We start from the raw sequence: 273243 nt of genomic DNA on the forward strand, positions 1-273243 counted from the left end.
GTGGAAAGTTGATTTTAATAATTGTTAATATAATTTCCCTCCTGCTCCCCCCAACTCTTGTGATTTTTGTCCTGAAATTTGTGATATTTGCTGTCTTTCTTAAAGCCCTAGCCCCTGGAGTTAGGTGATTTGTGAGACTTGGAAATACTGCTAATGGATCCCCAAAGGCAAAAGCAATATGATGTGACAGGGGAACCAGCAAGTGATACTGACTAGGGACTAAAGTCAGATCGGACACTTTAAAGTGTGAGATGAATTGAAATAAAATGACACAAAGAGCAGTGTGGGTGAGCAGCAGAGTTGGGCAAAACCCAGGGGTGCTTTTGATTTTGCAAAATCTTGTTAGCTGGGGGTTAGCGTTGCAAAACCAAAGAGGGAGTCGTGTTGGGTGGGAGAAGGGAAGATAGCAGCTTCTGTTGTGGGCTGCATTTTATCTGACACCACCCCCCCGCCTCCCAAAACATACATACATAAATTCAGGTGGTTCAGAGAAATGGTTCTGGTTTGAGTCAAATACATTAGGGACTAGATCAACATCTGGTGCAAAGCAGTGTAGCTCCAAGGAAGTCCGCTAGATCAATTTACACAGTTCAGGCCCTAAGTATTAAAACCCCTTTCCATTTTCCAATCCGAGGGGCATTACACCACAGGGAAAGACACTAATTCAGTGCAGGATTTGATCCACTCCTACGGAACCTTTTCCAGTGCTGTGGCTTGGATGTAAGGAAGGGGATGGTTAGATGTTTTTGTTAGTATTTCATCCCTCTGATAGCATGTCTAATAGCAGACCCAACCAGGAAGCATCCAGAACCCCTCAATAGCAGCCTTCCCTCCTCTCCTCCTGGTCTCTTGGTTCCTTTTAAATTCAGATTCTTGTTGCGCCGGTTCCCTACATTCCCCCTTGGAGTAAAGCACTGGCTAGGAGCAGCCCGCCTTGCACGGCTGTCTGGGAGCAGAGATATGTCTTGGCTGTCATCCCAAAGAGCAGCAGAGAAATCTCTGGGGCATTACAGCAGAAAACTGCTAAATGCATAATCCTGGTGCAGAGAAAATTGTTTTCTTAAACAGGTTTATTCCTTGAAGGGCGGTATTTGCTTAAGAGATTTTTCCACTATAAATTAAATCTGTCGTGGGATCCAGATAAACTGCCTTTGTGAAACAGAGCTGGTCCCTGAAGAGACTGCCTGCTGTTATCTCCCCGCTACTTGAAGGGAGCTGGCATTCAAACCGAACACCCCCTGTCCCTGGGTATTCTTCCCCCTCCCTCGAGAGGCTGCGCACCCCCCCTGCCACGGCTGTGTCTGATGCATGCCCTCCATGTGGACAGTGATCCTGCCTGAAGGGGAGCTGGCTTCTGCAGCTCTCTTGGCCTCCCCAGCTGTCCTGCTTCTCAAGGGGTGGGTGGTATAAACAGTTCACCCCGTGGGGCAGTGACTGAAACGTGCCTGTTTGGTTTCATTGCCGTCACCCGGCAGGTCCTATTGCTCCCAAGGGAATTGCTGCAGGTTGCTCACTGCTCCCACTGCAGTCATGCGCAGTGCGCTCTGGAGTCACTCTGCGTTGCCTCTTGCAGTTCCCATGCACTGTCCTTTCTTCCCATTGGAACTGCTGGGCCGTGTCCGTTGTTCTCACGGGAGTCACTGGACCCTGCCCATTGGAGCCACAGTCCATTGCTCCCAGCTCAGCCTTCAGAGCCACGTGCATCACCCTGGCTGCCACCCCCTGCCTCTGAGACAGGGAAGGAGGGAGCAGACAGGACCTTGATCTGCTGCTTCTGGTTAAAGGGAAAGTGCATGTCTTTGCGAGACAAAAGCCTATATTGGGGCTGGGCAACCTGGGTTTGGAACAAACCAACCAGTGCCCGTTTAGACAGCTGGGACGTTCCCATCTGCAGGGCCAGGAGCCTTTTGTGTCATTGGAACATAAGAACTGCTAGACCAGATCAGACATGGTCCACCTAGCTCAGAATCCTCTCCATTAGTGTGAGTGGCTGCAAGAGAAGGTGCAGGAACCTCCCCGGTGGACAGCTGTGGAATGCTGGCGATCCCGCGAGTCGAGGATGAGCTTTCACAGGTTTTATTTGATATAGGTCCGCTGGTGACTGAGGAGGCCGATCCTTGAGCCGCAGACTGGTTGGCAAATGTCGCAGGTGGTGTTGGAAGGCAGGGCTGGGCCATGGTTGCTGCATGGCAGTTGTCTGGCCTTTCTTTTCCGGTGCTTTTCTGCTGCCAGGGCAAGGCGATCTTCCTCAAAAGTGGTCGTTCCTTCTCGGACAGGGATAACTGGCGAAGACGTGCCTTGGGCGACTGTCTCCCAGCTTGTGATGTCAATGCCACATCTCTTGATGTTTGTCTTGAGGGTGTCTTTGAAGCGTTTCTTTTGGCCTCCCCGTTTCCTTTCTCCTTTGGTGAACTGGACGTGCGGCAATTGTTTTGGTAAGCGTGCATCAGACGTGTGCGCGCAGTGCCTGCTCCACCCCAGCTGGTGCTGGATAATCAGGGCCTCAGCACTGAAGATGTTGCCCTGTATGAGGACACGGATGTTAGTGCGGTGATCCTCTCACTTTATATTGAGGATCTTCCGGAAAAAGCGCTGGTGCTGGTGTTCCAGTTTTTTCAGCTGTTTTTTGTAGGTCACCCAAGTTTTGCAGAGGAGAGATGGGATTACCACTGCTTTGTGAACGAGAAGTCTAGCGTGTGTTCTGATGTCAAGGTTGTTGAACAGCCGGCGAGACAGTCTGCCAAAGGCAGGGCTGGCACAACGGATTCTCTGCTGAATCTCCGTGTCTGTGTTTGCCCTCTGTGAGAGATGGCTGCCAGAGTAGGCAAAGTGTTCTCCATTTCCCAGTTCCGCTCTGTCAGCGTAGATCTTCCTTGCTGGGTCTGATGATTGACCAGGAGCAGGCTGGTGGAGAACTTTCGTTTTGCTGGTGGTCGGGGTTAGCTCTAAGCTTTTGTAAGCTCCAGAGAAGCAGCTGAGGGCCGTTTGTAGATCCTCCTTTTAATGTGTAACTACAGCACAATCATCTGCGTACTGGAGTTCGGTTATTGCTGCTGGTGTTTCTTTAGTTCTGGCACGGAGGCGAGAGAGGTTGAAGAGGTTGCCGTTGGTCCGCTATTGAATACCAATGCCTTGTGGCAGACGGTCTTGGATTAGCATTGTCATAGCTGCTAGGAAAATGGAGATGAGAGTGGGTGCTAGTACACAACCTCGCTTTACGCCAGTTTGGATGGCAAAGGGCTCAGAGGAAGAGCCGCTGCACAGGATGGAGACAGTCATCTGGTCATGGAGGAGTCTTACAGTGGTGGTAAATTTGTTTGGACAGCCAAACTTTGACATAGAGCCTCACGGTTGACAGTCAAAGGCTTTGGTCAGATCGATAAAGACCATGTACAGCTCCTGGTGATGTTCTTGATGTCTTTCCTGGATCTGTCTAGCTGCAAAAATCATGTCAGTGGTGCCTCATGGTGGTCTAAAGCCACACTGGGACTCTGTGAGTGCTTCCTCTACAAGAGGGAGCAGACGATTCAGTAAGACTCTAGCAAGAATCTTCCCAGCGATGGAGAGGAAGGCAGTGCCTGGATAACTGCCACAGTCTGCCCCATTCCTCTCTTTGCAAAGGGTGACGATGTTAGCGCTGCGTAAGTCAGCGAGGATTGCTCCAGTGCGCCAGCTTTTGAGGAACGGCAGACGGAGCTTGTTTGTCAGTGTTTCTCCCCCCCATGTTCAGTACTTCAGCTGGTATGCCATCAGGGCCTGACGCTTTATTCTTCTTCATTTGCTCAGTTGCTCTGTGGACCTCCTCAGGTGTTGGTGGGGTGGCGACAGTTTTCCAGACTGGGTTCAGAGGGATGGAGTCGTCAGTCACAGTCATGTCTTGATTTCGAAGCTTTTGGTAGTGTTCCTTCCAGCGCTCTTTGCTGGATTCATTGCCTTTAAAAAGGGTACTACCCTCTTCAGATCTCAGCGGTCTGAGGCTACATGAGCTTGGTCCATACAGGGTCTTTGTCTCTCGGAAAAAGCTCTGCATGTCACGTCTGTCAGCGACTGCTCGGATTTCTTTTGCTTTTCCTCCCACCATTTATTTTTGATTTCTCAGAGCCTCCTTTGAACCTCAGCTCTGAGCTGATGGAAAGAGCTTTGCTTCTGACAGGGTGATGGATGGTTTCGTCAATCGCAGAAAGCTTTTCTCTTCTGATCAAAGAAGATCTGGTCAATCTGTGATCTCAATGTTGTTGTCGTCAAACCAGTCCTGATGGTGGCGGGTAGTAAGGCCAATGGAGTCCTCACAAGGTCCATGGACGGTCTGTTTTAGGGCTTGTGTTGTTGTTTTCAGGTGTTCAGATACCTCAGCAGAAAACTGACTATGCTTGGAAGTTCTCTTGGTGCCCTGAGATTGAAGTCTTTGGATGTTGTCTTGCTGTCTGGGTGATCTGGATTACTTTCTATGTTTTGGTGCCATCCTGATGGACGTGACTGACCTCACCAAGCAGTGGTCAGTCCAACAACCATCGGTTCCTCTCATGACATGGGTGATTTGGAAGTCTCTTAGACCCTGTGTTCTTACAATGACTTAGTATGGCTCCCTGCTGGAGGGGGCGAGTGTGGGTGTGTATGGGGGCCAGGCAGCTTGCCCTGCCTGCGGGGGGATGGCGTGGGGCAGAAGATGGTATGGGGCCTTGCCTGGACTGGAGGAGGGGGGAGTGTTTTTGCCCTGCACCGTCCCTGTTTGCGGGAAATGGGCGTGGGTAGGGGGATCTTGCCCGGCTGTGGCCCCTGCTGTCCCAGCCTTGTGCCCAGAGACCTGCAGTCCCCAGTCTCCTGTCAGTCCAGCACGATTCCCAGGCCCTGTGCTTGGAGCCGCACTCAGGGAGGTGCCCGTGAGTTACATGGTCTGCAGCAGGCAAGGTGGAGCCGAGGGCAGAGGCCCTGCATCTGGCTCCTCAGCGCGTGGGGAGCAGCCAGGAGCCTCGCTCCAGCGGCTTTATTCAGTGCAGAGCCATGGCCGAGCCCCGCGGCTCCTGGGCAGGCAGCTCCCTCCGGCTGTCGGGGAGACTCGGCCGGATCAGTAGCTCCGGCTTGTGTCTCACAAGAGCCCTAATCCCTGCCCAAAGCAGCAGCTCCTCTCTCCCGGCCACCCTTCCAGACAGCCTGGACCCCACGGCCCGGGCGCTGGACTCCAGCTGCGGGGAGCCACACAGAAAGGTTACCCCAAGTCTCCAGCGGCAGGAGGAGAACGGGGAAGGTGCCTGTACTGCAGCTTTCCAGCCTCCCTCTCCTCCCTTCCCATCTCCCCAGCAGCTGATATGGGATACGGATGAGCACCGGACAGGAGAGGCTCAGCCCTCCCCCGCACATCCTGCCCTTCCTGGGCCGATGGGCCCTGCAGCTGTGCCGGGAGGAGGTTTGCCACCTGTCGTCTGCAGTGGCAGCCTTTCCTGTACGGTCGCCACTCTGGGTGCGAGTGAAAGATCAAAGTACGTGGTAAAAAGGCACAGTGAAGGGAGGAAAGCTGGTCCAGTGTCAGGCCATCAGCCTAAGACTTGAGTTCATTGCATTGCTTTGACACAGCCTTCCTGTGTGACCTTGGGCAAGTCCCTGCATCTCAGCTCCTGCCTGGACAAATGGGGCGGCTTTGCCTGGAGCGTGTGAGGGGAAAGACGCTGAGCCATGCAGGTTCTGCGGTAATGGCGGCTGTGTAAGTACCAGAGATACCCAATGGGCCAGGCCTTGTGTTTCTTGATCACCCGAAACTGCCCCTGAGACTCTCAGAAGATTTGGACGTGCCCAAGGAATCCTAGCTTAGACCCGAACTAGCTTCACCTTTGCCTGTTCAGAGATACGTCCTGCCTCTTGTCCTCCAAAAACCTTTCTTCTCCTTCCAGCGTGTCAGCCGTGAATTCTTCCTACCCTGCTCTTTCCCCACCCTTCCCTGCCTGAGCTTTGGTCTCGTTTGTCCTATAGATCAGTGTTTCTCAACCTTTTAAGTAGCAAGTGCCCCCTAACTTCTGAACATTTTAATAAGTACCCGACACTCAACTTTCCACGGGATTTTATATTTACAGACTAATGTGACCCCTGTGTTGGAAGAAGGGCTGAGTAGATACGGCCGTGCTATGCCAGATGTCAGATCTAGCATAAGTCGGATTACCACCTTTACACCAGGGGTGCACAACTCAGGTGTGTACCTGGACTAGAGGTGATGCTGGCCAAAGCTAGGAGGCTTTGAGTGGCATGTCAATGCTGGGGAATATAAAGCGACGCACCAGATTTTTTTGCCATAGATTTGAGAGGAGGAAGGGGTGAGAGAGAGATAGGAAAAGAGGGTAACTGGTGAAATCTGGGGCTGTCATAGATGTCAATTTCACTGATCAGCTAGAGCAGGGAAATTGACACATTTTCTGGGCACTGGGCTTTGAGCCAGGGACGGGAGCTGCCAGCCTGGGAGGTGGGCAACTGCCACCAAATCGGAGCTGGGGCAGAGGAGGCTTCCGCGCTGGCTGGGTCCCAGGGACGTGGGCAGGCGGCTGCTGCCTGTCTTCAAGCTGGAGCACTGGAGACTATCCCTCAGCTCGGAGCTGGGGCGCGGGTGGCTGCCACCCAGCTGCAAGCCCAGCTCGCGAGACAGAGGAGGCTGCCACCGGGCTCCCACCTGGGAGCTGTGGCTGGCCAGGAAACGCCTGCTTTCCCCAGAAGCCGGGGGCTGCCACACGCCTCCCAGCTGGGAGCTGGGCCCAGGTGGGAAGCGGGCTGATGCCACCTGGCTTCCCCAGAGGACAGCAGCTGCCGCCCGCCTCCCCTTCACTCTATTTTCCCCACGTCCCCCTGCCTGTGTCTCACGTACCCTGTACCACAGGTTGAGAAACTATGCTATAGACCATAGGGATTGCACCTTCCCCTGCATTTGACAATGTGCTAGGAATGTTTTACTGCTCTCCATAAACAGCTGTTGTTATTGTTAAGTGATACCACACTTTCCATCTCCAAACGCCTTGGAAACCAGCCAGACACAGGGATCCCCGCTGTAGCCACCACCAAAACGCCTCTGGGGTGGAGCATGATAGTTTAACAGTGCACAGCAACACTGCACAAGGGCAAGAAGTTGGACTGAATACAGTCTTCGAATGCAGGGGGGGTTTAGAGAGAGACAGGATGTAATTATTCAAGCTGGAATTTAGCCAGGGCTAAATCCAGTCTATTGCCAATTTACCAAAGCATCATTAATGACTGCACATGGTCAGGCCATTGGTTTTAGATCCCATGCAAAGACAGCACCTGTAGTGGTGCAGAGTCCGGGCTGGTGGTGATCTGGTTTCAGCATTGTCACAGAGGCTGAACCATCTGCTGAGTCACTTCCTCCATCAATACCTAGGTGTTCCTTGCAGGTCTCCCACCCAAGCAATAACCCAAACTGGAGTTGCTGAAGTTAGGAGAATTGACAGGCTCCTAACAGCAAGGCAGAACAGCCTTCGTCAGCTTGGAGTCAGTGGATGGCAGGTGCTACCACAGCCTGCCCCGTGTTGGGAGAAGCGCAGTGTTTTATGATCTTTCTATTTTCTTTTGCCAAATGAAATGTGGCCATAAGGGGGTGCCCCAATACGTGATTTACTGGGCGATAAGAGTGGGGCGATTGCATGTAAATCCCCCACATGGATGGGGACTGAGGGGATCCCCAAACCCTTTAAATGTTCATTTGGAGCAGCTAATTGTCCTGAATTGAAGGACTGGAGCAGCAGCTCTGGCTGTCAGGCATGCTCTGGGATTTCCCCCCTCTTTCTCCTGCGCAGTCTCACGATGCTCACCTGGTCCGAGGATGGAGTTTTTCCCAGTGATTGCTGCTGCTTCTCTCTCGGGAGCTCCTGGAACGAGTGCAGTTGAAGGGTTCTGGGGATCATTCTGTTCTCAGTTTTTCTAGGCGTTTTACCCAGCTGCTTCCGTGAACAGCTCTCAGAGAGGAGGCATCAGATGCGTCATTCACTGAATAATGCAGGCCCTTCCCGACCTGGGCAGCTGGAGCGTGATCCACGAGCAGCCTGTTGGCTCTCCCTCCAAACCCACCAGGCCAGAGAGGAGAAATGTGTGCTTGGCCGGCTGGGTTAGTAAATCCTCATGGCACGCCGGGTTCCCATCATCGTGACATGTCCCCGGGCCTCAAACAGGACAGTAGAAAGCTGAACAGAAAACAGGATGCTAGCGTTAAGGGCAGTAGATGAGATCAGGCCACCAGGGCACTGCCATTGACTAAGGGCTTGTCTTTGCTGCAGATTTTACTTGGGCGCGGCTGCAGGTTTTCCCCGCAATGCGCTCTGTGTTGAAACATCCACATGCCTGTGTCATGACCACATGGCAGGGAAGCCACCGCACCTGCAACTCTCGAGCAGACCCCAATGCATCTGTTAATGCATCTTGCTTTCCTAAAGTACCTGCAGTGACAAGATTCAGCCATGGGCAATCACATCAGTCAAGACGGGATGGTCCTCGGCTCCCTTCTCGTAAGCCCCCTGGAGACCCATTCCTGCGTGCTATCTGGCTGCGCTGTCACCCCTGACCAGAAGTGAACCATCAATCTACCTCCGCTCAGCGTCCTGCTTGCAGTCTCTCCAGCTTCACACACCTGCAGGGTTTGATGTAGCAGAACAATGCCAACTACTGAGCACTGAGCGACGCAGCACCTTGTGGCCCTATGAATCTTGGGATACGTGCCCGGAGAGCTTGCCACGGCCAGATACCGCACCAATGCAGATGCAGAGAGTGACAGTACAATGATACGGTCACGCTCTCATGGGTCAGGCTACCTCACGTTGCTAAGCCCACGATTGCTTGTCCTGTGCTCGGCATGCACTGAACACCTAGCATCAGTAAGTGACTTTGGTCACTGACTTTTCCTGGGCCACAGATTAATTATATACAAAGTAGGTATCAGAATAACTGCTTACCCCTCAGGATTAATCAGTGTTTGTACAAAGCTTTGAGATTAGTGGAGGAAAGATGCAAGAGAAGCACAAAATATTAGCCTTAAAGGCCCCAACAAAATGAAGCCATGTGGGATTTAAATGCTGGTTCTCCAGTGTGTCAGAGGAGACTCCCTGCTTTCCTAGGTTTGGCATGGGAAAATCCCTGGTGCCCTTCCCGGAATAATCCTCTTGTCTTGCAGTTCCTTCAATGAAGGCCAGGTCAGGCAGAAAAGATATTCCACCCTTGGGAGGGAGGGAGGGAAGGGAGGGAAGTGAAGCGGAGCAGCCACCTTAGATATGGCAGATGTGGAGATGTTTGGCAGGGGGGTGGATATGTGAGTGTTCCTTGTGACCCGTCCGTGCCCAGGGTAGCCACCTGAAAATGCCAAGGTCAGGGCAGGCTGCAAAAAGAGAGCAGATTCTCCCAGCACTGGTGGCTGACACTGAAGTCAAACTTCCCAACCAGCCACAAACAGCGCTTCTGATTCCCCACACCGGTTATCAAGAAGCTAGAACAAAATATACGCAGCCCCCTTTACTGCATTTCAGTCTCTGGCTCCCAATCAGCCACTAAGTCCAGTAAAGAGATGTTATTTACAACTCTATGCTCTCTGCCAAAAAGGTTCTCCTGACCCCAAGGGGTCAGCCACAGTACCAGATCAATATACGTTTGGATCTCACCCAAAACACCACGCTGCCAGCCAATCCTTTAGTAACTAAAACTAAAGGTTTATTATAAAAGGAAAGAAACGAACTATAAGAGAAATGTTAAATGATTAAAGCAATCAGATACATACAAATGATTTGAAAGTCCATCTATATCAGGTTTTCATTAGAAGTGTGGAGTTTGCAGGCTTGTATAGTCCCTCTGGTGTACATCCAGTCCCTGGATGGGTTTCAGTCCTTTGTTTCACAGCTTCAGTTTCAGATGAGTTGATCCAGAGGTAGGTGAAGATTGAAGACTAAAGACTGAAGACAAAATGGATGTGGTGCAGCTGTCTTTTGTGTTCCTTGGCCTTTTCCATGCTGCTTGTGGAAATTTACAGGAGTAAGATGGAGTCCAGGGTCACATGAGTAAGTCCTGGTAACTCACCTGGCTTTTCCCCCTGGGTCCATTGTACCTGTGAGTTTCCTTAATGGGCCATTAAGCAGGCTAGTGCTGCAGCCATCCTGTCTGGGGTGTCGCCCAGAAACACAGCACAAGTTGAAATACAGGGACATCAAACATATCCATAACTTCCAATACAAATATGACACACGAACATAAACAATATCATCATATTTAGCAAATTATAACCTTTCTAATGGACCTGATATTGCATATAAATTATTGTGATTTTGAAATATGGATGTTAAATAATATCATAAATGGTCCCCCTAATCCAGCCAGCTTCACGTCCTTCCACAGAGATCTGCTAATGTAAAGGTTGCAGAAAAAAACATTCGCAAACCCCGACGTCCTGCTGCCTGCGGATGCTCCCAGAGAATGCGTTTCCAAGATCCCGTGAAATCGAGGTGGCAGCTAATGAAAGATGTAACGCTGCTCCCATGCGAACACCATAGAACGTTTCATCTCTGCTCTTTTCCGCCGTGTTTGAAAACTAACAGACTCCCCAGTCGGCCTGGGGACGCTGCACATCCAATGACTGGCCCTCATCCCTTACGAAGACCAGATGGGCACCGTGATCTTTTAACCAGTGAGGGACCCCATGCACTAAGGAAACCACTGAATTCCAAACTTCAACCAAAGCACTGCAGCTTCCTACAGTGTAACGTGCGTAATAAAGGCAGGCGACGTACCTCACCCGGCCCCGCTGTTACCTGCTCCTCGAGTCAGGAAGAAGCAGCTCTGCCCGCAATCATGGTCACCAGGAGCAGAATCCGGATCTTCTGACTTCCAGTCCCATGCTTTAATCACTAGACACTAGGGAGGTGGGGGCAGGAAATGATCTGGCTAAAGCAAAGGCCTAGGAGATCTGGGATGAATTTTCACTCCTCTCACTTGTTGTCTGAACTCATCTCTGTGCTGCAGCTGTGAGACCAGGGCAATTACACTTGCCTGGATCATGGAGAATGTTGGGAAGGCAGACAGGATTTACTTAATCCTGCCTCAGGGATGGAGGACGGACCAGATGACTTCTTTGGGTCCTATCCAGCCCTACATTTCTATGGGTGCATGATTTCCATTCCCATTTTACAGATGGAAAATCAAGGCCCAGATCCTCAAAGGTATTGAGACCCCTAACTTCCACTGATTTCAAATACCTTTGAGGATCTGGGCCAGAATGATTAACTGACCAGCCCAAGGTCACCTTCCTATAATAGAACCAGGCCTAGGACCCAAGTGTCCAAGTACCAGTCTAATCTCTTCTCCGCTGGGTCTGACTGTCCCATTTTTACCCTCCTCCCCCTGCCCTGTTCATCACTAATTACCACCAGCTCCCATTCTGTACTCTCCTTTTGAATATTGCTCAGAAGGTGCATAATGAATGTTGATAGCTACCATGAGCAACTGATAATTTCTAAAATAATGGAAAACAATTATTTGCTCTATTCCAGGCTTAGATTATGTTTAGGCGCTATTTAATTGAAAACTAATTAAATTACATGAGAAATTGAATAGATTTTTTTTTTTGTTAATTACGAAGTTTGCAAGCTACAAAGGCTAAATGATAGAGTTTATAATCTGCAGTGCTTTTAGCAATAGGCTGTGATAAGATGACAACTGAGAAAGAATGAAGGCGTGCATGCATTTTCATTTTTGTATTGATTCAATAACAGCATGTTGAATAATGGTCCATTCACGAGGCTCAGAAATCTACATTGATTAGGAGACGGGGAGCGAATTATATAAAACCAGTGAAATGTTAGTTTGAATACACCTGTGTTTATTCACTGATGGTGGAACGGTGCAGTTTGACGCAAATCTCCAGCCAGATTTTGAAACTTTAGCGATGGTGCCGGTAGGAATTGATACTTCCTGTTCCTCGTATCTTCCCTGTCCTGCTGGGCTGAGAACCAGTGCTACGCCTCCAGGAGTTGCAGAGCAGAAAATGCAGCCTGGGGCAAAGATGGCTTTAAGCTGCCTTTGCATCCTGAGCTGATCCAGGGGTCAAAGCAGCCTCGGGTGTAAATTAGAGTAGCCCCAGGGGTGCTCTAATTTGCAGAGGCCTCCAAAGAGCAACCCTGAATCTCCCTCGGTGTGCGCGATGGAGAGGCCACCTCCCCCACACCCAACATGCCTCTGTCCCTGCCCCCAGCATGCCCTGGGCTGAGGCTTGCACAGGGGTCACTTATGGAAGCCTTTCACTCCGCTGACACCAGGCGATTCTTCCTCAACTCCTTGCTGCTCAGTTCCTGCCCCTCTAAGGTTCTGGAGCGGTGAATTGGGGCCAGAACCCCTCCCTTGATGTTGGCTCCTTCGATAGCTTCTCTAATCCTAGCAGGAACCTCGCCTAAAAGCTGTGATTGGATTGGCCAGGTAAAGCATTAGCCCATTCTCTGCTGGGGCCCTGCTGCTGTATCACTCCATCATCACTACGACCAGAGGCCTGTTCGTGTGAACTGCCGGATTCAGCAACACAGCAGGCGAAGTCTACGACCTGCTCCATTCTGTAATAAAGCAGAGGCATGGGAAACAATGCCACTCTTGGCTTGGACCTGGGACTCTTAAGGCACCAGCCCAGGGTTGCCAACCTTGCATTTTAGTTTTCACTGACATGAAGACCTGAAGTTGATTTTTTTTTTTTTTTACCGACACGGTAAACTTGTTACTGACATCACTGAAAATAATGTCACACAAGTGTGGACTCACTCGCCATATTCTGTACACAGGAATTTGGAATTACGCAATTGTTTTAGCTGCAGTTAATTGATCAATCAGGGTCTTTAGGCTTGTGCAATAACAGAAAACAGGAAATTGATAATGTCCCGATCGGTGTAGTTTTGACAGAAGAAGTGATTCTGAACGACAATCAATGTCAAAATACAATGTTTTATTTCTACCCAATTTTACGGACATTTTCATTTATTTACAGGTTTACTGACAGTGTTAAAGTTGTACACTTTTTTACTGACAGTCCATGAATTTACGGATGGTTGGCAACCCTGCGTGCCCAGCCTCTCCTGCTTGTGCGAAGTACGAAATCATGGACAGGCTCAGAAACCTCTGCAGCAGCCTAGCCGCTAAAGGGGGACAGAGTCAGCCTGGCGCCATGTGGGTTCAACAATCTTCCTAGCTGTGGGCTTCAATCCAAGCCACACTGGGTGCTTTCTATCTGGAGCACCCAGAACATCCAGCACTCAAACTGCCAACAGCCAGTGCCGGAGCAGCGCTGTATTTATTTATCCCAACCTAAATGGCACCCATCACAACCAGACAGATAATGAATTACCAACAACAGGCAGCTGACCCTCTCCCCCTCCACCGAGGGCAGCAGCTGGCTGGACGACTGAGTCCACTGAACCAGTGAGATTGTTTGTGAAGCAAGAAACTACTCAGCACAAGGAAGGGCGGCGGAGACTGGCTGTAAATAAATGAGTCGCCCTTGTCTTACGAGGATAGCTCATGACGGGGCTGGAGTAGCAGGCGCAGCAGAGATGTTTCTTTCCCCAGTTCCCCGAAGAACTGCAGGCAGGGAAAGGGTTACAGAATTGCCCGACTGTTTTTAATTGCTTTTGTTTTCAGCTCACATTTAAGTGGGAGGATGATTTGCCTATGGTTGCGCCGGGCTGATTTGCATAAGGGATCGGAATAAATGTCTTTTTGCCGGCACCGTAACCTGAAGAGATGGTTTCCCATCGCAGATGGGTTTGCCAATACATCAGCCAAAATGATATCTTCATCTTGTTCTGAGAGGCCGTTTAATGCTGTAAATTACCGCCTGTGTTACTAAACGCCGGCTACTAAATGCCACTTGGCCATTGTCTTTCCAGTCAAGTTCCTCCATATGAGAACAGGCCCCGCCCTGCTGAGCACAGGATTTCCCCGTGCCTGGCTTCTAGCAGCATTATCGGCCACCCAGGGAAAAGGTAGCCACCAGTGACTCCAGGATGCTGGATTTGAAGGGCCAGGGGAGGATTTGAGGACATCTGTTGATGTTTCTAGCAGGGTCATGGGGAGATGGTCTATTAAGACCAGAGAACAGGAAGGTGACAGCTCTTGCCGCAGTGGGTTATAGATGTGGATTAGGTTTGTGTCCTTTTAAGGGCCTGGCCTCTATAAAGATGGAGGATTCTCAGGCAGGGAGACCCGTGCACCGGGGCCAGGATCTGGGGGTCCCTGCGGAGCAATCCGTGTGCTGTGCAGAGCTCAGCACGCAGGCAGCTGGCAGATGTGGGCAAGACTGGAAAAGCCACCGACCTGGAGCCAAGCAGATCCACAACCACTGAAAGGCCTGGGCGTGATGATCCTTCCCGCATGCCACCCTTGCGTCTGGCCAGCGCCCAGGCTGGGCACCGGGTGGAGAAGTGACTTCTCAAGGGCCAGTCCCGCCTCCCTTTAGTAGAGTGAGGAAGGTTTTACAGAGTTGGGCCTTTCTATCGTGACCCTCTGATCTCCCTCACTCTGCCCAGTTGTTGCTATATCTTGTCATCCCACAGTGAGGTCAGGGAAAGCCCGCGGAGGTGAGATCGTCTGCATCTCTCTGTGGGAGGACTCAATCCTCCATGATGAAGGGAAAAAACCCATCTCCTGTCACTAGCCAGTTACTGTCCTGACCCCAGTTGATTCTCCGTGGAGAACATTGAGGTGAAACAGCTCCGATGCTGTCCGGAGACCTTAATCTGCTGCTGGGCCTGGGTGTGACACAGAAACTGCACCAGCCTCTTTGGTCAACATCTCCCTCCATTAGCCACGGCCAAAGGTCAGGTGTCCAGGCTGCTCCTTTCAGTTCCGTCGGCAGTGATCAGTACGACTGAGCAGTGCTCAATGACGTGCCCAGGAGGTCTGGCGGGAGTGGCCCCGTTCTTTACTTGGTGCAGGCGCTCGTGGAGTAGTGGTGGGGAATTGCTCGGCCACGGGGACTCTCTCACTGGCTTCAGCAGGGATCTGTCTGCTCAGGGAGATTCAGGACTCTGGGACTGCAAGCGCAATCCTGTCTCTCTCACTCTTCTTCTCTGGGCTTTGCCTGTTCTGCTCTCCTGCGCCCGGTCCAAACTAGGGGCATGGATGAGAACGTGCTGGCTAGAGAGGGGGGTGACATTCGTGGGCAGAGCAGGTTGGGAAAGGATTTTTCCTGCAAAAAAATGCTCATAGAGATCAACTTTTGTTTGGTTTTGTTAATGTTTTTCTTGGATGTTTTTCAACCTTTCGTTTAATAAAACACCTGCAAAACGTTCCCCCCACCCTTGTTTTCTGCAACCCAAAATGGGACATTTTTACTGTCAATTTCTGTTTAGTCAAAAAAGCCTTTTTCTGTCAGAAAAAAATTTGTTTGGAAAAATTTTGATCAGAAAGGCACATCAGAGGTGGGGGAGCAGAGGTGGGATCTCCCCCCTCTATTGTTGGAGGCATACCAACCTATGGTGACTCAGCCAAAAAGTCTTGCTTCCCTATTGCAGGTCTTAGACTCTGGTCCTTTGCCACAACCAGACAGATTATTTCTTATTTGTTAACCCACCTCCCGATGTGCCTGGTGCTGCACAAAATACAAAATATGCAGAGACTGGGAGAAAGGGCACCTTATAACTGTGTGTAAAAGCCTCACCATCTCCTTGTAAGGGACAGCAGGGTAGTATCGTTATCCCCATTTTACAGAGGGCAACACTGAGGTGCAGAGCGGTTAAGGCCCATGTGGCATACTGAGAACTATTGGAAATGCAAGCTATCACTTTAAGGGGCTGGGGAGAGGGGTTCCTAGTCCTGCTTGCAGGCTAAGAGCTCTGTAGGGAAGCATGCAGTCTCAGCCTAGCAGCAGAAAGAACCAGGTTGTGCCTCTCTGCTCTAGGGAGCAGCCTGCTTTCTCTCTCTCTGTATTTGGGTTGTTGTGTGGTGTTGTTTGGAATGCTAAGAAATAGTCATGCTAGGTTGCAACATCCCAGCCAGAGCATTTGATGTTTTTATCTAACTTCTCTGTGTTAGGGTTGCCACCTGTCCAGGTTTCCCCAGGACCATCCTTCGTTGAGGTAGCTGTCCTGGGAAATCTGTCAGGGTGCTCAGGGCACACGGCCAGCTGGCCAGTTTTATGGGCTCAGGATCATCCCAGATACCTGGGTTTCTTGGACCTCAGAGGCGGCAACCTGAGTGTGTAGTGTGAACAGAACAGCCACCAATTCCACTGCTTTTGGGTGCCTCGACTCTGGTGCCCACCCTGAGACCCCTCGGCATGGTTTTCAGAGGGGCTGAGCATGCACAGCCCCCATGGATTTCAGCTGTAAGGGGGTGCTTGGCCTCTCTTAAAATGACCTCCTTTGAGGATCCCCATTAGGCCACCCAAAATCAGCTGCTGCTTTTGAAAACGTTGGCCTTGGTGTAGGACTGAGGTCATGCAGTGCGTCAGTGACGGCAAAAGAACCCCGGAGTCCTGACATCCAGTTTGCTGCTCTGAGCATTCAGCAGCAGTGCCTGAGTCCAAATGCAAGCCTAGGAAGGAGGAAACAGGGCAGGGTGGGTGCGGGTGTGTCTGTAGGGGGCAGCTGAGAACATGTGGTGTGGGAGGTGCATGTAAATCTCTCTCTGGGGCTCCGAGCTGGGTTCCCATGACCTGGCACTGGGTGTGTGGCAGAGGCCCTGCCCTAAGCACAAGCCATGCCAAAAGGAGGGTCCTTCCCAGCCAGACATTCCTTTATTCTATGTGGCCCAAAGGGTGAGCACCATCTGCTCTAAAGAGATCCACCCAGGCCTGGACAGAGCAAAAGAGCCCCAGATCCATGCTTCTGAAGCCACGGAGTCTGCAGAGCTGAGGACAGGGACCTTCCCGGGGCCTGCTTTACATATACAGCTGTGAGGGCCGCATCCTGAAATCAGTGGAGTGCTGGTGAGGGCACGGGCATGTGGAACTGGAGTCAGGGCTGTGTGTGCAGAGTTCTGGCAACGGTGCTGGACTCAGCTCCTTAAAGATTCCCTAATTGTTTTGTGCTGAGGCACAGAGGGTAGGAAAAGTAGTCTGGGGGAGGGGCTGGGGCAACAGGCAGGGCAGGGGGAGGGTAGATTGGGGAAGGGGCTTGGACGAAAGATCTGGGGGCATTTTGCTGTTGACTCCAATAGGAGCTGGGTGGAGCTTTAAATAGGCAAGTGTAAAGGCATCTGTAAACAGATTCGGAGCCTGATCTTGCCTCCTTGAAATCAGAGAGTTTGCTGTTGACTTGAACGCATCAGGCTTTAGACAAGCAAAAGATGGATGGTTTGGCAAAGAGGCGGCTAAGCAGTTTGCACAGATCTACAGGATCTGAGGCAGGAGAGAGATTGTGTGGGCCGTTGCCAGGGGCTGCCCTGCGGAGCAGTGGGATGATATTAAGAGACGGAAGATTTGTATTTAACGGTGCAGGGTGAGAGCCATGGGGCTGTGGGGGAAGAGGTGGGAATTGCATTGCTTGAGACCTTTAAAAGCAGGAGGGTTCAAGCTCTAGTTCAAGGCTGGGTAGCTGTGTCCAGGGAGTCCCTGTGGTCATTTGCAGAGAGCTGGCTGGTCACATGGCGCTGGCTCCTTCTCCTGGTTCCCAGCTGCTAAAAATACAATTCCATGCTTCCCCCTCCTTGCTCCTCCCTGTAGGCATCACTGCATCCTTGGCAAGGGACGTTGTGCATTTGGGAATGGGAAGGGAGGTGCTCACAGTCTTCTCACTACTCAGAAGTGATCTACACAGTGAAAACGTCGGCATCCCCCTCTGCAGGGGACGGGCCTGCCCCGGCAGGCGCTGAGCTGGATGTGACCAAAATAAGCCGCTACCATCTCCAGTTTCTAGGGTTCTTTAATTCTCTCCCTGTTGTGGGAGCTGAAAACATTTTTTTACAAATTAAAGCTTTGAAGTTCACCTTTAAAATCCACTCCCCACCCGAGGCCGCGCATTCATCACGCTCCTCCTCCCTGGGTGCTTTTGGACTGATCTCCAGGTCGGCGTAGAGATGCGGCCAGGTCCTGGGTGAGCATCAGCAAAATTGAGACTCACCCTGTGGGTAAACTTCTCCTTTTCAATCACCAGAGGTCACTAATGCTACTGTACAGCTCGGCTCCTAGCGCTCAGGATGCAAGCCAAACTGTACGCTGAGTGATGCCCTTCCTGAGAAATTGCACAAATGTGGAACATTTTCATCCATCCTGTCTCCCACGCCTTAGAAAGGAAAACAAACTAACAGACAGCCTCCCCTATTAAAGCAGCCAGTGCTTTACACTTCCTACACGTTGGCAGGGATCAGAACTAATGGGTCACCCAGCCGTGGGGCAGAAGTTACCGGAGAAAGACAGGAAAGCATCCTCCAAAGTAAAGGTGTGTGTATTGGGAGGATATCAGATTGGGATGATATTCTTGGGCTTCCCTGCATCACGTTCACCCGCAGGTTGGTCCAGGGAAGAATTCATCTCCGTTTCGTTCAGCTGTGAGACAGGCTCAGCTACACACGCTGTTTAACCAGCAAAAGAGATTGAATCCAGGGAATGTATTTTGCCTTTGAAATGGAAAGCAATGGAGCAAAGCGAGACGCATGGTTCATGAAGAAAGGGCTTTAAAATAAGGCCAAAGAGCCACTGCCTTTCTCTCCCATACACAGGCATAACTAGTTATCCTCTAAGCAGTTACGAGAAATAAACGAGGGGAATATAAATAGATGCCAGGAATAGTGGGTGGCAAGACAAACGTCCTGTGGACTGACAGGCAGTTCCTTCTCAGGCCTTCGCGCTGAGCTGGGGGTAGTTGGAAGCCAACATTCTTAGACTGCTGCCCTGTTCTTTTACTCTTTGTAATATCAACCCTTTGCCCTTCTACAGCACCCTTCATGCCTAGATTGTCGGCTCTCTGTGGAGGGACCATCTGTTTTTTGTTTGTACAGAGCCGAGCACAATGGGGTTCTGGTCTAATAGTGGGACTCCTAGGTGCTACAGTAATACACACAATAAATAACGATGTTATGACAAAGATGTAGCAACTTCACAGTCCTCCCTGTGAGACAGGTCACTAGCATTAGTATCCCCATTTTAGAGATGGGGAAACTGAGGCATGGAGTGGGGAACTCTGGGTTTGTTGTGCTCTCCAAGAAGTGCTGGGTTCTGACACTCTCTGAATAAAGCTCCCTTGCTTACCATTCCTGCAGTAGTACAATTTTTCCCACTGCTCGGGCAATGGGTTACTGTTATAGAGATATGAGATGTGACCAGGGCCTGATGGAACCGTCACCCTTTCCCCACACCTCCTTGGCCACTATTACTGGTGAACAATGGGCTGATTGTGCTACCCACAGGTTTTAGTTTTATTGAATTCCTTATGAATCAGACATTCTCAAGGCCTTCTGCCAACAAAGCATTCTTGTTTGCTATTGCCACCTGCTTTAAAACCTCTTCTCCTCCCCAGAAGGACAGGGTCTTGAACACCTCCCATTCCCATTAACTTCTATAGGAGCTGTGTGCGCTCAGCACCTGGCCAGTTCAGGCCCCCCTAAAGGCCCTCTCCTGCCCCTTACTCAGCTGGTTTGGCAGTGCGGTCACAATGGAGACAAAGAAGGAGAGAGGCAGTTAGTGGTGTTAGCCCACAGGTCTTGGCCAAAGTCTAATATGGATCATTACACTCAGCCAGCATAAAATTTTCTCCATAGTCCTGGATATGTGTATATGTCTAAACTCTGATGTAGCGTTGCTGTGAGCTGTTAAACAGCTTCTGTGCTTCACCCCAGAGCTGGCTGCCCTTCAGCTGTGGTTGAGGTGAAGCATCTCCTCATCTTCAGATTGAAATGCAAGATGATATTACCCATTATCTTAATCTTAAATGAACCAATGAAACCAGGCAAAGCATCCTGTTAGAAAGCAGAGCGAAAAAGTCAGTCCAAAAGGTTTTAGTTTTATTTAATTCCTTATGAATCAGACATCATCAAGCCCTTCTGCAGACAAAGCATTCTTGTTTGGTATTGTCACCTGCTTTAAAACCTCTTCTCCTCCTGAAAGGACAGGCCTTGAAATTCTAGGGTTCTTTTGGTGTCGGTGTGTGACTGTTCCCCTAATGAGTGGACAGCTGAAAGCAGCACTGTCATCTCCAATGCAATGCATTACCATTTGAAAAAGCCAGCAATATTAAAAAAGAATGGCTTTCCACAAACAATGTGTCTTGTGTACATCAAAGCACTTATCTTCACAGCTTCCGCCCATCTCCATGAATGAATAATGTGACCCTGATTTAATTTCCTCCTATTATTTCCCCCATAATTTGCATGTCATCCATTTTTTTCTTCTCAACATATATATCTGTATGTTCTGGAAGGAGGTTTGGGGTTGAAAACAAAACAAGCAACAAAACCTGGAGCCCTTCTCCCGCATTTACAAATAAAGTTATCTCCTCTCTTTCTAGTTAAGTGGCTTGACATGGTATATTGACCTTTTTAATCTAAAATTGATTCCTTACAACACTTCCCTCTCCTTCCACCTAGATGAGAGCCGGCCAGAGACCCCAGTGCCTTTGTGTTGGATTTATCGCTTTCATTATTTGATACCAGGCTGCCTTTTATATTATTATTTATTATTATTAGAACCGTTCATAACCTTGCAGTGCCGGAGAAGGGTTGAGTTGGGAAGGGCGTGCTGACAATCGCTGAAGAGGCAGCGGGGGATGGATTCTTCAGTCCTTCCCCTCCTCCCCCAAGCAGAGAACTAGTGCGAGGCCTATGTACCATTTACGTCTCATTTGAGTTCATGGTTCTCTGCATGGGGGTGAATTTCCCCTTATGAAATAGTACTTGCTCCCATCCCATTGAAATTCCTGGGCGTAATAACGACGATACCTAGGGCTTTTCATCAGTAGATCTCAAAGTGCTTTACAAAGGAGAGCAGTATCATTGGCCCCATTTTACAGAGTGGGAAACTGAGGCACAGAGGGGTGAAGTGACTTGCCCAAGGCCACCCAGCGGCTGTGCCAGGTTTCCTGCTTCCCAATCCAGTGTTCTATCCATTAGGCAACACTGGAAGTGAGTTCCAGCTATGCCCCTTGAGTAAGGGTTGCAGAAATAAACCTATAACATTTAGTATCTTTCAGGCATTTAAGGAGGAGGCAGGTTGATGGAATGCGGATAAAGTGGCTTTGTGCTAAGAAGGGGAATAGTCTTACTGTTACACGTAGCAGGGGTCCTTTAAGGGCCTGAATCCACAAGCACTTCATCATCTGAGTAGCGCTCGCTGAGGCGAACCATTTCACTGAGGTCATTGAGGTTGCTTACGTGAGTAAGGGTGGGCAGGGTTACCCCTCTGGAGGACCTTAGTGGAGCTACATGGATTGACACCAGGGGTTTGATTCAAAGCCATGGAAGTCAGTGGAAAGAACTTCACTGGCTCCAGCAGAGGATCTGGCCCATAGTTTGTCTGATTGATCTATCCTGGAAATAGGAGAGACATTTTGTTTAAAAATAAGCGTGAAATGGATGGACTCAATTTTAGTGAAAAGAGGCTGTAGGTATTTTTTTTTCAAGTGTATCCGTTCACAGCTAATTATTTCCTCTCTACTTCCCCTTCCAGCATTTTCAAAAGCGCCCACTAAATCCATCTCCCTCCCCCGCACCCCCCAGCTCACACACTCATGTGTCACCTGCAGTTTAGTGCACTCAGATTGATGCTCACATGCTATTTCTGTAGTCACGTTTTTTCACATGCAGAAGCTGAGCCTTTTACATGCCAACTGCATTTGGGCATGCAGCATGGGTTGCTACACCGCTCCCTGTACACAGGCAAAATGTGTGTGTGTGTGTGTGTGTGTGATGGCTCCCTGTATGGGTTGTCAGCAGGGAACTTCAGCCGTTCACCAAACACCTCTACTGCTTGACCTAACAGAGTAACTCCATTAGTAGCATTAGTAGGCTGTTATCCTCTACAAGACCAGCCACTAGCCTGTGACATGACACACACTCTGCCTTGTGTTACACCTACCAACCAGCCTGTGAAATGTTGGGCCGCCATCCTACAAACACTGAGACACATGAACAAGTTTATGTTTATTAGTCCCTTTGAACTCAGCTGTGTAAAGCTACTCAAAAGTACAAGTCTTGCAGCACTGGGGCCTTGGTCACAGCTCCTCTGAAAATCTGGAGTTAAAGGTTTGTGATGGGCAGAAAACAGAATTAAACCCAAACAAACTTTTCTGGCATCATTATCCCATATGAAGTCTAAGTGAGAATTTTCTAAAAGGATTTAAAAGCACCATCCCATGGACTCCCAGTGAGATTCCTAAATCCTTCAGGTGTCTTTGACAACCTCCCACTAAATCATTTCCTTTTAAACAGGACAAATGACAGCAGAATCAGGTGTCAGGCCAATCAGTGCCATGCTTTATTCATCCTGACTGAGTTACTCCCATCACCCAGATCCAGTGGGCTTGGGTTTTTTCCCAACCATGGTGCTGCAGTTTGTAGCGGGGGGAGGAGGGGATGACAGGGGGAGGAAGAAGAATAAATCAAGAGCATTTTTATTGCAAACGGTTGCTCAGTGACCTGTGTGAGCTGAGCTCTGTGTCTCCACCGCAGGAAATTTACAAATGCAGACCTGATGGCTGGGAATGGGAGTAAAGTTGACAAGATTTTTCAGGGGGATTTCCGGTAGATTTCTTTCTAAAGGACTAACCAGATTTCTCTTATCTACCAACACTGGCCGCTACAATGGTGATTATTTGCTCAAGGCACTAACAATCTATTTGGTCTGCACCTTCTTATCAAATTAATCGTGCTCCTGGAACTGACCAAATAGTCTTGCTTCCGGTCTCTCGTTATTCAGGGGCAGAATCCTTCATTTTGGACAACGTTTGAGGCAGTTTTAAAAGTCCCAGGGTCATCTTCTCCTCACGGTTACACCCATGTAAATCCATTGACCCCAGGGAAGTCGCTCCTGCTTTATGCCAGTGTGAGATCAGACTCAGGCCTTCTCTCAGCAATGAAGGAGATCTCACTGTGGGCGTTTCTCAAGTCACAGCTACATTTTCAAAAAGCGGTTGCTGATTTTTAAAGCCTCATTTGAGATGCCCAGAAAGCCTCTCATACACAACCAAGCAGCTGCTCTGGGAAATGTTTGGCCTTCAAATTTTTTTCTTTCTTTCCAATTGCCCCCGCTGGACCCAGGATTCACCCTATGAAGGAGGATCTGCGCTTAAAAATATAAAGTGAGATAAACAGACAAACAAACAAAACCTCATATCTGCCCCATCCATGCCTTTCTTTTAGGAGCCCAGCTCCCCAGATGCAAACAGTGCGGAAGTTCAAGGCAAGCAGAGCTGTTGTTACACAGAATGAAGAAGATGGGGGGGGGGGGGAAATCCATTCAGGTGCAGAGTGCAGAACTCTGGTCTGGTGGTCTCTCTCTCCACACCCTGAGAAAAGCCAGAGCCACGTGGTCCTAGAGGGAAAGCTGCCTGAATGTATTATTTCCCTAGCTTTGATTGTTAATACAGCTCTGAGCCTGGCTTCCTTTTCTCTCTCTCTTCGTTTCCAAGATCTCTTCATTTTTTGCCCTTCCCTTTCTTTCCCCCTCCCTAGGGGCACAAATCCTGGTTGTGTGTGTGTGTGTGTGAGGGGGAATAGAAGGGGCTTGAGAGCTCCAAGCCAATCTTCCATGCAAAATTGTGCAAAGCAAGGGGAGCTCCTTTTCCCGTCCCCCCTCCCCATCTCTCTCCTCTCTCTGTGTCTGTCTCAGCCATCGCAGAGCAAGCAGCTCCTGGGAGATGGATGGTAGCATCTGATCATCCGCTGTTGTCCTTACGCCTTGGAAATGTGGCAAGTCCAGACAGAGCCGTAGAAGGAGGGGTGAGGGGAACCAAAATGCCCCTTTCTGAACCGCTCCTGCTTCTATGCTCCCCTGGCAGCATGCAAAAGCCAGGAGGGCTGCTGTGAAGAAAGTACTAGGTCTGGCAGAGGACCGGAGACCAAGGCATGCTGCGGGTTTCCTCCTGATGCTCTCTGAGTGGTGTTTTTATTGGCAAAGGGAGGATTGCTGAAGCTGCAGGAAGACCGCGCTCATCCAGTGCTGGGGAAATAAAGGCTCCAGCTAGGAAACCATGGGGAAATGCAATGGGCGCTGTACGCTGGTCGGGTTCTGCTGCCTTCAGCTGGTAAGACAAGGGTCGGTGCATGCTCTATTGTGCTCTGTGGCTAACGGTTCCCTGTCGTTATTACCCACTCTGTCTTGGATGTGACCTTGCTGTGAAGCCAGGCTAGGGACGGTTAAATAGACCCAAAAATGTGACACCCTCCCCCCCAAATCAACCACGCTCTGGAGTTGCAGATGGAAACGTCTCTGAAACAGTTTTCTGTATTGTGTGCTTTGCCTTGGAGTCAGTTTGGAGCAGGTGGGATCTTTGTTTCAGACTGAAATCTGCCCCCTTAATTTACCTTCCATGGAGGCTTTGGGTCCTAGCCTTCCATGTTCAGAACCTCTTTTGTTAGGTACCAGGAAAATGACAGTAGCAAAACTTAAACTCTGCTTGTACTTGGTGAACTCTCTCGCCTTCTGAGGGGATCAATCTGACTGCAAATAGTGGCAGGTAGCTTGGAGAGGCACACATGTTCTGGAGGACACAGAGGGAAAATAAACCGATCTCATTTTAATAGGGTTGTTGATATTTGCAATAATTATGTGTCGTGCTTTTCACCGTGCGCAGATCAATCTTAACCTGGTGACAGTGGCACAGTGTCATGGGGCAGCTAATGCAAGCCTGTGGGATATTAGGAGGGTTTCTGATAAAAGGAGACTCAGGAAGGTAATGATTAATTATCAAGGCACTTTTGCTGGACAGATGGGGAACGCAAATGGAGAAAACACCTTAGAACTTGGATCACCTCTGTGGCAATCCTGGGATTAACAGAGACTTGCCCAAAACTAGGAAAATAGGGCAATTCCAGAGATTTTGGCCAATCTGCCTGCAACATTGTTGTTGATCACAATGAGAATTTTACAAGATACCTAATATTCTGCTTGCGGTAGGTATGACCAATAAAAGCATTGTTTATAAAGGCGATGTAGCAAATATAATGCGGTGAGGTTATGTTAGCATTCTTCCTGCATTATTAGTTTTTCATCTAAAGGAGTTGTGCAATTGACACTGAAGTAGTTAATGGACTTTAAACTATAAGGGGAAGCCAGTATCTTCACGGTGGGTTCTGGGAAACATGAAAGTGAATCATGTAACAATGAGGTGTAATAGCCGGTGACTGTCTGGGAGGCTTACCTGGGTATTGTGGGCAATGCTCTGTGACACAGTGTAAGCCAGAAAAGGATTTCTCATTAGAGTGGAACTTACCAGAGATGCTCCAACTTAAAGCTCTGTCATTTCCATTAGAAACCAGCTTTACTTTCCCATGCCATGAAACTTCCTCCCCGGCAGCGTTTTGTTCTGGAATGGCTTGATCTTTGATTTGCCTTTGCATTTGAGACTATTCATTATAAAAATTGTGTGTGGTTAATATGACAAGAATACAAAAAAACCCAAATCCTGGATATTTTCTCTTTGCCAGGGTCAGTCCCTTTTTCACCCATGCATAACTCCAAAACAGCATTGTTGGCATTTGTTTTAGTCAGTTTTTACAGGTCATTAAAGGGAGAAAAGGTTACAGTTATTCATTTTAGAAGGGGGAAATAAATCCATCCGAGCTTCTAGGGTTGGAAAAGATACTGCTATGTCTGCACAGTAAAACTTTATGCTGGCCACACTCGGGCCAAGATTTCCAGTAGATGTACTTAGAGTACTCTGCTGCAGTGAAACCAAATATCTCCCAATGGGTTTGAGGTGAAAATCCATCCATCCCTTAGAAGCAGCCCTTCAACGGAGATTTACCTCACTGACCAACCAGCCTCTGTAGTTTATTGGGTAATTTAAGAGACCCATAGCATGTATTTTAACAAGGACCAGTCTGGTTTGGAAAGGCATCGTCAGATACCTTGATGACACATGGAAGACCCAGAGCAGGGAGTGATTTTTCTGAGGTGCAACATTCAAGAACAGTGGGGTGAGTGAAGGGCAGCAGGTGACACTTACTGACTTGTGGTCTCTGTTGAGATCTTAGTGTGGTTGAGTCAAGATCTCGGAGAAGAAATTGGGAAGGGCTGAACTCTACCAATGGCCATCAGACCAAGATCTATTGCTGGCCTGCAGAAAGGTCCTCTGGCCCAGCTCCTGTTGTGAGCTCAGCCTCCACCTAAGACATCCTTGTGTGGATACACTCAGCTGGCGCTTACTCGGTGTTCTAGAGGAAGGTGAAATACCCTGATGCCCTGGGGCGGAATGCCTTCTCACCCCAGTGAGGGACTATTTTTTTGTGGGAAGGACCCCAGATCCTCAGCACACCGATCCGGAACGATGCCCTAAACAAGGTGCTCTTCAGTAGGCTCCGAGCCACGTGAATGCCAGCTGTAGTTTCCACAGGAAACATTGGCTGGGAGCCCATGTACCACCCATGGAGACTCATTAACGGCACCATGTTACCAGAAGGAAGAAGCATGCATGCTAATGAATGTCACGTGAGGCGCTGGGAGCTTTGCCAGCCGGTCGCCGGACTGGTGACGTGGCTTGTAAAACACAGGTGTTGCAAAAGGCGTTTTGGGTTCTGGCAGGTCAGACCTGGGGCCTTACTCGATCCTGACCCGGGAGTGCAGGGGGAGGGGCAGGTGCGTGCCTGGTGCTGGCGGCTGCCCGGCCCTGTTGCTAAATATTGGGCTGCATTTGTTCTTTGTCAGAAGGTCCCAGGAGAAGGCGGAATTGGAGATGAAAGCAAAAAGCGAGATTGCCCTCCTGTGGCTAAGGGTTATGGGCATGGGGAGGCGACGGAGAGCCTGAGCAAGAGGGGGTGATGGAGGAAACCAAGCAGGACTGTGGAGTTGGAGGGACGATAATGAGGTCCCTTCTCCTTGCTCCCATTGCAGAGACGCTCCTCACCATGCTGAGGTTTCCATTAGCCCAGTTTGCAGGGGGGGGAGGGGAAGTTTAACCACCTCATTGTATTAGGATCAAACTGCTGCTCTGATTGGCTCAGAGTAAAAGATGGAGTGTTTGTACAGCACCTAGCACCATGGGGTCCTAGTCCATAACTAGGGCGCCTAGGTGCTACCGTAATGTATCTAATAAATACTCGTGGATTGGGCATGCTATCCGCCTGACCGCCGAAAGGGATGGAGCAAGACCAATGGCAAGTATCAGATTGCAGGGGTGACAGAAATGTTCGATGTGCTGAGGATTCGGGTGCAAGCCCATCAGGAAGGGGCCGTCCATACACAGGCTGCCCCTCAGTGATCCGGCACCACATATGAGCTCACAAAGACAGAGCGAGCTGGCAAAGGGGGAGAGGCAGCAGCCGGCGAGGAGGGAAGAACATAAGAATGCCACACTGGGTCAGACCAGTGATCCATCTAGCCCAGAATCCTGTCTGTCGACAGTGACCAGTGCCAGGTGCTTCAGAGGGAATGAACAGAACAGATGATCAGGAGGGCTGGCCTGGGGGGAAAGGCTCTGAATGGAGAGCTGCATTCGATTTCTGCCTCTGCCACAGACTTCCTGCGTCAGCTAGGTCAAATCACGTCGCCACTCTGACCTTGTCCTGGCTAGGATTTAAAGATGTGGATGTCCCTGGCGCTTTGCCTGGGCCCATGTAGCTTGGGTTAAGAGCAGTGCGTCTGGGGTAGACTTTGAAAGCGTGTGTTAGCTAGCACATGCTCACATCAGACTGCAAATCCTACTCCACGGTGGGCCTCAATTCCCCGTGTATAAAGTGGGGCTAGCTACACTGCCTGACCTCTCAACCTGCCCAGTGCGGTGACAAAGGCAGGCAGCTCACAATGCTGCAGGACGCCTTCCTCTCCTGTAAATAGCTCTCTCTAGAACTCAGCTCCTGGAGTCTTTATTTTGGATGTCAATAATTTTCAGGGAGACGCTAGATTTGTGCGGAGCTGGGCAGGGAACGCGAGGCTTCCCGCGAAATGAGGGACATTTGAGAGGGCAGCTCCCAGGGGCTGTGGTGGGGGTCAGTTCGCTAATGTTGAGAAGTGCTTCGAGACGGTGGTTCTGTGAGTAACCGGATAGACACAAAGGCGATCGGTGCTTGCTGCAGACAGGCGAAGGGAGGGGAACTGTGGGACAAAATACACTCGAGTGACCAGAGGAGGGTGAGTAGCTTGTTCATTTCATTTTTTAAATAATGAAATATATGGCCCATTTGAATTCCCTCTTAGTTGCCTCAGCCTGAATTTTTACTGCGTGTGATATTAATCCTCCTCTGAGGTTCCTTCCCTGGTATTTTAACCCTCGCCTTGTTTCATTGGGTCGGGTTTGGTGCGGATGGCCTGTGTTACAGGAGGTCAGACAGGTGTCCCGGTGGTTCCTTCTGCCATTAAACTCTAGGACTCCTTGCTATTATTTAAATCTTACTCTGGAACTGATTTTGTTATTGCTATGGTAACAGAGGTGGTGGTGTTATTGTAACAAGATAGGAATTTTTACCTGACAGTGCTTTGCTTACTTTCCGCTTCCCCGATGACACGAGAGAATTGGACTTTCCATTTGATTAAACCATCCAGCTAATCACCAGAGGTCTAAAGCGCAGCGTTTTGCAGTGGAGGGATCGGGGGTGAGGCAGATGAGACCCAATGCATGCCTCTGTTTGCAGCGCGTTGTGCTGGTTGCAAGAGGGGATATTATGTGCTGGGGGAAAGGCCATGACTTTGAAGCATTCACCCAGGCTGTGAAAACGATCACCTGGCTTTGTCCCCGGGTGCCTGTGATGGCAGAAGTCACCAGGTGGCATTGTCACGCTTAGTTTTACAAGTTCTTTCCTGGTAGCGTGCGGGCAGGGTACAGTCTTGGAAGAAATGCTGTCTTGTTATTAGTTTTGTGACATGTAGGATTTTCATGGGGAGCTGTTGCAAACAGCAGGAGGGCTTGTTCTCTGCCTTCCTCCTTCGACCTGGAGTCAATTCTTGGCATACAGCTGCTCTTTGGGAATGAGGCATGAATGTTTGGGCTACGGGTTTCGACAGAAAACATTGCCTGCTCAAGCCAAGCCAGTCCATGTCCGTTGACCTGGGCTGGGAAACAGCCCCCAGCTGCAGTGTGGCCAGCTCTCCTCCAGTGGGACGTCCCGACATCTGCTTCATAGCACCTTCCATCCAGGCATCTCAAAGCACTTTACAAAGCGAGTAAATATCATTCGGCCTATTTTGCAGATGGGGAAACTGAGGCCCAGAGAGGTGAAGTGACTTGTACAGTTGACGTCACTGGGAGCTGTGGGTTCTTAGCACCTGGAAAAAGCAGGCGGAAAGGTTGGATGCAGAAAAAACAGAGGCACCCAAAATCAGAGGTCACTTTTGAAGCCTGTTACGAAGCTGTTTACTGAATACGAACAATTACAGGGCAGAGAAACACTGAGACACTCAGAGGAGACACAACTGTGGGAGTTAGGACGCGGGTCTGTGCCTAACTCTGCCGCTCACTTGCTGTGTAACCTTGGGTAAAGTTCCGTCCGCTCCCTTTCCCCCAGCATTGACATGTAATTAATGACACTTCCCCCCTTGTGTAAACCACCATGAGATCTAGAGGTGAAAAGTACGTGGCTTTATCTTGTAGGGGGACAGGCAGCACAAGGCAGAACCTGTCCCTCGATGTGTATTTAAATAAAAGGAAGAAGGGCAAGAAAGCAGACAGTTAATAGTAAAATACAGAGTAGTTATGTTTGGCCTGAAGAGGAGATGTGGGAGAGGGGACTGGCTCGAGATAGTTAAGTTTATGATGAATGTAATGAAATCAAAACGTGTTTTGATGCTGTTCCAAAATAATACAAGAACGGGGGGTCACTTAATGAAATCGGTTGTAGGTGGGAGTATTTCTTGATGCAGCTGCAGTGCTGAATTCACTCGGGGGGGCAGGTTTTGTTGGTTCTTTTGCTGCTCATCAGACGCGCACTTAGAATTTAAACTGTCTTTAAGAAAGGAAAAAGTTGCGAGCCCTTGTGGATGAAAAGAAAACCTTTCCCACCTGCCCTGATGCCGTGTGCTCTCAATGCATCTGCTCACAAAGAAAATGGCTCCCATGAAGATGTGGATTCCCCATAGCCATCGCAATGGGATACGTTGGCTAAAGCCAAGTGATGATGATTAAATGTCAACCGTGTTGATCAGCATCCAGACCTACTGGAATTGTGGGTGGAGTTTGGGCTTGTGGGCGGGAGTTTGGGCTTGTGGGCGGAGTTTAGGGAGAGTTCCATGGCTTTCCTTCTCATGTCTGAACTGAATGATGTTGGGTCCAATACTGTGGCTGGACGTTAGAAAGGGCTGGGAAATGTTACAGTCATGTTGAACTTTTACAGACGTGCAGGTCTGCCAGCTCAGGCAAAGGAATCAAATCTCATGCTTCCAGCTTTGTCCAGGCCGCTGTGGTCTCAAGTGCTTTCCCATTTGCCCATGTGCTGCATTTTGTGCTAGGCTGAGTATGTGAGATGGGGGTTTTCATCTTCCCCTGAAATATCACCATTGCTGGGGGCAGGATACAGTTCTTGTGCACCCCAAATGCCCACTGAAGTCAGTGAAGCTATGAGGACATCAGGAATAGGTCTCTTCTTTCTCTAACTTCTAGGATCAGGGCTCCTGCACAGATCAATGGTCTGGCCTGTCTGGCTTGTAGATCTAATAGTTCAGGGAAATTCCAGCTATTGTTCCTGGGAAAAGTCTAAATGGGACTGTATTTTGAAAGCTGTTGCCCCATTCTGGCTGGGTCACTCCGTCCAGTCCCCAGCCTCCGGTTTGTGGGGTACGCAGCTGGTTTGGGTTTTTTTTTTTTTTTTTGCTTTAGTAGGATCAGTTCCTTTGCCATGCGAGGAGCGTTCAAGGACCAGGTTGTGATCTGTAGTACCAGACAGAATGGCCAGGCCCCACAGTCCTATGCCCAGACACCACTGGGAGAGGTGCAATATAATCACCATGTCCGAAGCAGCGTTTCCATTTTCGGTAGGACATTCCCACAGCGTCCCCTGGAGGGTGCCTGGGTTCAGTTGTGAGGCCGACTCATATTGACATCGGCCAGGTCTGTAGACTATTGGCAGCGACAATCAGCTGGTACCTTTTTGAAGCCACACACAACCGAGAGCCACATTGTCATCTTGGCAGAACCCCAAGGGTTGGCCATAGGGCCAGATTCTGATCTCACGCATGCTAGTGCAAATCAGTACTAATTCCACCGAAGTCAACAGAGTTCCAGGGGTGTAAAACTGATGTGAGAGCAGAATCAAGCCCATGATTTACATCAGAGGGAACTCAGCTAATCACGGCTTCACTGCTAATGAGGAAGTGTGGCCAGGGGGATACGGGCAGCTCCCAGCCTGTATAGTCATTCATTGTCTTGATCCAAGGGACGACGCCTGAAAAAACTACAGGTTCCAGCAAGCCATTCTCCTCCTCATTCTGAGCAGCCCCCATGTGCCGGTTAGGTTCAGTGATATTCGCTACAGCCCCTGCTCCCATCCCTCCCCCTACCAGAGGAGAAAAAAACTACGCAAGCAGCCCTCTAATGACTTCCTGATGCCAGTCTATTAACCTAGCAGGTGCTCAGATACTACGGGCGTCAGTACAGTCTGCAAAATAAGCTCTTATTAATTGTATTACGGTAGCAACCAGTGGCTTCAACCACGGTCAGGTCCCATTGTGCAGGGTGCTGTATACATACAATGAGAGATAGTCCCTGCCCCAACGAGCATACACATTAAATAGGGAGGGAAGACAGAGGCGAGAAGTAACTTGCCTACGGTCAAACTGAAAATGCAACCTGTGTCCGTTGACTCCTTGGCCGGTGCCCAATGCACTAGGATCTGCTGCCTCTAGATAGAGAGATTCTGGCTGCAGTAAGATTTGCGATTCACGGTGCTACACAAAGCACAGGCCGGCTGCAGGGTGCGGGGATTGCAGGGGGCCACGAAGCACAGTGTTCTTCAAGGGTAGCTCGTGCACAGGTGTAAATGGCCCAGGAGATACAAGACTCTGCACATGCAGGGCCTGCAGGACAGCGGCTGCAAAGGCCGTGAGTGCAGCTGGCTGAGCGGAGGCAGGCGGGATGTGCTCTTGCCTTGCTAGTTTATGGCAGGCTCTCTGTGTCGTCTGGGTTCAGCGTTTCCTGTATCTTAGTTTCTTTTTTGACTGGACAGAAAGAAATCTCCCCAGCCAGGCCACGGCCGTCGCGTCTCTGGGGATGCCAGTGTCAATCACCGGCTGGGACTGGGGCTCCATGAGCTCTTGCGGTGCATGGACTAGCTCCGTTGGAAAGGCCTCTTTGGCCCCGTTCCAGCGTAAGATCTGCATGGTGTGCAGTGTCTGGGACCGGCCTTCCCTGCTTCTGAGGCCTTGATTGTGTCTGCCTCTGCCTTGAGTGGCGGGGGCAGGAGTGAGGATTAGATGGGATGCGCCTCCCGACTGCGAAGGCAGAGGCTGGCGTGGGAGGGCTGCTGCTTTTGTGTGCACAGCTCCCCAGACAGCAGGCCGGGGAGGCAGAGTGGCCAACTCACGATAAGCCATGACTGGGCCTTTAGAGCTGTCACTGGGGTTTAGGAGGATGACGCAGCCTACTGAGAGCAAGGACTCCGGAGGTGGATCATGGGCCGGCTTGCTGTCCATCACTGGGTGGGAGAAACCTCACCACTTCTCCCTCCCTACCCGCATATAATAACCCAACCATTCCCCTCTACCCTGACGACTGGACCAGGCCGGTCTGCAAACGCCTCCTGCTTCCACTGCTGGCACCTCCTCCGAAGGGCAAATGCGACCCTCGGGTGTATAAACGGGAGAATCTCGCGTAGGACTGGGGAGGTTTATTTCCCCACTGGTGTGAGCACGGCTGGAGTCCTGCGCCGGAAGGATGGTGATAAATGGGAGAGGGGTCAGAGAGGAACCACAGGAATCAGGAAAGGGTTAGAAATCCTGCCATGCAGTGATAGACTCCAGGGGCTCCAGCTATTTAGCTTAACAAGGAGAAGGTTAGGGGGTGACTGGATCACAGTCTGTAAGTACCGACACGGGGAACAAATGTTTAATAATGGGCTCTTCAGCCTGGCAGAGGAAGGTCTAACCTGACCCAATGGAAGCTGAAGCCAGACAAATTCAGACTGGAGCTGAGGTATGCGTTTTTCTAGTGAGGGTAATTAACCATTGGAACAACTTACCAAGGGTCGTGGCGGATTCTCCATCACTGGCAATTTGTAAATCACAACTGGGTGTGTTTCTAAAGCTCTGCTCTAGTCAAACAGCCGTGAATTAGAGGACAGACTGTGATCGCAGTGGTCCCTTCCGGCCTTACAATCTGTGAACCTTCTCTGCCCCCCTGATACCACATCTCTGCCCCCTGATACCACATCTCTGCCCCCCTGATACCCACATCTCTGCCCCCCTGATACCCACATCTCTGCCCCCCATGATACCCACATCTCTGCCCTCCCTGATACCCACATCTCTGCCCCCCATGATACCCACATCTCTGCCCTCCCTGATACCTCCATCTCTGCCCCCCTGATACCCACATCTCTGCCCCCCTGATACCCACATCTCTGCCCCCCATGATACCCACATCTCTGCCCCCCAGGATGATTTCCCTGGTGCAGCACTCCGACCCTGTCACTCCCCTCTGGGAATCCCCCTTTGTCCAGCTCTCATTCGAGGCCTTCTCTAGCTCTTCCCTGGCCTACGCCTCAGGCCTTGTCTCCTGTCGGGCTCCCCAGCCCTCGATGGCAGCCTTGGCCCCTGTGCATTTCCCTCCCCACTCCTGTGCCCTTTGCTGGGCTGCCCGTGGGCACCGTCCATCGTCACCACGTCCTCGTCTCGTTCAGACCCCTCGTGAACCGAGGCGGCTAACGGCACTGCGTCGCCCTGCCCTGGAGACACCCCGACCTGCATGGACCGATGCCACCTGGCCTGTCCCGGCCCCCCGGCACCCGCTGCATGCTCTTCGCACTCCCCGTGCGGGCTCTGGCTGCCTCTCTGACGGGGGCGTTGTAGCCTCACTTGCTGCCTGGGCAAGAGTCTGAGAAACCACCGCCGCAGCTGGCACCACTGGGGCGAGCAGGCCGCGCGCACTGAATCCTAGCTCCCCGTTCCCCTGGGGGGAGAGCTGTGAGCGGAGGCAGTACACAGAGACAGACCAGCAGGAAGCAGTTGTAGGAGCAGGGGATGGCAGAGACCCGCGGGGTCACACCGGGCCAGTCTGCCCTGGGGAGTATGATGAGCCTGTGCCCCAGACCTGCTCTCCGCTAGGCTGCTGGGATCTAAGGGGGCGGGGAAGGGCTCTTCCCTGGGGAAATGGGCTGCCTTGCTTTTCCATCCTGCCCCGCGGGTGGAGCACCACGGCAGAGTGTGTTCATGCTGCTGGGGGCACCTTCTGCCCTGGCGTGCTGCCCCCCCCTCTTCTCCCGCCCACTGGGGTGTTCCCCACAGCTCCTGTCTCGGCCGGGGTCTGCTCCTCTGCAGGGTCAGGGAAACACCCCTCCCCACAGCGAGGGGCCAGGTGGGGTGGCTGACTGCCATGGTAACCGATGCCTCGGTGCAGCACAGCGTGGAGGCAAGTGCTGCTGGCCCCGGGGCCCCCCCCCCGGCCTAGCACTGTTGGGGGCCGAGGAGGTCCCCGGCTCCAGTGAGCAGAGAAGCTGGAAAATCCCCTGCGCTCCGTGCCTAGACGGGGACCTTTCACAGCGGGGCAGCCGCTCTCACCACCAAAGTGTGGCCCAGCACCCCACCCCTTCCAGCACGCCTGGGCCCACTCCGGCCAGCCGCCCTCCGGAGAGCTGCCCTCTCCTGCTGCCCTGGCGCCCGCCGGCGCGGCTCAGAACTCGGCAGTCACAGCGGCCGCTCCGTACCCCTGCCCGTCTCGGTCTGTCTCCCCTCTCGGGCTCCCTCTCCCCCTTGCTCTGGGTTGCTGTCACACCCCATTGGCTTCGTTGGGCTCACTCCCGATTCAGGCTCCATCAGGCTGTGCCTCTCCCAGGCTGGGCCGAGCTCTTGCTTGGACAATGCTCCTCCGAGCCAGTCGGAGGAACGGCAGCCACGTCCCACCCTGGGCTGCGGAGCAAAAACGGCGGGCGCACGCCACGTCGTCACGGCTGACGCACCGGGAGGGAGGAGACCACCTGCTTCTAACGTCCCCAGGAAGCTTTTGTTCGTGCGCAGTTTCTGGGGCAGCCAGTGCATGGCTGCGGGGCGTGAATGGTTGCAGAGGCCAGGCGCAGCGGTGCTCCACGGCTTCGGGGTCTGCCCCAGTTGCCTTTCCCCGGGCATTGGTGGGGGGGGGGCGGGAATGAAACCCAGGCTGAACTCTGTATGTGGGTTTTCAATTACACAATTAAATGCACAATTAGGTATAATTACCAGTGCTCAGAAGCCGCGACTGTTCATAATAGGCATGTAATCTACTGCAGTCACTGTTTATACTGCTCAGCTCAGCTCCCTAATGATTATGGAATGCTCTCACATTTGCATTGTTGCCATGGAAATCGTGTTCGGAGCTGACAAATGGCATTATGGATGGATAGCGCCGAGATTTCTCCATGCCACGTCCTCAGCCGGGCTGAGGTGGTGAGGCAGCCGCCGCGGTGACGAGGCAGGTCGGGGGATATTTAGAGACCCGACGTCGCGAAGGGCCGTGTGCCGTGTTCGCTTGGGTGGCAGGAAGCAGAGCTCGCACACTCAGACTGCCGAGGTGGATGGTGCGGTCAGCTCGGATGGCCCTTCACTTCAGCAAGTGCTACCAGCATCGCTGAGATTAGCCATAGTTGGGCTGACGATGCCCAAGAAAATACGAGGTGCTCCAGAGAATGTACAGAAAGCACAGGCCCGGCCATATAGACAGGATTACAGTGTGTGTGTGTGTATATAGACAGACAGACAGACAGGGCTGTAGGGGGATAGCTAGATCACATTTATGTCTGCATTATTTATACACAGAGATAACTGGATGGTCGGCTGTAAAGGCTTCACTGGAATGTGTTTGGGAAAGGCTCATGGTTCTCAAATGGTGAAGGTATGAATGAATACATAGACACCGCCCCCTGCTGCCCCTCCCACCCTGCCTGTATGCTGCATGCTCCAGAAAAACTCTATTTTAGACAGCTTTATCGACACTGATTTGATCTCCTCCCCCCATGAAGCCAAGCAGCATTCGTAACATTATTAAGGAACCCTTCAAGATGACCGAAAAGAGCGTTTCGCTACCTAATTCTGCCGTGGCTTTAGGGTCTGCAAGCGCTGTATGCCAGTGGGAAGCCAGGAACGCCCCCTCTCCACTGCCACTGGTCGAAGCTCCTGTGGGGAGCTCTGCCGAGCTACGTCAGGGTTTCAATCTGCTGCCGGTGCAGGATGAAGTTGGTGCCGTGTGGGGGGAATTCCCCACTTTGAGGGAGTAAGAAAGCAGCTGTTATTATTTGTATTACAATCAGACCTAGAGGCTTTAGCCAAGATCAGCTCCCCACTGTGCTAATGCTGCGTGGACCTGTAGTGAGAGACAGGCCCTGACCAAAGACCTCACAGTCTAACGAGACAAACATTTCTCTCACCACGTCTAGATGACAGGGCTAAAATTTTAAGCAATTGACTTTGTAAGAAAAACTTGTTCACTTTGCCTTAGGGAGCCAGTGCTGTGTCCTGGTTAGACCAGGAGAGAGCATGTCATGACTCCTGGGTTCTGTTCCCACCACTGACTTGCTGCGTGAGGCAGGGGCAATGGGGCACTCACCCCATGCTAACCCTGGAGGGGTTAATATAGGCAAGAGATGCCAGTTTGCCATAGGCTGCACCTGGGGGAGAGCTAGGATGCAATGAGGCTTAATTGGGGAAGAAGCTCACCTGGGCAGAAACAGGTGGGGCAGCTATAAAGCAACAGGTGAGAAGGGGCGCCTGGGGCTAGAAAGCCAGCAGCCATGCTCCCTGATACAGGAGGGGGGAGAGCAGCGTGGGAAGCTGTCCAGGGAAGGAGCAGTGAGGGCTGGGAGAGTGAAGCCCTGGGAGAGTGAAGCCCTGAGCGGCTGGTTCGAGGGTCCCTGGATTGGAAGCTGGTGTAGAGGGCAGGCCTGGGTTCCCCTCCCAGCCACTGTGCGGGTGGTACCACTAGGGGAGCCTCTTTGGGGATTGCTGCAGACAGCTGGGGAGGAGACCTTGGTAATACCCCAGAAGGGGGGGAACGTCAGTGTGAGTTGGCCGGAGGGCTAAGTGGCGGAGAGGAAAGCGCTGCAGCTCCGGGAGCACGAGAGAGGCTGGGAAGCGAGTGAGTGGGACCATGGGCTGCGCAAACACAGGAAGGGGTGTCAGGCCGTGCGGCGAGCTAATCCCCCGGTGGGCCGCAAGGAGGCCCAGAGCGCTAAGAGAGCACGCCCCAGTACCGGTGACAGGGGAGAAGCACCAATGTGTTTGTTTGAAAACTGAAGTGGGTGCTGGAGGCAGGAGTTTGACAGCTCTGTAGTGGATGAGAGCAGATAGGCAGGGTAGCGATATGCCAGGAAGGGAAAACAAGCAGCTTATTTTTGATGTGAGAGCGAAGGGGGAGCCCGGAGAGGAATGCAAATGCAGGCGTGACATGGTCAAAGCGACGGGCTAGGACAATGGTCTGCAGCAGCTTTCTGAATGGATGTGAGGGGGGCAAGAAAGCCTTTGTCCCGGCCGGGGAGAGGATTGTTGCCATAATCGAGCTGTCAGGTGAGGAGAGCCTGGGTGAGAGCTGTAGCTGCATGGCTGGATAGACTAGGCCGTATCTTAGCGATGTTATGCCGAAGGAATCTGCAAGATTTAAACGCAGCCAGCCTGCGAGGAGCTAGAGAGAGGCGTGAGTCGAAGGTGATGCCCAGCTTACGGGCCTGAGCGCCAGGCAGGATGATGGTGTTGTCGGCAGTGACTGAGAAAGGAAGGGCTTGGGGCGGAGATTAGGAGCTCTGGTTTAGCCATGTTATCTTGAGCTGATGGCTAGACACCCACAAGGAGATCTCACAAAGACAGGCTGAGTTTAGTTTGGACAGCAGGAGCGGGTCTGCCGACAGGAATGCTGGGCCACAGGGCAGAACAGCCTTGCCCCGCCCCTTCTGGCCACGGCCCCGCCCCTTCTGGCCACGGCCCCGCCCTTTCTGGCCACGGCCCCGCCCCTGCTCTGCTCCAGGTTCCGCCCCCTTCCCCATTCAGCCCGCTTGCTGCCACGTCCTTCCTCCCCGCCATCACTCGGTCCCCATCTTCTCTTCCACACTCCCCCTTCCCCCAGCCAGCGAGAGACAGCTGGAGGGGCTGAGCGGGGAGGGGGGAGGAGAGAGGCATTGAGCAGCGGTGGGGGGGCAAGCGGGGGAGAGGAGGGGAGGAGGGATGCACGTGGCGAGTCCCGGTGCCGGGGGGAATGGGGGGGACTGAGCAGGGAGAGGGATGCGGCTGTGGGGGGGCCAAGCGGGGAAAGGGGAGTGTGGAAGCGAGGAGGGAGCCAACCTGTGAGGTGGGCTGGTGAGGAGGGACGTGAGCACAAGGGGGCCCGGCAGGGCGGGGGTCACGGGCGGAAGAGGAGGGATGGGAAGCTAACCTCCCAGAGGAGAAGCTTTCATCCCAAACGCCCATGGCCCGGCCCCTTTTAAAATCACTGAGGGCCCCTTAAAATTGCCTGGGAAATTGCCCCCCCCCCTCCACCGTGGGGGCGGGTCTGAGCAGGAGGCAGGTTTGGAGGTGAGAGGTAGAGCTGTCAGCACAGAGATGGGAGCTGAGATTGTTTGTGGATGAGATTGGGCAGAGATAAGGTGGAGAGAGAAGCCAAGGGGCCCAGGCCAGAGCCCTGTGAAACCCCACCCCAGAAAGCTGGCAGGGGGATGAGGCTTTTCCAAAGGAGAATGGAGGAGCAGTTGGAGAGGTAGGAGGAGAACCAGCAGAAGACAGAGTCACGAAAGCTAAGCAAGTGAGATTGAGAGCGCTGGTTCTGGGCTTTAGAGGTAATGAGCGAGTCGGGGGAGGGGTTTCAGTGCAGGGCAAGGGCTGAGAGCTGGCCTGGAGCGGGTCTAGGATGGAACTGGAGGGGAGCAGTTCCAGACAGCCATTGTAGACAGCACGTTCAATGAGTTTACACATGAGAGGAAAATGGAGTGGTAGTTGGAGTGCTCAACGGTGGGGGTATTTTTAAGATGCGAGAGATTAAAGCAGGTTTGTATTGTGAGGGCAGAGGGAGAGGTTAAGAAAAGAGTAAACGAGGGAGTTGGCATGGGATCGTTGGGGCACGCGGAGAGGTTAGCGGAGGAAAGCAGACAAACTTCTGCGTCTGTAAAAGGGGAGAAGGAAGCGAGAGTTGTAGGAGGGGAAGGGGGAAGGAAATGGGGAATCATCATCCAAACAGGCTGTTTCTAAAGGGGTTCTCAGGGATCTGTTCCTAGCCAAGTGCTGTTCTATGTCTTTATCAATGAGCTGGCAGAAATGATAAATCCTGTGCAGATGACACAAAAACTGGTGGAGTGGTAACTGATGGGGACAGGTCAGTTATACCAGCTGATCCGGATCACTTGGTAGGAGGGGCTGAGTTGAACAACTTGCATTTTAACACAGCTAAATGCAAGACCACGCATCTGGAACAAAGAATGTAGGTCACTCGGACAAGATGGGGGACTGTATGCTGGAAAATGGTGACTCTGAAAAGGGCCTAGGAGTCACAGTGGATGAGCTCCCAGTGTGATGCTGCAGCTAAGAGGGTGAATGTGGTCCTTGGATGTAAAAGCAGGGGAATATCACGGAGGCAGGAGGGTGATATGACCCCTGTGTATGGCATTGGGGAGACCATCACTGCATACTGTGAGTTCTGATGTCCCAAGTTCAAAAAGGATGATGATGGAATATTGGAGAGGGTCGAGAAAGAATGATTTGAGCCAAAAGAATGATTTCAGGTTTGAAATCTTGACTGATAGTGAGAGATCAGAGAAGATCAGTCTAATGAGTTTATTCAACAGAAGGTGAAAAGGTGACTTGATCACGGTCTACAAATTCCTACATGGGAAAAAGGTTTCTGAGAGTAAACAGCTCTTTAACCTGGCAGAAAAAGACAGAACAAAACCCAGTGGCTGGAAGCTGAAGTGAGACCAATTCAGATTAGAAATCAGGTGCGCGTTTGTAACAGCGAGGGTAATTAACCACTGGAGCAGTTTATCTAGGGATGTGATGGATTCTTTAAATCAAGACAGCATCTTTCTAACAGACATGCTGCAGCTCAAACAGAAGTTATGGGACTTGATGCAGAAATTATTGGGTGAAATTCTATGGCCTGGGCTGTGCAGGTGGTCAGACGAGATGATCAGAAATGCTCCCTTCTGACTTTAAAATCTACAAATCTGTATGCCCCTGGGTATTTTTTTCCAGCACTGATTTCTTGGTCCGTAAGTGGCAGGGCTGAGGGGCCTGGCTAGTTACCATGCCATGACACCGCTATGAAAGTAAAGTGTAAGGATTTTAGAAATTAAAAATGTATTTCATTATTTATTGGCATGGAATAACAGCAGTCGTGTTTGTTTGTTTTGCTGTGGAGTAAAAGCGGGAACTAAAAGGTTTGTGGATCAATAAACATCTTGGCCTGTATCCTCTGCATTTTATTTATTCACCAACTCTGAACTCTGCCTCCTGACAAATTCCCGGGAAGGAGATAATTGCTGCTTAATAAAACTAGATAAGAAGCAACCCCCAAGGTGAGGCCTGATTGGGGCAATTTGAGCAGAGGGAAAGCTCATTATCAATGATCAGCCTCGGAAATGCAAGAGGAGGAATTATTTCCCTGTGCACATCTAGTGTGTGCAGAACCTTGTTCAGTGGTTAGAACGGGGGGAGGGGAATCACAACTCCTGGGTTCTTGCCTGACTCTGGGTAGAAGTGAGGTCTAGTGGTTTGAATAAGGCACCAGGAATTGTGTGTCTGGGTATCTACGCCTAGCTCTCGGGTGCAGTGTGGTTTACAAGTTAGAGCAGGGGGGGAAGGAATCTGGGTACTTGGGCTCTATCCCTGATGCTGGGAGGGACCATGGGCTGGAGGTTAGAGCCGGGGACTGGGAATTGGATCCTCTGGAGTCTTACTCTCAGCTCTAGCATCGACTTGCTGCGTGAACCTGGGGCACGTTGGTGTCTCTGTGCCTCAGTTTCCCACCTATAAAATGGGGATAATAATACCAGCCCTTCTGTAGAGTGCTTTGAGATCCTCAGATGGCTCTCGTTCTGAGGGCTTGGTGGGAAATAAGGGCTCTTGCATATTCCTGTGGAGCTTTTTGTTTGAGCCTGCCTGCTTGTTTCGGGAGTGGTGCTGAGGGTGCTGGCAAATACCCGTTGCCTAGGGTGGGGGTTTCAATAGATTGGTGCTGTTCCTCCTGGCTCCGAACGGAACCCAGTGACCCATCACTTGCCGAAAGTGGCCCGGGCGAGTGGGCGCTCAGTGACGGGTGACGTTTAGAACTGGACCATCTCCCGTCTGAAGCAAGCTTTGCTTACTAGCATGTTCAAACAAGCCTGTCTCTCAGCGTGTCCCTGGCCATCTGACATCAGCGCCCCTCCTGCCCAATCCATTGCCACCTCTCTGCAGTGCGTGGACAGGGCAGTGGGAGCTGTTCCACTGAGCTGAGTGGGCTCTGGGGCAGGCCCACAATCTCCCCAGGCAGAGTTGCCATTGTATCCGCTAGCATCACTCCTACGGTGCTGCACGTGAACACAGAGAGCCGGAGATGCAATAAGGACAGGCCTGAGGAAGGACCAAAAACCGCTGCCAGTTACTATAAACAACATCCCTCCACGGGGACAGTCAAAGCTACAGGCTTTGGTGTGTTTCCAGCCATGCCTGAGACTGGCATTAAGAGCGCTGTGGTCTGCGCTACCCACCAGGTGACACTGAGTGGGGATCTTGGTGATAAATCCAGCCAGGTCGGAACGAACCATGAGTAGCTAGTCAAGAACATGCACTGTAAAAGTCAGGGAGCAGATAGGTTTGCGTGGCCCTGAGTCCCACCCTGACAATCCCTTTACGTGCACACAGCACACGTGTCCGTCCCAGAGCCCTTAATGTACGTGTGGCTCCACCAAAATGCAGCCACCTCTGGGGCAATGCAGAGCAAAGGGGGTGGGGAAGCACATCTTGGGGTTATCAGTGCAGTACACAGCAGACTGTCCCGCAGGTTTTAAAGGTGACTTGCAAAGGAGCAAAAGGAGCATTCCTTTCTCTTCTTTGTGACATTTATCAAAGACCTGGGAGCCTGGCTTTTCCCCTCCTACTTGTTTTTACATTTCAGTATCAGGTCCTCTCTTCCCTGTGCTTTCCTAGAAGTCTCTAGGGTGTGCTGGAGAACTGGGAAGGTTGTGACATCACATGTACCAAAGAAGTACCTCTGTCCTTGAGGGGGTGGGATTTGTGTTCAGCTGGTTCGTTAGAGCTCAGACACCTAATAAATGGGGGCGGGGGAGAAGACAGAACAAGTTGTCTCTGGTAAAGATTCAACACCTCTCCCTCTTCGGTGAAGAGCTGAGGAAACTTCCACTCCAGACCTCTGGGGTCTCCAAGGAGACCTCCAGTGAAATCAGGGATGAACAGACAAACCCACTTGTTTGATCCTTTGTCACATTTAAGGACCCCAATGGGCTGCATGGAATTCAGTTTAGGCATCTTGGCAGGCTGGAATCACGTTGCCAGGATTTGAACCTACGATGCTAATGGAAGGTGAGTTCTTGCAAACATTCTGCTGAGATCACGTAGGCCAATGAAGTAGGAAGTGTGGACGAGCAGGGTAAACGTAAGCCTGCAATCTCAGACGTTTGAATTCCAGCCCTTCAGGTCACTTAGAACTTGGGCCTGCCAGGGCTGAAAGTACTAGCAAAAGTCCTTTATTGGGGAAAGGACTGGATCTCCCTTTTCCCCCAGTTTGTGCCTCAGTTTCCCTGTCTGTAAGATAAGGAGAAGGATACCGCTTTACAGTACCTCCCAGCGCAGGAGTTGAAGGTCAATGTCTGTACAAAGTACTGTATTGTTATGTTCTCGGATTATTGAAGCCACCCATTTAGTCTGGTTTAGTTGGTCAATAATGCACATTTAGTTAAAATCACAGAGTGAATGAAGCGCCTCTTCCCTGGGCCGGGGGGGGGGGGGGATTCCAGCACCCTGCTGAGAAAATGTTCCCAGGCACAGTCACGTGAACCAGTCCCCCGCAGAGGGGTATCAATGAAGCAATGACATCTTTAATATAAGTGGGAGCAAACTCTCCACAAACGCACCGCAAAAGGAACGATCCCCCCGCAACCCCACGTTCCCTGTCAGCACTGGTTGCTCTTGGAAATGTGGCTCCAACACCATCGGCGCAGTGATGCTTATTATGTATTGATCGCTGCAGCGCCTTTCGCAAGCAGGCAAGTGATTTCCAGGAGTGCCGGCTTCACGAGTCGAATGATCGCTTTGCCCAGCAGGGAGGCACAGCCGCCTCTGGGGGCTGGGGAACAGGGCAGGCACCTGCCACAACCTCATCAGAGACTTGGCACGGCGAGTCTAGGACAGGAAGTGACAGCAAAATATTCTCTCCCATTTACCACAGGCCACTGGCTAAGTGCTGAGGACCTTGCTTTGATAAGTCCTCTGAAAGCACAGAGCATCCTACCCTGGCTCAAAATGGGCACAAGAGGACGAGCGCGTCCTTCTGCATCACCTGCATTCTGAGCCTCCCTTAGGATGTCTACATTGCACGCTAAGCCCAGGTTCTGACTCAGGTTTAAGCCCAAGCCCTCCTTCCATCCACACACAAATCAGCCTGACACGGAATGTTTTTATTTTTCTCGCCAAAAAGAAAAAACCTTCTTTTTGGGTTGAACAAAAGGTTTTGTTTGACCTGAAGCAATTTCTTGGAGGGGGAAAAGGGTTGTTAAGTTTCAGGTTATTTTCAGGGGTTTTTCACCCCCTTTTTTTTTTTAATTAGCTACATTTCACGATAAAACATCAACATGATTCATGGAGAAATGGCAGAAAGGAACCGCTTGGACCTTCTTCAAACATTTTTCCAGCCAAAACTATTCACCGATTTTGACCCGAATTCGCAAATTGTTTCAGTGCCCTGAAAAATGCTTTTTTTTTTTCCGGCAAAATTGCTGCTGGCTGAACCAATTTCACCCAGCTCTGCGTGGAACCAGCATCGGGGTGCTGCGCCAATTCTCTGTGTGACCCCACAACTGCCTTCGCTCCTCTTTGCATGTGCTTCCCTATCTATGCCATGGGAGAGCACTTGGAGACCTATATATGAAAAGTACCAAACTGCACTAGTATTTACGGGCTGGCCTTTCCTGCTAACGTTGTCATGCAAATGCTCTGACCCGATCCTGATGCAGGGATGTCAAGAAGGCCCTGGCTCTTGCTCAGGGATGCTTTGATGTTCCTGTGAGCCTGGTTTATTGGACACAGGGTCTCATTGCCCCATCGGCATTGGAAATGGGCAAGATGGAAGGATTAGAGGTGCCACTCATGGGGAAGGGGGGCTGAGTTCTGCTATTGTGAAATATAATAAAAATGCCCCATGAAAATGAAATAATAATAATTTTATTTTATTTATAACCTCCCCCCTCCCCCGACACACAGGCGCACCTAGGGATTCTGAACAACAGTAAAAAAGACAAGCTGTCACTCCTCAAGAAAAGAACTGTCTGCCCTCAGCAGTGTTACAGACAAGGTGGTTAAAGCAGAGCAGACCCATCAAGCAATAATGGCAATAATTTAAAAACAGCTCTGGAAAAAAAGAAGAAGATTCTAGGCATTTTTTAAAAGGCAGGAGAAATGCAGTGAGATTGATGTCAGGAGAGAGCAGGTCCCACCACAGCAAAAGCTCCCCCTCCGCCCAAGTTCAGGCACAATACTGGACGGTGAGCTTAGAAATCCATTCTCCGACGCTCCACGCCTGCCAAGCTCATCATTCTCTGCTGGCTGCCGCTGTCCTCCTGTCCTCGGTTGGCAGATATCCCCTGAACCAGTGCGTCTGCCATTCTCACCTGCTGATGAGCCAGGTTCCAATTAAATTCTCAGCAGGGGATGGCACAGGGGATTTAGGAGACGTTGCAAGTTGGCGATAAATGCAGGGGCGCCGTTTCCGATTTGGGGCAGGAGGGGAACTTTAACCATGATTCCAGGGATTACTTAGACACCTGAAAATTCTAGTTTTTTGGCAGATAATTTAGAAATTAGCTGAGAGGAGCACTGTATCTAATTCCTCTATAAAGAAAGAAAAATAAATATTAGACCCACTCACCTCTAATACTAATGAGTTCTGACATTTTGTGTCAAGTCACTTAAGGGATGTTAATGTAAAATGTTAATGTATATTCTGATTTTATTATAAACCCTTGAATACAACAATTGAAACAATGGTAGAAAACTCTAGATTACTTTCTATCATTTAGGCTACTTTCTTTTTGCAGTTCACCAAGCTTGGAATCGATCGTTTAACTTTTGGAAGCTTCCTACTAGGGCAAGGCTCTGTGAGTTTATACTGCACCTGTCTAGGTTTATAGGGGGTGTTATCATACTACAAATACTAGACTAGAAACTGACTTTAAACAGGAATGAAACTGACACTTTCAAGTCACTTTCACAGTATTGCCAATCCCAAAGAATCAAAAATAACGAGTCAGGCTCACTAAAAATCATAAGATTAGCTTAAAAATCACAAGATTATGTAAAACTACTAGATTTGGGGTTCTTTTTATTTGCCTTCTGCTTTTTGAGCTTTTAGGGTGCCCTGGAGTTACATTTTGAAGCTTTTTCCACAGCCATGAGCGCTAGAAACCTATTTTTCCTTTAAGAATGAAGGCTGAAAATATCGCAGAGCCACCTGACTCCAGGAGCTGGGGCTTTAAGGAAAAGAATAATTATCATGAGAGTCATGACAAAATCATAAGAGTTGGCAGCACTGCTTTCACTTCCGTTTAAAGGCTACTTACTTTCCAGAAGGCTCTTACACACAGCACAACAGTGATTGAGTCAGTTGCAGCCCTCACAGGAAAATATTTAAAGCCAAACGCCAAGAAAATTCCACATTTTAAATTTGAGAAAAAAATTGAGTCTTCTGAAGTATATCAGGGCCGCTGCAGGCAGGAAAGGAAAATAAACAGACACAGGCACTCTGGGCAGCTCTTCCTCTTGGAAAAAAGTTGGAGGGTGAAATCTTCCAGTCCGTAATCAGGAAAAGGTAGATATCTCACATCTCCCTCTTTTCTGATTGTAACCTTGGCTCAGAGGGCTTGGTTGTATTTCTTCTGAGTCCCTGTCCCCCCTGCAGAGGGATTCCTTTCCACAGGTTCTTCTAATGACTTCCAGATCCTTAATCTAATCACCAGCCTTTTCTTATCTTAATCACACTGCCTCTGTTTGTAAACAAAACACTGACACCCTTCCCCAGGGGCACCAGCTGGGAGCAGCCCCCTCTCCTCTGTACAACTCACATTTCACACTGGGGCTAGGATATGTGCTGCGATCAGACCTGCTGTACAAAACTCAGGGGTGGGGATCCTTCCCTAAATGGCACCCCTGGATAAACGGGACTTGCAGATGCTACCATGAATGAGAGGAGCCAGGGTTGAAAGGGTCACAGGAGAAGGCCGCAGTAAACATTTCCAGTTGTCATAATTAAACTGCAGGGCTGAGAGGTGAGGGGTGGTGGAGACACTCCATTCATGCTAGCCTGGTTCTTCCCAGGGATGGATAATGGAACAACAGCCACAGGAGTCAGTGGGTGCAGGGTTGGGTGACAGGAGACGGTAGCTGCAAATTCTGGTGCAGAGTTAGAGGCATGAGGCTTTTTAGCATTATGAGCCTGGGCAACCCTTTCTGTTGCATGCAATAAATAGATCATTAGCTTGGTCTCCGATCCGGCAATCAGATCCACTTTCCCTTGATTGGGGACTGCAGGGAGGGAGCCCCAGTGAGATTATAGACGGAAAGAGACTCTGAGGAGGCTGGTCTCCGTGTCCCAGTTGAGTTAACCAAGCAGGTCTCATTGCAGGATCAGGGCCTTCGGTGAATGTGTTTCGAGAGATGCCAGGGCTACGTTCTGTTCTCTCCAGATTTCAAGAATCACATTGCGAGGCGAGGATGCTGTTGGGATAAAAAGCAGACATGCCGGAACATTTCCTCCTCTGTTTTCTTAACTGCCCTGGGCATCACCACAACTGGAAACCAATGGAAAGCTGAATGGGCTTTTTTGTCAGACAAGGTGAAATTCACCCCTGTGCAAGGCTGAGGAGCCACAAAAGGCCCATTTCACCAGGATTTCAGTGGTGCTTAGTCCTTGTGTTGAGCTGAATTTCATCCTTGATGTGGTCTGTTTCCTTTTCCCACTTCACCAGCTGAGACAGTGAAGCCATCTTGGTTAGTTTCCCCTTGTCTTTATGGTCAGTTTCCCTCCCTTGTTCTCCTGTCCAGGGTCAGTGTGGTGCTCATTGATCTTCTCATGCTGCAGGGTGTTGTCAGTTGTTGGCTGCGGGTGTGTACTTCCAGTGTGTATGCTGTTCCAGCTCTGCGCAGATCGCCGATACAGCAAACCATGATAGGATTATCCAGTAAGACCAGAGATCCGTTTCAGTAATAAAAGCACCAGGCCAAGTTTATTGCCGACAAAGCACTGTAAAAAGCACCCTGTATGTGCTACTAGTTATGGTAATCGGTGTGTTGGTCACCGGTGTTTATCAGTGTAGGCTGCGTGCGTGTGTCCCTGTGTAGATGCTGTCCCAGCTCTGCGCAGGTAACTGAGACGGCTCTCACGATCGAATGAATCGACACGACCACGGATTAGCTGAGCAACGAAGGCACCCAGGCCAAGTTTATTGCGTGTGGCACAATGAGAAGTGACCTACAGAGTATCTCTGGGTCAGTTTCACATTGGCGGCGTTACAATGGTCTCGGCCCAACGGCGGGACTTTCTGTTATCCCCTAGACTGGACGCCGGTATTCCCTCTGACACCCTCTTTTATACACTCTTACATACACTTTCGTTCTGCCCCCTTTGACGTAGGTAGTTGCCACCCTCTTGACGTAGTCTAATACCACCTTTTTCCGTTGATTGGCTGATTTGGGCACCACCACTCCATGTATCATTGCTATCCATAAAAGTGTCATTTCAGAGAATTAGTATCTTGGTACCTCTTATACTTACTACATATTTTAGTAATATTTTGGCAGTCTTACAACCTTGCAGTATCAGCACTTTCCTGTACCAGTTTCAGTTAACTTGAGTGACCCCTTATACTTCTGTTCACTCGGCTTTTTCCATTTAGGCCTTATCCTGTTTTACAGGCCTTAAGCTCACTTCTTACTACACCAGTACACTTCATACATGTATGCCCGTGACAATGGACCATCTCAGTAAACAGCAGGACTTTCCGTTACTCACTTGGCCAGAGAAAGACACCCTCTGAGACCTTCTTTTATACCCTGATACGAACAAGTTGTGTGTTGCCCCTCTGACGTGTGTAGTTGCCAACCTCTGCCGTGGTAAGACACCATCCTTTACCTTGTACCGGCTGGTTTAGTCAGAAGGTCTCTATCCATCCTACTGTCATCCTGAGGGGTCAGCAGGCCCTCGTTATCTTGGAGGAACGATCTTGTGCCATTCCTGATCTCAGGATGTTCTGGTGCCCTCTCTCTGGCATGTGCTTGCATGTTCAGTGTTGTACCTAGCGCCGCTTTAGGAATGTGTGTCTTTGCAATACCAGCTCTGTTCCTGCGAATCTGCACGCAGGGTCACAGCCTGACTTCTGCTAACTTTGCTTTAGAATAGCAGGGCTTGACTAGCACTTTAGCGCAGGCCTCATACCTGGCCTGTTATCCTAGGCCTCATGTCTCAGGCTCTCACTTTCTACTACTACTGCATTGGGTAACATATAAACCCCCTGAATCTTCTTTCATGGGTGTGGTTTTTAAACGTCATGAAACTGCTTGTATTCATAGAAAGTTGAAAACCCGTTTGTCCCAACCTCCCAGTTTGCACCTATCCGTACTGCCTGATGGTGCCCCTTTAAGGCAGATGTAGGGCAGTCTGGGTGGCGTGTGGAATGAGAGGCTCTCCCTGCTTGTAACCCAGGTCCTCTGGCTGACCCAGAAAGAACATTGAGGGAGCAGTGTCCTGCCCTCCCTCAGTGGAAACCGACAGATTGGCTTGGTGAGCGAGGGAGACAAAGAATTAAAGGGAGGGTCGCAAGAAAGACTGTGAGAGAAACGAGAGCTCAGAGCTCTTTGGAAAATGTGGCCCTGTCTGCGTTTAAAAAGCAGATTCCACCGTCCCGCCCACTGGCGGCACCCCATAGACTTTGCAGGGGTCGATGGGGGAGCAGAATCAGGCACCCAGCATTTACTGATCTCACCCGCTCCAGGATCTGATTCCCCGGAGTTCAACAGGAGCAGGATCGGGCCCCTGGCACCCATTGACCACTAATAAACTATTTATTGAAGCTCAGCAGATCTGACATATTTACTGTGCTCTAAAAAAGAACAACCACAGGCAGTAACTGCCTCCTTAAATAAATAATGGGCCTGTTATTATTATTGTTTAAACTGGCCGGGTGAGGCCCCATTTATTTCTTATGGGAAAGAGAAAGAGAGAGACGAATGGGAAGGAGGGGCTCAGGAACAATCACGGAGCCTATTTCTTGCATTACCAATAACACCTCAGATGGCTGCAAATGGAAGATTTTGCAGTGGAAGTGATTGTCCAACCCTCTGCATCCCCTTCCCCTTGGACCTGGGAAAAGATCCCAGTCAGTTTCGCTTTTGTTTCTAGTCAGTTTCACGCTGGGCTGGAATCACTGCAAAGGCAGGTCAGTCTCAGCCTTGTTGTCCTGGGAGTTTCTAACAGAATCCGGAGACGTTTATTTTAAGGGGCCGTGTTTATCTTGGTTTTACAGACCCTCAGGGGCCCACGTTCATCCCCGCACCGGCACAGGCATAGAGAGCAGGCACCTCCCCTCTTCAGAGGCTGCTATGGAGTGGGGTGAACCCCGCCTGCCCCAGAGACTCCTAGGGGGTGCAGGTTTGTCCCAACCCTGGCCGGGGCCCTGCCTTCTCTGGCCCACCAACACCTCACTTTTGTCACATGCTTGCCTGCCTTGGAGCAGCTCTGCACCCGGAGCTCCTGAGGAGGATCCTGTATGCAGGGGAATTCCCTGAGGGTGGGTGGTTTACACCTGGCCCCTGTGAGCCAGTTGAGTTGGTGTAAAGGGGCTGGAGGGCACCAGAGAAGCAGTCTCTAAGTTTTGGGGCTCCACAAAGGTTAGGTCTACATTTAAAACAGCAGCTCCAGTGTCACTGTAGTGCTTAAGTGAAGATGCTCCTATGCTGGTAGAAGAGCTTTTCCAGCCGGTGTAGCTAATCCACCTTTGTGAGAGGCAGTAGCTGTGTTGATGGGAGAAAATCCTCCCGCTGACAGCGCTGGCTTCAGCCGGTGTCACTCAGGGGGGTGGATTTATCACACCCCTGGGTGACACAGTGTCAGTTTGTAGTGTAGACCTGGCCTCTTCGATAGCAGAGGGGTTGGAGGTGCAGTTGTAATCGCTGCAGAAAGCCATCAGACCATCCGCGGCTGTTGTCATGGCTAAGATGGATTCCTAGGCAGAGGTCATGCACAGCTGTTTTGCTCTCCTAGGCATCCTGAGGTTCAATGCGCCCTTTAGGTGCGTGACACCAGAAGCTGTGCCTGTATGAGCATAACGATCTCTGACCTCACCTGGCATGAGGGGGACTGGTGCTTGTTTGAAGCCTGCTTCAGGGATGGTCCTTCTCTTGTACAGAGGAATCAGTGAACCGACCGTACACAAAGCACTGTCTGATGCACAAAGGATATAGCAGGGGGGAGAGACATTATTTTTTCCTCCGATCTCTTTCAGTTACAGGGATCTTAGGTGTGTGCCCTGCAGCCGCAGCAGGTATGATTATTAGCCAGGGTGTCAGTTTTAGGCTAATGATTCCCCTCTCACCTGCTATTATAAGAACGAGGACATGCAGAAGGGGCTTTCACAGAACCACAGGAGGGGCGGGGGATGGAAGGTCTAGTGGTTAGCGCACAGGTCTGGGCATCAATTGAGGGAGGAACCTGGGGACTACCTGCAAAGATTTAATATTGTCAAAGTGGGGGAGGATTGTGTGGAGTGGAACAAGGGATCAGTGGGATGGGGCTGAAGTCAATGGAGCTAGGCAGATTTTAAGCAGCTGAGGAGATGGCCTGGGAGCATCTCTGCTGTCAAGCTCTGTATAAGGGCGACATTTGGTCTAGGCCACCTCCCTGCCCCATGTAGGACTGCACCCTGCTCTGCAACCCCCAAGGGCTTCCACGCTGCCCTTTGCGGAGCCTAGTCCTCAGTGTAAGGCCCGTCTGCAGGTGGAGGCAGGGGTGCGAGTCCAGGCATCTCCGCATTAGCTCTGAGTGAACGGGTTGTGCTAAAAGCCGAGCAGAGCCGGAGAGGCGTGAGTGGCTAGCCGTCCCCAGCACACGCCTAATGTCTTGAATGGTACTGCCTGAGGCAGCTGGTCCACGCAGCCGTGGCTGTGCTCCTTTCAGTGATCAGAGCAAACCCAGGTTCACCTCGAGCGAGGAATCACCCCCACAGCTCCACTGTAGATATACCCCGAGAGGGCCAGCTCTGTCTTGCTCATTGTCCAGCTTATTTACTGAACCTACGATCCCGGTGTGAGATGGTGCAATGAACTAGGCGCAGAACCTCATGTCCACGGGGCCTTAGCACCCAAAATTCACCCCTGGTCCCTCCTTGGCTAGGGTATATTGGACAGGGAGGTGCAGGCTGGTGTTTTCATTGCCTGCCTGCAGTGACAAAGACCTGTTTGCTGTTACATGAACAAGGACAATCGTGCAGGCAGAGAAGTGGAGGGAAAAGCCTGCTGAGCTATTCAGCTCCTTTCCTGCCCTGCTTCCTTCCCTGCAATGTTCAGGGCTCGTGCTGGCCTGGCAGCTGCATTTGAGGGCCTGTGGATGTTTTGTCTTGCTAAAGCTCAGCTCTGAAGTTGGGCGCCTAAAGAAGGAAGCACCCTGGATCGGTGGCTGCTTTTGGAAACGTGCGTGTCAAAGGATCCAGAACACACAGGACTAAAATGACCACAATTTGTCGCTTGTTGTGAGAGCGGGTGTCCTGGCTCCCTCCACTGGCTGCTTTAGAAAGGGGCCAGCTCTGATGCCACGCCTCTGGCTCAAATAACCAGGGCCTAAGAGAAGGAGCTGAAGGTCTGGGAGCATCCCTCCTGCTACTGATCTGTCGGAGTGGGATGCCCTGGGTCACGGCGACAGGGGGGTTGTGCTCTGAAAATCTGTAAACTTCGGTGTGACTCCCCCAAACCAGCATGTTTCCCATTTCAGTCAGTTATCACGCACTCTGCTTGTGCGACTCACTGGCCAGCAATTGTGTGACTGAGAGATGGAGTGAGCCAGGTGTGTGGGCCCCTCAGGGTCTCCTCCAGGGGGAGTCTGCGACAATGCCCGGCTTGAGCGGCGAAATCAAGCTGTAACGACTCGTGCTTTTCGCTCTGGAGGCCATCGGTTCGGTTCCTGCTGTTGGCCAAGGTGGCCTAAAACTTTTGCACGAGGGTGCAAGTTTGCCGAAGCTGGGAGCCGGATTGCTTTGGGGCTGAACTTGGAAGTGAAACCCGCTGCAGTGTGTTATCAATAGTGTCATAGGCACCGGGAAGGTGCAAAGGGACATCTGAATCTACCCACGTGATTCATTCCCAGGCTGCTAGGGTTTTGGGGTATATCCTGTTGCAACCTGCACAGCTGTTAACCGTCTCTTTGGTTTGCTAATATCCCTCACATCTCCCCGGCAGGTGGGAAAGCACTGGAGCAGAGAGCAAAGCAGCCCAATCCTTGTTCGGCTGCTGCTGGGGAAGGCATTAGACCTCGAAGTTTTCTAAGGCGGCCTAGGCCCATGCAGTGCATCTCTTAGGGCAGTGCTTCGCAAGCTTTTAAGTAGCAAGTACCCCCTAACTTCTGAACATTGTAATAAGTACCCGACACTCAACTTTCCAGGGGATTTTATATTTACAGACTAATGTGAGCCCTATGTTGGAAGAAGGGCTGAGTAGACATGGCCGTGCTATGACAGATGTCAGCTCTAGTGTGGGTTGGGTTACCACCTTTACACCAGGGGTGCACAACTCAGGTATGTACCTGGGCTAGAGGTGATGTTGGCCAAAGCCAGGAGGCTTTGAGCGGCATGCCAGTGCTGGGGAATATAAAGCGACGCACCAGATTTTATGCCATAGATTTGAGAGGAGGAAGGGGTGAGAGAGAGACAGGAAAAGAGGGTAACTGGTGAAATCTGGGGCTGTCATAGAGCCGTGAAATTGACACGTTTTCTGGGCACTCGGCTTTGAGCCAGGGAGGGGGGCTGCCACTCAATCCAAGCTGGGGCAGAGGAGGCTTCCGCGCCAGCTGGGACCCAGGGATGTAGGCAGGCGGCTGCTGCCTGTCTTCAAGCCGGGGCGCTTGAGGCTGTCCCTCAGCTTGGAGCCGGGGCGCGGGTGGCTGCCACCCAGCTGCGAGACCAGCTCCCGAGACGAAGGAGGCTGCCACCAGGCTCCCACCTGGTAGCTGGGACACGGCGGGAAGCGGGAGGGCTGCCGCCTGCCTCCCCCAGAAGCCGGGGGCTGCCACGCACCTCCCATCTGGGAGCAGGGTGGGATGTGGGCTGCTGCCGCCCGGCTTCCCCAGAAGTCGGCAGCTGCCACCTGCCTCCTCTTCACTCTGTTTTTCCCTGGGTACCCCCTGCCTGTGTCTCGCGTACCCCAAGTTGAGAAATTGTGTCTTAGGGTCTGCCTGTCACTTCTGCCTGTCCCCTTGTCACAGGGCTAGTTTGGCCTGTCAGAGGCTGTTTGAACAATTGAATTCTGCTTCCCCTGCTCCTGCCAGATTTTTGTTCCCTGTGTTGTACAAGGGCTGGGAATTGGCGCGAGCTGTCATCTCCAAGATCTGCTGTGTTGACATGGGGATTCTCAAATGTAACGGAGAAATTGCTCTGTGGGCTAGACAAGGACGAGCGCAGGGAAAATCAGCATGTCTCTGTCGCAGCTCTGACAGGCTCAGTCATTCCTCTCCTGCAAAAGGGCTTCGGGTGCTACCTTGAGAAGGGGCAGGAAGGCTAACTTGGGGGGAGATTGTGTGTTTAAATTCTGACTGATCTGACTGGCCTTCATACCTGGGTGTCTTCGCAGTCACTCCTGTGGGTTGAGTGTTGTGCAGTTGTTAGACTCACAGAGCTCTTGGTCCTTCCAGGTCCTAGAAAAGGCCAAACCAGCACCACCCAGAGCAATCATTGTCTTTCCAGTCACATGCCCGGGACCTGTGGGAATCGCTCAGAATTCACCTGGGAAGCAGGAAAGTCGACTCTCTAGCAGCAAGACCCAGCTCTGCAGCTCGGGGCGGGCTGTTTACCCGTCCTGGCTGGGTTGTGAGCAGTGGTGTGTGTGTAGCTTAGAACCCCAGCAAAATGGGGTGGAAAAGCCCCATTAGCTCCCATTGTAGGATGGTTCCTGACCGTAACATGGGGCTACAAGAGACAAGGGGCTCTAGGGGGCTGGAAGGCAGGAAGGACATCTGGGTTCTCCTCCAGGTTCTGTCCAGGATTCATGTGACCTTGGGCTGGTCACTCAGACTCTTTGGATCTGTCCACACTGCAGCTAGACACTCGCAGCTGGCCCGGACCAGCTGACTCAGGCTGGCAGGGCTCGAGCTACGGGGTTGTTTGATTGCAGTGTAGACGTCTGGTTTCAGGCTGGAGCCCAGGCTCTAGGACCCTGTGAGGTGGGAGGGTCCCAGAACTTGGGCTACAGCCAGAGCCCAACCACCTACACCACAATTAAATAACCCTTTAGCCTGAGCCCCTGAGCCCGTGTCAGCTGGCCCAGGCCAGCCGCGGGTGTCTAGCTGCAGTGTGGACACACCCTCAGTCTCTCAGTTTCCCCATCTGCACAGTGGGGAGAATAGTTCCTGCCCATCTCAGATGGGGCGTGGGAGCCCTAGTTCATATCTAAAGGCATGTCTACACTGCAGTCAGAGTGTGTGATTGCAGCTCGTGTAGTCACACCCACGCTGGCTTTCCTCTCGCTAGCACAGATACCAGAGTGAAACTTCAGCAGCACGGACTTCAGCACAGACTGTCCAAGCCCCGCTGGAACCTTGGGCGGCTCCCGCGGCTTCACTGCTACGGGACCTGAGCAGGTTTCATCTAGTTAGCTCAGGTATGTCTGTGTGAACTCCATTTACAGCCCATGATTTCAGTGTAGACGTAAGGTGCTGTGATTCACTAGGATGCAATGCCCTGCCCCCGCTGCTCCCCCCAAAAGCTCCTTGGGTCATTTGATTATTTCCATGGCTGGGCCGGAGGCCATATCTGCTCCGTGGCAGGCAGACCCTTGTAGCCATTTCTGCAGCCTCTTTGCACTTTAAGTCCGGAGATTGCCTCTGCAGGGCCCCTGTCTGCGCTCGGCCGTGGGGGTAGGTGGGGCGCATGGATAATCCCTAGGCCGAATGCCCCGAAGTGAACTGGCGGTGGGGGAGAGCGAAGCACTGACTGGCTGCTTAATTGTCCTTAATTGACCAATTGAAACAATTGCAGTTTGACAATTTCAACTCCTCCCCCCTGCCCTCAATTTTCTGTGTCGGGAAATTCGGCCAAACCGACCCTGTTCCACCAAGTTTGGGTTCAGATGAGCCAGCATTTTCCAGTGAAAAAAATGGGTTTGTTGTATTCCTGCCCAGCTCTGTTGTGGGTGGCAAAACCTCAGAGCTGGAGCTGAATGCCATATGCCTGTTGGGTTGTCTGTGCCAAGCATTGCCGCAGCTCCTTTCATGCCCACCTCCCATGCAGAGCGAGTGCAGAGCTAACTGCTTTGGCCAGCCCGAGTCTCTAACACCAAGGAGCCGTTCACCTGTGAACATGGGATGGATGGTGCTTGTCTCCTGGAATCCAGGTCTTGGATTACCTGAGAGTAGTTGTTGCCCGTTCCTTCCCGGCTCCCAACAGAACAGGAGAGCAGAAAGACCAGGTGGAGGGTCTCTGAGGCAGGACTGGCCCTCTCCTGCTTTGTCTGCCCCCTTCTGTTGTGACTGGATGAAGCATCTTCTCCTTAAATCCTCGTGTCTTGCCAGAATATTATTGGAAATATTGCACCAGATCCGTGGCCTCCTTCGATTTCACAGCTGTCACCGGGCTGCACATCACAGTCACTCAGAACTCCATGGCAACAGGAGGAACAGAACTCAGGGCTTTTTGCCCAGAAAGCCCAGGCCCCTTCCAGCCGCAGTATAGGGGCTAGGACACGCAGTTGAGCAGTTCTGATTCCATCGAGCAGAAGGCAGCGGTCTCTCTCCTCACACTCGCACAGATCAGTTCATTACAACATTGCTCGCCTTTGGTTTTCTAACTTGCCCCCTGTGGAGACAAAAGCAGCCCCACTGCAGGGTTTTCTGCCCCCATGTCCTTTCCCAGTAGCTCGCCGGGCACTAGTGAGCACGTGCCGTGGCGTGTTAGTGAGGCAGGTTTGGGCCCCGTCTGCCTCGCATCAGGGCTGACTGCGCTGAGCTTTCCCTGGCAGCAGCCCGGGATTTAGTCTGGTGGAAATAATGAGGAAGTGAGTGACCTCCTGCCCGTCTTGTCAGGGCGGCTTCTGATTATCGAGCTGTCAGTGGCACTTGTCACCGCACGGCAACCGAGCCGCAGCTGCTGCAGGGCGCGCCAGGAAGAATGCACCTGGGATGCTGCATTCAGGCCAGGGCATCTCAGCCCCGGCATGGCATTGACAGATTGGAGGGGGCGGGGGCCGGAGGGGGAGGTTTGTGGGGCGGGATTAAAGGAGCTCGGCTAAGGGAGATGGAGCAGGTTGCAACGGTCCAAGGAGTGGGAGCTCCTGGCGCTGGAGTGCGTGATTAAAACACAGAAGTGGCACATCCAGGCCGTGGGGCTGGGCTGATTAAACCTGCCACCCAGAATCCAGGAGCTCTTGACTGGGCGTGATGCTGCGTCTCCAGGGGGCAGCTTTGCCTGCTCTTGGGGAGACTCAGAGGCATTTGCTGTTGGATTAAAATAAAATGAGGTGAACCTGGAGCTTGGCGTAAGATTTTCTTATGAAATGTTGATAAAAGTTCCTGCAGCTGCCGGGGGCTCAAGCGTCTGCTTGGCAACGCACCTCTCCCAGGGGAGCACAGCTCCAGCTCTCTCTGGGCTTGATCTGTCCGGATGGGCTTCCAATCCGAATCAACAAAGAATGACGCGGTTTGCTGTTAAATGAGACTAGACATGGAGAGATCCCGTCTCTTCCGGGGGGATCGGAGAGAGACTCAGTCTCCCCTGGCTAGTCGTGCACTCAGTGTTGGGGGTGGCTGGCTGGAGATAAAGGCTGGGTGTTACTGTACTGCCGCTAATGAGGGAAAACCCATTTGAACCCGGGAAGGAGCTTGCTCTGCTTGTATCTGTGTCGTCCTTAACGCAGAGGTCCCCAAACTGGGGGGAATGTTCGGGGGAGGGGACATCAGTGGCATTGTGCATAAAACGGGGGCGTGCACGGGAATACTAATTTGGCCGCTTTTGGAGGGGCGCTTTCTGCGCGCCCCGCAGCCGGAGGAGCTGGCTCCCAGAGTTCGCTCTCCCCCAGAGGGACCGGAGCAGTTCTGTGTCCCCACCTACTAGGGAGGCCTGTGCCCCTGCTTCTCCCCCCTCCCTGCACACACCCCTGTGCATATACATCCACTGCGACACCCACACACGCAGATCCCACCTGGCCAGTACTCTGACACACCCAGACTCAAAAGGACACTTTCCTAGACGCCCCCAGCCAGTCTCACACACAGCCCTGCACTCCAGGAGAGACTAGGCACAGCACATATACATCAGGCGCAGCGTGCACACGTATGTGCACACACACGCGTGTGCACACAGGCCTCTGGTTTTATTACCGGTGCAGGCTCAGCTTCCTGAGGTCACCAATAAGCGGGGGAAGGGAAGTGCTGGCCGTAAGCAGGCAGTCAGTGCCCGTGGCTAGGAGCGTGGCAGGGGGCACAGAGGGCACCTGGCCGGAGTGCAGCCTGCCCGAAGGATGCAAGAGAAGCTGAGGAGGGGCCCTAACTACATGGGTGGCTCGTAAACCGCCCGTTCGGGGAGGCTGGTCCCCCCGGCCCCACCCCTTCGCCCCCTCTCCCATCAGAGCCCCACCCCCGGCGGCCCGAACACCGGCTGGGTGGCCCCAGTGCCGGAGCATCCCAGCACCACTGCCGGGCGGCCCGAGCGCCACCAGAGCCTGTGCCCCAGCGCTGTCCCGCCCCAACCTGCCCTGGTCCCAGGCTGGCCGTCCCGCGCCCCAGCGCCCCCCCGCCAGAGTGCACCAGCGCCCAGGCTGGCCAGTCCGCCCCAGCCCTCGGAGTGCCGCCAGCCTGTGCCATGCCGCGCCCCGTCACCGGCCTTCTCCCGCTCCTGGAGTGTCGGCCCGGCCTGCCCCAGCAGTGTAGCGTCGACCCACCCCTGCCCAGGGCTGGCTGGTCCTCCCCAGCCCCCGGTGCACCGCCAGGTCCCTGCCACGGGTTCCTCCGATAAAACCCCAAACGGGTGCAGTGGCCTGGCCCGTGTCTGATAACCCTCCCGCCCACAAAGCCCAGAGGAGAGCTTGCTGAGCCATTGGAAATGTGGCCTGTGTCGGTGCCATGGCCATAGACAGGATCAGGATTAGGGCCAGAGGTGCTGATTCCCAGTCCTGCTGTCTGACCGCTGGTCTGCTCTCTGATGATAACTGTCTTTATTGTGGTGACTTTGCCATCCCTGCAATTCCCAGGCACCGAGGCCCGTTGCAGTAACAGGCTCCATAAAATGGCCACTTTAAAAATAAAGACAACGAAAGCAAACATGCTAAGAAATGGGCCTTCCTACTGGACTTACAGCGAGGAGCTGATTCCCAGTCCTGCTGTCTGACTGCTGGTCCCGGCCCCTCCAGCACTCGCGGTAACAGGCCCCATAAAATGGCCACTTTAAAAATAAAGCGCAAAAGCAGGGCCCACTGAAGAGTGGCCGACAGGCAAACAGGCGGGATCAGAGAGGCCAAAGCAAGGGGAGGGGAAACCGATCATCAGTCATGATTAGAGCACAGAGTGCGGAGCTGGGTTAATGAGGTTAAGCGCCGGGCCTTGGGGCTAATGCACTTGTCATCTGTGTGAGCCGGGGAGAGATTCCGGGCGGAGAAGCGTCTACAAGTGCAGGGGGAGGGGGGGGCAGCGGCACGTCAGCCTTGTTTCTGGACTGTATTGAAGTCCAGGGGAACAGGCAGTGTGGCCTAGAGGATAGAGCACTGGTCTCGGCCTTTGGAGGCCTGGCTTCGATTTCTGGCTCTGCTGCTGGACGACTGTGAGCAAGATAAATTCCTTTCTCTGTGCCTCAGTTTCCCCATCTGTAAGAAGCGGGTAATGATGATGAACTCCTTTGGAAAGCGCTCTGTAAGAGCTCGATATTATTATTACATTCCACCTCTCTAGATCCCGTCTGCAGTTTCAGGCAGATGCAGGCTATTTATTCACTTCCTGCCAAAAACGGTTGCGTAGGCTTGCTGCGCGTCGGTCAGAAGTCCCTCTACGTTCCAGCCCAGCAGTGGCTGCTTTTTAGAGAGCGGGTAAAGGAGGTGCGGTTCTTGAGCTGCCAGCGGATAAAACCCTCTTATTTCTGGAGCTTTCCTTGTCGTCTTGGTGGTGGAGCTTTCACAAGAGCCAAAGCAAAGAGCTTGGAATAGTGAAAGTTGGGGAAAAGGCATGAGACGGGAGAGGCTCCCGGACACCACATGTCACCTCTCTGCTCATGTGTAGCAATGGCCCAGATTAATTGTGCTCTTCAGATGTTCTCTGTAAATGTCAAATCGGGAGGCTTTATCCCCTGTCCTCATTAACCCCCAGCTCCTCTCTCGCTCTGACCCTAGTTCCTCCCTCTTCTCCGCTCCTTGTTTGCTCCAGATAAATGAACTTGGGCGTGGATGTGTGCGAAGAGCGACGGCTTGACTGAGCACCTGACCGCTCACCCCAAAATATTCATGGCGCACGGCTGGCACGTTCCTAAATCCAGGCCCAGGTGGCAGGTGGATTTGCCTCCTGGCCTGTGGGTAATGTTTGAATCGCGGGGAACGTGCAGGGAGCAAAGCGCTGTGGGCTGGTTGCACGGCCGGCCGGAGAGCCAGGGTGACGCGGAGCGGGCGGGCGAGTGAGTGGGGAGGGGGAAGCACGTGCCGTGTTCGATTTGTTTTCTGGTGAGCTTCCAGGGATTCGAGCTGGCACAGGTGACTAACAAGGGGGTCTTTAGAGTCCCAAAGCCATGCCGAAAAGCAGCGCCAGGGGGGCTTAGATGGCAGCCTCACAGTATCAGTAGTGGTGGCACCAGGTGAGATCTCAGCCTGGGGAATCCCACAGCTTCTGACCCAGGGAATCCTGTGGCCTCGCTCTGTGTGTCCTCCACAGGGGAACCCCACAGGACAGCCCTGCTCAGCGAGCTCTCAGCCTGGAGCAGCCAGGCCTGTGCGAGGGCAGGGCCATTCGGTACATGCTTTTCCACAGGTAGATTAAACCCTCTCCCGCTCCTGGTTCCTGCACCAGCCCCGAGTCCTGTCATCTTGGACCCTCCAGCCCAGCCCCTGCGAGCTCCTGGTGCCTGCTCCATCTGTCTGCGACAGCGCAGCTCCCTCCTGCGGAGGCGGATGTCCTTGGGAAGCTTATCCCCAGCGGGTGCCACTCGTGCGCCCTCTGATCGGGACCCGCGCTCTGAAATCCTGCCCCCAGGCTTCCTCCCCTGGCCTCTCCTGTTCTCTGCAGCCGGCTCTCAGCAGGGAATTGCTGCAGCATCCCGGCAGTCCGGGCGAGCCCTCTGTGCCCTACGCCGTCTCCATTGCCCTCGTCTCCTGGCATCTGGCGTGATTTTCCACCAACAGCACTTGCCACTTAGACAGGGCCAGGGGAAGGAGGCAGCTGCGGCTTATGGAAGGAACGCTAAAGAGAAGAGGCCGGGCGGCTCAGGCCAGGCCCCAGGCTAAGGGCTACCCAGCCTCTTGCTTCCACCCGAGCTCATTGCTGGGAATCGTGGCCAGGTCCGTGGTTGTTCCTGACCCCCTGCTGGCTGGCAGGTGACCTGGAGGGAATGCGTTTTGTAGGTCTCAGTGGCAGGCGTCTGTGACGAGGGCACGCCGTGTATCAATTGTGCGCGTGCTAGTGGCTCCTGAATGGATAAGGGGTGAGCAGATGGCGCCGGGGGACGGTTGTCGGGATCCTGGGTTTGTAGCTGGCTGTGGGCCGCCAGGGGCTTTCGCTGCAGCTCTTTCCGTCCGCGTGTGACCGCGTCTGCATCGCAGCTCCCAGCTGCGCCGCTCGGCGGCCCCTTCTTGTCAGCCTCAGCACCGAGGCCTGCGGGATATTGGGTGGCTTCCCCTCTCGCCCCTCCTGGACCGGGCGGCTGCAGCACGTGGGGAGAGCAGGATGGGGGCGGATTGCGGTGTTGCAGGGGAATGGGCTGGACTCGGGCATCCTCTGCCAGCCCTCTAGCGCAGTCTCTCCCCGGCTGGGTGCTGCCTAGCGTCACTGCCCAGGGTTCCCCTAAATCTGGGCTTGGACACAACAGTCGGGGGGGGAGTGCTAGCCGCACTCAGCCACTTCCCAGCCATGGCCCTTGGCAGAGCTACGGGGCGGGACTGGCTCGTGGTCTGTGGGCCCTTCTGGCATCTGACGGGGAAGGGCTGGGTGCCCGGGGCTGCATCCCTCCATCGGTGGAGGGACGAGGAGTCTGTCCTGCTAGGGACCCCTGACCTTGGGGTGAGGAGGGGGGTCGTGTGACACAGGCTGGGCTTTGCTCAGCGACCCAGAGGATGTTGCACCAGCCCCTTTTTCTGTCTGTCCCCTGCTCACAGCACGGTGGTGGGGGCGGCATCCCTGCCTGGGCAGAGTGCGGGGGCAGCCGCTCGGCAGCGCCGTGGTCATGATCCCCTGTCGCCAGGCAGCGTCTTCCCCCGCAGAGGCAGCTGCAGCCCGCTGGGCGAGCGAGCCGTCAGCCCCCCAGAGGGCAGGCTGTGAAGGATGTGGCCGAGCAGGGGGGAATGATCAGCCCCTGCCACCTGGCAGAGCTGGGCCAGAGCCTGCCCCTCAGGAGGCCCTGGAGCAGGCTGGCACCCCTGGGGCAGTGAAGGCAGCTGCAGCCATCTCCCCTCCTGCAATGTGCTGAGAAGCTGGTTGGAGGGTGAGGTGCTAAGAGAAAAGGCCTGGCCCAGGGGGTCACTGCGCCTCCGTCCAGCAGCAATAGCATGGTGCTGGGTGCTGGCCTCGCGTGCCGGGCATGGACAGGGACCGAGGAGGATTACACATCAGGCCTGTGCGTCGCAGTGCAGGCTCAGTGACTCCAAACACGGCTCGAATTTAGCGTCCGCAGGGTTGTTGTTATTACGGCCTGTTAAATAGACTCTGTTGATTACTGAAGGCCGTTTTCAGAGACGTACCGGGTGTGATGGGGACAGAAGGAGAACGGCCCAGGGCGAGGGCCTCACCGAGGGTCACGCAGCAATAGTTACAGCACTGGGGAGCCTTCCAGCCCAGAGAAGCCTCCTGCGCTTCACAGACACACCTGGCGACCCAGGCCTTCCCTGACGGCCACTGTCCCAGCCACTGAAATGCAGCCAGCTCTGGGGTGGAATCAGGCACCTCCTGGCACTGCGCAGCAACACTGCACGATGGCAGGATCTGTACTGTCCATCCCCCATACCCCCCCATGCCTCCTGCCCCGATTCCGCCTCCCCCCCATTCCATGGATCCCCCCGTGTTTGTCCCTTCTCTCCAGTCAGTGCTTTCCAACCCCTTCATTCTGCTTGTTCCTGGCGGCTGATGGGAGCACCCATTACCTTCCTTCTTCCACCACCTCTCTCCTTGACACAGACTTTTAAAGCCACTTTTATCCCCCCTTAACCCTTTCCTCCCCAGACTTTGGGCCAGATCGTCTCTGGCGTGAGCAGAGGCAGTTAGTTAGTGCAAGTCAGTGGAGCTGGCGCCTGGTCTCTGGCAGTAAGTGTGCAGCGCACTTTGCAGCGTCTTTCCCTGTCTCGCCTTCTCAGTTGCCCTGCTCTGGACTCTCCCGTTTGCCAGTCTTTCCTGGCGTATGGTTCCCAAACCAGAGCTCAGCCCAGAGCTGATTGCGTACCTGGGAAATGCTGGATCCCAGGAATTGTCAGATTGCGTCACATGGGTGGGCCAGCCAGCCCAGGTCCTGTCCCAGCTGGTTCAGAGGCAGGTGCTGAAATGCTGTGGAGGGTCATGCAATAACCTGCCCTTCTGGGAAGTCTCTCTTTGACCCGGGCACGACTGTTTGCACATGCCCTGCCGCAGGTGGGTGCACATCCTCGCCATCTTTTTTTCTCCTATCTAGTGTAGCTCTGGGTGTTGGGATCCTTTCTTTAATCCTGGTGGGCTATCGGTGTGAATGATCAGAGAATCATAGAAGATTAGGGTTGGAAGGGACCTCAGGAGGTATCTAGTTCAACCCCCTGCTCAAAGCAGGACCAACACCAACTAAACCATCCCAGCCAGAGCTTTGTCAAGCTGCACCTTAAAAACCTCTAAGGATGGAGATTCCACCACCTGCCTAAGTAACCCATTCCAGTGCCTCACCACCCTCCTCATGAAAAAATGTTTCCTAATATCCAACCTAGACCTCCCCACAGCAACTTGAGACCATTGCTCCTTGTTCTGTCACCTGCCACCACTGAGAACAGCCTAGCTCCATTCTCCTTGGAACCCCCCTTCAGATAGTTGAAGGCTGCTGTCAAATCCCCCCTCACTCTTCTCTTCTGGAGACTAAACAAACCTAGTTCCCTCAGCCTCTCTTCATGACTTGATATCTTGTGGCAATGAGTTCCACAAGTCAGTTCCAACCACCCAACACAATCTAGTTTCTATAATGATCCTTTATCAATATACAAAACTGAAGGTAACTCGAAGTATCTCTTTGGATTTAGTTGGGCAGCTGCTGTATGTACTAATTGATCAGTCTCCTAACCCATCGAGCTTCAAGTTTGTATCACGGCTCTGAGCCCAAGTTCCCACTCGGACCCCCTGTCTAAAATGCACGAAGGGTTAATAATGTTATGATTTTTACTTGCCTCATAGTGGTACCTAGTGGGTCCCACTGAGCTCAGGGCCCTGCCGTGCTGGGTGCTGCACATACACCCTGTGCAAGACTCTTCCTGACCCAAAGAACTTGCAAACGAAATAGACAAAGACATTTTGGAGCTGGGATGTTCGGGCCCAGTGGGGGTGAGGGCTGGGCTTCCTGAAGCATTTAGCACACGCAGTGAACAGTGGCAGACGCTTCCCTTCCCACAGCAAGCAATGGGAGCTGAGCACTTTTTAAAACCTGGCCCTTAATGCTTTTTGTAAGGTCCCCCGGGGCGTCAGTGCTATAGGCAGAAAGGAAGCCAGCTCGCTTGAGTAGAGCCGGGCAACATTTGTCAGACAAACTGTTTTTTCGGAGCAGAACCAGACAGCATGGCACGAATTGTGTCAGATTTGTCGAATGTTTCCGTCAGAAAAAAAATATCTGAAAAAATTAAAATGGTTCATTTACAAAATTTTTAAACAAAACACTTCGGTTTTTCGCTTCAACTTGACGTTTCGTTCCAGTATTTCCTTTCCTTTTATTTTATTTTTTTCTTTAAATAACATTTTTTAAATGCTCAAAATCGAGCCAAAACGTTTGGCGTGACCTGAAATGAAATTATTTTTGTAACTTTTTAATTCAACGAAATTTGTTTTGAAAATTTTTGGTTTGGTCCAAAATGATTAAAAAAAAAATATATATATATATATATATATATATATATATATATATATGGGCCTGCCAGAGACACAACAAATCCGTTATTCACAGCCTGATCTGTGCATCTCAGACAGGGGCCATGTCACAGACTGTCCTGCTGTTCCTTTGCCACCAATAATCTCACTGGAGTCCAGGGGGTTTTGAATGCACGTGAAGCACAGAAGCGTGTGCAGGGAATTGGTAGCTGACTGCAAATATGTTCTCAACAGACCCTCTCGCTGCCCTCTCTCCCCTACCCCCATGGCCCTTGCGGCTGTAGCCAGCAGTTATCCATGTGTAGTTTCACTGAAATCCCCACAAATCAGGGTGTGATTGTTGGCACGTGTTTATTTAAAGGGACGGTGTCATGGTGGGGGGCCCCCAGCATTGCCTCCCCTCTACCCACACTTTGGATCTGTGGTTGTCCCTGTCTGTGTTTTTAAAACAAATGCTCCCATGTATTTAAAAATGAATCTAGGGATGCAGCCTGCTCCCTTGTGAGCAACCCGATGAGAACAAACCAGTTTGCATTGCCAAGGGTTCTGCAGAGACCCTACAATAACAGACCAGAGTGGGTGCCCTGTGCTCCTGAGCAACCCTACAAAAACAGACTCCTGGACACAGCGCAGTGCGGTAGAGAAACTCCCCAGTCAGAGAGCAGTGTGTACCCTGCTTTCCTGAGCATCCTTACAAAAACACCCCAGGCTATGCACGCACAGTGTCCAAGGGGAGTCAATTTAAGGAAACGTCTCTCCGTTTCGGGTGTTAGAACTAGCAGGACATTCAGACAAACAAGCCCAGCCCAGCCCAGCCCACACCAGGCCGCGTGGTCGGCTGCTGCCGGGGCGCTAAGTGAAAGATTTCCCAAAACTCCTTCCTCTTCCTCTCCGGTCCCTGGGGGCTTTGTGATGCCTGATCAAAGGGGACAGATGTGGGGGAAAGTGCTTTAAGTCGGCTCTGTTTACTCAGAGCCCCAGCGCTTCGTTTTGCCGGTGCGGCTTGTTAAGCCGGTTGGATTTCGCTGTGTTTGAGGGGCAGCGGGATCAGTGGGAAATCTCTGCCGCGCCGACACTGCTGGAATGACCTCCACAGGCTCCAGGCAGCAATTATTTTTAATTCAACTACCTGCACAAAAAGCTGGTGCATGGGAGAGGTCGGGGTGCTGCCTCCTGGGGAGGGCGCACTTAACAGACAAAGCAAAATGAAAACTAGCAATAGGGGGAAAAAACAGACCCCGACGCCACGAATTACACCCGCAGCTCCTGGGCCCTGCTGTCTCTCTTCATTAGCGCTTTCGTGCTGATTTGACTCAAGGTCGGGGCTGACTTTACACTAGGAACACCCCTTCCTGGTCTCCCTGTGTGCGGCCCCCCACGCCGGGCTCAGAAACCCTGTCACTCCTTAAAACCACCCCGCTGAAAATGGGGAATGAGCCGGGTCCCTGTCAGGGCCGTGGATCAAGTCCTCAGGATGGTTCAGAAGAGAGCCCAGGAGTCCTAACACCCTGCCCACACACTGCTGGTAACGGGCCTACCCTGCCCTTGGTCTCCCTCTTGCTTCTAATGTATTTGTAGAATATTTTCTTGTTACCCTTTATGTCTCTAGCTAGTTCCATCTCGTTTTGTGCCTTGGCCTTTCTAATTTTGTCCCTAATACACTTGTGTTATTTGTTTATATTCATCCTTTGCTATTTGACCGTGTTTCCACTTTTTGTAGGACTCTTTTTTGACTTTTCGATCACTTCAGATCTCCCGGTTAAGCCAGGGTGGGCTCTTGCCATACTTCCTATCTTTCTTACGCAGTGAGATAGTTTATTCTTGTGCCCTGAATAATGTCTCTTTGAGAAACTGCCAACTGTCTTCAATTCTTTTTTCTCTTAGACTTGCTTCCCATGGGATCTTACCCACCAGCTCCCTGAGTTTGCTGAAGTCTGCCTTCTTGAAATCCATTGTCTTTATTGTGCTGATTCCTTAGAATCATGAACTCGATCATTTTGTGATCGCTTTCGCCCGAGCCGCCTTCCACTTTCAAATTCTCAACCAGTGCCTCCCTGTTTGTCAAAATCAAATCTAGAAGAGCCTCTCCCCTCGGAGCTTTCTCTACCTTCTGAAAGAAAAAATTGTCTCCAATGCATTCCATGAACTTGTTGGATAGTCTGTGCCCTGCTCTGTTATTTTCCCAACAGATGTCTGGGTAGTCGAAGTCCTCCATCACCACCAAGTCCTGTCCTTTGGATGAATTTGTTTGTTGTTTTAAGAAAAGCCTCCTCCACCTGTTCTTGCTGGTTAGGTGGTCTGTAGTAGACCCCTACCATGACATCACCCTCATTTTTTACCCCTTTTATCCTTACCCAGAGACTTTCAACAAGCCTGTCTCCTATTTCCATCTTACTCTCAGTCCAAGTGTATATGTTTTTAATATAGAAGGCAACACAGGTAATGGGGGTAATGGTACTGACCATTCTTTGTAAGATGCTTTGGGATCTGTAAATACATCCACTCAGGGCTATTTATTAGTAACAGCCACCATGAGGCTTTGCCTATTGGTCAGTAGAATAACTGATGCCTGTAATTCCCTGATTCCTGTGTGTTACAGACAGAGCTCTTCCCAGCAGCGTGTGATGTTCCCATAAAGACAAGCAAGCCTAATGATTGGCTGGGAAGCCTGGGCCCCCTAATCACTGGCATGTTCAGGTGCTGAATAGGAAGCATCTTATTCCCTTTATGAGACCAGATTTCTCAGAGATTCCCCTGGTGCCCAGCACTGAGTCATCAGCTTTTGGGGAAGGAGGAGCTGTGCTGAAATCACATCCTCGCAATCACAGCCTGCTCCGGAGAATTTAGGACACCAGTGGGTGTCGTTTGCATTTTAGCATCTGCAATAAAAGCTTTGACAAGGGAACATGCTGGAGGCTCTGTGTTTGACAGGACCACCCTGCCGGGCTAGTACCTCCTCACACCTGCTGATCCTGGGACTCTACATTTTATTATGCCCTCTAGCTGGTAGCTATAGAAAGCTCTTATCCTGTTACGTGGCTCAGCCTAGAGAGGGGCCATGTAATGCAGACTGGCCAGTGGCCAGCACAGCATGGTGTGCTTCTGCCACTAAAACACCATGCCGTTGTAGGTAGGTCCCGTCAGCTCTGTCTCATCTAGATCTGAGTGACATTTTTCATGCAAAACCTTTTTGCCAAAAAATTGAAGATTCAAGTCAACTGAAATGATCTGCGAATTCGGCTCGATTTCAGCAAATTGTGCTGGCTGGAACAAAAAAAAAAAAAAAATTCAGAAATGTCGAAATGGTTTATTTTAGCGTTTCCAAAACAAAACATTTCAGCTTTTCGTTTGGTGAAGACATTTCTTCTGGAATTTCCCTCCATTTTCTTTAAAGAAGTATTTCATGACATTTTTAACAGCCTCGGAATGGAAACGAATGTTTTGCTTTTGTGTTGACCAAAACCTCTCGGTTTGACATGAAATGAAATTGTTTTTGATGTTCAGTTTGCTGAAAATTTTAAAATGCTTTTCTTTTGAGCCAGCCTGAAACATTCCCCCCCCCCTCCCCCCAGTTTTCAGACCTGCACCTGAACCAAATATGCAGCTATTTGGAGACGCCTCGTTTTATCCCTTTATCTGTAGAAAGGGGAGAATAACCACTAGCATCTCATTCTTTCTTTGTGCTCCCCTGTCTGTATCCACCTCCTGTCTCTTGCCTTATCTTTAGATTGTGAGCTGTTAGGGGGAGGGACTGTATTTTTGTTCTGTATTTGTACAGCACCTAGCACAATGGGGTCCTGATCCATGGCTGGGGCTCCTCGGTGCTACTGCAATATAAATAATAAATAAGAATATGGATTCCCTACTTCACGAGGGTGGGAGGACTGTGGATAGAGCAGGCTGAGCTGAGCAGCAGAGAAACCGGCTACCCACTAGACTGCTGAATCAGAAACCAGGTCTCAGTTCTGGCCTGGTCACAGTCCACTTTGTCCATGTCTAACGAGGACTCGTGCGATCAGCGTTTTGCTTGCAGGAAGCCTCCTCTGAAGCAAATCTGGGGGCCTGCTGCTGAGATCCATGCAATCAAACAGCGGAAGAAATTTGTTTCAGGCACGTGCAATTTGGGAAGCTCCTTGCCTGCCAATCAGGAAACCGAGGCACAGTCATGTGACAGCAGTCAGCAGGTGAAATTCACCCCTGGCACAAGTTTTATGGGACCTTTCCTTGGCCGTGTGCTGGCTCTGCACTGCGGTGAATTTCACCCATTAGAGAATCACAACTGAACACTTTGCTCTGGCTCCTGGACTCCAGTAGATTTGTATCAACGATCTGTTCAATCCTGAACGTTATCATGAACATTACTGTTTATTTGTATTGCGGTAGCATCTGTGAGCCACAGTCACGGACCTGGACCCCAGGGTGCTAAGCTCTGTATGGAGAACAAAAAGGCGGGCGGCATTCTGAACGGACAGGAATAATGAAGAGATTCATAAACAAATCCTGATCCATTTCCTGACAATCAGCTTCCAGCCAAAGGGTCAAACAGGTTGTTGGTGAAGTGCAGGTTGTCAGGGTTATTGGAGCTTTGTAAAGCATTGATAGTGTTGCTGGGATTTTGTCAGCTTAACACGAGGTGTGGGGGGAAAAAGGAAACAATTGATTAATAAAACCAATTTTTATGGAGGTTGAAGAAGTCTTTAACGAGCTCCTATCCGCTGCAGCTGTTAATTGGTGTTTTTAATAACCTATCGGTGGGTACATGGCACTCGGCTTAACGCGCCTTATTAAATCCCCGCTCTTATTAATGGGGAAGGTGGCATCAAGTTTAATGGCCGATTGTTATTTTGCTAGCGTGCAGTAACTGTAAAAAAAATGGCCTCAAGTTTTATGAGAACAGTTTCCATGCATATCTGTATTTAATATGCCAATGCACACTGGCTTTTCTTTGCATGCAGACATCCCCTTCCAATGTCTGTCACCCCCACTGCAACCTTCTGCTAGGGCACAAGACCCAGGGAGTGAAGCAGACGTCTAGAAAGCAAATTAAAAGAGACCCAGTATCTTAGAAGTGACAGGCTTGATGCAGGAATCTCTGGGTGAAATATTATGGTCCGGATTAGGCCGGAGCCTGGCTGATGCTAAGGCTTCTGTCTAGCTTTAAATGGTTGGCCTAGTGGCTGGAGCAGTCGCTGAGGTGTCAGGCAGGAGATGTGGGTTCAAATCCCAGTGTGCTCGCAGACTGGGTGTGTACCCTTGGGCAAGTCACCCTTAGGCCCAGGTTTATAAAGGAACATTGCCCCACTCAGCACTTCAATACCTTTCAGGATCTGGAGTGAAGTGAATTAGGTTATGTCTACACTACAGAAGGAAAGCTCCGGTATTGTAGCATGGATGCGTCCCAGATTAACGGAAAGGATTTTTTCTGTTGCACTGTCGGCAATCCACCTCTCTGGGAGGCATAGGTAAGTCAGTGGAAGAGTTCTTCCCTCGACCTACCGGTGTCTACCCCAAGGGGTTGAGTCGACCTGTCTGCGTTGCACGGGGCGTGACATTTTCCAGGTGGCTGGACGAATTCTCCCATCAACCTAGTTATGGCCTCTTGAGGGAGTGGATTGACTACAGCAATGGACAAACCCCTCTTTGCCACCTAGCAAGTGCTACAGAGGCACAGGCACAGCTGTAGCTGTGCTGCTGTAGCTACTGTAGTGTGGACTTCCCCAGAGTCTCGGTGAAAGTGGCCCTTAGGCACCCAAGAGCCAGATTGTCAAAGGTATTTAGGGCGTGTCTATATGCTGGGGCAATGTGCACTGCAGGGCTGTGAGCGCTAAAGCACTCTGACGTGCTGCGCGTTCATCGTAGACCCTGCTGGTGTGTTTTAAAGCACACTAGAGATCCTTCAGCGCACACCAGCAGGGTCGACATGGGCCAATTAATGCACAACACGTTAGTGCACTTTAGAAATCATCCCCGTGGAGCGCATCACCCCATTGCGCAGACAAGGCCTGAGGCACCCAGGGAAGTTCCCAGGCTCCTAGTGGGATATAAAAAATCACCGAAGCAGGTTACGTGCCTAACTCCCATTGCAAGTCAATGGGCAATGCCTAAATACCTTTACAGATCAGGGCCTTAACCTCTTTGTGCCTCCGGTGCCTGTTTCTAAAATGGGAAGAAAACGTCCCAACCTGACGTCTTTAAACCATGATTTGAGGACTTCAGTAACTGCGGGGTCTATTCCAGGAGTGGGTAGGGGGGTGAGGACCTGTGACCGGCATTGTGCAGGAGATCAGACTGGATGATCACAATGGTCCCTTCTGGCCTTAAAGTCTATGAGTCCCACCCGTCCCTCTCCCGATGTGGCTTGGGCGATGCTGAGTCCCTGCTGGGGTGAGGTTACTGTCCCAGGCCACAACCAAAACTCCATGACTGGGGAAGAGTGAAGGAGACTGAAAACCCCCTTCCGAGGTCAATAACCCATTGTGTCATTGCTGGCGCAGGCCTGGGAATTCGTTTTTAAGACCATCCCTGTGGTTTGAGCCCTGCAGGTTCCCTTTAGTTAGAACGTGTGTCAGTGGGAGATGGGGATTTTACTGCCCAGGCTTTCAATAACTCTCTGACATGGATAGGGAAATAACCAGAGCAGAGTGAAATGGTCTCTTCTCTGCCTGCCTGTGGGAATGGCACCCTGCCTTTCACACCAGTACGTTTAAGGGCTCTAGAGAATGTGATTGTGTTGATCTCTGTGGAAGGTGGCCAAACCACACGTGCTCGAAGCAGCAAGGACTATATAATGCCTCTTATCCCAAAGAGCTTTATAGACCAACCACCACTTCTGCCAGTGAAATGCAGCCCTTTCTGGGGTGGAACGCAGCAGCTGGTTACCAGCCGCACAGCAGTGCTGGTCAGGGGTCATCTCCCCAGCACTGAAATGCAGTCCTCTCAGGAGTGGAACAGGGTAGCTGTTTTATAGTGTGCAGCAATGCTTCCCCGGGGTCACTCACCTAGCAGTGAAATACGGCCACCTCTGGAGTGGAACATGACAGCTGCAAGGCTCCACAAGAGTTCAGAACAGCTAGCGAAGAGCAGGACACCCAGGGGCTAGAAAGAGACAGACAGCAATTACCTGAGTTGGCGTTTGGCCAGAATCCTGGGAATGATTTAGGGGGAAATGCCAGATGGAATCTTTACTGATCTATTAAATAATAATCATTCATCTGAATGGTACCTTGGATAGAAGCTTTCATCTAGAAGGACCCCAACTCCTGCCTCCTCCACAGCAGCAGAGGGTCCACGCCCAGCAAACCTCTGTGGCACTAATGTGGACAAAGGGGGAGAAGGGAATTTGGGGTTTCCGGGAGATGCTGGTGTCCTGGAGATGCCCAGGTGTTAGGAAGAGGAGCGTGGTACTGAGCAAGGGCAGAGCTGTGACCTGGGGGGGAGGACTGTGTGCACCCCACTGTGCAGGGGTTTGGGGTGGGCAGGGACGAGTGGGCCGGGGTGCCATGACTGTGCATCTAGTAGCATCCTCTAGCCACTGGGGGCTCCCCAGTGCAAGGCCCCCCACATCCCAGCTGCAAGCAGAATTGGCAGGATTGGGCCCTAAGAGGGATCCCTCATCCTGTGTTTCATCCCGGTACACAGCTGTCCATTCGCCCCGATCTCCCCGTGCTTCACCGCCGTAACCCTCACAGCCGCCGGTGTGGCAGGGCAGGGTCACCCAGCTTGGGGGTGGAGTCCAGCACCCCTACAGCGTCTCCACCCGAAAGTGCATCTGTGCCTCCTCCGAGCGCCAGGCACCAGCCACCGCCCAGGACGGGAGCCGACTCCTCCAGAGCAGAGGAGACCTGCAAAGACGCAGCCAGGTGGGGCAGCCGACCTGGGGCAAAACCGAACTGGCCCCAAGAGAGCAAATGACCAGCCCGGACAGGACCTAACCGGATCCCTGCGGGGCGGGGTCGTTTCCCAAGTGCCAAGACCCACCATGGGGCCCGACTGTGAGCCAAGGGCATGGGGAGCCTTCGTCCCGCCTTGCACGCCCAGCGCAAGGGGCAGGGACAGGAGCAGTCCCTGTACCTGGGGAGTGCCGGGCTGCTCCCTCTGTGCGTCCCAGAGGGACAGGGGAATGGAGGGGGGAGCAGGCACCATCCCAGCACTGCCCCTATCCAGGGCTGTAGGCAAGTGCCACCATCTCGCCCCCATTCGTAAGCCCTCAGCATCTCCGGTGCAAGGACAAGCCTGGTGCTGCTATGCTCCCCACTTAACCACTTCCCACTGAATTCTCCTTTTGTATTCTGCCCATATCAAGATTTATTGACCGACCAGCTCAGCGTCTACCTACCGGGGCCATCCGTCTCCCCGGCTGACAGTAACTCACACTTAATACATGCAGATGAAACCCATAGTGACTGTCACTCCGTGTATTAAGTGGGTTGAATTAGAGATGTGAAAAATGAGCCAAAGCAGCTGAGCCCGCGCGGCGAGCGAGGCGATGCCAGTGGATTGTGGCTGACGGGGAGCAGATGGGGCGTGGGGGTTATTGATGGGGTCGTTAGGAGGAATCCATCAGCAGCCCCAGGCTCCTCAGTGTGGCCCATTTCTGGCATCCGGCTCGGATAAATTGGGTGACAGCCCGGGCTGGCTCGGGCAGGAAGGGAAATCGGCTCCTTCACTTCAGCCTCCATCCTGCTGCTTGCTCCAAGAGTTGCCTTTGAGCCCTGGGAACTCCAGGGGGCGCTCTGTCATTTGCACCCGAACCTCGGAAGACCTGAGTTCAGAGATTTTTGTTGCCTTGGCAATGCCTGATTGGCACCCCAAGCAACCAGAACAAGCCAATCCCCCGCAGTGCCCGTGACTGCTATGGCAGCATCAATTCTTGCAGGTGGGAACAAGTCAACCCCGAACTTAGATCCTGGCAGGTAAACACAGAGGTTTTGGCCTTTTAACTGTCTGCAGAGGGTGTTTTAAGTTGCAGCGTGCCCGTCGTTTCGGGTGCCCGGTCGGGATTGGAAGATGGCTTTTTATAACAATTTAAGCTGCTCGTGCATTTCTCAGGGTTTTAAATTCATGGTATCCTCTCAGGAAAGGGACCTGGCGTCAGTGTGGCTAGCTCAAAGGAGACCTCTGCTCAATGGGCAGCTGTAGTCCAAAAGGATAACAAGAATTTGGGATGCATAAGGGAGAATATTCTAATACCTTTATATAAATTGATGGTGCGACTTCGCTGGATGCTGTATGCAGGGCTCAGCACCCGATCACTCCAAGGATATTGCAGAATTGTGGGGGGGTCAGGGAGGAGTGATGAGAATAATCAAGCACCTGGAAAAACTCTCCTATGAAGCGAGATTGAAAAGAGTGGGATGGTTACTGGAACGAGGAGGCGAATGCCGGGGATAGGGTACAAGTCTGTAAAATACTAATTGGTCTAGAGAAGGAGATTGGGAGCATCTGTCCTCCCTGCCTCATAACACCACAACCAGGGGACATTCAGTGGTTGTGAAGTGCAGGAAATTCAAAACTGGTAAAAGGAAATATTTTCATACATAAACTGTGGTTAGGCTGTGGAACTCACTGCCACAGGAAATCCTTGAGGCCAAGATGATGACAAGATTCCAAAAGGGATTGGACATTTACATGGACATCAAGACTAGGCAGAGCATAATTAATCATAACATTCTGACAGGATATTAGTTAGACCTTGTGCTTTCAGGCTTATGCCAAGTTCTACCTATTAGAGAGCGGGATGGGACCTAATGTGAGGGCAGATTGTCCCAATCTGCTACTGTCGGGTTCTAACACCTGCTTCTGAAGCTCCTGGCGCTGGCCACTGCCGGAGACCGACCTCGGGTCTGATCCAGGCTGGCCAGCCCTATGTTCCCGTGAAGACTTGCTACAATACGTAGTTCACAAAGTAGCCAGAGCAGGGGCATCGTCACACTAACGGTGTGGCTCCCGGCCGATCTGGAGTGTGAATTCAGGCCCCGTGACTCACTCAGCCAAGGACCACCGCCCCCAGTGGTTGCTTTTAAACACAGGACACGTCTGCATTGCAATCTGCCGCGTGGGTAGACACAACCCTTCTGGCGTAGCTGTGGCGGCACGGGATTCAGGGACGCACACGGCCACATCTGCTCTGCTTGTCTGAACCACGCTAGCGCGGGTACTTCCACCCGAGCTGCAGTCACAGCGCAGCTTGCCATTTAGACATACCCACAGACGCCTGCTCACGAGCAAGAAGCCAGAGACCCACCAAACTTACCCCACATCCGCCTCCAAACAGCCACCAGCTGCTGAGAGCTTTCACTCTTACTGATCCGCATTGGAACCAGGAGTCTCCGTTTCACTAACATCTGCCCCTCCGCCTCCAGAATTCCGGCTTGAAGAGGGCACAGCGTTATGCAGCGGGCCCCTAGCGGTGCCTAGCAAAGAGAGAGAACGGATGTGAGCCTCTTATTGCTTCTTTACCACACATGTGGGCTGGAGAGGGAATTTGTTTCTGAAGGGTGGTTTGTGCAGGTATCGTGCAGGAAGGAGCATTGCCAGCAGATCGAGGGAAGTGATTATTCCTCTGTGTTTGGCACTGGTGAGGCCACATTTAGAGTATTGTGTCCAGTTTTGCCCCCTTCCCCACTACAGGAAGGATCTGGACAAATTGGAGAGAGTCCAGCGGAGGGCAACAAAAATGATTAGGGGGCTAGAGCACATGACTTATGAGGAGAGGCTGAGGGAACTGGGCTTATTTAGTCTGCAGACAAGAAGAATGAGGGGGGATTTGATAGCAGCCTTTAACTACCTGAAAGGGGGTTCCAGGGTGGATGGAGCTAGGCTGTTCTCGGTGGTAGCAGATGACAGAACTAGGAGCAATGGTCTCAAGTTGCAGTGCGGGAGGTCTAGATTGAATATTAGGAAAAGCTTTTTCCCTAGGAGGGTGGTGAGGCACTGGAATGGGTTACCTAGGGAGGTGGTGGAATCTCCATCTTTAGGGGTTTTTAAACTGCAGCTTGACAAAGCCCTGCCTGGGATGTTTTAGTTGGGGTTGGTCCTGCTTTGAGCAGGGGGTTGGACTAGATACCTCCTGAGGTCCTTTCCAACCTTCATCTTCTGTAAGTCTGTGTTATCCAGGACATCAAACTAGATGACCAGGGCAATCCCTTCTCTTCAGCTCTATTATTCCCAGGCTGGTGTTGCTGGAGGCTTCCCTGGAAGCTTTAGAGATGGGGACTGTGAGCAATCTCAGACCTTCGGTGCAGGGGTGGGAAGGATTCAATCTTTAACGGAAGAGATTTTCTCCCAGCTGGGTGTCAGATATTTGAGTTACCTGGGTGTCAACAAAACCAATTTTTGAATTGAATCAATCTGCAGCGTTGCCAACACTAGCGACTTTATCTGGATTCTCACGATCTTGTGGGGATGGGGAGATCTTGAAGCCCCAGCTGCTGGAATCAAGAGACCTGTACGAGAACCGTAGCTTTCATTGGGAAAAAAAAGAAGTGTCTAGCCCCCATGATTGCCCAGAAAAGCGGGAAGATGTGATGTGTGTGCGCTCTAAATGCTCAGAAGCTGATTGCAAAATTGATCATTGTTTGAAAAAAACTTATGATTTTAAAGCCAATCTCATGATTTGTGGGAGCCTGGCTTCTGTGATTTGATCTCTTGGGCTTAGAAATACAGCAGCTGATTAAAAGCCCCTCCCCTTCTTGATCAATCAGGTCTCACTTCCTTGGCCATCGTGATATTATAACCCTAGACCCATTTAGAATCTTCCAGGAAAAACAAGGCAGACAGGAGCTGAATTGCTAAGGGAGACGACAATCAGAAATCAGCCACCCCCACCATTTAAAACGCACAGCCCCCCACAACCCCTCCTTCTCCCTGCATCACAGAAAAGCAGGACACAAGCAACTGCCCCGTTGATTTCCCTCTGCGCGTCACCTTTCACGCCACCCCCCAGGCAGCAGTTCAACTGGTAGCATCCACTCCTGTGAGCGTGAATGTCCACATCAAACACGCCGAGTTAATATCCCCCGTGAGCTCTATCGTAAGCAGGTGTCCCACCCGGTTCTGTTTGTCTAATGACTGCTGGGGCCATCGCTCGGCTCCCTCCTGGGGGCAGCAGAAGGAAAAACAAACCCAAAGATCTTTAAGCGTCAGTGTTAATGAGGAGACGGTGTCGGAGGCGCCTAAATTGCCTGCGTCCTGCCCTCCGCAATCCTACTTCAGTGCTCGCCTCCTCGTGCACCAGATGGGTGCCCTTCAGAAGAGTGTGACGTTGACGAGGGGAGATAAATGCTAAGCACCAGCGCTGGCAATGCAGTTAAGCGAATGGAAAGAAAAAGAAGCCGTCATGTCATTGCTGTGACCATATGGGAGGCCGAGCTCATTAGCACACTGCAGCTCTCCCACTCTTTTATGGGGCCGATGTTAGATTGCGTTAAAGGGCAAGACACTCAGGCTGGGCTTTTTCAAAGCAAGCGAAGGGAGTTAGGGGCCCAGTGGCCATTGAAATCCACGGCAGTTCGGGGATCCAAACTCCCCTTATGTGCCCTTGAAAATCGCAGCCGTGAGCCTCAGATTCGATCTGCTCTAACAGGGAAAGGATAAGAGATCATTGCCCGGGCAAACCCCAGCCCAGGCTGCAGCTCACGGTGAGTTGTGCAGGAAATAGAGATGGGGAAGGAGCGAGGCAGTGGGGCTGGGGTGGAGACGCTTGCCTTGAGGAGGTAGGAAATTGTATCTGGGGGGCTAGCAGCTGTTTCTGGCAGCCCCACCACTTATGTCTGGCACCAGTTCCCCCTGAGCCCCCGGGCTCCAGCATGATGCTTCCGAGCAGAGGAGTTTGTGCAGGGCTGCGTGCGTTTCCCAAGCTTCGGCAAGCTCAGCCCCCACTTCAGGAGACGAATGCAACTGCAGCCCCCTGCAGCCCTGCCAGGTGTGGTTGAAGGCTTGGCCATTTGTATGCACCAACCACCCCCCCCGCAGAAGATGTATCCATCATTAGTAATGGTCATAAAGAGGACAAGCATTTCAGACCTTCCCTCCTGGTGCCTAACATCTTGGGAAAAGCTGATGTAGCTCTTCATATTCTGGTCCTCAACCTCTCTTCTTTGGGCAGCCAATTAGTTAACAATGCTGCAATCAGTGGGGCAGTTTACACCTCTCGGAGCTGTTGTTTCAGGCTCTCTGCAGACTCAGGCAGATGCTGTTGTGTTGTGTGCACTTGCTGTGTGTTTTCAAGGTTTTCTTCACAAGCATAACAGCTAGAGACTTAGTTTTTCCTTTAAATGAAAGCTGAGCCTATGAAGAACAATTGCCGGGTCAGTCTGTGTCCCCAAGTCCTTTTTGCTCCCTGAGAGAAGACCTGGAGAAAGGAAACACTGGTATAAAGAAATGCTGTTAATGCAGACTAACACCCTGGCTCAGGGCATGTGCCTGCACTGCTGCCCTCTACTGGATGGAAACAGACACTGGCTCAGCATGTGTGATCAGGTCTCTCTCTAGTGGTGGCACCCCAGTGCTATGTGCAGCTACGGAGTTTACCTCTGTAGTCCAGGTGGTAAGCTCTTGTGCGTTCAGTGCTGAAGGCCCTGGGTTTGGTCCCATGTGTGTCCGGCTGTAGGTATAGATGTGGTTAGCTGATGACGGTGGTGTCTGTACTGCATACCCGGAATGGGAGGGCGGGCGCTGAGTGCCATGCGGTGGTGGATGTCTCCTTTCATTTCTGGTCATGTTGCCAGGGAACTATGTAATGCAGTGACCAGCCAAAAGGAGGGGGAGAGGAATCCTGAGTTAAAAAGTGACCCTCTTCCAGTGTTCAACAAATGGTCACTCGCTGTCGGAAAGGGCAGAGCACTGCCGGCACTGGGCAATGTGACTGCCCCTGGCCTGCACCAGCAGGGATGTCACTGAGAGCTCCAGGGGCATGTGCATGGGTTCCCCGGGAAAAGGGTGCAGGGAAATAGGCTGCTGGCCTGCAAGGCCACAGTGGGAGCAAATCATCCTCTTGGTTGTGGCAGCAGTGGCCTAAGAGGGTGGACGAGAAAGCTGAGCTAGCAGATACAGTGGAATTACTACAGCATTGGACAGTCAGTTAGAGGAGGGGGGGTGTTTAGTGGTTGGAGTAAGGCGGGGCCTGGGAGTCAGCCTTTCCTTCAGGCTACATGCTACATGGAAGGAACAATTAAATGTCCCTTGGTGTAGTGATAGCTGATGCAATCGGAAGCCACTGCCCAAGGCAAGGGGCCACATGGCAAAGCTGGTCAGACGCGAAGCTCTGTGGGCGGAGGGGTTTCCCTGGAACTAATTGTGAAATGCAGGAGCTAGGGGGATTGATTGGTTGCAGCTATGTGTGTCTGAGAGACAGAAAGCCGGCAGACAGTGAGAAAGGCAACTGTTAACGTGGCTGTGAGAGGGAGCTGGGAGACAGATCCTTGGGGCACAGGACTGACCGGAAAGGCAGGCTTGGATATTGTGAGCAAGGAAAGTGTCACCTGTTGTTTGTTCCTTCTGTGTTCAGGAGAACAAGACTTTGAGCACATTATTTTTAAATAAACAGGGCTGCACCAAAGAAATACCTGACTCGTGTAATCAGTTTCTCCTCCCAACAGAAATAACCTGTCAAGTCCTGAAAACTGTCTTGCTTAGGCCAAAAGGGGAATTTAAGAACGGCCGTACTGGGTTAGACCAATGATCCATCTAGCCCAGTATCCTGTCTTCTGATAGCGCTTCAGAAGGAATGAACAGAATGGGACAATTATCGAGAGATCCATCCACTGTCATCCACTCTCAGCTTCTGGAATAGCAGGGATCACAGCAAAGGAGAGTTTTAAGGCAGTCCAATATGTCCCTTGCTGTAGGTCTCCTCTCCAGCAGTAACACACCTCACCTAGACTCAAGCCTAGTCTAAATCACCAGCTGGAGTCAGGCAGAAACACCACCTCCACACCGGGGCCGGAACAAGCCACCTGGCCTGACTCAGGACAACTGAAAGTACAGAGAGGAAGAGTTTTTTCCAAAGTTGTGAACTTTTCAAACAATCTGTCCAGATAGGTCCTGTGTGTGCATGTGACCATCACTGCCCTCTGCTGGATGGAATCACAAACATGCAAACTACTGGCAACAGTGCTACCCTTGGCGGTAACTGTCAGGGGCCTGCTACCTCAGAACCACCTCCATGAAGTCCTGACTGGCTGTTGATTTGTTACAACATAATATTTCCCGGTTAGGTGCGTTCGCAGGGGCAGTGCCTTCCTCTGAAGTTTCTGGCACTGGCCTCTCTCCAGCCACGGGATGCTGGACTAGATGGATCTTTTCTCGTGGCCCCCAAAGCCCCATGAATCTGAGAGAAGAGCCGTAAAATTCCAGCTGCAGGGAGACAGCTGGCTTTCAAAGGCAAGAGCTGACCAGAGTGTCTGTGCTCCCAGCTCTGGCTAAGTCTAAGTGAGAGGACTCAGTGGATTTCACAGACACCTTCCCGAGGTCAAGGTGCCTCTGCAGAACAATCAGTTAATAATTCTTCCGGCACCACAGCTCCAGTTTGCAGCTCTATTTACTAGCAGAGAGTGGACGAAAGGCTTGAGAAAGGAACTGGAAGGAGGCGGGGGGCTCTGCGGAGGTGACAGGTCAGCTGGCAGCCAAAGGTCATTATCACCAGGCTGCTCCAAAGATCCCACACCCTCCTGGAGTGGCATGTTGCTGATGGATGACGCTGATCTAAGCAGCAGCGCAGCGGCCGTATTGGAAATCTGTGTTGAGTTACACGTTCTGCCGTGCACAAGCCTGGCTAATCGAGGGGAAATCCCAGCAGACAGCTGCCCTCTGCGCCGCCAGCCCATGTGGAGCCTTCCGCAGCTGGGGGGCACCCTGCACAGCTGCCTGTCGCTGAGGCACAGCTCCGTCTGCCTTGCCACCCCGTCTGTTTCTGGTGATGGGAGACTGAGGCCTCTGATACGGGTCATCAGCAGAGGCACCCCTTCCCCCCCCGGTTGCATGCAGTCACTTGGTGACCGTGGTGGGGGGGATCCACTCCCTGCCGCTGGGGTCTTCGTCTTTGCCAGCCTCGGTGCACACAGAGCATCACTGGCACTAGGGCTTAAAAGGGGATTTTGTTGCTGAGCCCTAGGAAATGGTTACACTGGAAAGACCCAGCGTGGGAGTGAGAGAACCAGGAGAAGGTGTGTCCACACTGCAATTTGATCCCGCCTGCCTCGGCTCGCAGGGCTCAGGCTACAGGGCTGTTTACCTGCGATGGAGATGGAGATGGAGATGTTCAGGCCCAAGCTCTGGGCCTCTCTCGTTTCACAGGATGCTAGGGGTGTCAGTCAAGAAGGCGAGTGGCGCGTTCTCATTGTGTTAACATGCAGGGCTTGGTCTCCGCCCCCCGCAGGCTTTGGGGGCCCATTTAACTGGGTGCGAAATGCCCCTGCGGAGGCGAGTGCATGAGGAGCTGTGATATGGACGTGTTTTACCCCATGTCTCCCAGCAGCTGTGAACAATGACACACAATGGCCATATTGATGGCCTCTCTCTCTAGCTATTTGTTTGGCTTGTGTCAGAGGGTCTATGAAGTGTTTGCCCTTTTAAGGGGGGGTGTTATTCACATCCCCATTGTACAGATAGGGAAACTGAGGCACAGATCGGGGCAGTGATTGCCCAATGGCTAGCTACACCCAACCGCCTGTAATGATCCCACAGAGAGATGATGGCAGGGCTGGTGGTGGGTCTGAAAATAGGCTCCTTTGTCCCAATCTTGTGGCTGCAGAGTGCACTCAGCAGTGGGGACCTCCTAGTCCTCGCCCAGTACCAGGCCAGCCCGTATGACTTCGAGCATCTTTCAGGGAGCAGGTGAGGCAGCTGGGAAGCAGCAGAGCAAAGGGAAGACCAGGCCACGCCTTTTTACCCAGCCGCGCCCTCGGCCGGCACCAGAGCAGCTGCATTGCAGGAGACAATTTGGACCCAGGAGTCCCGCCTTCCAGCTCTAATCACCAGGCCGGACTGTCTGCAGCACCAGGCTCCACCAGGGCAGTGCCCTGAAGGACTGAGCAACACGGGGTGGTGCCTTTGGGAATATTTGCACCGTTCCGAGGCAGGTGTGGGGAGAGCCCCTGAAGACCTCCAGCTCTGTGATAGCTGAAATGCAAAGCTGGGGTTCCCGAGTTCTCCAGCCTGGGTACAAACACCCTCTGCTACCCATCTGCTGTTCTGTAAGAAGTCGCCATAATTAGAAAGAAACCTGCCAGGGTTTATTGTATAAACTCCTTTTGTACAGCCAGCTCCCTTCTTGCGGGCCGTAATAGACTAGACCTGTGCTGTTGTCGGTTACGTTAATCTCTTAAGCCTGTGTTGCAACAGAGTTTTACCCAGTATTTTAACGCTAAAAATTGAATAAATGCTGAAAGGAACATGAGCAGGCACTGGGGCGGGAAGCACGTTGCCATCCCAGCACAGCAGATGAGCGCCAATCACTCGGCGGTTCGCCTTCCACCATACACAGAGTCTGGGATGGGGGGGCACATTGGAGCAGCGGCTGGGCTCTGTATGTTTCCACATCTTCATTGCACATCCCATGCTGAGAACATCCCAGTCCAGCCACCGACTGACTGTGAACTTGGTGGCCTGGCCTACACGTCAAAAATGAGCTCAGCCTAGCTATGTCGCTCAGGGCTGTGAAACATTTTGCGCCCTGAAAACAGTAGTTAGGTCAGCCTAACTTCCACTGCAGACTTGGCTAGGTCAGTGGAAGAATTCTTCATCGACCTCGCTCTGGCCTTTCAGAGAGGTGGGTTACCTACAGTGATGGAAAACGCCCTTCTGTCGATACAGGGTGTGTCTACGCAACAGTGCTACCACCGCACAGCTGCACTGCCGTGGCTGTGGTGGGTGTGGTATAGACATGGCCTGAGAGCGGAGGAACAAAGGGATTTGGCTTTTGACATGGTTCCTTGTGAGCAACAGCGAGATACTGCGGGGAGATTTTCTGTTTTGTTTAGGTTTTTACCATGCCCATTCTGTGGTGTCTGAGGGCCTCACATCAGTTGCCCATCGCCATGGTACCCAGTGGCCTCACATCAGTTGCCCATCACCATGGTACCCAAGGGCCTCACCTCAGTTGCCCATTGCCATGGTACCCAATGGCCTCACATCAGTCGCCCATCGCCGTGGTACCCAATGGCCTCACATCAGTCACCCATCGCCATGGTACCCAATGGTCTCACATCAGTCGTCCATGGCTGCAGCTGCCATGAGTCTTGCATCAGTAGCCAAGGGCCTTGTGTCATCAAAGTGTCATTCTCCTAGGCCAGGGGTTCTCAGACTGAGAGTTGTGACCCCTCAGAGGGCCATGAGGTTATTATGGGGGGGGTCGCAAGCTGTCAGGCCTCATGCATGCCGGTAAGTGTGGCATGGCATGCGGGAGTCATCACTTTTGGGGGCAGGGGTCGTCACAGCCTGACATATTTGCAATGGGGCTCCCAGCAAAAAAAAAAAGTTTGAGAACCCCTGTCCTAGGCCATGCATGACAACGTGAACTGGCAGACCATGAGCGTCTCCACTAGGCAGGTCTATGGCGGTCTGGAGTGCCAATGTGTGCTCCTGGGACAGACCCGCTGACATAGCAATCTGTCCTCATCTCTCTGCTAGCTCAGCTGCTGATCTGCTCTGATCCCTTTTCCCTGCCCCATTAAGCCCTGCCTGGCTGGCACCACATCTTCCCCCTCGCTCTCCTGTCCCACGTTCACGCTCTGGCTCTCCCCGTGCCATTTCCTTCCTCTCCGACCAGTCGAGAGGGAGGGACTCAGACCGGGCATCTGTTCCCATGGTAATGTTTGAATTTGCTCCCAAATGCCCAACGTCCAGGCCATGGGGCTGCCACTTCACCGCTGATTCTTCCATTTAGACAGAGTTCATTCCTTGTCAGTAAAACAAATATTTTGACGAGCCCCCCAAGGCCGGGGCTGGGATTCTCATTCCCGCTGGCGGCCCAACAGCCCCTGGTTACAACTGTCATCGCAGCTCCGCTCGGAGGGATGGTTTCTTGCTCCGTTTCCCACTCTCATTAGCGTCCTTGTTACTAGGCAGATTCCTCGCCTGATTTTCTTTTCAGCCTTCAGGTCATGGGAGGAGGGACTGCCGGTTTCCATAGCGATAAGGTTGGCTTTAATCAGTATTTCTTTCCTGGGAGAATTGATTACGGAAGGTGTCACTAAATAGATCAGTAAATTGGATTCCTCCCTCCCCCCACTCCATCGGATGATATTAACGGCGTCTTTGGCTCTGAGTTGCTATTCAAGATCTGGGGGAAATTACCTCTCACTTCTTGCAGATGTCAGTCTAAAGAACTTAACCAGAAGAATTAGCATCGAAATTGCCTACAGCTTAATCCTTGTCCAAATGGCTCCTTTTATTCCCAGCCAGGAGGGAGCAGGAAATCTCCCCCTGGCTATTCAGTGCTGGGCTCTGCGGGGCAAAGAGCTCCAAAGGCTTTGAAATCAGCTCCCTTGTCAAAGGGGTGGGGGACAATCAGTGGGTTCAAAGCCAGCATTGTTTACCCCGCTAGCCCTGCGATCAAGAGATTGAATCTCCCCTGAGATATTCCAGTGCCTTGAAAGGGGAATGGCTAGTGGGTGGGCTGGAATGGGGGTCAACTGGCTCAATGCAGTTCCCGTGAGTCAAAGGTCATTCCTAGCCACTTGGGCTGCTCCAGGGAATAGGCAGGGATGGCCTGGCTGGCATGAACCATGGCCCTACCCCGCCCTCCCGGACCAGCCGGCTGTGGTGCATAGCGCACTGCTGTGGTGCAGTTCTTTGCACAGCCCTGGCCGGGAGCGTGGTATGCAGGGTCAGAGCGCAGCTGCTAGGGGCAGTAGCCTTGTCTTCGAAGGGAAGATGCCCTCGCGCTGCGCCGCAGAGCCAATCAGGGCTAGATCGCTGCGTGCAATCAACGGCCGGGGAAGCACGGTAGTGATATCGGGCTCCAAACAGAACCAGATTCCTCCACTCTTGGACCCGCTCTAGAAGGGAGCGACCTACAGCCCGGTGGGTCTCTCCTAGTTTGCTGTGCCCCCAGCAGGGGCCTGTTCACGGAGGCAGCTGCAAAATCGCACACAGGTCGCTGCGCTCCAGACCTCTCCTGAGCCCAGCTCCGCACTCAGGCACCCAGCTGAGCCGCTCTGCTCCCTGCGCGTTCTGTTCTCCCTTCCCTCCGTGCAACTCAGACATGCTGCAAAGCCCTTTTCTTCTTGGCCGGTTTGAGGGCGTGTGTCACTCACACCCACTGCCCCCCAGCCAGGAGACCAGTCGGAGCCAAAGTCCAGCTGGAACTGCCTTGTCTACAGCTCTCCATCCCTCCCCTAGGGGCAGGGCCTCTGCCTCCCAGACAGCACAGCAATGGAGACGTAAGAAAGTGCCCTAGCCAGGCATTGGGTAAGCCCCCATTTCACCCCGGCAGTGTTATTAGCCTCGGTCCCTTCCCACCTCTCCTGTAACAACATGGTCATTGTTGGGACGGCGCACTCAGCTCACTTGGGAAATGAAGCTGCCCCTCTCTGTTCCTGGCAGGGTAAATTCTCCATCATCCGCCACTCCCTCCTGGGTCTTTGCCACCAGCCTCACTCAGCGTCATCCTGCCAGGCCTTGTCCGCACTAGGGACAGCATGAGACGTGCCCTGGGCACTGATGGTGGGGGGAAGGGTGGAGCAGGGGGGCTGGGTCTGAAAGAACCAGTTAGGAATTTTCCAACAAAAGCTGCTGGCATAGGAAAATCTGGATTCCTCAAGCCAAATATTTACACTCACCGGCGTCCATTTGAATCCCCCCCTCCGCGCGCTCCCCCCTTCGCTCTCCCCCGCCGCCCTTCCCTGCAGCGATGCAGTGAAATGAGAACTCCAGATGGCCACTGATGGATTTCCTGGGCTGGGCCTGAACATTTCGGCTCGACATTTTTGACACCAAACGTTTCAAAGGCAGGGAAACATTCTGGTGCTGGCGGCGTTGGACTCCCCGAGATGCAACATTTTGACGTTTCTTGAAACGAAATCTTCCTGGCGCTTTGGTATTGCGAAAAATTTTCCAAAATTGTCTTTTTTGTCCTGATTTGGGATGAAACGAAATTCCAAAATCACTAAATATTTCACGAGCCGGAGATTCCGTTTTCCAGCCATGCCTGCCAGCAGCCAGAAGCCCCCATTAGGCCTTAGGGGTGTGTCCGTCTGTAATGACAGGGTGTGAGTGCAGCTCATGCGGACAGACCCTAGCTAGTACCGGAAGAGTGAAATTGCGGCGGTACGTGCTTTAGCATGGACTACACTGGATGCAGTTACCGAGGTTTCCAGCCAGGCCTGTACAGCTTCTTGCTGCCGTTCCACTGCCTAATTAAAGCTAACTCAGGCAGGTCTAGCCAAGTTGTAACCACTCCCTGTGCAAAGCTGGTGTTTCAGGCCTGCGTTAGTGACAGAGCCCACAAAGTGAGTGAGTATTAATGACTGATAGAGGGAAACCCAAAGGGAGTCCTTCAGACCGGGATGGAGGGGAGGATTCAGCCTTTGGAAATGAAAGCTGCCCCCTGGCCTTTACTGGGTTGAAATGAACAAAAGGAAGTATTTCTTCACAACATCGTGCAGTCAACCTGTGGAACTCCTTGCCGGAGGATGTTGTGAAGGCCAAGACTATAACAGGGTTCAAAAAAGAACTGGATAAGTTCATGGAGGATAGGTCTATCAATGGCCATTAGCCAGGATAGCCAGGGATTGCTGGGAATGGGCAATGGGATGGATCACTTGATGATGACCTGTTCTATTCATTCCCTCTGAAGCACCTGGCATTGGCCACTGTCGGAAGACAGGCTACTGGGCTAGATGGACCATGGTCTGACCCAGTATGGCCGTTCTTATGTTCTTATGTTATCTCAATGCAGGTCAGATTGGCAGAGACCCTGGGGGGTTTTCACCTTCCTCAGCAGCAAGGGGCACGGGTCCCTTGCAGGTTTAAACTAGTGTAAATGGTGGATTCTGTGTAACTTGAAATCTTTAAATCATGATTTGAGGACTTCAGTAACGCAACTCGGGGTTCAGTGCGTGGGTGAGGTTCTGCAGCCTGCGACGTGCAGGAGGTTCAGACTACATGATTGTGATGTTCCCTTCTGGCTTTCAAGTCTATGAGTCATTTCCCAGGTCCCGCAGCAGGCAGTGACTGAGGGGCAGGGCCCACACACAGAATCGATGGTGATTTTATCCTCTCTGTGAGTCAGTCTCGGTTTTGCCGGCTCCTGGATGTCACCGGCCTCTGCGAGTCCTGATAGCCCCATACCTGGTACAGCAGCAGTCGCTCATTATTATCTGGGAAATTAACAGCAGCTGGGAGTTATTTGTTTCCAAGCACTTCAGAGAGTTTCATGTTCATCTGGTGATGAATGAAGGACTTGCCTTCCCCAGACTATTGCACAGGATGCTCTGTCTGAGCTGCTGTTCTGGGTGGGTTGATGCCATGAACTCAGGGCTAATGACAGGGATCCCCCATCTCCTGGGCGGATGCCCCCCAGACACCTGCAGGGATTATTATTGTGTTGTTCCCGGTAAGCTGGCATGGAGGAAGCAGTGAAACCGAGCCCTCCTGGCTTGTGCATTGTGAGATCTGCACACCGGGGCCTGTGTGTGGGGACCGAATGCAGCACCAGCACGTGCTGAGATAGCCTTGCAGCCACTGCTCTCTGGGGCAATCCCCCATTGCTCTGTTCAGCTCTGGAGGGCAGGAAGAATCGTCATCAGCCAGCTATGAGAGTCACTAGTGGGGGGGAAGGGGGTTTACGTGTGTCTCTCCCCCGCACTGGATCCTGAGGGTCTGGGTCTGTTACAGGAGAGTGACGACACAAAGTCTGATGTCTGGTCAGGGGTGCAAGTGAGATGAGTTGATGGGTTCTCAGCAAAAGCCCCCACAATGAGCTTCTCTCCTGCAGGCTGGGCAGAGGCGTCAGATGCTATCTGAGCTACCCCACCAATCTCAGAGGTGATCCTGGCCAGACACAACAGCCAGAGACCAATGGGGTCAGCTTGTCCCGCTCCTGGCCTCATTGGTCTGGTTTCATAGAGTCCAAGGCCAGAAGGGACCATTGTGATCATCGAGTGTGAGCTCCTGCCTAGCACAGGCCAGTGAGCTGCCCCAAATAATTCCTAGCGCAGAGCTTTCAGAAAACCAGCCAGGCTTACTTTATAACTGGTCAGTGACAGAGAATCCCCCATGACCCTTGGTGAGCTGGTCCAACGGTTAATTACTCTCAGTGTTAAAAATGTACACGTTATTTTCAGTCTGAATTTGTCTAGCTCCAACTCCCGGCCACTGGATCATGTTAGATCTTTCTCAGCTAGACTGATTTGTTCCAAATATTTGTTCCACATGTAGGTACTTGCGGACTGTAATCAAGTCACCCCTTAATCGTCTCTTTGTTAAACGAAACATATTGTTCTCTGGTGTGAGCAAGGGCCTGTGGTCCCCACGACTATCTTTCCGGGACTTTTTCTGGAGAAGGAAGGGGCGAGCAGGAGACTCAGATCAAGACAGACGCTAGAGATGGCGGCCTTCCTGTGTCCTCGAAATGCACCTGCTGCTCAGGGGCACGCTGCATTCCCTGCTCCCCGCCGGGGTGACCCGCTCTCTGTGCTCATTCTCTTGGAGCTGGAACCGCCTCAGAGTGACATTAAACTGCCAAGACCAAGGCTATTGCTGGAGGCAGAGACCGTGGGGCTGTGGAGAGTGAGTGGGGGGCTCAGCCTGAAGGCAGACGTCAGTGAGAGATGGGGAGCTGCCATAGGAAATGTAAGCAAACAATCATCACATCTGAGGAGAAGGTGAAATGTGTTAATAGCAACAAAGGGGGGTTGTCGTGTGTCTGTGACTACAGGGTCTCTGGAGGTGGAGGAGGGTTTCCAGGATCTTGAGTCAAGTTGGTCAAAAAAACCTCATTGTTTTCATGGAAAATACTGAAAGGTTTTCATTTTTTTGAAATTCTCTGCAATTTTTTTGTTTTGTTTATAAAATGAAAAACCAGCCACCTGAAAATGATTGGTTCTCTCTCACCTTTTCTCCCTTTTCCCCCACCCGCCCCTTTTCTGGTAGCACCATGGAAAAATGGGGAGGGAAAAATCAAAACACCAAATGTTACGAATGAAGCAAACTTTTTCTTGTGAACACATTTGTTTAGGGAAAAAAGCCATTTGCAGAATGATTTGGAAGGGGAAATGTTGCTGCATTCTGCTGTTCGGGGGAAATTTCTAGAGTCTTGAAGGCGAGATGAGTAGCCAGGGTGTAGGCAGTAGCTAAGAATAATACCCAGCTCTCATAGCACTTCTCATCGGTAGATCTCAAAGCCCTTTACAAAGGACATCTGGATCATTAGCCCCATTTTACAGAGCAGGTGTCTGGAGTCAGCAAGGGGCCCTGGCACAGACTTCATGGGTCCGTCCTAGGGAAGCCAAACATTCCCCATCCTGGAAGCACTCACACTAAGGTGACCAGATGTCCTGATATTATAGGGACAGTACTGATATTTGGGGCTTTTTCTTATATAGGCGCCTATTACCTCCCACCCCGTCTTGATTTTTCACACTTGCTATCTGGTCACCCTAACCACACCCCTATCCTACCAGCGGGCAAGGTTGCACATGAAGGGCGGGGCGCAGTCAGCCATCCCTCCCATGACTGCCCAGTGCAGGCCAGGTATTAGGGACACCCTGTGCGGTGGCTAGAGCTGGGCAAAATTTTGTGACTGGACCTTTTATGGGGGAAAATATGTCGCTCGATCGATGGATCTATCTTATCTGGCCTCCATTCCCAGAGCATCTAAGTGCCTCACCACCTTTAATGTCGTACGCGGGCCTTGATCCACTTCAATGACTTGCTAACCCAGCACCATGCTACTCACAGTGCAATCGAGTGAAAAGGGTCCTGGTGTGGGAATTTGCATGGCCCATCGCTCTAATCAGCCTGATCTTGCTTCCACTGAGGCAGGAGACTCTCCCATTGACTTTAAATAGGATAGCATCTGACCCTGCCTATGTTTTATTGATAAGGCTCCTGTCATTTCAAATCCAGCTCCTATTAATAATTTGAAAGCGGCTTCTTCTCTTATGCGAATGCAGGAGAAACTACTGAGGCAACCTGGGGTAATGGTTGCATAGCGCCAGGAGAAGGGTTCATCTCTCCCAGGCTGAGATCTGAACATTTCCTGAATGATCACTTTGTGCAGGTGTTGCGGTGTGCTGTCATGTGAAATCACAGCTCTTTGAAAGCCCGTGGTACCCACAGGAGCCAGGGGCTAAACTCCCATTGCACAGGAACGTACCAGAACATTTCCTCTCAGCGAACTGTGCTGGATAATTTCTGTGATCAATAGAAATTCGGCATAGCCCCGATTCGACTCCCCTCCCCCACCCGCTCCCCAGATCTGAACAAGCCCAGCCATGGGGGGAATTCACATCTGGGACTTCGGGAGACACATCCCAATGTTTGTGGCCTTGGACAGACTTTGACAAGAAATCTGAAAGGCACCAAACAAAACTACTAAAAGATTCTGCAAAAACTATCTGATCAGCTGTAGCCAGGACACCGGGGCGGAGCTGGTTTGTCCTGCGGGACGTACTCATACAAAGCGGCAGCCCTACGATGCAGTACAGACAAGACGCTTGCTGAGTCATATTTACTCTGGCAAGTAAAGTAGTTTGCACTGAGCTGAAGTGACTGCTTCAGAGCCGGGGAGATCTCGGAGCTGTGGTGCTGGTAAGTGTTAGGGCGACAGACATAGACGACAGAGGAGCAGCGGCTAGATGAAAGCACAGACCTTTGCTTCATTGCTCTAGTGTCAGATGAGATCTTGGGAAAGCGAGCAGGCCCAGCAGTTTGGTCCAAGTAAGTAATTTCCCTGCTCACGAAGCAAACTCCTGCACTGGCATGCGCAGAGCCTGATTCTGAGCTCCCGTGCACTGGTTTGAATCCATTGCAAATGCCTTCTTGCTTCACATCTTGGGTCAGCATTTGCACCCGTGCAATGTAGGGGTGAAAGGCTGCCAGACGAGCTCTCACAATGGGGCTCGCATTTCCTGCCTGCTTTGCCTGGTGCAAATAACTTCACCAGAGGAACGGCAGTCAGAACCAGGCCCCCACGCCTCCCGCTGCTTCCTGGCAAAGGGAAGGAAGAGCAGGACCGCTAAACAATTCCCATTTGAGTGGCTTTTACGGTTTTTAGCTACTTCCTAATTAATTCTCAGCATCTAAGTGCTTGCACTGCTAATGTGCTTTCCGCTGCGAGTTTCTGCCTTCAGCACGTGCCGCGGCTCATCGTATTTAATTGATGCGCTTGATTAATCACAACTTTATTTATACGGAAGCTCATTTGTCTGGAGCCTGAGAGTGGAGTTTCTGCCCAAGTTTCTGTCCTGAGCTCTCCCGCCTTGGAGGCGGAGCTGGCAGTCTCCCCGGCTCACGCGTGTTTCATGTGGTTAATGTGCGTTCAGCTCCTCTCCCCCCTCAAACGCTTCTCTCCCCCCCCCCTTGCTCCCAACCACGGGAAGGGCAGGAGGGAAGGGCAGGTGTGTGGGGGAGGGCACATCTCACGGTCTTAGGCTGCTCCTGAGCGGAACCCAGCTAAGGCCGTGTGGGTCATTGTTCCCCCAGTGAGAAGTTCATGTTTAAGGGTGATGAGGCTGTTAGGGTCTCCCCTGCAACAGGGCTGGTCCTGTCGCTCGAGTGGGAAAAGCTCCTGTTTTCCTCTCTGTATGTTAGATAAGGCCTGGCTCCACCTCCCAGGTGGGATTAGCAAAGCCAGCACCAGTCCCTGCCCGCCTGAGAGCAGGTTCCGACCCTTTAATGATCTTCTCGAATGCGGTGTCTCTGCAGGCTGACACTTTCGAGAGTGACTCTGGGCGCCTCCGTTGCAAGGTGCCAGACTTGAGAGCCATTAGCAGGGCCTGGTTTTCCGGACGGTGCCGGGCGCCCGTCCTCTGGCTTCTTTCATGTGTCTCAAGCCGGACAGTGAGACAACCAATCAGCAGTCGACTTAGGCCAGCCGAAAAGGGCCACCGTGCAGTTCAAAGTTCACTGTGGTCTGGACACGATTATTTCACCCTCAGTTCGCTGGGGTGGTAAAGAGGCTTCCTGGCCAGCTGGCGGGAGTGTGAGCTGATGGTTAGAACAGGGGAGTGGCTTCCTCGGTTCTAGGCTTGGCACCGAGGGGGAGGGGTGGAACGGTACTGGGAAGGAGGACTTCTGGGTTCTGTTCTTAGCTCCGCCACTGACTTCTTGGTGAATGGCGTCACCTCCTTTTACCTCAGTTTCCCCAGCAGTAAAATGAGGATGATGATCGTAGCAACCTTCCTCTGTGGCGGCGGGGGAAGGAGTTTGGGACCTTGGTTAGAAGAGGGGAATGCTGCTATTTATTCCGGGGAGTCTGGCTGGCCAACCCCACCCATCTGGGTTGGTGCCGTCACTCACAGTGGGAAGCCGCCTGTCACATCACATCATTCAGCATTAAAATAAGCTGCTTCGCTGGACAGCGGGGGAATCATCTACTTACGTCTACGCTGCAGTCGGGGGGGTGATTGCCTCTCTCAGGTTTAGCGTTCATCTCGCATCCCACCTCCGATTGCAGCACAAACGTGCTCTCGGAGCTAAACATTGCTAGTCCTTCCTGGGGAGGCAGCATCCTCCTGCTTTGTGCCTCGCTTGAATGCAGACCCCATGCGCTGTTGCATTCTGGAGTGCTAATGGAGGGCGTCCCTTCCCCTGGGCCGTGTTCTGGCTGAGACTGGGCAAAGAGAGCCCTGGAAAAGTTTGGGGTCCGAGTTCTACAGCACGAGCAAACCTCAACACTTTCCACATCCTCTGTGTTGGCCCAATTCTTTAGCTCAGCCTGGGGCGTCTCAAGACAAGGGATACTCCCTACCAGCCCCGAGCAACTGGGAACAACTGGAGCAGAACATAAATTGTCATTTACTCCGAGACCAGAGGGTCAGCAGACTGGAAGCTTGCCAGTTAGAGACAGTCAGATGTTCTGCTCCTCTGTATTATGTGGGTAACGCCACTGAGGTCAAAGGAATTGCACAGCTCTCTCTCTCTAACTTCATACTCATCTATCTGTCCATCCTGTAGATCATCACTGAGGTATCCCAACCCCTGTCATTATAATCAGAATTAGCCAGAGAAATTGCAGCCTTCAGGATCTATGCAACAAGCTCTGTTTATAGTTGTTCCGTCCACCCAAGGATCTGACAGAACTTTACAGACATTAATGGATGGAGGCTTTTAACCCACCTGTGAGGCAGTTATTGTCCCTGTTTCAAAGTGGGTAAACTGAGGCACAGAGAGGCCACGTGAGTTGCCCAGGGTCCCGTGTGGGCAGTGGAGTTACACTAGATATGAATCAGTGGAGTCAAGAGTGGATTTAGTGCATCTCAGCCCCTACCCCATCCCTTCTCCTTTGGCCAGCGAAAACAGAGGAGCAATGGTAATACTCAACACTTGCCTCATGTTTTCCCATGGCCACATTTTATATTGAGTTACATTTGTAAATAATTTATGCAAGGTTAATAAACGCTCGTTAGGTATTTTAATAAATGGACAATCGTCCGGCAGCAGGTTGCTTATAACCACCTCTAGTACCTTCTGCAGACATGCCTGCAGTCAGCGAAGCACACCTCGCTCGTGGCTGTGTTGTGCCTGTCACAGCGATCTATTCTCTATCGATCCTTGATCAACACACCCGTGTGATGAGTTGGGCCCTTTTGCACCTCTGTACTCAGAGTGCTGCCCCACGGGTGGGCAGTGCCATTAGCCCCACTGTACAGAAAACAAGGGGAGCGACTTAGCCACGATCATGCATTGGGCTAGTGGCAAAGCTGCGACCAGGACCCAGCAGTCCTGCCGGGCCATGCCATGCCCCTGTCCACTAGCCCACGCTGCCTCCTACTGCGCTGGAATGACAGGAAAGGAAAGGGGCTGGCTCAGGAGTGAGTCTAACTCCACTCCCCTTTCATGGCTGCTCATGAACGAGTGCTGTTAGTTGCACCGCTCACCACCCGCACTGGCCCTGCCACAGATCTCAGCCAGCGCCGCGTGCTTTTCCTCTGAGCCACTCACAAATGTTCGCTGGCTCTTCCCACCCGCAGCCGACTCTCCTGTCATTCACCCGTGGCTCGTGTTCTGTGCGGCCGTAAAGGTCAGGCCAGTCCGGTGTAATTGTGTGTCAGGGGCGTGCACTCAACAGACATGCAGGCCTGCATTCATTTCCTAGGATGCCTGGGTAACGTTTTGGGGCTCACCCAGACTGATAAGGGGTTCTGTCACCAACTGCCTAGTAACTGTGAGTGCCTTAATGCTATGCTGCTGTGGTTCAGTGCTCTCACACCAGCAGCCAGCCTATAAGCTAAAGGTCCACCCTGGGCCCCACCAGCCTAGTTACTTCTCGCAGGAGATCTGAGCAATCCCTTCTGGTGCTGAGCCCCCCAGGTCGGTCTCCCCACGCTCTGAACTACCAGGCGCTCGGACTGTTCCTTTGTGATTCGCCACCCCCCAAGGGGTGAAGTCTGCCCCCTGCTACCAGTTCCCTTTGGCACACGCACGCCGCACAGTTTGCATAACAGAGACCGGCTTGAGGTAAAAATAAACGGTTTATTTACTGGAAAAGTCCTAAATTCCAAGATGAAATAGCGAGGAAAAGCAACACACGCACATTACACAGAAAATAAACCTAAAGAGGCAAACTCAGGCTTTACACGTCTGCAGTAGCTAAATTCCCTTTTCTAATACAAGTTACCTATTGCCTCTGAATAGTTTCCCAGCACGTCCTCTGGCCGGAGGGGATCCAGCACCCTGCTTCGATGCTGATCCTCAGCTTCTGGATAGCTTTCACCTCAAGCAAACCCCTTCCCCGTTTAACAGGGTTCGCAGTCTGTCCAACCCTTCCTTATGGGAGTTCATGGTTACACAGAGCAGGAAGGGTTTTCCAGATTAAGGTTTTCATTTCACTTTCCAGTTGTTTCAATGTTTTCCCATTAACTTTAATGGTCCACCATTGTCTCTTCCTGGCTGGACAATGCTAGGAGTTTGGAGCCTGTTTCCTGTGCACACCTGGCCTGGGAGGTGCCGTCTCTGCCTGACTGCCCGACCGCACTGCTGGGAGGTGATGTAGTTACAATTGCAATTTTCTATACATACACGCATGCATGCATTCATAACCATCACCTGGATACAGCTCTCCTAACGACCATCAAGTTCAGGACATTACAAGCTTTCACAAAGGACGATACGTGACGTATTTTGCATCCACAATAACATTGTCTACAACCAGTTGATTCATTTGGTTTTTTGCGGTGGTTCAGACTCCCTGTTCTGCCCTTGTCTGTACCCTGGTTGTCACAGCCTGGTACTATTCAGTCAACCCCCACTTTGCTTCCCCAGTGGTTTTTACAGACAGCCCAAACTGGCTGCTGTCCTTTGAGCATCTCTTCCAGCCTCTAGCCTGGAAGTTCATTGGCCTTCACTCCTGGGGCTGGATTCATTCCATTCCTTAGATCACCCTCATCATGACAATATCTGGGTGCACTGATAACAGAAATCAGTCAATCCCCGCTGCTGATCAGCCTACCAGGAATAAGCCCCAACGCAGTTGTAATGCCTTTCCTTTTAATACAAGGTTTTGCAAGTCGGGAATCATGGACTCATCAGAACCTCTTGCTGAAAGGCCAAGGGGTTGTGTTTTGTTGCACAGCGGGGTGCACCTGCTCACCACTAGGGGCTGCTCACCTGGGGCTGGAGGGCACGCAGGGAGGTTATAATTGGGGGTGGATTCTCAAGAAGACCCTGGATTATTTTCCAGGCCTCCCAACCACCTTGCTAGGTGACCTTGCCCCTCGTGAGATCCCCCCCAGCACCCGGCTCCGGTCTCGCTGCGCAGTCCCCCCACCAGAATGCTGAGAAGGAACTGCCATGGTTCGCGATGTGATCAGCTGTGCAGGACAGATGGCATGCTGGAATCAGGAATTTGTAATACAGCCCTCCCCCTTTCAGACTGACTGTAGCAACCTGGATGGGTTCTGCCCAGGTGTGTGCTGGGGGAGCGGGAAGGGTCAGTCCCCCATTCGGGCCCCTCCCACCCAGGTGTTTTTTATGGGGACTAAACGGCTTAGCCCAGTGACTTGTTTGGGTGTCTCATGTCCAGGCTGCCCTGGGCCTCTCCCCATCCCTCATGTTGGCTGGAGCTACAGATATTCCCAATGTGGGAAGAAAAACTCTCTGCTCAGAGCAGGGGGTGGGTGACGTGGGGCCCGGCGGAGCAAAGAGCGAAGCCGCTGTCCCAAGAGGGGACAGGGCTGATGTCGGCCGCCCCCCAAGAGATGGGGGTGTGGGGGGAGATAGAACATGTAGGGATTTCTCTGGGTTGCTAAGGCAACAGCTACGGCTGGCTCTGCATGGATGAGTGTTGGATACAGTGCTGCTGCTGCTGGGGGAAACCGAGGAGAAACACACGTCCTCAGGGGACTGATTCTTCTGTGTGGAGACAGGCGTACTCAGGTCTGTCCGACAGGGGGGTGTGCACACCAGGGGCTGGATTCTGCCTGGACACAACCTGGCACAGCTCCCAGGTCTATCTATCTATCTCAGTCTCAGCAGGAGTGTCCTGGAAGCTGTCAGAGGACAAGCCTGCTCTGTGTGTATCTGAGGCTCTGCTGAATCATCTGCCACTGTCTCATGCAGGGCCACTCTGCTGCCTCCCTGCATCCCCAGCAGGCTGCCGGGAGCAGAGCAGTACGAGCCGGATGAAATCACCTTCCAAGGCCTGATTTCTGCGGGCAAGACACTGCCGTAGTCTGGCACTAGGGATTGTTATAACAGGCAGCGCGTCGGGGGCTGCGCGGCTCTGGAGACTAGGCCCTGGGTACAGAGCTGTTCGTGAGCATCTTGCCAGTCCGGGGCCGGCAGTGGCTGGGGATCGCTGCCATCGGAGGGTGCAGAGATGCTCCCGGGCTGGGTGTCTCGGAAGCACCTGATGGCTGTCTGCTTGCCGGCTTTTGTGAAAGGCATTGGCCGGCGTCCAGGGCAGGTGGGAGTTCAGCTTGCAAAGCTGCCGTCCCAGCCGACACCAGGCAGCCTCGTCCTCCTTGGCGGTCTCGGCCCAGGAGCCGTGAACTCTGCAGGGCAGGGGTGAGTCACAGCGCCAGGGAAACTTGCCCTGTGCTGCTGCGGAAGCTGGGGGCTGCGGGTCAGGTGGGCACTTTTGCGAGCAGTGAACCAATTTCAGAAGAAACAAAAGGAGCAGAGCTGCCAGATTTGCCCCCCCCCCTTTTGACAGAGAGATAAAAGCACCAGCATGCTCAGGATTATCCTGCGATGTCTCAAACACCTCCACAGCTTCCCTTCATCCTCCAGCTGCTCCTATCAAATAAAACCCACTGCTGAGTCAGTCAAACCTCAGCCAGGTGGCAATGCCCCTGTGGGCAAGCACTGCACTGTCAGTGAGTGGGTCCCTGATGCCAGGGTTACTGACTGGCAGCTGCCCTCCATCCCAAATGCCCTCAGCCTGGTACTGCATCATCCCACCTGTCATGGGGTGCTTTTTAAGGGGGGAGATTGTTCTTCACCCATTTGCTGCTGGCGCCCGTCACATCCGCTGTGCTTCTGTCATCTCTTCGCATTCCACCACAGTCCGGGGGCTTAACCTGGCGCACTAAAAGATGGCAGGGGCCTGGGCTCATGGAGACGCTCAGCACCAGAACAGGTGCATGCCCCTGGAGTGGCCAGCAGCACGGCAGGCGGCCTTCAGATTGGGTGCATCTAAGACTTAGCTTCTCCGCCGAGTGAAAGGGCAGGGCAGCACCCCGGCTGATGGAAAACCCCCTGTCCTTCCAGACTGGGCAGAGACTTCTGACAGATTTGTCATGACACAGGCAGCACTGCCCGATTCACTGGGCAGCAGTGACCATCCGACCCCATTGCATCTTCTACTTAGCAACACCTCACCCAATGTTAGAGCTATTGTTATGCAGATTTCATGGTCATTACTGGGGAATAAGCTAGCTACTGGAGAAGACAGAGCTGTCTGGAGAGGCAGTATTGTTCTGGTTATCCGAATGGCCTGGGAGACATCCAAAACTTTCAGACTACTGGGCATTCGGATAAAGGGAAGTGAGTAACTAACATAGAGCTACATGGGTGCCACGCTGTCGATTCAGAAGACTAGGATTTTTGGATTAATGAAATTCAGCTAACTGGAATTATGTGGTTTGAAATATACTACATACATCAAATGCTGCAATATTAAAATGAACATTGTATCGTATAAAAGATTAAATGAAATGCTCAAGTCAGAACAAAACGTTTTTATCAAAACGAGCAAGTCGAAGTGATTTCAAAATGAATCACTTTGACTTTCTCGTTTCAATAAAAACATTTTGTTTTTACACTTTTCCACCCAAAATTTAGTTGAAATTTTGCAAAAACTTTAGTGCAACTTTTATGGATAGATCGTGCCAGAGAGACCTTATGGAGAAAGAATTAGCTGTCCTTCTTTGTAGTTAACATTAGATTGCAAAATTTCACTTTTCCACCTAAAATCCAGTGCCTCCAGGGGTCATTATATTGCAATAGTTCCTGCAGAGCTCAGCCAAATCTCTCCCTGGAGGCACTGGATTTTGGGCAGGATCAGGCCCTACAGTGGGTAGAGTGGGTGTCACTTCCGCTTGGGGTTTCCCTACAGGCCCGGTGGTTTGGAGCTTAAGGTGCCTGGCATGCAGACACCACCTCTGGCCACAGCTTTATCCCTGGCTGCACCAGGCTGTAGAGCAGGAACTGCTGAGGAATTGTGCTAGGTGCTGTACAAACAGAGTATGTCTACACAGTCAAAAATAACCCCACAGCAGCGAGTCTCAGAGCCTGGATCAACTGACTTGGGCTCATGGGGTTAAAGCTACAGAGCTAACAATAGCAGCATAGATTTTTGGGCTCAGGCTGGAGCCCAGACTCCGAGAACTCTCCTCCTGCTCTGGGTATTCCCAAGAGCCAGGACTGTTCCCCAGCACAGTTCTGCGGAGACGGTATGACAAGTGGTAAGTCCTACAGCAGGCTCTGAAAATGGCAGCTTGGGCTGTGGAGGGTTCTATAGACACAGCTTCTTTGTAGCAATGTCCCAAGTATTCAGGAACATGAGATTTGCAAGAGGCGGGAGCCCAGTGAAACATCAGGGCTTGGGTCTGTGACAGTGGAAACAGCTCTGTATGTGGAGTTGCTTGGAAAACTGAGATAATTTTCTGCAAAAAGGTTCCTTGATTCCCTAATCCAAATTTCCATCTCTTCTTGTTTTGTTTTTGTGTTTTTGGAAAATTATTTTTGATGCAAATTTTCTGTCCAGATAGCTGCTCTGGGCCTGATTCTGCCCTCTGGCACACCAGTGTAAATCAGGAGCAACCTCACTGCTATCAGTGCAGTTACCTTGGGGTAGAACTGGCATAAGTAAGAGGAGAAACAGGCAACTCCATCACACCTGTGTCTATTGTCTCTCGGCATCAGAGTCATCGGTTTAGTACACACTTCCCGGGAAATTCGGCAGCAGTCGACGGGAGTTATGCAAGCTACACAGAGTAGCTTGTGTAACTCCCATCGACTTCCTAACTTCCCTTTAGCACACTGTCTCCACTGTGCTGCGCCGATGGGAAATGTGTTTGAGGAGGTGCTTCGACTTCCGGATCGATTGAGTGGGTCTTCATTGCCGCTCAGTAGATCTGTATAGATACATACCCATACTGCGTACACACCCATAGCTGGATGCACATTGGCAATGGATGGCTATGAATTCCTCTTTTAAATTAAATTCTTCCTCCAAACACCAGTGTCTCTCAGTGACGGCCTGGTTTCTTGGGTGCTGAGCTGATTTGTACCTTTCTTTCTTGGCCGTGTTCTGCTAAGAGCTCTGTATGGAAACTGCAATATCTAGAAAGGCTGTGCTGGAGGAAGGCTGCTGATGGAAGGGTTTGTGTTGCAGTGTAGTTGCCACCTTGTCTTTCTAATGGAAGGGGTTGTCCTTTTGCTCAAGTATTTGTGAAGTGGTGTCCAGATTGCTCTTCCGAGAGATCCTTCAGATGAATCCTGTGAGGCCTGGACTCCGCAAAGACAGTGGACTCTGCAAAGACTGTGTGCACTTTGTGGGGCCGCCAGGCTGACTCCCAGGACTGAAATGGCCCAGAACAGCCAGAGGTCCCTGAGTTTCAGTAGTGGGTGAATCATCCCTTGCATAGAAAGTCCAAGGAATAGAAATGTCACTGGTCCAGGGTCTGTGACTTGCTGTACTTAGTCCTAGGGCAGCGTCAGGGAAGTAGCCCTAGCCTGAGACACCGCCGACAGTTTTACAGTCTGATATTTCATAAACTCTTAGGAAATTAAATGCATTTTAATGCCTCATTGCCACTGCAAAGCTGGCAATCTCAGCTTTCTGATGCCCTATGACATCTGTTTCTAGGCCGAGCACATCGTGAAACGCTGAACCCGAGAATCAATTTTAAAATCGTCTTCTTCCAATTACCCTCACACCCCGTTTTAACTCCATTTAATGTCAGTGAGCAGGGCCTTGAGACTGAGAGAGCTGGTGACCAGAGCTTCATACCGCCTGAGGGCGTGGAATACTGTGCGTGCCTAGCCCCGATGGCTGCTAACTTCGTGCTACAACTGATGGAAGGGAAACCGAGCCAGCCTGCACCTGGAACAACATGGCCAAGAGTTTCAAAAACCGTTAGTTAGTGATTTTGGGCACCCAGCCTGAGAGACCGTGGCAGGCCTTGGTTTTCAGACAGCGCTGAGCACTCACCTGTGGAAATACTCTCCACACACCTGACATACCGTGTGACCTCGGGCATATCACGTCACCTCCCCTGTGCTGCTAACATGGGGATAATGCCTTCCTACCTCAGAAGAGGGCCGTGAGCTTTAATTCATTGCTCGCCTAGCACGTTGAGCTCCTCCCTGGGCCGCTGCTGCAGGGGTCGAAGGTATTACATTGAGGTTATTCCTATGCTTGGTTTCTCAGAGCCCCCCTCAGTGCATAGCCTTTGGTATTGCTCTGTGAGAGAGGAACTGTGGAGGATGACATTGTGAGAAAGCAGGTGGAGCTATGGACAGTTTCCTTGTCAGGGGGGAAGAGAACCTAGCTCCTGGGAGATCAGAGATTCAGCTGGTGTTGGAAAAGGAGCAGGTTTGGGGTAAGATTTTCAAAACCACCTAAATCCTGATTTCAAAAGTGACTTACGCATGTAGGAGCCTAACTCTCATTGACAGCTATTGGGGTTTAGACTCATAAGTGCCTCAATTACTTTTGAAAATGAGATTTCGGCTCCTAAACCAGTTAGGTGCGGCAATGCTGAGCACAGCAAAGCCTGAATACCTTTACAAATCTGGATCCAGGTGCCTGTCTGCGTCTTCAGTTCCTTTGTAAATCTGGCCTAAGGGCCTATGATGTTTTTGGAAATCTTACCCCTGGGCTTCTTCTGTGTGTTCCTCTTGGCTAACAGTTTATTGCTAAAATAATCCCTTGAGACTGATCTGTGTGATTTGAGAGAGAATGGTTAGACTTACGGCATCCCTGTATTTCCACCTTCTATGGATTGGTTTGTAGCCCCCATGAAGAATTTTCTCTCCACATCCCCAGGTCAGGTGCTGAGATTCCCCCCACCCCATGGGAACATATTGAGAAGAGCAACCAAAGAGACAGACCCACTTTCCCCTTTTATATTTCACCCTTGTCCAGACATGCTAACTGTGTTAGGGCTGGATGACAGGACACACACAGGGACTGGCAGGTGGGGTGGGAAGGTGGGGGAGGAATTCGTCACATCCAGGTAATAGACAACTTTGTTTCAATGCCTGCAGAGCTGGTGGCAGATCCTGGGATTCTCTGCCGCGGCTGCCAGCCGTGGGGCTGAGTGCTGCGGGGGGCGGGAGGTTTCTGTGTCATAGGCACCCCCGGGCAGTTTGCACAGGCTGGGGGACAGCGGTCAGGCAGGAAGGGCTTTCATCCCTAATCACTCGGCCTGCATTTGACCCAGTGACTGAGAGAGGAAAGGGCCCACAGCCTGTTTACTATGCCCTGGAATGCAGCTTGCCTCTAGCCCCTGGTGGCTCTGCTCAGACGCTCTCTCCTGGGCCTGCAGCCTCTGAGCCCTGCTCCCCCGGAGGCAGGAGAGGCTGTTCGCAGGGGGCTGAAAAGTGCCTTGTGCCCCACGCTGAGCAGAGGGTCTTGACCTGTGAGCCAGGGCCAGTTGCGGGGAGATGCTGACTGAGCGCCTATAAAAGGGGCTGGGCCAGACGGGTGGCCACAGCCGGCAAGCCTGCTGTGTCTGGCAAGGGTGGCTGGGAGCTAGCTGTCTCTCAGCTGCCCCACTCAGGCTCTAGGCCTCCCCTGCCCCTGATCCCAGCACCCGTGGAGCTGCCGGCCCCAGGCTTTGCCCCTGCGTCATTATTTTGTGGAGTCAGCACCTGCTCTCATTAGCACTGGGGGGCTCGGGGAGCAGTGGGGGGCACTGGATCCTTTCCCCTTAGGAGGCTGGCTCTAGTCCTGCCCCGGCAGGTGGGGATTGGATGCTGTTGTGTAACCCGCTGGTGAGTGTGTGTGTTACAGCTGCAGAGGGTATGATCCGTTACAGCCCCCTGCTCTGTGCCATGGCTCTGCAGCTTGTGGTTTTGGCGGCGGGGGTGCCTGGTCCTTCCCCGGCGTGTTGGCCAAGACAGCAGCCTTCGGCCTTGCATCTGGCAGCCGTCGGGGAGGGGCTGGTGGGGTCTCAGTGCCAGCCGGCAAGTGGGTTCACTTTCCCGTGGGTCTCCCCGCTGGGTGGCCTCGCAGGCCTTGGGGGCTGAGCTCTGCTCTGAGCCCTAGGGCGGCTCCAGGCTGCACTGCCGCGCTCTGTGCTGGGGGTGGACGGCGGGTCGGTCTCTGGGGCTCTCCGTCTGGCACGGGGTTCAAACGCTGGAAACCAGAAACCACGGGCAGCCGGAACGGAAGCCGATTGGAACGGGTTGGTTTCCGTGCCGTTTGAAACATCCTGTGTCTTGGCGCCTGGGCTTGTGCCGGGGGCGAGTGCGAGGGGGAGAACTGAGAATGGGAGAGCTGAGTGCGTTCAGTGATTCGATAGTGGCAGTGGGAGTGGGGGTGGCAATGCGGGGTTACGCTGGGATATCTGTGGGCGCCTGGAGGCCGTCCTGATTGAAAGGAGTGGCTGGCACTAGGCCTGGGCATATGGGAGTGGCTGGCATAGGGGCTGAGTACACAGGGGCTGGCATAGGGCTGGCATTGTGTATGCAGGAGCTGCTCTCCCGGGGTGTGAACACTTGGGATCGGCTGCCGTGGGTCACGTGGGAGCTGCCGGCATGGGGCCCGGAGAGCAGCTGGCACAGATCACACAGGTACGGCTGGCACAAGGCGCTGGGCACCGGGGTGGCAGAGTGGCTGGTGTGAGGCACTGTGCATGCAGGAGTGGCTGGGGTGGGGTTGCCGGTGTCTCATGCCTTCCTTCTCTGGATGACCCAGGCCAGCTGCTCCCCCACCGGCTCCCCCAGGAGCTCCTGGCACTGTACAGGTGGGACTGGCTGAGATGGGGCCCAGAGGAGGAGTTGGCATTGGGGACGTGGCGTGGGGGGCAGCGGGCGCTGGGAGTGGCTCTGTGCCCGGGCGGAAAGGTGCCTGCTTCCCGAGGAGCTGTCAGTTCGCATTATTCACGTGAGCCCTGCCCTGGCTCCTGGGGCTCAGCTCCAGACAGACAGAGCATCCTACCGAGCGGGCCTGGCCGCGGCTCTGGGCTGCAGCCATCCCCATGGCAACGGCCGGCAGATCAAGCAGCCCCGATGAAAAAAATAAAATAATAAAGCGGGAGGGGAGGTCGGGGGACGAGGAGAGCCGGGGGCGGGGGCACATGAAGGGGGTTGCTGGCTAAGCGCAGTGTCTCCACGCAGGAGGGAATGGGGATTACCCAGCAGGACTCTGCGTAGCTAATCCCCCCAACCCTGGGAGCACCGGTGCAGGGTTCATACATCCCCCAGCTCAGCCACTTGTCGGGAAAGGAGTCGGCTTGTAAATAATGTGGTGGTGGAGTGGAGACCTTAGACATGCCAAAGATACGAGGGAGAGAAGGGGCTGTTCAGGGATAGATAGATAGATTAGATAGATAGACAGATAGGTAGATGATGGGGTGTATGGGGACAGACAGATAGATAGGTGTATGGCGATAGATAGACACACAGCTAGATCAAATGACGAAATGGAGAACACAAATGGAGAAATGACCCTTTTTCTGCGGCTGAAGGCTCTGTGCCTACAGGCTCTGGGGGTGAGGGGGCAGTGAGGAGTGGAACTAAGTGGTGGGGTCTCATTTGAGGCCTTTCTTGGGCGACAGGTCCAAATGGATGGATCTGATTTGTCCTGAGCTCCAGGGTGCAAGGAGAAGGAGGCCTGGCCCTGGCTGGCTGGGGTCTGCCCCTTTCTTTCTGCTGGGCAGAGGCTGACGGTGGGGATGCCCATAGGCTGGGCGTTCAGCCGGCCTGCCCTATGGTGAGAGGTGCGGTGAAGTGCTTTCCATGGCCCAGCTGCTCAGCCAGCCCTGGCAGTGGAGGAGACGGTCTCCAGACACAGCACGTGGATGCAGAATGACTTACCTAGGCCAGCGGGCCGGGCTGGCACCGTGCTGAGCCAGGACTCAGCTGCTGTAAGTCAGCCCAAATCCAAAGGAGAAGTGTCAGTTGACACCAACTGAGGATCTGCACCTTCTCTGTGTTTATATAGAGCCTTAATTCATGGGTCTCATAGACGTTTACAAACAGTAAACCCCACCATGAGCATGGCCGCCCCACGCAGGTGCACTCACATGCACGCGTATGCACACATAGAATCATGGAATATTAGAGTTGGAAGGGACCTCAGGAGGTCATCTAGTCCAACCCGCTGCTCAAAGCAGGACTAACCTCAGCTAAATCATCCCAGCCAGGGTTTTGTCAAGCCGCAGCTTAAAAACCTCTAAAGATGGAGACTCCACCACCTCCCTAGGTAACCCATTCCAGTGCTTCACCACCCTCCTAGTGAAAAACTTTTTCCTAATGTCCAACCTAGACCTCCCCCACTGCAACTTGAGACCATTGCTCCTTGTTCTGTCATCTGCCACCACTGAGAACAGCCTAGCTCCATCCTCCCTGGAACCGCCTTTCAGGTAGTTAAAGGCTGCTATCAAATCCCCCTCATTCTTCTCTTCTGCAGACTAAACAAGCCTAGTTCCCTCAGCCTCTCCTCATAAGTCTTGTGCTCCAGCCCCCTCATCATTTTTGTTGCCCTCCACTGGACTCTCTCCAACTTGTCCACATCCTTTTTGTAGTGGGGGGCCCAAAACTGGACACAATACTCCTCACCAATGCCAAATAGAGGGGAATAATCAATTCCCGCGATGTGCTGGCAATGCCCTTCCTAATGCAGCCCAATATGCTATTAGCCTTCTTGGCAACCAGGGCACACTGCTGACTCCTATCCAGCTTCTTATCCACTGTTACCCCCAGGTCCTTTTCTGCAGAACTGCTGCCTAGCCCGTCGGTCCCCAGTCTGTAGCTGTGCATGGGATTCTTCCGTCCGAAGTGGAGGACTCTGCACTTTTCTTTGTTGAACCTCATTAGGTTTCTTTTGGCCCAATCCTCCAGTTTGTTTAGGTCCTTCTGTATCCTATCCCTACCTTCCAGGGTATCTACCACTTCCCCCAGCTTAGTGTCATCTGCAGATTTGCTGAGGGTGCAATCCACCCCATCCTCCAGATCATTAATGAAGATGTTGAACAAAACCGGCCCCAGGACCGACCCCTGGGGCACTCCGCTTGTGACCGGCTGCCAGCTAGACATGGATCCATTGATCACTACTCGTTGAGCCCTATGCTCTAGCCAGTTCTCTATCCATTTTATAGTCCATTCATCCAACCCATACTTCTTTAACTTGCTGATAAGAATACTGTGTGAGACCCTATCAAAAGCTTTGCTAAAGTCAAGGTATATCACGTTCACCGCTTTCCCCACATCCACAGAGCCAGTCACCTCTTCATATGCATGCACACACATAGAATCGCAGGGTTAGAAGGGACCACAAGGATCATCTCATTCACCTACACACATGCACACATGTGCTTACACACACACACTCACGCACACACACAGACACACACACGCAAGGTAGGCAGGTCTCCATATTGAAGCCAGGAAAACTTGTCTCAAACACAAAGAGGAAAAAGGCCTTGCCTAGGAGCAAGATCCAGAACCCAGGAGTCCTGACTCTGAGACCGGCACTTTATTAAAACAAGGGGCAGTTGAGAGGTGCGACTGGTGCTGTGTCCTGAACTGAGAATGAGCCCTGAAGGAGACAGGAAGAGGCCCCTGTATGGAAATGCAGAGCTCTTTTGCTGACTCACCCTGATATCAGGTGCTAGGTCCTGGAATCGAAATGCAGATTTATTTTTGCTTGTTCACTCTGATGTCAGATGAAGTGGCGCCTATTAACGTCAACCCTGGTGCGTAAAACAGCTTGAGACTGCGTGCCCCTCTGAGACTGAGGGAGCACGGGCAGAGATGGGGACCTACAGGGGGAATCCCCAGGGAGTTCATGCTCGAGAGAAAGCTCAGGCTGAAGTTTTTGTTTAGTTGTTATTTAAGTTAACAATAAAGGCAAACACCAGGAAGGGAGGTAGGTTTGGATCGAACCCAGCATGTGTGTGCTCTGTGTGTGTGTACTCTGTGTGCATTTGTGGGTATGTAGTGCGTTGATGGAGTATGTAACTGCTCTTGGGCATGTGTGGGCAGGTGGGTCGGTGTGTGAATGGCTTTGGGGGAGGGTTGTGCTGTTTCAGGAACGGGATGGGGAATGCCACCTGCGTACATGGACCCTGCTCTCCTGACAGTCATTGCTAAGGGGACGGGACTCCATCCAGCAATGCCTGGGGGCGGGTGAGCGGGGAGATGTGCAAGAAGCCTGTGCTGGGGGCAGGGAGGGCTTGAGCTGCTGCCAGCTCCCATGAATAAACCATGAGGCCGGATGAAAGGCCACGCGGCCTCCTCCGCCCCAGTCCGTGGGGATGTCACGTTTTGACAGCTATGGCGCTGTGGGGGTCCCGCTCACCGGCTGCGGTGATCGCAGCAAACGATGAGACTGGCTATCCTGTGCGCCAACGCCACAGCACCGGGTCCCCCAGCTCAGGAAGAGATTGCCCCTCGCACGCCCCCTCCAGATGGAGCCGGGCCCTGGTCAGCTCTAGGATGTTGCGGTGCGGTGGTGGTGGTGGGGGGGGGGGGTGCTCTCCGTGCTGCCATCACAGGGCCCAATCCATCACCATGGCCTTCAGGCCCTCACATCCTTCCCTGCGCCCAGCCCCAGCGCTCCTCCACAACGCCCCCAGCCCCAGCACCCCCACCTCTCAGCCCCTCAGCATCTGTGGCTCAACCCCCCCCTCCAACCCGTGTTCCCCCCACCCCACAGCCCCAGCACCCCTGCCTCAACCCCACCCTCCAACCCCAGTGATCCCCCGCCTCAACCCCCTCGAGTCCCAGCACCCCCACCTCAGTCCCCCGCAGCGTCCCCACCTCAGCCCCTGCCCTCCACCCTTTATCTCCATCCTTGTGGTGCTCCTCGCTCCCCACCCCCCAGGCCCGGTTAATTATGGCTGGGCAGGGCCAGTGCAGTTCTCGGCCCGTCTGGGATGGCAGCTCCTGTGGATCAGCGTGGAGGGGCCGGGGCCGCCAGGCTGGCTGCAGCGCAGCTTTTTGTGACAAAGATGACCTTCCACAGGGGCAGAAAAAGGAAAACTAGTCCTGTCCGGCAGCGAGATGGCCTTGCCCCCACGCCTCAGAGCCCCGGCTCTTCCCACTGCACAGCGGGTGACACAGGGCTACGTAGCAATGGCACCGGCTGAACTTGGTGTTCGTCGGTTATACTGGGCTGGCGTCCTCCAGAACTGTCTACGTGGGCAGTCGCAGGGCAAGGCCTGCCCCGGAGGCACCTCATCGACGGGTCGTTCAGTCTCTAGGGGTCCTGAGTGCCAGTGGGAAGGGACCTTTTTGTAACAGCCTCTGGGAACCAGGCAGAAGGCAAACCGCGTTTCATACGGGCCACCCCCAGCGTTGTCAGCGCCTAACAACAATCCTTAGCCAGGGTTGAACCCGCCGCACAGAGATAAGCAGCGCTGGCTCCAGCTCCTAATTCCCTGAGCCTGGCAGGCTAAGCTCCGTGCAGGACGCTTTAATGCACACAGTTAAAATAATCAGCACGCCGCACTCTAAGCCAGATCAATTAGCCTGTGGAATTGTCTCCCCAGGGGTCAGGGCCCATCTCTAGGACGGTCTCACAGCAGACTGGAGAGAAGTCTAGAGAATACACTGCAGAGAACAAGCTGGCTCTGACCTCTGGCTGTGGTGAGAGAGGAGCCACACTAGATAACCTGGAACGGGTCCTGCCTCTGATTCAGACAGTCTCTTTGTTTCACTTCTGAGCCAGTCAGGGCCAGAAACACACCTTTCCGGGTGCAGTAGGAGCAGTAGTGTATTCCTTCAGTCACGCTAACTCCTGACCTGACTAACCGCCTTCCTGGTAAGTTCTCAGGAAACCTCACCTGTCCTGTGCTGGCAGGAAGTGCTGCTGAAGGTTTGGGGAGGGTACGCTGGATTCGTCACATGGGACAGAGGCTAAGTCCTGTTTAAAGTGCAAAACCCAGCTCAGCCTCAGTGATGGAGCCATGACTGGTGCTTTGCTATCAATGACTAGTGAGAAGTGCGAAGGTGCAGGTTTGGAGGGCTATGTGGTTACCTTGTGATCTATCCGTCCAGCCATCCAGCTTCACTGTAGTAGCTGGATGCCTGGATACATATGGCTCACTCCTATTTTCCCTTTGAGTCCCTGCTCCTCTTCGGTAGCCACTCCAGGGAACTTCAGCCCTGGAAAATCTGAGCTTGTCCATGAGGAAGGGGGTTGGGAGCGTTGGAAAGGGTTAAGGCCGCACATGACATCTGCAGCTCAATGTGAGAGGGCCAGTGGGGCTCTTGAATTCCCTCCCGTCTCAAGAGCTGCCAGGAAGAGTGATGCCAGGATCTTTGGGAGATGGCTTGATACCGGGCCACAGGGCAGATTGATTCGATCATCGGGCCACATGGCACAAAGGGAGACAGCAGGGGCGGGGCTGGCTCCAAAGCCAGAAGCCCAGTGTCATATAGCAGTGCGTACGGGAGCAGGCAGCCGGGGAGGGCACTGTCAGGACCCCATTTGTTCCCTCCATACATGATCTCGAGGAGCAATGCCACTGCCAAAGTGGCTGTGTTTGCTGATGCGTACACACAGCCCGTCAGAGGCTATAACTGCAGAGGGACCCAGCAAACACATGCAACATGCTTGGCGCTTGCGATCACAAACTAACAAACTCAGCTTTGTAACATCCCCGGGAGGTGGAGGCCAGCAGATTAACTCTGGTTTGCAGATGGGGAAACTGAGGCAGCGGACGATAAAGTGACTCCTCCAATGCCAGGCCCCTGCACGGATCCTTTGTGTCCCCTTGGTGGGGAGCAGCAGGCGGGAGGGGGTCAAAGTGCTCATTGGGGGAGAGGAAGGACGCTAGTAGAGCAGAGTGAGAACATTCAGGGGCATGCTCAGCCTCAGTACCCCAGCCGCGAAGGGCCTGATTCTGCCGCGCTCACCCCGCTGAGTAGAACCTTACTCTGCAAGTAGTTCCGTTCGCTGCAGCAGGACTAGTCCGTGGGATATGGGGCAGCCGGCTCGTCTGCAGTATGGGCCTGGTCGTTCGTAATAGACAAATTGCCAAGCATTCCTGCAAACGACACTTCCCGCCCGGCAACCCCCGAGTCCTTTGCAGAGGAGGGGGACACTGCAACTAACCCTTGGACACTGGTTTAGTGCCAGCGCCCCTCACCCCAGTAAGTAGCTGGCCTGACTCACAAACCTGCAAAGCTTTCACGTCCTGCTTCTCGGCGCCTTGCTGCACAGTAAACAAGGGTTTCCTTGGCTGGGGAAAGCAATCTGCCTGAAATCGTGTATGCGTGGCTGTTTATCGTGCCCTCCCCACCTCGCTTGTCCTGGGAAGCTGGATGGTGCGTTCCTTTAATTAGGTTGTGCAATTATGGGTGACAGTCTGCAAACGTTTTCGCAAATTGGAAGTGGGTCAAGAATTTGTTTCCAAGTCATTAAATGAAGCCCCTGAGATGGCAGGTCTGTTTTTACCTTGTTAATAGTCAGTTCACTCAGCCCCCATTCATTTAAATAGCAGTCAATTTCCCTAAGTGGGGATGTGCTGGGGGCCTGGTTAAAAGAGTCCTTGGGCAGTTGGGAAGAGAAACTCTTCCCCATCTTGCCCTAGCATCCCCCGACTCAAATCCGATTGCAGAGAAATCCTTTATGTTTCAGGAGTGAAGGAAATTGAATTCAGTGCAAACTCAGACCTTCTGCTGTGCAGGCTCTGAGCCCTCCCCCCACCCCCACACACCTCTCCTTTTACCCCTGGGATGAGGGTATTGATTCACATTGAACGGGGCACGCGTGCGCATGCACAGAGCAATGACAGTGCTATAGATTTCCCCATGGTCATTACAAACTCCCATTATATATCCCCAGTCCTAAACACTAACTACCAGACCAGAGGTTCTCAAACTGGGACGCGTGTCCCCTGGGCGTGTGTGGAATATATCTGGGGGGGTGTCAGAAGCCTTAGGGGAAAAAACCTTATTGCACACGTTCAGAGCTGGGGTCCGGAGGGCAGCAGCTGCTGGCCAGGCACCAGGCTCTGAAGGTAGGGCTGCCGCCAGCAGCAGCAGAGAATTAAGGGGGCCACACTTGCCACACTTACTTCTGCACTGCTGCTGGCAGAGGCGCTGCCTTCAGAGCTGGGTGCCCGGCCAGCAGCTGCCCCTCTCTGCTCTGCCTTCAGAGCTAGGCAGGTGCCTGGGATGGGAAGGGCATGAACTCTTACAGACACAAAGAAAGGTGGGGCACGATCAAATAAGTTTGAGGCCTCTGCATTGGACCGTGGTGCACGTATAGACGTACCGGGCTATAGAATAATAACGTGCACTCACATTGTATTTTCATCCTGGTTTTACAGAGGGGGAAATTGAGGCACTGAGTCACTAAGTGACTTGTCCATGGGCACACAGGAAGTCAAGGCAGAGTGGGGAATAGAGGCCAAGATTCCTGATTCCCAGCACGCTGCTCTTGCGTTAAACATGCTGTTCTCTGCTAACGGTTCTGTGTGCTGTGTGTCTGCAGCGCTGCCTTAGATCTCCTTGCGGATATTTTTGTTGGTGTTTTGTGGATGGTTTGGTTCTTTCTGGGTTATGTACAAAGCGCAGGGAGAGACGCGATGGCAACGTGGGAACCAGGGGGCGCTGGGGAATGTCATCAAAAGCGCTGCCGAGGTCGAGAAAACAATCTCCTCCACCAAAGAGGAAGCAAATAACATAGATTTCCCCTTCCCTCCCACTTTGATCGTCCACAATCCAATGAGGCTGTGTGAGCCAGAGGCTGACAGTGCCCATGGTATACAGTCTGCAGAACTGATCAGCAGGCAGGGATGAATGGCCGCCCAAGGGACCGGCCAGTCCCGTGTCCTGCCTGGCCCTGCAGGATGCTGCTTCGGTTCTTGTCTCCCATGGACTCTTCTCCCTCAAGGGTCTTTTACTGAGCCTGGCACTGCTTGTATAATGGGAGTGCCCAGCTGGACATGGCAAACTGTGAGAGAGAAAGTGACGTGCCCAAGGGCACCCAGCAGACCGGTGGCAGAGTCCAGCTCTCCCAAGTACCACGCCAGACCAGTGCCCAGCTCTGCGCCATGCTGTGGCTCCATATGGCAGCAGCATGCCTTTGCCTGTGGAATACGCACCCCATGCTGTAGCATTTGTTTCCCATGTCCCAGCCTCAGCACATCACATTGCTGCAGGGTTGAACTTCTCCCCTGCTCCCGTCAAAGGCCTTGATAACCCCCTGCTCCTTCTGTCCTCACCTTCCCCTCCTCCCTCTATCTCTGCCCCTCTCCTGGCAAGGTCAGGGCTGGAGCCCATCTGGGCCCAAGGGCAGGTGGGTCGAGATGAAGAGTTACTCAGGAGATCTGACATCCCACATTCCTGTCCACTCACCTCCTGGAGCTGGTGATCGGAGCTTTCCAGCTTGTTGAAGGGCTGTTGTTGTGCTGGAGACAGCAGCGGCAGCCTGCAGGGGGCTGGGGGCAGGATGTGGACACCAGAGCAGCAGGGGAATCGCCTAGGTGGGCTGCAGAGTCCATGGTGTGAGGTTGAAATGACAGGGTCCCTGGGCTCCACAGAGGATCTGTGCATCCCAACTTCCCGTTTCATGGGGCTTGGCGTCTGTGCCCACCAGCCTAGCCTTATGGCAGGGGGAAGGGTCTGCCAGCCCCCCTGGTGCTCATTAAAGCATGCCAGGGTCTCTGCCAGGGCTGCCATGGCAGGGGAGGGAGCTGCTACCAGCCCAGCAGCCTCGCCTTGTTGCTTCCCCCCCCACACCTCTGCGTGCAATGATCATTGGATTGAGGATGTTTCCCTTGAAAGTCCTTGCTGTGATCCCTGGCCACACCCTGTGGCCGGTGACTACGTTACCTCCACGCCAATAGATCAGCTCCCAGGGATTAGAGAAGAAAACAAATCCATGTTTTTACACAGGCGAATGACCTGCATGAGTGCCGTAGCCAGCCCTGTCGCTCAGCTCCCCCCACCCCCTCGCCTGACTTTGGTGGCCCCAGGGGGATGTGGGGACCGGCAAGGGGCCCAAGACTGCGTCCCGTGGGCCTGCCTCTTGCCCCCCTGGCTGCCGATACACAATCAGCCCTGGCGGTAAGATGCAATCAAGTCTGTCTGCAGACTCAGAGGGCTTGAAAGGCAGTGTTGTCCAATGGATGGTGCACCTGACTGGGCACTCAGGAGGCCTGGATTCTAGTCCCAGCTCTGCCACTGACAAGCTGGGCAACCTTGGTCAAGTCACATCCCCTGTCTGTTTCCCTTCCCGTTTCTTGTCTACTCAAGCTCTTTGGAGCAAGGACTGTATCTTACTATATGCACATACAGCACCTAGAAAATGGGCCCTGATGTCAGCTGGGACCTTTCGGTGCCACTGTAACAATCCTATGGCTCATGTGCCAGTACCAACAAGGAGCGTTGGTTCCGGCGGGTTACCCAGCTGTCTCCTGCCAACCTTGCTGGCACAGATCAAAGCCTGCTCCAAATCTCTCTACCTAACTCAGGAGGTTGGGGGGAAGGGAGGGAAGGGTTGCTTTTTACTTTGCTGACAGCAATTTTTCTATGTGCCCAATTGCCCTGTAAAAATTAGCCCTCCATCCCAGACTGATGCTCAGTCGTCATCGTAGTTTAAACGTGATCTCTGCCGTGCTTCGAAATGAGCAAGGCATAGTGTCAGTATTTGCTGTGGTGAGAAAAGATGCTGTGTGCCTCTGTAGCGCAAGGATCGTTGTATACCAGCCACCGTGTGTGTGTTTGTGAACACACCCCTCCGCTCACAAGCAGAACGGCTCACCTGTGCGTCATAGGCCCTATACTGCTAAGCAATCACGGCACTTCTACTTTAACTCCGGCCTGGGCTTTCAGCGCACAAAGACCGAGTTACATCCCTGCTGTTGCCATGGTGTTGTGAGGGGCGGGGGTGTGCAGCACAATGACAGCTGCAAAGTCCCCGGCACACACGGATTTTATTGGCCACGCCATGCGAGCTCTTACACTCAATGCAACGGCATTTCTCCCACTGTCTGGCTGGCGTCAAGGTACCAGATACAAGAGTCCAGGTCAGCACCGTCCCCCCCACCCATGGCCGACCTTGACTAGCTGCACGGCATATTTTAGAGCGAGCTAGTGATGAAAAGACCGGTCTTTGCTGTGAGGACCTAGCCTGAGGCTTGCCGTGCTGCGCCCGACACCTGGGGCTGGAGTCCAGCCAAGAAGAGGTTCCCTGTGTCGCTGAGCCAGAACTCCAGCCTCTGCCGCTTGCTCTCTCAAGCAGGGGGTCAGGCTCTGCTGAACAACTCATTGATTGGAGTCTGGGGAGAAGGTTCCTTCCTCCTGCTGCTAGCGCCAGGCTGCTGCCTCTCCCCCCAGCCACTTCCTGCTGCCCCGCCATCGCTCCTTCCCCCTCCCTGCCCTCCATGGCCAGCCACCAGTGGCTGAGAGCCAGGCGTGCTCAGAGCCCACAGGCTGCCAGTCTTTTCATCTTCGAGTTCAATGGAGCCCCCGATGAGTCCCTTGGTACTTCCTCCTTTGATCTCGGCAGCGCTCGCAACGGCCAGCAAATGGGACTTGGCTGGCACGGCTGAGCCGCCACAGAGCAAAGGGTGAATAACGGGCACAGGCGCGCCGGCTGCCATCCGGGCAGGGCAGGCTGGGCGTGGGGCCTGTCTGGGCTGGAGGGGTGACAGCGTCTTTTATGTCGCAATAAAACGCTCTTTCCACCGATGCCTCAAACTCAGTGCTCGCCCCCAGGCCTGCCGTGTGGTAAGGTCCGGGACTCCTGGGTTCTATTTCTGACTCTGCCATGGACTCTCTGAGTGGACTTCGGCAGGTCATGTCCCTGCTCCTCGCCTCAGTTTCCCACTCTGTAAAATGCGGCCGGTAAAGCTCTCCGACTTTCGGGAAGTGCAGTGGTCTGCTGCTGCAGGAGAAAGCCCTCACCCGGCAGCGTCAGTGAAGGGGAGGAGACGGCTGTACTGCCCGCCATGGATTGGTGGGTGTTTCCGACATCCCCAGACACCCAGTGACTCCTCACCTGACACAGGGTTACACCACCGGGGACAGCAAACCCGTGGACCGGCTCCTTGTGTCAGTGCAGAAGGGGAAGGCATTAGCACTAGAGACAGGGCCGAGCCCCCACATTTGGACCTGGAAGCCGACCTGAACATCACTACACTTCAGGGGTGTTTGGAGCCAAGGTTCTGTTGGTTCAGATGAACCCCGTGTGGACTGTGCGCTCTCCAGGGCTATGGGTTGTTCAAACCTGGGCCCATCTCTATCAGGGGAAGACAGCGTGATGAGAACACTGCGGGCCTGCTTCTCCTCTCGCTGACCCCCGGAGCAGCAGGGAGACGAATCCGCCCCAGAGATCCTGCCAGCGGTGAGGCTGGCCGCGTTCCTGGGGGCAGGAGGCTGGGCCCCAACTCAGCTTCTCAAGCCAATAGCCCATGCGTGGTACCATGCCAGAGCCATCTTCATTCCAGCAGCCAGGGGGGCCTTCGCCCCTCAGTGTCCCAGCCCGGGCTGCGGTGACGTGCCTCCTTCCAGTCACCTCTTGCGCGGCTGGTGAGGGCTCAGGCCCATGGGCGCAGCTGGTGGTAGGAAGCTGCCTCCGGTATGAGGCACAGACCCAGCTCCTCTCAGGATGGCCGTGGAGTGGATCTTGCTTCATTAGCTCCGAAGACACTCAGCCCCGGCCATCTGCTCTGTGTACACAAATCCCCCCGTCCTATCGCCTCCTCTCAGCAATGGAGGAGAGTCCTTGGCAGCTATCCGGCCCCCTCTCCTGGTGCACGGCACTGGGAACGGCTTGCCGGGCTGCCAGATTGCAGCCCGCTCTTTATGGGGGAGGCCAGGCAGGCCCCCAGACTTTCCTCCAAGCCCCTGGCAGTTTGGGGGTCAACCCAGTCCGGCATGGCAGTTTGGGGCCTGAGATAGCCGGGGTCGGAGCTCCACACGCAGCCTCTTCAGTGGCTCCAGACGGGGCTTCGCTGTGGACAAAACTCTATTCAAATGCAGCTAAATGAAAGAAAATCCCCGATGAGCCCAAGGCATATGGTGTTGGAAATGAAATAGCCCAGCTGAAGGATAATGGCCCATCAGGGTGCTATTAATCTGCGGGCTCTTCTTATGCCATACAGCAGCGACAGAGCGGAGGCAAACGGACTGCTTGGATACAGATGGGCTCCCGCAAGCCCCATGCATTGTTCCAAGGGGCTTAGGGAGAGATTTGTACAATTATCCTGCACATCCCTGACAAACACATGGTGCCGCCAAGATCAAGGGCAGCATCAGCGTAGTATGGGAGACATTCTGCCCATGGGGCGTCTCTTCTGCCCCGGATCTACCAGATCTTTCACCTCTGTGATCAGACAGAGTGAGTCCTGCACACGAGCCCCCTCTAGGGCGTCTTTATTAGATCATCCAACCCTGTGAAGCGAGTGATCTTTATGGGTCCCTTCAGTAGTCACTCCAGACAGCTTTCACTGCACGTATGTGCGTGTCTGTGCACCTGCCTGTGTGTGTGTGGGCGGACATGCGTGTGTGTCTGTAAATGGTCCTTAAAATAGACCAAACCGACCCCCTGGACGTGCGCGTCCCTGGGATTTTGGGGGTGTGCAAAATCTGGATCCAGACATAGATCTCACACGCATAGACAACTCCTACACAGGGACACACACACATGCACACAGCGTAGATCCAGATTTGGGTTCAGATTTCAAACACTCCAAAGCTCTTGGGTGATCAGGCTAGGATTTTGGTTCGGGCCATTATCGGGACGATCTGGATCCGGGTTCTGAGTGTTGGGATCCAGGGTTTTAGTTCAGTTTGAGGGGCTGGTTTGGTTCTGGCCATCTCTAATATCCTGCCCTTGGATAAATGCCCCTATTCCTGAAGGCACGGCAATGATCTGTGCTCACTGATCATCACGGAGTGACTGGTTCTCAGGCAGCTCTGCGGCCCAACTGTGCTCAGGATACTGCTCCCTGGTGATCTAGGAAACGGCTTCTGCCACAGTAGTGACAGTCAGCCTTCAAGCTTAGCCAAGTCCAGGGCTCTGCTAGGACTTCCAGAGGCTTGGAGACCAGCTAACCCCCTCCCCCCATCCAGCCCCTCTCTGCCCCATCTCGCTTTGCATTTTCTTTGTCATTGCCTCGGTGCCCTTTCCATGATCTCGGCAGCCTTGGGCAGGAGGATGGGGCTGGCTGGTTTAGGGTTGTGGGTAGTTTGGTTCTCTCCAGCTGAGAATCCCTGTCCCCACAGATTCCTTTGACATGAAGATCATGAGATGGAAGCTGGGCTGAGACTCCATCGCTCTCCGTCAGCCCACGAGATGTCCTAGGGTTGGGATGTGCTTCACCTTGGGTCTGGGTCAGGATGTCATCATGCGGCATTGCATTGGGCATGATTATGCTGGAATACGGGCAGGTCCAAGCCCGTCTGGGGCATTGGGTCCCTTGCTACTGACTTTGGGTCCCGGATCAGGCCTTCCTTATGGGGATTTCTCCCAGGGGCCAACAGCAGGAAGGTGGCTGTCCTCGCCTAGTGAGCGAAGAAACTGACGGCCTGTCTTTTGCTAGGAACAGGGCTGGACTGTGCTGCTAACCGCATCCAGAAAGACAATCCAGCCTGGCTGTGAAAAGCTGTCCCCCCGCCATCCTGGGACGACTGCAGGCCTCTGGGGAAGCGAATGGGTCTAGAGGGGCTGGCTCCCATCTAACCCAGCTCTAACTCAGACTGGAAATCGTTGCTGTCTGGCAGCTGTGCAGAGTTGCCCGTGAGATGCATTGGGTTGCCTGGAGCCCAAGGGTGAGTGCCCATGATGCACTGAAGTGGAGACTATTTGGCTGCCTTGTTGGCAGGCTCAGCAGAGGCCAGGGGTTGAATGGGCCTCCGAGACTGATCCCTCTTTCCCCATCCCTACAGGGGGTCCCTCAGCTCAGCTTGGAGAAGTATAGTGGGAGCTGCTTGCCCTGCGGCTTCTCACACTCTCCCTGTTCTGTGCATGGAGGAGTCCACCCCTTGGAGCCATCACACACATGCTTCTCAAAGCCCTCTCTTAAGAAAGGAACTTAGTGATTCCTGAGACAAGGGGGAGCATCCAGACTCTGTCTCCTGGCTCAGGGTTGGGGTTACGCTTGTGAGGAGTTCAGGGAATGTCCTGCCAGGCTCCTCCACGAAGCAGTTTGCTCCTGATTCAGGGTGGCTATTTATTCATTAGTGGCTCACGCTTTGAGTCTGCAGGCAGGATGCCTGTGTGTGTTGTGTCTTCCTGCCGATTGCTTTGTTGCCCTCTGCAGTTTAATGAGCCTCTCGGCTCGAAGCGGCTGCTGCGTCTCTTTTGTCAGCAGGTTTTTCTGATGTTTCTGGATCTTGCTCTACCAGCCTTTGATCCAAGAATTACAGCTCCAATTAATAAGGAAACAGGCTCCCCCCGGCCCTTGTCGTGGGATCTATCACCTGCCTCTCGCCCAGAACTGCTCAGTGGAAAGTGGGAGCGTTACACTTTTGGTGTGTGTGCGTGTGGGCAGGGCCCCCATGTGGGAGGGGAAAAGGGTACACTTTACTGGGGCCCGGACGCCCTGGGGGGCCCGGCCCAGGCTGCAACCCCCATGGGTATGTGTGTGGGAGGGTATGTTACAAGTTTGTACTGGGCCCAAAAAAATTATGCTTGGGCCCTGTGTGTGCGCAATGTGAGTAGCAGGCTTGTTCCACTGACTCCACACAGGAAGCAAAACAAGATTGGCCCAGGGGGTAGGGTGCTACTTGGGAGACCTGCATTCAGTGGGGATTACAGCGCTGCCCTGCCTCCCGTGGGGGTGTGAAGATAAATACATCAAAGCTGGTGAGATGCCCAGATGGGGACCAGATACGATCCTAAGATAGGAGGTGGGTGATGAAATACTGAAGGACAGCCCTATGGGACTGTCAAGTCACTTGGTGTGGGCATGCATGTGGAATTGGATCTACTGGTTTTGTAATTCTGTCCCCCTCTCTTGGCTGGAAGACAAAGAGCGCAGCCACCCCATCTCCACGCCCTGAAGGGCATTTGGATATCATAAGGTCAGTTCTTAATATTATTTTGATATGTATCACAGTAGGGCCCAGGAGTCCCTGGTGCTCGATGCTGGACGGACACGAGAAGCCGGTCAGCAAACCAAAATTCTTCCCGTGAGATGTTCCGAACGGCGATTGCCTGTGTCAGGTTTTCCCGGGGAACGTTTCACGTTTTCAGTTTGAACTGACATTTCCGAATGGAACGGAAATTTTCATTTCAACGGCACCCACCGTTTCGGCATAAAAAAAGCGACGCAGCGACGTTCGAAATCTCCAGGGGAATTCCCACTCAGACAGGAAAAATCATGAATGCCTTCCCGTGAAAAACGTCTGCTCTGCTGAACCGGTATTGTCCAAAGGAAAACGCCGCTCGTGACGGACATCGACGACCTGGGTTTCAAATGTGACGTGTCTGATCACGTGGCCACAGGTCTGTCCTGCCCTGTTAGCTCTGGTGCTCCCCTCCACCCCCCAAACACTGCAGAGATGTGGGGGCCCGTGCCTGCCCCACCCTTGAGAACGTACAATGGGGTGTTTAAAGTGATGCGCATCCCCTGCAGTCAATCAGCCACGGGGATACTTCCAGGTCCAGAGATGAGTGGCACATGCTGGTGGCTGCATTTCCTTTCCCTCCCTCCCTTCATTTCCTTTTCTCGTTATGGGAAGATGCTGCTGTGCGAACAAGCCAGCCGCCATCTGGGCACCTGTGGCAGGGACAGGTCCAGAGATGGGAGCTGCTCGCCGTGCTGGGCTGGACCAGCTCACGAGGAGGCCGTATATCCGGGCTGCGGAGCGGAGCACGGCGAGGGCTCTCCTGGCTGCGCTTGAACGCCAGCAGAGCCGACGTGCCACTCAAATGGTCTTTCGTAACCAGCCAATTAAGCAGAAGTGCATACGCTCCGGCGGACAGGTTAGCCTAGCATGAAGAACACTAATGAAGCAGGAAGGGGCTGGGCGGTGGGGGAGGGACCACGAGGGCTCCCCTCAGCAGGGACCCCTGAAAGATGGCTCCAGGGGGTCGCCCTCTCCCGTGCCGCAGCACAATCCACTCTTTTCATTGTCCCATCCCTGGGCAAAACTAGAACCCCTCAAGGTCCTTGCCTCTTCTCCCTGGCTTGTACGATCTAGTGTGTTAGAGCAGGGGGGCTACAGTCAGGACTCCTGGGTTCTCCCTTTGTCCCTGGGCGTGTGTGTCGTCTTATGGGTGGAGCAGAGCCTGGGCGGTCCAGTGCTGCAGCTGTACCTCTGTAGCACCATAGCGCTGATGCTTCTTGTATTGATGGAAGGTTTTTCCTTTGCCGTCATTAAACCACCTCTTGGAGGGGTAGCCGCATCTGCACCGGGGTTAGGTTGACCTAACTACCGTGCTCAGGGTGCGGCATTTTTCACAGCCCTGAGCGACATAACTAGGGTGATGTAATTTTTCAGTGTCGACCAGGCCAGGATGCTGTCCAGGGACTGGAGCGGGGAACTGGCAGCCAGGACACTTAAAGTCAGAGTTCTTGGTTTCTGTTCATTTCTAGCTGGTAAGGGAAGTGGATGCAGCGTTACCTAGTGGTTAAAGGCGTGGGAGCCGGGACTCCTGGGTTCCCTGCCTGTCTTGGGCAATGATTCAGCAAGGTGCTTAAGCACCTCAGTGGTCCGATTGACTTCTGTGGGACTGAAGCTAGGCACATGTTGAAGTGCTGGACTGGGGCCTTTGTCTCTGATCTGCTGGGTGACCTCGGGGAGGTCATGTCCCCTTTCTGTGCCTCAGTTTCCACACCTGTAAAATGGGGGTAACCAGAGCCTCATTTGTGAGCTGCTTTGAGCTGCTCAGAAGAAAGGAGCTAGTGCAGTGCAGCGCTGCGGTGGTTTGCGTCTTCCTCTCTGTGCTGGTTTCCAGCTCACTGTCCCATGACCCATCGCTAGCCCGGCCTCCAGCCCGTGTGGGGCTCTGCTGCGTGCTCTGGGGCGTTTCCTGTGTAAACTCAGGGCAGGGGGAACGCGGCTGGGCTGTGAAGCAGCTGTTGTAGAATTTACTCACTGAAGTGCCCCGGAGGGGCCTCGCTGGGGAAAGCCCTAAATTATTCACTGCCTTTAAATTCATTCGCGTTTCCCTGATATCAGCAAATGCTCAACCCTCTGAGTCTACCGGAGCCAGGGCAGCCAGATTGCAGGGAGATAGATCCCGAGAAGTAACAGGAGGATCAGAGAAAAGGAGAGGGAGGGGAGAGCAAGCGAGCTGGGTGGGGAGGGGAGGAGAGCAAGGATGAAAGAGAAGGTTGGAGAAAAGGGGAGGGTGGCTTCTGTTCCCGGCTCTGACACTGCCTCATTGCGTGGTTGGGGCCAGACTCTCCCCTTCTCTGTGCAGTAATAACGGTGCTTCACAACTACAGGGCCAGATCTGCACCAGAGCTGAGCACACCAGGGGCTGGGCGGGTTAGAAAATCTGCCCGTATTGTGCTTTCCATTGGTCGGTCTCGAACATTTGACAAATGCGGGTCACTGTCACTAGCCTGATTTTACAAGTGGAGAAACTGAGGCACATTAGTCAAGAAGTCAGGAGTCCGGATTGCCAGTGGGATCATGCAGTCCCCCACATGCAACAGCAGTGAGATTACCAGCGCGGATGTGAAGCACTAGACCCAACGTCCTGAACACATTCCACTGGGAGCAATTCCCTGTGTATTCTGCCTCCTTGCGGGAGGGGAAGAGCTGTGGGAGCCGGGAGCACATCAGCCTGCGGAGGGCAGGGCCGTGTCAGGCAGCTGAGCGCAGCTAGCTGGGTTTAACGGCCGTCACGCTGTGGCAGTTTGTTTGCTCTTTTATTTAAAAAGTACATAAATACATAATCATGTATCTTAAAAATTGCTGCTCTTTTCTCCGTTGCTGCCATCTCCCTTGGAATTAGAGTAAATACAGGCGGGCAGCTTTTAAACACGTGTAATTAGGAAGGGGGGGGGAGAAAGAACCAGCATATTATTTATCTGCTTATCCGTGGGAAATGTAGAGCCTGCCTTCCCGAGAACAGTGCGCTTTGTTAGGTGACGATGATGTGTGTTGCTCTCGGCCCAGAAGGTTCACACGCAGCGTTAGGAATGACATGGACTCACACACCCCAGGGGAATGCAGCAGCCCTCCAGCAGCATATAACAACGCCGCAGAGCGGTTTAGGGTGGGAGCTGCAGGAAAATCTGGGTGATCGTTGATTGGATTTAGAGCCAGGGGTTGTAATTGCTCAAAAGTGGCATTCGTGTATCAGGGAGAAATGTGGATCTTTTGGGCCCAGGGCTGAAGATACGTATCTCATCTGCAAGGCATCACTTCCAGGACATCCAGGCATCATACTGAGGCATTAGCCCCAGCACTGGCCCACAGCAGTATAAGCTCAGTAGCAGGGGGAGGTGACACACATTTGGGGCAGCTCTCGAGATAATAGAGCTAACCCCGCTTCCCTGGCTAGCCATATTCCTTGCACAAATAGCCGTGTAGATGTAGGGGGGCCTGGGCTCTGCTGTACCACCACACGTGGGGTGGGGGATAATCAAATACATTCCCCCTTGAAGTGACAACTCCCATTTCTCTGCAACTGGTTAATTATTGAGGCTCCCAGGCTGTGATAATATATTTATGCGTCTCCGTCGGTGCCCGTCATCCCGATCGCAGTTCAGGCGAGAGGATAGCTGACTTGGGGGTGGGGGGGTCTCGCCTCAGGTGGGCAAGGGGTGCTGCTGGCCAGCTCCCTTTTAAGAGCAGAGCCCCGTGGGGGGAGCAGAGCATTGTGTGTGCAGCTCGGCCAGAGGCAGGGGGTCTGTTGTGCTTCAAGCCCACTGCTAGAACAGAGACCTCTTCCCCCACGAGATCCAGCAGGATGGGAATGCTAATACATAATGGATAATAATGCTCTGATTTATTGCACCGGAGAGTTCAAAGCAGCTGGCGAACGTTAACCGTGTGAGCCTGTGAGGTAGGTAGGTCAGAGCGAGGCATCGCTTCACCTGGCGCAGAAATGCAGCCACCTCTGGGCTGGGACGCAGCAGCAGCAGCCTGCGAGCTGCAGAGCAGCACTGAAACTGCCGGGGAAAATGTAGGGAGGCAGAAAGTGTAGCCACTTGTGGAGGAAGGTGGCCAGGACAGCTGGGATAACATTCAATCGCCTGCAAAAAGCTCCATGAGCACAGCCAGGGTGGGGCCCTTCCTTGGATGCTAATTACGGTCGGGCTGTTCCATCCCCTTCCCTGCGGGGGTGATGCAAATGCTTTTCCTCTGGGGTCTTTAATGGCCAAAGCGGGTCAGGTGCTGGTTATTCGCAGCGCAGCAGCCCCTGGCATCATGCTGGGGCGTTGGTTCAGTGCTAGGAGGAGAATGCTGCCTCTCCGGCAGCCCCTGCAGTGCGGGACAGTAACTGAGAGAAGGAGGACTCCACCAAGTGGCCATCAGGTCTCTGCTGGGGCTGTCAGGCTGCTCACCAAAGAGCAGGGGCCCTTTCTTAACCCTGATGCCATATGGCGCCCTAGCGTGTGGCATCCTACAGCAGGACAGCTGCCCCTGCTGGGATCCTGCCTGTAGCCATGTTAATAATGTGGAGATTCGGCAGCTACGTCTCTCGTTGTTCCCCTGGCTGGGGCAGTGCATATTTGGAGAACAGCCCCACATCACCTGGCCATTCCCTGGAGCTTCCCAGCCACCGACCAGCCCAGCCCCGTGCCGCTCGGGTGCAGGAGTGGAGCGGGTCACAGTGCCGGAGCCGCAGAACACAGAGTCAGCCACAAGGGCAGGGGCGTAAGGGGGACCCGCTGGAGATGCCAAGGGGCACACCAGGGCAGGGGTCAGCTTGCAGAGCAGTGCCAACGATCCCACATGGATGCTATGGCATGTTACATGCCCTGCTGATGAGACAGTGGCTCTTTGCTGGACCACAGCCCCTGCTGGCAGGACCCCCCTCAAGGCAAATAATGCCCGGGGGTCTCTGGCCTCCAGCATTTGTGCCTCGGTCTGGCTGCGTCAGGCCAGGACGACTCTGTGTGCTGGAAAAACAGAGCTGGGTTTCCAGGACCCTGGGGGCAGTGTGATTGACAGGCCTGTCCTGCTGTTGGATGGCTCCGCCCATTGGCCTGGGGTGGGCCCCACATTTTCCCTGCAACACCAGCCCGGCTGCGCTCACCGTCCTTTCACTCTCGCTGTGTTATTGACATCAGCAACTGCTGCAAATGCAGCCCACCAGTGAGTGTGCGGGGCGGGCCTGTGCCTGAGCAGCAGGGGCTGGGCGCTGGTACCGGTACCGGTCCTCACCCAGCCAGCTCACACATGTAGCTCTAGGGTCCCCAGTTCAATCCCCGGTGCCTCGCCCAAGAACGCGGTGACCTAAGTGGTTGTAGCGCAGGTGCGGAGGGGGATCTGTACCACACACTTGCTAGTGGGTTATGCAAGCATTTGGTGGGGGGCGTAGGACTAGCCCCCGCCCCTTCATGGCTAGGTGAAAGAGGAATCTTGAAACTACTGGGGATCGGGGGACTCTTGAAACTTTTTCTGTTTCTGCTTTTATGGGTCTCCGATAGCACCTCGAGCCCCGTTGTGCTAGGGCCTGTACAAATGCCCCACAGAGCATGGAGCTGTGGCATGAAGAAGGTTACAAAGCTCCAGCCTTGAGAGTCATCCTGAGCCGATTCCACGTTGACAGTCGGAGGCTCAAAAGTCAAACAGCCGAGCCCGCCCGTCGTGCTTCGTGTGTTGTGTGTGTATGTGGCAGGCTGCCCTCGAGTGGGCAGGCTGCAGATAGGATCACTGAGTGATGGTGCCAGCCTGAGTGGTCCCTGCTAGCTCAAAGAAAGGACCTGTGAAGCCCAAGGTCCCGACTGCAAGGCAGCGCTTTGTGAATTTCTGTGGCCTCACTAGCAGGTGTGTCAGTTGCATGTCAACTCCTTCCACCCCTCCCAAATAAACCCTCTTGTGAAAAGGGACCTGGCAGGAGAATTGTCCAGCTTTGCCATTTTAAATTAATTTTCCTGGCAAGAACCACTGATGCAAATTGCAACTCGTCAGCGTTGCACCGCTTCACCTTCCAGATTCGCCTAATGAGCTTCCTCACAGTCCTGTAAAACACAGATCTCCGCAATGTACGCCCACAGAGAGTTCAAAGCCAGCTGGGTCACTTTGATGCCTTCATAGCAAGGCCCTTCTCTGGAGCAATTTAAAGGCACAGTGCAGGCAGGCCTGAACCCTGCTGGGAGTCTGTGACCACTTTGACTCTAACAGGCATCCGTTTTAAGGCCAGAAGGAGTTATCACAATCATCTAGTCTGCCCTCAGAAAGTCTCCTCCGCCCTAGATGGGACTGAAACCCACCCTACGGTGCTGGGGAAGTTATTGCCCTAACTCTGAGGCCGCAGGAGCTAAACAAAGGCCCTTGTCTATAGCACAGCTGATGAAGGACACAGAGTTGCTCTTGGCCTGGATGCACCATTGTGCTGTTATTTTCCGACCCCATCGAAATGATCTGGAGTCTGTGGTTCTATCTTTCCATCGCATTTTGGGCTGCAACACACCGCTGCGGTGCTGGGCAGCCGGGAAAGATTCAATCCTTCTATATTAGAAGCCGCAGTCCCTGGAGTGAGATGTCTGTCTAGTGTGTTATTACCTAGCAGGGTGGTATTTTCTTTTATCTCAAAAATACAGGGTCGAATTCAATAAAAGAGCAAAAATTGCAGCTGGTGGGCAAAAAGATTTGTTGGTTTTTTTTTAATAAAGTGGCTCTGTTGGGAGCGAGGGACGGGTGGTCCTGAGAATCTAGTCCCCTGCCATAATTAGATTTCAGCCCAGCTCTCCCAAACTCAACAGTGCTGGGAAAGCTCCAGGGAAAAGCCGGGTTGTTGGAGCATTCAATAGATGGCATTCTTCCCCTTCGGTCAGCACTGAGCAGATCTAAAGACTAAAGGGGCATGTGTTGGGGGAGGGGGATTTAATTTTTTTATTTGCGGGAATATTTCCAACCACATTCTTCAGGCAGTCTCCCAGCTGTAGGGTCACATATTCGAAAGGGACCTCCAAAGCCAATGAGACATAGAAGTCGGCTATACTCAGAGAGTTACACCAGTACAACTATGTCAATTAGGAGTGGGATTTGTTACCCGCATCGAATTTGCCTATGCTAGAAAATGTTGTCACTTTGACTATATTCATACCGTTAAAAAAGCAAAATCCCATCAGGTATACGTGGTTATACAACATAAAAGTCCTTATACTGGTATTGCTTATAGTTGTATTCCTGACTGAGAAGGGGAATAGCTACACTGGTTTAAGGAGGTACCCTTATACCGGCATAACTGGGTCCACATTAGAGATTGTCCAGCTGTATTGGTAAAAGCAAACCGCAGACTGAAATAACGATGCCTATATGACTAGTCTAGTGTGTACAGTACAACCCCTAGCGCAGGAGCCCCCGTCATGAACCAGCTGTGCTAGGCGTTGTACGGACACCGAACAAAAAGCTGGTCCCTGCCCCAACCAATTTACAATCTAAATATCAGACAAGAGACAATAGATGGAGACAGACAGACGGATGGGGAAGCACAAGGAAACAGTGAGGCTATGTTGGTTGGCATGATGGGCCGTGGACAATGTGGCCGCCCTGCAGCTGGTTTCAGGGAGCAACTCCCATGCGTGAACAGCAGCAGGGGAGAAAGCACGACGGTGCTTGTTTGAAAATTGAATACGTGGGCGATGGAGGCTGGCGTCATGGGCCGATGGGAGGCGGGAGTTGACATTTCAGTAGTGAAAGAGAGGTGATAGGTAGGCTGGGGATAGGCCTTGAAAGTGGAGACAAGCAGCTTATGTCTGATGTGATGGAGAAGGTGGAGTCAGTGAAGGGATGGAACGAGAGGTGTGACAAAGTCACATGGAAGGGCTAAGAAAATGATCTGTGCAGCAGCTTTCTGAATGGAGATGAGTAGGGGAAAATTGCTTTTCTCAAGGCCAGGGAGAATATTGCAGCAGCTGAGACTCAGGATGATGCGAGCCTCGATGAGAATTTATCTGTGTGATGGGTAGGAACGGCTGTATCCTGGAGATCTTCTGTAGAAAGAATCTGCAAGATTTAGGCATAGCCTGGCTGCGAGGGATCTAGAAACGAAGACGACACCCAGGATGGTGACGTTGTCACCGACAGAGGAAAGTTATTGAGCTGGAACGGCTTGAGGGGAAGATTAGGAGCTCTGTTTTAGCCAAGTTGTGCTTGAGCTGATGGCTAAACACCCACAAGGAGCTGTCAGAGAGACGGACTGAGATTTTAGTTTGGACAGAAGGAGACAGGTCTGGAGTAGAGAGGTAGATCTGTGAGTCTGCAGCGTAGAAATGGGAGTTGAATTTGTGTTTGCGGCTGGGGTTGTATCGATCCAGCTCTCTATACTGGTATAGTAAAAGCAGCAAAGCTGCATGTAGATAAGGCCTGGGGCTCCCAAATGCCTGTGTCACTTTTGAAAATAGGACTTAAGTGCTTTTAAAAATACTGCCTCTAGCCTTGACCCTGTGGCTTAGGAGGATGCTGTGTTCCCTCACACCAGCTTAAGGGCCTGGCCATCTGTGGTCTTTAAACATCCCGTGACACCGGCTGCAAGATATGGGAGCATTAACGGGACAGCGTCAGCTGCAGAATCACTTATGTCTGTAATTTTTGCACTACCATTATTGTAGGTAACACCGACCGTCACCTCAGCTGGAAGGGGCTAGAGAAGAAAAAATCTCTATTTTTTTTTACCTCCTGGTTTCCTTTGTGCAATTGACAAGTTTGTGTGGAGTCAGTTTCACTCTATTCCCCGTGTCATTAGTTAATTCGTGTTCCCTGTGCATCAGGGAAGAGAAATAATAATACTATAATAGGAGTATGTGAGGGTAAAAGCACAGCAGAGACTGGGGGGCAAGTGTCATAATTGAAATGGCTTTTGACTAGATTTCAGCTTGAGCATTTCTTTAAAACAGACATTCTGCTCAAACTTAGATTGGTTAATTACATTCCAGCTCTCTATCATTCCCTCTCCCGTCTGGACTGGATGAAGTGTTATTCATTTCCTGTCATTACCTAACTCTTCTGCAGAGCTGCTGCATACTCTGAACAAGCTGCCATGTTTTACCCCAAAGATCATCGCATTTCAGGGGTACAAGATGTGATCCTTATTTATTGGGCCTGTGAAGTGCTTTGGGCCCCTTTAACCTAGCAGTGCTGGTCAATATTAGAGCTGGGCCTGACACACAAAGCTTGGAGCAGGCGCCCAACTTCATCCGAGCTGGGGGTGGTCGTTGAGCCTCAGACGGTTTTGATTTGGCCACACTGTAGACACAAGAACTATGCACAAAAGTTTGTATCCAGGCCACACTTCCCGATAATTCCAGTATGGTTAGAGCCAATGGGCTTGGTTCAGGCCTGTCTCTGATATGAACTTGAGGATTTTATAATCTGCTTTGGCAGTTTCCGTCCCTCACAAGTGCTATGGACTCTGCCCCTGAAGAGGTTAATTTGTCAGGGAGAGAGAAAACAGGTGTTTATTTCCTTCCTGACCCTTCAGCCAGTCACATTTACACCCTGAAGTGTAAGTTTTGACTACGCTTGAATTCAGCTTGCGGACCTAAATGGGCCGGATCTGTGCTGACCTCCCACGGAAGCTAGTGGACATGGCAGGTTCTCAGGGTTTGACCCTGTGTCCTTAAAGATCATAACGTTCTCTAGTCCTTTTAAAAACCCAGCTATAGCACTTACCATCAATCTAGGCCAGTGACGGAATCTATGAACCCAGCTGCCCTACGTGCCTCTTGCAACTCCCTCGGCCCCTGTAATAGAGAGCAGAGACTCCTGGCACCTGGACCTTGTTCTTGTCTGATTCCGTTTTTTGATTAAAATAAAATCACTGCGGCAAATGCATTTCAATTAGCAGGAGTCCAATGCGCGTCTGGACGCGACTAATTGATATGATTTGCTGCCAGGAGAACTTTTGGGCCAATCAATACCCTATAGAGCATTTAATTAAGAGGGGGCCCTAAAACTTGCTGCATTGATCAACTGCAGGATTATCTTAATTAGCAACGGGCTGGCATTTGACTCCTCTGCTCTGGAGCCCTGCATGGACCCAGGAGATCACCTTCACTGTCAGAGCCCCAGCGAAAGATGGAGAGCGGGTCTGAAATGAGGGCTTGCATAAGGGAGGTGGGGCTGTCTGAGTAGACCATTAACAGCCTGTCAAGGGAAAATGGATTTGGTGGGAGATCCCCAGCTGCCTTTTCCAGACCCAAGAGGCTCCGCACATCCAGGTCACGTTCCACTCGCATCCAGAGTTCTGGGGCTCTGATCCACCACGTCCTGTAGAGGCTGCCATGACACAGCTACGTGGCTCATCAGCCCCAGGGATCCAATCCAGGATCTCGAGGCACAAGCCGCTATTGCCCAGCTCCACTAGCCAACGCAGCCCCGGGCCCATGAAGCTCTATCAGTGGCCCCGCCACCACTGGAGGGGGCAGAGCTCCACCTGGAGCTGGGGGGGATGGGTTACATGGGAGCATTACGATCCCCTTGGCTGCCCCCTGGCAGCGCACGGGCCAGCGAACGCCACCCAGTGAGTCCTGCAGCCAGCCAAGAACTGTACTTTAATTACTGACCATTGCCTAGCGTTTGATCCCGCCAGGGCTGCCATGTCCCAGGCTCCCACCCCTCCCTTTCCAAGGCTCTTACTGCATGGAAGGTTTTCCTGGTTTTCGGTCTGAACTTACCATTCCTTTATTCATCCCATTACCCAGCTTCCAGCCTCGCTCACCCTGAACAGACCAGTGAAGTTTAGCTGTGACTCCACCACCAGAGCCATGGTCCAGTGATATTATAGCCAGTTACCAAGTCCCCTCCCTTTAGCTGTTACATGGTCCAGCTGCAGCTGTGTGTTCTGTTCCCAGCTCGTCCACTGACTGTGGGTGAGTCACGCTGCTCACCCTTTGTTGGTATAAACTCTGCTGGGCAGGGACCGTCCCGCACCGTGTGTGTCTGTACAGCACCCAGCACGATGGGTCCTGATCTCGGGAGAGATCTTGGGGTGCTGCTACGATAACAATGTAATGCAGATCAAACCAAAGCAGCTTCTTTACTTCTGAGTTATATACACACTATGCAGCTCAGAGGGGCAATGCTTAATTTGCAGTATCAGACCAACCTCAGTTCATCTGCTGTTCACCATGACCACACTGCTACACCTCTGGTAGAGGTCCACCGGAACGACACCCCGAATACATCAGAGTGACCACAGAGTTGGAAAAGTAAGAACCTGTGTGCCTCTGTCACTGCTTTGCTGGGTGTCCTTAGGGCTGCCTCTTCTCTGCGCCTCAGTTTCCCCATTAGTTAAATGAGGATAATGATACTTTACCCACCTTTGTAGAGTACGTCGAGACTTACAGATGAAAAATATTCTGGCCCTGGTTCTCCATTGCCCCATGTCGTCATTTACTCCCGTGCAGCGAGCTGGTAATAATTGATATTCACTTTGCATGGATGCGAATGATGACAGAAGGTGAGGGGCAATGGGGAAGCAGGCCCTGTAGGCACGCAAAGAACAGTAATTCTATACTATGCAGTCAGTTATTAACCCATATCACTTATTATACAGAAGCTCACCTTTCCAGGAACAGCAAAGGGAGCACAGAAAACAACCCAAGTTTTACCAAATTATCTGCTGTGGGAGGTTTGCCCTTGAAGACGCCTGGATGAATTGCTCTTGACAGGCATTCAGGCAGGCACTCCCCATCCAGCCAGAGACGACACAGGGATGTGTTTTGCTCCCAGCCTATGTGCCTCTGGTTCCTGCTGCACGGAGGAATTATTAGCGCCTGTTCTGGAAATTACAGGACGCTGTCTGCAATTTACAGTGTCAACCCAGCATCTGCAACCTCCAAGACGTAAATGGGGAGATGAGTTTAAAACTGCCTGGGAACAACAGTGAGTTTAAACCCAGCGAATATATGCACTAGGACGCAGGCTGTCGCTAGGAAGAAAGAATTTCACGGAGAGTTAGATGGTAATTTACTAGCGGAAATTTCTGTCGAAGGAACGAGGATGTTCAAGATAAAAGAGATCAATTTTAGAAAAGAACGAGTTCTCCTGACTGAATGAAATTCAAGCCAGGACATAAGTGGGTGTGGAGAGATCTGAAATCAGTTGGAATTATACATCTGCTTGTGCTGGATTTGACCCACTGGGCCAGATTTTCAAAGACGCTCAGCATGGTGGGAACAGGTTGCTTGCTGAGCCCTTTAGAAAGTCTGGCCGTAATTGGCACAATTGGAAATGCTTAGAAATATGGCCCACTGCATTTATCCATCTAAAGAAGCAAATATACCAAGAGTTTAACCGTGTGCAGAGACGGTTAATATCATTTGACACTGAGATCTGTTTAACTGTGGGCGGAGAATGTTACAATAATGGGACACTGAAGTCATAGGTCAAATCAGAGATTTGATTTAAAATCTCGGGTTAATTACCTTCCCCATATGGCTGGAGTGTCTGGTCCCATCTGTCTGGCAGGAATTCTCCCCCCGCCCATCCCGCATTCAGAATGGCCAAACTATGGGCCCTAGGCCCAGACCTGCCCAGCGCAGCGTGGGATGTTGTGTATATAAAAACAGTCCATGGGCTTCAAAAGGGACCCCTAATTCCGGGGGCCTGGTTTAAAACAATCTAAGGGGACCTGATGATTTTCACAGGTCCCTTTAAGATGTCTTAGATTGGGCACCCCAAAATACAAGTCCGATACAGAGCGATAACAGGAGGGGCGGGGAGGGGAACCGGAGCTGTTGTTAATGCCTCAATTGCTAACAGCTTTGGGTGCTATAGGAAACCCTGCAGAGTACTACTGGCAGCCTGCTGAGGACTGCCTGTCAGCAGGCGTGAGGGCTAGGAGGGAAACCTGTAGCCTGGGGCTTGTCTACACAGAAAAATTGACCAGCGTAATTACAAGCAGAGTAATTATTCTGGAAGGAAGTCGCGTTTGTTATGAACTAGAGTGTGCACACAGGGAGTTATCCGGCACCGTTAGAGCAGAACTATTCCTCATGCCCAGAGGGTTGCCAACCCTGCAGGATTGTCCTGGAGTCTCCAGGAATTAAAGATTAATCTTTGATTAAAGATTGTCGTGTGATGAAACCTCTAGGAATACGTCCAACCAAAATGGGCAACCCTAATTGTCCATTGCACCCCCCTTTCCAGCACAAGGAGCCCCAGGGCAACGATGAAGCTTCTCCCTGAGGCTCTGGCCGGTCCCAGGCTGTGCCGACTGCACTTTGCTCCCTCAGGGCCGCAATGGGGGAGTGGCAGTGGCAGGAAGGGCCAACATTGCACCTCTCCCAGCTTGTGGCCTCGGGCAGGGGCAGCCGCACCCCAGGCCTGCAGAGCAGCACTCTGGAGCCTGGGTCTGGTTAGGCCGGCTCTGAGGTCTGTGATCGCATGGTGCCCCCCCCCGAGGCATGGCCTGTATGGCTGAAGGTTGCCAGTTCCACATGCTGCCGCAGCTGCTGTCCCCTCCCCCACTCCCAAATCTGGTTTTGTTCGGAGGCTGATTCCTCTGGCACCTCATTGCTTCGCTTGCCCTGCGGCGGGTTCAATTGCCATCTCTGAATGGGCAGGCAAGCGGCGATGTGGATCTACTCTCGCTGCCGGCTCAGGCAGGCGGGGGGCCCTGACTCTGAGCACGTGGCTTCCCGGGACCAAGGGAAGGAGGGCTCAGTGCTGCTGGGAACTGGGATCTGGGGAGTCCCAGCGAGTCCTACCAACTCCTGCTTGTGGGGAATGTGCTCGAGTCCCACTGCAGTGCCATGGCGGAGGCGCCGGCCAGGAGCAGGCTGCTGCTCATGGTCCCACCCCGAGCTGCAGTTATCCAGGGAGACAGAGCAATAACACAGGAGCCTACAGGTAGGCAGGGTTTGTCCCTGAGGGCGAAGCACCTGTCTCCCCTGCTCCCTCTGCTTTCATGGGACACCAGCCTCACATCCCCCAGTCTGCAAGCATCACGTGGCTGGGCAGCTCCCCTCTTCCCTGGAGGGAGACGTGGCAGGTTCTGCGGGGTCCGGGGTCCCTAGAACTAGCCTCAGAGCTGGCCTCCCTTTGGGTCCCGTGGGTCGCCCCTGTACATTACTGAGGACACGGCTTAGCTTCACCCTGTGCAGGATGCCGTGAGGGGTGATGGATGGGGACACGGCACTGGACTGCATGTCAGGAGGCCTCCCTCCCTTCTCTTCCCAGCCATGCTGCTGGCTTGTTGGGTGCCCTTGGGCAACTTGCTGTCTGGCTCCATGCCTCAGTTTCCCCAGCTGTAAAATGGGGGTAATACTGCGCACTCACCTTTGAAAAGTCCTTTGAGGTTTATGGCTGCAAAGTGCCATACAGGAGCTGGCTACTTCTTTTATTATGAAGGATATCACAGAGCAAGCCAGTCACACTCTCTAACGAAGACTTTAGATTTATTTTTTTTCTGTCTGTTTCCCTTAATCTTCAACAGAATTCAGCCAGGCTGAAAGACACATGATTTGCTCTTGGTGCGCAGCAAATAAACCCAGGTAACTGTGCACACCAATCAGCATTTACCTGCCAGGCAGATGCACTGGCAAAATTTGTAGATACAATTAACAGACTTCACCCATCCACCGGGAGACCTTCTCATTAGCTGCTAATTTTGCCTCTCCCTGTAATGAAGAAGGATTTTCGCTGCATATTTCAATTAGATTCTTCCAGTCTCCCTAGAAATCTCCTCCTGCCTCCTTCAAACTGTCCCAGCTTGACAGCCTCGATTGAGTCCTGCACTGGCCACATGTAAACACGTTCACCTAGTCTAGCTATTCCTAGCGAAATCACTCTCCTCTCTAGCTCCGTCCCCGGAGTCGGAGGCTTACTTGATAACCCAAAGTTAGCAGCCTTTTGGTCTGCTTCTTGTAAGCAGCTCTGTCAACAGCCTCCAGATCGATGGCTGGCTATAAACTGGCGAGCGCCACGCTCCTTGTATCATTTATTATTTACATTCCTCAATTTAAAAGATTTACAGCCCAGCTGTAAGTCTTTCCTCGGAGAGTTTAAACAGGGCAGAAGTGAATTAGGCTACGGCGCAAACAGCCCAGGCAGCCCCGGCTGCTTGTGGGCATTTCGAAGGAGAATGCTGCTGTCTGACACTGCCTGCAGGGTTGCTCGGCATCCATTTTAACTGAAATCTCAGTTGTGCCTGTGGGATAACACAGCTGTAACGCACAAGGCACACGCCACGCTGGGGAAGATAGCGCTGGCTAGCAGTTAGGGCAGCCAGGCCTCCTGGATTCTGTTCCCATTTCTGCTACTGGCTTACTCTGCGGCCTTGGGAAAGTCACTTCACTTCTCTGTTCCTCATTTTGGCCCATCTGTAAATGGGAATATTATGTGTGCGCCTCTGACAGCCAACACAGGACATTCCTGCCTCATGGATTGTCAGTCCTGGATACTAAGGAATTAAGGCACTGATTAAGCCTCCAATAACAATTAGTTCATCTATTTCACCCCTTGGGAGACAAGCGAGAGTTACTGTTTTATGGATGGGAAAATGAAGCGTGGAGAAGTGGAGTGACCTACCCAGAGTCACAAAGCAAATCAGCAGCAGGACTGGGAACAGAGCCCAGGAGCCCCAACTCCCAGCCGCCTCTTCTAGCCACTAGCAGCAGTCCCCTGTTTGTCATGATGGGTTATGGCAAGGTAGCAGTGTGTCTTGTGAAACCATCCTTCTCACTGCCCCCTGTCGCCAGACGAATCCGGCTCCGCCCCATTTGTGAATAATCCCAGGGAGCTCCGTGTCCCGAGTGCACAAGCAACGCTGGAGGCAGAGCAGAAGCAGCACTGAGCCGGGTGGAGCTGCGGCTGGAGCTGGAGGGGCTGGGGTTGGAGCTGGAGCAGTCCAGAGCCGAGTGTGGTGAACAGCTGGGGAGAGTGAGAGTGGCCTGAACAGAGGGCCCAGCACAGGGAGATGTCGCCAGACAAGAAGACTTGCAGGCTGGACCGGGACGGGGCTCATACCCTCGACGGGGGACCTGACACTGGGAAGAAGGGTCCTGCCACCTAGAGCCTGGGGCCACGTGGCCATCACCAGAGCAAGTGTCTGACCTGCAGCATCCCATCAGCACAGCCAGGGCCTGGGGAGGAGACCTGGACCATGTAAGGAGCAGGCTGTGAGCTTCCTTTACTTCCCAGAGCCGCTGTGTGGGGTGCCTGGGCCCACGGGGCAGCGTCTGGGGTTTTCCTTGAACCTTTCCCTTTTTTTCCTTTTTTTTTTTAATTGGTGGCTGTTTAACAAGTGGTATTTGCTTTGAACCATATGCGACGATCAGCGGGTCAGGGAAGCGCCCAGTGCAGAGTTAGTACCCCAGGTGGCGACACCCTAGCCCCTGCCCTCAGTGACCACCACAAGATTGGGGGTTGAGCCCCCCAGGAATCCTGGGCCCAGCCTTATCGGGGTTACTGGATACAGGAGAGGGAGGGGAGCCCTCGAGGTCAGGCAGGCCTCTGGGTAAAGGGAGTGGGAGCGAGGACTCAGATCTTTTCACCAACCAATTCCACCGACAGGACAGGACAGCTCTCCACAATAGCGGGACCATTCCCCAGTTTACATAATGTATCTGCAGTAGGTCTTTGGTGTGTGTAGTGGGGTCAGGACTCAGCTGTCACCCTCCTTGACTGTCGCTTGTCTGTGCACATCTGGCTCTGTGCTCCTCTGGCAGATGTTAACACCCTCCCCTTCTCTGCACAACCCAGGATGGGTGGCTAGGTCAAGCCGTCAGCTCAAACAGGGAACCCACCACAGCAGAACCGACCTGGGCTTGAAATTCCTGGCTCTGAGAGCAGGACAGTCCGTGCAGACTCGTTAAGCGTTAGCCCTGATTGCCTCTCTTACCCTCTGCCCATTCCAAGTCTCCTAAGAAGGGGCATCAGGGAACTTGCGGATCTGCCTGGGGATCAATAGAAGGGGAAGGGAAGGTGCCTGCAGACTCTGGGGAAAGGGAGAAGAGGAACAGAGTGAGCAGAGGCGCAGGGCACAGAGGGGGGTGTCTGGAGCCAAAGGAGGGAGCTGTAGTGGCCATGATGAGAGGGGCTGAAGGCAGAGCGGCGCTGGCAGGTTTGCCAACATACTGCAGAGGACGGGCACTGCAGGAAAGTGCAGGATCCAGCTCAAGGATGTGACAAACAAGGTCAGGGCCATGGCTGGAGGCAGGTCGGGGAGTCGGGTTTGGCTCCGGAGAAGCCCTCCGGTCCGAGAAATGCAGCTTAGATTTATTCTCTTTTCTACTCCGGGAGTGCCAGGGGCTCCAAGCGAGATCAGGGCCCCATCGCGCCAGGCGCTGCCCAGACACATAATGAGTGACAGCCCCTGCCCTGAAGGCAAAGGCCTGATCCAAAGCCAAGTTAAGGCAAATGAAGAGTCTTTCCATGGGCTCTGGATCAGGCCCTGCACGGAACAGATAGAACTATTGTCCTGCTCGAGATTCAGTGACTCGCCCAAGGCCACGCGAAGTCTGTGGCAGAGCCAGTGGTCCCAGGCCTAGGCCGGTTTATTATTATTGTATCACAGAGGCACCTAGAAGCCCCAACTGAGACCAGGGCCTCCTTGTGCTGAGAGCTGCACAGACCCACAGTGGGAGCCAGTCGCTGCTCCAAAGAGGTCACTGTCTGAAGAGACGAGAAGAGGCGCCACCGAGAGGTGAAGTGCTTGGCTCAATGTCACGTAACAGGTTAGCAAAAAGCTGGGGATAGAACCCAGCTGTCCTGAGCCCCAGGCCAGTGCTCTGCCTATTCGACACTGCTCTCTCTCCAGGTTAGGGTCACCATTAAAGGAATGGGAGTTCCTTCCCCCCTGCCAGCCCAACCTTCCGGCCTTACAAATAAAGCTGCAAATTAACCTGTTCCAGGGAGACCCTCCCATCACCAGGGAATCCCAATAACTGGCTGCCATTCCACTCTGGGGTCTGCTCACTGGCACCACAAAGCCCAAGATCAGCTGCTGCCTTATCACAAGAGCCTTCACAGCCACTTCCTCCAGGCAGGAGACTTTGCTTATCACACGCTAGCACCACCACAGATTGCTGAGGGCTGGCTGCTAATGGGGGGGCACTAAATCCCAGCAGCCCAGCTGATAAGGTACCACTAACCTGAAGCATAAATAACGCTTATTAGACGTTGACACATGCATTTCACTCTTCCCATTAAATGCAGCAATCTAAAGCAATAAAACCGCTTCCCTCCAACTAATGAAACTGGCCAATGCTCTGTGTTGATGTTTGTCTGAGTCACTCTGTTTTTCAGTAAATTCTGCTCGGCAGCACCATCCATGGTCATTCCCATGCTGACCGTCACTTAGCTTGGAGTAATTGCACTTAAGGTAGGGCCATTGAGAAGCAAGAGGGGATTTGGGCCCCACGTCCCACTGGGCTTGTCATGATAAACGCATTGTTTACTGCAGGGTTATAATTCATCTTTGGAAAACGTTCACTCCAGCGAGATGAGGTTTGAGCCCTGGAGAGAGCTGGGGAGGTTTGAAGTGTTGGTTTGAGAAGTTATATGGGGTGCAAAGTACCAATAACCCCTAGCCTCTATTCAGTGTTATTCAGCTGCTGAAAGCACTTTGCAAAGGAGATAAACCTGATTTTACTGACTAGGAAACTGAGTCTCTGAAGGAGGAAGTGACTTGCCTAAGGCCATCTAATGCCTAAGTTGCGAATAGACACTACATCACAAGAGTCCTAGTACAATGTAATGTCCGCCATGCCATGCTGCCCCCATGTATAGCATGCTGGCCAGACATCATATAGCGCCATACAGAGAGAGAGCAAAGCTTGCAGCTACCAAGCAGGGTAAAACGGGGGCATAGTGAGATATACTTGAGAAAGCGAAGAGATAGGACTGGACTGTGATGTGTGTAAATGTAAAGAGGATTCTTTTCTGAAGCTGCTGGACATAGACAGATCCTGTGGTTCTCTCTGACTCCGAGCCTGTGCTGTCTAGTGTCACCTCACTGGGTGTCTCTTACTCCTGGCCTGGACTCAGCTGTTGTGGGAGTGCAGCATATCACAGGTGACAGATGGATTTGGTAGGAAAGAAAACCTCTGAGCAGCATCTAGAGACGCCAGTGTACTTCCTCAGTGAGCTGTAGGGAAATGCAAAGGGAGCTCCTTTGAAGTCCTGCCAGCTCCAAGTGCTCGGAAATCATAAACCTAGCCCCAAACATTCATGGAATTGGCTTAAAACTCATGAGATGAATGTGTTTCTATAGATATATATTTGCTGTTTCGTTTCTGAGCCTTTACTGTTCATATTTGCCGGCTTTTCTCTGCAGCCACAGGGGCTAGAAATGCGGGGCCAGGTCTACAAAGGCATTTAGTAGAGCTGGGCAGGAACTGGAATTTCTGTTTCATGGGAAATGCTGCCATTTCTAAATCTGGTTCATTTCAGATCAGAACCAAATACAAAGAATCTCGAAACATCCTGAAAACTGAAACTGGAAAAAAAAAAAATGTTTAGGTCAATCAGAACATTTTGTTTTTATTGTGACGTTAGAATGTTTCCATGTTTTTATACTAGCAAATAAAATACAGTTTCAAACAAAAAGTCATTTTGAAATGAAAAGTTGAAAAGGTCTTTGTCAAAAATGTCAAAACAGAACGTTTCAACCTTATCGAAATGCTTTAAAAAAAATGTAAAACAAAATTGACATGTTCCTGCCGGCAGTTTTGGTTTCTGTGAAATGCCGGTTTCCCTAGGGGCGCCTAGTGGGCGATACAGACACGCCGATAGGAGTCATGCGCCTACTTCCGATCCAATAGACTTTCAATGAAAGACAGGCCCGCAAGCTGCTTAGATGTTTGCAAATCCCACTAGATGCCTGTCTGTATCTTTAAGTGCTTAAATACCTTTGCAAAGTTGGCCCTTACTCTTCTTAAATGAAACAGAGAATCTCACGTCCAAAGCCGGGGCTTTAAGGACAATCCAGACATGAGACTTGTGATAAAATTGTGAGCGTTGGCAACAATGTTAAAGAGGTTGGGGTAGAACTGGGAGGGGTCACTGACAAGCTGTAAAGACGTGAGAGAGATCCTGGTAGTTAATTTAATCCATCTAGTTGATCGTAAATGTTGAGTTGCAATTGGTTCCTGGACATGGTAGCAAAACCCATCTGAACAGAGGCTCTGGGCAGAAGCCTTCATGTTTCCAGATGCTGCGTGGGCAGAGCAAATGCACTGCCTGATCCGCACGGGGCATGTTCACAGGGGCAGGTTTTTGCAGTGAAAACCTCTTTGCAACCTGTAACTCCACCACAAAGAAAAGCTCTTTGGTTTCATTTTAATGGTATTCTTTTTTATTTTTGTTATTGCAATAGCCCCTCCGAGCCATGGACTAGGGCCTGACTGTGCTAAGACCTGGACAAACACAGAACAAAAAGAATTGTTTTAACTTTGCTGTCTGCTTTTCCTTGCTACCTGATGCTGTACGTCATTTATGAAACAATGCAGGAGGTTTGCAATACATTCAGTGTAGCGCTGATAGACTTGGTGTGTGTGTGTGTGTGTGGGGGGGGGGGGGGGGGGAGGGTGACAGCCCTGATGGCTTTGGGGTGTGTTTGTGTGTACACATGTGTATTACTGTATATGTATTCTATACAGTTAGTTCTCCATTAGATCCAAAATTGTAGTCTGTCTTATATTCTAAGCATATTTTCTAGAGCTGGCCAGAAAATGATTTCCCCCCTCCCACAAAAAAAATGTAGGCTTGGATTTTTCAATGAAAATCCAAATAATTTTTTTCCAAAAATGATTGCAGATCAAATCAAATCCAGTCAAGGATCCAGCAATGAATCCTCTAACAATGAATCATGAAGTAACAGACTGATTTGGAGGTATACCTCTAATTTTCTCCTATCCTGTAAAGGAAACTAGGAAAGACACTTGAAAAATATCAGCTGTTTGGCTGTATTGATTTCACAGAGTTTCTCTCAGTCTGGGCTAGGAAATAGTCCCTGAGGCAAATTAAACTAAGGGATGAATCTGGCCCCGACTGTTCATTCAGTGTTTTCCCCTTCGTCTGTGCCAAAAAGACGATTTCAGCAAGAGATCCTAGTGCCAATGCCCTGGATATAGCTGGGGAGAGCGGCTACTCCTCCGGTGCTGCAGTGAGGCGGGTACTTGAAGGACATTTAGTTAGAAGAATTAACTGAGCCAAACATGACAAATCTCATTCCCATTTTTATCCCACTGATCGAGTCTCCAGTGCTGGTCCAAACCCCAGCCCTACCCTTAACCCGTAACCTAAGTCACAGGCTGCTGCCCAAACCACTGTCCTCTCTACACTGCTCTTTGCTGTCTGAACCCACGCCTGGGACAGTCCGGCTCCCGAGGTGGCTTTGCCATGAGTGTCAGTAATTGCAGGGATGTGGTGGCTTCGAGATGGAACGCTGCCTCTGGGCCTCCTGACACACCTCTTGTCCTGCTGCAGGGAGGAAGGGTCTTTCTTTACAGGGCCCCATCGCTAGTCAGTGGAATTCACTGCAGGACAAACCCCAGAAGATGGATCAGAAGTGGAAAAACAGATCCGAGCCTCTTCCATCGTTGGGGAAGATTGGATCCAGATCTGAACTTCACAGCTCTGGCCCATCCCTCTCTCTGCCTGCCAGCTCCTGTCCCTGCAGCCAAGAAGGGCAATCTGGAGCCTCCAGTCTTTGCCACCAGCTCAGCGTGTCTGTGCACCTGGCTTGCTGCGGGGGAGCTGAGTGTGCAACACACCAGGCCAGGGGAGGATGAATCCCCAGGAAAGTTTCACAGGCTCTCGGCAGTTCATTTTTATAGATTCATAGATTCGAAGGGACCATCGCAATCATCTCGTCCGACCACCTGCATCACACAGGCCAGAGAACATCCCCCAAATAATTCCCAGAGCAGAGCTTGTAGAAAAACCATCCAGTCGTGATTTTAAAATGGCCAATGGTGGAGACTCCACCGACCCTTGGGAAACGATTCCAATAGTTCTGCTATTCCAATTTTGCTAGGGCGGCACCTGCTCGAGGTCTCAACAACAAATCAGGAGCCGGTGGCCTCCAGTTCAACATGGGGAGAGGTTCCTACCTGCTCACCTATGAGCTCTTGGCTGCCCAATCCCCTGGCTCACGTCTCCCTAGTCCCGCCTTCTCCAACACACCAGTTGGTGATTATTCCTAATAAATCCTCCCTGCCATGATGTATTTGCCCGGTGCTGGACGATGAATCATGCAGCCATTTCAGTCTATTGTAACTAATTGTCCATGGGATTTCCCATTAATTACACGATACACTTTGCCTTTAATGTGCTGAGAACTGCTGTGCAATGAGTAATTCTCTGCTCTGTCCCCCTTTGTTCTTTTCCAGATAGCGGCGCTGGAGAGGCAGATCTTCGACTTCCTGGGCTATCAGTGGGTGCCCATCCTGGCCAATTTTTTACACATTATGTCTGTCATCCTGGGCATCTTTGGGACCATCCAGTACAGATCCAAATACCTCATACTGGTAGGTGTTACAAGGCCGGTGCACCATGCTAACGGATCTCTTTCGCTCCCAGCACAACTTGGGACAGCGCTGCACAGGGCAGCGAGCAGGGCAGCGAGTGGCTTTACTGCTCGGGGGTAATTGACGGCACCAGCCAGCACTCAGCAGCAATGAGGGTGATTTTTAATGGCCCAGACTGTGCCAAGGAAATCCAGGCCTGAAGAGGGCCCTGCAGGCCCCACAAGAAACAGGGAAGTCGGTCACATCTGCATCACCGCCCCCGCTGCCCAGCACCCTGCCCTGGGCTCTTCATGCTTTGCATGGGAGGAGAGGGCAGGACGGGGGTGCAGTCCAGGGAGCCTGTGACTGGTCAGAAGCAACAGAAAGTTCCCGCCCGCTGGGCCACAGAGGCAGCCTGTCGCCAGCTTCTTTAGCGCTCAGGGTCCCTGCATATTTATAAAGGTTCCCACCAGGTCCACCCCGTCTGGCATTACAAGGTGCTGTGCGACCTCACCTGGCTCTGTGAGCTGCTCAAGCAGAGAGAGAGCGAGCGCCCTGTATAAACGCTGGAGAGAGATGCGGGGGCGGTAGAGAGGGTTTGGGGTTTCATTGCAAACTCAGGACTCAGCCCCGTTCATTAACAGGCTCATCAATCCTTCCAGGGACCATGGGGCAGTTTGGAGTCATCCCAAGCTGAGTTCAAGTGAAGTTCTGAGTGACCGTGGGCCAAGGCACGATGCAGTTTCCAGTAACCACAGACCACATTATGCTGTAGTTTCAGGTGACCCCAGGCTGAGTTAGGGGCAGTTTCAAGTGACCCCAGGCCAAGTTAGGGTGTGGTTTCAAGTGACGCCAAGTTGAGTTATAGTGATGTTTCAAGTGACCCCCCCAGGCCAACTTACAGCTTCATGTGGGATTTGCCGTTTCAGTTGGTTTAGACAGAAAACAGGTTGAAACTGACTGTTTGTGCAGAGTTTATTCTGAGGTTCGGGGTTCATTTGAAGCTCAGGCAGAGTGACGCCCATGTGAATTGCTCCAAAGAAAATGAGAAAAGACGGAGGAGGAGGGAGGGAGATGTTTGGAGGAGGAGGTCAGAGGAAAGGGGAAGTTGAATGAATGTGGAACAGGGCAGGAATAGAATGAGGGGTGGGATTTCCTTCCTCAGTCCCTTCCGCCTGCCCACGCCTCGGAGTGGGAGGCAGAAGCAGCCTGACTGAGTGATGAAGCCAGCCACACAGCGGTGCGGATGGTTGAAAAGTTGCTGGTGGAACATTTGATGCAACGAAATCAAAACATTGCATGGGAACAGACTGATTTTGCTGAAATTTTTGACCAAAAAAAAAAAAATTAAACCTTTTTGTTTCGATAAAATTGAAGTGCTTGGATGGAACGTTATCGTTTGGACTGGCATATTCTACGATCTGCAACTCAAAACTCGAAAGCCAGAGTGCAGCATTTCGACTGTAGCGCTTTGGCAAGGTCCTTTTGATGTTTCCAAAATGAATTTGTTTTAGAAATTTTGTTTAGGGGGAAATTTCTAAATGTAGACTTTTTGTTCTAATCTGGGGGGACCGGCAAGCCCACGGTTTGACTGGCTCTGTGTGGCAGGGTTTGGGCCATTTCCCCCAGTGCCCTCGGTTCCTGGTGCAACTACAGCTCGAGGACCAGTTGATTCAGGGACCTTAAATGTTACTGACCTTCTTGGTGTTACATCCCCACCCCCAGATGCTAACCCTCTGCGGGGTCCAGGCAGGCTGAGGTCTGGCCTGTGCTCATGAACCATTCCACCGTCTCCATCCCTGGAGACCTTGCCAGACCTCTCTACCTTCCTAGGTTTGTGGCTTTTGTTGGGAACTGAGGGCAGAAGTTTGGGATTGCAGGAGGAGGTGGACGGAGGAGCTACAGAAAGGAGGCATGAGGAAAAGATGATGAGGATGAGATCTAAGGGCTTGTTACTTCCTGAACACCGTTGCTGGACTGGCTGCCCTACATGTAGAAGCAGAAGTGAATAATAATCCTGGGCTGACCCAGAAAATGCAGCACAGGCCCCACGTGTGCTGCATTTGTGTCCCTCTTGCTTTGCCTGCACTGAGTACACTCTTCTTACATCTTCTCTGGGGCCTTTTCTGCACGGGGGTTTTTCACACTGATGTAGCTGCTGCCAGAGCTAACCCCTAATGTAGATATGCTGCAACAGTGTAAACAGTGACCCTCTTGCACTACAGTGTTTTACACTGGTTTGCACCCAGCCAAGGGTTTGCACCAGTGCAGCTGTACTGACAGAACTACCTTCGGCCTGGTCTACACCTAATGATTATACTGGCATAGCTATATTGGTCAGGGGTGTGATTTTTTTCACACCCCTACCAGGAAAAGCTGGGCCAGCAAAAGCCCTAGAGCAGACACAATTATACCTGAAAAAAATGTCCTTTTCTTGGTATATCTTAAACCAGGTCCCCAGTTCAGGGACCTGGTTTAAGCTATGCCAGCACAACAATTATTTTGCCAGTATAAATTGCGTCTCCACTAAGAGGGGTTACTGGCATAGCTTTCTAGTGTAGGCAAGGCCCCTGTTTAAATAAACCCAGTGCTGACAAGCCAGAATCCTTCTCAATGATGCTGTAATTCCCAGCCGGTTAATTGGGAAATGTGGACTGCAGCAGCGGCCAAACGTCAGCTAATTCATCCTGTCAAATTCTCCCACTCATCTGCCCCAGGGGACAGTTCAATTGCCATTTTTATCCTTGTTTTACATTGGGTGAATGACTACACAAGGAGCAAGGCACAGTGAGACAGGACTCCTGGGTTCACGTTACAGTGCTGCCACTGACTTGTTGCATGACCTCAGACAACTCATGCCAATGCTCTGTGCCTCAGTTTCCCCATCTGTGACAGGGAGAACAGTCCTGATCTAATGCACAAGAGGAAACGGGAGGATCTTGCCCATGTTTGTGAAGTTGCTCCAACATCCTTAAGTGGCAGGTGCTTTAAACTTGCATTGTATTTTTGTAGAACAGATTGCACGGATGCAAATGCTGCAAAATGATTTCCTCTGGGAACGTATTCAGACAACCACTCATCATAACAGCACACTTAGCTCTCGTAATCTGTAGATCTCAAAGCACTTTACATAGGAGGACAGGACTCCTTATTCCCACTTTACAGATGGGGAAACTGAGGCACAGAGCGTTTTGGCAGTGGTCTCTTTGGGTCACACTGCCATCCTCTGCCGGTGCTCTGGATGACAGAACCATAAATGCTGTCATGTGACATCATGACCTGTACGGTAGAATTTATAGTCAGTATATACCAGTCAGTGTCTTGTTCTGTGCTGAGGAGCTTTGGAGAAACCCTGAGCATTTCCTCTCCCATCCTATTCTGTACTGGACCCTGGTGAGAAGGTGTGAATGCCGCTACAGCGGCAAGGTTGGTAAAACTGGGGCTTCGTGATTGATTTTAACTATTGGAACCACTTCTTTATCATAGGGGATTTCTGCTTTAACCCCTCTGAATCCTGCCTGTGTTCACCCCACGCCTGGTAGGGAGGAGTGGACAGGTGTTTTTGGTTTGACATTGTCTGGTCTCTGTCCTTTTAGAGATGGGCCTGAGCTTCAGTTACAGATCTAGATGAGGCTTTCCCTAAAGTCTAGGAGTGTTTAGATGGCAGAAGGGGGTCAATGCTGGGGGAGAAGGTTGGTCCAGAACCCTTCTGTGGTTGATTCAATTGTAGTTTATTAACATAAGGCAGGTAGCTTAGTCTAGTAGCCTAACCACGTGTCTGGGAGCCGGGAAATTTTATTTCTGATACCGATTCATTGCATGAGCAAGTCATTTCACTTTGTGTGCCTCAGTTTCTCCATCTGTAACACGGGAATAACAATACCTACACACCTATCTCCTGGGCATGTGTGCAGAATTCGAGGGCTAATTAGCTGATATTGCTAAGGTGCTGCAGATATGTGTAAAGTTACACAGATTTTCATTTCCAAAGCCCTGTATGCTTTCGGGATCAACAGATTACAAGTAATGGGCCTGACTGTCTTCTCCCTGTTGCTGATGTAAATCAGGAGTAACCCCTCTGAAATGTGATGTAAATCTGGTGTCCGTGAAAGCACAATTGGGTCCATTATTCATTAAACAATGCGTTTGGTTGCACGTGCTGGTGAGCTGCAGGCAGCGACGGGAGCTCATGCACCAGCCCAGCTTCTGCATGCACAAACACTTGATGCATGGAGCTGTCTCTTTCTGCAAGGCTCACATGGACAGGGCCTGATCCAAAGCCCCTTGAAGTCAGCAGAAGACTCCCATTGAGCTCAGTGGGATTTGGCTCAGGCAGAAAGCGGGTGCTGGAGAAATCTCAAAGCCATTGGGTCTCTTTCAAACACCATGCCCGAATGCAGCAAAGTCCCACGCCACCCAGCTGCTTCTCTCCGGCTGCTATGGGCTGGTTTCCTCTTCTGCATTTCTGAGCCTTTGTCTCTTTCTCTTCCCAGTACGCAGTGTGGCTGGTGCTGTGGGTTGGATGGAATGCATTCATCATCTGCTTTTACCTTGAAGTTGGACACCTGTCACAGGTAATTACCTCTGCCATGGCACTGAGCACCCGCTCTGGAAGAGCCTGGCCTGCCTGCCTCTCGGGTTTCTTGTTCCTTACGTTACTGCTGCTGTTCCTCACGCAGATGGAGGTCACGATGCTGGGGAAGAGCAGCGCTGGGGTGGGAGGTCACAGGGCGTTTTTACTTCTGCTGCTGTTTGCTGGTTTGCACCTTTCTTTCTTTCTTTCTTTCTTTCTTTCTTTCTTTCTTTCTTTCTTTCTTTCTTCAAAGCATAGCACTCCAATAGTTCTGGCTCGCAGGAGGTGGTGTGGCTTAATGATCTGCGTGTTTCCCCCAAATGCAGCTCCGCTGCTGTTTGAAGGATGGCACAGAGAATTGGGCGCTGGACTGAGGCTCCAGAGACCTGGATCCTGCCTAAGCCACACACTCCCAGTGAGACCTTGGGGAAGTTACTTAATCTGTCCTGTGCCTTTGGTCTGTGTCTGTAAAATGGGGATGATACTTCTCTACCACGCAGCGGTGTAGGGAGGATAAAGTTCTATCCATGGGGGTGACATGCTCAGACACTCTGGGGATAAGGACCCTATAAGTAACCTCATTTGTCACCTGCAACATCACCTGGCCTAGTCACACACAGCTCTGCTAGTGTCCCTCGGCCCTGACTTGCAGCTTCGCCAGTTATCCCAGTCCTGAGTTACAGCTGGTCAAAACGTTTCCAGTGGAACATCTTTCAGCTGGAAAATGAGAGAGACAAGGGGGGTGAGGAAATATCTTTTATTGGACCAACTTGTGTTGGTGAAAGAGACAAACTTTCAAGCCACATGGAGCTTTTCTTCAGGTGGGGGGAACCTCATATCCTGGGATCAACACAGCTACAACAAGACTGCAGACCACAACTGGAAAATGGGGATTCAGTGAATTTTGCGAGAATGTACTGATTTTGTCAAATATTTGTTGGGAAATTAACTAAATATTTCATTTCAATAAGGTCAAAATGTTTTGTTTTGACATAATCATTTTGACTTTTACAGTATATTGTATCAGTCAAAAGAATAAAGTAGAAACCTTTAGATTTTGATAAGGTCGTAACAAAATATTTTCAGAATATTTCATTTCGTACAAAATTCTGAGATTTCAACTTTTCATCCCAATTTGGGATGAAACTGAATTTCAGTATCTTGGAATTTCCTGCAGGATGGAAATTCTGTTTTCTGGCCAGTTCTATTCTGAGTCTCTTTTCGCGGAAATTTGTGGCTGCGAGCGGAGGGGGACAAGTGTCGTATGGGTGAATATGCCAAAGCTCTCAACTTTGTTTCTACTATTAACCTCACCCACATTTGCAGAGGCTGGGGTGAAATCCTGGCTCCATTGAAGTAATTAGGAATTTTGCCACTGACTTCAAAAGGGTCCAGATCTCACCACAGGTCTCCAGAAGTGAAGAGCTAGTGTTTCCCCTCCTCCTCTTCCTCACACCCTACATCTCCTCCCTTCTACGTCCTTTCATCATCAGTGCTCCACTTGCTTCATATTACAACCAGTGAAAACTGCAGACATCTGCACTGTGTATCCAGCGGCCCCAGTTCCAGGCATTGGACACACAGGTCAGACTTCAGAGCAAGGGATGGGCCATGGGCAAAGGGGCTAGAGTCCAACATCACTTAGACAGTACAGGAAAGTCTCTGCCATTCGGAGGCTCAGCCTCTGTATAACAATGCTTTCTCACTCTGTGTACTAAGCCCTTGGCAGATGGATGAGCACATTGGTTCACTATTGTGGAGCAGAGGGGCCCACGAGCACCGGGCAGTGCATAGTGGCTTGTTATTGTAGGGTTGCTCCTCAGCACAGAGCTGCATACGCTGGTTTTTGGGGTAGCTCGTGTCGCCTGGGCAACACACATTGGTTGTTTTTTGTCGAGCTATCTGTAAGTGCTGGGCAGTGCCCATTGATTTTATTAATTATTATTATTATGGTAGTGTCTGGGAGCCTTAACTATGGACCAGCACCCCATTGTGCTAGGTGCTGTACAAACACGGAACAAAAAGGTCGTCCCTGCCCCAAAGAGTTTCCAGTCTAAGACAAGAGACAACAGATAGAGACTGTAGGAAGGCGCTGTGGCCTTCCTTGGAGCCTGGTCCCGAGGAAGGGTCGCAATGCCCAGGCCGGACAGGACCACCAACCTACAGAGACGGACAGGGGAGCACAAGGAAACAATGAGACGATAACGGTCAGCATGACAGGCAGTGATCTCAGCCCCAGGGTTGCTCATGAGTGCTGTTGTGATCACCATGTTTCTCCTCAAAGGTTTCGGGCATGATGGTTTCCCCGCAGGGTGTTTTGGGTGTGACGGTTTCTCCTCATGGCATGCAGGGGGCAATGATTTCTCCACCCAATGATTTGTATGCAGTGTTTTTTTCTCATGATGGCTGCTCCTTGTAACTCTTTCTCTCCGAGGTGTTTCGGTTGCTGTACGTTTGTCCTGCAATAGTTTCTCCTCACAAGGTTCGTGCTGTGATTTTTTCTGACCAGTGATGGTTTCAGCTCACCAGGATTCAACCAACATGAGTTCACCCCACGCCGGTTGTTTCCACCTCACGCTGACGTGATCCTAGTGCTTGCACTTCTGAAAGAGCAGTTGGGATGTGCTGCTCTTTGGTGTTCACGGATGCCTCTTCTAACAGCATCTGGAGAGCCACCAAATGGGGTGACTCCCACGGTGTTCTACAGGGACTCATTTCCGGGTGTCAGGGAAGGACGGAGGCATCTCAGTGGATATGGAGGGGTCCCTGGGGCAGCCTGCTCGCCATCAGTGGGGCTGAACTCTGCATTCCTGCCCTGTGTTGGCATGACCTACACATCTGGCTGGCGGAATACAAAGTAATCTCCCATGTACACCTTGTAGGGCAACTGTTACTTCTTTATCTCTTCCGAACAACCACGGCACCCCCTCCCCAGCCTCTCCTGAAAGGCAGCGCGTGACACTTTCACTAAATCTAAAGGGATGTGTGCATTTAGTGGCGATGGCAAAATCACCTTCTGAAACACCAGCTCCATTTACCCACCAGACAGAGATGGATAGCGCTGCTGGCTTTCCATTTTGTTGCTTAGATCCATCAGCGTCCCGGGAAGGGCGGTGAAAGGCGGGTGATGGGGTTGGGTGGCTAGGAAGCGAGCAAAACAGCCAGGCCTGGCTGCGGATTCGAACATGGAGCAGTGGAGAGCAAAATTAATGAGACTGATTAATTGGGAATTTCAGGGCGCTCGTTAATCATGAGCTCTCACTTAGTGCTGCCTCAATTTATGGATTGCATGAATTAGACAACACAATTTCATACGCCAACGCTGCAGCTCTCACGGCTTCCGTTTGCAGAGACGCCGCTGCAGCTGCTGCTGGATCGGATCCATCTGTGTGTCACTATAGCAAGAAACTTTCCACAGGCACTTAACAGGTGGTTATAGCCAGAAAAGAATCTGGGTAAAAGTAGCTCCTTGTCACTCAGCAGAGTGAATCCCTGTGCACCTCTGAGGCCTGGAATACACCTAAATGTTTTGCCGGCATAGCATGGTACATTGATACTCCAGGGACTGTAGTGGTATAGCAGCGCTGTAGCTATGCTGGCATAACCTCGTAGTGTGGATACAGCCTACCATGAGGCAGGGGTTTTTCTGTCAATATAGGAACACCACCTCCCTGACCAACGGTAGGTAGGTCAATGGAATCATTCATCTGTCAGCTAGTTGCTCTACTCTGGGGGTTAGGTCGGCACAGCTACGTTGCTCAGTGGCGTGGATTTTTCACATCCTGGATAGACACAGCTATGTCAGTCTAAATTTTAAGTGTAGACCAGCCCTTAGGAGTGTGAAAAAAATCACCCCCAACCCACATAGCTATGCCAGCAAAACCCCAGTGTAAACACAGTTGTGCTGGCAAAAAAAAAAAAAAAAATCCTTGAGCCAGGAGAGCTTATTTCTTTGGACAACTGATATAAACCGTACCAGCAAAATCATTCTTTTTCTGGTGTAAGCTGCATCTTCTCTAGCAGGCTGTGCCAGTATTGCTAACCCCATATCTGTCCTGTTACACCCACTTACCATTTCTAGTGCAGACAAGGCCCTTCACAGATCCTCTCATTTGACTGCCGTGGACACATTTTACACAGATCAGCCCGGCAGAGTGAATCCAGCTAAAGGAGAGAGAGCCAGAGTCTATTCTGCCTCATACACCAGCAGCAACAGAATTGTCAGCGGTGCTTAGCTTGCTGAGATCCTGGGCCTTATTCTCCATCGCCCTGTGCTTTGTACCGTCATTCGCCCCAGTGCAGAGCGTGCGCAAGCTGGGCAGGAATCCATAAAAATGGCGGTGTTTTGCATGCACTTTGCACTGGTGTAAATGACGTTGCAAGGTGCAGTGCAATAAAGAGTTGGCCCCTTGATTACGGTTGATGCTTCTGCTGCAAGAGGGGAAGAGGCATGAACTGAGCTTGGTATTTCTGATATCAGGTTGTGCCTGTCATGCCAGCAATGGGACAGAACTCCTTGGGACCTGGGACTCTGTAATATATCATGGATGCCCCTTGGTTGCTATATGTGCAACTTTCATTAATGTATGATCTTTATATAGCAAGTGTCAGGCTTTAGGACCATGCATGGAAGCACAGGGCTATTCTGCTGGCTCACCAAGCCGTCAGAACAGGTGGGTCTCATTAGAACACATTAGGACAGGAGTCTAAAAGGCTGCACCCAGTCTCTTTGAGATGAGGAAGAGCTAGAAGAGGGAAGATTAGGAGGTCTGGGGAGACATTGTAATCTCCTGTGGGAGCTCTGGTGAGTTTTGTTTATAGGTACAGGCTTCCCTTAGGATTTGGTTCCTTACACTGATAATCATTAATAATAATGATAATTGCCCTGTGTGTATGTGCTGTTAGGAGCAATGTGGGGAGTCCAGCTGTTCACATGCTCTTAATGTTCAATGCCCTGTGTAGTTTTCTGATAGGCAGGGACACAGCTTGGAGAGCTGGAAGTATCTGTGGTAAATTAATTCTTGGTGTGTTAATGGATTTGAAAAATCACCAGAAATTCCCTTGCAGTGACTATTTCCAGCAGCCATCTAGAGCCATTGCTGCCTGCCAGCCTCCAGCTAGGAGCTAGGTTTGTTTCCTCAATGTAGGTCTACAGCCAGCCTCCTTCGGTGCTAAAACAAAGAGCTCTGCAGCATCATCCCCACTTCTGAGCTCAGCTGCTCCTGCTTTCAGGCCTGATCCAGCTCTCCTTGAAGTTCATAGGAGCCTTTCAGTGGGAATCAGGGTGGATCCCTTAATCTGCCACCATGCCCAGTCACTCATGTTTAACAATGTGCCTTCCCTTGTATGTAGCTGTGACACTGGTTACCTTCTCCAGACCTGAAGAAGAGCTCTGTGTCAGCTTGTCTGTCACCAACAGAAGTTGGTCTGGTAAATGAAATGACCTCTGCCATCTTGTCTCTCAAATACCGGGAATGTCGAGTAAAATCTTCTCTGGCTTTTGGTAGGTGGCTCATTGGAGGTCTGGGAGATGTGGGCTCGGAGATTTTCCAGGCCTTAGCAGAAATGGCAGTAACACTAGAGCCTGGTCTACACTACATACTTTTGTTGACCAAAGTCTGCTTTTTGTGCCAAAACAGTGCTGGTGAACACACTGCTCACACGCGCGCCTCTCCACCCCCAACCAACCCAACTCCTTTGATTTTGCGACAAAGTAAAACCACCTTGAGGAGAGGCATAGAGCTTTTTGTGTCAAACTTTTAGTGACAAAGCATCAGTGTGGGCACCGTGCTTGGTGAATGGCCTCCAGGAAGTGTCCCACAATCTCCATCCTGAGTGCTTGAACTCTGCTGCCCTGCAGCCATCTGCCCCTCCTCTGTCAAGTCCTAGGAATTTTTAAAATTCCATTTCCTGCTGGGTTGGGGTGGAGAGCTCACATCTCATCTTCCCAGCTGACCCTGGCGGCTCCAGGCACCAAACGCTTTCCCGCTTGGAGCACACCAGAGCTTCTGGATCTGATCAGCGTCTGGGGGAAAGGAGGCTGTGCAGTCCCAGCTCCGCTCCAGCTGAAGGAACTTCGATACGTAGGGTCAGATTTCTCGTTTAATGGCGGAGAAGGGCTATGAACGGGATGTGCTGCTGTGCTGTGCGAAAATCAAGGAGCTGCAGCATAGTTACCAGAAGGCTAGGGAGTCAAACATTGCTCTGGTGCACAGCCAAAGACCTGCTGCTTTTATAAAGAGCTGGAAATTATCCTCAGCGGCGACCCCACGTCCACCACCAAGAGACCCATGGATACCTCCACAGGCCTGGAGACAGCGGAAACTGGAGTCAACCCTGACGAAGAAAGTGGATAAGGAGGTCAAGTTGAAGGACGATGCGGAGCAGGGGACCGGGTCGTCTGTTGACCTGGGGAGCTAGGACTTCATCTCGATCCCGGAGGCTTTGAGCCAGTCCCAGCCTTACAGCTCTGGCGTGCAGGGTGGAGGAGAGGGGAGCTCGTAAGTGGTGTGTGTGTTTTTTTTTTTTTTGAGCTGATGCTGCTTAGGTACATGAAGTACTGCTGTCCTTTTGCCTTGATGCATTATACAGCTGGTTGAAGGGATAGAAATGCACAAGAATAACTGTTGGCATATACTTCCCATTCCCCTGTTCAGCTAGGCAGTGCAGCGGAAAAGTGTGTTATTGCACACAGAGATTTCACGGGAATCCTCCTGAGAGATCTCGAGGAAACTTTCTTGGAGGTACTCGCCAATCCTCTGCCAGAGATTCCTTGGCAGAGCTGCTTTGTTTCTTCCCCTTTGTAGAAAACTTTCCTGCACCAATCAGCAATCACTTGTGCAGGGACCAAAGAGGCACGCAGGCGAGCAGAAGAGGGACCTGGTTTGAAGCTGCTTGCATGGAGGAGATGCATCCCTGTTTACTCTCAGGAGTGAGATGTCAGCTTCTATGGCCCCTGCCTGTGGAAAATGGTGTCACAGCTTGAAATTTTGTCCCTATCTACCTGCATCAATACCCCAAACAATCACCCAGAACCTTTTTCCCAGCTTAAGTGCCCCCTACCCCTGGGAACAACTCACCATGCTCTGGGCAATCATTGAGCTGTGCACTTAACAAGGGACAGTGAGAATGAGGTGCATCTACAGGAATGAGTGCACTAACAGCACTGATTAACCATAATGCTTCTGTTCATTGCTTGTTGTGCTTCTACAGATGTGCCCTTGAGGGGAACCCCCTCCACACCTGCCGAATACCTGTGGCTGATAAGAAAATGACCACAGAGATGCAAAGAGGAGTCCAAGAACTCCTCCAGTTCTCTGAGTTGGAAAAAAAGAGAAAAAAGGGCATGGAGACACTGTGTCCAAAAATCAGAAAATTGTTAGGCAGGAGAGAAGAGAGAACCAGAAGTGAGTAATAGCAGGTCATCAGCACATGATAAAAGCTATGGAGGAGCAAATGGAGCTGCTAAGGTTACTCATAATGCTTCAGACTGAATTTGTGCATGCTTGCTGTCCCTTGCAGCCAATACAGAACTGCTTTCCATGCCCTCCTCAAACTCCACCCACACATTCCTACCAAACTCTCGGCCTGTCTTGGTACCCCGTTCACTCCAGAGTGATAGCTGGACTTGCACCCAACTGTCATAGATCACACTACCCCTCACTGCTTCTCCTCTCCAGGCCAGCTTTTTGTGTGTTGTGAATAAATGTTATTTAATAAAGACATACTCTGTGAAGAATAAGCAACCTTTATTTGTCTCTTGCACAGAGTTGTAGCTCATGTTAATACACAATGGAAGCTATGACAGCAGTCATAGCGTGGCACAGTGCAGTTTATAAAAACATCTTGTTGTTAATTGTCAAAATGGTTCCTCAAGGCCTCTCTGATTCAAATGGCCCTCCTATTGTGCTCCTCTAATACCCCTGACATCTGGCTGTTCATCGTCAACTGCAAAGCGATCTGCCTCTGCTCTCCACCCAGGGGGAAACTTTTCACCTTTAGCTTCACAAATATTATGGAGCACACGGAAGGCTGCTAAAACCATGGGAATATTTTTCTCATTTAGGTTTAATCTGCCATAAAGACATCACCAGCGAGCTTTTAATCTGCCGAATGCACATTCAACCATCATTCAGCACCTACTCACCCTGTTATTGAAATGCTCCTTGCCTCTATCCAGGTTGCCCATATAAGTCTTCAGGAGCCATGGCAGCAAGGGATAGGCTGGGTCTCACCGGATCACTGTGGGCTTTTCAACATCCACCATTGGAATTTTTGGTCTGGAAAGAAAGTCCCTGACTGCAGCTTTGTGTACAGGCCCGTGTTCCTGAAGATGTGTGTGTCATGCACCTTCCCTGACCAACCCTTGTTGATGTTAGTGAAATACCCACGGTGATCCACAAGTGGCTGCAGTACCAGTGCCCCTTTCTATTGATGTACTCCATTGCAAGATGGGCCGGGGTCAAAATTGGGATGTGCAGCCATCTATCGCCCTGCCGCAGTAAGGGAACCCTATTGCTGCGAAGCCATCCACTATTTCACGCACATTTCCAAGACTCACAGTCCTTCGTAGCAGAATGCGATTAATGGCCCTGCACACTTGTGATAACACAGCTCCAACGGTGGACTTCCCGCTTCCAAACTGATTAGCGACCGACTGGTCGCAGTCTTTAGTTGCCAGCCTCCACACGGCGATCGCCACGCACTTCTCCACCGAGAGGGCAGCTCTCATTCTGGTGTCCTTGAGCCGCAGGGCATGGACGAGCTCTGCACAGAGTTCCATGAAGGTGGCTTTGCACATTTGAAAGTTCTGCAGCCACTGCTCGTCATCCCAGGCCTGCATAGCGATGCAATCCCACCACTCAATGTTTGTTTCACATGCCCAAAAGTGGTGGTGCACCGTGTGCGGATGCTCCATTAATGCAAACAGTAATCCGGAGTTGTTTGTTTGCATGGCACACAGCAGGTCAGGCGCCTCGGATTCCAGTTTCGAGTGCGAGCTCATGATACACTGCATGACCAGCCGCGATGTGTTCAGCACACTGACAGCAACAGTGGAGAGCAGTGCAGGATCCATCCTTTCAGACAGAGATGGCGGGTGCTCAGGAAACTGGGGCCGTTAAAAATGCCACAAAACGCAGTCAGAAACCCATGGAATGACGGGACGGAAAGCACTGCCTCATGGGATGTTGAGCCCGCCCCCATGATGCAGTGCGATCCTCTCCACCTTCCCAAAACTCCAAGCGGCACAAGGCGGCGAGTTGCACAGTGGGACATCTGCCCACAGTGCACTGCTCTCACTGTCGACGCTAGAGCACCAAGTGTGGACGCGTTTCGGTGACCCAATGAGTGCAGTGTGGACAGGCACAAGCGTTGCAATTACAGCGCTTTTTGATCATCGCTGTAACGTGCAGCGACAACACTTTCTAGTGTAGACAAGGCTTTAGGTATTTGAATTAAATATATGTTTACAAACAACACCACCCCCAATTTAAATAGACGGAATAAAAACAACTGCTCTCCGTTTATCAGGTTTCACTTGCGTGGTGTTTCTCATGTCACAGTTCTACCAATTCTCCAGTTAGCTGTAGTCTTCCGGGAAAACCATCGTCAAAAAGAATTCAATTCCGAATGTGGGTGCAGGAAGGTGCTTGTTTGAAAATGGAACAAGTGGGTGCTGGAGGCTGGCTTCGTGGACCAATCTGAGACCAGAGTCGATATTTTGATAGTGAATGAGAGATGGTAGGTAGGTTGGGGATGGGTCAGAAGGGGCCTTGAAAATGAAGACAAGTAAATCAAGTTTGATGTGCTCCAGAAGGGGGAGCCAGCCAGGGGAAGGATGCAGAGAGTGTTCCATTGTGCAACAAAGGAATGGGCTAGGAAAAGGATCTGTGCAGCAGCACAGCAATGGATGTGAGCAGGGCAAGACTGCATTTGTCAAGGCCAGACAGAAGCATGCTGCAGTCATTGAGAGGTGAGATAATGAGAGCCTGGGTGAGATATTTTAGCTGTGTGGATGGATAGGAGAGGCCATATCTTAGAGATATGCAAAAAGAATTGGCAAATTTTAGGCATAGTCTGGCTGTGAGGACCTAAAGAGACTTCTTAATTGAAGATGACGTCTAGATTATGGGCCTGAGTGCCAGGAGGATGATGGTGTTGTCTGCATTTTCAAGAAAGAAGAAGGTGGAGAGATCTTGGGGGAGCTCTGGTTTATCCCTGTTGATCGTGAGCTGATGGTTGGACCTCCACGAGGTGCTGTCAGAGACAAGCTGAGATTTTCGTTAGAAGAGAAAGGAGGCAGGTCTGGAGCAGAGAGGTAGATCTGTGATGGAAGAGAGGGCAAAAAGTCAAGGTTGCAGGAGAGTAAAGCATGGAGATGATCATCAACACTCTCAGTGGAAGAAAGGACAAAGAAGAGAGAGCTGAGAGCAGACAAGAAACTGATGGACTGAATGCAAGGTTGCGAGGGCAGATGCTGATGGGTGGTGCTGGAAGAGATCAGATCATGGTCAGAGAGGGGGACTCAGCAACAGAGAGAGCAGTGCTGGTTGAAGACCACATTGAGTGAGCCGCCCTTCTGACGAGAGGGAGAGTTGAACCAGCACTGCAGGTGGAATTGAGAGATGAGGGCAAGGAAACAGGCAGCTATGGCATTTTACAGAGCGCTTCTGAAAGGCACAAAGCAGGGAAGATGGGAGGCTGGTACCACTACTGGGGCAGAGTTAAGGCTGGTTAACCAATGCACTCCAGCTTTAAGAAGCATTTCAGCTTGGAAGCAGGAGAAGAGGCTGTATCGGGGTGATGGAGATTGGAATGATTCTAGAGGCCTGATTGTCTTGTGTTTGCATCCAGTGTCGTTATTTACATCGGTGCAAAGTGGCTGTAAGACTAGATAACAAGGGTAACATTTTGTTCTGCTTTAAATGACTGCACAAGGAAAAGGAGCAAAGCAAAGCCAAAGCTCATATTGTGCAAATATGTGGCACTGTTGCTGTTTGCGTGAAAGCTCCCAGCAGTTGCAGCAATAAATTTCAGCAAAAATGTTATGACAACATTAAATTATTAATAAAAGTTTGTGTTGTTAAAATTAATGGCAGCACAGAGAGCTGTAAAGTGACGTTGAGAAGAAGCAGGGGAATCTTACACTGTCAAAGAGCTGGGATGCAGAGAAATAGGCACGTTGATAAGCAGCAGGTATCTAGAGACACGGGTTTGCTCCACACCACCCACCATGTGTAGCTTCGGGATGTGTTGAGTGCAGGTTTGTTATTTCTCTTTCTGCAATTGCTAGAAGATGCTGTCAAGATGTGTGTTTGAAGTTTTTTAAATCCAGGTTTTTAATACATACCCCTTAGATGTTGGAAGGTGAAACTTCTCTCTTTGCGGGATTTTTTTTCTCTCCATCAGCTCGACCCGCTGTTCTGTTATCACAGGCCTGCTGATGAGCACTGGGTGCCAAGGAGCCTCAGGAAGCATAGCAGCTGGTTTGTTATTGTAGGGTTGCTCTGGGAGGTGGAGACTGGATTCTTGTTTGAAACTCTCTGAGACTCCTGAGTCTACAAAACTGGGTTATTAATCCTTTTTGGTAAAGAGCCATTAGTACCCTGAGATTATTGGTATTTCCATTTTTGCTTGGGCTGGGGCAATCTCACTTGCCTCTGTCTTGGTTTGCATGGAGTTCAGCTCTTTCAGTTTCAGTCCTGGATGGGGCAGGCTGTGCCGAAATCGAACAGAAATGGAAAATAAGTTTGAGAAAAGTACACAAGCTTTCGCAAGCCTCCTAAACATTTGGTCGCTTTTGCAGTATGGATCTGGATGGAGACCCACCAAACTCATTCCACACACAGGCTGAGGATTGGACAAATGCAGTCTATTGTGGGCACATCAGCTGCATCTGCAGAAACGTGAGGGGCCCTTGGTGCCCTCCTTTAACCCCCCACCCTGCATTGTTGTTATTAAATAAGAAGAATCCCTAGCTCTTATCTAGAGTTTTTTGCATCAATAGATCTTGCAGTGCTTTACAAAGGAGGCCAGTATCATTATCCCCATTGCGCAGATGGGGAAACCGAGGCACGGAGCAGGGACGTGCCTTGGTCAAAGTTGCCCAGCAGCAGAGCCAGGAATAGACCAGGGCTCTCCTGTGCTCAGTCCAGTGTTCTGTCCTCAGAGGTGCCTGTCCATTCAGCTCCCATGTGTTGCTGCGTGAACAATTGTTTATTTTCCCCCATGAAAATTTTCAGTGAAAATGAGAAAAAATTCGGCTCGGAACCAAAACACTGACTTTTTTTGGTGACTTCTGGAAACCAAAATCCCCCAAACTTTTGGCTTTAAATAAAAAATGTTCTTTTTTTGGTTGCCAAAAACTGGAACCCCCCCCCCCCCCCCCCTCATTTTTTAATAAATACCCGTTTTTGGTCAAAAATGATTTTCTTCATAAAACAATCATTTTTGACCCCAAAAAACCCCTGATTTTTTTCACAAAAAAATTAAAATGTTTTGTCAACCAACAGTGCGGCTGCTCGGGGCCACACTCCCCTGGGTCCGGATCCTGAAGTTGGGCCATGGCGCTGCATGCTTGGTGCTTAGAGTCTGCTGGGACTTAATGTCAGGCACAAAGCAGAGCTGGGAGGTGCACACTGTAGTGAAGTGTCTCTGCTGCGGAAACGGTGCTGCTTTCTCCCCTCTGCTCTCCCTGCTGTAGAGGCCTCTCTGCTTTTAGGGGAACCCTCCTGCGGCAAAGGTTTCAGATGCGAGCGTTCCCTGTGACTGCATCCAAAGAAAGCATGGCTGCAGAAAAGGCTAAATCTGTATGTCCGATCTGTTCGCTTGTTCTGTGAGCAGGGACAGCTGGTATTGATTGTGCTGTGCGTTCGTCTGGTCGCTCCTGGAGGGGTGCCCAAACCCACATACGGCTGGCTCTATTCAATTTCAGCTTTGCATCTTGCAAGTCTGCTATCAGGAGGGTGCAGGCGCTGGGCTGGGAGGATTAGAGCAGCATCTTATCCTCCCCCGAAGCCGTGTCTTGCAGGAGCAGACCTGCTGTGTGCGAAGCAGAGATGTAAAAGCTCAGGCAGATCAGACATGGAGAGCCCCAAAGCATGTTAATGGGCTTACCAGGTGGAGATATCCAGCGGCAGAGCCTTCGTGGTGGGTACCTGTGCGTCCATCTCGCTGATGGTGCTGCCCAGTGCAATTAAACCATGCTGGGGAGGAGGAGAATCCATCTGCATCCCAGAACCCAGAAATGGACCTGGTCAGGGGCTTTGCTGGGGTGTCATGGTGCTGAGCGCTCCCTGTGGGGTGCTGATCAGCCTCTGCTCCCATCAGGGCTAGTGGTGGCTGAGGATGCTGAGTGTCTCCCAAGTTCCTGACGTGGTTCTCCAGGTGCTGAGTGTCCATGCTCTGGCTGTCTTGCGAGTTTCGCATGTTGTAGCCAGTTCTGAGAAAACCTCGCAAGGTCCCTTTGCACAGCTGGAGGTATGGGTGCTGCTTGCTAACCCTAGCATCTGCAAAACTCGGCTGGGATCCCGTAGGGGCCTCAAAGATCCCACAGCGTCCTTAGCTCACATGGGCTTGCGCACACAGGTGCAGCATGCAGCTGCCCTGCCCCTGTGTTGCTGTAGCCCTTTCGAATGAATGGAGAGCGCAAGGCTGGCCGGCTGGAGACGTGGGGCTCAGTCCGCAGCTGATATAAATCAACACAGCTCCGTGGAAGTCAGCTGGGGTCGCTGGCTCTGCTGTGTCCTGGATTTCCGGTGTGACCTTGGGCAAGTCAGCTAGCCTCTCTGGACCAACTCTGCTTTCATTAACAAGTGTGACTGTGGAGTCACTATAGATTTACGCTGATGGGACAGAGAGCAGAAGGTGGCCAGTTTCCCCATTTGACAGGGGCTATAAGACTAAACGCCTGAACCGCTCTAAAATGCTTTGAAAGCCTTGAACAGAAGATGCTAGAGAAGGGCCGGGGTGCTGCTAATTATTAATCAATCAGCTTGGGGCTGTAAGGAGAGATGTAGTAACGAAGCACTATGCAAATACACTTCATCGTGTGCTGTAATGCAATGTCTCTCTCTGTGGGGTAGGGTGTGGCAGCGGTGGGGTGAGAATGTGGGATTTCTGGATCTTAACACATGAGCTGCTATTGCCGGAACTAAAAGGCCCAGGCCTGCTGGCTGACGCTGTAACAGACTCATCAGCCCGTCTGTGACCCAGCCACTACATGAGGTGACAGAGCGCTACACTGAATGGCTTGCATGTCCCTACTCCTGTGAAGCCTCCTTGCTCTTGGAGCTACCATGGGGACAGATGAGCTGGTTTTCAGAGGTACTGAGCACCTGCAGCTCCCACTGACTTCCCCGGGAGTTGGGAGGGCTCCACACCTCTGGAAATCAGGCCTTTGATGGTTTGGTTTGAGTGTCATTGGCTCCATAAGAAGACATGGGTTCGAATCACACTACTGACACCATGTAGAGATTACAAAGACCCAGGACACTGTGGGCAGGGTGAACGCAGGACTGGGTTTTTTTTTTTCTGTTTACACTGACCCTTACTTCCTTGCTGTGTACCTCCTAATGGTCACCTTGAGTTGTGGCTTTAAACATTCGCAACCAACCCCACCTACCCCAGGAATCAGAAGTGCCAGCTCCTGGGGAAGAGTTCCCACAGAAAGGGGATGCCTAACTCTGCTTGTGTTCCCATGTTCCTCTCCCACAGGACCGGGACTTCATCATGACCTTTAATACCTCGCTGCACCGCTCGTGGTGGATGGAGAACGGGCCCGGCTGCCTGGTGACGCCGGTAATGAACTCAAACCTGGCCCCTGAGGACCACCATGTCATCACGGTCACCGGCTGCCTGCTCGATTACCAGTACATTGAGGTGGTGAGCAGTGCCATGCAGATATTCCTTGCGGTAAGGGGAGCCAGGGTTTGCCGTTGGTCTCGTGTCCCTCCCGAGCGATTCCTGAGGGCACTCGAATGAGGAATAACCTGATGCACAAACCTGGACTCCACTGGAGTTACTCCTGGTTTCAAATGAGAAGAGAATCCCCGGAGGAACAACACCAGCGCAAGGGCTTGTCTGGGTGTGACTGCAGCATGTGTAGGCGTGCCCAAGCTAGCTCTGATCTAGCTCGCTCCAATCACAATGGCAGTGAAGTCACGGCAGCACGGACAACAGCTGCGTGAGCCGGTACCCCGGGTCTGGCCTTCACTGCCAGTGTCACTCAAGCTGGTTGATCAAAGCCAGCCCAGGCGTGTCTGCACGTGCTGCAGTCACCCCTCTGATTGCAGCGTAGGATTGCCCAAAGTGGGCCTGATCCTCCATTACCCTGCACTATCCCAACAGCGCAAAGTGGGTGACAAGAACACCGTGCTGCTCCGCACTCTGTGCCACGGTGACGATTCCTGTGTTCCTGGGTGGCTACACACGGCGCAGGGCAAGGGAAAGTCAGCCACCTCAGCGAGCGCAAACCCTGGCCACTTGTCCATTACGGACTTGCCTAGAAATTGTCGTGCACCATGGCTGGCACTGAATGGCTGTAACACAGCAGCCCAGAGTCAGCTGCATTTCAGGGATTCCCTGTTGGTTGGTGAGGGACCCCTACAGAAATACAAAGTTAGCGTTATTGCTGGTGGTGGAGGAGGCTGAGACGTGGGATTTGGGTCCAAATCCATATTCTCCCCAAAGTTCTGGAGTATTTGGATTCACTGTGTTCTAGTTCTGGCCCACGCTAAAGCTAAGTCCAGAACTGAATCTTCCTTTTTCCTCCAGATTTGAGATTCTGGACCTGTCTTTCGTGATAATCCCCTTTAACTGTGCATAATGCGGCTGTGATTCCATTCCATGGTTTTGGCTGATATAAACCAACAGAGTGAAGCTCGATTGGGGCCATTCTGGTGCAAGAGGGGGCTGTATTCTTAACTGATCTCCAGTAAAGCTGGGCAAAGTGTTATGCTTTTTCTCAAAATTAAAAAAAAAAAATTAAAAACCCCCATTTCCACTCAGCTGCGATGTACCTTTCAGGAGCATGTGGTTTGTGTGATACGTTGGAATCTGTGCCACTCACAGAAACCATGTGAGGAGCTGAAATGCCATAGAGCCATCAGTCCAGATCCTCAAAGGTATTTAGGTGCCTAACTCCCATTGGAATCAGTGGGAGCTAGGCACCTAAATCGTTTTGAGGATCTGGGCCGCCAGCGCTGGATGAAGTCATTTCAGTCCCTTGCTGCTCCCAAAGCCACTGATTAGAGGCCATTAGGACCATGTTATTTTCAAACTGAGATGGGGAGGTGTGGTGGGAACTGGTACTGATCTTTAAGAAAGACTAAAATGGCAATCCTGGGCATTCTTATCTGGTAAATTTATCTTCAGTCCCTAGTTAAATAATGGAACACTTAACAATCTAGGGTGAAATTTACCCCTATGCAGAAGGCCATCACAAAGCACATTTAAGTCCTCTGCACCTGGTGAATTTCACCCTAGCAGATAACAGAGCCATTAGCATTAAGCCACATGGGTTATAAACCACCAACTTCATTCCCTTCCCTTTGGCTTGAATTGTAAACTTAGTGGAGGAAAGGAATGCAGCGGAGACATTAATATATCTGGGAGAGCTAAGCTGGCATATTCCAGCTGGTGACTTCCCAGTGTGTTATCGTGCATTAGCACCTCCTGCTACAGAGGAGATGTTTATAATATAATGTGTCGTATCAGCTCATCTCTGGGCTGGTGGTGCTAGAGGTGTGAACAGCAGAGGAGCAGAGCAGACAGACCCTGTGCTTGAAAGCCCCCCAGAAATGTGATGTTTTGTGTGTGCGAAATGTTGACTCACAAATCCTGCCCACACAACAAAAGAGCTGAGTGACGCGTTCCCCGAGCTGTAGGACTGAGAGCGCTGCTCTCATCTCCCTGTCTGGCAGCTTCCTACAACAGAGGCTGCTAGTGAGTTGTCAACTGGCAGGAAGATGCCAGGAGTTTAAGCCTTTGTGAATGTGTCCTTGGCTGGGCGGGAAGCAGGAGTAATCGCCAGAGCTACACGCTCCCCGTCCGGGGACACCTGAGGGGAAGGTTTTAAAGGAGAGCTGCCAGGCAGTGTTTAGAACCCGGGGTGCACTTAAATGGCGCATGCACATTCATGCACACACAGCCCTTCCCCACATACCGATTACTAACTGCAGGGCTCCATGATGCAGCCTAATGGATGATGAGTCCATTTAACAACAAAAAAGCTGAATGTGTCAAGTGCTGTTTCAAGACACTGCCTGACAACGGGGCCGACCCAGTCCATGCGGAACACCAAACAGCCGCCAGACAGCAATGACCTGGGCTGGCTCCTATCACCCTGGACAGCTGCAGTGTTTGATTCGAGGTGGGGCCAGGATTTGGAGAGTGGGAACGGGGCATGTGGGCTTTGAGAAGGGCTTCCTTCCCACCAGCCTCTGCAGCTTGAGGGCTCTGAATCAATAGCGTTGGGAGCTGTAATCGCAGGCTCCCTATGGGGTCAGCTGGCCTCTCGTGGTGGCAGGGTTTGTGACCTGGCAGGATCTGCAATGGCCGCGGGGCCAGGGATCTCCCCCGCGCAGTAACGCGTGAGTTCAGTCTCGGTCTCTGGCACATACCTCCCACTGGATTGCTCCAGAAATCCGCTCCTGCCTTCACCACGCCAGGGAGCGAAGCGCATCAGGTGCAGGAGGCCACCTTTCAGGACCTGAGGGTCAGTCACGAGACCATCCCTCATTGAGTCCATCCCCGCTGCCAGTGCTGGACCCCAGGGCTTTGTCCGGTCCAGGTTTAAGTGACTCAGGCAATGAAAGGGCAAATATTGGAACCAAAGAGAGTTCCACCCTTGTTTCTCACTTCAACTTCATAGAACAAACCTGAGGGATTTGAAGTGCAAGGGGGTGGGAGGGACACTGCCCTTCCATCTTCAACAGAGCCCCGCAATCCTCTCCCAAAAGAGCCCCCCCACAAATGCTCTCACCACCAGTACTGATTGATGTCACAGAACCCTTCTGGACAAGGTGCTGTGACAAATCCCTCCCACTCACAGGCTGAGGGCTTGTCTAAACATGCACATTGCACCAGTTTATCTGAAATTGGTTTCTGGACATCCATCAGAGGACAGGAATAACACCCTGTGTCTTAGGTGACCTGTTATCTGCTTTGAACAGAGTTGAAAATGGAGCCAAAGGATAAAATTCATCCCATGCAGAGAACCTGCTCTAGACCTGTGCAGCACTTACACTTTTGTACAGCACCTAGCACAGTGGGGCACGATACTCAGTTGCTTCCTGGGCACTGCTGTAATAAACATGATTCATAGTAAATCTCACTTTAGCCTGTAGGGTGGAGGATGCATAAGTCTCTGCTTGCCCCTCTGAATTTCACCCACCATGAACAGTTGGTGAAAATGAACTTTACTAAGAAATTTGTAACCTTCTAAATCTGTTTGCAGGTAACTGGTGAGCAAGATAAGGAGATTAAATTGACTTGATAGATTATTCGCTCTGGATAGTCTGCCCACGTCCACTGCTGCAATTTCCAGCCCTGGCTATCTATCTGGATTCACAGTCCTTGAGTTCCAAATAATCGGCTTTTCTCTCTGTGTTTTTGTTTTTGAAGCTCTTTGGATTCGTCTATGCCTGCTATGTCAGCAAAGTGTTTATGGAGGAAGAAGACAGCTGTAAGTGCTTTCGCTATTAGTCACAGAGGGTGAGCGGCAGCATTGCAAAATAATCAGGGATAATGTGATACATTGGTGGGTGCAGCCACTATAGGGCACAGGGGTAGTGTCGGGATTAATGAGGGGGAAATGTGCCATGCTCCTTTTTTCTCTGGGCTCCACCTCCAAGGAGGCACCAGTGCCAACGCCGAGACCTAATCTATCACATGGCACAATCCAAGATCCTTCCCTTTCATCCTTCACCCCAGACCCCCGGTTTTAACAATGCCCTGTCACAGGGTGACTGGCCCCTTTAAGGGCAGATAGGCCTGGCCCCAGACTATGACTGATCAGATGTCTCCTTAGCTACAGAGCCAGCTGATAGCCTGAAGAGCACCTGCTCTATAAAGAGGCCAGCAAGACAGAGCTAGCGGTCATTGGTCATCGAGAGCTGCAGGGGAAAGAACCGAGCTGTTAGGGGAGTCCCAGGCAGATGGCCTGGAGTGTGAGAACTGCAGGGGTAATAAGATTCCTGTGGGAGTCTCTAGGTCAGGGCCATGACTGGAGAAGCTGGGAAAGGTGAGGGAAAAGCATCTGGGGGTGGGTAGCCCATGGCAGGCAGAGGCACTGCTGTATTTTGCTGAATTTTTCTGTTTAACTAATTAGTAATGCCCCATGCGCTGGCATGGTGCTGCCCCTGCCCAGGCCGGTGAATCAGCCCACTGGCTGACACACCCACTGAGGAAAGAATTATTTTGTATTTTGGTAGCACCTAAAAGCCCAACCGGGTTTGGAGTCTATTGCGCTGGCTGCTGCATGCGCACAGAATAGAAGAGGGTCCCTGCCTCCAAGATCTTACAGATATAAATAACAAGACAGACAGTCAGACATGGACAGACAACAAAAAAGCAAAAGTGCAGACCTTGTAAACTATAGCATGATTTCTTCCCAGTTCCCCCTTCGCATAAACACCCCTTCCCTGGCTTCCCACCCACCAAACTCGCCCATCTCCAGCATTCACCACAATCTACATTTCCCCAGCAGTGGTTTATCAGGAAGGCTGTGTAGTCTAATGGTAAGTGCAGGGAGTCAAAGCCCCGGGTTTCTAGTCTTGGCTTTGCAACTGACTGGCTGTGTGATCCTGGGTAGGTCACGTTGCCCTGTGGGTTTAAGCAGGACTTAGTCTGCGCATAGATTTACATGCGCAGTCCTAATGCAGGCTGTTTGCACAGAATGAATTTCACCCATTATGACCCCAACCCCAGAGCAGGGAAGTTGGCTAATAGGACAGCTGGGTCAATCAGTGCTGTGTGCGATAGTTTAAAAAATGATGTAACAATCAAGGGCTTGAAGGAATAAGACTTCTGGGTCAATCCTCTGTCCTTTGCTCAACCTCCCACTCCAGCTTAGTGTCTGATGAAGACGCTGAGTGAAACTCCACTGTTAATCATGCACAATAGATCCATAGGAATCAACACCCCGGCATTAGAATCCAATCCAACTCCCACGGAAGTCAATGGGAGCAAATGGCTTATTTCCAGGGGATTTGGATCGGGACCCTAGCGAGGGACTGCCCAACCCAAGAGCCGTTTGTAGAATAAGCATCCTTCTCCTTTTCCTCAGCCGATCCCCTCCCCAGGTTCTGTATCATGTTTTCAGGTCTGGAGGTGACAGATGGTTAAATTAACTGATCAGCACGATAACGAGGATGTTTAGTTGGCTGCCTTTTAAAGCACAGCACCGTGATGTATGGTGCAGCACAGTGCCCCATAAAATGTCAATATGGGACAATAAATAGTGGCTGAAGACTTGGATCTTCCAGCTGATTTTTTTGTCTGTAGCAAGATCAATGTTTATGCACCTATTCATTTAAGAGACTTCGCCTGTAAATCTCAAACAGTTCCTTTCATGAGGGGAAGTGGTTTGCCGATGGATTTTGATTCTAAGCAGAGGTGTAGGGACTCCTGGAGTTCAGTATTGTTGAGTTAGCAAAAGCATCTCTCTAGCATTCTGGGAACCTTTGGCTCTTGATAAATGCATGGGCAAAATGTTAGCCTGTGTGGTTCCCTGTCAACCAAAGGAGTTCTGAGGTCAGGGTCCAACATGATGAGAGGGGGTGATGCTGATCATGACGCCACATAGTCACGGTCAGCATTGTATTGGCTAACTCAGGAGGATATGAGCCTTCATGGGTAGGGACATGGGCCACATGCTGTGCTCTGAACAACCCTACCTCCAGCATCACAGTCATTTTGAGGACTGTGTGCTGAGCCATCTCCGCTGTGGGTCATCTGGACCCTAACTGGGTTAGACAATGTGACAGCTGCTAGTTACGTTGCTTAATGCACTTCCGGAAGGTTTTCAGATCCTATGCGGATCATATATGAACCTGAATAGAGGAGAATAGAACCAACACCTGAGACCTCCTCCAGGAACCTACCCCAGTTTCAAGTTCCCCCAGGTGTTCCTCTCTCTGCATGGAGCGCCACTTACTGAGCAGGCCACCATGCTCAGCCCTAGTGAGCACTCCCAAGAGGTAGAAGGCATGGACACTGTCCCATCCAGAGGAGACAGTGGCTTGGAGCACTGTAACGAGATGCACCATCAGGCACTGCAACCTTCAAGCCAAGCACGGATGGACAGACACAAAGCTGACTGACCTACAGTGTCACCTGGGCATCCAGAAGCAGCTGAAGGTCCAAAATGGTCCTCCAGGATGTGAGCTGAGTAACACACGCAGGGTGGCTGTGATGACAGATTGCCAAAACTCACGCTGGTCTCAAACAGTACAGTCTGACTATTACGTTACTATGGGATTTGGGGCCATACCTAGGTTTTCATTAATTTGATATAATCACATGAAACTGTTGTATTTGTTGTTGTAGATTTTTGCGTGATGAGGGAAGGTTTTCAAATTATAGAGATGTTTACACATACAAGTGCTTTTTTGCAAACCTTCTTCTACCCCACAAAGATCTACGAGAGCACAGTGGAGCCCCCCGCTCAGCCAGGGCTTTGAGGCATCACTGCAAAAGAAAGAATCAGTTAGCACAAAGAACACAGGTCTTTCTAGCCATTAGCAGAGCTTTGGCCTAAAATATCATTTCAAAAATATGCTGCCGAGGGTTTGCATGAGCAAAGGCCGAGTTAAAAACTGAGTATGGATCGCAGCATTTGCCCCAGTATTGCATGCCTTAATAACCCTTAGTCCCAGTAACTCCCAGTTCAGATTTGAGGGAATTTCTTAATAGCAGCACCTTTTGTGCTAATAGCAGGCTGTTAAACACTGTACTGTCATTGTAAGGAAAGAGGGATTAGGATTAATTAAACAGGCATAATTGCGGGAGCAGGTATTTCCTTTAAAAGTTTCACTCTGTGATGTACACTCTGCGACGGGCAAGCATGTGAAGCTACAGTGCAGTAACGTCCCCTATGGCTGCTGCCCCCGCGCATTGAAAGTACCACAGCGCACTTTGACGCTCCCATTTCAAATGTCAGCACTTTCCGTCAAAGCACATGACAGAGATTTCACCGTCCTGTGGCCACGGACACTCCCGCTGGATGTCACTGCACGGCACACTAGTGCACTGTATGTTCACACCCTGGCTTGCAACGCGCTACATCCCATGTAGACGAGCCTTTTTTAGACACAATCTTCGGCCAGCTGACAGCTCCGATTACCATAAGTATTGGAGAGCCTCTCAGTCTTTGACATGAAGTAGCAAAATGGGATCATCCCCATTTTAGAGATGATGAGCTGAGGCACAAAGAGATGTGTCTGGGATGTTAGTGGCAGAACAGGCATTGAACCCAGGTTAGTGCTCTAACCACTGGGACACCCTTCCTCTCTCCTGGCTTCTACCATAGTGGGCTTTTTTACGTACTTCACCCTTCTATGCAACAGTCAGTTACGGGAGGTTTAGCATAACAGTAAATGTGAAATACTATCTCCTCCTAGCCAGCTTTTGAAATGGTAGCAGCAGTGCCGGTAGGAGGGAATGGTATGAGAGGGGCAGTCCACTGTGCAGAAAGACGGAGACCAACAGAGCCATAATCACAGATTGTTACCGATCCAACCTACTCCATTTATTTTTAACCTGACGGAAGAAAGGAAATGTAAGCACAGCTATGGGAGAATTTAAAAAAAGAATCTATTTCATGTAGTTCCATTGAACAGGAATGCAGACAGCCACATACAAGATCTGAGTGCTCAGACAATAACTAACAATACAAACGACAATCACGTCAATGGCCATCCAGCGGTATTTAATGCTCATCTGCAAATAAATTAATTTCAGCCTGCTGGCAGCATCGAATAACCGAACAGAGATAGTGATTTACCGCAGCCAGCCAGTAAATTAAACAAAAAGCCCCAGCAAGGAACATCCTCTAAAACCACATCAAGTAAGTGACTCACGTAGGGTGCCTGGGATGTCATTGATACATTCCTTCTGTTTTAGGTACTCCATCACCACAGCATCTGAGTGACTCCCAATCTTCCATGTATTCAGCCTCACATGCCTCTGTGAGGCAGGGCAGTGCTGTTTTCCCTATTACACAGATGGGAAACTGAGGCACAGAAAGGTGAAGTGACTTGCCCAAGGCCACACAGGAAAAAAGAGGTGGAACAGGGGCTTAAACCCCAATCACGAGGCTGGTGCACAGGCCCCTGGGCCATCCTTCCACTTGCTTTAGCTGCCTTCATTTCATCATCCAAAGCAGCTACTGCAGCAAAATTCAGTCACTGGATTCTTAAATCTTTCCCAGTTTGTAACCAGATTTTTTCTGGTGAAGTCCCCATCTCTGCCCTCCTGAATCTCTGCCTGGTAAATGTCCCTGAAGCAGGGCTGCCTAGGGGATGTGGGCCATGCAGAATCCTGGTGGGAGCTCTTTTTGCAGGCCCAGCCAGCTGTGACAGGCTTAGATCACTAACACAAGCATTCATTCGCACCTTGCTGTGGGCGTTTCCACAAGGCGTTTTGATGCCGGCACTTTGTGTCTGGACTCCTCACGTTTTAGCTGCTCAGTTGCAGAACTCTGAAGCGATCCGGAAATCCTCTCTGCAGCATGCTGGGCAGGAAAGCAATGGGGGAAGGGAGCACCTGGCACCCGGCTAGGGTCAGGCTCAGATAACTATAAGGTTTTCAACCAGGGAGGGCTCAGTCCTGGGTCCAGTGCAATTCAATATTTTCATTAATGACTTAGAGAATGGAGTGGAAAGTCCACTTAGAAAATGTGCAGATGACCCCACGCTGGGAGGAGTTGCAGACACTTTGGAGGAGAGGATTAGAGTTCAAAACGACCTCGACAAATTAGATAATTGGTCTGAAATCAACACGATGAAACTCAGTGAAGATGAATGCAAAGCACTGCATTTAGGAAGGACAAATCAAATGCATGACTACGAAATAGGGCATAAGTGGCTAGGTGGCAGCAGTGCTGAAAAGGATCTGGGGGCTAGAGTGGGTCACAAATAGAATAGAAATGAACCATGTGAGGCAGCTGCAAAAAAGGCTAACATCATTCTGGGGTGTATTAACAGGAGTGTTGTATGTCAGACACAGGAGGTAATTGTCCTGCTCTACTCCGAACTGGTGAGGCCTCCGCTGGAGTACTGTGTCCAATGCTGGGTGCCACGCTTTAGGAAGGATGTGGAAAAACTGGAGTGAGTCCAGAAGAGAACAACAAAAATGATAAAAAGTTTAGAAAACCTCACCTATGAGGAAAGGTTAAAAACACTGGGCATGTTCAGTCTGGAGAAGAGCAGACTGAGGGGGGACCCGATAGTCTTCAAGTATATTAAGGACGGTGATCAATTGTTCTCCATGCCCACCGAAGGCAGGACAAGAAGTCATGGGCTTAATGTGCGGCAAGGGAGATTTAGGTTAGATAGTAGGAAAACCTTTCTAAGTCTAAGGTAGTTAAGCTCTGGAGGAGGCTTCCAAGGGAAGTTGTGGAATCGCCATCAATGGAGGTTTTTAAGACCAGGTTGGACAAACCCCTGTCAAGAATGGTCTAGGTTTACTAAGCCCTGCCTCAGCGCAGGTGGCTGGACCAGGAGACCTCTTGAGGTCTCCTCTAGCCCTACATTTCTATGATTATGTAATGGCTGCCCCAGGAGACCCAGGTTTCCAAAGTGGCTGCCCAAACTGCACATGGAAATGCCGGATTTCCACATGAGCGCACAAGGCTCATGTGTAGTTTGGACCCTGCCACATGGGAGAGACTAGGCCTCCCCTCCCATCTGCCTTTGGTCGTATTTCTTATTGCTGTGATTGTGAAGAAGGGACGAGAGGCGAAGCAACAACTGGCCCCAGATTCAAAACTGATCTGAAACTTCAGGCATTTTAAAAAGCTCTGCTAACTCTGGGCTCGCGTTACGGTTCTGCCTGTCCAGCTTGGTGATGCATCTCTCCAAAGAGATTCTGAGAACATTCAGCTCTTGCTGGATGATTCAAACTAAACCATTGATACTGGCTGTCCCCCCATGCTAGTTCAGTACCTGGGTTAGCAGTTACTAGCTTCGGTGTCTACGGCCTGCTGTACGCTAGAAAATTAGGTCAGCTTAACTACATTGCTCGGGAGTATGAAAAACCCACACTCCTGAGCAACATAGTTAAGAGGACCTAAGCCCTTGTGTAGACAGCATTAGGTTGACAGAAGAATTCTTCCATTGACCTAGCTACTGACTCTCAGGGAGGTTGATTACCTACACTGACGGGAGAACCCCTCCCCTTGGTGTAGGTAGTATCTACACTGAAGTACTAGAGCAGCCCCCACTGTAGTGTTTCAAGTGTAGACAAGCCCCAACTTCCATCTACAGTATGAAGGAGTCAGCAGTGCAGGAAGAACTGGTCCAACTGGCCTCTAACATCTGCTTAATAGAACGGGACCCAAAGCTGGCCAAACAAAGATGCACACTGGCACCTTGCTGTGCGTGGCTTACACAAATGGAGCAGACTGCAGCTGCCCTCCTCTTTCATTACAAAGCGGTGTCCAGAGGAGACTACAGGTCCCAGAATGCATTGCATTAACAGCCATTCAGAGCTGTAGTCCCTGTGGGCTGCACCTGCGACGGGCAGCCACCGGCCGCATCCCAGAGCAATTTGACCATGGGCTGCACTTTGGCCACTTCTGCCTTAGGCTATGTCTACACTGCAGCGCTAATTCGAATTAGCTTAATTCGACTTTCAGCAGCCGATTTATATAAATCGCAGCAGACTGTACACACTACGCTGTTTGCGCTGGTATCTTGCATTCACACTGGCCAGCCTTAAGTCGAATTAGAAAGCAGTGCAATGTGGGTAGCTATCCCACGGTGCAACTAGCCACGGTGGCTGTTGGGACGAATGTCATTGTCCCAGGATGCAGCTCTACTTCCCTCCCTCCCCCAAACAAACAGGAAAAGGATTTTTGCACCGTTTTTTTTAATCCCAGCGATCGCCTTTGCTGCAGAGACATGGAGCCAGCTGAACTCTGCACTATAATTCAGATCGTGACATTGCGGCTTATCATGGAGAACTTTAGAAATAGAGCAAGAAGGCGAAGCAGGTACTACCCCTATGCCACCGTGGCTGCCCTGCTACAGGCCATCGAGCAGAACAATTCCCGATTGCTGCAGGCTGTAACGTGTCATCTGCAGTCCGTGGACCGCAGGTTCTGGTGCAGGGAAACAAGCACAGACTGGTGGGACCGCATCGTTATGCAGCTGTGGGATGATGATCAGTGGCTGCAAAACTTCCGTATGCGAAAGGCAACTTTCCTTGAACTGTGCTCGGAGCTGTCACCATCCCTGAAGCGCGTGAACACTCACTTGAGACAAGCCATGACAGTGGAGAAGAGAGTCGCCATCACTCTTTGGAAGCTGGCAACCCCTGACTGTTACTGCTCGGATGGGAATCAATTTGGAGTCGGTAAATCTACAGTGGGCACCGCCGTGCACCAAGTGTGCAGTGCCATAAATAGACTTCTGCTACGAAGGCTAGTGACTTTGGGAAATGTGCAGGACATAGTGGAGGGGTTTGCCACGATGGGCTTCCCAAACTGCGGGGGACGCATTGATGGGACGCACATCCCCATCTTAGCGCCTGCACACCTGGCGACCGAGTACATAAACTGCAAGGGGTACTTTGCCATGGTCCTGCAGGGGCTTGTGGATCACAGGGGTCGTTTCACAGACATCAGTGTGGGGTGGTCTGGGAAGGTGCATGACGCTCATGTATTTCGTAACTCGGGGCTGTTCTCTAAGATGCAGGCGGGCGCTTTCTTCCCTGACCAAAAAATTGACATCGGGGGTGTGGAAATGCCCATAGTGATCCTGGGGGATCCTGCTTACCCCTTGCTCTCTTGGCTAATGAAGCCGTACACCGGTCACCTTGACAGTGACAAGGAGTGTTTTAATAAGAGGTTAAGCAGTTGCAGAATGGTTGTATTTTTATTTATGGTTTGTATACTTTATTTTTTAACATTCAAGTCATGGGGAAGAGGAGGGGTGAGGGTTCATTCACTGTCTCCAGGGGTAGGGTGGTAGCTTGCTGGGGTGGAGGAGAGCACGTACTGCATCCTGGACAAACTCCTCCGAGACCTCATGGGGGCGGGGGAGGTGGATGGCGGCATAGCCCTCAGTTGAGGATCATTATGGAGGGGCTGCAGCGGGACTCTGTCCTGCCTCCGTTCCTCCTGAAGGTCCACAAGACGCCGGAGCATGTCTGAATGGTCCCACAGGAGTCACAGCATCTCCTGCGTGGTGCTGTGATCAGTCTCCTGCATTTGTCTGTGAGTGTCTTTGCTCTGTCTCTGCGGCTGATGAGGCGTTCATGAGCTCAGAAAATGTCATCTCTGCTTTTTTTCTTTTTTCTTTTTTCTAATCTGAGACAGTCTGTCCGCAGCATTTCTTAAGGGTTGGTTCACTGCTGAGGTGTCTACAGAATGAAAGAAAAATAAGAAGAGAGCCACAGTTAGCATAGTGAAGAAACTGATACAAATGTAACAATTTCAATAATGAGACCATGAAACAATGTAGCAAATGATTTCCTCTCTCTGCTTGTATTTCAAACCCTTACAGACAGCAACTGCGGATGGCGTGGTGGGGGCGGGAGACAATGCTTAAAACACAGGAAGCCATGATGCTGGCTACCTTGATTGCAGAGAAGAATCCTACCATGGAGGAGGAACAAGGCAGCCCTCCCCTGAAAAGTTTTTCCAGGCGAGGGAGGGATAACAGATTACATACGTTAAATTTTCCATGTGATATCAACTGATGATAAACGTAGTGTTTCTCAACACGTAAAAAAGCTGAGCCCTGGGTTACCATCCAGTACAGCCAACAAAACACCTGAGATCCCCTCGTCCCCCCCACACCCAATGTACAAGGACAGAAATGCTAATAAGACAGAAAACTCACCAGCTATGCCTTCCACGGGATCATTTGTGCTGTCCTGTGTGCTGGTGGAATGCTCGGGGGTTAGGAATAAGTCCTGACTTTGTGGGAGAACGGACATGCCGCTCTCATGCACCCTGCTCTCCACAGCTTCCTCCTCCTCTTCATCCACGGAGTCCTCCTCATTGATCATGGACTGTGAACTAGCGGAGGTGTCGATGCTGCGGGGAGGCACCGTGGTGGGATCGCCACCTAGAATTGCATGCACCTCTTCATAGAACCTGCATGTTTTGGAAGAGGAGCCAGAGCGGCTGTTAGCTTCCCTGGCTTTCTGATGCGACTGGCGCAGCTCCTTGATCTTCACGCGGCACTGCTGAGCGTCCCTGTGGTGTCCCTTCTCCAGCATGCCCTGGGATATCTTCCCATAAATGTCCAGATTTCTTTTGCTGGCTCTGAGCTGAGCCAGAATGGACTCCTCGCCCCACAGCCCAATGAGGTCTAAGACCTCTGGTCGACTCCATGCTGGAGCGCGTTTGGGCTTTGCAGTAGCCATGCTGAGAACTGTGGCAAATCTCTTTCCACGCTGGCAGCAAGCACAGGAAATGAGAATTCAAATCTTCCCGGGGCTTGAGGGGAGGGGTCTTTTCCTGCTAGTGTGACCACAGAGCAGCACAGCGCGACTGTCTAGAACGGTCAAAATGGGACATTATGGGATACATTCCGGAGGTCAATTAATTCGAATTAAGTCCCATTGCGTCTACACTGACACTAATTCGATTTACCAAATTTGAATTAGGCACTATGCCACTTGCAGAGGTGGTCTTATTAAGTCGATTTTACTGGCACCTTAATTCAAATTAACAGTGGTGCCAGTGTATATGCAGGTGTAATTAATTTGAATTAAGGGACTTTAAATCGACCTAAGACGCCAGTGTAGACCAGGCCTTAGTATCAGCACAAAAGTGAATTGATTCCCAGCCTTCGTTAGGGGAGGAAAGAGATCTACATCCTGGCCTCATGCTCGGCATCTCCCTTCCACCAGCATTCAAACTGAGGTACTGGAAAATGAAAATCTCCATGTGAAATTGGACACCGCCTGTTGTAATAAGTTGCTAATGTATATTGGGGTCTGGCAAGGAGCTTATCTGCCCCTGCTGTCTTTGAACTGTGTTTGCATTCCATACAGCACACGGCATTCAAACAAACTCTCATACATTCAATACACTTTTAATATTAATGCCACTGTAGTTGAGATTCAAATGCATCTTTTTAATGGAATATCTTATTAAATTTGGAAATGGATGGATGCCGTCAAATTTGAGAGCTCGTTGAATATTAAGTTAGAAAGACAAACAGGCTTGGAGGATGGCCCCCTTGACTTCATTCTGATTTCCAGAAAACTAATATGATAATCCATGTGATCCAGTGCTTCTGAAATGATTTCTATATTTATTTCCGGGAGATCAGTCACACCGTCCCTCTCAGAGTGTTTCAGAGACTCTCTGCTTTGCAGGGAAAGACGGGAGAGAACCTAATTTGACTAAATACAGTTTCTGTGTCCAGAAGCCGCCGTGTGTTCCTGTGGGGCGGCTAAGTGGCGGCCCATTTTGCAGGGGATTCACACACATCTCATCACTTAATTCCTCCCAGGGATCTTTGTGCGAGGGGGAAGGTGTCAAGTGCATAGAGGACTTTGGAGTATAATTTCAGTGGGAAGAAAAAGCCGAGAGTGATTACAGGAATAACACAATGCAGCTTATTTTGCCATAGCGCCACCGATAGGCGTTCTCACCGGCCACTCGGCCCAGAGAGACAGTCGCAAGAGAGAGAGGAAAGGGAATTCGTCAAGGGAGATTTAGAGGGATGAAGCGACTCAGTGGTTCAGAAGCAGCAGTGAGAAGGGAGATCCAGAGAGATGGAGCAACTCAAGGGAAAGAGAGGCCCTTCCTGCCCCTCGTCCCACCCGCAGCTGTGAAGAATTATTAGGAGGGAGATGCGAGGGAATGGGTGGGCCTGAGGTCAGAGGTCAGGTGGGGCGGGCATGCTCCTGGGCAGTTCTGGAAGCCAGAGATGCGTTTTGTACTGGTGTCAGAGAGGAATGGGGAGGCAGTGAGGGGGGTGGACAGGAAGCAGTGCTTAATTTGTGCCAGGGCTTGCCAGAAGTGAGCCCCAGCACCTCTGGGCTTGGCAGTTCATAGCCCCGGCACCTCTGGGCTTGCTGCATCTGTTATGAAAGTACAAAAATTGCGTGAGCCTCAGCACCCCTTTCATTACAAATTAAGCACTGACAGGAAGCCACTGAAAGTGTCGGAGGATGGATGGAGGGAGGGAGGGGAAACCAGTGAAGGGGACATTAGAGAGGGGTAGGGGGTGAGTGGATGTGCAGTGGGTGAAATTGCTGGCGGGTAAGGGGAATGTGTAGGGAGTCAATAAAAGGTGTGGAGAGGCGGCTAGGAAGCCCTGGCAGAGAGTGGCTGGTGGGGGGCATGGTTAGGAAGCCAAGATATGTGACAGGGAGTGGGGATCATCCAATTGTAGGACAAAAACTGGCGCATCATCTGCTTTTCGGAAGCGTTGCAGAAAATGGCGCTCTTTCCCCCTCTTGCCTTGAAAGCCCAGGGCAGGGAGGTGGAAAACCTGCTGGTCCAGGGCAACAAGCAGAAAAAGCCACCAAATGCCTTTGATTTTAAAAAGCACCACAGTGTTTTCCCCAGGGGGATCATGCCGGCAGTTTTGCCTCAGGGCAGTATTGCGGGTGGGAAAGGCAAGTATTTGCCCTGCATTGGATTTGTCAAATAGTCACAATCCTTCAGGAAAGTGTCACCGTTCAGAGGTGAGTCCTCTCCAGCCTGGAAGTGCTAGCGTCACGCAGGCAGCACTGGTGACGCTGTTATTACTAGTGAACATTTACCAAGCCACCTAAACATACATGGTGCCTTGCAGGTCATAGATAAAGTCCCGTCTCCTGCCTTCAATTGTAAGCTCTTTGGGGAAGGGACTGTCTTTTTGTTCTGTGTGTGCACATTGCCTAACATAATGGGGTCCTGGTCCATGGCTGGGGCTCTCCTATAAATATAAATAACAAGTAGCAATATAATCTAATGAAGAGCCTATCATCTCCACTGTCTTCATTAAGGCAGAATGGTCTAGTGGCTAGAGGAGACGGGTGGGAGCCGGGATTCCTGGTTGTTCTCATAACTTGCTTTATGACCTTGGAGAAAATCCTTCCCCTTTTTGTGCCATATGTAACCTGGGCACAGTGATACCAGCCTGTACCATGGGGTGGGGGATTAGCTTACTTAGTGAATATCTGTGGAGTGCGTTCAGATCCTGGAAGTGGCTAGATAAGCAAAACTGTCAATAGCAGGAGAAAGGTCTTGACTGAGTAATGAGATTTTTGTTAGAATAACACTGAGAGCAAGCACCTTTCCCAGCCTGCTCTACAGGCAGCATCTACACTCACCCCCCAACTGGCATTTGGCTTTATTAACACAGACAATAATCAGGTAACAAAGTTAAGCTCAAACTTCCTTCCAGTTGCTGCTGTTCCTAGAGGTTCCTCCTTCATGACTGCTCAGCCTATCCTCTAGATCCTCTTTCCCCAGAAAGCTCCTCCCACCTCCCCTGTATGCAGGTGGGGTAAGGCACCACCTACCTTGGTAAATCAGCAAAACTTGGCCCTTTCCCAGCAGGATTAGCACCTGTCAGTGGTGCATGTATGTATGTACGAGAGAGAGAGAGAGATGGAGGGGGGCATCTGGCGGTGGGCAAACAAACACAACACAAAACAGCAACAGTACTTGCAAACACTGGGCAGAAAGATCTCAACTGCAACATTTTGTCCTCCTAGTAAGAGACTCCCCCATTGCAGGGAGAGCAGGATATTCAGGTCAAGATTTGCTCTGAGGAGCAGAAAGCAGTGGTCTGCCCACGTATCCAGGGCCAATGTCTCTCCTCAGTAAGGCCCACTTCCTATCACCTCCGGACGCCGTGTGCTCCGAAAGGCCCCATGGTCTGCACTGGAGACAGGCCGCTCAGTTGGCATGTATGCATTTCCCTTCCGCTCCAGAGCAGGCGCGTGGATTGTTTATTCTGGTGAGTGCCCCGCGGGGCTCATAGACCAGGTAATGGACTCTAAAACAATAATCAGGCTCCTTGTATTAATACTGTCAAAAGGGGGATTAATTTGTTGGATGGAAATCACAACGATTGCAGAAATGAAAACTGATATATTGGTGTCTGTAATTCCCCTAAATTACACACTTCAAATGAGATGTAAGTCGCCCATAATTCTCCTTAAATGCCCACTTTGGAGACAATGATAGGGTAATTTTACCCACTTTGTCCAGTGTGAAATGCGAGGTCTATTGTGTTGAGTAGAAAAGAGCCGGAGGGATCTTTTTAAGTCAGTCCAGCTCCTTTCCTGCATTTATCTTCCGTCTGGGCACCGGGAAGGCAGCTGGGACACACGTACTGAGCTCGGAGGCAGTGTGCTGTAAGCGCACAAATGCTGGGCCAGAGCCCACAGTCCCTTCTCGCTTACCCTGGCTCTGGTTGGGATGCTGCATTGAACTTCAGTGGGGTCACTGTGGATCTCCACCGCTAGAAGAGGGGAATCAGGCCCCTGGCCTCCTCCAAGCACAGGCGGACACGCTCACCTGCCGATGCATGCTCGCTGCCTGTCATGCACTCACACAGTCCTAGATGCTCAGGGACACACCTTCTTCCCCTCAGCCACTCGCACAATTACTGAAGGATCCTGCTGGCTCTCCCCATTCTGAGACAGTCACTCCCGGGGTCACATCGGACCCACCAGGAATAGCCCTGTTGCTAGGGGGTTGGGCTGGTAACCTAGAGTGGGGGGTGGGAGGGAAGAGAAGGAGGAAGGAGCCTAAAATCCACTGCCCTGTCCCACCTCCCTGCAGTAGCAGCCGCAGCCCCTGCTGACACCCAGCCTCCTGTTCTTTCCTCTCCCCAGTTGACTTCATTGGAGGATTCGATTCCTACGGCTACCAGGCCCCACAGAAGACGTCACACTTACAGCTACAGCCTTTGTACACGTGAGTCTCGTCCCGCGTGCGGTGATGTGAGCCGGAGTGACGAGCAGGGACCCCCGTTCCGGTGGGAGGGGCGGGATGGCTTCGGGGACCATCCATGGGCCATGCAGCCTTTCGCCTCTGGTCAGCGCCGTGCTGCCACGGCAGCCGACCGAGTCCTTGCCATCACGCCGCTGCTTGTTGGCGGGCGTGCCAGGGCTCTGAGCCGGCTCCTGGCAGGACGCAAACCACCAGCTGGCACCAAAGGGCCCCCTTAGCAGAAAGTCCTGAATGGGCGCTGGCAACCGGGGCTTCCTGGACGTCAGGGTGGAGCACTGGGGGGAGCAGCATGCCCTGCCCTGGCCGCTCCTGTCCTGACATAAACAGGGGCTTTCCGTCTCCCTTTGAAGCCTGGTCACTAAGGCGAGTGGAGGACGCGGCCGTGGGGCAGTCATCCCCGCCCTCCGCACAAGCCCGACTCCCTTCAGCATCCCCAGCTAAGTGCCAGCGGATGCCTCCGTGCCAGGCTCCACCAAGAGCTGAGCAAGCTGTCCCTGGGTCTCTATGGGAGGAGGTGAACGCAGTGGCTGCGGAAGCCAAGCCGCGAGAAGGGATATAGGCCGCGGCCTACCCTGAAACCGCACAGACGGATGCCACTGCAGAACTGAACAGCTGGGGGAGAATGCGTGAGGTGTGCAGCCATGCTGCGGGGGAATCGACAGGGGAGGAAAGCGATTGGCGGGTACCCCTGTTTTCCCCCGGGAGCTCCTGCGAGATGGCAAATTGGACGTCAAGGCTTCAGTGATGTACTCAGGCCCAGTCCCTGAGGGGCTTTCACAGGAGCTGAATGCGCAGGGTAGAAGAGCCGGAAGTGAGTGGAGATCCACAGGCCTGGCAGGGAGTTATAGGGGCAGGGAGGATGGGGTCTGGCTTAGAAACCGGGAGTTGTGCTGTGAGAAGAGATATACTGAGACCCTGACTCCTATGAATGAGCAAAGGCTGAGTGCTACTCACTGGTGGGGGGACACCTCAGTCCTGACCCACATCTCCCCTGCCCCCCCACATGGTGCTGCACTTCCAACACATGCAATTTTAACTTGCCGCCTCCCTCCCCAGCTGTTCTAATCTCGAGCTGTTTCCATTGATCGAAGACTGGCGGTGGTACCAGAGTCTGGCAGGGTCTTTGATCAATAGAAACAAGATCAGACTCATCACGTTCATTTTCACTTGCGATCCAGTTAGATTCTGCACTGAGAACCCCCGGGGTGAAAGGATGTGCAGAAAACCCCGGTGGGCCCCCTTTCCTCTCGGTGCTGTTCCACTCTTCCATTCTGCACCCACTAGGCTTTCTAAACCCTGAATATTTTCCAATGGGAGCAACAGCTCTTTAGATAAGTGCAACTGACTTTTTCCCCCCCTGTCCATTAATCTTAACTAGATAAATGCTAAAATGAGATAACAATGCAAAATCTAAAGGGATTAGCTTCATTCGGGCTTTGCTGGCTGCCAAAAATTAATTGTGTTTTAAATCTTGTATGTAAATTCAAGGGCATGCAGTGCAATTACATACGCAGAAAGGAGACGGCTATGAGACAAATGCATCTAGAGTGCTGCCATACCCTTCCTCAGCGCTCTGCCAAAGACAATCATTCTCACGTGACAGCAACTTCCCCCTTTCCTCTGTCCCCATGCGCTGGCTAGAAAGGGAAATGCCGTCTCGTTACCCTCCACCACAGCAGGTGGCTCTTGCAGCATAAATGGGGGAGGGGAAGGAATTGGTGAAGGGGAGTGAAATCAGTGGAGTTATGCCAGGGATTGATTTGGTCCTCAGCTCCCAGGAGTGAGATGGCCGAGAACGGGAGAAGCATTTTCCAACATAAGTCCCACAGGAAGGCTGCTACCAGGTGTCTGCAGCTTCTCTGCTTCGCTTTTAATGCTAACCTGGTATTTTAGACTGTAAGCGCTTTCGGGCAGGGACAATTATTTATGTCATGGCTGTACATGGCCACTAGGGATTGTCTGACTCATAAATCTCTATGTGCTGCAGCCACTAGATGGGGACAGCGAGCCACAATGATTTTGGGTGGATTACATCAGCCGTAAACCAGTTGCCCCAGCGTGGTACTAGGGGGTACTGTGGTGCCCTGCCTGCAGAGATGAGAGGCCCAAATGGATGGCAAGACATTCTTTTGCCAAGGGAAAATGTTTATCATGGGCATGGTTTTGCTGGCTAAGCAACCCCACCGGTGTGGCTATTGTCAATAATTGAACAGAGGAAAAGTCACTGGGGTAGCTGATCCCATCTCAGTGTGGTATTCTGCAGTGGTAGCATGACACTGGCAGACCAGATATTACGGCAGACGGGGGCTATAAACTGTTGTGGCAGGTCTGAGAACAGATTCTGTATTGGCTTTGGGGTAGTGAGTCAAATGGGCATGTGGTTCTTGGAGTTTGTAATGAGGGTGGAGTTTCTTTTCAAGCAACCAAGACAGCTGCCTGGCTCAGACTGCCTGTGTTATAGCACTGTAGTAGCACCTAGAGTCCCTAATCAGGGATCAGGACCCATTGTGCGAGGCACTGAATGTACATCCAAAATGCACAGAGCCCCCTGCAATTCGGGTTCCTTTAGCCTCCACTGAGCCCTTGGGCTGGTCAGTAACCAGTATGCTGGCAATGCTCCTGCTTGTATTTTTACATAGCACATTATGGTGTTATTGGGCAAATCCTTTCGTGACAACCCAAATCATTGACTTCAATGTGATTTACCACCCCTACTGGGGACTAGACAGTGCGAACTGGCCGGAACAGGCCCAGATCTCCTGTGTTACACAGTCAAGAGAGCGGTGCCATAGACCAGCAGGTGGTGAATTGAGTTTGGCCTGCAACGTACTGGATTCACCAACAGCTGTCTAATGACTCTTCCCCTCTTACGACAGCGCACAGGAAGAACAGCCTTGCCAGGAGCAGGGAGCACACGTGTGTCAGAACAGCTCTCTCGATGTGGAATGATCCTAACGTGCTGTGGCACAGAAGAACCAAAAGGCGGGCTGGGAGTTTTAAACGTGTTGTTTATCTCAGATTAAAGCCCGAGAGAGCTTTCTCCTTCCACGTTAGGCTTTGCTGCCATAACCCAGTGAACAAGGGCATCTTGAAAGTTCATCTGAGTGGCTAAAGGTCAGACTGCAGCACCCCCTTTCAGATGGTTGTTTTGAAAGCCAGCTCATTCCTGCTCCACTTGGTCAATGCTGGATTGATTGCTTCAGACTGGGACTCAGTGATCACCCCAACCAAAAATGCAGATTGCTGAGATACCGGCTCAGCGGCAGCCTGCAGTAATTGCCCAAAGCCAGCCGTATCAGCGCGGTAAGCTGCAATGTTTGGGAACATTACCAGAGATTTCTGCAGCGGTTTTTCATAGGAGTTACTGAAGCCACAAGAGATACAGGGTACTCCAAAGCTGATTACAAGGCAACTCAGCACTTAGATGCTTTGCTGATAGGTGCTACAGAAAAACCTCAGCTAGATAGAAAGGCTTTAATTATGTTTTGCTATGGCTTCATTCTGTGCAGTGTGTGAGCCGCGCCGCAGGGCACTGGGAGCTGGTCAGATTTCGCAAGCTCAGCAGGACTGAGCTAGGTAGGAGACACCGAGGAACACTTGGATACAGCACCAAGCAGGGTGGGCAATGGTGCAGTTGGGGTCAATGCAGAGCCAGTATCCCAATGCAAAAGTAGGGGGCTCTGCGTTGCTGTAAGTCCACTCTTCCGGTAAGACATAATGCAAGCCCTGCGTGGTTTGAGATTCTCTGGTGCCGGGTACAACAAAGTGGAAGTGCTGGAGAGGTTGACAAGGAATAAACTGCATCACAGAGAGGCTCACTGTCGAGGGCTGAGCTGCAGGACAGGTCCCTGAAGTGTGCACGGGAGGCAGGAGGAGTCCACAAACGGGAAAATGGGTGATCGTGCTACCTGGCTGTTCAAAGTCTTGTGACAATGACATGTACCCTGAGAACAAGGCCCAGGAGAGCATCTGGGAGCAGCATGGCCCAGGGGAGGGCTAGCAGATAGGGACTGTCTTTTAAAAAGTGTCTGTTCGAGAGCCATCATCTTGGAGCTTGGCCTGGGGTCCCCAGCGGTTATAACATGAGCTAAAGATCCAACCCTCTATACCTAGCGGCTGTTACAATTCATATCCTGTGTGGCTCAGGCCCACAGGGTGATCCGCAGCACACACTAATGAGCGGGTTACACTTGTATACTGCTTGCCACAATGAGGGCCCTGGTTCCTGGTTGGGGCCCTTAGGTGCGACTGTGGTTTAAATACTAAAAATAGGTCTGGGGTTTCTTCCTGGCCCTTCCACTAGCTGAGTGAGTCTGAGCAAAATATTTAAGCTCCCCTCACCTTGTGTTCTGCCTGTGCAAACCGGGGATCATGATGCATCCCCACCTTTGGGAAGCACCTGCAGATCTAGGAACGACAAGCATCATCTGTGATCTACCTAGAGCCCTCTGAGGGCCCCATCAGTGTGATACCTGACAAGTACTTAGCCTGAACACCGCCCTGGGGGGCCAAGAAGCACCATTATGCCCTCCTTACACCCAGGAATAATGAAGTACTGGAAGAGTAAATGACTTAAGCAAGGTCACCAGGGAACTTGAGGAAGAGCTGGGGATTGAACCCAGTTCTCCTGTAGGTAGAGGTGTGTGCCTGAGCCATAAAACTAGCTCTCCTACTGGGTGGCCACTCTTGGCTGAGTCTAAGTGCTGGCAAGTCTAGCCCCTTAGCCCGTCTGACCTTGGCAATGAATGTCTGGTGTGACTGATTGACTGATGGACTTGCCCTCCAGTCAGCAAAGCAGGGGCCTGATTCTTTCCCCCTTACAGGACCGGCCCAAGCCATGGTCTGACCGGGCAACAGCCCCGGGCACCTGATTGTATGGGGTGCCAAAATGCCTGATGCTGGCGGGCAGAGGTGCAGCGTGAAATTGACCTGGGGGGGGAAAGCCCCTGCCAAAATTGAAGGAGCTGCCAGATTTTTTTTTTTTTTTCGAAATTGACATTGAAATTGACAAAGTAAAAGTTAAAATTCCCTGTCTGCCGGGGGTGCAAGAATGGCTCGGCCGTTACCGCCCCCTTACACCAAGTGTACACCTGCACCACTCCGCTGACTTCAGAGGAGCTGCTCCTGATTTACACTGGTGTAACTGAAACCAGACTCAAACCCATTATCTCACAGACTTGGTTCAGTTCTGAACCTGGGAATGATGCAGCACAAGAGGATTTGCAGAATCTACAGTTTCGTCCATGTCAGTGGGGCTGGTATATTTTTAGAGACATTCAATTGCTGCATCTCATATCATGCTGTCACTTTAATGGCCTGAGATGGTAACACTTAAAATATATGTATATTGCGCCTTTCATCCCGAAAGATCCAAAACTGCATGAACTCTCCAGTGTGCCCTATGCACCGGTGATGCTGACACAAAGTGAGTTTCTAATAACCATGGGGAAGCAACACTGTTATCACCTGTGACAGGGTGGACTAGGTCTGCAGGCCATCTGCTGGAGGTCTTGCAGCTCTGCCTCACCCCGCCCTAGGAGAGAGCAGAAGAGAAGTCCTCCAGGCATCCTAGAGTGGCTGCAGGGGAGCAGCCAATCAGAGGCCAGGAGGGACACATAAAAGCAAGAAGCAGCAGCCTGCTACTTCGTTGCTGCTTGGCGCTTGAAGAGGGAGGACTGGGTTCTGGCTAGCTAGCAGGACCATAGCCAGCTCATTGCAGGCAGGGCCGAGCCCAGGCAAGGCTGCTGAAGACGGTGCGTGGCTGGCTAGAAGGGGGGCAGAACCATGGATGGTCCCATTAGTGCAGACAGGCTGAGCGCAGGGGACTGAGTCCAGAACGTAGCCAGACCTGGCCAGGGCACCGTGCTGGGCCCTGCTGGTCTGGTTGCAGACTGAGCCCAGGGAAGACTGCCGAAAGGACAGACCAACTGAGGGCACTGAGATGGGCCCATATAGGGGCTGTTGAAGGTAGCACCTCTAAGATGGAAGCCTAGGTGCTACAGCCCCATACGAGGACTATGAAAAGAACTAGAGACGGTATACCCCGGAAGCGGGGAATGTGTATGTGTCACTCATCTGAGAGCTGAGTCACTAAAGATGCCCTGAGACTAATCAGCTGTGGGGGGAGGACCTGTCAGAGGTGGGTGCCACCCTGTTGTCAGATGAAAGAACAAACCAGGCTCATGAGAGGTGGATGCTGCCTTGCTTAATAACTGAGTAATTACAGGCATGTATCCGTCAAAGGCTGGGGGGCTGTTCCTGAGAGGCAGGTGCTGACTCAGTTACGTCACCCCTCTGCATTTGCCAGTCTGTCCTGGCTTCTGTATGTCTGTCCTTTGGCTTGTAAGTTCTTTGGGGCAGGGAATGTGTGTGTGTGTTTGTACTGCGTAGCACAAAACTAGACAATACATATGGGAAGCATTTTGCCTGCTAATGAAAGGTAGCTACCTCTGGCATGGAAGATGGCAGCTGTGTCACAGCACACACCAATACAACAGTGTAGGGCAGGAAGTGACGACAAATGCTGTTAGCAGTTGAAAAAGAAGGGGGATTCTAGGTAGGCCATGGTGGATTGAGCCCAGTAGCAGGTAATACCTGCTAATAACAGTTTTTTGCCTTTCTGTAGCACCTTCCATTTACGGAGCACAAAGCACTTGATAAACACTAATGAATTAAGTCTCACAAGCCCTGTGGAGTAGCTAAATATTACCCCATATTTCAGATGGGGAAACTGAGGCACAAAGATTAAATTTTCTAAAGTTATAAAACCAGATGATTAGAAACCAGTTCTCCTGAAACCCAGCCCTCTGCTTTAGTGCCAGGCAGCCTATATTAGCTGTTGACTTCTCTGTCCCTCAGTTTCCTCCTTTGTCCAAAGAGGGCAGGTAGGTAATACCTTCCTCGCAATGGGGTAGGTGAGAATTCATGACTGTTTATACAGTGCTAAAGACTAGCATGGGGCAGGATGTCCTGGTCTGACTGGGTTTTACCAGGACACCAGGGTTAACACTTGAGCAAAGTGCCATGGGCTCTTTAGTAACCAGGACCTTGCTGCCTAGCCCCTCGAGCACAGGGGTCCAGAGCCCTCACCCAGGGCCCCCCCCATTCCCACTCATGGGGATCACCTCCTGGTACTAGAGAAGCAGCAGCTGTGTGTGATCCTGATTTAGCTCTGTATCGGCTCGCTTAAATCTCACCCTCCTTTTCATTATGTCTTGAGGTCACATGAGCAGCGTGTCCCGACTGGCTGTGTGGCCTTGCGGTGTCTACCACAGCAGAGCCTACAGAAGAATGAGCTTCACACATTTGACTTCCTTACATTTCCCCCAGCCGCAGGCTGCATGGCCCTTGGTTAATTTCAGACATGTTCCCTCCCCTCCACTCTCCCCAAACTGTAAAGCTGTGCTGCTAAGGTCTAACCAGGTTTTTGAAGAGACGATGCAATCAAATGGTGTTACTGTGAATGGTGCTGATGATCGCAATTGATGCTCGAGGTGCCCCGTGTGGGAAAGCTGACAGGAGCTGGATGGAGAATTAGAGCCGCTGCTCTGTCTGATTGGCCTACCCTCATCTGCACTCAGTTGCTTGGGAAGAGCGTGGAGCCTGGGGGGTTTTCCCTGCCACTCAGGCAGCTTTTTGCACTCCAAGTCACAATGGCATGGTGTGGGCATCCCAAGAGAAGAGCAAACACCATGGAGCACCTGCAGGGTTTGGGCTAAGGACTTGATGCTGATCTGAGTCCAGGATTCCTTTGCTCTTCCTGTATCTCCAGATCCCCCACCTGTGAAGTATCTGAGCGTCTCTCATGCACTAATGGATTTAGCCTCCTGGTGCCCCTGGGAGAAAGGAAGACATGCTCCAGTGCCCCTAAGCCTCTGACTGCCTGAGCTAGGACTGGATAACAGGGGATGGATCTTGGCAATCTCCCTGTTCTGTTCATTCCTTCCGAAGTGTCTGGCACCAGCCACTTGGGGAAGACTGGATACCTGGCTAGATGGACCATTGGTCTGACCCACTCTGTCTGTTATGTTCTTATGTCCATGGTGGGGTGGAGAATGGAGACAACAGAGGCAGGATTCATCCCTGGGCTGGCGTCTGTGTGCCTGCCCTGTTCAGAGGCTGCTGAGATCCGTAGCACTGGCTCTGGCCATGCTGAGTCCTTGTGGCCCTTAGCACAAACAGCCCCTTGTGCAACCTCCCTCTTCCAGGCCACCCATTCCCTGCTTCCGGTCTGGCCAGAGCTCCCCCTGCACCCTGGGCTGTTGCTCTGTGGGGGCTATGTCTGGGTGAGGGTGGGGTTGTGGGCCTGCCCTGCAGCCCTTTGCACCAGCCTTGATGCACCAAAAGGGTGAATCAGGCCTGCAGAGATTCCGTGACTTGCTCCCCCCCTCCAGGTCATGCAGAGATCCTGTGACAGAGCAAAGAACTGACCCCTCCAGTGTCTCGCCTATAAGACCAACCTCCTGTTCTTGCCTGTTCTTTTGTTCTAAAACTTGTTTATCGCAAGGGGCAGGGATTAGGCCTAGTATCAAGACACATGCTTCATCTGCATTAATAATGGCTCATTTCTAACACCTCTCCCCCAGACAGACTTGCTGGGGTTCTCCTCCCTCCCTCCCCCCCCACCCCAAATAAACAACCCAACCTCAGAAAGCATTTTTCCAAAATGCACCACAAGCAAACACAGCCTTTTGTGATTTGCCCTGGGAGCAGATTTATTCCTCACATTAATGGGTCCATATTGTGCAAAACAAAAAGCTTGCAAATTCTGCAAGCAAAATACCAGGCCATAATAGAATCCCTGAACTGTTGGCTTGTTAGGCCTGCCACTCTTTAGTAGCTGCCCTCAGAGACCAACAAGCCCTTCCCAGCTTACTACTTTTTTCTGAAGCAGGCTATTTTGAAGTTTCAAGCCAACGGATGTGAGTGAGCTACAAACCCAGTCAATTAATCTGGCTGGCTGGGAGGACGGGGCTTTTAAAAACTGAATTAATCTGTTCTGTTTTCCATGGCTTTTCTGCGTGCAGTGTCTCGTTGAACACAACCCACTGTTGAATCCCAGAACCCCAGATCTGGCGGGGCAGGGGGTGTGTACGCATGTTAGAGTACACGCGTGAGAGCTGTATTGTAACAGAGCTAGGACTTGGCGTTAGTGATTCTAAAGAAGATTCTTTCTTGAGGTGGCTGGATATAGCCAGATCCCGTGGGTCTCTCTGGATCCCCTGCACAAGGTCTCCCCTGGCCTGGCCTCTGCCCTTGTGGAAGGGATGGCTGAGTGCACTACAGAGATAAACGATGTGTATACAGTTTAAAAACCGCCTTTGAAAATGGGGATGTCTATATCTCTGCAGCGCTGTCTGGTAGATACTTACTACAACAATGGAAGGGAGTTCTCCATCACTGCAGTACATCCACCCCTTGAGAGATGGTAGCTAGGTAGACAGAAATTCTTCCTTCAACCTGGTGGCATCTCCCAGTGGGGTGGGGGGATTAGGTCATCACAATGGCATTTTTCATAGCCCTGAGCAATGTGTTTCAGCCAGCGTACGTTTTAGGTGTAGACCAAGCCTGAGACTCTTAAAGGGGAGCTGCAGATCTACAAGGAGAGCTGACTGAAGCCCAGATTTCTGGGCTGACGCCCCATTCACCGGACTGGCGGGCCAGCGAGCATCAGAGTCAGGGTCATTGACCTTTTCATTCTCTTTCTCCCTGCCCTTTCCTGGTTTGCTGGCACCGTCCCAGGGCCAGAGGCTGCAGAGGGCAGCTTGCACAGGCTGTCAAGACACTTTCACAGTCATGCCATGGACCAATGCGTTCTGGGATATTGTTAGTGAATCCGTGAGAGAAGAGCAGGGGAGGGAGATATAAGCCCTTCAGTTCCCAACCGCCGCCACCTCTGCTACTCCAGCCCCAGCTTCCCCCCACAGCTCTGCCAATGCACCAACCTACAACATGGCCTGGCTTTTCTTAAGTATAGGCTACCCAGCTTGACCACGTCAGTGATTGCTTTATGATGCTGACAACCATACAGCCGAACCTAGACCGAGAACCCCAACTCAGTCAATGGCTGACCTACCAATGGCCTGACACACTGACATATTACAAAGATGAGTGCAGTCTATGTAACTAGAATAGACACACCTGCCATGTCACTGGGACGCTTGCCTGTTCCAGTTAGACACGTTGTCTTTGTAAAGCTGTCACAGCATTGCCTGAAGCAGAATCTCAGAGCAGCCCAGACTGCCTGAGACACTCCGTGCGGGTGCATCATACAACAGCCGCCTGAGTGTGCCCACATCCCTGGCCACAGCCTGTCACCCGGCTCGCAGGACCAGGAACCGTGCCGCAGAGCAGGTGCCTTTGCATGCCCACAGCCAGCTCATGTCCTGATCACCTGGCACGTTAATTTCCAGAGACATAATTACTCCTTGTACTATTTACAATGAGGCATGTCTGAGCATCATCCCGACAGCAATGTTGGTTCAAGCTCATTTAATCCGAATAGACCAGCTTTGGATGGGCGGGCGGAGAGATGTTTTTCTCCTGGGAAGGCATATCCCCGAGGTACAGACTGCACGGTGAGCCGCTTACCCACAGCTGTGGCCTGGGAAAGCTGGCCTCTGAGAGCTCCTGCGTAGCCTAGCCAGAAACAAGAACCCCACCCGCATTATCACTTAGGACTATGTGGAGAGAAGCTGCTTGATCATGGGACCTCATGTCTCTGAGGCCCTTAAAGAGACGCACAAAAATAATTGACTCAGATTTCCTGTGCCTCCATGGGAACATCTCCCTTTGTCCCTTGCACCCAGTCCAGCCCTGCCAGAGGACACAGGGCAGGGCAGAGAGCCCACCCTGTCCTAAACTTAGGAAGGCCTCTCTGCCTCCCTGAGTCACTGTAGCTCTGTTATGAGGAGGCAGTGTGATCTAGTGGATTGAGCACTGGCCTGGAAGTCAGGAAACCTGGCTTTTATTCTTGGCATTGTTACTAGCCTGCTAGGTGATCTTGGGCAAGTCACTTCCCTGCTCTGTACCTCAGTTTCCCTGTCTGTAAAAAGGGCAGAATCACTATCCCCATTCATAAAGAGCTGTGAGATCTCCTAATGCAAAGCACTCTAGAAAAGTGAGGGGTTATTATTTTATAGGTGGGGAAGCAGTCAGAGAGGGAAGTGACTTGCCTGCGATCACACATGAAATGAGTGGCTAAGCTGGCAATAGAAACCTGGTCTCCTGAGGCCCAGTCCTGTGCTCTAACCACAAGCCTGTGCTTTTAAACAGCTGCTGAGCACTTAGTTAGCAAAAATGATTGATCAGAGCAGCCTGCGAACAGCTCCATGCTGAGAAAATCCATGGAGTTTACAAGGCGTCCACTACATGCTATGAATGAGCATTAAACCATCTCCCTGCTACGGCCTGAAACAATCTGTGACACAGCGAGGGCTCTGCCGGGCCCTTCCATCAGGTCTGATTAGAAACAGAGACAATTTTTGCTCTTGGCACCACTGGTGGGAAAGCAGAGCAACTCCACTGAAATGGAGGGAATTCCTCCGGATTTCTGCTGGTGTCTCTGGGGGGCAGAAACGGGCCCAGAGACTTAAAAAAATAAAAATCAAACCCAGAAGATCTGGCGGCGGTAGGTTTAACCCTTCGATTGCTGGGGTTTTCCAGACTGTGTTCCTAGGTACGCCCGGCCCTATGAATGGGTAGGGGGATGCTTAATGGCAAACCCAGTTTAATTCGAACTGTGGGTTACCTGAAGGGTGCAGGGCCAGCCAGCTTTTCTCAAGGCTGGTGCAGCTGAAGAGGTAGCAAGGGAGGGTACAACTCCTCCGTTCACTGACATCCGCGCCCCCCCCCCCCCCAGTTCTCCAGAGTTTTCAGGTTTTCCCCCAAGACCTTCACCCTTTGATTGTGAGTGTGCACTGCTCCAGCTACCTCTGCTGTCTCCAGAGGGTACGGAGCATCTGGCCTTCTGCCTGCGAGGTGCCTGACAGGTAGCATCTCCATCAGGGCTGCTCCTCAGACCCAAGACATTCACAGGAGCGTAGGAAGGCCGTGCTTGATCAGACCGGTGTCCCTACCCACAGTAAGCAGATGTGGGGTGATTTGCCCCTGGGAGAGTTTCTTCCTGACCTTTAATAACCAGAGAACGAAGCAGAAGATCCCTTCCAAAACCTGCTTGTTGGTAATTCCAGTCACGCTCTCATTCTAGTCAATGTATACTGCAATGAGATGACATTTCAGCACATCCTAGGCCCCAGTTCTCTTTTCCCAAGTGCCCACGGGTCGCATAGGCACAGGCCCCTACCACAGATCCTGCCCTCAGTTTCCAGGCATGGTTCCCAGGGATGGAGGAGGAACTATCATGACCCTTATTTCACAGAGGGGAGGAAAGTAAAGCAAGAGACGGGCAATGACTTGCCCAATGGGTGAACAATTGAGCCAGCTCTAAAACCTAAGAGTCTTGATTCCTCATCCCCTGCTGTAACCACGGAGCTATCCTAGAAGATGAGGGTTGGCAGGGACCTCAGGAGGTATCTAGTCCAACTCCCTGCTCAAAGCAGGACTAACTCAGCTAAATCATCCTAGCCAGGGCTTTGTCAAGCTGCACCTTAAAAACCTCTAAGGATGGAGATTGCACCACCTCCCTAGGTAACCCATTCCAGTGCTTCACCACCCTCCTGGTGAAAAAGCTTTTCCTAATATCCAACCTAGACCTCCCCCACTGCAACTTGAGACCATTGCTCCAAGTTCTGTCTGCCACTACCGAGAACAGCCTAGCTCCATCCTCCCTGGAACCGCCTTTCAGGTACTTAAAGGCTGCTATCAAATCCCCCCTCATTCTTCTCTTCTGCAGACTAAACAAGCCTAGTTCCCTCAGCCTCTCCTCATAAGTCTTGTGCTCCAGCCCCTTAATCATTTTTGTTGCCCTCCACTGGACTCTCTCCAATTTGTCCTCATCCTTTTTGTAGTGGGGGGCCCAAAACTGGACACAATACTCCAAATGTGGCTTCACCAATGCAGAATAGAGGGGAATAATCACTTCCCGCGATCTTCTGGCAATGCTCCTACTAATGCAGCCCAATATGCTATTAGCGTTCTTGACAACCAGGGCACACTGCTGACTCATATCCAGCTTCTTATCCACTGTTATCCCTGGGTCCTTTTCTGCAGAACTGCTGCCTAGCTCATCGGTCCCCAGTCTGTAGCTGTGCATGGGATTCTTCTGTTGAACCTCATCAGATTTCTTTCCCCCCCCCCCACCCCCAATCCTCCAATTTGTCTAAGTCACTTTGTATCCTATCCCTACTCTCCAGGCTATCTACCACTCCCGCAGCTTAGTGACATCTGCAAACTTGCTGAGGATGCAATCCATCCCATCCTCCAGATCATTAATGAAGATGTTGAACAAAACCGACCCCTGGGGCATTCCGCTTGTTACCGGCTGCCAAGTAGACATTGAGCCGTTGATTGCTACCTGTTGGGCCCAATGATCTAGCCAGCTTTCTAGCCATCTTATAGTCCCTTCATCCAACCCATGCTTCTTTAACCCGCTGATAAGAATACTGTGAGAGAGTATCAAAAGCTTTGCTATAGTCAAGGTATATCATGTCCATTGCTTTCCCTATATCCACAACTCATCATAGAAGACAATCAGGTTGGTCAGGCATGACTTGCCCTTGGTGAATTCATACTGACTATTCCCGATCACCTTCCTCTCTTCCAAGTGCCTCAAAATGGATTCCTTGAGGACCTGCTCCATGATTTTTCCAGGGACTGGGGTGAGGCTGACCGGTCTGTAGTTCCCCGGTCCTCCTCCTTCCCCTTCTTGAAGATGGGCACTACATTTGCCTTTTTCCAGTCATCTGGAACCTCCCCTAATCACCACGAGTTTTCAGAGATAATGGCCAATGGCTCCGCAATCACATCAGCCAACTTCCTCGGCACACTCGGATGTATTACACAAGTCCACGTGGCCGGATGCATGTCAAGCCTTTCTAAATAGTCCTGAACCTGTTCTTTCAGCACTGTGGGATGTTCACCTCCTGCCCATTCTGTGCCACCCAGTGCAGTAGTCTGGGAGCTGACCTTGTCTGTGAAGACAGAGGCATAAAAAGGCATTGAGTACCTCCGCTTTCTCCACATCCTCTGTCACTAGGTTGCCTCCCCCATTCTGTAAGGGGCCCACACTTTCCCTAATCTTCCTCTTCTTGATAACATACCTGTAGCAACCCTTCTTGTTCCCTTTCAGGTCCCTTGCTAGCTGCAACTCTAATTGTGCTTTGGCCTTCCTGATTTCACTCCTCCATGTCGAGCAGTATCTTTATTCTCATCCCTAGCCATCTGACCAAGCTTCCGCTTCCTGTAAGCTTCCTTTTGGTGTTTAAGCTCACCGTAGCCTTCTCTGTTAAGCCAAGCTGGGCACCTGCCATATTTGCTGTTCTTTCTGCACGTCGGGATGGCTTGTTCCTCGCCCTCAATAAGATTTCTTTAAAATACAGCCAGATCTCTTGCACTCCTTTCCCCCTCATATTAGCTTCCCAGGGGATCCTGCCCATCAGTTCTCTGGGGGAGTCAGTCTGCTTTTCTGAAGTCCAGGGTCCATATCCTGCTGTTCTCCTTCCTTCCTTTTGTCAGGATCCTGAACTCGACCATCTCATGGTCACTGCTGCCCACGTTACCACCACTTCTACTTCCCCTGCCAGATCTTCCCTTTGTGAGCAGCAGGTGAAGAGGAGCCTGGCCCTTAGAAGGTTGCTCCAGCACTTGCACCAGGAAGTTGTCCGCAACACTCTCTCCAAAAACTTCCTGGATTGTCTGTGCTCTGCTGTGTTGCTCTCCCAGCAAATGTCAGGGTGATTGAAGTTCTCCATGAGAACCAGGCCCTGTGATCTGGAAACTTTCACTAGTTGTCTGAAGAAAGCCTCGTCTACCTCATCCTCCTGGTCTGGTCTATAGCAGACGCCCACCACGACATCGCACTTGTTGCTCTTGCCTCTAAACTTAATCCAGAGACTCTCAACTGTCTTTTCTGCAGTTTCATACTGGAGCTCAGAGCAATCATAGTGCTCTCTTACATACAGTGCAACTCCTCCATCCTTTCACCCCTGCCTGTCCTTCCTGAACAGTTTATACCCATCCATGGCAGTGCACCAGTCCTGTGAGTTACCCACCAAGACTCGATTATTACAAGCACTATGCTTCCACAGTGTTAGCTGCAGAGCCCTAGAGGGTACTATTGATAGATACAGTAAATGTGTGACATATGCAGATAGTCTAAACTAAAGATCGCTGGGGCCTTGTCAGTTTAGTCTGAGTGGCTCTGGATTTGCAGTAAGGATATGCAGTGGGTGGTGAGGACTCTATCCATTCTCTAATGGAGAGGAACCTTACGCTATAATAAAATTGTTAATTCACATTTATAATCTGGTTAGGAGACAGTCCAATGTGACCAGAATCTCCATAAATCTGTGCGCCCTGTGCAGGAGCAGTTTAATTCTGCTTTTGGTCCCTGGGAAGGGCGTTTGCTGAGACAGATTGCACAAGGCAGAGTGCTGGAGGGAACAGCTTTGGTTCATCTTTCACCGCACGCCCGCTGATGTCCTCGCCCAGCCTAGCTGCACCTGGAGTGATAAAGCATCAAAGCAAGAGAGCAGGCAGGGAGTGTTTCCAGGGCCATCTCCCAGGCATGAGTTCAAAGCACAGAGCTGCAGTTCTAGGAGACGGTGAGCTCTGGAGTGATCAGCACACACCTTCTTCCTCTGGGCTTGTCTCTGAACTACTGAGTGTGGTCGGGCCTGGGTGCACTTGGCTCCTGGGTTAGTGGAGGCTCCTAGTCCTCCCCTACCTGGATCAATAGCAGGGACTAAACTTGTGACTTTCAGCTCTAAAAGCAGAAGCTGTTACTGCTTCAGCTAAAAGGATTAGCTCTGTTACCTGGAAGTAGCAACAGCCTCATAAACCTCCTCTATGGCCCAGCCACTAGAGGGTGACACAGACCGATACGTCCCACGTGGTGTTTACTCGTGCAAGGGAATCATGGAAATGTCGGGCTGGAAGGGACCTTGAGAAGTCACCTAGTCCAGCCCCTTACACCGAGGCAGGGCCAAATAACCCTAGACCATCCTTGACTGGTTTGTCCAACCTGCTCTTTAAAACCTCCCATCAGGGGGATTCTACAACCTCCCCTGGAAGCCCAGTCCACAGCTTAACTACCCTGGCGGTTACAATGGTTTTCTCGCTATCTAATCTAAATCTCCCTTGCTACAGATTAAGCCCATTACTTCTTGTTCTGCCTCCCGTGGCCTCCAGGTACCCCTACCTCTTTATAGCAGCTCTTAACCTAGTTGAAGACTATTGGGTCCCGTCCCCCACCCCCCGTCGTCTTTTCTCCAGACTAAACATGCCCAGTTTTTTTAACCCTTCCTCACAGGTCCAGGTTTTCTAAACCTTTTATCACTGGTGTTGATCTCCTCTGGACTCTCTCCAGTTTGTCCATGTCTCTCCTACTACACAACACCCTGGTAGCTGGTGGGAAAGACCAGAATCACAGAGGAGCTGGTGTGATTCTGCAGATGAGCTGAGGCAGGGGGTGCAGGAATATGGGGAGGGTGTTGCTCACCAGGTCCTGACAAAGAACCATTTCTTCCTCAGAGAGTGGGGGCCAGTACAGAGTGGGGGGCAGGGGAGCGACAGATGAAATCATGGTAGGGACAGTGGAGGTGGCTGGAGTGTCTGAGGTGATTTCCCATGACTGTCTGGGTCCAGGAGTCTCTTTTGGTCCCATCCCCTGTGCTCCTGCCAGGGGCCAGGCTATTCTCCTGGGCCTGCGTAGCACCCTAACCCCTGCACAAGAGGAGGAATCCGTGTGGGGAGAGCATAGGGCAACGTACAGCAATGATTGCTCCACAGGAGTGGGTCTGAGGAGAGCTGCAGAGCAGCCGTCTCACTGCCACGAGGAAGTTCTCTCCTTCGCCATCCAGAGGCGACTTTCCTTCCTGCTGTGACTTTCCAGCCGGACCCCTCTCAGGGGGACACATGCTCTTCCCCTACTACAAAACTTCCGATGCTCAAAGGGGCGGGGCTGTTCACCCGGGGCCCCAGCGAGAGGAGGTTATGACCAGCCTGGGAGTTTGTGGGAAGTGGAGAAGATGGGCCTAGACAATGACCCAAGCTGAAATCACCCCTGTCACATCCAGGCCAATATCCCTCTTCCTGCTCTGCAGATCAGGCCATCAGTCCAGGCTGTCTGGCATCCTGCCTCTACCTGGGGTCAAACCCCAATGCTTTAAAGGAAGCTGACACCCCCTGACCCCATTCCTCACCCCTCATTAATGCACCTAGCCATACTGCAATGCTGCATGTGGAGGTGTGGTGGGATATCCTTCCTGACTCCTCCAGGGGCTATGCTGATGCCCTGAAACTTGAGGTTTGATAACCCCAAATGCTGCAGGCAGCATGTGCATTCTGGAGCAGGTTCTGTGCTTGAGGGAATGCTGACCCCACTGATCCCCCCTGCCCCATGGGCCTTTGGTGAGCTTGAAGAAGATTTCTCCTCCTTGCTAGCTCGTTAAGTGTACGGAGAATGTTCCAGAACAGAGACAGCTGTAATGGGTGAGCGGCTTGGTGGCTGGCTCCAGGGTCTTGCAAAACCGGTCCTGGAGAGGGACGGGGAGGCTGTGGCCCTGCTCTGTGAAGCACTGTACCCCTGCTCCCCTTATAAAGCTGCGGCAGCTGCTCCAGTCTGGCTGCAGCAGCACAGAGGGAAGTGGGGGCAGGAGGCGGGGGCCTGGGTGGTGAAGCTCCTGTCTCTTTAATGAGAGCATCAGCTCCCTGGGTAGATGCAACACATGAAAGTTAGCATCTCGCTTAATTCACTTGCTGCCAAGCGGGTCTGGTAAATGGAGTCCCCATGGATTATTAAGGCAAAACGAAGCTGGGGAGAGCCTGCAGGCAAACACAGGCTACCTTAATAGCCTGTGAAATGAAAGCTTCTTCTGTAGTTACCAATTAGCCGTAATTGGATTAAAGGTGGGAGCGTGGGAGCACTTCCACATGGAGCCTGAGTGAAATACAGAAGTGGCGTTTGCCCTGTTGCCTTGTCCTGTCTTTCCTTCTCCCCTGCTCTGCACGGCTGCTCCATCCACGGGCAGTTTCTGCCATACCAATATCCTGACCTGATGGGAAATGAACGGCCGCGCTCCTCGGGGGGGGCTCCCAGCCAGCCCACAGACTGTCCTGCACAATCCCTGCTCGCCAGGGCTGAGCAGCCTGGGAACTGCCCCTCCTACAATGCAGCAGCTGCCCTGCAGCACGTTCCCGAGCTCCCACAGGCCGCAGGGAGTGAGCAAGGGGTGCAGGGTCACCTGGGGGTGCTGCACAAGCACTTGCCCTGCTTCCCGGGGGGCATTCCCACAGACAGACCCTGCCACACCCCAGCTAAGCCGTCCCCCTGCCCCCCATGCCTCCGAGCACAGAACTGCTGCGGGCCGGATTTTCAAAGTGCTCCAGACGCTGGGCGCTGACCTCACTGACACATCCGGCCCCTAACGACACCCTGCCCTACAAGCCGAGCCCTCCCCGGCAGGGCAGGCCAGGGAGCCGCTGCGCTGATGGAGGAGGAGGGGCTGGTAACACAGGGAGCAGGGAGTGAGGTATTGCCTCCTGCAGAGTGTGGTGGCCTACGCGCTGAGGGGACAGCCGGGCCCAAGGGCTTTGCCGCCGGCCTGAATGCAGCCTGCAGGGGTAACACTAGCAATGGGGGCAGCCCATCCCCAGGCATGTACTCAGCTTGCTAGGCCCCTCTGAAGCCCGGCCTGCACTGCCCACCTCACGGCTGTTGGGTTATGTCTACACGGCAATAAGAGACCTGGGGCTGACTCAGGGTCATGGGTCATGGGCTATAAAATTGCATTGTGGAAGTTCAGGCTCAGGCTGGAGCCTGGCCTCTGGAGCAGGGAGGGTCTCAGAGTTTGGACAGCAGCTGGAGCCTGAACGTCCACACTGCAGTCTTTATCCCCACGGCTAGAGCCTGAACCACCTGAGCTGGCCTGTGAGATTTGGGCCGGGGTTCTTTGACTGCAGGGGGGACATACCCAGTGTGACCCGCACCCACTGGATCCCAGCTGGATCAGACAGGCTGGGCCACACACAACTTTCTCTGTATAGCCGGACCCTGAGACACGGACTTACACTGACACACACACACACACACACACACTGGACACTTTATGCTGACATTCCTGGTAGGTTAATTCACTCGTTAATATCGTACGAGAGTGACTGAAGCAAATAATTGAGTGGTGTGCGTTTGGTGTACGTCTGTGCGTGCATGATGGAGGGTGTGTGAGTGTGAGCCCGCCTGTGTGTGTCTATGTGTGGTGTGTACCTTAGTGTCCTGTGAGAGGGGCATGGAGTTGATTTCTATTTATGTGCATCTGAGGGTATGGGGTGGGGGGTTCTTTGTCTCTGCGTGATGACGTGTAATGGGTGCGTGTGTGTATTGGGTCTTTGCGTCTTGGGGGAGGGTGCCTATGTATTTCTCTGGAGCGGGGCGGGTTGTGAGTGTCGATGTGACTCCCTGTGATGGGCATCTGCATGTTTGTTGTATATATGTCACGCGGAGGAAGTTGCGTATGGTGTGTGTGCATCTGTGTCTGTGTGGTAGAAATGCCCATCGCAGTGACTGTGGTGTAGATATGTGTCGGGTGAGAGTGCGTGTGTGTCTCAAGGTGTGTGCATCTTTGTCTTCATGTGTCATGTAGCAGAAAATACTCTCCATCTCACACACGCACACAGAGACACAAAGACACACATTGCCCTGTTGCTGCAGGCAGCATAGGGAGATCTGCTGTGATTTATGGTGGAGTTGTTCTGCGAGGAGTTACAAAACAACATTTCATGGTCAGACCCAGAGGCACTTACAGAAGCGAGAGTGAGACGAGATGACCCTTCGATCCATTTATCAAAGCGCCTGCAGTTCCTATTTCCAGGCAGGTGAAACAGTAATAAAAAATGGAGCAAAGAAAGTTGTTCTGCAGCCAGAGCATTTTAAATAAGGCAAGAAATGATTGTCTTTTTTTCCATCTGCTGGCTGTGGTGAGCCCAGCTTTGATAAACTTCTCTCCATGCTAGGAAACTGCATCCCCATATGATTCCCCCACACTGCACATCACTTTTCATAAGAAGACTTGTTCCTACTTACACTGTAGTGTAGGCCAGGCTTACGTGCCTTATGTTGACCTATTTGTGCATTTGTGCTGCACTCAGATTTGTCTCTGGCCAATGTAAATGTCCCATTACAGCAGCGCAGTAAAACACCTCCCTGAATGGCGTAGAGCCATGGGATATCTAATGAGACGGACACAGTGCGAGTGTAGACGCTGCATGACTTGTGTCGACTCTAACAGTCCTCCAGCAGCTGTCCCACAATGTCCTATTCCCTGCAACAGTGACTGCTCTGCTCCCAATTTTAAATTCCTCTGCCCAGGGGTTACAGAGACCGGAAGCCATCCCCCCACCTAAAACACCATGTATATCTTTTTGAAATGCCTTTTCTTGATTGCCCACCTTGGCGAGTGCACCTAGCAGCTCTCCCTTGTGTGCTACTGCCCAACCAAGCTGGTTCCACATTCCAGATACGCTCCTAAAGGAGACCAGAGATGTTGGATCTCCTGGACCCGTGGGGAGAAGAGGCTGTGCAGGCAGAGCCAAAGACTAGCCATGGAGACACGGAAGTCTATGAACAGGCTGCATGGGGGATGCAGGAGAAGGGGTACGACGGGGACCAGCAACAGTAAAAACGAAGGAACTGCAACAGATGTCCCTTGAGGCCAGGAAGGCCGGTAATCAATCTGCTGCTGAGACCCAGGCCCAGTGCTTTTACAACGGACCTAGCAGAGCACTAGCCGAACTGTGGATACTTCGCGGGAGCCTGGGACCGAGACCCCGGCTGTAAATTGAGGAGGAGCGGGGGCGGGGGATTCCTCACACTGTGAGCCAGGATCTGTTTGAGACTCCGCCAGAGTCTAGCCAGTCTTACCAGGCGAGCGTGGATGAGCCTGATGAAGGGGACGGGGCGTCAGGTACATGAGTGTGTTCAGTCATTGTTCCTTCCAACGTTGACATTTCAATATGGCGCCTGCCGGACCAGTGATTCCCCATCCGAGAAGGGGAAGAGATACAACGAACGGAGTTAGCCTCTGCTTTTCATTCCCCTCTTCGGATAGGCAGGGATGGTGGGCAGGCAGAGCCGTTGGTTTATGTGCATAGGCGTGGAGGCCATTTTATCCTCCGGAGAGATCTCAATGAAACTTGCCTGGAGGTGCTCTGCCGTCCTCCCCGGAAGTTTTCTAGGCATGACTGCCTTAGTTCTTCCTCCGGGGTAGGACACTTTCCCATGCCACTATGCGAGGAGTTCGGCTGGCATCGTTGCAGTAAACAAGCCAGCAGCATATAGGCCCAGTCAGCTTTGGGACACCAGTAGCGTCTGTTTTCTCTGTGCCTTTGGGACCCCCCGGAGTGAGAGGTCAGCTAAAATCACCACCACCTGTGAACAATAGTGCCCATTGCCATTGCCCCCTGCTCAGCCCCATGGAATAGGAACTGAAATTCTATAGCGTCCTGCGATAGGAAATCTGCACACGCCATCATCCCGGGCGAGCCGTACGCACCAGGGCTGGGGCTGGGCGGTGGTGCTGGGCCACGGTGCTTCAAAGCTGAAGTGTCAATAAGCATTTCTTATTAAAAGTATTTATGGGAATAAGGGAAACGTTTCTTTCCCTTTCCCTTGTGACTGTAAATCTGAAGGTACATCTGCCAATTTTGATCAGCAGCTGCTGCCATTGCAGCCTTGAGGGTGCCCCCCTCCATGTCCCCAGAGCACTTGGCTCTGAGGAGGAGAAAGAAGAGGACTAGGAGGACATGTTCTGCAAGATCCTGCAAAACAGTGTTGCATCAGACTTTGAACAAAGGGCTTGGAGGGCCAAAACGACTGACAGGATGGAGAAGAGAGAGGCCCAGGCATTCCAGCAGGGAAAGGAAAAGGATATGCACCAGGCCATAATGGGTCTTCTCAGGCAGCAAACCCAAATGCTGCTGACTTTGTTTGGCTAACCGATCCAAAAATCTCAGACTCTCCTCCCCCGCCCTCTTTGCAACCCTTGGAGAACTCCATGGCCACTGCTCCCTACACTCCCTAACATACCACATGGTATCATGGGGCTGATCCTTACCCCTACCGCTCCGTGCTGGAGGACAGCCGGGAAAACCAGAACTTCACACACAGTGACCTGTGAGAACCACAGCTGGTGTATGTGTAGCCACAATGGACTGCATTTGTTACTCAGAAGGACATAAATGTTTGTTGCCTTTCTAATTTTAAATTTGCACCCCATTGAACTTTGTTAAATATTTGTATAACGTTGCCTGTGGACTTTTTGTGCCCATGGATTTTCTGCACTGTTTTTTCCCCACTCAATAAAGTTCTATTTTTGTGTAATTAAATTATCTTTATTAGTTCACAACTATTGCCAAATGCACAATGATAGTCAAAGCAAATGGTACTTGTAAATCCACACCAAGCACCATAGAATTCAGAGCTTTGGGAAAACGCCCAGTCATAGTTTAAATGTACAGCAAACCCTACACAATTTTTAGCAGTACCCAAATCTCTGGGCCCAGAGAACACCAGCAGAGAATGCTCCTGTGGTTGACCATTAAAGAACTCTTTCCTCAACAGGATAGCTCCACATTGAGCTCTTCTAATGGCCCTTCTGTCTGGCTGTTCAAAGCCAGCAGACAGCTGTCCCATCTCCACCTTGGCAGCAGTTTTTCCCTCTTTGCCTCACCGGTACGATGTAGGCCACACCATACAACTATAACTATGGGGATGTTTTTCTCCCTGAGGTCCAATCTAGTGAGTGAACACCGCCAGTGTCCCTTCAGTCTACCAAAAGCACATTCAACTGTCATTCTGCGCTTGCTGCGCCAGTAGCTGAATATTTCCTTGGTGCTGTCAAGGTGACTAGAGTATGGCTCCAGAACCACTATTGGAATATCAGTGTTGTCAAAGGTAATCTGCTGGTCAGGAAAGAATGACCCTTGTTGCAGCTTTCTGAAGACTCCTGTGTTCTTAAAGGTGTGAGGGCCATGCACCTTCCCACACTGATGTTGGTAAAGCATCCCCAGTGATCCACCAATACTTGCATACCCACGGAAAAGTGGCTCTTTCTGTTGATGTACTCTGTGGCAACGTGGGCTGTTGCCAAAATAGAGATGTGTTCCACGTATATCGCCGTACCACAGTGCTGAACCCCACTGCTGCAAATCCATCCATTATATCCTGCACATTGCAGAGAGTTAGTCTTGCATAGTAGGAGATGATTAATGGCACTATACACTTGCATGTTAAACAGCCCCAGTAGTGAATTTTCCAACTCCAAAATGATTTCTCACTGTCCAGTAGCAATCTGGCATTGCAAGCTTCCAGAGTGCAATTGCCACTTGCTTCTCCACTGTCAATGTTGTTCTAATTCTGGTGTCCACGGGCTGGAGACCTGGGCTGAACTTGGCTAACAGATCCAGGAACATGACCTTTCACATCTGAAAGTTCTGCAGCCACTGCTCGTCGTCCCAAATCTGAATTATGATGTGATCCCACCGTGTGTGCTTGTTTTGCTGGCCCAGAAGCAGCACTCTACCATCTGCAACTATTCCATGAACACCACCAACAGTGTTGAATTGTTTTTTGCTTTGTCCCTTAGCAAACTGTCTTTGAAGACATCCTCATGATCCTGATTGTTGTGGTACTTCCTGCAGGTTTGCAAATACAAGAGAATCCTACCCCTGTAACTTGTAGTGTTCATGAGAATAGTGCAGAGCTGTGTGTGTGCCATGTTTCTATTAGAGATGGAAGACCCTGAAAATGCTGTGTGGGTTTGTGGGATTTTTTTATAAAAAGTATAAAATGATGCAATATGGGGATGGAGAAAGTTGCGTGCTGAAAACTTGACCCCTCGCTCTCAGAGATCTCTGTGGAAGTCATTACTGTCCCACAACACATTGCCAACATTTCCCAGAAGGCATTGCACCAGATGGTGACTTGTGGCGCACTGGAATACCTATCGTGTTGATGCAAAGTGCGGTGCACCACGAAGTACTCCTGGTGAGTACGTGCAGCATACAAATGCCTGAGCAATATATGAACCAGCAGCTGAACACCAACCAAATCCAGAAGTGTAGATATTGGCCTTAGTCTGGCTTGGTGTACTGAAGCTCGGTAGAGATGGCAAGTAACCAGCCCTGCCAGTATCCCTGTGAGGAGATGAGTATCGCTATCTCCCCCGTGTACAGATGGAGAAAGAGAGGCGAGGTGATCTATTTAGGCTTTAAGCTCTTTGTGGCAGGGAATGTCTACACCTCTGTTTGTGCAGCACCTAGTGCAATGGGGTCCTGAGGGTGGTTAGTCCTTGGGCACTACTGTAATAAACATGATGATGATTAGCAATAGTAATAGATGACTTGCCTACAGTCAGTGGCAGGACTAGAAAGATCCCAGGAGTTTTACCTCCTTGTTCCGCTACCCCAAGACTGCAGCAGGATGTTACATAGATAGTATGCTCAGGCAGTATGGTGCAGTGGTTCAGACAGTACCCTAGGGCTTTGGAGTTGAAGTCTCTGCCCTAACCCGGACTCTCTGTGTGCCCTTGGGCAAGTTGCTTTGCTTCCCTGTGCTTCAATTGCCCATCTGTCAAAGGGAGTTAATTGCACTTCCCTGCCTCACAGGGGGATTGTGAGGGTTCATGTGTTAAAGGTTGTGAAGCGGGCTGATGCTGTGGTCCAAGAACCTCGAATGTGTCTCTGCTGTATGTCTGTGGAGAGCTGTGCACTAGCCAGAGCGTTTTCCCACAGTGCGCGCAGCTCTGTAACTGCTCTGACTTTGTTGTTGGTGTCCTGGTCCATTCCACTGCTGGCAGCCTGGGCCATTTTGTGTTCAGCCGCAGCGTGCTCCAGAATGGGGATGGACACACTGCGGTCTCTCGAGGAGATGTTACTTTTGTTCTTTCTTGTTGTTTTCTTTAATGTGATAAGCCCTTCAAACAGATCATCTCTGCTTGTTCGGTGTATGTGGAAAACACACCACTTCCCATTTTCCCTCATTGTGTTTGCTCTTCTGGAAGCTGTTTGCATTTACCCAAGAGGTGTCGCTCCCTCACAACCCCCTCCCGCATTTGTGCTCTCCTCCTCTCCCCTCCCCCTCCCGACATGTCTGGTCCAAACCCAACATCACAGAAGCTGTTGTGAAAGTGGGTGGTCAGGAAATTGGTATAAGTGGCAAACTCAGGTAACTTGTGTAACACACTTGAAATGTGTGCATTGTGTTCCATCTGGTGGGTGTGCTGCATAGAGGATAACAGCCTACTATTGCTATCACCTAACAGTGTTCTTCTTTTCACACAATACGACTTGAACTCTTGTGGGCCCCAGATACTGTTCAGGTTGGGTGACCCCTGTCTGGAGGAGTAGGCAACATATTTGCAAAGTGTGTGCTGTGTCCCTCTGGTGGCTAGTCCCCATAGGGGACTAACAGCCTACCTCGACCACCAGCAAATAGTTACCTTGTTAGTTTAAGCCAGAATTTGTCACCCAGTGGGTCACAGGGAGTAGGAATGGGGCATAGAACAACTGATCCATTTGATCATGATGGCAATCCTATTTGCAGAGATGCAGCGAGGTGGGACATGTGGCAAGGAGATGCATATCTGAGAATGCTAATGCTGAGGCTTTAAACACACAGTCTCTTGGATGAAGGGTCAGACCTTGGGGAGACAGAGAGCAGACCCGGATGATGTTAAAGGGCAGGGCACTGCCGTGGGAAGGCCCCAGCTGTGCTGGTTAAGATTAATTGGATAGAAATGTGAGCCTTGCTAGATACTGGGTCTCAAGTCACCACTTTAGAGAGCCAACATTATGGGAAACCTTGGACTCAAGACTGATCGTCAATTACCAAGAACAGGGTAAAATTGGCAGCAGGAAATGGTTTGGCTATCCCATATCTTGGCTAAATGGAAACTGAAACTGAGATTGGAACTATTAGATACCCCGATCAGGGTATTTTTGCAAGCAAAGCCAACAGTGATTTTTTGCCGCCAGTAATCATAGTTATGAACCCGCTGAAACATTGTTATGAGGAGTTGTTGCAAGTATTAGGAGCAGGGCAGCAGCTCCCCAGTTAAAACAAGCAGGTTTGGCAGAATAACATTTGAGATATAAGAAAGCTATCAAAACTTTGCCAGTCAATTCGGGGGCATTGGGAAAGTGAGAATAATATATCTGCAACCTATCAAGCTGCACCCAAATACAGAAACTATTCTAATTTCTAAAACAAAAGTTGGTCTACGGGGTTGGGATCATACTGCTTTACTGGAACCTTGTTAAAGTGAAGAAGGACAATCTCACAATAGTCACAAAAAGTGCTATCATAGTGGAAAAAGGATTAGTACCAGTTAGGGTTCTGAATTATGTGGCCAGACCCATAACACTATATAGAAATCAGGAGGTCGAGCGTCTGATATGGATAGGTTGGAAAGACATTTTAGTGCTTGATGAACAGTCTGGGGAAGCGGGACACCTGCAGACAGTGATCGAGGATGGTGAGATAGATCCATATGCATGGACGAAGGAAATAGATGTGGGAATGCCTTCAGCATATGCAGAGCGGGTAGAAAGGTTAGTACAATTGATTAAGGAACATGGAATAGCTTTCTCACAACATCTTTTGGGTGTGCCATCCAGATACAATGCATCACGCCCACAGGGGTACAGCCTCCACTAAGGAAATGATTTCAACCAGTTGCTCTAGCTTTTTATCAATCGGTGAAGGAAACGATAAAAGAGACATTGGAAGCTAATGTAACAAAAGAGAGTCATCATCCATGGGCTGTGCCCATTGTGCTAGTTAAGAAAAAGGGTGGGAAACCGCGCTTTTGGGTAGATTACTGAAAACTGAATCAGGTTACCCATAGGAATGCCTGTACCTAGAACTGAAGATTGCTTAATGGCATTAAAGTCAGCAAGTTTCTTCTTTACTATTGGTTTAGCAAGAGGGTACTGGCAAATTCCACTGGCACTAGAAGATCAGTAAAAAATCTACCTTCGTGACACCTGTGAGACTTTATGAATTTACAAGAACGCTATTGGATTATGTAGTACTCCAGGGACTTTTCAGAGCTTGGTGGGGCATTGTCAAGGCTCTGAGAACTTTGATACCATTTATAGTATCTACATGATATCATCATGTATTGAAAATTCTTTGAGGAACATTTGCAACACTTGGATGTGCTGTTTGACAGACTCTCCCAGTCTGGATTAAATACAAAACCTTTGAAGTATCATTTCCTGAAAGAAAATGTGACCTCTTTGGGACACATAGTGTCTGTGGCAGGGGGCAGCTCCTGGTCCACTGAGAATAGGAAAAGCGTGGCCAGTGCCTGCCATGGTACGAGACGTGTGGACGTTCTTAGGATTTGTTGGTTAATACTGTTGATTTATTAAGCACTTTACTGAAGTTGCTCTGCCATTATATGAACTGTTCAGGAACACTGGAGATAAGAACATGTCTAAAGCTGCCGGGTAAAATGGAGTGCAGAGTGCCATGCAGCAATTGAAGAATTGAAACCGCTCTAGTACAACCACCCATCCTGGCATACCAGATTATAAACTACCTTTTAGAGAGTATATAGATGCCAGCAACAAAGGAATGGGAGCCGTACTTGCTCAGGAGCAAGATGGTAGGGAGTGAATGATTGCTTCTGCAAGTTGGAGCTTCCAGGGATCTATGAGAAATGCAATTAATTCAAATTGCAATTCTTGGAGTTAGTCCGGGCAGTAATGGCAAAGTTTCAGTATGATCTTACAGCAATCCCATTTGAAGTGTTTACAGATAACAACCCATTGCATTTTTGCCAACCGGCAAACTAGGAACATTGGAGCAACCATGGGCTTCTTGTCTAGTGAATTATAACTTCACCATCAAATAGTGACTGCACAGTATTAATGTGAATGCTGATGTATTATCTAGGCTGCCACAAAAGGTGGTTATAAAAGAAGACTCAGATGAAAAGAAGGATTTGGAAATGCCTCCGTTCTGAATTTCCTATCGAGGAGATACGGGTTTATTGCTAATCCTGCACTTTGGAATGAAGAGATAGAACTTGACATACAGCAAGATTCAATTACAAAGTCCGGTAACCTAGGAATTAAGAAGGCATCTAAGAAAAGCTCAAGTGCTGATGGTTGATTGCTGGAAAAAGTTACCAGCTAAGGCACTGCAACCGCAGAGACAATAAAAACATCTCCAAGAAGAGAATGGGAGGTTGGTAAGCAATTTATAGATTCTAAATCTCATGAGGAGACAACACGGATAGTCTTGCCCAGACAGAGTATAAGGATGGTGTTAGAAGCTTATCACAATGCATCTGGACAATTTGGACCTAAGAAGACAGAACCAAACTTGAAAAAGAGGTTCTATTGGATTGGGATAAAGAAGGACATTTTACAGTGAGTAATGTCAGAAATGTAAATATGCAACTTGAAAAATAAAGCTGGTAGTTTTGATAGAGACTCCTTGCATCCTACTGATAGCAACGGTCTATTGGCACTGGTGATGTTAGATCATTTAAAATTGGAATACAGTAGGGATGGAATTACCTATGTGCTTGTCCTGACTGATCATTACACAAAATTTGTGGTGGCGGTTCCTGTGAAGGATTTGTCGGTGCAGACTCCGGCTCAGGACTTCTGGACATATTTGGTAAGGCCCTATGGGTACCCAATGAAACTGTTGATAGATCAGGAAGTTGCTTTTGAGTCCCAGTTGTTTAAAGAACTTTGTACACTTATGGCAGTCATAAAAAGAAATACTATGTGCCAATACAGGGTTTTGAATCCTATTTCACCCATCCAGGTCCAAATTCCCTGGTTGTGACAGCAGCAAATGAGTGAGTAAGACAGAGAGGATCTAAATCTATGCCTAAAGAAAAAGAGTCCAAAAGACTAGATCTGATGGGGAGAAAGGCCTACTCAACTTCCTCTTTGCCGATGTGCATTGCAAACCAGCCAGGTCTATTACTAAATATGATTTTGTGAACTGGGACACTAGGTCCAAATTTGTGGACAAATTATTAGAATCCTCCAGGGAGGAGTTCAAGGCTTTCATCATGGAATGTCATTTAGTGGCCAAGTCATCAGCCCTGGATATAGCAGATGTACGTCTAGGCTCATGGCCTCAGCTGTAAAGATGTGAAGAATATCATGGTTACAAAACTCAGCATAGCACCTGAGATCCAGCAAAGCATAGAGGACTTGTCATTTGATAGTCACCTCCTGTTCTCGGAGAAAACTGATGAGCCATTACACTCTTTCAGAGACTCCCGGGTCATCCTACGCTCATCAGGGATTTTTACTCAGACCGCAACGAGATGGCATTCTGGGAACCAACAGCAGCAGCAGTAATGACATCCTCAGCAATATTTCTGTCAGCCATCCTACCCAGCGAGGCAGCAAATTTCCCCAGGAAGGAGCACAAATCAGGGAGGAGGAAATCTTCTGTGCCTACTTTTAGTCAAATGGCCCATCCTCCTACTTCTTTGGTTAGGCAGTTTGTTTGACAGGCATTTCAGAAGCAGCACCTCAGTTGTCGATGTCGTATCTACACCTCATCTATTTGGAGACAGGCTGTCTCATTTCTATGGTGCTTGGGAGACGATAACTTTGGACAGGTGGGTCATAAGTACTGTGGGATTGGTTTACACCATTCAGTTCCTATCCATTCCCTCCTCCTATTCCCCTACCCCATCCCTCTTCAGGGACCCCTCTCACAAGTCACTGCTGTTACAGCAAGTATGGACCATGGGTCGTCTGGAGCTATAGAGCAGGTTCTTCGTCATCTTTGCGGAAAGAGGTTTTACACCTAGGACTTCCTGATCCCTAAATCCAAGGGAGGAATGAGACCTAACCTTGATCTCTGTGCTCTCAACAGCACATCAAGTACATGAGATTCTGCAAGGTTACCCTGGCTACTATTCTCCCCACTCAGAATCACAATGATTGGTTTGCTGCTCTCGATCTCCAGGATGCTTACTTTCACATGGAAATCTTCCCAGACTGCACAAAGTTCCTCATATCCCTCATTGCTGGCCACCACTATCAGTACATGGTCCTTCCCTTCGGCCTGTCATCAGCCCCTCACGTCTTTACCAAATACATGACAGTGGTGGTGGCCTTCTGAGGGGGAAGGGCATTCATATCTTTCTATACCTGGACTATTGGCTACTGAGAGGCTTTCCCCCCTATTCCTCTGATCCCTCATGTTACCCTCAAGCTCAAGTTGGATCATGCCAACCTGATTCTGATTGCACCAGCATGGCCAAGGCAAGGTTGGTTTTCCTACCTCCTCTCTCTGTTGGCTCAGCCTCCCAAGACTCTCCCTCTTTTTCCCAACCTATTCGCTCAACATCGCAGTCAGGTGGCTCATCTGGTTTGGAGCAGTCCGCACATTGCTGCGTGGCTAGATGAAGATAAAGAGCAATGCTTAGAGGCAGTTAGAGATCCTCTGCTTAATAATAGAAAACCAGCCACAAGGTCCACCTACTTATTGAAGTGGAAACAATTTTATTTGGGCATTGTCCAAGCAAATGCGGCCCACGTTAGCACAGATTCAGGACATTTTGAAGTATTGGCTGCATTTGAAATCTTCAAGCCTCGCTCTTAGCTTCCCTGAAGCGTCACTTGGTGGAGATCTCCGCTTTCTATCCTCCTATTCTAGGAAGTTGGTATTCTCAAACCCTGTCATGGTGAGCGTGTTTTAAAGGTATTATCTGTCTTTTTCCACTGGTTGTATGCATTGTTGCTGTAGTCGTGTTGGAACCAAGTTATTAGAGAGACAAGGTGGGTGAGCTCATATCTTTTATTACTTCTGTTGGTGAGAGAGACAAGATTTTGAGCTTACACACAGTGACCCGAAGAGCTCTGTGTAAGCTCGAAAGCTTCTCTCTCACCAACAGAAGTCTGTCCAATAAAAGATATTATCTCACTCTTCTTCCTTGAGTGGTGTTGCTGGGTGTGCTCCACTTTAGGTGTCGGCATGTCCTCACATTCCCGATCGCAGATTTTGATATCAGTACTCGTCGGGGTCGCGCATGCACAGCTCCCGTCTCGTGGCACCATTGGCATCTGTTTGGCGTGAGCACGACCCTTCTCAACGGTCTACGGTTCCAGACAGAACTCAGCAGTCTCATCAAACTTGTCTTCTTCTTTTACCTGTTTTAAAAAACAACTGTTAGTTTAGTCAGGAATTCCTTTTAGTTAGTCAGTACATACCCGTTTATCAAAAAAAAAATTTTTTTTTTTGTTCTTCCTGCCTTCCCTCAGCTTCCCGCACATTAGAAGAAATAGTTTTAGCTACTTTCTTTCTTTCAAATATCTGTTAACGTGCCTGGCTTGCCAGGTTTTAAGAGATGCATATCGTGCAGAGAAGCCAGGCCAGCTTCAGACGGACACTCTGAATGTGTCCGTTGTCTGGGCGAAAGCCATATACCTTAAAAATGCTTGTATTGCAGCAAGCTCAAAGCTGGAACCAGGAGAGAGAGAGATCACAGGGTCAAGCCAATCTTAATGGAAAAGTCTTTGAGACCTTCTTCTGACCCAGGACTGGACAACCCGCCTGCAGATCAGTCAGAAAGACCCTCAAAAAAGAGAGCCTTAACTTCATCTACAAGGGAACCACACAAGAAAGATCATCATCCCAACGGGTAATAAAAACCTCAAAACCAAGTACCTATGGGGCTTCAGCTTCCTCGGGTACAGAATGGGCCGTAGAACCTAAGGGCTCTCAATGCCCTGGTGTGGAGTTGAGATGCAAAACTTTGCATCCCTCCTTCGATACGGTACTGTCAAGAACAACGCTACAGATGTTGCAGGCTAAACAGCCAAGCGACAGACCCTTGGTACCGACAGCGAGCACAGCGCCGAATTCGGCACCACGTAACGAAAAGATACAGACGGATACCACAGCACCGACTACGGCACCTCACAGAAACACGGCAACGACGCTATACACGGCATTGCTGAACACGGACGTGGCACCGCCAACGAAGCTGGTACCGCCAACGGACACGACACCATCAAAGGCACCAACCACAACTACGGTACTGTTGGAGGCCCAGTACAATTGGAGTTGCTTGACCACTGTCCTACAGACCTAGCATTGCTTCAGTTGCTTGCTTGGCTAGTCTGACCCCTGTAGCAGGACATCTTCCAGTTGGCAGAGGTGAATAGGACTGCTGAGTAACCTTGTAGATGTCTCCGTTTCTGCATATCACGGCACATAAGACAAAATACACAACATGTCTGCTTACAGCTGCACATAGATAATGGTGATGGGAACATCAAATTATCCTTGAAAGTCTGGGGGTACACTGTTTCATTGCCAAGGGGCATGTTTTTATACCACCCCTCCTGTCACCAGATGTTGTTTTGATGATCCAATTATCATGGTGAGAATGGAATGTAGTTAAGGGTGAAAACCCAATGTAGGTAATTAGCATATATGATAATGAGTAGAGAGGTAATTAGGTGAAAGCTATTTATGGACGGGTATAAGAAGTCAATTATTTAGACAAAGGGGTGCACTCCATCAACACCTGACTCCGCGAGAGGTGCTGCTGGTCGGACCAGAAGCACCGACTCCTTGGCGGGGCCCCTGAAGAAAGCCGTTCCTGTGTACAGCCTTCTGCGTAACTGCTTAGCTCTCCAGGCTTCGTGAGTATGATATATTGTAGTTAATTCTAGGTTTTGTATTCAGCTAGTATATCTATAGAAAACCTTGCACATTAAACCTTATTGATCTGCAAACTGAGCGTACCATGTCTCACTGGTATCCACACTGGTCACAAAGTGTCCAGTGTCAATAGGTACCCACCCAGGATGAAGCACCCACAGCAGTAAACACTAAAGAGAAAAGAGAAAACAAAACATCTCCAGCAACCTGAGCGGATTCTAACATCATCATCTCAATCATCTTATCTAGACACAGGCACATCCCCAGTGCATTTTGTGCATGAGTCTCTTTCTCTTCACAACACTCCTCACTGACCAGACCAATTTCAGAAGGTCCCAGACGTACACCACGATCCAGACACCATACGTACCCATGGTACAGATCATCCTTACCTTACCATATGAGATGGCCGGGCTGGGATGCTTGGTTGAATTACAACAGGGCTCTTAGCAGACTCACAGCCCTTGTACACACAGATCAAAATCATACACAACATTGGCACCCTCAGTTCCTGAACCAATGCCAGAGACCGGAGAGGAAGGTGAGGAAAGTGCAGAAGAAGTCACGACACCTCCGGCACAGGATTCCTCCTTCTCACCAGACAAGGCAATAATGCCCCTTCCACCGACCAATGCAAATGACTTCAAACAATTTCAGGAGTTGTTTAAAAGAGTGGTGGAAGATCTAGAAATAGCTCTGGAAGACGTCTCTGAATCATGACTTAAACTACTCCAAATTCTCCACATCAAAAATAGCACTGCCCGTTAATGATGCACTGCTAGAATATCTGGCAGATGCCAGCCACCATCCCACCTGCCTGCAGGAGAGCAGATAAAAAATACTATGTCCTGGCCAAGGGGATGGAATTTTTCTCTGGTTTGTTGCTTCGATGACCAGAAAGTTGGGGGGAGAGTGTGAAAAGAAAAATTCCATCCCAAGTTCCTTCCAAAGATCGTATCAGACTTCCACATAAATCAACCAATTACACCTACCTTTTATCCTAAACCTCCTCGTAATACACAGGAGGCCATTTTGCACATCCTAGGCATAAGGTGAGCGATAGCCTTATACCTGGACAGAACAAAACCCTTCAGGAAATCAGAAAAGCTTTTTATCTCAATGGCGGAATGCACAAAAAGCAAAGCAATATCCAATCAGAGATTATCAAAATGGATACCAGGATGCATCCATTCATACTACCAACTGAATAACTTACAAGCTCCCGTAGGGACTAAAACACATTCAGCTAGGGCAATGTCCACTTTGGTAGCATTCCTCAACAATGTCCCTGTCACTGAGATATGTAAAATAGCTACGTGGGTCTCGGCACACAAGTTCACGAAGCACTATGCCATTGATGTCGCATCCAGAGAAGATGTCATCATAGGACTTCCAAGCAAAAGACTCTGAAGTCCCTTTCACCAACCAAGGGGCAGTGTTCTAGAGTCACCTAAAGTGGAAGGTCCCCAGGGACACCACTCAAAGAAGAAGAGGAGGTTACTCACCTGGTGCAATAACTGAGGTTCTTCGAGCTGTGTCCCCCTGGGGGTGCTTCTACCTCCCCTTCCTCCCCTCTACTTCGGAGTTCATATGCTGGGCTGGACAGAAAGGGTCAGGTCATGCTTGCGCCAAACAGGCACCAATGGCGCCGTGAGACGGGAGCTGCGCATGCACGACCCCGACGAGTACTGCTGTAAAAATCTTTGATGGGGAATGCGAGGATGTGCCAACACCTGAAATGGAGCACCCCCAGGGGGACACATCTCGAAGAACCTCAGTTACTGCACCAGGTGCATAACCGTCTCTTTTTCAGCCCCAGAAACGGTGCCATCGTGGGACCTTAACGTGGCCCTGGCAGCGCTGATGGGTCCACTGTCTGAGCTGATAGCAGCTTGTTCATGGCCTCTCCTTTCTCAGAAGATGGCCTTTCTTGTGGCTGTAACATCTACAAGAAGAGTTTGCAAGTTGCAGGCCTTAATGGTAGATCATCCATACACTCAATTCTTCAAGGACAAGGTAGCTTGAAGATCACACCCAAAATTTTAGTTCAAAGTGGTTTCTTGGTTTCACCTTAATCAGATGATTTACTTACCTATATTTTTCCCAAACCACATTCAGGTGCGGAGGAGCAGCATCTACATAGCTTAGATGTCAGGTGGTGCTTGGCATTTTATTTAGAAAGGACTAAGTGGTTTCATTCAACATTTTGCCTTTTTATCTCCTACACTGCGGATGAAGGGACAAGTCTCCACTCAGAGCATTCCCCAGTGGGTAACTGCCTGCATTACCATGGCTTATGAAGTGGCTCAGGGGATGCCTTTGCATACTTTTACTAGGCATGATGCTATCACCATGGCCTCGAGATTGATGCAAACTTTGTGACGGCAGTTCTGCACTCACTATATAGACTCCTAGCCCAACCCTGCTGGAACTGCTTGTGAGTTCCCCGAGTGGAATACATGTCTGCAACCGCTTGAAGGAGAAAAAATGGTTGTGTCTGTGTTGTAACGGTTGTTCTTGGAGACGTGAGTGCAGATGTGTACTTCCCCGACCCACCTGCACCCCTCTGCGTCAGTGTCTCCAGCCGGGGGTATTGGTGAGAAGGAACGGAGGGAGGTCAGGGCAGGGTCCTTGTGGAGCTGTTGAAGGGGCTATAAAGGGAGGGGAGTGAGTACAGCCCCTGCAGGTCTTGCTAAGCAGAATTCCCCAGTTTTGGGGCACTGGGCACGCACACCTGCGTGGAATACTTCTGCTCCCACATCTTGAAGAACAACCATTATGATACAGGTAAGTAACAATCTTTTACCGTCAGGTGGGGCAACAGGCACGTGAAGTGACTTGTCTAAGCTCCCTGAGAAGGTCAGTTTCCTGGTTCTGAATCAAGAGCCTTCTGGCCTTGTCTACACTATCAAGGGTTTGCCATATGGCAGTATCGATCTAGTGTTCTACTGGCAAACCCTCCTCGTGGGGCTGCGTCCTACCATCACAGGAATGCTTTCGCCCCCATAGCTGAGACCAGACAAAATAAGCTCTACCAGCAAAAGTACTGTTGCTTGTACAACTGCGTCTGTGCTGGGGATGTTGGCGGGACAGCGATGGCCAGTGCGATTTTGTCACACCCTGACTGACACAGCTATGCCAGCCACTCTGTTCAGAGCAGAGCAGGCCCCCCTCTGCTGTGGGAAGCTGCCTCTTCCTCTGCGAAGCGAGGGCGCTCTGGCTGTATTGGGTGTTTAGCAGAGGGATCGGCTCAGCAGTAGGCAGCCACGGGGAAGGAAAGGAATTTGTAGCAGCCCTGGCCCCCGTGGCAGCCTGCCCTGTGCTCCCCATGGTGAATTGTCCTGTGGTCCCCTGAGATCAGGGTTTGGGGAGCCGTGCACGTCAGAGTGGCTGCAGGGATGGGGAGCACCCCTCTTACACGCCCCCAAGGAAAAGGGCTAGAAACTGATTAGTAATGAAAACTCAGATTCTCTTTCACATTTCCAGAGTATCAAAACCCCGGGCATGGGGGGAGCCTTGTGGCGAGAGCCACGCTAGTGACCTGGGTTCAGTTGCCACCTCTGCCATGGCCTCCCGGGTGCCCTGGCTGTGAACCTCTTGGCCTCAGTTCCCCATCTGTAGAGCGTGGATGATAATCGTCCCCCATCGCCCTTGATCTGCCGTGTCTGTTCAGTCCGTGAGTGTTTTGGAGCAGGGACCGTCTCATGTGCTGTGTTTATGCAGCACCCAGCTCAGTGGGGCCCCGACATCTATCAGGGTACAAATAACGAGGGGGGCAGCCCCACGGCGAGTGAGGCAGAGGAGGGACAAGCCACGTGCTCGCGTAGCTACTAAGTGGTTCTGATCGTCTCCTTCTGGCTGGAGCGCACCGAGCCCACGTTGATAGATAATGAATTTTTGTCTCGAGTGCTAGGTGGGTCCATGCCCTTCCCAGTCCCCTTCCTAACTCGGTGCCTTTGGTTTGTTCCCCTAGATCTGGGTAACTCCCTTGCCCCCTGGAATCCGCCCCCTCCTGGATCGTCGTGGGAATGCGAGGCGGCGGGATGCCCAGAACGATCGAGAACTGTCCCGAAAGCACCAACAAAACACCTCCGAAGGCGAGGACTGCACGGAGCCAACGCCCTGGGTTCATCTTGGTTTCCTTTTATTTTCCTTCTGGGCGGGTTGCACAGTTTTCAGGGACTTGCTGCAACATCGGAGAAAGAAAGAAACAAATACACACACAGACACACACACACACTCTTCTGCCCAGACTGAGGGACCAAAAGAGGTGCAATGGCTCCACCCACTGCCCAGTGTTCAAATCTCACCGGGAGCTGTAACTCCAATGAGGCAAGGACCATGGTGGAAAACCAGCATTCTGGAGAGGGGGGGAGAAGATTCGTTCCAAGGAACAGCTTTATTCAGCAACCCCCTGTTTGGACTCTTGCCCTCCATCCATAAGGTGATGTCAGCTGCTCTGTTCTGAACCCCTGGTGCGATGGCTTGGCAATGCGGATGGTGAATTTCAGTAGCTAGCACGACATAGAAGCTAATGTATCAGGTCTTTGTGTTTAAGGGAGGGTAAAACTGGCCAGAGAAGGGTAGGTGGGATCTCAATTGACTATTTCCTTTTTTTAATTTATTTTATCCACGTCTTTCTTTGAATTCACGCGTCCCTTTTCAGCGCAGAGAAGTGCCAATCCGAAAGGACATTCCATGGGGGAAGGTGGGGGCAAAATATTCTGCACGTAATGGATGCAGCACTGGTAGGGACCGCAGCACGCCACCGAAGCCTGTGGCGCGGCCAGAAGCTGCAGCGTTGCCGACTCGTGCAGTTTGGTGACAAGTCTCATGACATCTGGTTAGTTTCTCAAAGCTCTGGCTTCTAGAAGCGAGAGACTGCAGGAAAATCTCCGCTTCCATGCCTAAAAAAGGAATTGTCGCGCTCTGCTGGTTCCAGAGAAAAGCCTGAAAACATGAAGGGAGTTTATCCTAACGGCTCTGAAGCCAGGTGACAAAGAAACAGACCCCCCACCCTCCCAATGTCTGATTCATTATTATTTTTAAATCTCGTAATTTTTAAGTCAGTCTCATGATTTTGGGGGTCAGCCTCTTGCTTTGAGAATGCGTGAGCTCAGTAACGCGCTGAAGCTGCCTTCTAGCCAGCTGCTCAGAGCTGATTTAAATATTATAATGAATGTCATTGTTTAAGTGCCTGAACCTAAATTGACCCGGCTCAGTCTCTCCATCCAAGGATACCATTGTTTTCCAAAGAACAAGGACACCCCAAACAAAGCTAAAAACCCCAACCCTGCCTGTGATACAACAGTAAATATCCAAAAGTCAAGGCAACCCGAGGCCAACGTTGTGCCTTCAGCTGATGCTGCTGGGCCTTTCCCACAGTCCGGGGCAGGGAGTGAGAGAGACTTTTGGTGCTTAGGAACGGTGTTGGATGGGCAATCATGAGGCAACATGGCTAGTGTTTCTTTCCCTCTGCCCCAGCCAATGCATCCCACTGCTGATAAGCATGGAGACCCTATGGGGGTAAAGGCGTGGCTGTCCATAGGCGGGCCCCTCTGCTGAGATTGCAAACAAGGGGCTTGTCTACACCTGGAGTTGCTCCGAATGAACAGTTCCAGAATAAGAGTGTCAACACATGGAGTTAATCAGGAGTAAATTCATGCATAATCAAGCCCTGTGTGCCAATTGCAGTGGTGGTGTCTCGGATGTGGACACGTGTCCATGCAGAACTGGCGCTGGGTCTGTCCGCTGATGTCCCAGTGAGGGTGAGATGAGGATGACTTCGTGTGACTTCGTGTCCCGGGGTGGGCTGGAGACACAGCTTTGCCACTGCTGAAACAGAGTCTTATGTTCTCCAAGGGCCAGGTCCTCAAAAGTGTATAGACAGCTGCCTCCCATGGATTTCCTTTGAGGAGCTGGGCCTTAGTTTCTAGGCCTTTAATTGATTGTCTGACTGCTATCTCCTGCACCAAGGAGCTAACGAAGTGGGGTCGGATTGACAGAGGTGCTGAGCATCCCGCCCTCCTGGTGACTGCAGGGGAGACAGCTGCCACTCAGAGCTTTGCAGGTGTTTGCTACTTAGGGCTTCAGGACTTTAACCAACTAGCATCAAATCTGCTGTAAACAAGGACCAGGCCAACACGCTCCTTTGGCTTGTTCCTGCATCAGCAGGAAGTGCATTGCTGTCTTACTGGAATCCTGGATTGCAAGGACCGCCAGCTCAGATCCCGATGGTGACGGTCTAGCTCACCTCTGTTAAACAGTGGTGCAGTGGGCAAGCAGAAGGGTGTAGGAGGCGGGGCAAGCAGGAGAATTGGCCGGTGTGGGAAGCACAGCCCAGTGCAAGCCTAGAAAGCACATTCTCCATTGGTCGAAGACAGGAGCCCGGGCTTGTTTCCCCCCTGGGGCTGCTTCCTCTCTCGCTGCCTGAGCTCCTCTGTCTGTGCAGTGGGGACGGTAACACTCATCCCTCTCTGGAAAGCACCAGAGCACTGATGCTGGGAAATGAAATGCTGGTGACATGCGTGGAGCAGCCGGGCTCACAGCAGTGGAGAGCTAAGTGGCTTCAGACAGACAGAGATGAGGGTAACCCCACAGCACCTCGCCCAGTCTGCTCAGTGCTGAATTTTTCCCTGGAACTTAGGCAGGGAGCTGGTCCTCAGCACTGGGGACTTTCTGAAGAGATCAGAGCTGCTTTTATAGGACATTTGCATGAAGGCTTCTGAGGCAGGTCTCTCTGGAGGACGTCCTCCCTGTTGCCTAGGGGAGGAAAGAAACTGAAAAGTCTCCTGGTGCCTCTTGAACCACAGCCAGGTCCTCGCCACTGAGGCTGCACCTGCACTAGCGAATGTGGGCATCAGAATTCCCCTGGGAATTCCAGGCATTTGTACTGCGGGGTCGTCTCAGGCCCACCCGCCCCTGTTAGGAATTCTCCATCCCTGACCATTTTTGAATCAAGATGGGAGGTTCTTCTAAGTGATCTGCTCCAGCGGTTATTCTGGGATTCGCTGCCCCCTGTCCTGCCCAACTCCTCTGCTTCCCCTGTTTTCCAGGCAAAGAGCTACTGAGACCTTGTGCCCTCCAGGCCATGTGCCAGCACCAACTCTGCCTGTGTAGCTTTAGACTCACTAGCTGCAACCTTGGCTTCCCAGGGCTCCTTGGCACACTAATGCTACACACAGCTGGTGCTGGCGGGGCGGGTGGCGGGGGAATGGCTTTTGGTTTGTTTTTAATAGCCTCTTTCTCTGGGACAGAGCTCCTTCGGCACTAAGTGCTCCTGGGCACGAGTGTCTGCTACAGCAGCAACCATCCAACCCACGGGTTTAGAAAGGAAAAGCTGACGGAACCTTAAGTCCTCCGGCCCACGTGGAGGCGCTGTTGTAACAATATGGGACGCTCTGAACGCCACAAACATCTGAGCTGATCGTGCACCACCTGCTTAAAGGGACCCTGCCGAGCAATTTATGCCTGAAATTTGACCTGCCTTAAATCCAGTAGGGAAATCGCTTTGCATTCAAAATAGCCGCAGGGAGTGGGGATGGGGTTGTGACTGTCACACAGAAGTAAAAACAAAAACCAATCACTGTTTATACAGGACCTACAATATTTACTCTGCTGCTTCAGTGCAGCGGGCCGTGTGCAAGGCAGCTAACAGACAGAGTCTGATCCTGCTACTGACTGTAGTGCTTGCCACGAGCTAGATCAGGGGTTTTCAAACGGGAGGTCACGACCCCTCACCAGGTTATTAGAGGGGAGTCGTCAGCTGTTAGCCCCCCCCCCATGCATGCCAGGGCCCTGCCTGTCAGCAATGCACGCGGCTGACAGCCCGAGCCCTTCAGAGCTGGGTGGCCAAAGAGCTGCTGGACAGGTGCCCAGCTCTGACAGCAGCACAGAAGTAAGAGTGGCATGGCATGTGGGGGGGCGGTATTCACAGCCTGAAATATTTTCAAAGGGGGTCCCAGCAAAAGAAGTTTGAGAACCGCTGGGCGAGGGTGTGGCCTTCCCACAAGCACTGGGGAAGGAGGAGGCCGTAGTCACACTGGTCCTGGCCCAGGCTAGGGACTGAATTGCAACTCAGTCACTGTTCACGCCCCGCTTCCGCCTTACTGCAGGGGGAAGATCACCTGCACCAGTTCTGTAGCTGGCACGGCTGTCTCCCCCGTCCGTGCCAGCTGCGCTGCCCTTGGCCAGTGCCTGGAAGTGGCCAGGGTCAGCTCTGTCCACCCTCCAGCCTTGCCAGCCCAATCTCTGCTCACCTGCCTGGAAAGGCAGGGGAGCATCGGCCTTACACCCACTGCGCCGGGGATGCAGGTAGCCCATGCAGGCGTGTAAGGAGCTGGCTGGCAAGGTAGCCCCATGTGAGTAGCCCGTGTCTCGTGGCAGTCAGCGCTCTGGTCAGTACTCAGCGCTGCTCAGCAGGATTTGGGCCCCCTATCACCAGAGCCGGCTGACAAGAAAGTAGCTGCCACGAACAGTTTCCACGTTAATTTCAGAGCCGGTGAAAACCGTGAAAGAAAATCAGTGCTTCCTAGTTGGCAAGGGGTCTCTTCCTGCCACCTGACCCCGGCACGGTGAGCTCTGTCCTGGGGAGAGAAAGAAATGAGCTCGTCCTGCTTCTCAGTGACCGAGAACAAGGAAGAAACGCTCTGGAAATGAACCGTTACAATCGGTGCTAGGCAGCGTCCCTTTGAGAGGCTCTCGCTGCAGGTTGCTCTGAAGAAGCCTGGCGAGGAGCAGCCGACGGCTCAGCCATTTGTCTGTGAGGCAGGGGAAGCTGCTGTGTGGAAAATTCCTGCAGGTGTTTGCAGCCTCTGACTCAGGAGCCTTTCCCAGGCCCAGATCTGCAAACGGCGTCGATTAGCAGAGACGTCAGCCACCTGTGAGCTGCCTGGCAACACGGAGACCAAAGGCAGGAGGGACGCATGGGCCTTTGCTTTCATTGTCCCTCCAGAAACGTCACCAGCAGCCCCCTTGCTCCCCAGCTCCTTCCCCCTGCTTCATTTCCATTTTGGGAGGAATCTGCCCCAAAAAAATCTGCGTGTTTGAAACATTTCACGTTTTTAAATCAAAAGATTGGCCCTCCTAGACAGCCCCAGCGGCTCTTGCAATCGTGACAGCTCTACCAAACTGCGTACCAGCCGGGGCCCTCTGCCTCCTGTGCGCCCACACTTGTGCTCACCTGTCATGAGGCTCAGGCAGCAAGGAGAGGGCGCTGGAGCTCTGCAGGCGGGCTAGGACATGTGGAGCTGCGAGGGAGGTGGCCAGGGGCTTTCAGCACAGAGGGGTTGCTGAGATCTCTAGTCACGCAGCTCTGAATCCTCCCTGTGCCAGCGGCTGGGAGACATGGATGTGAACTGCCTGGATCTGCTCCTTGCTCTGGGTGGAGACTCTTGCCAGGGGCTGCTGCTGTGTGCTGCATCGGAAAAGCCCGTTTGCCGCAAAACCGGCTCCTATTAAAAACTGCAGCTGATCCAAATTGCCTAGCAAACCATCCCGGATCCTGCCTGGCCCTTTCCCAGGGCAGGCCGAGTGAGATGTCCCTTTGAGCCGCCTTGTCCCAGACTCTCGGCAACGGCAGGATGTGTTTCCCCAGCACAGATCACTGGGGCAGGGTCATTGCACAGGGGAGGACGGGTGGTGCCTGGAGCTAGACAGGAAGGGAGGGGCCCGATTCCTAACTTCCATTGCTGTTGGAGGATCTGGCCAGGGTGCCGGATGCAAGGAGACATGGAAAGGGCGTGGCAGTGCCGGGGCTTGCCGGAAGCAGAAGGCCTGGCTGGGACCGTGTCCCCCTTGCTAGAGAAAAAGAGGCCTTGGCTGTAACCAACTCTGAGGCTGCTGGACACAGCCAGACCCCGTGATTCTCTCTGGCATGTGCTGCCACGAGTCACCGCACAGGGTCTCCCTGACTCCTGGCCTGTGTCACACACCCCAGAGCCCCTCCTTGGGCCTTTACCACTCCCACTCTCCTTTGCCCGGCCCCTCCTGTCCAGGGTAGTTTGAAACCTTTCAGGCAACAATTTTGAGTCAAAGCAGCTATTTTATGAAAACAACAAACTCGTGACTGGATCTGTGGGCGAGGGAGGTCAGCCAGGCCCCCGGTGCTCAGAACGCAGGACGCCCCTGGACCGCTGCCCCTGCTGGCGTGGTGTGAGGCCAAATCTCAGCCCCGCTGGCCTTTCTGTAGCGCTTGGTTCATTGTTCGTTGTTGTCTGCCCCCCCTCCCTGTCCAGAGTTACCTGGCAAGAGACTGACCAAAGCACTTAGGCCGAGATCCTCAGAGGTCTTTAGGTGCCTAACTCCCATTGGAAGACAGGCTCCTAAATACATTTGACGCTCTGGCTCGTATGCTTCCGTTGAGGGAAGCATGCCTAATCAGGCCAGACAGCGCTTAAGCACACGCTTCACTTTAAGCATGTTCCACTGAAGCACATAATTAGAGTTAAGCACGTGTTTAGGTGCTTTCCTGAATTGCGGTCTTAGGTGCGTGCTTAATCTTAAGCTCCATAGACGTCAATTAGGAAACGATAGGGAGTCCACCCTCTGCTGTTCTCCCCCCATCAACTCCCAAATGGAAACTCCTCTGAGGATTGGCTGGATCATCCGGTGCGGAAGGGGATGCAAACTGGTTCTCACACTGTGGAGTTGCCGACAAAAGATGAAGTCTACACCCGGATCTGACACAACAAGCTCTGTAGATTTGGGTGAACTGTACGGACAAGATCAGTGGTTCTGTGCCCTGCATAAGAAATGAACTAAAGCATGGATGAAATATGATTCCAGGTTTCAATGTAGGCCTATAAAAGAAAAGCACGCGCCCTCCTACTTGATTGTCACCATGTGGATATCTATTTGAGAAAGAAAAAAAACCTCTTGTGGTTTAAAATTTGTTAGAAAGAAATTCCACTCCCTAACTCCCTTTCTGGCCTCCTCCCTCTTTTTAAACTTGATGGAAATAGGCACTGGTGCTTTGAGATCTTTTTTCAGTTGGTTTGTTTTTATAAGACCATATTTGTAATGTGAAATGGGGATTTTTTTTCTATTCTGTAATTATAAAAGTCGGAGAAGTTTCATCCACTGGCTGTTTTGGTTTTGTGAATTTTCATTTTTTGTGCAGTTGAATTGATTAAAAAGTGGTGGTTTTTTTCGCTTTTTTTTTTTTCCCTTTAAGAAAATGTTGCATTCTCGCACTGCTGAATCTAAGATCTGATCAACACTTAAAAATTAGGTTGGCTGAGCTATGCTGCTGAGGGCTGTGAAACGTTTTACAGCCTGAGTGCCATAGTTAGGTTGACCTAATTCACAGTGTGGACCCGGCTAGGTGAAAGGCAGAATCTGTCAATCGACCTAGTTTGACATAGCCCCCGGGGTACAATCCAGACTTTGGGACCGCTGAGTCCTCTTCAACTCTTCAGCCCAGGCTACCTCTTACAATGCTATGCTAGTGACAAGCAGCAAACCCCTCCAGGTGCTGTTAGCACTCAGCCATCAACATGTGGAGGCACACAGACACCCACCTGATTTGCATGAATGCTCTCTGAACCACTCATGCATTACACACAGCAAGGTACCAGCAAATCACCCCAGCCTTGCACCCCAGAAATGTACCATCTTACACTGCTCAAGACCTTCTTTTAAACAATGCAAGCTCGTTAATTAATTTGCCACTTCATCAAAGGAAAGTGGACATGCACCGGCTTTTGTAATCTGAGCAGATGAACCAATCACGTTAGACAAGCTCACTGGTAAGGCTAAAACATTAAAATAAGTTTATTAACTACAAAAAGATAGATTTTAAGAGACTATAAGTGGTAGGCACAGAGGTCAAAGTTGGTTACGTAAGAAATAAAAATAGAAATGCAGCCTAAATCCTAATTTTAACAGACTAAGCAAGATTTGAACAGCTTTTCTCACCCCACTGGACGTTCAAGGCAGTTTACAGTTCTTAATACACAGGCTGAATTCGCTTCTCAGCCTGGGACCAGTCTCCCCAATTCAAAGACTTTGTCTTCCAAATGATCTTCCAGCTGTTGAGATGGCAGAGGAGAGAGACCAAGTGGTGATGTCATCGACCCTCATTTATACTTTCTCTCCAAGTGCTAGAAAGATCCTTGCTCTGACGTGGGGGTTAGGCAGCTCCTGTCATGTATGTGCCCTCTCAGAGTAGTCTCTGGGAAAGTGGATTCTTCCTGATGGGCCCTCAACACCTGTCTGGCTGGTCCTGATGTAAATCTGTCTTGTTAGTTGCTCCTTTGTTGCCACTGAAGGCTAGCAGTGGGCCTTTCCCACTTACCACATATTTCAGTAACAAACCTGTAGCAATATTTCCTAACACTACATACAATGATAGCACACACATTGTGTGATAGCACACAGTCCAACAGGATAGTGATGTTCAACCAATCAAGACTTTTTAAATGATACCTCACAAAGCATGCATTGTACAAAACATTTCATATCCCAGTGGTGAATATAGGGATTCCAGGGTGCTGTTTTGAGGTATAGAGTGTCACACTTTGCTACTGCCATTCAGAGAGGGGGATTAACTAGCAATGGAAAAACCCTGACTGCAGTTCCATAGCTGTGTTGCTGTAGTGTAGAGTTGGCCTAAAATGGACTTTTAACCAAGGACTCATCCACCTTTTTTGTCCCATATAACTGAGTGCTTCTTTTTAAAGATGCTGGTGGGTCACCTCCTGGAACTCCAAGCTGCCCTTGCCAGTGTATAGCCTTTCCTTCTCAAGTGCTAACGAAAGTAATAGTCACATTTGAATCATTCCCCCTCACGAAACAAAAGGCAGCTCCTTCAGAAATCAATGCTGTCGATCCCCCAGAGCTGCATTCAAACAATTTTGAGAAATTACTGCTAAAAAAGCTATAAGGAACATGGTCCCAATCTGCAATTTACGTGCACACTTGCTTAACTTCAAGCACATTGAAAAGTCCCATGAAAATCATCATTAAAACTAGTCCCATAAAAGTGTCATACTTAAATGCTTTGCTAGATCAATGCTTGGCTATGCATGTGTTTATCTGACCCAGGATTATTGCTGGGAGATGTTTTTCAACTGAAATTTTTTTGGTGAAAAATTAAGATTTGGCAACTCCAAAACATTTTGTGAATTGTTCGTTTCAGGGGGGGAAATCTAAACATTTCATTTTAATATTTTCAGAATGAAATGGTTGGGTGTTCTGGTTTAAAAATGACTTTTTGTTTTGAAGTTTCCTGAAATTGTATCTTTTAAAAATTCAAACATATTTTAAAATGCTCAAAATTTAAACAGTTTTTTAAAAAAACTTTTTGATTAGTCAAAAATTTCAGAAACATTTGTTTTCAGTCTGATCTGAAACAATTTCCCCTCCCCCCCAACTTTTCAGAGTTGTCAATGATCCAAAAAATCATTTATTCGCCCAGGTCTAACCAGGACATAGGATGTCGGCTGCTGAAAACTTCCTGAACAAATACAGAGATTCCTGCAGAGTTTACAATAATTGCAGGGAGCTTGTAAGCTCTGTAGGAGTCCAGACCTTGACTTTTCTCTATCTCTTTTCTCCAAATTGTAGTGACTCAATAATAATAATTAATTGAATGAATAATAAACCTAAGTGGAAATTAGGAACCTAAATACCTTTGAGGATCTGGGCCTAGGACCCTTTTGTATTAAGTGGTATACAAACATTATTTTGGAAAAAGTGGGAACTAAGAAAATTCCCAGACAAAAAACTTCTTTACAAGAGCTAAGATTACAAAGATATATCTATATATTAGGAATAAATCCTTAGTAAAATATCATCATTATTGAAAGAACACCCACATGCTTGAAAATTATTAAAGTCTAAGTTATGGGTAAAGTTTAAATATTTAAGTTCCAGGTTAAGTATTCGATTTTAATAAGAAATGGTTCGAAGTAAAAAACAAAATCAGAATTAATATTCCACAAGCAAAAGGAAAAGGGATTTTCAGAAGCATCTGGTCTGTGTTTGCAATTTTAATTCTTCACAAGGTTAATCTTGACAGAATCCCTCTCACTTAACAAAATAGCTTAACCGTCTTGGGGAATATTATTTGAAATCTCCTGTAGTTCCAAGCTTCAGGGGAAGCTACATTCATGGAATTAATGCAGGATATGAAATTAATCAAGATGGTGATGTGTCTTCCTACATATTTGTACAGTGCATAATGCAAAGCGACCCTGGTCGTGATCAGAACTTGGCTATACTGTAATAACAGCCCTGCAGCGCAGAGCAGAGAAGAAACTAGCACCAGAAGTGCTGTAGTCTAGTTGCACTATATGTTAGCATTCTCTCATAACCTAAGAGATATAGGGCTATGTAAACCCATGGGTGGGAGATCACACAGGCACATTGTGCGCAGCTGGCACTTCAGGACGGGTTACTTTTCCTCCTGAGCCGGTAATGAGCCAACCTCCCTGTATAGTGCAAGGAAAGGTGCAGCTCTTCCAGATGAGACACAAAATAAAGGTCCTGCTTATCTGGGGTTGTTGCAGAACTGTCCTGGCAAATTCCAACTCCAGGAATGACGCTCTGCCTCCCTAAACTCCCACTGCAGCGCTCTGGAGTACAGTATTCTTCACTTCCTGTCCTAAAGCGCTGGGTCCTGGGTGTGTTAAAAACCTTTCCTGGTTTCATTAATTATCTTTCTGTGGTTTCATTAATTATTGTTTGCAGAGGACTTCAGTTGCAAGGGGAGACTGTAGAGGCATGCTGAGTGCTGCTACTGGAAAAGCAGCTGCCCTCGGTTTCTCAACAGGAGCTTACACTCAAACCCAATTTAGAGGAGAGCGGATGGTGGGCAGGCTTGCTGTTTGTTCATTTGTCACCCACCTCCAGAGTTCCCGGTTCCATTTCCAGAGGCTAAGTACGGCACCAGACCACATTGGGGGAACATATTAAAGGAGACAAGCACAATTAAATGCATCATGGAAATTTACAAGGATGTATTTCCTAATGACGTGGTTTTATATTTAAGAGAAGCTCTACTGGTCAAATCAGAGAACTGAGGGGCAGGACCCATGGGTTCGATTCCTGCTGTGTTCCCCTTGTTATGTTCATGGCACACACACACACAGAAAAGTTAAATAAAAGCATACACATTCCTGCTGGAGATGGCAATGTAACACAACTTTATTTCTTAGAATTCAGAATGATAACACACAAACCCAAAACAGAGAAAGACAAAGCAGGCTGCTCCTTAAAACAGGTAGGCACAACTCCCCCCACCTTTCTCTAGGCTGAATGCCACTAGACGCAGATCACACACTTCCCTACAGAACCACCTAGTCTGCAAGCAGGACCAGGAAAGACTCCTGAAATTTAAAGTGACAGCTTCCAATTTTCATACAGTTTTCAATATACCACAATGCTGGGCAAGTGATTTCACACCTGCTCATTCCCTCATTTACACAAATCAGGAATAACTCCACCAAAGTCAACAGCGTTAGACTGAAACTGGCGTGAGACTGGAACCAGGTTCAATCGGGGCTTCAGTTTCCCCATCTATAAAATGAGGCTAATAGTGCCTGCTTCCCTGGAGTGCCGTCATAAAGTAATCTGCGAGCCTTCGATGGAATATGTTTCCAGGAAGAATATTCTTAACTACGCTATGGCTGTCACAGCAGGGGAAGAGCTAGTTACGGTTCCATTACAAACCTTGCTCCCAGCCCCACCACATTCAGAAGAAAAATAAATCTTTTTTTGCCTGAATGCCCCTTTATTGTTGATGTAGCAATGTAATGCGATTCCCTCAGCATTACAGGGTTTATTATTAATTATTATTATTATTATTTCCCTCCTTTTTCTCTTTTCCTTGCCCAGCTGAAATGTTTAAAGGGGAAAGCACTGGAAACAATTAAAAAGTACACTGGTTTGCTTTTGTTTAATTGAAAAAAAAATCAGCAAAAAATTTGAAAATTGTGCCTGGCAAATGTAAAAGGATTTTCCAGCCAGCTCCAGATACTGTCTTAGACTCACAGTTACACACACATTGCACATGAACATGTTTTGAAGGTAATTTGGGGGGCACCTGTTCCTCCAAACCATTAACATTTACCCGAGCAAAGCTTACCATAGAGTTTTCTTCCATGCTTCTGCATTGGTGCAGTTACAAATGTTCGAGTTAACAGGGCCGGCCTTAGGGAAAATGGCACCTGGGCGAACGTGTTTTTTGGTACCCCTGGTCCCCGCTGTCTCCCCCCGCCTCTCCCACTCCATTGCCCCGAGCTCCCTTCTGTGGCCTCACACCCAGACCCATCCTGCTCCTTGCCTCTTGACCACGGCGCCCCCCTGACCACGTCACTCACCCGTAAGGCCGGATCTGCAGGTAAAAAATATGGGAGAGTCCTTATAGTAATGAACTAGGCAGTGTGTGTGTGACACTAGTGTCCTCTACTGGAGAGAGCCAGACTCTCCTTTAGTTGGAGAGAAAGTCCCACGCTCCATCCCCTGTGGTGTGTAACACAGAGGTGAGCCAGGAGCCCCGGGCAGACACAAATCTGGTATCACTGTGTTGGCTTTGAACTCGCCCAGACTCTTCCATTTGTGTGTTCACATTTTGGAAGGCAACACGGTCCAGCGGGGACAGCACCGAACTGGGGCTCCACAGACCTGAGCCATGTCTAGCTCTGCCAGCTGACTTATTCTGTGACCTTGTCAAGTCACTGCTTCGCGCTCTGTGCCTCAGTTTCCCCAGCTATACCAGGCAGATTGTGCTCCTGGACCCCCTTTGTAAAGGGTTTTAGGAGGACCACATTGAGTTGCTTTCGAAAGTGGCAAATAATCTAGCAGCCGCAGAATTATTGTCCGTTAACTCTACACGTAACCAACTCAGAGCCTGCTCTCCCCTGATCTGGGCCAGCAGTTCGACACAAGGAGCCATCTCCCCTAATTAGCAGAAGTAATTGATGGGTCACTCATCAGGAACAGGGGCCCCATGCATGATGGAGTCTCCGCTTGTGAATTATGGAGTCAGTTCGACTGACAGCATGATTCTAATCCAAGCATCTTCCCCCGGGTGGGACCTGCCTGCATGAAATGAGCAGCCTCAGAGCTGAGAAGTTTGCACTGACTCTGCTCTGTACAGAATCTCCCTCCTGCTGATATTTAGGCAGTGCTGTTTGTTAGGAACAGAGGAATTGCCCAACTGGATCAGATCCATTGACCATCTAGCCCCATGTCCTGTCTCAGACAGTGGCCACCTGGCCTCTAACAGTGAGAGATTATCTTAAAACCTGAAACATGAGATGTAATGTCTCTTCTAACACTTTGGTTAGTAATCATAACTCTGGATATTCTGGTATCCATATCGATCTCCAGTCCCTTCTGGAATCCTGCTAAATTCCTGTCCTGAACAACTTCCTGTGCTGGTGAGTTCCACAGACTAACTATGCATTGTGTGCACAGTGTAGTTCCTTTTCGCCGTTCCAGAGTTACGGGATTAAAGAGTTCCAGGATATCAGCCAACTTGAGGGGCCCCAATGTTTCTGGATAGTGGTCAGGGACAATTCAGCTGCCATCGAGCTCAGCATTCCCCTCCCCACAGAGTGTAGGACACCCTGACTCTTCTCCCCCTTGCTTTCTGGAGGTTGCATCCCAGCAAGGTACAAAATGTGGCGCTCCATTGACCACGTCTGTGCTGCGTGGGGATCCAGCCAGCACTGACCATACCCCCAAAGTCCTGCCTGGCCTGCACTGGGCTGAGCCCAAAACCGAGGATGGATTCGCTGGAGGCAGCTTCTCCTTTGGTCGTGCCACAGCCTGGCCGTGTCCCAACATCTTACACCCGGGGTCCCAAATAACCCTCTTCATCAGGCAGCCACCTGACCCCTTCCCCTGGGTTCTGCCGGCCCCTGTTCTCTGAGCTACCTGCTCTGGCTACTGCCTCTCCCATCCCAAACAGAGACCCAAAAAGGGGGCAGAGCAGCGGTCTGATCTGGAGAGGGCTTTGGGGCAGCTGCTCCCTGTGGATAGACAGCCCAGCGCCCCTGCACTGGAGCAGGTGAGGCCAATCAAGCTCATTACAGAGGCTGGGCCTATAAAGGGCTGCTAGGGGCAGCTCTAGAGGAAGGACTGGGGCAGGCTGAACCCTGGGGAAGGAAATGCTATATTGGCCTGGTGCCAGCTCCTGGGGGGTGTCCCTGGAGCAAGGGGGGCTCAAGGAAGCAACCAAAGGCTGGCTGGGGCTAGGAAGCTGCCAGGAGCTGGAGTGCTAGAGCCCCTGGGGGCCAGGTATTGATTGAAGTGTGTGGGTGGGTGTTTCCTTTGTTAAACAGACTACATCTCCCTGAGTGGGACTGGGTGTGGCAGTGCATGCTGGGAGGTGGGGTGCAACACACACACACACACACACACCCCCGACAGGAAGGTTGCAGGTGCCAATCCTACCGTAGGGAGGGGAGGCAGATGAAGGGGGTGGGGCTGTGAGCAGCTCCCCAGGTTCTTCACTCTCCCCTGGCTGTCCAGGCCTCCCACACCCAAACCTCAGGCCATTTGCCCTTCCTCCCCTCCCCCCCTCCTGGGGCCGAGCAGCCCAGGTGCTCCCAGGGGAGGGGCAGGCTGTTAAAGGGGTTCCCATGGTGGTGGGGTGGGAAGTGCTGCCCAGAGGTAACCCAGCTGCTTCGGTGGCATCTTCCCACTCCCGTGAGGAAGGGGAGCTCTCGTTTGTTCCTGCTGAGCCCTGTGTGGATGGAGAAGCCTGGACCACTCCGGGGTCTGCAACAGGGGAGCAAAATGCTTCGGGAGAGCTTCTAATTCGCCATGAAGGAAAGCGCAGGGCCCATGTTTGAGGGGTTGTTCTGAGCCATCTACTTATTACAGCTTCATCTGTTTCTGGGCCAGATTCATGCTAGTTCTCAGGAGGGGCCTGTGGGGGGAAGGTGGCTGTGCTGGAGTGAACCCCCCCTCACTGCCTAGAAAAGGGGGGGGAAACTATTCTCATCGTGCTTTGCAGCTGTGGCGTGATTAACTCATGGCCTCCTGGCCAGAGCTAGCTAAGAACTGTTGGGGATGTCTACAGGGCACTGTGAACCCAGCATCCATCTCAGATTGGAGCCCAAACCCCGCTTCCATCCACACAGAAATCAGTCTGACTTGGGCCAGGAACCTCTCTGGACTCAGGCTCTGAGTCAGAGCCCGAATCCTGCTGGGACTCGGGTCCGAGCCCCGTCACTTTGCAATGTGGACACAGCTCGGCCACAGTCCTGAGTCAGGGCTGGGTGGCGCGCTCTGGACACGTCAGCACCGCTGTGAGTCTCAGGTCCAGCAACTGCAAACCCAGGTTCACAAAGCGGTGTGGATGCTCGAGTGTGGGCTTGGAAACAGCGCGTGCACAAGCCCAGCTCCCAGAGAGCCGGGTTTAAAATGCAGTATAGACACCCCCTCCAGCAGCTGGGCCTTATAAGGAACTGAGGGCACAGACGCAGGAGGTAGGAGAATTCCCTCTCCCTGGGAAGTGCCTGGAGAAGGCAGAGAGAACCCACAGACTCCTGTGGGGGACGCCCTGATGTGGGGCCAGCTACAAGCCCTTCAGCAGAGCCCAAGAGGGGCAGACAAAGTCTTCAGTGCCCGTTTAGTTCAGATTCATAGTGTCGTTAGCCTGGGAGGGGTTGGACTGTGTGACTGGGCCGTGGGCTGAGCCGTGGAAGATCCAGTGAGAGGCGCCAGGGAGGAGGCCCTCTGGCAGCACCGTACCCTGACACAGGGGGGCGCCATGGGTGGCGAGTACGCTGCCTTACAGTAGCGTTACATCACTTTTGCACCCCCAGGAACCCAACCAGAAGCAGAGGTCGAGCGTGGCTCTTTGCGTAAGGCAGACCAGCCCCAGGGCTGCTCCCACAAGGCCCGTGGTGGGTGCGTGTTCTGTTTGTGCAGCTGCGAGGGGGCCCTGCTCTGGCCGTAAGGAAATACAAGGCATAAATAACAGCCAGACTGCGAAGCACTGCAGCCACTCGCCCTCCCTGAGCCTCTGCCCAGGAATGCTCCAAGGGAGCCGTGGGTGTCGCCTTTCACCCCTGCACTGGGGACACCCCTGTGGAGGGAAGCATTTCACCCCCAGCAGCATAAAGAGACCGGTGCAGGGACCCCACCCAGCCCTCTGCCATTAGTGCCCCCAGTGCCATGGTGTGTGAGCCTGACACGACTCAAAGGAGTCATTTAATTCCCATGGGGAGCACTCCCCCAGCAACATCCGCAGGGTTACACAATCTTCTCCGCTCTTTTCCACGGGATTTCTTAAAACAAACGCATGTGGGGTTCTGGGAAGGCGTGTCCCGCTGCATCTTTCCACTCAGCCGTGGAGTTAGACCAATGAATGGCCACGCGCCAGGCTGTCCCGGTGCTTCATCACCATTATTTCGGCACGGTGGCGGGTTCAGACACCCCAAGCTTTAAATTAAACGCCAAAGGCAATTTGTCAGGAATCAAGCGTGTGGAGTTGTGCTGGGCACCCCCCCAGCTCAGCTACTGCGGAACGGAGCAGCAAACAGGACTGGGAGGCGATTAATCAATCAGCTCTCCGAGGCATGTAGCATTAAGAACTCCTCGGCTGTGGCGGGTCAGGCTGGGGATTGCTCCTTGTGCCCTGCCTGGGTGGTTCAGGAGAGAACAGAATTACAGGTAACTGCCTGAGCTGGGGCTGTCCATCCCCCAGAGCCTGTCCTCTCTATAGTCTAGGTGGCAAGAACAGGCTCACCTTGCTCTGGGCCTGATCTTCTGCTTCCCTGCGCCTTGCTCTGTCGTTTGCACAATCAGATGGGTTGTGGGTTACACACCCGCCTTGCCCTGGTGTAAATGACGATGCACGGGGCAGGACGGGAGAGGGTCAAGGCCTCTTCTGTGTCTCCAGCACTTTCCATGCCAGGATCTTAGATCAGGAAAGGCTGCAGGCAGCCTATCCCGGCAGAGATACTGTGATCTTCCCTTTGTCACAGGAATGGGATGTAGGAAACTGAGGCATGGATGGGAGCGGGGGGAAGGTCACAGTTGCATGGAGCTTGTAGGAGAGCTGGAAACAGATCCTGTATCTCCTGGCACCCGGTCCCCTCCCTCGACCGGAAGGCCTTCTGAGGAGAAGCCCTGAGAGTCCTGTCTTAAGCTGAGGTCTCACAGCTTCCAGTCTCCACCCGGCAGAGCCAGGAGCCAAGCCCTGGCTATAAAGGGGGCACCTAGGACCTCCAGGCGCCCAGCTCCACAGCAGGAAGCCCGGAAGCCATGAGTGCTTTGGTCCTAGCCATGTCACATCCTTCTCTCCCCAAGGAGCCAGTGAGTTAGAAAGAAAGGCCTTGAGGCTCAGAGGATGACACGATCTCTTCCATTCTAGGCTGCCATGGTTCTGCTGTGAAATATGTTTCTTCCCCTTCCTTCTGGAGTGTTGAGACGGGTGCGTCTCGGCTGGATCTAACCGTGGGCCAGATCTCTCATGGGCATCCGCCTGTAGCTCCCATGCAAGCCGGCATGGGCCGGGCATATCATAAATTGTGCTATTCGCAGGCACCTTTGGACGGAGACAAGGTGAAAGCTGTGACATCCGGCGAGGGGGGTGGGGGCTGCGTGCTCTGCGATTCTGCTCACCTGCAGCCATGTGCTCTTCCCCGAATATGAAATTAAGAACATCGAGGGGCACATCATGGGGTGTTACTGTCGGCACGTGGCAGATTGTGAGTGAAACAGGCTGTCGTTCGGTATTTCGATGTGGATTTATCAGCAGTCCAGCGGGACCAAAGCTCTGAGTGATTCCCTGCAATTGTCAGCTCCCAAAGTGCGTGCTGCAGGACGAAATGGTAACACCCAGCTCTCATACAGCGCGTTACGCCAGTAAATCTCAAAGTGCTGCACAAAGGAGGTTAATAGCATTATCCATATTTTACAGATGGGGAAACTGAGGCACAGCGCTGTGGCTTGACAACAGGCCAGGCCAGGGCAGAGATCTCAGGTCTCCTGAGTCCCAGTTCATTGTTCTATCCATTAGACAACACTACTCTCAGGTCTGGCAAGTGCTGTAGCTAGGATGCAGGAGCAGCTTTGAGGTGCGTGCCCTTCTCTCTCATTTTCTTGCCCAGGCTTGGGGGATGGAGTGGGCAGCAGGGCACCATCCGTGCACAGGCCAGAGAAAGACATGGAGCCAGTCTGAGCCAAATACTGAATCTGGGTTCATCTCCCTTCTTTCTCTTCCCCCTGATTCATCAGTTGCCAGCAGAGCTAGGTGCCTCCCTGCAGCCTGGACTTAAGGCCTAGCATGGCCCCTGTCGTCGGCATCTCCCTTGGCTTGCTCCCCGCCTAGAGTGCGGGTGTGTGCGGATCCCAGTCTAGGCGCCCGGCTTTCCCCCCTTACGCAGGGCAGTGGATCGCAGTGACGTTCCTGTGCTTTCTTGGGCTGTCACGTACTCCTTGTGCACGGGAGGTTGCAGGGCCATGACTAGCAGATCGGGCTTCTGTATCTGACGTGGTCTGACTGCAGAGATTGTCCGAGACCACAAGGGAGGCCAGCAGCATCCACTGTGAGATACTTTAATGAGCTAGGTAGAGCTCAGGTTAGCTTAAATAAGGTAGGTGATGCAGAGCACCACCTAGTGTCTGAACAGTATAAGACAGTTGAGCATCCCTTTATATGGGCGCCTGAAAGTTAGGTGGCGTGACACTCAGTGGTGTAATGGCTGAGTCCCTTTGTGGATCTGGACCTTTGCCTCTCTGTGCCTCAATTCCCCAGCTGCACAATGCAGATGATAGCTCTGCCCGACCTCCAAGGGATGTAGTGAGGAGAACTACATTAATGATTGTGAGATGCCCTGATACTACGGTGATGGGAGCTATATAAGCACCAGAGATAGCTATTTAATTTCTTGCAAAACCTTGTCTGGTTGGACTTTATAAGAGATCCTTCTCTAGACTGATTGCCCTGGAAGCTGCAGTCTTTTGCCTATGAAGCAGGTCCAGCTCTGGCTGAGCATTCCCAGTACACTGGCCAGGTAATGGGCCCCAGCAGGAGGCAGTTGCAATTTTTTATTGAAAACCTTTTTCAATGAAAAATGGCTCTTTTTGTCAAAACAAAAATGGCTGTGGGGAATGTCTGATTGCCACAAAATTTGGGGAGTTTAATTTAATTTTTTTTTTGGTTTTCAGTAGCAAAAAATCCCCCAGCACAAACTTTTCACCCTGTATAAAGCTGACACCTCACCAACCCTTCACAGAAACATAAACACCTTCGAGCTGTGCCTCGCTTGGGTCAGATGGGAACAAACAGCTGATAAGTAGAAAGACCCCAATCTCTTCCCAGCCCCTCTGCACCTCTGGTGTGTGCATTTCAACCCTTCACATATTTCTTCCCTATGCCCTTACACTGTTCTCTAATGCTATTGGCTATTTTCTTTCTCTCTCATGAAAGACTAAAGTCTCATCATAAATTCCAGGAGCTAAATCTGCTTAATCAAGAGAAGGTTAAGAGGGGACTTGTCAGCTGTCTATAAGTACCTACATGGGGAGCAAAATTTTACTAATAGGCTCTTCAATCTAGCAGACAAAGCTCTAGCAAGGGCTGACACCTGGAAGTTGAAAACTAGACTCAAACACAGACTAAACTGGAAATAAAGCACAATGTTTAACAGTGAGGATAATTAAACATTGGACAATTTACCAAGGGTCATGGTAGATTCTCCATCACTTGCATTTTTAAATCAAGATTGGATGTTTTACTAAAAGATCACCAGCTCTAGTTCAAACAGGAATTAATTCAGGGAAGTCCTATGGCCTGTGTAATTCAGGGGTTATTCAGGGGTCAGTTGATCACAAAGGTCCCTTCTGGAATGACAAGCTATGAATCAGCCTCATAGAAAAAGAGGTTCTTGCAACAGACCTCTATCTATGCCACAGCTGTTGCTGGCATTAACAGATCTGTTTGTATCTTTTAGTCCAAGGGGCTGTGTAAGCGAACACTGCAAAGCCTAAACATGAACATTTTTAAAGGGCCTTCCCAGCAGGAAGCTTAAGGGTGCATTTTATTGCAGCATATTAACTCCAGTAAACGGTAGTGTGTTTCCCAGTGTATTGTGTGCATTTCAGTTCCTGAGTATGTTTATACAGACTTTTGGGAGAAATGATTCATCTGATGGTTTGGAAGGGGAGGTGCTAGAATAAGGTGGTTGGTTTTGCAACACAGAAAAACAGTAAGGCAGGGAATGGGGAAAAGACCCTGTGGATTTCCTGTTCAGACAGTCATGATTCTCCATGTGCTTCTAGGGGGTTTGGGGAACCAAGACACCATGCTACTGATGGAGGGAGAAAGACAGACAGATCTTTGCTGCAAGGTTTTCCCACGACTCTTCCGTTCCTTGGCAGAATAGCAGTTATTGATTAACTTTTAGTTTTGTCCTTTCATTTGTCATGGGGCTTTTTCCACAGACTCAGTGATTTTTAACCAAGTCCAACTAGCTGGATGTTTAATGGGGTTCTGGTTGGGAAGTGCACTGGACTTGGAGTCAAGATACCTATGTTCTCTTCCTGTCTCCACTGCTGCCCTGCTGAGTGACCTTGAGCAAGTCACTTCCCCTGTTTTTCCTCTCACCCTTTGTCCATCTTGTCTATTTCGATTGGAAGCTCTTTGCGGCAGGGACTCGCTCCTGCTGTGTGGATGTGCAGCACCTAGCACAAACAGGGTCCCCCTCCTGCTTGGGCCTCCAGGGGCTCTGCAATACACATGATGTTGGGTGACAATTCTTCAGGAAGTGTGAAGGTGGGAATACAGAAATGGTTTGCAAAGAGTTACCATCCTGCAGCCTTCAAATTCCACCCTGTCCTCAAAGGAGGGTCTTTTTTTTCTCAAAAGGTCAAAGATCATCAATTGCATTCACCCTACAGAGCAGGAACCCCCTGCCAGACGGAGGGATTGTATTACTACAGGAGACCCAGCTAGGTTTTATCTAGAAGCACTGGGCAGCTTTGAATCCAAATGCCACCAGTGACCTTTATCTCACTAGTGCATTGAAATCCCACATCCCAAATGCACACAAGTTCCTCACCAAAGCCAGCCCCTCCTGCCTAGTCAGATCAAATCCCATAACCCCAGGCCTACTCTGGGGGTGCACAGGGGCCCAAGCACCCACGGAAACAAAAGAGTGGGTGCTCAGCACCCACCGGGTGACCATCTGCCTGGGGTGGGATGCTAGCTCTTGGCAGGCAACTCCTTCCAGCAGGCAGCTGCAGATGTGTTTGGCACACCCCGCCTGCCCATCAGCTGTTAATTGGTTTAATGTGTTTTGCGGGTGCCTCCCTGCTCCGGCAGGGGCTGAGTCACTGAATCACAGCACAGCCCCCTGGGGCTGCTGCTCCAGCCAGAGGCACTGAGGGGGTCAACTCCCAAGTCATGCCCTGCCCCCCTCGGCACTGTGTGTGTAACAGGGGAAAAGGCTTGGGGTTAGGTGTGGTCGTCTTCGGTCATCAGCATGCAAGGCCAGCACCTCCTGCTGCTCACCTCGGGACACACGGGGCCACCCTGCGCCTCCCTCCAGCCGCCTCCCCTCATACCTGCAGACAGCGTGTGTGGCTGCAGCCGGCAGCTCCCCTCCCAGGCTCCAGGTCGGACTCCAGGCAGCAGGTAAGTCCCGGCAGAGGGAACCGGACGCTAGGCTCGGGCTAGGAGGGTGAGTGCGCACCAGCTGGCACCCCTAGGAGCAGACATCCAGGGATGGGAGGAGGGAACCCAGGCCCCAGAGACCCCCAGCAGAAGCCAGGAGGGCGGGGGGAGGAGGGGAAGCACCACTGGCTGCTGCCGCCTGGAGAAGTCATGGGGGGAGCTGGATCTGACCCCCTGGCCCTAGCAGAAGCTGGGCGGGCAGGGGGAAAAGCCCCATGGGGAAGCCATGTGGGTGGGGAGCTGGACTTGACCACTGGCCCCAGAAGAAGCCAGGCATAGGCACCCACCAGCAAAACCAAAAGTCAGCACCTACGCACATAAGCCCTAAATCCAGCCTTCAGAGAGGTTCTGGACCTGAACCCCACAGCCTCGGTCCATCTTTCAGTGCCACACGTACTGCACAAGTTAGCAGGCTGCTTGTTTTCAGGAGTCGTCAGAGACAGCTGCAAAAACAAGGGCAAAGTGAAGCGAAGGTAATGAATGAATAATAAAGCGTATAGTCCATTACCTAGAGCAGCAGTGCACAGTGCTGGCACACACCATGCCAGAGCCGCTGGAGCAGAAGCGGGTTGTTGTAGAAAGACTAGGATGGCTTTCTCTTTAATTCCCCTTTCTCGCTAGGACAGGATCAACAAACCTGGCTTGATAACTTCAGCTGGAATTTTCAGAAGAGCTCAGCTCTCAAGTAAGCCTCAGGAAGGCCCAGATTTTCCAAAGCAATGAATGAGTTTTCGTTGCCCAGCCTGAGACCTCATAAAGGAGCCTGTTTTTCAGAAATTGCTGCGCGTCTGCCCTCTGAAGATCAAGTGCCTTTAGGGGGCTCTTGGGTTGGTACCCGCAATCACTAGTTAATTATGAAAATCATGGCCTAAGTGGCCAGATTTTTCAGAGAACGGCCCACAAGCCAAGTTTGTTTATCCTGTCCTAGCGAGAAAGGGGAATTAAAGAGCGAGCCTACTCCTGTCCCATTGAAGAGGTACATTTGATCTCCCGGGAGCAGAAGCAGGCCATTAATAAATCCTTTGGCTGCCCTCTGAGATCTTTGTGCTCCTACCCCGCCGCTTCTGTCATATTTTAAAATATTATAAATAAATCTCCTCTGCCCTCGCCTTCCCCAGAAAACTGGGATTGGAGAATCCAGGCCAATCTCAGACAAAGGGCGCTAATCACACCGGACACTGTAGCTGACTTGAAAAGGTCACCCTGTTCTCCAGGCCAACACGCATATGTTTGACAAGCTCCTAGCATGGAAGAATTCAGATGTTTACAGTTTGAGCTGAGAACCGGGGGTAATAACCGCTCAGCTTTGGGGAGCCAGAAACATCCTCATTTCATTTCATTTCCAGTTGGCCATTCTGCTTCATCCGCCACTCGGCCTGCACTGTCTGAGAGAGAAGGGAAGCTTACACTCCCTGGGGTCACTGATGTATTTTTCTGTGCCTATATGGATGAGCCTCTCCGGGACCCCACTGAGCAAGATGTTTTTCATACGATGAAATATTCCAGCCACTGGATTCATGATCTTTTCATCCTCCCTCTTGGAGAAAATTAAAAATGAGGTGACTTTCTTTTCTCATGTTCGCCCAATAATGACAAAAACCGTGGACCAAACGGAATCTTCAAATCTTTCCTTCTGTTGTTTTCCAGCCAGTGGTGGTTGTGCCTAACGAATGAAGTTTCCTTGGAAGGAGTGGTCAGCCTGTGGGAGACCCGGGTTCAAATCCACACTACGCCTGAGGGGAGCAGGGAGTTAAACCCAGGTCTCTGACCTCTCTGACTGGTGCCTAACCACTGGGGTATTTTGCTCAGAATCACTCATTGATGCTTGTGTCACGCTGGCTGGATGGGGGGCATTTGTTATATTATTTAACATCAATATGTCAAAATCATACTAATTCATGTGAGATATGCCATGTCCGGTACTGTTAGGAAGGCTGTAATGTGCTAAGTCAGATGATGATGTTTATGTTCAGGTGTTATACGTGAGATGGAAGATATGGAGATGTTTGATATATCAGCATTTCAAATTGTGCTGTCTGGGTAATGACTCAGACAGGATGGCTACAGAACAATAGCCTGCTTAATGGCCCATTAAGACATTCCCAGGTGCAAGGGGCCCAGGGGGAGAAGCCAGGGATATACCTGATAAGTCAGCAGGACTTGCCCATGTGACTCTGGACTCCATTTTGGTTCCTGTGAAATTCCACAAACAGCATGGCCGGGGTCAGGAGGTATATAAGGCAGAGGCCTGGGGAATCCATTTTGTCTTTTGTTCCTGTTCAGTTACAGACACATACCTACCTCTGGATCAATTCACTTGCAACTGAACCGTAGGACTAAGACCCATCCAGATATTGGATGTACGCCAGAGGAACTTTACAAGCCTGCAAACTCCACAATTCTCCCAGAAACTTGATGTATCTGGACTTTCAATCATTTGTATGTATCTGATTTGCTTTGACCCTTTAACATTTCTCTTACGGTTTGTTTCTTTCTTTTATAATAAACCTTTAGTTTTAGTTACTAAAGGACTGGCTGGCAGTGTGGTGTTTTGGGTAAGATCCAAACGTATATTGATCTGGTGCTGTGGCTGACCCCTTGGGGTCAGAGGGAACCTTTTTAGTAAAGAGCATAGAGTTTAAACAACTGGTCTCTTTACTGGACCTAGTGGCTGATTGGGAGCCGGAGACTGTAATGCAGTAAAGGCGGCTGTGTGTATTTGTGTACTGGCTTCTTGATAACCGGCTTGGGGGAATCAGAAGCACAGTTTGTGGCTGGTTGGGAAGTCTGGCTTCAGTGCCACCCACCAGTGCTGGGAGAATCTGCTCCCTTTTTACAGCCTGCCCTGACTTTGGCATTCTCAGGTGGCTACCCTAGGCATGGAAGGGTCACAGCTTGTCCCACTTTGTACAAAATACACTTAAATATTCAGGGGCTAGGGCGAGTCCCTGCTCCAGAGAACTAAGCAAAAGGGAGATGTTGCTACTGACTCCTCTTGCTGTGTCTTGTGTGGGGCATGGTCTGGCAGAAATGCTCTACGGCAAACATCTCCTGACCAGGCCTCACAGGCGAGATAGGCACAGGAAAGCCTTGTTTGTGGCTCTTGCCGGTCTTTAGGCATGAGCTGGGCGTCAGGATTTAGATGGCTATACCCATACACAGCAGATTTTTAGGTGATGAGGGGATTTCATCTGCAGAAACTTAGGTGCCTTGGGAATTTAGGCCCCTACAGGGTTAGGCGGCAGCTGAGTGGGAATTTGGAGGATTTAAATTTTGGATTTAGGCACCCAAAGTGGCAATTAGGTGTCTAAATTCCAGTGTGGCACCCGGCTTTTTCTCTCGGGGTTTGCGTCGCCTGTGTGCAACATGCTGGGCTGTCATTTATTCCAGGGGTGCGCACACTGCTTCCTAATAGGCTGCATTTACGCTCACTCTCTGCTGGGTGAGGGAGGACCCCACGTGTCAGACAAGAGTGAATCGGGCCCTTGAGGTCTCTCAGCTCGTGTGGATGGCAAAATAAATGTAAAAGTATTTTAATAAAAAAATGAATGCACACAGAGCTGGACTGAACCCTCCCCGCACAGAGAGTTGCCCCTTACTCCTCACACAGCCCCCTGGAAGAGAGACTAGGAGTGGAGTAGGTGTGACTCCATGTGAATTAGGAGGATGAGATCTGGGCCCATACTCTACTCTAAGGACCGAGGGCAGCATTTTCCAAAGGACTGAGGGGGCTTCAAGCCTCAGTCCCCTCTGCAGAAGTGGCTCGGGCCCAAGGCTCATGGGGAGCTGGGAGGTGTGATTCCCAGCCCGTGTAGACATACACGCGCTAGGTCTGGTTGAACACGCACCTCAAACCAGCAGTGCGTCTGCGGTGGAACAGGCGGTTGCTGAGGCTAGCTGCTGCGAGTAGCAGCCTGCCTCTTCCCAGGGTATGTATGTCATGCTGGTTAGACCGGGGGGACATTTAGTATGTGGTTTAACATCAATATATCAAAGTCACAGCGATCCATGCGAGATATGCCATGTCAGGTACTGTTAGACAGGATGTAATGTGCTGAGTAAGATGATGAGGCTTATGTTCATGTATTAGATGTGAAATGGAAGTTATGGATGTATTTGATATTTCTGTATGTCAATGTGGGCTGGCTGGGAAATACCCCAGACAGAGAGGCGGCAGAACAATAGCCTGCTTAATGGCCCATTAAGACACTCACCGATGCAAAGGGCCCAGGAAGAAACTAAAGACGTACCTGAAGAGTTACCAGGATTGGCCCATGTGACTCTGGACTCTGTTTTAGTTCTTGTAATATTCCACAAGACAGCATGGCCAGGGCCAAAGGGAACATAAGGCCAAGCCACAGAATCCATTTTGTCTTTGTTCCTGTTCACCTACAGACACACACCTACCTCTGGATCAATTCATTTGCAACTGAACCGAAGGACTAAGACCCATCCAGGTATTGGATGTATGCCAGAGGAACTGTACAAGCCTGCAACTCCACAATTCTTCTAGAAACCTGATGTATATGGACTTTCAATCATTTGTATGTATCTGATTGCTTTGATCCTTTAACACTTCTCTTATGGTTTGTTTCTTTCTTTTTACAATAAACCTTTAGTTTTAGTTACTAAAGCATTGGCTGGCAGTGTGGTGTTTTGGGTAAGATCCAAACTTATATTGATCTGGTGCTGTGGCTAACCCTGTGGGGTCAGAGGGAACCTTTCTAGTAAAGAGCATAGAGTTTAAATAACTGGTCTCTTTAGTGGACCTAGTGCTGATTGGGAGCCAGAAACTGAAATGCAATAAAGGGGGCTGTGTGTATTTGTGTACTGGCTTTTGTGGGGATTCAGAAGCGCAGTTTGTGGCTGGTTGGGAAGTCTGACTTTAGTGTCACTCACCAGTGTTGGAAGAATCTGCTCCCTTTTTACAGCGTGCCCTGACCTTGGCATTCTCAGGTGGCTGCCCTAGGCATGGAAGGGTCACAATGTATTCGGCAGCTAACCTGAGCCAGCGCCTGTACTGCCATTGACATGCTGCTATCTTTAGGTGCTAGTTCAAGCAGAATTAGCGCAGGTATGTAAATGCAAGTTGGAAATCACACCCTTGCTCAAATGTACCTCTAGTCAATGGGGCTCTACCACAGACTCACTGTGTGCGCCTAGGTGAGTGACTCAAAGTATGCCTGCCTCAGTTTTCCCAGCTATAAAATGGGGATAATGTTCCCTACCCTCACAAGGGTGCCACAAAAATCCAGGAATTCTTGGGAGGTTCTTCAACCCCATAATGACTGGGGCAACAAAGAACCACCGAGCTAGGGAGGCAGAAAACAGCTTCAGACTTGCCTCAAAATTTCACAGAAATAAACACCGCTCTTCGTCGTCTTCTTGCACGTGGTGTAGAGTTCCACTTGAGCGTTCATTCAGCAGTTGTATGTGGCAGACCTCAGCCGTTCCAGTGCTTTGTCGGTCAGGAGGTTGAGGGAAACCCATCCTTCTTTGAGGTGGTGGATGGGGCATTCCTCCACAAGATGGTCCGCTGGTTGCATTTCTCCACACTCACAGGCTGCAGTAGTACAAAGGTTTCAGCTGGGCATGCAGGAGTTAAAGCGCCCAACACCCATCCTTCAGTGGTTTAAGCGGGTCCTTGCCTTTCATGGCAGGCTGCAGCCCATGGGCGAGGTGGAGATGGGAGGCTGTTGTTGCCATCTGCCAGGGCGTTGTTCCTTCCTCCACTGACTCATGACCCACTCACTCCGGCTTTGGCCATTATCTGCCTGTCTGAAGGCCTGAGCTGCTCTTATGAAAGACCTGCGGCTCCTGAGGCGTTGAGCTGGCAGAGGCTGGAAAGATCCTTTCATGAAGGGGGTGGAATAGGCTGTTAGCAGCTTTGAATGCTGCCTGCCTGGGTGCAGCCAGCCGTCTCAGGTGGTCGGTGGAACCCCAGACAGAATGGGCGATTCGTAAGCTGGTGTGGGGCGCAGGCATCCGCTGATAATGCGAAGGGCAGCGTTGAGATGCATGTCCAGCTTAGGTGTATGTGTACTCCTGCCCCAAGCAGACACGCAGCGTTCTGCTGGAGCGTACACAAGTGCCAATGCAGCAAAGCGCAGGGCTGTGAAATCTGCACCACAGCTGCCGCAGTAGGTTTTCCGAGCTGCCACTTTCACTACCACTCCCTTGATACGATGGCGGGAAGAAAGGGTTCTCTCCAGCTTTACCCTTAAATAGGCTGGGGTGCTCGAGAATGGCAGGGACAAGCCGTTGAGTCGGATGATGAGTTCTTTGTTGGCTTCCCTGTTGTTCGGGTGGAAAGCTGAGCAGGTTGTTTTTTGAACGTTAAGGCGAAGCCACCGCTGGTGATAATAGGGAAGCATTGCTTGGATGTCCTTTTCTAAGATCTGTTGCGTGTCCTCAAAGGACTTGCTGGAGTAGAGAAGGACCGTGTCATCGGCACATGCGAGTTTCATGCCTGAGGTGTGTGGGAGGTCAGCAGGCTAGAGGTTGAAGAGCACAGGGGCCAAGACTGATCCTTGTGGGACACCATTTTTTAGAAGCCTTGTCCCATTGATTGTAACGCGGAATCAACGGTTGGTGATGATTTCTTGTATTACACATGTCATATGACGGTCTTGGAGGCAATTATACAGCTTGAGGGGAAGACCACTGAGTCAGTGTCGTAGGCTGAGGACAGGTTGATGAACTTGGCACCACACTTTTGGTTGGACTCATGTAGTGTCTGTCTGCAAGGACTGCTCAATCCTGTTCAATATTCAGCGTTCCATAAGTTTAAATGGAACTGACAGTCGAGAAATGGGACGGTAGCTCTTTGGATCATTGTTTGGTTTGTGTGGTTTCAGAATGGCAACAATATTGGCTCTTTTCCACAGGTGGGGAAATTTTGTTCAAGCTAGGCAACGTGACATGGGGTGGAACTACGACTGACCTCCTCGTGGTCCACCCTGGAAACGTCTTCTTGATAGCTAACGAGTTGTAAATTCGGTCTCGAGATTCCTATTGAGCATTGATCAGTGCTGACCTTCTGCCTCATTATGAAGTTTAAACTCTCAACCGTCCCCGGGATCCTACAGCTGAACATTGAGGGTTTCACCCCTGCCAAGAGCAACGTGTCGCTACACATTGCCAACGCTAATAATGAGCTTGTTTTATTGCTGCAAGAGATACACCTGTGCAATAAGAGTAGCGCTAGCATCCCAGGCTTCAAATTTCTTGTCCTCACAGACAGTCCCCATCATGGAATCGCTTCCTACGTGAGGTCTACTGTACATGACTGCATGACAATAGCTATGTCTTCACCAAGCATAGCGCTACAATGGCACACAATCAAAGTACAAGACCTGCACATCGTGAAGGTGTATAAACCCCCATCCCATTGGTTCCTGTTACCCACCATGTATATGGGACACTTCAACTATCAGCACACTGACTGGGGCGATAATTACTCCACTGCAAACAGGGAGACGTTCAGCAACTGGGCCTCCAAACTTGACCTGACTCTTTTCCATGATAACAAACAACCGTTCACTTTCTATTCAAGCCGCTGAAATACATCAACTAGCCCAGACTTGACCTGGTGAAGTGGCAGTACATGTAATATACCAACTAGAACAATCCCTGACCATTTCCCCCTCTCCCATCACAGCCCGGTTCTCCTCAAAGACACCCCACTACTTACCCCAACTTCCTCACTCCCTGTTAAAAGGTGGAACTTCCGCAAGGCCGACAGGGAACGTTTCAGCAACTTAACTGACGATTTAGTTCATACTCCACCCCACTCGGACGCTGCAGACATTAATGACACCTACTCTGCCTTCTGCGACGGGATTGTTGCTGTGTCCAAGTCACGCATCCGTCACGGCAGCTGCAGGACCTTCATCCCAGGCTGGGATGCAGAATGTGAGCAATCACATCGAACTTTCAAAAACGCACCAAATTAAGAGGAAGTGACCAAAGCCAGACACCACCTAAAAGCTAGACTGGACAAAGCAAGGAAAACAAGAGAGAAAGAGACAGCTGGAGGAATCAACATCACCCACTCAAGCCGGAAAACGGGGCAGACAATCACCCGCCTCATAGGGAAGTCGGCGAAGTGAGAACCCTGCCGTCTCAGCAGACGATATTGCACACATCCTTATTAATAATGGGAAACACACCCACCCAGATAGAGCCTTCTCACGCCTGGTCCAAAACAAGCTTAAGGAGGCAAGACACTCACCATCTGCTGACCTCGGCCTGTCACGAGAATTTTCCTCCTATGAATTCAAATCTGCATTGGACACCCTTAAGCCCGGGAAGGCACCAGGCTCTGACAACATACAACATACAGCTCATCCATGCAGGCCCTCTGCTCTTAGACTGGCTGTGGGACTTCATGTCACATTGGCTAGCGCTGCTCTGGGGCTGAGGGAATGATGGAAAACTTCATCCACAGGGACTTTTTTCCCAGCAGCTCCAAGCCTCTGAAAAACAGCAGGCTAGGGAGGAAATTGCCCTTAGGGGCGTTACTGGAGTGAGGCTAAAATCAGAACTCCCACCCCATTGCAGATGGCCCCGTGTTCTCACACTCGCTGCTCCCCCCAGAATGTCGTTTGCAACTGCGGGGGGGACGTTGAGCCCAACTTTCCAAAAGTGGCCACTCATTGTGACTGCCCACAGTTTGTCGGTGCTGGGGGCTCAGCTGAAGTCAATGGGAGCAGCGGGCAGCGCAGAACTTCTGCAGATCAGAGTTTCATAGGGTTTAAGGCCCGGAGGGGCCATCCGCTCACCTGGCCCTGACCTGCTATGTCGGTGCTGCAGCTGGGAGAGAATGCCCCACCATGCTGAAAATAACAGCGTCGACGTTCTGGTGCGGGTGTGATCGTGCGTTCCAGAGCATCCACACTGCTGGCGTGAGTCTGTCTGTACCGCCTGGGAGGCTGTGTAGACCCAGCCGGAATGACCTGTGATACACAACAGGTCAGGGCTAGATGATCTCATGGTACCTTCTGGTTTAAACTCCACGAAACTATGATCTGCAGAGGTTCTGCGCTGCCCGCGGCTCCCATTAACTTCAGTCAAGCTGCCAGCATCTCTTAAGGGTCTCAAGCTGGGCCGGTAATTATGGCACAGGTGAGGCTGGCCCCATTTCCCCTTAAAGGGTCCCAATGCTGCGCTCTCAGGAGCGTGTCTTCAGGGCTTCTCCGTTACCCTAGTCAGGCCAACAGGCCTCTGAGCGCCTGATCTGTTGATGGCAACACTGAACTCTGCCCCTTCGGCCAAGGATGTGTCTACTCTCAGTGCATGTTGTGCTCCCAGAGGGAGGATGAGCCACCTGAAGCTGACGGCAAGAAGTGGATCACCTCCTTCCCCACCGCTTGGGGACCATGTGTGGCGAATGGAAGACCCTGGGAAATGGGGGCGGCGAGGTGACCTCTGCCCTCAGTTACAAGGGGCTGCCACAAGGGGCTGCCTGGAGCCTGGGATTGCCACCCCGGAGGCATCACGTCCTCTCTGGGGATGGTGGCACGGGACAGCTCTGCCACCTTTCCAGCCAGGTCGCTGCTGTACGTTCAGTGGGCCCAACGGCTTGACTAGGGATGGGTTTTTTTATGGATTCACCAGTTGCCGAAAAAAAAATTTAATCTGCTGGGTTTTTTTATGTGATTTGCATTTTTACCACAACACCCTGGGGTATCGAATGTTAAAAGTTTCTGTGTCCAAGGAAAGACGCTGCAGTGTCCCCACTTCTGCAGTGTAAACAATAACAGACCAAAACTACTGCAAATAGAGCAGCTGTCTGCCCACCAACACGCAAGGGCGCCGCGCGCGTGTGGGTGAGGAGGTTTGAGTCACGTGAGAGTGTGTGTTATCGCTGTAGATACTGTACGTGGCTGTTGAAGGGAAGGTTGTGGAGTTGCCTTGTATTTGGGGGTTGTGGTGGGTTGGTCTTGTGGGGAGGGGTAGTTTTTTTGCATTTCAAACATGGTAACACTGTCACCACCTCCCAAAACGCAACAACCAATCACCTAGAACACAACCCTCGCAATCCCCCATGATGCAATGTCCGCCGTCCACACAACCCTCGCAATCTCCCATGATGCAATGTCCACCGTCCACACAACCCCCGCAATCTCCCATGATGCAATGTCTGCCATCCACACAACCCGCGCAATCTCCCATAGCACAATTCAGCCTCCCACCCCCCCCGCAAGCGTCTTTCTAAACTTGTGAGTTTCTCCCCCTGAGCCATGGTCAGTGCCCCTCAGTGCCAGCCCCTGCCCCATGGGCCCCCATCCCTCGTGGGCAGTCCAGCAAGCACTGCCCTGAGCGCTCGTGCCCAGTGTCAGGAACAAAATACACCGGGATCAGGAGCAAGTTTCCAGCTGTAGCGACGCACAGGGGAGGCCGGGGACACACGCTGAGTGCGGCAGAGGACATGGGAAGCCCTGTGCAGAGCCGGTGGTTTGGCCTAGAAACATGGCACGTCCCTCCCTCCCTGGGGAGTTGGGTGCAGAGAGCAGGTTTAACGGGATCCCCGTGAATGGCGCGGAAGCCTTCCTCACGGTGAATAACCAGCCCCGAGCGAAGGGGGAGGCAGTTAGGAGATGGAGGTGTGTTTCGGTGAAGGTTGATTAAACAAGATGCCTTCTTGTCGCCACAGATGGAGGGGGGGGTGATGGATTTCGGTCTCTATGGCAACAGTGGGACCAATCAGAGCCCAGAAATAAGACCGAATTAAAGGGTCAGTGGACCAATGAAGAAGTAGGTCACACATCATGGCCTGCTCCAGATTAACAAATGTGGCATGTGGCCAGCTGCTTATTAGCGTTGCAGGGGCGGGTGGGCGGAGGCCCGCTCGGCCGGCCTGGCGTTCCCTAGAGAAAGCACACTGCCCATGACGTGCACACATCCGCTGCTCGGGGGCCTGCAACGGGCTAGACACGGCCCAGCCTCCATGAAATGTGCAGGGACCCTCGACTCACCGGGAGACACAGAGACAACGCTCCGGAGCCCAGCTGGAGAAAGGCTGCTCTGACCGGCCAGGCTGGGAGCGCTGCCTGTTCGTAAGGTTTCCCAACACTTCCCATGATAAAAGTCTCTTTTCGGTTGCTTACAACTTTGCGAAATTTTAAGTGTTTGGGCTGAAATTATCCACACTCAGTGTCTGCCTCGGGCTGCATTTGGCGGAGGGAGGGGGAATTTCTGCTTGCATGAAGTGTCACTGCATCAGTAACACTTGATTCAAGTTTCCAAGCTTTTCTTCCCAATCAGAACAGCCAGAGTCTTTTTGTCTGGCCTTAAGTCACCCCTGCAAATCCTCAGTACAGACCCTACTTTAGAATCTGAAGTAGAAAGAGCGCTTTTTGGAAACGTCCACTTCTGAATTTCCTTCTTAGGATGCAGTGAGAAAATGTGATGATAATGCACTTAAATTTATACTGTGACTTCCATCCTGAAGTAATCCAAAACATTATGCAATCCTTTGTTAGAGTAATTTATCCTCCTCCTTCCTTCTCAGTCCGGGAAGATGAGAAGCTCAGAAAACTACAACAACAACAAACCAAACTCCTCATTAACGTCAAGGGTCCTGGCTGGTTCGTAGTTTATACAAACCCCTTCACCCCTTTCTACCTGTAACAAAAGTAATAGGATGAATTACAGTTGTTCTCCCAGGACACCGGAAATTACAAACCTTCTTTCATTGAATTAATTCATTTGTGTGGGCTTTTAAATACAATTAGGGTATATACCTAGCATGGACATATGCCTGTACTAGAGATGGGCTGAAACTAACACCTTAAACCCAAGAGTTCTCAAATTTTAGGAGAGTTTACATTCTGATGAGAAATGGAAAGCTGCTCCCAACTGCACTGAGAAAGTGTGAAGGTTGCAAAGTTAAGTACCGAAAAATCAAGACGAGACAATTAAGGTTACTCTTAACTCTTCCCACTGGTACACCCACATTATGATTGGAGCTGATTTTTGTTTGTTTTTCGCAATTCTGAAAAAATTGTGGGGGAGAGCGGAGGGGAGGAATGATTTTGGGTCGACCCAACAATGGAAGTTTTTGGTGAATCAAATAACTGAAAAAATCATTTTGGGTAAAAAAAAAATGTTTTGTTTGACCCAAAAATAATGTGTTTCATTTTGATTTCAACCATTATTTTAACATTTTTGAATTTTTAAAATAAAATTGAAGGCCATTTCAAAATAAGGGTTCTTTTCCCCCAACATGAACAATTTGGTGAAACCAAGGTGTATTCAGGAAATGTTTCAGTCGGTGAATCTGCATTTTTCATTGAAATAAAGTTTTGGATGAAAAGTTTCACCCAGCTATAATATCTTTAATTACATGATCGCATGTTGCTACTGCCCCAGGATCCCGGCTTCACTCAGCTGTCTGTAGAGGGCCAAGAGAAAGCCTGTGTAGCACTTAGATCTCAATTAAACTCTAATTTGAAGACTTAAGTGCAGTGGCATACAGTGGGTCTCCAGCACCTGGGGGCCAAGCCTACATTTGGGCCCCCCCAGCCTCACGCACTGTCCCCCCCATGCAGGGCGCTGCCCCCCCCCAAAAAAATGGTGCTGCCCCCCCAGCTGCCGCAGGGAGCGGGGTCTGTTTCTGGAGCTGGGGAGCAGAGCTGTTCCCGCAGCAGCAACGAAAGGGTTAATGATTTCTTACACTGGAGAGGCCTGGAGCCTTCTGAATGAACCCAGGAGGGTCATCCCGAGGCCTGGAGATTTAACCTGATGTTAATGCGTGAGCAGCTACGACAGTGAAACAGTCGCATTATTAAAGCGTTTTTCCAATTCAACTCACTGGGGTTTGGTTTTTAGGAGCATCTCCCAGTATGTGTGGCCATAAAGATTCATTGTCCTGTATCTGCTACACATCTGTGGCATTTGGAGTGCATGGTGTATTGTGAGCTGAACTGCAATCAAGGGCCTGGGTGGATTATAATTCCCGCGGGAGTTATCCAGTTAAGGGAAATGAAAACATTTGCCTGCTCATTATTGCACCGGCCATTCATTTGAAAATGGCTCAGGGAAGCTTGCTGAGAGCCGGCAGCAATGTTCCCATTTTCACCGTGTGAGAGCCAAGACAGGAATACAGCCAGGCGCGTGTCAGGGCTGAGCCGTGCCTAGCATGGCCAGAGAGCGGCTGCCAGTACAATACACACGTGTGGGACCATGTCAAGCGCTACAGAATTGGCCCGCTCAGCGCAATATGACCTGGCCACTCTGGGAAGCTATGGGGGCAGGTTGCAGGTCCGCCTGCAGGGCGGTGTGTTTTATTTACTCTTAAAAAGAAAAGATTTACACACACACAAGTGCCACAAAGGGTTTGGTTTTGAGCATTTGCGCACAACCCCCCCATTTTTGGAAAGTTTGGCTATGCAGAATTTTTGGACATTTCACAATTTGGAAATACAAATCTGCAAAGTTTGACTCGGGGGAGGGGGGGAGGCGGGGGGTTGATAATTGTTGCTGTCAGGGATGGGAGCCCGGTTTTGGGCCCTGGATCTCTGAGCCTCTCTCGCTTGCCAGCTGAAAGCACTGTATTGTTCAGTGCAAGATCCTAATTAGAGACCACAGCCGTTTGCCTGGCGGTGGCCCCGTCTTGTCCACTGGGGCTGTTTGAATCATGGCCCCAGCCATTTGTTTATCCCAAGCCTGTGTGTCCTGCTCGCTCTGGGATTAACTGCCTGGCGGCATGCTCTTTTGGAGGTGAGCAGCGCGTGTTTCTGTGCTGGGTTCTGGGGTTTATTTTTCCTCCGATGCCGGGAGACATGGTAACCAAGTGACTTTGCTATGCCCCATTGCCTGCTGCAGTGGAGTCAGACTGCAGAAACATACTTTGGTGGCCTTTCCCTTGTGAGAGCCCGTTCATTTGTCCCTGGGGCTTCAATGCAGAGGGGCTTTTCTCCACCGGAGGGTTGCAAACAGGTGTCATAGAGTCATAGAGTTGGAAGGGATCTCAGGAGGTATCTAGTCCAATCCCCTGCTCAAAGCAGGACTATCACAAAGGGCCCTATCACCTTGCCATCCCTGTATTGCTTATTGGGAAGGGGGTCCCAGGTTGATGGGAGGGGAGGCCTGGTATGGAAAAGAGGGTCTGGCTTGGAAAAGGCTGAGGACCACTGGTGGAATGCAAACAGAAACTAGAACCTGGGTTCCCAGCAGCGAATGTAAAGGATGAACGGCTGCATTGCGGATGCAAGGCCACTGCAGCTGTTGAGTAGTTTCCGCTGTCTGCTGGCTGGGGGGATGCGGGGGTCGACACCCATCCCTTTAGGAAGCTGAGCACACCTAGCTGGCATGAGCACCCCGTCAACAAATGCTGGCTTGTGACTGGGGGGGCAGCTGTGAGCAAAATCTGGGAAATTACTGCTGGGGTTTAGACCGGAGACCAGTGAAGTAATTCAGGGAAGGAGCGTGGCAAAACCCATAACGCTGCCCAGGATGCCATCTCCAGGGTCCTCCGAGAACTCCCAGGGGTTAACCCTCTCTCCACCTGTGGCTTGAAGCTGGAGAGAGAAGGGAGCTCAGTGCTGTCACCTGTTGCTGAGATGGAAGAAGAGCGGCCCACATGTTGGACAGCCAGGGCATTGATTGAATGGGCCGGGCCTCGTCTGAATTTTAGTTTTGTGACATTTGGAGCTTTGAGTTTGGGTGGGTGAGGGGGGGGGCTATAAAATGCATTTGACTTTGTTGGGAAATACCAGGACAAGACACTGACATGGAACGTGCCTTGGGTCACCCTGACTGGGACTGGTATCAGGTGTGTTCGGGTTAGGGAGCGGCCCCACAGCAGCCCTGGAAGCAACGACCTGCTGGAAACCTTGACTCGCTCTGACACAGGACAGCAACCGTGACTGGGGAGGGCGGGAGCGAACGCATCGGCCACTGGCTGGTCAGCGGAGGACTGAGGCTGGGGCTTACCGCACAAAATCAGCTAGTTGCTAGTTTTCCCAAAGTTATTCTGTGCATTCCTTCCCCCTCCTGCCCCTAGTAAAGTTCACTTTGTTGCCACCCCTGGACTTGGAGGAACAATCTCCTGTTGGGTGCTGTTTCTGCATGGGGTGGGGAGCTCAAGCTGATGTTTGTTAAGTCTTTAAAGAAACACCCAGAAAATTGGACTCTGTCTCTTTTGCTGCTGACAGCACCTGGCAGAAGGGTTACAGAGATATGGGGAACACATGCAGCGTCTGTGCGTTTTATTGCCAGCAAAGAGCTGATGGGGCTCGGTAGAGCAGTGCTGTTCAACCTTGTTTCATCTGTGGATCCCTAAAAAATTTCAAATGGCGGTGTGGAGCCCTTGGGCAATCTTAGACATAGTCTGTGGACGCCCAGGGGTCCGCGGCGCACTGGTTGAGAACCGCTGTTGTAAGGTATAACTGCTATGCTGAATTTCCTGAATAGGACCTGATCCTGCAGACCAAAGGCATGTTTCCTAATTACTAGTCAGGCTGGCCTCAATTCATCACTGCCTTGTGCCATCGACACCAATGGAACGTACAAAACCAGTGGCGTACCGAGGGGCTCCGGCGCCCAGGGCCAAGCCTACATTTGCGGGGCCCCCCTGGCTTCACACACCCGCCGCCCACCTCTCCTGCTACTGCCCCGCAGCCCAGCACCGGCTCAGACGGGGCGGCCTCACTCCTGGCCTGGGGAGTGGGGCCGGGCCGGCCCTTCACGACTCCCAGGGGGAGACATCGATCAGCCCCGACTCAGCTGCATGTCCAGCCTCCTGCTCGCCCGTCTCCTGACTGCCTCGCTGGCTTTCCGAGCCCGCGGGAGACATGTGGACTTGTGGTGTCACATGGGTCCCACATCCAGCTCCAGGGACGCCCAGGGAGCTGGGCTCTGATGGGAGCGGAGCACTGGGGCCAGTGACACAGATGTACTCTTGCATGCTTGGAGCCTCATGTGGGGTCTCACTGACTCCAGTGAGGATTGTGGTGTTGTCCCTCCCTGCTTCCCATTGCCTGAGTCGGGATCTGGATCCGCCCAGGTGTCTGCACCCTTGTATGCATTGGGATCACTGTCATCTACCCCCGCCGTGCCTCCTCCCACCCTGTATGCAGCCACTTCTGCTCTAGCCCCCTCCCCCTGCTCCCAGCTGCCCCTGCTCCAGAGGCTACCGCAGCAGCACAGAGTTATCTGCCATGGGGTTTCCCTCAGGGCTGTGAGGTCCCTTCCCAGGACTGTGAGGAACAACAAAAGGAGCAAGAAGCAAAGCAAAGTCTATAGGGAGGGAACACGGCGGGTGTCTCCCCTGTGAGAATCTGCACTGACCTCAGCACAGAAGGGCTGCCTGGAGCAGCGGACCCCTGAGTGCGTTAAAGGTACACGTCACAGAAAGTGAAGGCAAAACCGTTTGCATAGCAAAATAAACCCCATGGTTATTATAAGGACTTACAAACTGTGCAGCTGCAGCGCAGGGAAGCCCCATATGTGACTTCAGAAAAAACACTAATTAATAATCCCTAGCGCTTAACTCGCACTTTTCATCTGGAGATCTCAAAGCACTTTACAGTGGAGGTCAGTATCATTATTCCCATTTTTACAGAGCTGGGGAAACTGAGGTGCAGAGAAGTGCAGTGATTTGCCCAGGGTCACCCAGCAAGCCCTCTGGGAACCAAACCCAGGTTTTTGGAGTCCCCATTCCATGGCTTTAGCCACTACACCCCACTACTGCAGAAGGGTTGAGCTATGTCAAAAGGGCTGGGAAAGTCCTCTTGCGGAAGGTGCAAAGGGAAGGAAGCGCTGGCAGAAAAGCTCCCGCGTCTGCCTACAACACGTACTCAAAGGTGTGGTCTCGTGTGCTCCTCTCCAAAGCAAGGAGACACATGCAGGTGGGCAGGGCCAACCCCAAACCATGGTGCTGCAGGCGAGGAATATATCGGCAAATAAAAACATTTTGTTTCCTCTAAGCTTATAGAAACTTTTAAATTTAAAAATAACTGAAATGCACGAACATCGAGAAATGGAACTGTGCCCCAATGGTGGGGGAACCAATGTTAAACAGCGTTACAGCAGGGGACATATTAACCCTCATCCGTTAGTTCACAAGATCGCTTTTCTCTCCTTTGACCTCGCAAACTGAAGCCCAGCCTCCGAGAGATCCAAAGACCGGCCACTGGCACTTTCAAGCAATAAAATGGCAAGCGATGTCCATCTCTCAGCGTCATCGAAGGGGTGTTTTCATGAGCCTGAGCTTCGAAAAGCTGCGTTCACCACTCGCGACTGACCGGCAACGTGAGCAGAATCCACAAAGCTATCCGCACCCGAGGGAAAACGTCCTGCTCTGCATCATGAATGAATGGGCGAACTTGGCATGGAGGGTGTTCCCCTGTGGCAAAATGTGATGAATGTTGTCCACTTCGCCATAGAGGAAAACCTGAAACATTTTACTTCAAACATTCGAGTTTCCCTTTTGTTGCTAACAACAAAAACAGTCCCCTACCCCCTGCTCCGAGTACAGCGCCCTCCAAGCCCAGCACCCCAGGCGGTTGCCTGGATTGCCTGCCTCGAAATCCAGTCCTGCAGGTGTCAGGGGGGTTGGTGCTGGCTAGGCAAAGCCTTCCAAGTGGGCCACAGAACAGCCTGTGCTGACGCAGCGAGGCAGATGCAGAGGGGTCCAGCAGCTTGACCGCCGGTGAAGAGACCTGCCCAGGCAGGTCCAGGTGGTCTGTTCGGCTGCAGCTGTGCCTTGAAATCTGTCAGCTCGGTGTCCTGTTCCTGGCTCGCTGTGGGACCACGGGCAAGTGTCCGTGCTGCATTTCCCCCATGTGCACAATGGGTATAGTAAGAGCCGCCCGTCTCTGAGGGTGCTTTGAGGCCGCCTGTGAAAACTGCTACCTAAGTGCCAAGCGGTGTTGTTGTTTGTTATCAGAAACACCCTGGAGGGAGTGCTGCACTGCCTGTGCTCAGGAATGAATGACTAACTGTGCGCTTGATGTTTTCAAAGTGCTGGGCTCCCAGCGAGCCGGGACTGCACACCTCGCCGGCAGGGTAGTGGCTCCTGTGTGCAGAAGGGGCAGCTGAGGCCAGACGACGGCCGCGGCTTGTCTGGGGCTCTGAAAGGAAATAGTGAAAAGAGCAGGAGGAGGATTCAGGAGGGCTCTCCCAGGCTCTCATGCAGCACTTGGGCCATTCAGCCTGCAGCCATTGAGGACAGACTTATCGGGACAAATTCTCTGCTGACACAACTCCACCGGCCCTCCCCAAACCACCACCACTGTGCCATGGTGTGACAAGGACGTAGCTGCTCTCCAAACACCAGTGATACCCCGCAGCTGCAGCTCTGCGTGGCTGGCCCTCTTCTGAGCCTTTCACCATGCCTGCTCGTCTGGCTCCATCTCCTGCTGGATGGATCCCATCTTTGTCTGCCCCGGCTCTGGCCCCAGCTGCCTCGCCCCCGCTCCCTCCTCTGGCCCCATCACTCTCTTTATAAGAAAAAATTGATGATGCCCATTCTGACCCCTCCCCTCTGTTCCGGCTCAGGCTCCTGAAGATACTGAGCCAGGCTAAGCAAGCACAACTCCCACTGGCTCTGAATATGGTCCTTTCTGCACAACGCAGGCTGAGCAGAGGCTGCCCTGTTTTAGGCCACCGTTGGGAAGCTGAACGAGTTTTACTGAGATTCCTGGGCCTGAACCAGCCTCTCCTAAACACACACCAATGTTGCGTTCTTCAAAAGCTGGAGCAACATTTTCCATCTCCAGCTCAGTGCAAGAGCGTTGGTAAGGCGGGGTGGCTTCCTGTTGGATAGCAGCATGGGTTAGTGAGTCAGGTGCTGCCCTGGGAGACAAGGGCTGACAATTCTATCCCCGCTTCTGCTGTTTTAAACTCGGCAGATTGATTTCCCTCTCTGTACCGTAGCGATAATGACACAGACCTGACTAGAAAAGCACTTGGAGATTTATGGATGAAAGAGGCTACGTAACAACTAAGTGTTATTATTAAACCAACCCAAGTCAAAGCAGCAAGCTGGCTAAGACGTTAGTTCCTTTGAGCCTCTACTCTGAGTATAAGGGCTGAGTCATCTGGTGAGATTATTTACAGTAACCCCTGACTGCTTCTATATGAAGCACATGTTAATCCCAGGGAGATGCCATCATTATTCCAGGAGCCCAGGAAGGGCTCTCAATCACTTGGATGTGACCGTGATGGCATTAGTGCAGACTGGGCTTTCAGTTATTCCTTACGCTCCCGGAAGGGTCAAAAATATCCCACCCTGACATGTAAAAATAACAAGTTAAACTTGGGCAACGATTTAAAAAGACAAGGCCAGCCAATATATGGGCTGTATGGCTGACCCTGGCTCTCATCCTCATGTGCAGAAAAAATGCAAGAGGTCAAAATAAATCTAGCCACGGGAGAATATAATGCCAGCTTGTGCCATACATTCCCAGAGAGAGACAGCGCCTGGATCTCATTGATGCTAAAGCCTGTGGGTAGTTTACAGGGGCTTGAAACGCCCAGGGCTTTTAAAGTGGGTGTGAAGGAAATATACTGCCCAGAGCAGTGTGTAGGGGCCTTAGTATAAATGAGAATCAAGCCCTTACATTTTACTTCTAGGGCTGCATTAAAGGAATCGGGACAAAGTGTCTTTCTCTCTGTTAAAAAGATATAAGGAAGCTAGTAAATGATAAACCTTTGGGGCACAGCTGCCCAACTTGCATTCAGCCTGTAAACTGTATGGGATCCTGAGTACATCAAAGAGATGCTGGGAATGCTAAATTCAACACACATCATTTTCTGGCAGGCCCCATGACTCTTTGAAATTTCAGTGTCACAAAGAAAAAGAATTTTTGTTTTGGTTTTTTTAGCACTGGGCGGGGGGAAACAAATAAGCTAATAAAAAGGGAATACTATTAAACTGATCACTTTAGACAATCAATAAAGCTATATTCAGGCTTTAAGCCATAAAAACAAGTCTGGTTTTGACTCATAACACTAAAGACATTTAAAAAAACAAACCTCCAGCAAAAAAAGCTCAACAAAAATCTTTTCATGTAAATCAACGTTTGATAAAAATGAATTTTGTGCTGTTTGCTCAGTTGTTTGCTGCCGGCAACATCCTTGAAAATAAAAAGCGAACTGGATGTTGCTTTGGGGAAAATAAATTGCATTTTTGGGGGTGGCTTGTGATTTGGAGAAAAATATGATGGATCTTTTTGCTGATATATGTAGGCGAGAGAGACAGCTTGGGGCACTGGGCCTGGTGCAAGATCTGAGGCCTGAACCAGAGGCTGTGAACCAAAGTTAGTCCATGTATTAAAGTAGATGTTGATCATATGCAGCAATGCTGGCTTCCAGTGCAGCCCTAGCTGATATTGAGCTACACTTTAGAATCATAGAAGATTAGGTTTGGAAGGGACCTGAGGAGGTCATCTAGTCCAACCCCCTGCTCAAATGTGAAGACCAACATGGAAACAGATTGTGACACTCTGTGTCTGAGAACACCCCAGAAACTCCATATTCACCAAGGTCTTGTAATTATGATATGTTCTGTACAAGGTATGCCTTGTTTAGTATGCTTTTAAAAGTCTTGATCTGCTGAACATTAATATCCCACAGTATTCTTATCAGGAAGTTAAGGAAGTATGGGTTGGATGAACGGACTATAAAATGGATAGAGAACTGGCTAGATCATCGAGCTCAGCTGGTAGTGATCAATGGCTCCATGTCTAGCTGGCAGCCGGTCACAAGCGGAGTGCCCCAGGGGTCGGTCCTGGGGCCGGTTTTGTTCAACATCTTCATTAATGATCTGGAGGATGGGGTAGATTGCACCCTCAGCAAGTTTGTAGATACCCTGGAAGGTAGGGATAGGATACAGAGTGACCTAGACAAACTGGAGGATTGGGCCAAAAGAAATCTGATGAGGTTCAACAAAGAAAAGTGCAGAGTCCTCCACTTAGGAAGGAAGAATCCCATGCACAGCTACAGACTGGCGACCGACGAGCTAGGCAGAAGTTCTGCAGAAAAGGAGCTGGGGGTTACAGTGGACAAGAAGCTGGATATGAGTCAGCAGTGTGCCCTGGTTGCCAACAAGTCTAATGGCATATTGGGCTGCATTAGTAGGAGCATTGCCAGCAGATCGCGGGAAGTGATTATTCTTCTCTATTCGGCATTGGTGAGGCTGCATTTGGAGTATTGTGTCCAGTTTTGGGCCCCCCACTACAAAAAGGATGTGGAGAAGTTGGAGAGAGTCCAGCGGAGAGCAACAAAAATGATGAGGGGGCTGGAGCACAAGACTTATGAGGAGAGACTGAGGGAACTGGGCTTGTTTAGTCTGCAGAAGAGAAGAATGAGGGGGATTTGATAGCAGCCTTTAACTACCTGAAAGGGGGTTCCATAGAGGATGGTGCTAGGCTGTTCTCGGTGGTGGCAGATGACAGAACAAGGAGCAATGGCCTCAAGTTGCAGTGGGGAAGGTCTAGGTTGGATATTAGGAAAAAGTTTTTCACTAGGAGGGTGGTGAAGCACTGGAATGGGTTACCTAGGGAGGTGGTGGAATCTCCATCTTTAGAGGTTTTTAAGCTGAGGCCTGACAAAGCCCTGGCTGGGATGAGGTAGCTGAGGTTAGTCCTGCTTTGAGCAGGGGATTGAACTAGATACCTCCTGGGGTCCCTTCCAACTCTAATATTCTATGATTTTGTTGGATTGTATGTGCTACCTTAGTATGTGACTACTGTGTTGTTGTAAATGGGACTAAACCATATTGTGAGGTGGGAACCACCTAAACCAGCTTTTCAGGTACAACAATGAAGTGGCCAGATGTGCTAATGGCCCATCGAGGAAAGATCCACTACCAGGGATTGTTTACAGTGAAGGTTTCATCGTAGGATGCACGTTTGCAATGGGGGTGCTCGACCAATGGGAAGCAGCCGCCATGTCACATGCATGGACTGTTCCAGCAAGCTGAAACAGACTGTAAAAGGGGGAGTGTGACATCATCACATGGCTCCACTCCCATACACCTGAACACCTGAAGGTTCCTCTGGGAAAAAAAAGGACTTTGAAAGGAGGGAGGGGAGTTGAGTTCCAGGAAGGGAAGGTTGCCCAGCCTGCATTTAAGAAACTGCTTGTACCAGCTAACAAGGGTGAGATATTGCTAATTCAAATCTTGTTAGTGTATTGAATTTAGACAGCGGTCTTATGTTTATTTCATTTGGTAGCTATTTTTAATCTCTTTACACTTGCCACTTATAATCACTAAAATCTATTTTCCTGTAGTTAATAAACTTGCTTAATGTTTTATCCTAACCAGTGTGTTTTTTGAGTGAAGTGGTTAGACAAACTCTGCTCAGTAACAAAAGCTGGTGCATGTTCCTTCCACTTTGAGGGAAGGGCGGACTGGATAATAATCTTCACAGTCAGGCTTTTCGATCAGGGCTAGATGGTATGATCCTGGGCTGGAGAGCCAGCTGGAGTTTCTCTATGTTGGTTCATGAGCTGGAAAGCATTCATTGAACTAGGCTGGGTGCAGTCCTTGCCTGTGGACCGCTGTGTAAGTGCAGTACCTGTCAGAGCTTTGTGGCTTGTAACAGCATCACAGTGTGAGAGGGAACCCAAGCTGGTCAGATGGAGGACTCAGTGGTACCCCAGCTACCAGGCAGCACCCCAGGGGTTCTATGTACCCTCACACAGGTTTAAGTTAATGTTGATGTTTAAAACCTCTCTTATAGATGAAGACAATAATAAAATCCATAGCTGCCCTTAACATTTCTGCTATTTAATCCATGGTAGTTTAGCTTCGTAGAAGTTCAGATACTTTTCTGAGCTTGTGGAATATTCTCATTTCAAGCTTAATGGAAACACTAAGCTACCCCCCATTACTCTGAACGTTTCAGTGAAGATAGACTCACACTCCAGCAATCTGTCAAAGGCAAATGTTTCAAACCTGGGCTCTTTGAAAATTGATGAATTTCATTGTGTGTGCTCATAATACAGTTTTCAAAAGGTATAAAATAGATCTCAAGCTAAAAGCACATTCTTCTGACTCGACATTTTCAAATGCTGTAAATATTGACTTGTTGTCATAAATCAGAGAACAGGATACTTTAGAAATCTCAATGAGAGTTCTGTAGCACTTTAAAGACTATCAAATTTAATTTCTGCAGGCATAAGCTTTCGTGGGCTGCAACCCACTTCGTCGGATGCAAGAACTAGAAATCTTGACAAACTTGACTGTTACATCAGGAGCAAAGGAAATGTTTTCCATTTAGTCTGTCAGAGGGAAGAGTCATTGATATATATTGCAAAGAGATGGGCTGGGACCAAAACCCGGCTCTGCACCCAAGTCTCTGATCCAAATTCTCAGCTAATATTTCTCTCTAAGTGGCCAAAGCTACACACCCTGAAATGTAAGGATGTTCTGGATTTCAAACTCCAGACTTCAGGAATGCTTGCATCTCGGGTTGTGATTTGGCCCATTATGTTTGGATCCAGATCTGGTGTTTGGATCTGAGGATTTGGTTCTGGCCTATCTTTCCTTGCAAGATGTATGTTTCTGGTTTGTTATCTCCATTTCCCATCACTGCCAGCTACAGTGATGAGCTTGCCCCCAAGAGCTGTAACCTTCTCCTACAGTCCAAACCACATCTTTAAATCTCTCCCCTCCTGTACACCCTCTCACTATCCCCTTACCCAGTATTTATGAGGCAAACAACTGTGATGTCCACTTTACATAGGTTGGTAGGAAGAGAAAGCAAAGGAGGTTAGAGCATACCTGGTGTATGGGAATTGGGTTTTATCCTTTTAAATAGTTTGTGAGCCCTCACGTAAGCCTCACTATCTTCTATGTTTAAGAAGGTTGAGTAAAAATTGGAATTTCCATTTTGCAGGAGGTTCCAACGTTTGACATTTTTTTTTGTCCCGATTTGGGATGAAAAATTGAAATATTGACCTTTTGTGGAATGAAAAAAACTTCAATCTGAAATGGCAAAACATTTGATTTTGGCATTTCTGATTGAAATGAAACATTTCAATATTCCCAAACTGAAAAGTTTCATTTTGGTTTGTTGAACTGACCCAAAATGATTCATTTCGAATCCGTTTGACATCCGGCTGCATTTCCCTTTGGTGGTGCATTGCCCATGGGGAGTTGTAGTTCAGGTGCGTGCACCCCTCATTCTCCTTAACGGGCTGAGCCATGTGTTTTGATAGGTGAGGCACTGCGGGCTGATGGAGGGCACTGGAGTGGGAACTGGGAGAGACAGATTCAGTTTAGAGCTGGGCTGGTTTTTTCGCCTTCCATGGAAAAATTTCAACTTATCGGCAAAAAATCAAAATCTGAAATATTTCAGTGTGGAAATGCCACTACAGTGCCCCATGGCAGATCTAGTTCAGGTGCCTCATGCTCCCATTCTCTATAGGCCAGGCTTCTAGATCAGAATACATCTCCCAAGGCGCTGCAGTCTCCTCTTTGGGTGAAGAATGGCAATGCATCATGGGACTCACATGGCTGCAGTGATTCATGGGAGATGTAGTCCAGCTGAGAAAGGCTGGGCCATAGAGGAGAATGGGGACATGGGGCACCCAGACTACAACTACCATGAGGCAATGTGGGGGCCTATTTGAATTGAAACGTTTAGTTTTCGGGCTTTCATTTTTTCAACAAAAAATTGCAATTTTCCCACAGAAAGCAGACATTGTTCATGACAAAATTTGTTTGGGAAAAACCCAATTTTCCATTTAAAAAAACCAGTTTTGATTACATTTTTGTGACTAGCCTCAGTTCTGTCTGTCTCTGCCTGTGACCTGGGGAAAGTCTGTGGCCTTGTCCCTAACCTCTGTGGGCAACAAAATAGCAGATGAAATTCCTTGTTGATAAATGCAAAGTAATGCACATTGGAAAACATAATCCCAACTATACATGTAAAATGATGGGTCTAAATTAGCTGTTACCACTCAAGAAAGAGATCTTGGAGTCATTGTGGAGAGTTCTCTGAAAACAGCCACTCAATGTGCAGCGGCAGTCAAAAAAGCTAACAGAATGTTGGGAATCATTAGGAAAGGGATAGATAATAAGACAGAAAATATCATATTGCCTCTTTATAAATCCATGGTACACCCACATCTGGAATACTGCATGCAGATCTGGTCACCCCATGTCAAAACAGATATATTGGAATTGGAAAAGGGCAACAAAAATGATTATGGGTATGAAACAGTTTCCATATGAGGAGAGATTAAAAAAGACTGGGACTTTTCAGCTTGGAAAAGTGACAATTAAGGGTGGGTATGAGAGAGGTCTATAAAATCATGGCTGGTGTGAAGAAAGTAAATGAGGAAATGTTATTTACTCCTTCTCATAACACATGAATTAATAGGCAGCAGGTTTAAAACAAACAAAAGGAAGTATTTCTTCATACAACGCACAGTCAACCGGTGGAACTCCTTGCCAGAGGATGTTGTGAAGGCCAAGACAATAACAGGGTTAAAAAAAGAACTAGATACGTATCCCTAGCCTGTTTGCCAGAAGCTGGGAATGGGCGATAGGATGGATCACTTGATGATTATTCTGTTCGTTCCCTCTGAAGCACCTGGCATTGGCCACTGTCAGAAGACAGAATTCTGGGCTAGATGGACCATTGGTCTGACCCAGTATGGCCGTTCTTATGTTCTTATGTCTGTGCCTCCATTTCCCATCTGAGTATTGTCTGTCCAGCTGATTTAGACTGTCGGTTCTTTGGGCCAGGAGCTGTCTCTCACTGTCCACGGTCCTTCCACTGCGTGATACAAATGAGGCAGCACTGCTGACAGGACGCTAGCACAGCAGATCACATACTGTGGGGCTAAGATCCCACAGAGGTGACTTCATGTTTCTTTTTTCATGTTACATTAAAAATTGAGGTGGGCCCAACCCCAAGCCCCTCCTCTTCTTTTAATCCAAACCTTGGGAAAGTTCAGCTCGAGGCCTGGATGCTGAAGCCTGTCACTAATGGAAAGGCAGGATCAGCGTTTAGGTCATGGTTGGGGCGATGTGCAGCACGCTACCAGTTCAGGGACCTGCTGCAGGCATGAAGGATTCTCGTTCCTAAAACCTATTTTGTCTTCAGTGCAGGTTCAGTGCTGCTGGAGAGTATCACACTCCAGGGGCTGGATTCTGAGCTGACTCACACGCTGCCAATCCGGAGTCTCGCTATGGAAGTGGGTGAAGTGACTCCAGGTTTACAGTGGGGTGACTCGGATTAGGGGAGTAATTAGACCCAGTGGTTGGGGCAGCAGCCTGGGTGGTGGGAGACCCAGGCTCAAGTCCTTGCTCTGCCCCAGCCCTCCTGTGTGATCTAGGGCAAGTCATTTCCCCCTCTGTGCCTCAGTTTCCCATCTGTACAATGGGGATAACAGCACTGCCTTGCCTTCCAGGGGTGTGGTGAGGATACATACAGTGAAGACTGGGAGGTGCTCAGATACGATGGTGATGGGGCCATAGAAGGACCAGGGTTACATCAAGGCTTTGTACCTGTACTACACCAATAATACCAGGCTACTGGGTAACTAGTAGTGCTGAGGAGCATGGAAGAGTCTAGGTTGACGGGTTAGAAACAATGGGTGACATCCTTACCCCTGCTCCAGCTGTTTGCAATGTGTAGAAGGGCTGGAGCGGAGTGAAGTCACCCAAGAAGCCCTGAGTCCAGCTGGGGAAGAATTCCCGTGGTGTAGACACTAGAAGAGGCAGCCATAAGGTTGCCTTGCAAGGATCCCTTCCCAAAGCCCAGTAGAGAGAGCGAGGGGCTTTTCAAAGAAATTTGTCAATAAAAAATTTTCAGCCCGATCAGCTGAGCCCATTCGATCTGGAGTTGCTGAGTGATGAGAAGGCTAAAGACCCATGATGGCGTTCTCATAGAGCCACCTGTCAGGGTAGAACAGCCCGCTAAAGAGGCATTTGTTTCTATCTAGATTTGATCCTCAGGCCTCAAGAAATGCAGCTAAGTGCTTTTAATCAGAACCCTTACAAGAGGCCATTGACATATTACAAGGCGACAGATGGCTGGATCCTGCATCTGGGAATTTGCAGTCAGCTCTGAATATTGCATCCCCAGAAGGATATTGACAAACATCAGAGCAACCAAAAAAAAAAAAAAAGATCAAGGGGCTGGAGGAAACTGATTGATGACAACAGGTTAAAAGAGCTAAATATGTCTGGCTTGGCTAAGCAACAAGTAAGGGGAAGAGAAATCTGCCAGCATTGGAAGGATGCCAGCACCAAGGATGGAGACAGATGTAATTCACATAAAATACAGCTGAGATTGTCCAAGAAGCCTTTGCAGGTCCCAGCCAGACCCACAAGGAAACAACGTGAAAAAGGTGGTTGGCGACATCAGTCCAAGTGCAGGAGCAGAGATCTGAGACCGTACTCACTGCTTCAGTTTGGGTCTGACTCTCCTGTGCCCAGCATCTTCTACAATTACAGACACCAGTGCGAAGTGGGAGTAAAACTGGGACGGTTGTGTTCCATACCCACTTTTGCATCGAGGTAAATGATGCAGGGCAAAGAAGGAACAGGACATCTGTCTCTCTCCAGTATTCTGTCTGAGGAGGTGACTCTCACAATGAAAGGCGGTATAGTATGCAAGTGCTGGTTATTGTTATTTTTATTGTGACCATGCAGTGAGCGAGGAGTCGAAACTAGCTGGAATTTGGTATATTATCCTTCCCCCCTCTTTCTCTCATTATAACAATACTACCACTACATATTATTATTTGTATTACTGTAGTGCCTATGGACCAGGACCCTATTGTGCTAGGTGCTGTACAAACAAGAGCAAAAATATAGGCCTAATAATGTCATGTGTCTACTAAATGGTATAGCAGACCCCGGGGCTTTGCAGGTTGGCTTCCTGCTGGAGAAATCAGCGATGTGGAATCTGGCTATATGCTTAGTGTAACTTATTTGTTTATACTACGTACAGTAGTCCTGGAACAGAGGTGTCACAAACAGCATGCAGGCAATCCCCTTTCTCAGGGGTCTCAGCCCAAACTCCAGTGCCTGGTTCCCAGGAGGCAGTTGTCTCTAGTTAGAGAGAGAGAGAGAGCAAAGTCCTTTGCAACAGCTCCACCCAAAGAACCTACATCGCAAAACTAAAAACAATGCAGCATTTCTTCCACAACTAAAACTTGCTCTCTGGGACGGGTATATAAACCCCACGCTGGGCCACGCTGGGCTAAGGAGCTGCTCTGGGCTCAGCCAGCCCCGCCCTGCCACACCTGCAAGAGATGCACAGGCTGGAGGAGGAGTTAAAAGGGAGCAGAGCAGCTCACTCCTGGGCAGGCCAGGGAAAAGAAAGGATGTTTAACATGCAGCTCCCGAGGAAAGGGCAGGGTAGATCTCTCCCATCAGCAACTGCCTGAGGAAAGGGAGCATGTGCTTCTGTTATACCTGGAGAGGGAGGCATTTCCCCCTTTGCATACTGACTCAGCCTGTTTGTTTTAATTTCCCTTGTTCTGTTTATGGCTCTCTGGAAGGGGAGAGATGTGCGCCTGAGCTGGCTGGAGGGCCAGTTCCCAAGAGGAAGTGAGCTGCCACCCCAAGAGGAAGTGAGCTGCCACGCCACTCCTGGCTGCAAAGAGGCACCAGAGGGTGAGCTGACCCCCCCTCCCCCCACCTTCTTGCTACAGACTGCAAACTCTGGGCAACAGAGGGGTGGTAGGAAGTGATCCAGGGAGGGCAGACTTAAGGTGCTCCAGGTGGGTCAGGCCCTTTTGGTAGCCCTCACAGGGCCCTGGGCTGGAACAGGTGGAGTGGGAGTGCCTGGGCTTCCCTAGCAACTCCCCATGCTGTATTTTAAAGGGCCTGACCACTAGGCTCTGCTCCCCATGAGTGCTGACCATCATACTCTTTCTAAGAAAAATAACTCGTAAGATTGTTTTCAACAGTGCCATCTGGTGACCCATGCCCTGACAATACTTAAGTCTTTACACTTATGTAGTTCCTTTCATCCAAGGATAAAAAATGTCATCTGGATCTGAGAGATCCTTTTGCACCTATTTGTCTGAAAATATTATTTACCTCTGTGCAGCTGTGTTTCACCCCAGAATTGGCTGCGTTGCATTGATGGACTAAGGTGAGCTGAATAAATGCAATCTGAAAAGTGCTTTGAGGGCCTAGTTTTCCTCCCACTCACATGGGTGTAAATCAGAACCAATTCAATTTGAGTCAATAGAGTTACAGTGAAGTGGAATCAATGGAAAACTAGGCCTGCAGAATCTAAGATCTGTCAGGCACCAAGGTATGAAAAATAAAACCAAGGTCCTGTACTATGGTGATGATAGTGAGTATAAAAACACAGATCACTGAGGGCAGTGTCCTTCCCCTGAAATGTGAGAGTTAAAGCAAGTCAAAAGGTGTCCAGTGATTTTTATTTTTTATTTTGGTCAAAAATGTCCTTTTTCTCAGTATTATAAATTTTCACAAAAAGTTTTTGGTTTTTTTTCTGCAACATTTAACTTTGTTTTCTGGTTTTGAAATAAGAAATGCTTAAAAACGGTTTTTTTGTTTGTTTGTTTGTTTGTTTTTCTAAATTCTGACTTTTTTTTTTAAAGTCCCACTATGGACTAAACTCCCTGGAAAACTCATTTTTAAAATGTTTTATGTCTTAAAATGGAAGACAAGAAACAAACAAACAAAAAGTCAGAGGGAAAAATGATAAAATTTCACCCAAAAAAACCCTGACAAAATAAATGCAAAGGACTTTGAAGTTTTCAAAGTGTTCCATGAGTATATTTTTTTTCATTTTTCAAGCAGTTCCAATCAGGATGTTAACTGTGATGTCCCAGCCAATTTTTAATTAGTATAATTACATTTGGTTTCCCTATATTTCCCCTGGAAATTCAAATAGATACATTACCCTGCACTTCCTCTCCTAAACTGTTGTTGGTGCTGTTAAACAGCTGCCATATTCCACCTAAGAGGTGGCTGAATTGCAACACTGGGTCAAGTCATTCCTTTGCAGCATGTAGCTTGTAACTAACTGTGGGATCCATGCTGTGCTCCTTGGGCCAAATTCTCTACTGGCACAACTCCATTGAAATCAATGGAACCAGCCAATAATCTGGCCTGTAATTCATATCCTAGCTGATGGTTGGATGCTTTTCTTGTGTGTCTGAGCTCCCATGTGAATCATTTAATATGTTAGCTGGGTAGACTTCATTATCGTGCCTTTGATGTGCCCATCATTAAACCTAACCCATTCTTTGGATGGTGGGTGTGTTATACTTGCAAACAACCTGTTTCTCTCGTGAAATTTATAAGACAGTCTATAAATACATTTCTAACTCCCTCTGATAAACCTGATTGCGTGTTTCCCTTGGATGAAGAAGAGGCATGTGAATGAAGCAAATGTTCAGCTCCAGGCTTTATGCAGCATGAGATGGTTATTTCCATATTTTACCCATGAGCAGCGTTTGAATGATAGCCAGTGGTGGGGGTGTGGAAAACATTTAATAATGGCTTGAGAAGGCAGTGTGGCCCAGTGCATTGAGCACTGGAGTGCTGGTTAAAAGAGCTGGATTTTAATCCTGACTCCGCCACTGTCTGACTACAGGATCACGGGCACATCACTTCTCCTTCCCCGGCTGTCCTTTGCTGCCTTGTGTATTTATACTGGAAACTCTCCAGGGCAGGGGCTGCCTCTTATGACATGTATGTACAGTACCTAGCATGATGGGGTCCCCATGCCAGCTGGGCGCTCTAAGGTGCAACCATAATGTTTATGAAATGGGCACAGTATCTGAATTCTGGAGCTGTTACATTTTCAATGAATCCCCATAGCTGGGGGGTTTATTTTCCTCTTTTCCTGCTGGGGCAAAAACTGAACTTGTTATTATAGTAGGAAGGAAAATTCTGTGAAATAAACATGGAGCAAATAATTGATGAGATAAAAATGAAGCAGTCCCCAGCCTCCCCGCTCCTTAGCTTGTGCAGATGGGGAGCCTCTCTAACCCTCCAGTGCTGCATAGCAATATCGGCGGGTAACCATTGCTGTGCTGTGTGACTCTCCACACAGCTCAGAGCAGCTAATGTGTTTTTTTCCAGACTTGTGGCAATTAAATCGTTACAGTTCCTGACACCATCACACATTCTCTCTGTAGAGACTGCCAGACAAGCCACCTCTCCTGGCTTCTTTGCACTTCGTGCAGTTCATCCCTGTACCTGCCCTCACAAATCCAGACTCTCATGAAGGCCTCTCATGTCTTCCTCTAACACCTGCCCTTTCTTCCCTGGCCTAGGCCATGCCTCAATTCCTGTTCCCCTGCTCCTCTCTGGCCTGCCTGTATCTCATTTTTTACCTCTGTTGTCCGTTCCAAAGCTGCGGGTAGCAGCATCTTCCTCCTCCTCACCCATCCTCAGCACACTTTCCGCCTGTGACACACAACCACATTGTGCTCATCTCTGGGGATTGAACTCAGGCTCTCCACCGCTAAAGCATATGGAGCCACTATAACTTCAGTTAAGGGACCGAAGTCGATGGGAGCACTGGGTGATCACCCTGCACATTCAGGCCGCAGAAAAGGGGAGATGTTATAGTAGCATCTAGTCCTCCAGTATTCCTGTGCTGATAGAACACTCCGGGTGTAGACGTGGCTTAAGAATTCATTTCCTTTTTAAAAACTAAATTTTGCAGAGAGGCCAGGAATTGCTCTGGGCAGTGGCCTTAAAGCAGCTCTGTGCACTCTGAGCCCCGAAAATTGCAAGGCGGTCTCTTCTCCAGCCCTGGCTACGTGGATAGCGCTAGTCTCTTCACAGTCAACAAGCTCACCTCACCCCTCCTTCTGACGTTCCACTCTTTACTTTGGCTTCAATGTAATTAAAAACTCCAGCCATCTCTTGTAGCTTTAATGGGAAGAAATCTTCCGTTGTTGTTAAACAGGGAGCGCATGATGAAATGTGAGTTATTTAATTTAACTCTAGCAAAAGAAATGAAATAGATGAGCAGCAACAAAGGACTAATTTACTCTGTGAAGAAGAGGTATTCTCCTCTTGCAGCCGCAGAATTACTGTATGTCACAGATGTTAAGAAGAAGCAAAAAGCTGCTTTTCACAAAATCAAACAAAGGCATAGAGATTCTTTTCAGAGGCTCCTGTAGATCTATAGCCTCTCTGCACACTTCCTCAGCTCAGCATTTAACCTCAGATTCTTTAAGGAAAGAAAAAAATTCAGCCCAGCCGATTGTTGTGTAAGAACTCATCAATAAACAAGCAGAAGGGAAGAAGGGAACATCTGTTTTCAGTAACGTATAGAAACTATGTGATGTGAACAAAGACCTGTGCGTTGTGGCAACTGTTTCCCTGGGTGGGTTGATTTTAAAGAGATGCAATTAGAGGAAATGAAAGGATGGAAGAGAAACAAGTCCAAGAGAATGAAATGATTGAATAGCAACAGGGAAATATGCCTCGGGGAAAGTTTTCAGCAGCACTTGTTAGTTTCCAGTGGTAAATTGATGTAGAAAGACATCTCGGGCTTGTTTTTTAATTCCACCTAATCTATCGAGATATATTAGGTACTCAACTGTCACATCGCAGCCCTGAACAATATTTATTCTTGTAACTCTCCCATGAGGCAGGGCAGTGCTATTATCCCCACTGTATAAATGGGGAACTTAGGCACAGAGAGATTAAGTGATTTGCTCAAGGTCACATAGGAAGTCTGTAGCAGAACAGAGACTTGAACCCACATCTTATCAGTTACCGGCTAATGCCCTGACCACTGGACCGTCCTTCCTCTCTAAGCTTTGTACCTCAACAACGCCAGGTACTAGGGTCATGGGGTCAGGTGCTTAAGAACGCAATGCAAGCTTTAAATATGGGTGTCCCAAATCACGCACTAAGCATGTGGAAACGGGTCTTTGGGTGAAATCCAACCACTCTGGCAGAGTCAGACGAAGGTCCCTCACCCTGTCAACTTCTTGGGTTCCCTGGTGCTGGGGGGAGAAGCTGTGGAGTGGGCATGTAGATGTGTATGCCTAGGCCCTGATCCCGCAATTGATAGCGTGTGTGTGGACAGCTTCTCCTATGCGGATCCCTACGGACATCAGTTTCAGGATCAGAGCCAGGGTGTGCAAGAGCAAAGTAGTCTTTGTACCAGTCCCGTGCATGTACTGCAAGGAGGTTGGAGGAAGGTGCGGGCCCAAGGTCTAGCATGCAGGGGATTCCTACAAGCTGTAATAATCACCACACCGAAAGCTGGGGGAGCTGCCGTGTGTGTGTGTGTGTGTGTGTGTGTTTGTAAATTTCACCCTTAGGGCCCAATCCCTCTCCTACTGAAGTGAGTGGCAAAATGCCCGCTGACATGAGTGAGAGCCGAACCAGGCTCTTAGTGCGTCGAACAGGTAGCTGGGCACCTGGCTGCTAATTAGGACACAGCAATGAACACTTTTGTGGAGCTCTAGCTGACTTTGTCTGGCCGGATCTTAGCATCTCCACCCTGTGACATCTGGAGGAAATAAGAGAGTCTAGGGGTCATCCTGTGCACTGAATGAGGCAGGGGTCGTATGGCAAAAATAGTTTGTGATCATGTAATTGAAGACTGTGTCATAATGCATACACGCACACCCCCACGGGATCGAATTCAGACTTCTGACTTCTTGACTTTGCAACCTTAACCATGTTCTTTTGGCAAAACTTTTTGTGTTTGTGGTTTTCTAGGCTTTAAAAAAAGGTAAACCACAAAAATGCCATCCGGCGGCATTGTCACAGGGCAGCCGGCCCTTCTAACGAGCTCTGCACACCTGTGACACAGCTGATCTGCTTCCTCCGGTGGAGAGAGTGACTCAAGTCACGTGACGGGAGCCCAGTGTGATTGAACCTGGTCTTTGAGTGTATGTCTACACAGCATGCAGGATCCCATGAGCATGAGTCTCAGGGCCTGGGTCTACAGACATGGGCCCATGGGGCTCGTGCCATAGTGCTAAAAATAGCTGCGTAGACATTGAGGCTCAGGCTTGGAATCCCACCCCCTCCCTAAGTTTCAGAGCCCCAGGTCCAACCTGAGCCCAAATGACTGCACAGCTGTTTTTAGCACTGTAGCATGACCTCGGCAAACTCAAGTCTGTAGACCCAGGCTCTGAGACTCGCTGCCATGGGGTCATGCTTGCTGGGTCAATGTATCCTGAGGGGCTGGCCCCTGAGGAAGGGGACTTGGGGGTGAGTAGAGAGACCCAGTTTTGTTTTTCTTTTGAGGAGAAGGCAAGGAAAGCAGGCCAGGGTGTGGGTCTTCTCCAGGCTTAGAGAACAGGAAGGGACAGTGCCTCAGGGAAGGGGGAGTGGATGGGACATCTTTTTATGTTTGTTTTAGAACTTTATGTTTAGAACCAACACCCCAAGAAAGGCTGTTATTGGACTTCTGAAACCCTCTTGAGTTTAGTGAGGAACCAAGAGAGGAAACTGAGGCAGGGCACTGCAGAGCCATCTTTGGCCATAAGGTAGCACTCAGCAGGCAGACAACCCTGTTACAGGCATCATATTGACACCCACATGGGTCATCAGCAGGGTTGGACCTTTAGATACACCACAGCAACTTCTGCCACTTCAGTGAACAAAGTAACCAATAGCAGTAGTAGGTTATCATCCTCTATGTGCACCAGCGCAAGAGGGGAATGACAAACACACTTTGCCAGGGAGTTTCACAGATAATGGCTGACAGCAGAGAAAAGGTGAGACTCAGGAATTGTGTGTTCCATTCCCGGCTCTGGTGCTCTTTTGCCCACTACCTCACCCCCAAGCCTGTCCCCTCCAAATTGTCCATGTCCCATTTCTTCTACACCTCTTCAGCCCAGGCATATTCTCCTCAACTAGCCACTCCCTGTCTCCAATTCTCAGACTTCTCTTCCCAGGCCAAATCTCCTTACCTAGCCAGTTCCAGTCCAAAGACTAGGGGATCTAAAGCATTTCCAAAAAAAAAAAAGGTTTCCAGAAGTTTTTCACATGGAAAAAACAATACATTTTTCCCAGTTCTCCTATTATACTTTCTGCAATTTGTGGGCTGAGCACAGGAGAGAGAGGAAGGCGGGTAATGGAAATCATTGCATCTGTCACTGGTGTCGATTTGCTACTAATAGGAAAGAGCAAAAAAGGGTTGGCCCATTCGAAAGGGGGTTGGGAGAAAAAGCCAGTGACAGATGTAGGAATTATCAGATTGGGTCAGAACTGAGGTCTGCCTAGTCCAGTCTCTTGTTTGTGGCCAGCACCAGATGCTTCAGAAGCAAGCAAAGAACCCCCACAATGAGCAACTATGATTTAAGGAAGAGTTTTCCTCACCCCCTCACTTAGTACTTGGCTGGTGTCTTTCAGCTGGAGGGTTTGGAAACCTTGCAAACATTTTTTATCCCATCTCCTGTCACCAGGGATGTTTTCCTTACCCAGGTAAATGTCCGATCCTTCTTTGAATCCTGCTAAGCTCTTGGGCCCCTCTTCTCAGAGACATTTAAGCACCTAAAGTGATTTCATTGGGAGCTAAGTGCCTAAATCCCTTTGCAGATCTGGACCTTGGCCTCAATAATTCTTTGTGCAGTGAGTTCCACCAGTTACATATAAAAGGTATTTCCTTTTATCTGGTTTCCATCCATTGTCTTTCAGTGTCATTGACTGACCCCTTGTTCTTTGATTGCGAGAAAGGGTAAAATGGACCCCAGGACCATAGGAACTGCCAGACTGGATCAGAGCCAGGGTCCATCGAGCCCAGCTCACAGTTTCCAATAGTGGCCAGCACTGGATGCTTCAGAGGAAGGGGCTAGAAACCCCAGAGTAGCAGTTATGGGATAACCTGACCCCAAGGAATGTTTCCTCTGATCCTGAATAGCTGGTGGCTGGCTG

The 273243-nt window shown here is 51.0% G+C and overlaps 1 protein-coding gene and 1 long non-coding RNA gene across 3 annotated transcripts; both read left to right on the forward strand.

Moving 5' to 3' along the window:
* The first annotated feature begins 24122 nt into the window (after window positions 1-24122).
* On the forward strand, window positions 24123-181984 carry NKAIN1 (sodium/potassium transporting ATPase interacting 1). 2 transcript variants are annotated; one of them, XM_067530721.1, is made up of 7 exons: window positions 24123-24176; window positions 141119-141256; window positions 145729-145809; window positions 160524-160721; window positions 164433-164493; window positions 178830-178911; window positions 181824-181984. In XM_067530721.1, exons 1-7 carry the CDS (start codon window positions 24123-24125, stop codon window positions 181894-181896), a joined length of 687 nt encoding a protein of 228 aa, XP_067386822.1. In that variant the 3' UTR covers window positions 181897-181984. The 2 variants fall into 2 exon arrangements, with proteins under 2 accessions (XP_067386822.1, XP_067386823.1); XM_067530722.1 differs by lacking the exons at window positions 24123-24176; window positions 141119-141256; window positions 145729-145809 and adding an exon at window positions 150556-150612.
* Window positions 181985-184618: 2634 nt separating this feature from the next.
* Window positions 184619-186843, forward strand: LOC137141689 (uncharacterized). Its single transcript, XR_010916708.1, has 2 exons — window positions 184619-184700; window positions 186167-186843. It is a non-coding gene; the product is annotated as an uncharacterized lncRNA (long non-coding RNA).
* The last annotated feature ends 86400 nt before the right edge of the window (window positions 186844-273243 follow it).

The sequence above is a fragment of the Emydura macquarii genome, unplaced genomic scaffold (assembly GCF_026122565.2).
Source record: "Emydura macquarii macquarii isolate MOO-44397 ecotype Brisbane River unplaced genomic scaffold, CSIRO-AGI_Emac_v2 contig_3113, whole genome shotgun sequence".
Taxonomy (NCBI): Eukaryota; Metazoa; Chordata; order Testudines; family Chelidae; genus Emydura; species Emydura macquarii.

Coding starts and splice junctions, on each gene's coding strand:
- NKAIN1 (XM_067530721.1), top strand. CDS start 24,123: ATGGGGAAATGCAATGGGCGCTGTACGCTGGTCGGGTTCTGCTGCCTT. Junction 24,177..141,118: donor GGTTCTGCTGCCTTCAGCTG/GTAAGACAAGGG, acceptor GTTCTTTTCCAG/ATAGCGGCGCTGGAGAGGCA. Junction 164,494..178,829: donor TATGGAGGAAGAAGACAGCT/GTAAGTGCTTTC, acceptor TCCTCTCCCCAG/TTGACTTCATTGGAGGATTC.